The sequence below is a fragment of the Equus asinus genome, chromosome 28, assembly GCF_041296235.1.
Source record: "Equus asinus isolate D_3611 breed Donkey chromosome 28, EquAss-T2T_v2, whole genome shotgun sequence".
Taxonomy (NCBI): Eukaryota; Metazoa; Chordata; class Mammalia; order Perissodactyla; family Equidae; genus Equus; species Equus asinus.
The window spans coordinates 38,927,390-39,154,928 of NC_091817.1; the positions used below are offsets into that span (position 1 = coordinate 38,927,390).

The 227,539-nt window shown below is 46.4% G+C and overlaps 5 protein-coding genes and 1 pseudogene across 12 annotated transcripts; 3 read left to right on the plus strand and 3 right to left on the minus strand.

The window, feature by feature from the left end:
• Positions 1-13,877: 13,877 nt before the first annotated feature.
• LOC106836125 (chymotrypsinogen 2-like) lies at positions 13,878-18,514 on the minus strand. Of its 2 annotated transcripts, XM_014848820.3 has the most exons (7): positions 18,364-18,512; positions 16,476-16,579; positions 16,293-16,372; positions 16,113-16,191; positions 15,674-15,854; positions 14,576-14,709; positions 13,885-14,104 (listed from the first exon to the last, which is right to left on the minus strand). In XM_014848820.3, exons 1-7 carry the CDS (start codon positions 18,413-18,415, stop codon positions 13,943-13,945), a joined length of 792 nt encoding a protein of 263 aa, XP_014704306.2. In that variant the 5' UTR covers positions 18,416-18,512; the 3' UTR covers positions 13,885-13,942. The 2 variants fall into 2 exon arrangements, with proteins under 2 accessions (XP_070356767.1, XP_014704306.2); XM_070500666.1 differs by lacking the exon at positions 14,576-14,709 and having other exon boundaries at positions 13,878-14,104; positions 18,364-18,514.
• Positions 18,515-28,667: 10,153 nt separating this feature from the next.
• Positions 28,668-31,900, plus strand: LOC106833713 (chymotrypsinogen 2-like; annotated as a pseudogene).
• A 429-nt stretch (positions 31,901-32,329) lies between these two features.
• Positions 32,330-36,410, plus strand: LOC123275589 (chymotrypsinogen 2-like). Its single transcript, XM_044760973.2, has 7 exons — positions 32,330-32,450; positions 33,281-33,384; positions 33,473-33,552; positions 33,944-34,022; positions 34,481-34,661; positions 35,586-35,719; positions 36,191-36,410. Exons 1-7 carry the CDS (start codon positions 32,351-32,353, stop codon positions 36,350-36,352), a joined length of 840 nt encoding a protein of 279 aa, XP_044616908.2. The 5' UTR covers positions 32,330-32,350; the 3' UTR covers positions 36,353-36,410.
• An 870-nt stretch (positions 36,411-37,280) lies between these two features.
• Positions 37,281-74,696, minus strand: BCAR1 (BCAR1 scaffold protein, Cas family member). 6 transcript variants are annotated; one of them, XM_014848380.3, is made up of 7 exons: positions 74,498-74,696; positions 50,669-51,280; positions 44,584-44,745; positions 44,297-44,413; positions 42,126-43,223; positions 41,182-41,271; positions 37,281-38,311 (listed from the first exon to the last, which is right to left on the minus strand). In XM_014848380.3, the coding sequence occupies exons 1-7, from the start codon at positions 74,507-74,509 to the stop codon at positions 37,799-37,801; spliced, it is 2,604 nt and encodes an 867-aa protein (XP_014703866.1). In that variant the 5' UTR covers positions 74,510-74,696; the 3' UTR covers positions 37,281-37,798. The 6 variants fall into 6 exon arrangements, with proteins under 6 accessions (XP_014703866.1, XP_070356533.1, XP_014703789.1 ...); XM_070500432.1 differs by lacking the exon at positions 74,498-74,696 and adding an exon at positions 72,443-72,557; XM_014848303.3 differs by lacking the exon at positions 74,498-74,696 and adding an exon at positions 61,534-61,749.
• A 14,339-nt stretch (positions 74,697-89,035) lies between these two features.
• CFDP1 (craniofacial development protein 1) lies at positions 89,036-222,764 on the minus strand. Of its 2 annotated transcripts, XR_011499012.1 has the most exons (8): positions 222,550-222,758; positions 206,592-206,709; positions 204,891-205,110; positions 204,428-204,555; positions 193,822-193,941; positions 174,945-175,582; positions 108,688-108,846; positions 89,036-95,521 (listed from the first exon to the last, which is right to left on the minus strand). XR_011499012.1 is itself a non-coding variant. In XM_014848625.3 (7 exons), exons 1-7 carry the CDS (start codon positions 222,611-222,613, stop codon positions 95,431-95,433), a joined length of 900 nt encoding a protein of 299 aa, XP_014704111.1. In that variant the 5' UTR covers positions 222,614-222,764; the 3' UTR covers positions 89,036-95,430. The 2 variants fall into 2 exon arrangements, 1 of the variants encoding a protein (XP_014704111.1); XM_014848625.3 differs by lacking the exon at positions 174,945-175,582 and having other exon boundaries at positions 222,550-222,764.
• A 469-nt stretch (positions 222,765-223,233) lies between these two features.
• On the plus strand, positions 223,234-225,015 carry LOC106835903 (tigger transposable element-derived protein 1). Its single transcript, XM_014848533.3, has one exon. It carries the CDS (start codon positions 223,234-223,236, stop codon positions 225,013-225,015), a length of 1,782 nt encoding a protein of 593 aa, XP_014704019.1.
• Positions 225,016-227,539: the final 2,524 nt, after the last annotated feature.

Here is a 227,539-nt window from a genome sequence, read left to right on the forward strand (position 1 = left end):
AAGTAGACAGGGGATTCTAATTCCTGAAAAACAGCTCACACACCCATTACCATGGTGACCCAGGCTCCAGGGAGAAGTTATCTACAGGAGCCTAGAGGGAAGTCAGATAGCATATTGCCTAAGCAGCACAGTTAACAAAGGGTGGGTAAAGAGCTAGAAGCTATAATCGGTAATTGTAAAAAGGAAAAAAAACCTTTAGTTCCTAACTAATCAATCATCAATGGCTAACTGTTTGCCAGTCTCAGGGAGAGTTGAGCAGTTCCCCTTCTCAGCATAAACACACTTTATAGTGGCTTTTATCCAGTCCACCAGGCTGGCTTTTCCCTCGGGAATAACCTCCCATGTATCTGGATCATGTACAGCCATCTATGATTGTTCAATAGTGAGCTGTGGGTCCTGTGTCAACCCAAATATGCTCTTCTACTCTACAGCAATAGAAATCAAAGACAGCCCCCACAGTTACTCTCACAGTCCATTTTAGTAAAGATTCTTCAGGAAGCTGATGATACAATCCACAAAATGAGCCAGCTCCTTTACACCGAACCCCTGGTTTCAGTAGTTTCTTGGTTTCTCCCTCTCCCTACATTGACTACCTTCTTGGTGGCCAGAAGTCTTAGAGGTACTTTCTGTTGCCCCTGCATAGTTTTTCCTTTCCAGATGGCTTTGCTCTTGGGACCAAAGCTCAGATCCCCAACCTGGCACTTTCTTTTACTTTCGTTGTAGCTATTACTGATAATACTCAGGGGATTATATGTTTAGCATGCTGCGTCTTATTTTGCATTTCTTTGTATATCCAATGAGCCAGCTCCTTGTGACTTGGGTCTGCTACCATTTCTAAATTCCATTGGTAACGTTTACCTTCAGCAACTGATCGCAGCACAGCTGCAGTTTCATACTCTGGTGCCTAGGTAGCCATCCAGCATCAAAGGCTCCTCATCCCTGGCCCTTTTATCCTTGTTCTTCCTAAACCATACATTTCCAGAGCCAGGGCTGTTCTAGCAAATCCTGCTTCTCTGACAGTATAACCAGAGGACCAGGAACAGAACTTGCCATCCCAAAATATGCCTCTTTAGCATAAGGGCTATTTTGAGCTGATGATTATTAAAAAACAGCAGACACAGGAAAAGTTATGAAAACCTTGTAGAAGTTACCTTTTTGTAAGATAGATTTACCTTTACAAGAGAAATCTCCGTTTGTAAGGGTGCCTCACCCTCTGTGCCAGGAAGGAGAGGATGACTCCAAATCTCTAGAAACTCTTATCAATGGAGAAGGCAATGACTTAAGTCTGCATAGCAGCTTTACTCTTGTTTCCTGTGCTTTTCCTGGTAACCTCCCATAACTGACCCCATCTTAACAACAGAATGTTAAAGCTATTTTTCAGGGACTGCTTAGCCAGGCAGGAGCACATGAAGAAGAGAAAATTTTGATCTACCAGTCGAAACTGATCCTGCCAGTGCTTCCACATCCCAGCCTGCCCTCCCTGATCCCTTAAACCTTACCCCAGACCTTGGATGGTGAGAGAGATTTGAGAGCGTTTCCTCCTGTCTCCTTGTAGAATGATTTCATAATAAAACTGTATTCTGGGGCTGGCCCCATGGCTGAGTTGTTAAGTTCATGAGCTCCACTTCAGCGTCCCAGGGTTTGGCCAGTTCAAATCCTGGGCACGGACACGGCACTGCTCAACAAGCCATGCTGAGGCGGTGTCACGCATGCCACAACTAGAAGGACCCACAACTAAAAATACACAACTATGTACTGGGGGGCTTTGGGGAGAAAAAGGAAAAATAAAACCTTTTAAAAAAAACCAAAAACGTATTCTTTTCCCACAAGCCGATGCAGTAATAATTGGGTTTTTAAAATGTGCATCATGTAGGAGAACCCCATCTTTGTGCAGTAACACCACCAACTAATTTGGGTTCTGGACTCAATTTCCAAGGTGTATATGTGGGATTTCCCCCACACCAAACAACTCAATTGAACTCAATTCTGAGGCTATGTACCTGGGGATAGCAATAGATTCCACAGGTTAAGGATTCGCTACTACAAGACTGCCCCCAACCCCCACCACTTCAGAGGCCAGTCAAAAGCCCAGGTTACCTGTGCTTATGCCAAACTGGCTATAAACCAGAGGTTCCCGTGAGCCCCTCCTTGGGTTTAATTTGCTAGAGCAGCTCCCAGAACTCAGAGAAACATTTTACTTACTAGATTACCATTTTATTGTAAAAAGACATCACTCAGGAACAGCTGGATAGAAGAGATGCATAGGGCAAGGTATGTGGGAAGGGACACAGAGCTTCCATGCCCTCCTCAGAGGCACCACTCTCCCTGAATCTCCATGTGTTCACCAACCCAGAAGCTCTCCAAACCTTGTCCTTTTGGGTTTTTATGGAGGCTCCTGTGGGGGAGAGAGTCAAATCCTCTACCCACTCTAGGTCCTTCTGGCCAGGCTACAAATTAAGTTGACATGAGACAGACTAACAGTAGAAAATCAAAGAAAGCTTTATAACGTGTACATGGGAGACACTCAGGAAAGCTGAGAAACTTGCCAAACTGGCAGAGGCTCTCATCTTAAATACCATCTTGGCTAAAGACAAAGGAGGATGTTGGGGGTTGGGGGGAGTCAGTTATGGAAGATCACTAGAAAAGCAGAGTAATCAAGAGTAAGGTTATTATGCAGATTTAAGTCCTTGCCTTCCACATTGATAAGAGTTTCTAGAGATAAGGTCATCCTCTCTTCCTGCTAGAGAAAGGGAGACACCTTTACAGATGGAGATTTCTTTTACAAATGGAAATGTCTCTTGCAAAAGGCAAATGGTACTTTTCAGAGCTTCTCCCATGTCTGAAGTTCTTAAAAGTAACCAGCCCAAAATAGTCCTCATGCCAAAGAGACAAATTTTGGGGTGGCCAATTCTGACCCCGCACACTTCATTACATAGGCATGACTGATTCAACCTCCAGCCCCTCTTCCCTCCCTAGAGGTCACAGGATGGAAGTGAGAGTTCCAATCCTTTAATTACATGGTTGGCTTCACTGGCAACCAGCCCCTCATCCTTAGGTGAGTTCCAAAAGTCACCCCAATAACATAACAGAAGACACTTTTATGGCTCTCATCACTTAGGAAATTCCAAGTGTTTTAGAAGCTCTGTGCCAGAAACAGGGATGAAGACCAAATATATTTTTCTTTTTCTTTTGTTTTTAAGATTGGCACCTGAGCTAACATCTGTTGCCAATCTTTTTTTCTTCTTCTTCTTCTTCTTCTTCTTCTCCTCAAAGCCCTCGAGTACGTAGTTGTATATTCTAGTTGCAGGTCCTTCTGGTTGTGCTATGTGGCATGCTGCCTCAGCATGACTTGATGAGTGGTGCCATGTTCATGCCCGGGATCGAACCCAGTGAAACCCCCTGGACTGCTGAAGCGGAGCATGCAAACTTAACCACTCGGCCACAGGGCCAGCCCCTATATTTCTTATTATAAGTCACAATATCACAAATGGGTTTATTATTTCCATGACCATACTGACCCAAATTACCCTCTCTTCACTTGCAATCCTGAGGATGCCCAATTTGACCCTGAGTCCAGAGAATTCCTTTTACAGGGTGCTCCCCCTAATTACAGGGCAGCACTACTACATTTTGTTGGGACTGCCAAAACCATCCAAAAGGCGCTAGAGGGCATTGACATGGTTGCCAGGTATGGAAGAGTTTCCCAACCAGATGCCCAGATACTTCAGGCTCATGTCCCCCTGATACTGGCTCAGCACAAGGTTGATGTAAGGGAAGCCATATTGTAAAAAAGAAACCATATTGTAAGTTTGACTGACCTCTGATTAACTAACTCAGCTGGATATGCACCTTCCAGGAGATATACATGCTCTGTAGATTTTATGGCCCCTCCCAGCTATGATAACTTGATAACTTTGTTCTTTTGAATTCCTTAAGAATGTGATGACCCCCGGGCAGAGAGTCTATGCTGACAGCCATCATCAATGACAACTGAAAGCTCAGGGTATAGGGTGTTGCTCCAGTCTCTGACACATATCCAATAAAACAAAAGATTATCAGGAACTAAGACCAGATGTCTACCCAACCCAGAGACCAGATGCCTCCCCCACCCGGAGAGCAGCCCCCTATATAACTGGCCTATAGTCTTTGTTCTGTAAGATAGTTCTTTCAGACATTAGTCAGCCATCTTGCCCCTTGCTAGCAAGCTATCATAAAACCCTTTCTCTCCCTACCACCTTGCCTCTTGACCTTTGGCATCTCTGGCAGCAGGCAGATGACTACCCGCCTCGGGCAATAACACCTCCACTCCTGCCACTTCTGGAAGGGTCTCCCTTGAACAAATTTCCCTCAGTGGAAAAGGACCCTAACTCCCTCCCCAGTGAACCCCCGATCTAATTTTGCCCCTTATGGGAATACACAGGCAAACCTCTACTAGGAGTTATGAAAACTCATGGTTCCTCACCACGTGATCTCTGGACAGCCAGTCTCTAAACCCCAGGCCCTGAAACCTGCATTCGTCCAGCCACAGCCCCCCTCTGCTGTCTACCTTCTTGCCGCACAGCTGCCCTCTGACCCCAAGCCTGTCCCTGCTACTCCCTCTGCCCCCTTCCCTAACCTCCAGGACTGGCAGCCACGTAAGCCCCTACCCTAGGAAATTGGCAGCCCCCAGGGCTTGTCCCACCTCCTGGGGACAGTCACCTCCATGCCACTCTGGTAATCCATTGGGACGATAGAAATCCACAGTCCTTTTTGGCCCTATTAAACACTGGGACCCAAGTCATTGTCATTGCAAGAATCACTCTAAATTCCTGAACAGGAAGTCCTTCTACGTATGGGACATTGCTGGTAAAAACAATCAAAGGTGTACAAACCCATTCGGATGTAACTATTGGGACCATTCACCTCAAACAGCTTCCTCTGGTGGACCCCTGACTCTTTCTTTCCCTATTATAGGCATGGATGCATAGACACGATGCCATGGCACATGGAATAAGCCCAAGCTCTTGACCTTCCTGGTAGGACTCACCAAATGGATGCCAGGGACACTTCATCACTAGGTCAAGATGGTAAACACTCCCCAAAACCACCTTAAACAGGACACTAAGAGCCTAGCCCATCTTTAAAAACACGGGAATCAGCAAGTCCAGAATCTCCCCTCTTAATAGCCCCATTTGGCCAGTACTTAAGCCAGCCACTAATGAGTGGTGACTCACCATTGACCATGGAAACTCAGTGCTCATGCTCCCCCGATTAAGGCTCCAATTCTTTTTTTTTTTTTTTTTTTTTTTTTGCTGAGGAAGATCCTCCCTGAGCTAACATCTGTGCCAGTCTTCCTCTATTTTGTATGTGGCTCAGCACCATAGCATGGCCACTGACGAGTGATGTGGGTCTGCCCCCAGGAACTAAACCTGGGCTACTGAAACAGAATGCGCCAAACCAAACCACTAGACTGAGGGGTCCACCCCCAAGACTCCAATTCTTAATATTATAGAACTGATTGAGGACACACAACAGGCCCAAAGAGTGTCCTCCATGGCCACTGGCCTAGCTAATATGTTCTGTTCTGTTCCCATTGCAGGAGAATCCCAGGCCCAGTTTGCTTTTACTTTTTAAGAGGCTCAGCACACATTTATGAAGCTCCTGGTGGGATATTTAAACAGTTCCATAATCTCACAGGACCAAGCCACCACAATTCAAATCCCTCACAGTTGGAAAAGTGCTGTTTTGGGCATTATATTGATAACATGCTGAGGGGCCCCTGAGGAAACAATATGGTAGATTTGCACACTCTCATAGACCACTTACACCAACGTGCCTGGCACCCTCCCCTCACGAGATTCAAGGCCTCTAAGGGCTGAGAAATCCCCCAACAGTCAACCATCAGCTACTCACCATTAAATCACCCCTCCGCTCAGGCACAGCACACACACGTTCTTTCCATGTCCTGGAGGCAACACGTCCCTCCTCTCTCACTAAGTCTTCACCCTGTCTGTGCAATCACACTCAAGTCTCCACCTGCCACTGGGACAAAACCCAACAGTGTGCTTTGGAAGCTGCCCGGCAGGCTGTCCAGCAAGCCTCACCTCTAATCCGTGCCCACCCCCCACCTCCCCCACAGTCCTGAGGCGAGTCCTTGGCCACACCTGACTATGCCTCCTGGAGTCTTTGGAACAAATATGAGCCTATCTGGCTTCTATGGGGTTTGGACTAAGTGTATACCCCTAGCAGCAGCCCAATACACTCTCCTTGAATGCCAGCTCTTGGCATCCTCTTGGGCTCTTATAGAAACTAAGGCCCTAACCAACCCCTACCCAAGAACAACTCTGCCTAAGTTCCTAGAATGCCCCAGGTTAGAGAGGCCTCCCAGCAGAAGCTCTGCGTGGCCACTGATGCCTCATGGTAAAATGAAAATGGTACCTTCAGGAGAGGGCTGAACCGGGGCTGGCCCCATGGCCGAGTGGTTAAGTTCGCGTGCTCCGCTCTAGGCGGCCCAGTGTTTCGTTGGTTCGAATCCTGGGCGCAGACACAGCACTGCTCATCAAACCACGCTGAGGCAGCGTCCCACATGCCACAACTAGAAGGACCCACAACAAAGAATATACAACTATGTACCGGGGGTCTTTGAGGAGAAAAAGGAAAAAAATAAAATCTTTAAAAAAAAAAAAAGGAGAGGGCTAAACCTGATGTCAAAAACCTTTCCAAATTACAGGAAGATGTGGTTTCTCCCACTCTCAGCCCCTTGCCCGAGAGCCTTGAGGAAGTGACAGCAGTGCCCCTATATCCTCCTCCTCTGGCTACCTGGGGGCCCCTTCTTAACCGATGGCAGCACCACGACTATAGGTAATGCAGCTGCTGGAGGACTGCGGCATCTCCCCCCGCCCAGCCCCAGGCCCCTCTGCAGACAGGGAGGGTGCTCCCAGCTCAGCCCAAATGGCAGGACTTGTAGCTGTTCACTCAGCCCTTAAGGAGGCCATCAATGGGGCCTTTCGCAGCTCCATGTTTTCAGATTCCTAGGCTGTTGCTAAGGACCTTGCGGTTTGGTCTGGCCAAAGGCTGAAGGACGATTTTCTCATACAAGGCAAGCCCATCTAGGGCACCCAGATATGGAAGGAATTAGCAGGGTCCCAGTTGCCATCACTGTTACGTTTCTGCACACACTAACCTCCCTACCCCAGAAGCCACTGTCAACAATATTGCAGACTCCCTCGCTAAGCCCTCCACACTCCACCCCATCCAGACGCCTCAGGGTCCCTGCCCTTCCCACGCGACTTCTGGTGCTCAGGGAATTCTTGCCTTAACAACCTGGACTCAAGTGAGGGGACTGCCCCTGTCCTCCACCATAGCCCCGGCTGTGATAGATGAGTGCCTTCTCTGCTCCCAAACCAAACAAGAGAGACTATCCAGATGGGGACATGTTCCCCGGGGAGACTGGTCACACTCCCACTGGCAGGTTGATTTCCTCAGCCACTGCCCTCTCCTGCTGGGGCTTCCTGATACGCCATCATGATCATGGATACTTACGGGGGACTCCTCTTGGCGACCCCCACCCAGAAGTCCTCCTCAAAACAGATCATCTCTTTCCTTACCACTTTTACTCTGTTCCCTTTGGGTCACCAGACATTACCGACTCTGACCAGGGTACCCATTTCACCTCTCAGGAGGCCCACCGTGGGCTCTCCCACACAACAGTCTTCGGAAAGTCCATCTAGGTTCCATCCAGGGGTGGGCCTCCTCGACGTCATCATGGCCTCTTAAAGAGGCTCTCCTCATGTTACTTTCAGGCAAATGATCCCCAAGATGGATCCAACTCTTGCCCCAGCCCCTCATCTTGCTTGATTCTTGCCCCCTGGGCCTTCATACCCCACATACCAGTTATTATTCAGCCCCCCAAATTCCACTCTTGGTCATCTCTGGCAGTCCTCAAGCTTTTTACATGCCAAGATGATGTCCTTTTTATTTTGTCCCCTGACTCCACTTCCCTCTTCCACTATGATTTTTTGATCATCTCACCATCTGCTTCATGCTGGCGACCAGATTCAGGGTGGACAATCCAATATGATCCTCTCACTGTTGAGTGCCCCCCAGGCCAGAAGCCCATCAGGTTAGTGCGAGATCATTTCTCTGGAAACCTTGACAACGGTGAGGACTCTCCAAAAGGAGCCACTTCCGTGCCAGCCATTCTTCCCCAATATAGTGGCCACAGGCTGGCTAATGAGACTAAATTCCCCTAATTTACGATAAGTAGAAATTATCACCAGGAACCAAACAGTGGCACAGTTGGGGTGTCTGAAAGAGGGAAAGAAACTCTCCACTTGGTACATGTGAGCCATACTCAGAGATGAGAGTTTAGCGAGACAGCAACAAGTCGTGGCCTCACCTGTGTGAGACAGGGTGACCCACAACCTTCTCTCAGAGCAACCGCCATCAGCAGTTACTCAATATATAAGTAACTCAGCTGGAAGGAACACACCACACGCTCATCAGGTGTCAATGCTCTCTACAGCTGTGGCTGTTCTTATTGCCTTGTATGGCGGGGTGACAGGGTTCCTGGTAGACCCCTCGAGAGTAACTATCACACAGACCCAGTGCTGGAACACCACCACCCCTGCCTGCAGTTGCCCCCTGGGGTGGAAAAGCCAGGAATGTAGGAGAGGCCTATTGGAAGCCTGCTCCCGAGTCTGGGCCTCAAAGAGACTGAATCCCTTCAGGCAATGGGCCCTCCAGAAGAAAGTCCAAATGACATTTGCCCCCCAATTTCTGTACACCAAATATTGCTACAAGCTAACTGGCCCTTTGGCTTCCAGCACATAACACCAATCTGATTTGTCCATTGCCCTCACGGGGTGGCCCCAGGAATGCCTAAACAGCATCCATAAGATCTCCCTGAGCCTGGGATATGAAGTGCCCAGACTCTTGATGGGCTTTAGCTGAACTCCTCTGGGAACTGAAAGGGCAGCTGCCAGCTCTGTAACCAAACGCACCCCTGATGACCCCAGGGAGCTCTTCATTTGTTCCACGAGCTGCAGGCACCAGTTGGGCACCTCGGTCCTGAGGGAAGCCTCCAGGTTATGGCAGGCAGCCTACCCCCAGCCCATGACGAATACCCCAACTGGATAGCGACATGGGAGGGTCTCCCACACCCTGGGTGGCCACCACTCCAGAGGACCTCAGCCCTGAGTGAGATGGACTCATCACTGTCTCAGACAACGTCGTCCCAGCCCAAGAGTTCGCCTCTGGAGATGCCTATGCTTCCTACACTGGAGATGACACCCAGGGACATGTCACCATGTCAGAGACCTTGCCACTTGCCCAAATGGCCAAGATGTTAAAATATTCCACAATATTACCCAAATCTTTGAACAGATTCCCAGGGACCCTGAGGTCGTTGCTCTGTTTTCATGATGGGACTCTTCAAGTTGGGAACAGTGGCTATGGACTGGATTTCAGACTGCTGCCTGTATAACTATTATAGGATTGATTACTATAACTCTATTGAGATATGTACTGTCTTGGTTACGATGTGTCCTGTCCCTAACTTTTAACAGATCTGCTACCCAGGCTATTAATGTCCTCACCATGGACTCCGAGGCCTCCGTGTCACAGTGTGGATGGTAGTGTAAGCCCAGACAATCGGCTTTTTGGATTGTGATGCAAGTGCTTGACAAACTTTTGATTGCCGAGGCATCCACTTCAAAGACGGCTACATCAAATAAGCACATGGCAGCCACACAACTAGATAAAGAGGCAGGCTGCCCCCACGCGACACTGCAGGTGGGTTGAAGACCACCTCCCCACCCCGGGCTTGAGAACTCCTCTTGCGATTGAGAGCACTATTCTGTGGGATCCAGAGAGGAACAGCTCCTGCCCCACAAAGCCCACAAGCCAGTTGGAGATGGTCAAGGAGACAGGTGAGCCCAGTGGAGGTAATCAGCCCCTAACAGAGGGGCATGTTAGGTGCCCCGTGGGAGCATGGAGGAGGGAGCATCTAACACGCACTGAGGTGGAGAAGGCCTGACACAGACCTGAGCGGCCGCAGAGTGCCAGACTGTTTACAGAGGCAGCTTAGCCCGCCCATCACCATCCTTGATTTCCTTTGATCACACGGATGGAACGGTGCCCTGTTAGTGGTCCATCTATTCTGCCCCAGAGTTGCTCGGCCCTACTAACCATCTCCAGAACTCTGCGGGGCAGGACCCTGATGCCGCTCATTATGGTCACTGCACCCACCTGGCCCCTACTATCTTGGGCTCCCAGCACATTGCCACCAGCAGCTCGGTTCTGTAGCAGCGTCTCCTACCACCCACCCTGGCCTAGAGAGAGGAGCGGCAGAGGAGCTTCTTAGCCGTGCTGGGTCCCCTCTCACCAGCACACTCCTTCTGATGGGTAGATGGGCGCATCTTCCAGGTCTTCCCGGAGAGCAGCCGTCCAGCGGGCGCTCTGCCTTTCAGACCGCATCTGCTCTGCTGGGCCCACTTCTGAGCCTTATAATCCTTTCTTCCACTGTCTGACACAGTAGTTCTAGCATCTCTACCTCACTTAGAGTGGTCCATTGCTTGTTTCTATGCTTCTAGAAGCCCTCCCGGTAGCGTGTTGGCACTATCCCCTGGGCGCCTGGCCAGGGTGTTAAAAATCTATATCGTGGGAGAGTGCTGCCACAGCAATAACCCCTCCTTATCCAGTTTATGCTCTGTGCCCCCTTGACTCAGCACTCTCAGCGTCCAGTCCCAGACTCACCTGGCCCCTGCCCGCACCCTCAGCTCCCTTGGGATATGGTCTCTGTCCTCTCAGCATCACAGCCAGAGTGGAGGTGTGGGCCAAAGCTGGGGTGCCTGTTGTCCTGCAGGGCCCCAATTCCTCCTAACCAGGGCCCTGACCTTGGCACAGCAGACCTGTCAAGGTTGAGAGTTTAACCTGCAGAGCTTGGCTGCTCCATGCTAAGTCCTGGACCCCATCCCCAGCTTTCTCTGCTGTGTGCCCGCGGGAGGCGCGAGCCTCTTTCTGTGCTCCTAAGGAAGCTCTCTGGCTTTCACACTGAGCTTTTGATCACCTACAAATCACTCTGAGTTTTTTCTTTCTTCGAAGACTTAGTTGTGCTTAGCAACAGCCAAGCAATTTACTGTCCTTACAGTTTATCCCTCCCTCCATATTTCTCAAACTCCTGGTATATGGAACCCACAAGTGAATTCTTTTCCACCAGAACACCAACCAAGTCCATCAGTAGTGGAGGTTTTAACAATTTCATTGTTACCTTGTGCTCCCCCTACCAGCGGTGAAGGGTCCTCCTTGCCAGCCAGGAGTCAGTGGGCCAGCACCGGAATCCCATCCTAGCGTCTGCTTTTAAGGTCCCACTCTTTTTTTTTTTTTTTTTTTGAGGAAGATTAGCCCTGAGCTAACATCTGCCAATCCTCCTCTTTTTGCTGTGGAAGCCTGGCCCTGAGCTAACGTCCGTGCCCATCTTCCTCTACTTCATACGTGGGATGCCTACCACAGCACAGCTTGCTGGGCGGTGCCATGTCTGCACCCGGGATCTGAACTGGTGAAGCCCCCGCCGCCGAAGCAGAACGTGCACACTTAACGGCTGCGCTACCAGGCCGGCCCCACTCTTGATCCCAATGGTCATGGTGCGAGCTCCCTAGGGGGCAGACTTTGCGATGCAGATTAGCGTGCAGGATGCTTATCAGGGAGTACTCCCGGGACCGACATGCTGGAAGGGAAGGAATGGACATAGGGTCGAACAGAGGGAGAAACTGGACTTCAACACTGTCCCAAGTTTAGGCGAAGAAACTGGGCCTTTAAACACCCCACTGACCAACCAGGGATGTGGGCCGCCCAGAAAGGAGGCCTGACCATGATCAAGATGATTCTCTTCAGCTGAGGAAATTCCCAGAGAGGCCTGACAGCTGAGGGCTGTCTGCTGGCAACACTCCCAGCAGCTGGGATGTAAGTCGTTCCTGGAGGGACTAATCACAACTCGTCACGGCATCGACTGGACTGTGCGTACAGGTGCTGGCTGACCATCGACCAGGGAATGGTGAACATTCTCTTCAGATCAATTCAGATGTTTCAGTTAAGCAGGAAGCAAGTTCATCTGTGGACGGAGAGATGAGGAGCATCCACTGTGCCAGACACGGTCTAACTCAGACCTGGAATGTGGGGCAGCCTCAGCAGGGCCTAGGAAGCAGACCTGCTCTAGGGTGGGTCTGTTTGCAAACTGGGACGCACTCCCAATTAGTCTTGGAACTTTGTGCTTGACTATACTTTTCGGTACAACACCTAGCTGGAAAAAAGTATATCTGGAACAACTGGGGCATATAAATCGACTTTTTCAACTGTAATTTTTATGAAGTTTAAACACAGATCAAGTATTCCTGATAAAAATGTCGCATCCTGATTGAGATGTGCTGTAAGTGCAAATTGCTGGATTTCAATGACTTAGTACGAGAAAAAGAATGTAAAATATACCATGAAGAATTTTAAAACATTGATTACATGTTGAAATGATAGTATTTGGATGTATTGGGTTAAATAAAATATACTAAAATTAATTCACCTATTTCTTTTGCCTTTTGTTTTGTTTTGTTTTGTTTTTTAGGAAGGCTACTAGACAATTTAAAATCACCCCGGTGGCTCACGTTATGTTTTGTACAGGGCTGGGTTAGGACCAAGCCAGGGGCGAGGCACAGCCATGCGGTTTTCACATTGGCCACCAGGTGGCAACCTTATCTCAGGACTGCGTTTTCCAGACTCCACGAGGCTGGTGGAGTGGGTGATCGGCAGAGAAGACAGGTCTTGCTAGAAATTTAAAAAATAACCAGGTTTGTGCTTGCTACTCCTTTTTTTATGTGAATAGTTTTGACGTAGTTATAAAATACAAGTCCTTTGCTCTCTGAGTTTCAGACCCCCTCCCCGCCCCCCCTCCCGCCCCAGCAGTGCTGAGTGTTCCCTGAAAGACTGGGCTTTGAATAATATTTTTAATAGTTTTCTTCAAGCCCACTCCTCTGCCCAACGCTGCTCTCTCATTTTTATTTTCTCCCTTTCACATGTTCATTCTCCACATCAGGTTTAGCTATTTTGGCTTTTTTCATGTCCTTAGTAATTAAATCGTATGCCACCTTAATGTCAACATATTATGACCCACTCTCAGAACACCTAAAACTTCACCAGGCAGAGAAAGATATTGGGAAAAATACTCAAAGGGAAATGCAGAAGGAGCCAAATTCCACTCCTACCAAGACGCCTGGTTAGTGTGGCCTCCTGGCTGCCTCCCCAAGACCACCCTTGTGGGAACTCTAGAGGGAAACTACGAGATATGGAGAAAGCTGCGAGAGGAAAGGATGATTTGAACTTGGGGTTGTGTGTGGTCATCGTGTGACTGACGGCAGAGGCTGTGGGCTTGGCTGTGGGAGGAGAAAATGGGAAATGAACAGAATTGTGTCTGCTTCTCCCCCAAGTCCAGTGCTTTGGGGCAATGAATGCCTGACCCAGGCCCACCCTTGACAGCTAGTACAGGTGCCCTCAGGGTAAATGGGCTGTGCAGAAACTCTGTGCAGGCGAGGAGCTGAGGGCAATAGGAAGACCACCTCCGCAGCCCCCCTCCACCTCTCCCAACCCCCAGCCTTCAGAGCTATGGATTGCATAGCCTGGCCGAGGACTCCTGCCTTCTAGAAAGCTCCATGGGCCAAGCTGGCTCCAGCACGTAGCACCTGAGTTCTACCCCAGGGTGGAGTCCTGAACAGGGAGCATGAGCTACAAAGACAGCTTCCAGAGAAGGCAGGGGGTGCCCGGGTACCTGTAGCCTGGAAAGGGAGCGGTAACACCGCCCCCTGGTGGGTGACATGGAAAATTGCAGCCCCCTAGGCCCACAGAGAGAGACGCAGTCAGTGCTTCAGTACAGCTACTTTTATTGGGGACTCTCCGGGTTGGGATGGCAGGAACCACAGGCTCAGTTGGCAGCCAGGGTCTGCTGAATCCAGGATACGAACTCGGTGACACGGGTGTACACAGCAGGCGTGGAGGTGGAGCAGACGGAACTGCCCCAGGACACGATGCCCACCAGGGTCCAGGCTCCATTCTTCTGGGCGACCAGAGGGCCACCAGAGTCGCCCTGAGGAGGAGAAAGGACTTGTGTCCAAGTCTGAAAGGGGATGCCAGCGCCCTAGTGTGCCCTGGTCTGGCCGAGTCCAGGGCGGGGCTGAGAAATGAGGAGTGTGGGCTCGGGCCATACACAGCTACTTAGATCCGGTACAGTGGCAGCCCCAGCTCTGCCACCTACACCTGGAGGGCCTGGGGCAGGTGGCTTACCCTCTCAGCCTCACCATCGTCTGTAAAATGGGCCGAAAACAGCCAGCCCCCGGGGGGTGGTGGGGGTTAAAGACCCCTGGGAAGCCCCGCCCACGCCCGGCCAGAGCGAGCCCTCCGGGGGCATCTGTTAGTGCTGGTCTTGCCTTTCGCTGGGGCACCGGGAAGGGAGCAAGCTTAACAGGTCGTGGCAGGAAGGAGTGGCCCTCCTGGCCAGACCAGGGTGGGGCACGGTCAGTGAGGGTGGGCACGGTGTCACCCTGCCCTGAGGACATACGTTGCAGGAGGAGACGCCGCTGGCGCCAGCGCAGACCATCGAGTTGGCGATCTTGCTGCCCCAGTACTTCTTGCAGTCGGTGTTGGACAGGAGGGGCAGGACCGCCTGCTGCAGCTTGTCGGGGGTCTTGCTGGCTGGAGGGACAGAGCGGGTGGGGTCAGGGCCCCTCTTCCCACCCAGCCCACCCCAGATGGAAGGGCCCGGGGACGGCTTGGAGTCCTGCCCTGGCCTTTCCAGGTCCTGGTCCTTCACCATCACGGTGACCATGGAAACCGAGCTCCGCCCCTTCCCTTAGACCTGAGCGGCGCCTGTGGGACTCAGTTCCCTTGCGGGTCCACACCAGGCGGGGGGACTCGGCTTCAAGCACAGTCGTTCAAACAAGCCCTGCCCTGCCAGCCCCGGTGCCGTGTGGTGGGCGGAGGGGCCTCGTCTCCCTTTCCAGGCAAGGGGCTCCGCGTCCTCCTGACGGGAGACCCTGGAGGGGACCCGCCACCCTCGGCGGCCGACGAGGGAGCACCCTCCCCCTGCTGCCCTTTCCTGGCTGCTTCTGTCCAGTTAAAGGAGCAGCCGGGCGAGCCGTGGCCTGAGCAGAAGAATGGAGGACGCTGGAGGAGGACAGGCCGGCAGGCAGAGCGAGCAGCCGGGGACGGTGAGATGCTGGCCGCGCTCTCAGGGCCCGAACCAGCCCTGGACATTTGACTGGCAGCCCAGACTTCATGGCGAGCTGGACCCCCCGCCCCAGGTCTGGAGAGAAGGCCGGGCTGGCCGTAGGACGCTGCGGCACTCGACGCAGGTGGTGAGCGGGACATACGATGGTTATTATACTGATGATATCCATAACATATGATGGAATGCTATTTGTAGGTGTTTCTTCAACTTACAGTTCAAGTGTATCACTACTCCACCTCGTTTTTATTCGTGTTTGGGAAGCTTTTAATTAAGAGGGTTTAAAATAAAGAAATAGATTTATGATTGTATTGGAATTTAGACCCCCCTCCCCCAAAAAGAGCCATATGAACCCCACCTGGAGACTCCTGCTGCTCAGGCAGCCCCCACCCCAGACACAGCTCGCGGGTGGAAAGCCCACGTGGTGCTCACCGTCGTACTGGGTCTTGCCCCAGCCCGTGGTGACGCTCAGTGTCCCGGCGGGGAAGTTATCATTAGCGCTGGGTAGGCACACGGGGGACACGGTGTTTGAGAGGCGGGCGGAGGACGCCAGCTTCACCAGGGTGATGTCGTTGCGGATGGTGAGGGAGCTGTAACTGGGGTTCTTGACAACCTGGGGGTGGGGCCAGAAGGACGACATGAGGCCCTAGGATGAATCAGCCATCTGCAGGTTTCAAGGAGAAAAACTCCTTTCCTGGCGGCCCGTTCAGGGGAAGCAGACCCACAGGAGGCCAGAAGGAGGATCCTGACGCCGGCCCCATCCGCATTCTTCTCCTGTCTCTCAAGCAGCCAAACGGTCTTCCTCCTCCTGCTCCCACCCCCAGCCTCTAGGCCGAGCCTCCCAGGCTGGGCTAGCAGGGCCTGGACGTACCTTGGCAATCTTCAGGACCTGGATGTTCTCCTGACTTGAGCCCTGGTCGAACTCCCCAAGGACGACCCGGTGGGAGGTCCTAGAGGAATCACGTGGGGGTTAGGGACTGAGCACTTTCTAGGCTCCCTGCCTCTGCCCCCCACGTAGCTGAAAGCGGAGCCCTGAGCCTGGGGCCCTCACGTGACGCTGCAGTGGGCTGCGGTGACCACCCAGTTCTCGTTGATGAGGGAGCCTCCGCAGAAGTGGAAGCCGGAGCTGTACTGGAGGAAGACGTGGAGGTCAGTGCTGGCTGGACGCCAGCAGCCCGGAACCGGGCCAGTACCCCAGGCTGTCCCCCACCATGCACGCAGAATCCCCCCTCACCTGCAGGGACACCTGCCAGGGCCAGGAGCCAGGGACTGCATCTTCCCCATTGACGATCCTGGACAGGCCACTCAGCATGGGCTGGATGGCCGGGACCCCGCAGCCTGGAAGTGGGGGGGAGGGTGAAAAAGGGCTGAGGCCGGGAGCCAGCCTGCAGAAGTTCTGGTTTCTACCTCAGCCCAGGCCAGCACAGGGTCCCCCTGCCACACTCCCTGCTCCTCTAGGAAACTCTTCCTGGTGCCCCCCCAACCTCTAGGCCCAAGGATCCCCCACATGCAGCCTGCTGACCCCAGTCACCTTCCAGGGATGGAGGGATGTGGCTGCTGCCACCCAGGGCCGCCTGCCTGAAGGAGCAGGAAACAGGCAGAGAAACCAGACCACCTGGCTCCAGGCCTGGGCCCACCCCGCCTGGCTGTGGGACCTCAGGCCAGTCACTGAACCCTCAAAGCTCATTCCCCTCAGTAAACTCAGAGAAAACAGTGCTGACCTCACAGGTCAGATTCACTAGTACATTGGTTGGGCAAAGGGGGTGGAATTAAAATCGGGTACCCCCAGGTCAACGGGGAATTGGGAACTCTGACACGTTGCTGATGCGGGTGTGAAATGGTACCTTTTCCACAGCTGTGCTCGCTCACGCTGAATTCTCTATGCGGAGAAACTCATTGTCCAAAGTTCTAGTTTCTTAATTACTTAATAAAACGAGACTTTGATGACACACCATACAAGGACACATTGAGGAAACAGAAAACAACTTGAATTGTCCCAGAACAAGGAGAAAAGACAGATGTACTGATATGCCCAGGACGCATTCGCCTGCTCAGGACCAGACGAATTCTCAGCACTGGCCCCGGGGTTCCGGTTTGGCCCTGGTGGGGGAAGCTTGGCGGGTGCAGCCCCGACGACAGGCCAGGCGCCTGGAGGTCATACGGGCCCTGCTATAGACCCAGCACTGCCTCCTGCCCCTGGGGGGCTGGGGGCGGCCACCGACCACTGGCGGGAGATTATCACCAGAACATGTCATCATCATCTTTTTTTTTTGGTGAAAAAGCTAGAAGATAAACAGTGATGTATTCACACAGCTGAGCACTTTACAGTGACTAGCGTGAACTAGCTGGGTCTCCCCATCATCAGGGACAAATCTGCGACATTGCATGGGTGGAAAAAGGCACTTTGTAAAACTGACGTGGAGTAGATACTGTTTAAGTTTCTACAAATTTCATCCATTGTTTATGGATTTATCAATCTGTAGTAAATTTGTAAAACCCCGCACAGAAATGATACGCAGCAAGTTCAGAATAGAGTTCACGTTCCCGGGGGAGGTGGCAGCAGGGGAGTTTAGCTGAATCTATTTTATGTTTTAAAAAGAAATACCTGAAGCAAATGTGCGAAATGGTAACATTCGTTAAATCCGGATGGTCGGTCCATGGATGTCATTGTTTTCTGCATTTTTTACTATTTCCTCTTTTTTTTTTTAATAGGAAACAAAATGCTTAGCAAGTGGCTGACACAATATATAAAATCCCCAGGGTGGAGGCCTTGGGGGTTCCCTTGCGACCATATCCTTACTCTACCCACAGTACCCACCCTCAGCCACTCCTGGGGCCTCAGACCCCAGCGGGGGCAGATCACTCTTTTCCACCCTCCTGTGAGGGCTCAGGAAGCCCCAGAGGGACGCCTCTCCTCCCTGCAGCCTCAGCTTGCCTGTCTGGGTGTGAGGCCCAAAGGAGCAGGGAAGGGGACTCAGATCTCTGTCTTGGGCCCCAGGGCTCGCTCCGGACAGAGCCCCTCTGACCCCTCTGATGGGGCCAGGCGGTAAAGCCACTGGGGGCTAGGGATGTCCTCCCCAACCTCCTCCTAGGCCTGACTGACCCCAAGGCCCGACACTCACCAAAGGCAGCCCCCACGAGGGCGAAGCAAGAGAGGAGCCAGAGAAAGGCCATGTTGCTGCAGTCAGGGAGAGGTGGAGCACCTGCTGTGGGGTCCCTTTTTACATCCCCTGGGAACCCCCAAGCCCCGCCCAGACCCCCAGGCCTGCCCAACCAGAGAGCCACCCTCCTGCTATCTGGGAACCTTGGGCCATGAGTCGGGCCAAGCCCCTCTCACAGCCCAGCCTGGCTCTCAGCCTGGGACATCCCAGCCCTGGGAAAAGGGCAGCTGCCCTGGCCCAATGTCACCCACAAGCCTTGGCAACGCCGGGCATCCCCAGGGCACTGCAGGCAAGGCCAGCGCCCAGGAAGGGAGCCCGGGCCCCGTGGAGCCCAGCTGTGTGCCGAATCGGCCAGGACGCAGGTGCAGGGGACCGTGACGCTCCCAGTGCAACAGCGAGGATTCCAGCTCCCAGTTACAGGCAGTGGCACCACGGGGTTCAGAGATTCCCCACTGAGCATCACTGGCAGGCCACCAGTACCACGAACATAGGCTGTAGCCTCTCAGCAAAGAGGGTTTTCAATGCAACAGTCATCAAACAGTAAAGCATTTGCAGATATTCTGGGTGATCAGAGGGTCCCCTCGAAACCGACCCAGCCAAGCAGCCTCAGAGCATGAGGGGGTGTGGGTGTGAGGGACTCGCCCCCACCGTGGCTGCTCGCTGGTTACAGGTTGGCAAACACGCTGCCAGACCGTCCCATGTCTGCCCCTGGGCTCAACTGGATTCTCTTTTTCTGTGATAATTCACAATTTAAGGAACTGGTCATTGCATGAAGTTTTAGTTTCTTACAAAATAGGGCTTTGATTCCACCCCATAAAGTAGCACATTGAGGAAACAGAAAATAAATGATTTTAGTTATAGAACAATGGGAAAAGGACAGATGTACAGAATACGCTGGGGATGCATTTGCGGTAAGTAGAGGCCAAACGACTTCTCAGCATCCTGTGCACAGGTTCCTTCTCCCCGCTGGGCCAGGCCCCGGTCTAGACAGCAGGGCACCCGCAGGGACAGAGCACACGGCACCCCTGCCCTCAGGGGGCCAAGAGGCTGGTGAGAGAGACAGACACAAAATAAGAATATAATGCGAGAAGTCCAATAAGCAGGGGGCGGGAATGGAGAACCTGCTGCTCCAGCTGTCCGCGTGGGCCTCATTGACAAGACGGCTTGAAAAGAAGGACACGGTGGGCCAACTGAGTCTTCTTCTAAGGCCTCGGGGGCTCTGTGGTCAACAGGGTGGTGGTCACTTTGGGAGAAGCTGGTCAGAGTGAGCAGGGGACAGTGTCACTGTTCTTGTCAAAGTAACGCTGTGGATTGGAACTTGATTCAAGTTTTATTTGTCTTTGATTTGTGAATTTAGTTTTGTTTGAGAGTTGTGTGTTTTCAGCCGGGGGCATATTCAAAATGTTTCTCCACCCCGGGAGCAGGAGCCCTGACCAGTGGGAACAGTGGCCTGGGCAGCGACAGGCTCCCAGAGGCCCTGAACCCGGTCTGCGGGGAAGAGCTGGGGTGGCCAAATTTCAGGGGACACAGAGGGTGTGGCCAGTCGCTGTTTACTGGTTCCGAAGCTTTTTGACATTTTAACAGGCTGAGTGTCAGCCCGGGCTCTGTGCTCTGGAATCCATACTTGAGTTCCAGGCCAGGGTGATTTATTGAAATATTAACATTTGCTGGTTTTGCTTTTTTTCCTCCCTTCATTCCAAGCAGGTAGCCAAGCCATCTGTATTTTCCTTGCCTCAGGGATTTTTCCAGAGCAGAAAACAGAAGCAGCCTGAAGTCACTGGCTCTTCAGGTCTGTTGTGAAAGGAAACTTCTGGTGACTTGAGTAGAGGAGGAATGTGGCCTTGGAAGGTGACACAAAAGGGGAGGGCGAGCTGCCTATCTACAGAGATGAGCACCCCTGAGGCTCCCAGCAAGAGCCGCCATTTGTGCATATCTGCTGGTGTGTTTTTCACTTTGATCGATTCCTTTTGGCTCCAACCCATCCCCCATTCAAACCAGACCCTGAGGGGAGCACTCCCTGGGAACAGGATGATCATTTTGTTACAAAGCATGATGGCCTTTGCCTCTTGCCTATAGCCATCTCCCTCTTCCTGTCCACACAGAGGGTTCCCGGGGAGGGTCACCCCACCCCAGCTCTCAGGGGGGAGAACTCTGATTAATGTAAGCCAGTCAAGGCCAAGAGGGGCCGGAGAACCCCAGCCCACCCTTCCTGCACCTTGGCAGTCTTGTGGGGATGTGGCATTTCGGCCGCCGTCTGGAGGCCCCGAGAAGAAAGACAGAGATCCTGACCCAGAATTAGAACCATCGTGAGCTGCGGAGCAAAGCCTGCAGTTGCCTCCCGTCTCTGCTCGTGTGCACTCATGTGAGAAGGCAAACCCCTACTGTTTAGCCACTGCCAGCCATGTGGTTTTTTTTACAAAAAGCATCTTAGGTAAAACAAAATAACCTTAAGAATGGTGCTAGATGGCTTCCATTTTCCCCTCCAGGTCCATCCTCTGCCCCTCTGTACTCTGCTGGCCTCCAGCAGACGGACCCTTAGGGGTGAGACTGCATGACAGCTTCCCGGGCCCTTGGCTTCCTGTTGGTGTCAGCGAAGGGGAGGCCCCAGAAGGAGCAGGGCCCAGAGAGGGGAGGAGAGAGGAGTCAGGTATCTGTTCTCCGGGTTCCTTCCCTGAGAGGCTGCTGTGGATTGGCTGCCTCCCTTGACAGAGGCCACAGCTCCCTTCAGGTGGCCCTCCCTTTCTGAGTTCCATAACTGCTCCGCCTCGTCCCTTCAGCTCTAGGTGGGTCCCCATTGTTGCCAGTACCCTATGCACCTCACTATCCTTTGTTGGTTTCTCTAAGCCCTGCCCACACCTGTGTAAAAATTCCCTTTATTAAAACTCTCCTCAAATAACCCGGTTTGAGTGTGCCATCTGTTTTCAGGCAGGACCATGAGTGATGTAGTAATTGATGCCCCAGGACCACAGAACATGGGATTCTGGGCCTGGGGTGCTCACCCACTGGAGGAGTCCATGAATAGCCTGTTTGCCAGTGAAGATGAGACCCTGGTGGTCCATGGCATGCCGCAGCATCACAGTGGCTCAGATTAACACAGAGGTGGCAAAGGCTGAAGTGCAGGTGGAAACAGGCCCCAGGGGGGGGTCACGTGGCACTAAGTTCCCACAGCATCGGTGGCACTCACGCATGCTGGGGAGTCATACAAATGGCCAATGAGCACGGGAAGAGACATCAAAACCGCCAGTCCTTAGGGAATGCAAATCAAAACCACAATGAGGTGTTGCTTCACACTGATTAGGATGGCTAATATAAACAAAAAACAGAAAAGAACAAGAACTGGAGAGGATGTGGAGAAATTGGAACCCATGTGCACTGTTGGTGAGAATGTAAAACGGTGCGGCCACCATGGAAAACACTATGGCCGTTCCTCAAAAAACTAAAAATAGATTTACCCTGTGATGCAGCAATTCTCCTTCTGGGTATACACCCAAAAGAATTGAAACCAGAGTTTCAAAGAGATGTTTGTGCACCCATGTTCACAGCAACATTACTAACAGTAGCTAAAACATGGAGGCAACCCAAGTGTCCATCGACAGACAAATGGATAAACAAAATGTGGTATATATACACAATGGAATACTATTCAGCTTTAAAAATGAAGAAACTTCTGCCATATGCTAGAACATGGATGAACCTGGAGGACAGTAAGCTAAGTGAGATAAGCTAGTCACAAATAGACCAATACTATTGAGCCCACTTATATGAGGCACCTGGAGTATCAGATTCATGGAGATGGACAGTAGAATGGTGGGCGCCTGGGACTGAGGGCAATGGACGGTTTAATGGATATAGAGTTTCCGTTTTGCAAGATGACAAGTTCTGCAGATGGATCCTGGTGATGTTTGCACAACAAAATGAATGTACTTAATGCCACTGAACTGTACGATTAAAAATAGTTACGGTAAATTTTACGTTATATGTATTTCACTACAATTTTGAAAATTGAAAAAAGAAAAGCCACAATGAGATACCACCTCGTAACTACCATGATGGCTATAATTTTTTAAATGAGAAATAAGTTTTGGCAAAGATGTAGAGAAACTGGAATCCTTGTACCTTGCTGGTGGGAATGGAAAATGGAGCAGCTGCTGTGGAAAATAGTTTGGCAGTACTTCAAAAAGCTAAACATAGAATTATCATGTGACCCAGAAATTCCACTGTTAGGTGTATAATTCCCCAAAATGAAAGCAGGGACTCAAACAGATACCTGTACGCAAATGTTCATTGCAGCACTATGCTAACAGCCAAAAGGTTGAAAAACCCAAATGTCCTTTGGTGGATGGATGGATAAACACAATGTGGTGTATCCACACAATGGAATATTATTCAGCCATTAAAAGGAATGAAGAACTGATGCATCCTACAATATGCATAAACCTTGAAAACGTCAGGCGAAGTGAAAGAAGCCAGTCACAAAGGACTGGATACTGGACAATTCCATTTACATAAAACATCCATAATGAGCAAATTCATAGAGACGAAAAATTGGATTAGAGTTACCAGGAGCTGCGGCGAGAGAGGAATGTGGAGTTACTGTTCAGAGGGTACAGAGTTTCTGTTTGGGGTGACGAAAAAGTTTTGGAAATAGGTGGTGGTAATGGTTGCACAACATGTGACTGTAATTAATGCCACTGAACTGTACACTTAAAAATGGTTAAAACGGCAACTTTTATGTTATATATGTTTTACCACATTAAAAAAAGTTAATGTAACATACCAAATATACCTACACTTTAAATGGGTGAATTGTACGGCATGTGAATTCTATCTCAATAAAGCTGTTAAAAACCCCTGTGGTGTCAGCAGCCTTCTTCTGATGGCCCGAGAGGCAAACGCAGGAGAGAGGAGCCGCTGAAGGGTGTGAATGCTCCCCCTCGAACGTGGGTTGACCATCGAAAGCCCTGAGCTTCAGAGGGGACCCTCATCTCCTGTGGTCACAGGACGGATGTGGCTGAGGACAAACCCAGAACCTTCAGGCTCTGGGATTTTAAGGATTGAGGAGTATAGAACCTGTTAAATACCCATCGCTACCAGGTAAGGAACGGGTGGGGGAGGTGCGGATCCCTGAGACATGAGTTGAGGTCCCTTGAGCAGACTGAGCAAGGCTGCAGAACTTTGAACCCCAAAATCTCCATGAACCCCCACCTTGCCAACACAGGCATTTCCAACCCCCTGTCTGAGGAAGCGAGGCTCTCTCTGCATAAAAGATTTCAATGACAACCCAGGGCTGTCACCTCACAAGGCCACCTCAGGTCTTCTCAGAACATACCCCGCCAGTCCACATGGCTTCTAGACCCAAGAAGAGAGTAGATCCTGCAGTAGATTGAAAAAATGGTCCTGATTCTCTACATCTCCCTATACCCACCCCTTTTGCCCTGAAACTTTATATGGAACATAAGAGACTGAATATACAACGGACAACGGCCGGACCATATAGAAAAACAGGACTTGGACCCCCCATCTGCAGCCTGACTTCTAAAACAAGCCAGAGATTTTGACTTGTGGGACCCTGGGCTGTTCTGTTGCAAATCCTAAATCCTGAAGGATTCAAGACAACAGATTTGTGCTATTGAAAAAACAAGGGAAGAATCAGGTTTTCCAGTCCCAGAAGAAATAAAGATTCACTGGTGTGGCAGCCAGTGCAGATAACCTATCAATACCTATCCTGCCACACTTCCAGATTCTGTTTGTGGGGTGGAGAAGGCCTCAGCTAAAATGCTTCCTTTCCTGACTCCCTTGCAGCTAGAGGTGGCCTTGAGACACCGTTCTGTCTAATGAGATGTGAGCAGACATCATTGGATGGGGCTTTCCAGAAGAATTTTTTAAATGGGACAGACTCAGTTGGTATTGCTTTTTGCCCTTTCTTCTCCCCCTTCTTTTCCTGACTGAATCAGATGTGATGTTTGGAAGTTCGGCAGCCATTTTGGAGCCATGAGGAAGATGCCACAGGCTTTGAACTACCACATCAGCTTTGGACTGTTTGCCTTTAGAACTCTTGTTAAACGAGAAAAATAAATGTCTAATTTGCTGAATGTATAGTTTTTCAGGTCTCTGTTTTTCACAGCTGAACACAACCTCAACACACACCTGGGAATTTGAAATACTTGAGAACTTTTCTCCAAAAAATATTAACTTAAGATTCCCTGAGCTAGAGGAGAAAGGAGAGTTTTTGTTGTGCATCTCTGACAACAGGCTTGAGATCCTGCCCATAGCCATCTCCTGTCCACTGCTCAACCAGGGTTGGGGGAAAATAATAGGAAACAAGGGGGTTTGAAGGAGGGCCTTTGCCTTATCACCTCTGAGCAACCTTCAGGGTGGCTCCATTCCTGCCTTGCTGGGGAGTCTGAGAGCAGAGAGGGCCACCTGTGAAGACTAGGAGGCTGGACCTTCCAGAGTCCCCCTGAGCCTAACATAGCAGAGGGAGCAGCCAGATGTTTCCCCCGTGCCTGCAAGGGTGCAGAAATGGCTAAGAAAGAGGCCTAGTCCTGGGGAGGCCTGGGGATGGAGAAGAAAAACGGCCAGCTGCAGCAATGGGGTGCAGGCACCTCAGCAAGCAGCAGTGTGGACACCTGAGGAGGCCCAAGGACCAGCCCCCCCTCCCCATGTCTGGACACATTGCCAGCCGAGCATGACGGGGGGGACCCTCCACGGGCTGAGGTTTGGTTTCAGACTCCTGGCAGAATAAAGGATCAAAGTAGAAAGCACGTTCTCTAATAGAAAAATAAAGAAACCTATATTTCTTGCATGCCCGTGTTTAGGGTTGAGAGTCACCTCATCATAAAGGAGCAAAAACGGGGTGGGGTGGGGGAGGGGCACCAGCCCAAATGTCCCAGCGGGAGGATGGGGAGGGAAATCATGATGTAGTGATGACGGACGGGAAACACCACTCAGCAGTACAAAGGAACCCGCCGCTGACACACCAAGAACACAGGTGAAGCTCAGAACCTTGAGCGAAAGAATCCAGACACGAAGACCATATCTATGGTTCCATTTATATAAATTTCTAGAACAGGTAACTCTAATCTATGGCGAAAGAAATCAGAACAGTGGTTGCTGGTTGCCTCAGAGGAGGCGGAGTTGGAAAGAGGCAGGAGAGAACTTTCCGGGGCGGTGGCATTATGACGCTGTATATACGTCAAAATCCAACCCTCTGTGCATCTCACCATATGTAAATTATAATTCATATTTCATTTTTAATAAAAAAGAAGGTTGAGATTTGGCCTTCTCAGAGAAGCGGCTTCTTCACCTAAGGAGACTGACGTAGGCGTTCCTGCCTCAGGGAAGATGCCGGGGTCTTGGAGGCCCGGGTCCGGAGAGACGCATGCGCAATGGCCCGCATCCTCCGCACCGCCTCCATGCAGGGCGGAACCTGGAGCCCTGGAACAGTCCCCAGCCCAGGCCAATCCCGGAGGCAGCTGGGCAGAGGTTGCATCAGGGGCCTCCTGTCCCCAGCAAAGCTTTTCCCCCAAACCCAGGCTGCTGGCAGAGAGCTGACCCCGATGCCGCTCCCCGTGCGCACTTGGATCAGGTCACCTCCTGAATAAATTTCGTTGTTACCCCTTTTCCTTGCCCATTAAACACTCTAGACACCACCCACCTGCAACGAGGTAACAAGTGCAGACCTAAGGTTTTCTCAAATGACCGACAACCCTCAAACAAGGCCATCCCTTCTCCTGGGGAGTTTGCGGGAGCAGAGATGGGTGAGCTCCCCAGGAGTCTAGGAGAAGGGGCAGGGTTCCAGACCCGAGAGTGGGAGATTAGAAATATTAGCGAAAAAGCGGAGCCCCGGAAAATAGTCTTCACTGTACACTTGGGTGGCTAAACGACTTCTGGGTCCAGAGATCCATCAACTCATCCATGGACTCTGATGGACGCCGGCCGTGCGGCTGGCCAGCCCCAGCCGAGGCAGAAGTGCTGCCCGCGAGGAGGGGCCCCGGCCCAGCGGCGGAGGAGAGCTGGGTGTTCTTACGGACACGAACAGCACCGGCAAAGGCCTCGAGGCAGGAAGCTCAGGGCACGTCGATCTCTGGAGAATGCCCGGCATCTAACTCTATGCCCTTGGGGGGTCCTTCCTCGGGTTTGGGGGTCGGCGGAGCGCGCTGTCCCATGTCCGGTGAGCCGGAGGGCTGCGGGTCCCGCCGCAGCCAGCTTCTGGCCCCTCCCCGGGGCAGCAGGGGTCGGGGCACCTGCAGCTGCGGCGGCTCCCAGGCCTGGGCAGGCGGTGCGCCAGGGGCGCGCGGCGGGCAGGGCCCCTGCCACCTGTCGGCTCCCAAGACCACGGCCACGGGTCAGCTCTGGCTGCTGCATCCGCTCCCCCACCTGCCACGTCCTCCCCACTCAGGCCCCTCCAGCCCCGCGGCGGCTGCCACCTGGCACCAGGGGCTGCCACTGCGCCTGCACAGGCGGAAAGGCGCCGCGGCGGCCGGAGGATCACGGCCAGCCGCTCCTGCAGTTTCTTCATCAGAGCCCTCCTCGGTCGGCCCCCCTGGCCTCTCTGCCTGGCCTCCTGCCCGGCCTCCTGCCCTCTGAGCTCTTCCGTCCCCTCTTGTGACATTCAGGCGCGTGCAGCCAGGCCTATGCTCTCGCTGTTCCCTCTGCGTGGACGCCTGCGAGCTGTGCTCGGTGCCCGCCGGCAAACTCTTAGGTTGCAATTTAAAGGTCCCCTATTGAGTGAGGCCCTCCTGCCTCGGTATTATTATTAATAATAATAATGATAACTCCCTAGCTGTTAGTAACGTATATTTTACTTTTTTTTTTTTAACTCTTTTCCCTAGACTTACATCCTTTTCTGTGTAAGCTTGCTAAAGGCAGGAATTCGTGTTTCTTTTCTCTTGTTGGTCTCTTCCAGTAGGGCCTGGTAAGCGTTGGTGGGTAGGATGGATGGGCTTGCACAGACAGTATGGTTTCATGCAGAGCGGACCACACTCTGCGTCCTGTTTTGTGAGCTGCTCTCCCACCTAATACACCGTGGCCCCCCTCCCTGTCCTCCGACAGTCTTCCAGAATGCGCAAAGGCACCAACAGGCAATTCAAGAAGGAGTGGGACAGAGGACTCGCAGCTTGGATTGTGTGTTAGGCCTGGTCCTAGCGTGCTCAGGATGGGTCGTGCGCTTCCATGATGTGAGACCCATACTATAAGCACCTCCATTTTACATACTTAGAAATGGGATCAGAGAGGGTAAGTAACTTGCCCAAGGCCCCACAGCTGTTTTGTGCTGAAGCCTGTCCTGTGAACCACGGCACGGCAATCATCGATGCAATGGAAATTACAAACAGCCATGAGATGTCATTTTCCCTGTGCATTTTGGGGAGCTTGCCCTGCGCCTGGCAGCCTCACACTCAGATTTCTCCCTCCCCAGTTTCCCAGTTGCTGGGAAAGGACCCCACTGCCCGGCCCTGTCGCCCAAGCCAGAAACAGGCCTCTCTCCCCTTCGCTTTCCCGCCTGGTCCAGCCTCCACTGGCTCTTCCCAGGGCGATAGCAGGGGCTCTTTCGCTGGCCCTTGGGCCCAGTCTCCGGCGCCCCGGGATGCCACATGCTCAACTCCAGGAGCCCGTGGCGCCTGGGTGAAGGGGCCTGGCTGCCTGTGAACAGGCAGCAGGCGGCTTGCCCCTCTGAGCCACGCTGCACACAGCCCACGTGGGCGCCACAGATGCCAAACCGCGCCTTCCCTGAGCCTTCTTAGCCATCCCCGTGAGCAGGGGACGCATCCTCAGCCCCCTGGCCATCCTCGCCCTCACTTGCTCCTCGGTCCCCACACCTCCTCGCTACTTGACCACACGAGCGGGGTTTCGAACAACTAACGGACCAACTGATTTACTCGTCTGAGGTCCTCCAAACTGTGAGAGACTAGCCTGGGGCTCAAACCCTGCCCAGGCCTGGCTGCTGCCCGCAGGACCCCTCCCGAGGCAGGGCCTGCAGGAGGAAGCCCAAGTGTCCTGATCCCTTCCCCTTGGCCTTGACTTGGGGTTGAGGGCTGCCTTGGTCAGCCCCACATTTGTCCCTGGCCCTGGCTCCAAGCCCAGCCACGGGCTGCAGCTGCTGCCGTCCCAGGCCCAGATGCCAGCCCTGCTTGGGCACATCCTGCCCACTTGGGCACATGCCCAGGAAAGGGATTATCACTTCAAGGTCTCCAGATAACAGCCTGGTGTGTGGGGATATAACAGGGAACCCCCAGGCAGGCACCCAGCACCTCCCCAACCATGGCACCGCCACCTTCCGCTGGCTCCTCTCCTGCTGTGCCCTCCTGGACACAGCTGTTGGTGGGTGCTGGGGCAGGCGGAGACCAGGAAGACTGTCTCCCCTCCCCTCCAACCCCGAGGCCAGCGAGGGGCAGCAGGGTCCCTGTTCCCAATTCCGCCATGTGCAGTGCTGTGAGCCTGAGTCAGTCTCTCTCCTGCTCTGAGCCCCGCCAGCCCCATGTCTACAATGGGGACACTGGGAGGGTTGGGCCAGAGCAGCCAGTGTCAGGCCCTTGGGGAGGAGGTGGACCTTCCTGGGGCTGCTCTCAAGGTCTCGCACCCTGTGCAGGGGACAGGGAGGACAAGTCCAGAGGGATGGAAAGTTCTCTGAACAGTCGGTGGCTCCCAAACATACTCCGATGCTGAGCAGGTGGGAAGGCGTGGCTGGGCCCCACCAGCCCTCTTGGGCCCTTTAAGCTCGTGCTTACCGAGCACTGACCTGTGCTCCTGTGCCAGGAGCAGAGCGAGTTCCCGCAGTGCCCGCTAACACAACTTGCATCCTTAGACCGATGAGGTTAGCAACTGTATGAGCCCCATTTCACTGATGGGAAAACTGAGACTCAGAGCAGTTAAACGGGGCAGTGAAGGGGCTGAGTTCAAGCCTACATAGCCCAGCCTCCCAGCCCGTGCTTTGGCCCTGCCACCTCCTCACACTCAACCTATTGGGCTCGTCTGGGCTGAAGCCCATGTCAGACTGAGTGGTCTCTGGGGGATTCCTGGGGTGGTGGCACCCAGGTGGGGGGCTCAGAGTCGAATTCGGCCTCCACCCTTCACCTTGTACTGCCACTCCCAGGCTGCCAGGTCCCCATGACCCACCCCCTGCTGACTGGCCTGTCCAGGATCATCAATGGGGAAGACGCTGTCCCTGCCTCCTGGCCCTGGCAGGTATCCCTGCGGTTGAGGGGGGATTCTATGTGCGGGGGGGCACACACTGGGGTACTGGCCCGGCTGGAGGCTGCTGGTGTCCAGCCAGCGCTGACCTCCCTGTCTGCCTTCAGGACAGCACCGGCTTCCACTTCTGCTGGGGCTCCCTCATCAGCGAGAACTGGGTGGTCACCGCTGCCCACTGCAGCATCACATGAAGGCCCAGGGTCCCCAGGAAACCCCTTGGGGTGCGGGGAACACCCTCAGCACTGAGGACTAATCCTTAAACTCCTTCGTTCCTCAATTTCCTTATTTGGAAATGTGTAGAATACTCAAGACCTGCCCGTCTCCCGGGGGCTGCTGGGAGGAAACACAAGCAGCCGGTAGGCAGAGTGGTTTCGGTGGGCAGTGGTCGATATTTTGAGCTCCCATCTCTGTGATCAACACCACACATGCACATGCACACATGTACACATGCCTGCACACAAGTGCACTCACACTCATGCGCACACGTAGCACGTTGCACCCCCAGCCTGGCCCCACCACCTCACAGCAGGAACCCCTTCCTTTCTCTAGTTCTCTCCAGAACCTCCGACATGGTCGTGGCCAGGGAGTTTGACCAGGGCTCAGACGCCGAGGACACCCAGGTGCTGAAGATTGCCCAGGTATGGTGGCCCCCGGAGTCCAGGTGTGACCCCAGGGAGGGGAGGCCCTCAGGAATGGGTGGCCCAGGCTAATGGGGCTGGACCAAGAGCTGAAAACCCCCAGGCTGGGGGAGTGGGAAGGGGCACCCCAGCTCCTCCCAATCACCCCAAAACCCCATCGCAATGGGGCAAAGCAAAAGGCAGAGTGTGCGAGGCTCCCCACAGGGGAAGGTCTGCACCCCGGCCTGGGCCTGGGCCTCGGGCTCCTGGGGCCACGGAAGGAGGTATGGGATCAAGCAGGCCTTTGTCCAGGGAGCAGCGTGGAGGCAGCGAGGGGAAGCCAGGCGCCCTGGTTCTGCCTCCATTCAGCCTCTTCCCAGACCCCAGCTGCGGCTGTCTGGCCCCGCCCCACAGGTTTTCAAGAACCCCAAGTTCAACAGGTTCACCCTCAACATTGCCATCACCCTGCTGAAGCTGGCCGCGTCCGCCATGTGCCTGCCCACCGAGGCCGACGACTTCCCTGCTGGGATGCTGCCACCATAGGCTGGGGCAAGACCAGCCGCCCCGGTGAGTGACCGCTGGCCGAGTGGGAGGGTGGTGGAGGCTGCAGGGCAGGGCACGGCTGCTGGTGCTGATCACTCACCCTGCCCTTTCAGGTACCCACACCCTTGACAGGCTGCAGCGGGCGGCCCTGTCCCTCCTGTCCAACCAACGCGGAGTGCAGGAAGTTCTGGGGCAGCACCGTCATCGACCTCATGGTCTGCGCCGGGGCGAGGGGCGCCTCCTCCTTCATAGTATGGCCTCCTGGGCTCCCTGGCACCCCTTCCCGCCCAGCCTGGGGGGGGGGGGCGCGGTTCAGGCAAAAGCCCAGGCCAGGGGCTTGGGCAGAGGGAGGAAATGGAAGTAGCAGCAGGCCTCTTCCTAGGGCCACTCTCTCCCTGGGTACTTCCTTCTGAGTAGTTGGGAAGACAGGGCTCCTGGTGGATCACTCATGACCTCAGCAGAGGGGTGCCAGAGCCAGGGGCTCTGGTACTTCAGCCACTATGTTGCAAAATTCCATTGATATCTGCGTCTGAGCAAATGGTACTTCCTGGAGTTGAGCAGTGCACAGTGTGGGCAGTGGAACATGGCGGTCCAAAAGGTCTCCAGATTGAGTCAGGCAGCTCTTCCTCCCTCATAGTGGCCTCATGGCCAGCACCGCCCACACTTTTTTTTCTTATCAATGAAACTAGCTTTATTGACCTCCATTATAGGACCCATCCTAGGGGGTGGCCCAGACTTCCAAGGGAACGAACCAGAGAAGCAGCTGCTGAAGTTTCCTTCATAATCCCTCCAATATGCATGTGCTGAGTGTCTACTGGCTGTCAGGCCCTGGACTGCGCTCTAGGAACAATGTCCAGGGACCCCTGAACCAGGCCCCCTGGGCTGCCAGATCCAAGCCCCCTTCTCCCTCTCCTGCAGTGTGACTCTGGAGGTCCCCTGTTCTGCCAGAAGGATGGAGTCTCGACCCTGGTGGGCATCGTGTCCTGGAGCAGCAGCACCTGCTCCACCTCCAGCCCCAGTGTGTACACCCGCATCACCAAGCTCATGCCTGGGTGTGGCAGGTCCTGGAGGCCATCGGAGCCCCAGGCCCACCCTTGCCTCCTGGCTGACCCTGCTCCCACAAAGCCTCCATAAACCAGTGGAAGACATGTTGACAGTGTCAGTCTCCTGTGTTGGGGCCTCTGAGGCCTCACTCTGCTCCCGAACTTGGGCCTTCACTGGGCCAGGCAGCAAGGGGGTCCCCGGGATGGCCTCTCCTTAGTCCCCCTCCCCAGACAGTGGCCAGAAGGGACACAGCCACATGAAATGGGACCTTGGCTCCCACCCCTCACTCAATGTTCCCACCCTCTGCTGTGGGGTCCTCGCCATCCAGCACCTGCTCAGCGTGCTCAGTGCCCCACTCTGGGGAGCAGGCAGCTGGGGGATGAGCCAGCTGCTGGCCCTGCACACCTGTGGTCCCCGGGAACCTTCCCAGGCGCGGCCCCCCGGGGCTGCCTCTGTCCCAGGCCCACACTGGAGCCAGGTGCTGCTCAGCCCAAGGATTCATGATAAGGAGGGGATGGTAAGGCCAGCTGTGATTGGTGGGCTGGGGAAATATAATGGGGGTCCCTCAGGCAGACCCCACACTACCTCCTGAGCCACACACCATGGCCCTTCTCTGGGTTGTCCTCAGCTTCCTCCTCTTTGGCATCAGCTTTGGTAAGTTCGAGGCTCAGGCAGCCCTAGGTCCAGCCTCGCCCACCCCCTGCCCTGAACACCCAGAAGCAGGGAACCAGAGGGTCCAAGTTCTCATACCTCTAACTGGCCCCCACACCTCGGCTGGCCCCCTGCCCAGCTGCCCCTCTCAGCCTTCCTGGGGGTCTCTGCTTGGCTCCCTACTCCTAGGCCTGACCGGGGGCCCCCTCCACCGCCTGAAGGTCCCTCAGGCATCTCAAACTCAAGATGTCCCTTGGACCCTGCCTCGTCTTGGTCTCCTCCATCTACTCAGAAGCCGAGGGGTCGTCTGGGCCCCTCCACCCTCCACACCTGCCACTGAGCTCTGTGAATCCTGCCTTGGGAATGTCTCCCATGTCCATCCCTTTTGCCCTGCCCGCTACTCTCTGGACGTGGGCAGCCTCCTAGGTTTGTGGTGCCCCAGGTGGCATAACGCCCTCACCCCAACCTACTCCTGCTGCAGACCCAGGCAGAGAGCACCAAGCACTCAAGCAGGACATCCCAGCCCCCATGACCCAGGACCCTGGGCTCAGAGAAGGATGGACACTCTTCTCAGGGCAGACAGCGGGTCAGGGAGCTGCCCACGTGGGGGTCCCCAGACTCAGCCCCCAAACTCTGGGCCCCAACTCCAGATGCTCTCAGCCTTTGACACCCTCCATAAGGGCACCTGAGGGTGGCTGCCGGCTGGGTGGAAGTGGCCTGAGTGCCCTAACTCTGGATGCCAAGGTGCCACAGAGGGCAAGATGTGCTGGGTCTTCACCTCTGGTCCCCTTGGAACACCATCCACTGACCTGTGGCGTATCCCTGCGCCCCAGGCTGCGGGGTTCCTGCCATCTACCCCGTGCTGAGTGGCCTGTCCAGGATCGTCAATGGGGAGGACGCTGTCCCCAGCTCTTGGCCCTGGCAGGTGTCCCTGCAGGTGAGGGGGAGGCGGAGGAGGGGTGGGTTAGATGGGGAGGGGTCAGGCAGGAGAGACAAGGCTGACTTCCCCTCACCCCTCTCCCCAGACCAGCTCCGGCTTCCACTTCTGCGGGGGCTCCCTCATCAGCCAGCACTGGGTGGTCACCGCTGCCCACTGTGGGGTCAGGTGAGGCTTGGGGAGCGGGGGCCCCCAGGTATCTGGGAACAAGCTTCATCCCTGCCAACCCCATCCCGGTGGGGAAGGGTCTCGACAACCTGCAGGCTGGGAAGAAGCTGCTCCTCACCTGGCCGCAGGCAGAGCCCCAGTCTGCAGGAGAAAACCTCCAGGCAGCACCCCTCCCCTCAGCCCCCTGCTCATGACAGATGGTCTAGTCCTGTGCATTCAGGGTACAGATGGGGAAACTGAGGCCCAGAGCAAGAAAGGGATGCCCGGAGGTCACCACGCGATTCAGTGGCCCAGCTGGGGCTCATCCTGCCTGGCACACTTCCTGCCCGGGCGCCCCTCTGAGGAGGCAGCCAGGAGCCTGAGCACTGTCTGACGCCTCCTCTCTCCCCAGGAAGACCCACCGTGTGGTGGCCGGGGTGTCGGATCTTGGCTCTGACGAGGAGGCTGTCCAGGTGCTGAGGATCGCCAAGGTAGAGCCAGGTGGCAGGCTGAGGAGGGTGGGCTCGAGCGGCCCCAGCAGGGCTGCCCCTGGGCTGCAGGGACAAGGGAGGGGCCTGGCAGGCAGGGTCACTGGGCACAGAGGACCCCGGCCAGCAGCTCAGGCCTCACCCCACCTGTGCCTCTTGGCCCTGAGCTTTCTTTTCTTCTTTCCCAAGTACTAAAGCTCCTTTCCAAACACTAAAGATTGTTTCTGATTATAAAATAAGTCTGCTCATTGTACAAAACGCAAAAATATAAAAATTAAATATCAGCGATGTGTCACGTCATTTTCCCACCAGTCTCCAGAGACTTTGTCCAGCCCCCTGTGTCCTTTTCCCAACACCTTGCCTGACTGGCACTGTGCCCTCTGAGTCTCGGGGCCCATGCCCCCCCAAATCTCCCAGGTCCTCCCTCAAAGGTCTGCCCACCCCCACTCTTGTCCCCACAGGTTTTTGAACACCCGCTGTGGGACCGGTATGCAGTTCGCAACGACATCGCCCTGCTGAAGCTGGCCACCCCTGCCCGCCTCTCGAAGACTGTGTCCCCTGTCTGCCTGCCCAGTGCCAACGCCAGCTTCCCTGCGGGCTCCCTCTGTGCCACCACAGGCTGGGGCAAGACCCGGCATAATGGTGAGTGTCCTTGCAGGTGCTGTTTAGGAGCAAGATTCGTTCTGATTTTCGGTCTAAATTCCAAGCACAATTGTAAATTGCAAGTCATAAATCTTTCCATTTCTTTATTTAAAACCCTCTTAATTAAAAGCCTCCCAAACACGAATAAAAACGAGGTGGAATAGTGATACACTTGAACCGGAAGTTGAAGAAACACCTATAAATTACACTCCATCATATATTACGGATATCATCAATATATAACCATCATATGTCCCGCTCACCACCTGCGTCGAGTGCCGCAGCGTCCTACGGCCAGCCCGGCCTTCTCTCCAGGCCTGGGGCGGGGGGTACAGCTCGCCATGAAGTCTGGGCTGCCAGTCAAATGTCCAGGGCTGGTTCGGGCCCTGAGAGCGCGGCCAGCATCTCACCGTCCCCAGCTGCTCGCTCTGCCTGCCTGCCTGTCCTCCTCCAGCGTCCTCCATTCTTCTGCCCAGGCCACGGCTCGCCCGGCTGCTCCTTTAACTGGACAGAAGCAGCCAGGAAAGGGCAGCAGGGGGAGGGTGCTCCCTCGTCGGCCGCCGAGGGTGGCGGGTCCCCTCCAGGGTCTCCCTTCAGGAGGACGCGGAGCCCCTTGCCTGGAAAGGGAGACGAGGCCCCTCCGCCCACCACACGGCACCGGGGCTGGCAGGGCAGGGCTTGTTTGAACGACTGTGCTTGAAGCCGAGTCCCCCCGCCTGGTGTGGACCCGCAAGGGAACTGAGTCCCACAGGCGCTGCTCAGGTCTAAGGGAAGGGGCGGAGATCGGTTTCCATGGTCACCGTGATGGTGAAGGACCAGGACCTGGCAGGCCAGGGCAGGACTCCAAGCCGTCCCCGGGCCCTTCCATCTGGGGTGGGCTGGGTGGGAAGAGGGGCCCTGACCCCACCCGCTCTGTCCCTCCAGCCAGCAAGACCCCCGACAAGCTGCAGCAGGCGGTCCTGCCCCTCCTGTCCAACACCGACTGCAAGAAGTACTGGGGCAGCAAGATCGCCAACTCGATGGTCTGCGCTGGCGCCAGCGGCGTCTCTTCTTGCATGGTATGTTCTCACGGCAGGGTGACACCGTGCCCACCCTCACTGACCGTGCCCCACCCTGGTCTGGCCAGGAGGGCCACTCCTTCCTGCCACGACCTGTTAAGCTTGCTCCCTTCCCGGTGCCCCAGCGAAAGGCAAGACCAGCACTAACAGATGCCCCCGGAGGGCTCGCTCTGGCTGGGCGTGGGCGGGGCTTCCCAGGGGTCTTTAACCCCCACCACCCCCCGGGGGCTGGCTGTTTTCGGCCCATTTTACAGACGATGGTGAGGCTGAGAGGGTAAGCCACCTGCCCCAGGCCCTCCAGGTGTAGGTGGCAGAGCTGGGGCTGCCATTCAACCAGATCCAAGTAGCTGTGTATGGCCCGAGCCCACACTCCTCATTTCTCAGCCCCGCCCTGGACTTGGCCAGGTCAGGGCACACTAGGGTGCTGGCACCCCCTTTCAGGCTTGGACACAAGTCCTTTCTCCTCCTCAGGGTGACTCTGGCGGGCCCCTTGTCTGCCAGAAAGATGGAACCTGGACTCTGGTGGGCATCGTGTCCTGGGGCAGCAGCCGGTGTCTCCCATCCTCACCAGGCGTGTATGCCCGGGTCACTGAGTTTATTCCCTGGGTTCAAGAGGTTCTTGAGACCAAGTGAGACCCTGCTCACCACCACCACCCATCTGTGTAAAACCCAAATAAACCCATGAGAGCAACTGCATGCATCTTCACTGTCTTCGCTGGGGTGGGTGAAAGGTGGGAGACGGCTGCCTTCACTCAGGCCCCCTCTGGGCAGTTCAGAGCCTAGATGGCTGGCAGATCACCCAGCCCCACTCTCTTCTTTGTAGAGATGAGGAAACTGAGGCCCAAGTTCACATGCAGAACGGTCAGAGCCGGGAGCAGCACCTCCTGATTCCCGGGGCTCTCACCTCACCTAGGGTGCCAGACATACTCCCAGAGGTCTGGAGAGGGCCCTGCCCCAGGACAATGGCCTCTCTGGGCCCCCACCTCCTAACTTGGGAGGCCAAGTCCATGTGTAATTCAAATAAGACACTTTGGAAGAAGTTCCACAGGCTGAAATTATGAGCTTCTTTCTACGAGCAAAGTTCTGGATAAAGTCTGTGAAAGCGACTGTTTGTGTGGAATTGTGTATCCTTCAGCAGTGCCCTCAGCAGTGAGCTCTCTGCCTTGGGATGTGGGGGGCCCCAGAAGGGCTCACCCTGCTTCTGGAGCTGCTCCTGTCCCCACCTCTGTCCTCACTCTGGCCACCTGCCCTGGGACCGTGCTGTCTTTGCATAAGACCTCAAAGCCCAGGCCTGGCCACAGCCCTCCCCGCCCAGCTCCCCAGGTCTCATGGCCATTTGCAGACCTCATCCCCACCTTGCAGGAGACACTCCAGCCTCAACTCCCCAGCCCAGCCATTTCCTCGGGCCTTGGTTTTCTTCTGAAGGAACCCACTTTTTCTTCACCCTCCCAAGAGGCCGCCCACAGCCTCACCATGGAGCCCCCTCAACCCCCACTCCTAGCCTGCAGCATCTGCCTTCCCACCCATGGGCCCTCTTGCCTCTCACACCTCAGGAGGCTGCTTTTCATTTTTAAATTTTATTTAAACGTAGACTATTAGTCAAATGATTGGAAAATCAATAATGAAAAATAGTTTTTTAAGGTTTTTTCCTGGTGCAGAGAAGGAACAGGCCACAGCTGCATTTGCCTTGTGGGGGCAACAAGAACCCTCCAGGGCTGACGTCAGCCCAAGGAGTCACCCGAGGCTGTGCGGCTTGAGGAGCCTGTGCGCCCTTGGCCCGGTCCCCAGCACTGGGACCCTCCCTGGACCTGCAGCACACTCAGGGAAGACCACCAGCCCGGCCTCAGCTCCTGGGGGCCCAGCTCTGCTTGGGCTCCTCTGAGGAGGCACCGTCCCACATCCTGCCCCATCATAAATATGTACAAACCCCTGGACAGTCTAGAGCACCAGGCCCGGGCAGAACTGAGGTTGCCTGTCCCCATGCCTGTGGCATGGCGACTTTCTTGGAACATGTACCTGGGGCAGCTCGGACCACCACTGCCCTCCTCCCCTGCCCTCCATCCCTCTGGTCATCCGCTCTCAGGCGGCTGCCAGCTGGCCCAGGACCCGGCGGAACTGCTGGGTGCTGTGGCCCAGCTCCTTGACCCTGTCCACCATGTCCTGGGCGGCAGCGGGCGACGGGTACTGCAGGGCGGCGGCCTTGGTGGTGGCCACGATGCCACGCAGCAGGTCGCACAGTAGGTTGCTGTAGTGGGTCACCTGGCTGCGCACGTCAGCTGCCTTGGCCTGCCGCGACAGCGTGTCCCCGATGAACACCAGCTTGTGGGCGCTGAGGATGACGAATTTGCTGTGTGCCACAAAGATCTTGGGAGGCTGGTTGGTGGCCACAGCGGTGAAGAAGGCATCCACCGCGTTGGTCAGCGTGGTCAGGTTTGCCTCGCACTGCTCTAGGTAGAAGAGCAGCAGCTGCCGGTCTGAGGGCCCCAGGCCACCTGTCCGCCCGGGGGCCAGGGGCTGGGCTGGTGTCCAGTTGGCCAGGTCGTGGTCTATGGGCCGTGACACTTCCTGCTCCAGGCGCTCAAACTGCTTCAGCTGGGGCAGAGGAAAGCAGAGTAAAAACCGCGGCCACAGAGAAAAGGGGGAAAAAAATGGCTCCCTTCTAAAGAGGGACAGTCCTGAGAGTCAGCAGGGGCGTGGGGAGCAGGCTGTCTCTGTCCCATTGGCGGAGCACACATCCTTACTAACCTTCTAGAGATTCTCCAAATAATTTTGTCGCCAGTCTCAAAAGGTATGATTCCATTTATATAAAGTTTTTTAAATGAAGAAATGATAGAAAAGAACAAAGCACAGCCGCGGGGGTGAGGGACGCCAATCTCTCGGCGTGGGGACTGTCCTCTGGTCACCCAGGATGTGATCATGGGGGAAACTGGGTGAGGGGACACAGGACTGCTCTGGACTCTGCAACTTCCCGTGAATCTATAAATATTTCAAAATGAAAAGTAAAAAAAAGACAAAAAACCCAACACATTTTCTCCTTAACATATACATTATAAAAAGATTCAAATACACCAAGCAGGAAAAAAGACAGCTGTCATCTGGAGTCCTATGCACCCAGAAACAACCTCTGTTAAGATTCCGGAAAATCTTTTACAACTGTACACTGAAGCATTCGCAGATGAAGTGATACAATGGCTCCAAAATGACTTGGCGGGGAGAGGGGGCATCTAAGACAGGATCAGCCGCTGTGCTGAGATGGGGAGGGGCTGGGTAAATGGCACCTGGGAGTCTGTTTTATCCAGTGGGTACCTGAGGGACTATTTTATAAATATATTTACATTTCCCATAATAAAAACTGTAAACAAAAGATTACGATATCTGTAAAATTCCAGAAAACAAAAATTCACACAAAAAATTGGTGAATATTCAACTCATTTTCCTTTAAACGTGAATATTCCTATTTCCTTCTCAATTAGAAAACTGGAGACACACCGTATACAATATTTCGAGCCTACTTTTAGCAGCCAACAATAGGCCATTCATTTCAGGTCAATGAGTACGCATAAAAGCATGTGGCCAAAGCGAACGTTCCACCAGTGGCAGCCCTCGCTGGGGGTCATCGGGGTGGACCAAAATGTCCTCACCAGAGCTGGTTCTGGCCAGGGGGCTGACTGGCTGTGACCGGCTGTGCACAGACCCAGGGACAGACAAGTTCCATTCCACCCACGTTTTCAAGCCCGAATTTCATTAGCGAAACCCACCTAAAACAGCCCTTCCTAACACTGGAACCCTATGACTTGCCCGGCTTAGGCAGCCCCTTCACGAACTTCCCCAGCAAGACAATACCCTCAGTTTTGTTTTGTTTTGTTCTTTAAGATCTTATTTTTTTCCTTTTTCTCCCTAAAGCCCCCCAGTACATAGTTGTATATTCTTAGTTGTGGGTCCTTCTAGTTGTGGCATGTGGGACGCTGCCTCAGTGTGGTTTGATGAGCGGTGCCATGTCTGCACCCAGGATTCGAACCAACGAAACACTGGGCCGCCTGCAGCGGAGCGCATGAACTTAACCACTCGGCCACGGGGCCAGCCCCAGAATACCCTCAGTTTTTTGTTTTAAACGCTAGTGGGTCTTTCTCATTCTCTGACATTTCTTAACAGCTGAATAATATTCTACTGCACGAATATTCATACTTTATTCAACTAGTACTCTACGATTAGACATTTGCGGGGGGGGGTCCAGATTTTTCTGTGATATGGAAATGGAGCAATAAACATCCTTGTCAATATATTTTATGTGCCTGTATATTACCTGTACTTTATGTCCCTGGCTTAGGAACTCTAGATCTGTAGAGTTTTTCATACATATTCCTACCTTATATTCCAGCTTCTAGTAATTTACCTAAGTGATCAGTCAGATATGTGAAGAGATTCATTTTCAGCACAGTACTGTTTACAAAAGTAATTCTGGGAACAACATGGATGTCCACCAACAAGGGACTGCTTAAATAGATGCTGGAAGATGTCAGAGGAAGATAAAGAGGATCAAGCACATGGCCATTTCTTAAACCATTGGAGATTCCATGCATTATATATATATATATATATATATATATGTAATTATTAACATCTATTCCTTCACCAAGCATGTTCTATGTGCCAGGCACCTCCTAAACATTGTATAGTCTTTACTCATTTAACTCTCACAACGATCCTGAGACGAATACAACTGTGATCCCGCCTTTACAGCTGAGGACCCTGTGGCTTGTGTCCTGGGTCTCTGGGTGGAGCCGGCAGCTTTCTGCTATGCTGTCCTTCCCCCATGCCTGGGGGGAGGGTGGGAGGGAAATTTTATGGGTGACATTTCTGTTTATTTTGCGCTAGTCTGTATTTTAATTTTTTAAATTATCTTCATAATCAGAATAAAGCTTCCTTAGTGTTTTTTTTTTTGTATATCCCTTTTCTACCATCAGGAAATGATATGAAATATGAAGAAAATTCTATGTCTGCAGATAAAGCCAGCAGTATTATTATAATAAGGAAAACTGGGTATCGCATAAACATTCAACAATAATATACATCATGTGGCCTTTAAAACAGTTTACGAGAAACGTTTAATGCCATGGAAAAATCTTGAGAAAAAAGCAGACGTAAGTGCTCACAAAGTATCATCTCAAACACAGAGAGAGAGGCCCCTAGGGGGCAGGAGCAGGACTGGACACCATGCCCAGTACCCGGTGACCACCTCTGGGTGTGGGGGGCTTACTTCTGCTTTTTCACACTTTTCTGTGCATGCTCTATGAAACGTCCACCATGATTACTCTGCAAACAACTTAAACACCTGGAGACAGCACACGGCAGAGCAGGGCGGCCCCGGAGGCTCAGCTCCGGAGACAGGCTCCGAGGGAAGGCTGTGTTCGCTGACAGAGAAGCCTGTGCTGGGAGAAGCCAGGGAACCTGAGTGTCCTCACCTGCTGCAGCTCCAGCTGGCCCTTCCCCTGCCGCATGATGTTGCCCTTTTCCAGCAGCTCCTTCTGGGTCTTCTCAAACTCTTCTTTCCCCTGGACGGGAGACATGAGACTGGGCTGAGGCAGAAGCCCCCACAGGCCCGGTGGGGTGCAGTGCAAGGAGAGCTGCCACCAGGTGGCGCCGCACACTACACCCAGGCCCGTGCTGCCACCACCAGGCCCAGGGTGAGCGCAGCTTCCTGAGGAAGCAGTTCTCCTGGGCCTCCCTCACCTCCTGCCAGGACAGGAAGGGGTCCGGCACACTCCTGGTGGCCACGGCCATCCTCCCTTCCCTGGCTCCCATGCCAGGAATCACATCCAAGCCCCTCTCCTCAGTGTATAGGGCATGCCCACCGGTCCCTGACCACTGGGCCCTGGGACCTGCCAGCTCTCAGCCTGGAACGCTCCTCCCAGGAGGTCTACTTGGCTGGCACTCAGCTCTCTGCTCAGAGCCCACGCCTACCCCACTTTCCCATTGCCTGGCTTTATTTATTGCCCCCATGCCTGGAAATATCTTTGTCTTTGCTTAGACTTGAGAGTCCATCTCCCCAAACAGAAAAGAGCCACCTCTGCCCTGGTCTCTGGTGAGAGAAGCCTGGCCCCTGCAGGTGCTCGGGAGCCATTCCTGGCTGGCACTGCAGGACCTCTGATGACATGGCCATGTCGGCCCAAAGGCCTGACGTGGAGAAAGGAATGGGCTTCAGGGTGGACACCTAGCCTGGAAGATGAAAGTGAGAGGAGGGCCCAGGAACTCACTGAGGCTGGGGCCCCATCCTCCTTTGGCTACAAAAGCCCTCTGTGTGTGTCGGGGATCAGGGTCCCCACTACAGGGGTAGCAAAGTCAGAGCCCCAAGAGGCCAGGGTGCTTCCCCAGGGGCCCTGGGAACCTGGGCAGGGCGGGCACCCACCTGCAGGTGGACGTAGTCATAATCCTCCATCCAGCCCCCCTCACTGTTCTCGTACTGCCCGTCTGGCGAGTCCTGGGAGGTGAACTTGGGAGGTGACGGCAGGGGCCGGGATTGGATGCTGCTGGCCTTGTCGGTGGGGTTGGGGTGCAGGGGGCCACCACCCTCAGACCCTGCAACAGGGGCCTTGGTCCGTCTGAAGAGCAGTGAGGCGTTGCCATGCAAGAAGGAGGCCAGCTGCTTGGCATCCTCAGGCACAGCCCGTGAGCAGGCCACCAGGCGATCCAGGTCTTCAAGAGTGGCCCCAGGGCCTCCGCGGCCACTGTCGAGGGCCTGACCATGGGCCACCAGTGTCTGGTACACGTCCTCCATCTTCTGCAGTTGCCGGCTGAGCTTGGCATGCAGTGTGCGGTCAGAAGTGTGGGCAGCATTGCCCACAGCACTGCGGGCAAACTCCAGCAGCTCATGGACGGCCCCCTGGACAGCAGCCACAGCAGCCCGCAGGTCCGGCATTGGGGGCTCCTGAGGCTCGGGAGTGCTGCGCCAGCCCCCACATCCACCAGCACTACTTGCCAGGTCCAGAAGGTGGGCCACAGTGGTGCTCACGCCCTGCTGCAGCCGTGCTAGGGCCTCCAGGGCCACCTCCAGTTCCAGGGGCTCGCGACCTGGCACTGCCGCCTCCAGGGAAGAGGCTGACTGGCTGCTGCGCGAGCTGCCTGTGCTGGAGGCCGACAAGCGCTTGGCGTCAGCCAGGGCCTCCCGCTCAGCTGGGGGAGGCACCGCGTACACACCGTCGTCGGCCACGCTACCATCAGCCGCCTCAGGAGGAAGAACCCGCTCGCGTGGCACGTCATAGAGGGCACCAGGGCCAGGTCGCCGCAAGCCGGGGGGCACGTCGTAGAGGTCAGGAGCAGGGGGAGGCACATCATACACATCCTCAGTTGGTGGCGAGTCTGGAGGGGGAGCAGCAAGGACCAACGGGTGGCGGGTCGGGTCAAAGGGCTTGGCCTTGGCGAAGGCAGGGGGCACATCGTAGGTTTCCTCACGCAGCAGTGGGCCGTCGGGCACATCCTTGCTCACCGATGGAGGAACATCGTACACCTGGGGGGCCGAGGGTTGGTCAAGGCTGCCTGTCCCTTGTAAAGGACTGCCCACCCGGAAGCCTCAGAGCAAGACCTGGTCACACACAGACACAGCCCAGATGCACACATTCATCACAATTCTTGTCCACACAGGTTATAACTCGTTAAGAGTCCAACTCTGAAGCCAGACCTAAATTCAAAATCCTGGTTCTACTGCTTAGTAGTTGTGTCACCTAAGGCAGGTAGGTGACTCAACCTCTCTCTGTGCCTGTCTGCTCACCCATAAGATGGGAGGACTCCCTCACAGGCTCATTGTGAGGATTACATGAGTTAATTCACTGTGTAACTGCAAACACTCAGTGAAAGGGAAGCTGTCATACCACTACCATCACCTCCACCACCACCGCCACCACCATCATCATCACTACCACCACCATCACCACTATTATCATCATCACCACCACCACCACCACCATCATCATCATTACCACCACCATCACTTCCACCACCACCTCATCATCATCATCATCACCACCGCCACCACCACCTCATTATCATTATCATCATCATCATCATCATCATCATCACCACCGCCACCATCACAATCACCACAACCACCACTTATATATCCTCTACTCCCTGCATGTACCTGGCTGAGCTATTTGTGTGTTATATTCAGGGTGATGATGGCCCGGTCCCCAGGAGAGTCCTGGTTTGTGCCTGATTCCCCCTCAGAATTACTGGTCACCCCCTTTCACTCTCAGAAGTGTCCTGGTTTGGATGATAAATTCTGTGGTCACCTTACTGATGACATCCTGTGAGATCCTCTCAAGAACCCGCTGAAGAAGGGGCTACAAGGGGCTCTTTCACAGACGAGGAAGCTGAGGCTCCTCAGTTCAGGGGAGCACTCAGTTTCCACATCTGTCACAGAGCGAGTGAGGGACAGAGCCAGGGCCTAGAGTCAGGTCTCTTGGTGCCCCAAGTCCTGCAGATGTGAGCCTCCACCTCAGTGCACACACTCAGGCACATCCAGAACCCTGAGCACCCATCAGGCCTCAGCCCGTGAGGCCCCAGCATTTCCCGACTGCTCACCGCATGATGGTTGGACGGTGGCAGGCCCTTCTCCACACTGGGGGGCACGTCATACACGTCCAGTGATGGGTCCCGGCCATTGGGACCCTTGACAGCCATGGGGGGCGTGTCATATACCTGGGGGCAGAAAATGTGCAGTGACACAGGTGCCAGGGCCACCTGAAGGGATGGAAAGAGCACAAACCCCACAGCACCCACCCAAGGACCATCCTGGCTGGGGCCACGAAAGCCCAGCCTCCTGGGCAGGACCAGGCTGAGGTGCCCCCACCCCTAACCCTGACACCTACCTCTTGGCCATACTGGCTGGGAAGCAGCCCCCGGACAGGGGGCACATCATAGATGTCCTGGGGCCCTGGGGCCAGTAGGTGGCGTGGGATGTCGTACTCGTCCTGCTCTGGCTGGGAGGCCTCAAACACATAGCTCTGCCCCACACGGGTGGGCACCACCACCTGGGGGCAGACAGCCGACAGTCACCACTAGCCTGGGCAGACAGCCTCCAGGATCCACCCTTAGGCCCTCAGAGAGATTCCACTCCGCCGTGAGGGTGCCTCAGAGGCCACTCAGAGGCAAAAGTGTTCTCATCCCTTTGTATTCTCTGCCCTTTCTTCAAAGAAATGCAGCACTTGGGGAATACTAGGACCCCCAGGGTTTGCTTAGAGCTACCTGGCTCTGGCCAGGAAATGGAAGTGGTCTCTCCAGGTAGATGACTCGAAAGGTTCAGAGGAGGGTACATGTGGGTGATGGGGGAGAGGCCACCCTTGACTGGGGCGCCTCTGCCTGATGACACCTTCCAGCCGCATCCTCCTCAGAAAGGTCTGCCCAGCAAGGGGCTGTGCTGACTGCAGAACCCAGCAGCTGCCTTTGGCTCCAGGACAAAGGGAGGTGCCGCTGCCAGGTTGTGCCTGCCTCGGGCTGGGCCCAGCAGAGGTGGCCTGCAGCAAATCCCAACAGTGAGGGCCTGGGGCTTCAAGGAGGCAGTGGTCTAGCAGAGCAGCAAACAGTGCCCTGGCCCTCCTCACTCCCTCAGCACATCTTGGGAGACTCCTGAGCACAGGGCCACCAAGGACTCCCAGACTTCAGGGTCAGTTCTGGGGCAGATGGAGGGACTGGGCTGTTTTGGAAAGTCAAGTGTGGGTGTGAGGGAGTGGCCAAGACTAGAACCCACTGCACCATACCCACTGCACCGCACCCACGGAGCCACTGAGACCACCACTCACCTGAAGGGAGGAGGCCTTAGCAGACGCACCTCGGCCTAGAGAGGAGGCCAGCCCCTTCCCCTCCCTGGTGCTCATCCCCCGACCCAGGGTCCAGGGCAGCAAGCTGCCGAGAGCCCTTCTTGCCAGCACCCGGCCTGGAAGGGGCAGCGCGGCCTGGCAGGCAGTGGCGTGTGGGCAGCCTCCCTCCCGGCAGGCACCCGGCCCCGTGGGAGGGGCCTGCAGCCTCTTCTAACCCAGGAACGGCACGCCTCCCTCACGAGGCTCCCTGCTCGGCTCTTTGGCCCACAGAAAGGCCTTTTGTTCCCTAATCAAAGGGGACGTCTGGGACAGGGTTGACTCAGGCCTTCCCCACACACATCCCTGGAGGCAGCAGGGCGGAGACAAGGCCCGCCCTCAGGCTCAACGCCCCCAAACCCTGCATCCTGTTCCTGCGCCCAGCCCCTCAGCCTCCATGACATCGACAGCCAGCTCTGCACGCCTGTGTGCCCTAGAGGCACATGCTGGGTACCCCAGGAGCAGCAGAGTGTCCCCCAGAAGCGTGGGCACCAGCACTTTTCTGCTCAGCCTAGGGCCTGGCAGAGCCCCCTGCTGATGCATCCTGTGCCCGCCTCCCGGGCAGCTCAGCAGGGCTGGCCTGCGACACCCAGCCTCTGAGGCTGGCTCTGCGCAGCGCCTCCACAGGGTACTCCCCGCCCACTGCACCCACCCCCGTGTGTCTGGGAGTGCAGTTGGCGGCCTTCCCCAAACTCATCTCTCTGCTTGCGCCCCAGACTTGAGTCTCCTCCAGAGTTATTTTTAGACGCTGGAACCTGCCAACAGCAGGGCAGGCGGGGCAGGCCGGGGCTGGCGGGACGTGGCAGGTTGGCGGGGCCTTGAGGCAGGGCCTGAGGCATTTCCAGGCCCTGCTGGCCTCTGGAAGGCGGGTGGAGACCCAGCCCCACGAAGAGGGGTGTGCGTCCACCCACTCTGCGCCCCGACAGTGCTCCTTAGTCCCATGCTAAGGAGAGAGGGCAGGGAGCGTGGGGGAAAGGCTCTGGAGGCTGGACCCCAGGCCTGGGCTATCAGCCGCTTACCACTCCTGCGTCTGAGTTGGTGACAGTAAGCAGCCATACTGGCCAGTAAACGTTTTTCTGTTAGGAAAAAATAGTAAGGCAGCACCAGTGCAGAAAAGCTCATTAGGGAAGCTGACTCTCCAGAGAGCTGCTGAGCCTGCTAATCACCGGCCACCCTGCTCTGCACCTGAGGCCTCATTAGTAGGATCCGGAGGCCCCTGGGGGTGGAGACACAGGCCGAGTCCAGGAGGAGCAGAGACTCGGACCCAAGACCCACAAGCACATCTCCATGGTGCAGAAGGCAGACAGACACACAGAGGCCGAGAAAATATGCACAACACCCACCACCAGACACACACCCAGAGACAGACAGACAGACCCAGGCAGGCGGGGCCCATCAGGACGTGAAGAGAGAGCAGGAGGGAGAAGTAAAGCTAGAGGCTCATTTCTAGATCCCCCGGGAGCACCTCCAGGCAGCCTGGCTGCTCACCTCCCTTCCTGCAACATGGACATCACTGCACATGACCCAGGCCAGCTCGCCCTGGCACACCCCCAGTCCCACCCCCATCTAGGAGCCTCGGTTTCCTCCTCTGGGAAATGGAGCACTGCTGGAGTACTGTGGGACACAGGAGGTGGCCATCTAACCTCTCATACAGAGTGAGGGACAGGCCTGGCATGGGTCCCCTCCCCGCGCATCAGGAACCTGGGGAGGCAATGAAGCTTCCCAGGGTGAAATCCAGAAGGAATAGGAGTTCAGCTGTGCCTCCCACAGCGCCTGACCCAGCACCACAGCTGTCTCCTTAGGCACAGCTGTGGCCCCTCACTCAGAGGCACTCCCCCTACGACAGACTCACAAAATCACCTCCCTCTCTGGGGGCCCCACCTGCTTCTGTCCTCAGCTTCCTAAAGCCACTCCCCAGCCCTAAGGGTGCTGACCTCTCCCCTCAGTCATGCAGGCCACTCTGCTTCAGGCTCCCGGCTTCTGACCCCTCCTGGCCACCAGCCTTGTCATTCACTCTCCAGATTCTTGGGTGCCTGGGCCCCATCCACCCACCCACAGCCCCGGCAGGGCACTCCTCAGCCCAGCTGACCCCTACCCCTGGAACCAGGAGCCTCGGTTTCCCAGACTTCTTGAGGTGGAAGACAAAGCTTACGAAAGCACAGCCTTGAAATGTGGGCACAGACACACCAAGATGTTCATCGCCTAGCTGTCTGTAAAAGACTCGGGCAGTCAAAAACCGCCTAGAGCCCCCAGGGGAGGGGGCAACACAAGAAAATCAGGGGCAGCCGTCACTCACAGTCATGCTTAGGGACCCAGCAAAATGCTTTCGACATCTAATGTTGGATTTACAACCTCAAAATGCAAAAGTATGTGTACAAATCTGTGAGAGACAAATAGACAATATGCTAGACAAAATATGCCAAAATTTCCCAGTGATTACCTCTTGATTGGGGAATCTCATCTCTAGGCTTTTTCATACATTATGCATTTTCTGTGACAAACAAGCATCGTTTTCACAATTATAAAATAAAAGCAGACGCAATGAAGGCTGCTCAGCCAGAAGCAATGAGGCTTCTCAGGGAGGGTAACACAGGGCTCTCCCTCCTGGGCCACCAGCCAGGTCAGGGCCCTGAGGGACAAAGGCTCTGGGCAGCCCCACCAGTGGGCCCGGGAGAGAGAAGCCCAGCCAGGTGAGCCCAGAGGTAGTCGGCGAGCAAGCCCTTGGCATAGGAGCGGAACAGAACCAACAGCCAAAACATGGGGTCGAGTCTACAGCCCAACACAAGGGGTTCACAGCTGCTTCCCAGACCAGGGGGCTTCCACGCCTGCCCCAGCCTCAGAGATGCACCAGGACAAGCTTGACTGAAAAGATGGGGAGGGAGAGGAGGGAGGGGAAAGGGTGTGCCTCCCTGGGATGGGTGCAGGGCGTGGACTGTGTGTGTGAGTGAGTGTGAGTGTGTCGGAGAATGCACTATGGCCTGTCCCAAGGCTCGCCGGCCAGCCACTGCTCTCTGCTGCCTCCCCACAGGACAGATGCTCCCCTGGCAGAGCTCTGCTCCTCTCCCTAAAGCCATCTTGGGAGCAGCCCAGTCTGGGCTATCCCAGTCCAGAATGACAGGCTTCTGCCACCGGCCTGTCTCTGCCAGGCAGCTGAAGGAGCAGGTAGGGCAGGAAGCAGGCACCAGTGACCCAGGGTCCCCTGGTGGTCAGCGTCCATGGAGCCCCACTCTCAGCCTGCCAATGACCTCCAGCCAGGTTTCCTGGGTGCCAAGCTCCACCCTGTGAGTAGGGACAGGACAACACGGCCTGCTGATCCACTGCCCAGCTGGCATGGACAAGCCAACCCTAGACCGGCTCTGAGGACAGGCTCAGTGCCATGGGGTAAACGCCCACTTGGCTGCTGTCTCTCCAGATAAAGGCGGTTCTGGATTAGACATGGCACAAACACGAGGAGGGGGCTGAGTCCCAGGAAGCTGATCCCAGCAGAGCCAGGCCACTTCTCCTAACAGCCAGCTGCTGTGCCCACCACCTGCTCTCCCACTAGGGCCTCTGGGGCACACCACCCACCGTGGTCTCCATCTGAGGAGGGGTGAGTCAGGAAGCTGGGGCTGGGTGCCCTGCGGCATGGGCTGAGTTGTTCTGCATCCTCCTGAGTGAGCTATAACGGGGAAGCAGCCATGGAGGAGACAGAGCTGAGTATGACAGCTCTGTTCTCAAAGCCCACGGGACACCTCCTCTGCTTCCAGGCCTCAGGAAACGCCACTCCCTAACTCTTGAAGGGACTTGGCATGGGAAGACACAGGCCAAAGGGAAGAAAAGTTTGCTTCTGATCGAGCCCAAAGCTGAGGGTGAGGCTGAGGGTCTGGCCTCCTTCTTCAGTCCCGCCGCCTCCTCACAGGCAGATGGACTAGGCACGTAGGGGCCCACAGCAGGCCGGTGTGGAGGTGAGGGTGCTGGGATCAGAGCCGTGTCCCCCGGCCCAGCATCCCATCAGGAAAAGTCCACAGGGACTGGAACCAGAGTCTCTCTCAGGGTGACCCTATTATGGCAATCCCACAGGCAGTGTCCTCCCCACATTCCAGAAGTCACAAACAGGTCACCCTGCAGGCACCCGCTGGCACACTAACATGCCCCAGAAGAGGAGATGGGCTGGACACCTGCGGAGCAGGGCTGGTCAGAAGATGTGCTCCACCCTCGTCCAACGGGCTGACACACACACCCAGGGGAGGCCCTGGGCATGAGGTGGATGGCCTCTCCCCTGTCCCTCCCTCCTCTCCCTGCTGGCCAGGATGCAGCCATGCTGGCTGGAGCTCACACAGCCGCCACCCTGGACCATGAGACACGAGCCCCACATCAAGGATGGCAGAGCAACAAGACAGAAGGAACCGTGGCCCGACAGTCTGCCATCAGTCCTGTACTCCTCACTTCCAGATCACGGTGTGTGAGAAAGAAACGTCTCTATCGTCAATCCACTTTTGGGTTTCTGACCACCCTCGCCTAGCTGCTACACTGCGCCCCATACTTGACTTTTCCCCTCACAACCCTCTTTTTCCTGGGCTCCCCGCCCCAGTCTGGACCCCTCAATGCTCCCCAAACCCTCCACTCTGTGGGCAGAATGACTTTACTAGGACACCGATTTGGGCAGGTTACTCCTATGCAAAACCTTCCCCCCTCAGGAAGGCAGCTGGTCCTTCAGGGGGCACCAGGCCCTGGGAGTCTGTCCCCAACCTGCTGCTCTGGCTCATCGGCCAAGCCTCACCTGCCCACTTGGAATGCAGACACTTTTCCATACCTCCAGGTCTTAGACAAGCTGCATCCTCTGCCTCACAGTGACACCTCCCACTCCTGAAGGCCACCTCATCATCCAAGGCCAGCTCGGAGGTTGCACTGCTGGGCTACCCCAGCCTGTTCACACCCATCTTCACCAGAAGGATGAACACATTCCCCAAATGTTCACTTCCTCCCGGTGACACCAGACCAAACATGCAGGCGCTGCTGGAGCCCCGGAGACCCCAAGCGTGCTTATCTGGGCCCTGCTGTGACCAGAAACTGGGGCCCGGGCGAGCAGGGGCGCTGCCCAGCTGTGCCAGTGTGGCCTTACCTTTGCTGGTGGCTTCGTCCCCTCCCAGCTGCGTGTGTCCAGGGAAGGGGGGACCTGGTAGATGTCATGCCCTATCCCAGCAGAAGGCGGCACCTGGTAAATGTCCTGGGCGGGACTGCCAGGCCCTGGTGGCACCTGGTAAAGGTCGGGAGCTGGGCTGGGAAATGGGTGATGTGGCATCTGCTTTGAGAACGTGGACGTCTGCTTGGCCGGAGGAGACTGGAACTGTGGGCTGGGCCCAGGGGCTTGGTAGAGGCCTTGCTGAGTCTTGCTGGGGGTGGGCACCAGGTAGACGCTGTCGGGCTGGGGCTGGTATGCAGCAGGCAGCATAGGCGTGTACTGGGTAGCCGGGGTGTGCAGGCCAGGCTGGGGCAGGGCTGAGGTGGCAGGTGGGCCGGGGCCGGGCCCTGCTGGCTTCTTGTCATGCATGCCCACGAGGATCTTGAGGCGGTTCCCGGGCACAATGCCTTGGCGCCCATGCAGTGAGCAGAGCCACCAGCCGTCCAGGCCCTGAGTGTCCCGCTCTAGCACCGTCATGATGTCGCCCTTGCGGAAGGAGAGCTCATCGGGGGACTCGGCCACGTTGTCATACAGGGCTTTGGCCAGCACATTCTGGGGAGAGAGGACACAGGTGGGCATGAAGGCAGGAGGGTGTGCACTGAGTGTGCACTTGGTGGGCCACTGAGCTCCCACCCCTCCAGGACTGTTGAGGCTTCTGGCCTTGGCACTGAGAAAGGAACTAGGCAGGGTTTGGCAAGATCCTGGCGCCTCCTCCCCCACTGCCCCCCACAGAAAGGTCCTGTTGATTTTGTGTTTTTTTTCAAATAAGCCCAGAGAACACCTCAAAATCCTCTTGACTGCTGCCACCACCTACACTCCAGGGATGGCACTCAAGATACCCTTAAAAACCACCCCCAAAGTCACACTACAACCCAGACCAACACTGGGGCGAGTAGCAATAATGACAGTAATGGCCACCACATTCTGGGAAGAAAACAGGATGCATACCCTCCCTGCTCCAACTCATCAGTCCTCCTGCCCTGCCAGTGCAATCAGCCAAGAGGAAAACACGAGAAAGAAGGGGGGAGGGAACACACAGAGACAAACGGTCATCATCTGCAGACCATATGATCATCTATGTAAAAACCCAATAAACTAGAAGAATCAATAACTGATGAGAAATGTCACGGAAAAGACGTCGCACAATAACAACAAAGGCTACAAGCTCTCCAGGAATTAATCAAGCAAAGGCTGCACGAGACCTCAGAGGAAAAAATGCTTACGCTCAGACAAAGGGCTCAAGGGAAAACCCGAATAAAGGGGAAAACATACCAAGTTCATGGTGGGATGATGAAGCACTGTAAAAAGCCCATGTGCCCAAGCTTACTTAATAAATTACAATTACAATAAAAATGCCAGTAGGATTTTTTTTTTTGATATATCAGACCAAAGAAAAAGAATCCTTCTAGAATTAAATGGGGGACTAAAGGTCCATGAACAAGCAGGTCAATTCTGAAAATGGTAGGCAAAGGAGCACTGGCCGTGAGGACATGCCACACTCTAAATCAGTGAGCAGCACTGGGACCTGCAGCCAGGACAGGGCTCAGAAGAGGCCCTGCTCTACGGGAACTCGGTACCACATGGCGAGGGGAAAGGTAAGACTGCATCAAAGGTGACAGCAGGCAAACTCAGTCACTGGAGGAAGAAAAACCAATTTGGACACTTGTCTCACATTTAAAACCAACGAGCAACGAAAGACCTAAATGTGAAAGGTACAACTCTAGAGCTAATAAAAGAAAAAACAGCAGGAGAATATCTTTGTGACCTTGATGTGGGAAAAAATTATAAAACAAAACCCCAAAAACAAAGACCCTAAAAATACAAAATATAAAGTAACAACAACAAAAACAAATAGATGGATTCAACCTCATCGAAATGAACAGTTTCTGTTGGATAGTGGACAACACAAAGCTGACAGGGTGACAGGTCACCAAATGACAAGAAAGTGATTTATCTAGAATCTGGAGATGCTCCTACAAACCAGCAAGGATGAGACAAGAACACCAAAGGAAAACCAACAAAACTTGGAGTGAGTTCTCTGAAAGGGAAAACAGAATGGCCAAGATCTCCACAAAGGATGCTCAGGGTTCCAGCCAGCAAACCAGGACACGCACATCGGTGACTCTGCTCTGTGCTCCAGTAGGTGTCCAGGTATCTGGTGAGGAATGTCAGGCATGCCCTCCTGACTGAGAAGAACAAACAGGAGATCTACAGCCCAAAAGCCTTTACGTAAATGTTACAAACGTCTATAAAACAAGTCTACGTATTTTTCACAGACACTTATCCAAGGACAGATTCCAGACACATTACATTAGCATGGGCGCTTCTGGAAGAAGGAAGGGAATGAGACAGGCAGCAGGAATGAATGGGGAAAATGAGAAAAGTGCTCTCATACAGACCGAGGCCCGCCAAAGAACAGCACCCCTAGCCTGCCTTTACTCCTGTGATGCTCACAGCTACCCCAGAAGTGGGCACCGCCATGAGGCTCCCTTAGTCAGCAAACCCTCCTGGAGCAGGGACATGTGCTCCATGGGGCCCTGGCACGGAGAGGCCCTGCAGCCAAGCAGCTCTGGGGAACTTGAGGGAGGCTGTGGGACCAGAGGCGGGAGGACCACAGCACGGGCAGACATTGAGCTGGCAGGCCCAGCATGCCACTGGGATAGAGAACCCGGGCAGGGAGGCCGCTTCCTTTTCAGTCTTTGGCCACTGCTGCCACTGCCCCCCGCCTTATGCAGGTGCCAGGCTCCGGTTGGGCCCAGAGATATCACAGAGGGTCCCCAGCTGGAGCGTCAAGGTCAGTTCCAGGAAAGGGCAGGAGCAAAGGGGTGCCTGGGTGAGAGGCGGCCAGGGCTGCCTTGGCCTCCTAGGGCAGCAGGAGGCCCTGGCTACCCAGAGAGCTCAGTGGGCTCAGCAGAGGCCCAGGCCTCACACATGAGAGAAGCCAGGCCTGTGGAGAGGACAGTGCCAGGCCATCTAGGCTCTGGCCCCACCAGCCAGGCCTCAGCTCTGGTTGCCCTCCTCTTAGTCTCCTGCAGTCTGAGGACACAGAGCCTGGTCTAGACCCCTGATTTGGAAATGGGACCTGGGTTCTGGCTACCCACTTGCTGTGTGACCTACCCCGCCTGGGCCTGAGTCTCATTCTGTCCCCTAGACTCCATCTCCAAGGGGTCAAGCAGGAGCTGGAATTCTAGGTGGAAAAGAAAGGCCACATCCCCCTTGGGCAGAAATAGCAAGTGGGAGCTGGGGCCCTACTCGAGAAAAGAGTAGGGGTGAGGCCTCAAGTCCAGGAGGGTCTACCCCCTCCCTCCACACCAGTATCTGCTGCCAGAAAGTGCCCCTCTGGGCTCCATCTCCCCCGCCTGCTGTACGGAGGATTAGGGAAGAGGACCGAACATCACCAAAGAGGACGGTGGCCCAGAAAGGAGGCCCAGGCAGGCAGCAGGTGCTCCAGGCCCCACGACTGCACTCTCAGGCCTGCAGAGAACCAGCAGGGAGCCCATTTCTCCAAAGCAGCTCAGAGCCTCCGGCCCCAGAAAGGGCCAGAGGCCAGGGCAAGGCCCAGGGCAGAAGGCAGTCCAGGCAGATTCAGCCCAGCACCAAGGCGAGCAGCAGGACAAAGTCCTTCAGAACTGCAGTTGCTGCAACGCTGTCCACACCATGATCACAACAGAGTTGTCAACGCACTGAAGCGTAAGTTATGCCTCAATAAAGCATCAAACTTAAAAAATGAAAGAGGGTAAGAAAGAGTGTTAATGTCTGAGATGAAGGGGGATGCTTTCTCTTCCTGTTTTTCAGAATTTTTCAATTTGTATTTAATGAGCATTTCTTGACTTTGGGGTTGAAAAATACACATCCTGAAAAAGAAAACAGTGGACTACCTCCCAGGCTCCAAGCCAGGATGGGACAGAGGAGGCTGAAGCAGGTCGAGGCCAGAGCCCCGGGAGGAGCAGGCAGGGGTGGGGGCTGCCCTGCAGCCCACCGGAGCTCACGGGCCATCCTCAAGCTGCCTGCAAGAAAAGCATTTCCCAAATATGGTCTGCTGCCTGCCTCAGGGAATCACATCCCACCCTCCCCCAGTGACCCCAGAACACAGAGCCACCCGCTGGGTCCCCTAGCCCCTTCCCTAGTGACCACAGGAAGTGCCAGCAGAGTGAGTCACAGGAAAATTCCCCTCAGGCCCAGTCAGAGGGGGCGGGTGCAGACAGAGGGGACTGCCCCTCTGGAGGCCCCTCACCTCTTAGGAGGAGGGCAGCCCAGGGAAGGCTGGCAGAGGGGCCTCACCCAGGCCCCAGAGGGCAGGGCTGGGCATTCAGGAGGGCTAGGGGGCTGCAGAGCTTGGCTGAGGGCAAGGCAGGCCGTGGAGGGGGAGGCTCCACCTGAACCCAGGACAGCTACTGGGGCCTCCTGTGCCCAGGTGGCCAGCCCCCACCCCCTCGGCATGAGCTCACTGAGCAGTCAAGGCCAACTACGGCTACAACTGTATAGTCTGGGGTGGCACGGGGCCAGGCTGGCAAGCACCTCTTGGGCTGGGCACATGGTCCCAGGCGCCTGGCACCAGGAGCTCCTCTGCGTCAGCTGGTGCCCCCGCCCAGAGCCCCAGAGGCAGCCTCTCCACAGCCCAGCCCTTGAGTCCTGGGTACTGCTGGAGCCAGAGCGCTCCAGCAGGCTGAGTACCCGCCCCTTTGGGCCTCGAAGCCTCCCCAGCTGCTCCTCCTTCCTTCTCTCTCGAGTCACTCCACAGCAGCTAAGACCAGATCTCGGCCTGGCTCTCCCCCTGGGCAAGTCCTTTAGCCTCTTTGAGCACCCAGATGCCCTGTGCTAAGACGACAATCCTGGTTTCATAGGATGGTTCTTTTGTTTAAAAAAAGATTTGCCCAGCTCTTGCTCTCTGCCAGGTGCTGGGCTAGGCTCTACGAGATGGTGTAGGCCCAGCTAGACCAGGCCCCTGCCTGCATGGGGCTTACATTCCAGCAGGTCAGACAGACACCAAACAACTTGCTAGGGTGGGGGAAAAAGTGGGGTGCCAAAAATAACTGAGACAGGGCCACTGCATAGAGGGTGGTCAGGGATGGCCTCTTCAAGGAGGAGACACTTCAGTTGACTCATGAAGAATGAAAATCAGGCAACCATGAAACCAGCCAGGGAAGAGCATGCAGGTAGAGGACCAGGCATGAGCCAAGCTGCTAGAGCAGGCAGAGGCCGGGGGAGACAGGGCTGTGCCCTCCGCAGCAAGCAGGTGGGGGCCAGTCACACTGCAGGATGCCATGGGATGATGCACAGAGAGCTCAGTTAAGGTTATCCAAATGGTGACATCTCATGGTAGGAGAAGCCCAGCTAGGGCAAAGCCCATACCACTGAGACGTCCTGCTCTGGACACGCTCCCCCAGGACCCAGTGTCTTGCCCCCAACTTGGAAGAGGGGCCAACCCCCGCTAAAGCCTGGCTTTCAAGCCTCTCTCACTGCTGGGCCAATTAGGTGCTTGCCCCCAAGCGTGCAAGGGGACAGCACTGTGACCTCTCAGAGGGCACACTACCAGGGCACCATCACAGTCCAGGCAGACACTGCCAGCCATCTATGTCCGAGGCACCACAGAGACTGCTGCCTGACTTCCTCAGTCTCTGGCCACCTCATTCCTGCCTCTAGGAAACCTCTCGCTGTCCTCCTTCAGGACATGACTCTGGTGTCACCCCTCCAGGAAGGCTCCTGTGCCCCTCCTAGGGCACCCGCTCCCCACTGCCCCTACCTCCAAGTGCTGACCTACATGTCTTGTTATTGCCCACTTCATGCCCCCCAACCCCGGGCGCCCAGGATGGGAGGGGCCTGTCTCCTTCAGCATGGAATCCCCAGGCATACACACAGCAGGCCCGGCCCAGAATGGGTACTGAGCACGTGGCTGCTGAAGAGGCAGGCTCAGGCAGAAGCTCTCCTTGTGTCCTGGCCTCCTTGGGAGCAGCATAGCCACACCTGTGGAAGCCAGGAAGGCCTTCTGGGGCTTGCTCACGCCAGAGGGAAGGGGCAGAGGAGACCCCCCCCCCCCGCCCCCAGCCTGATGCCAACACTCCCCAGACAGTGGCCAGCCAGCCAGCCCAGCTCAGAACAACACCCTGGTTGTTGCACATAGGAGCCAACAGGGTTGCCCCACAGGCCCTGCCTGCCACTGAGAATGGCCCTCATTGTGTCCCGGGGTCCTCTGGGCGACAGAGCACAACAGCCAGGCGGGCCCTCGGACATGGAGCAGCTGGGTCTTGGCCGCCAATGGGCGTGCGTCTGGGAGAACTGCAGCCCTCTGATGGGTATTTGGGTCTCACCCTTGGCTCTGCCAGCTCTGGGTATCCCCAAACCCCGACTCTGGGGGAGGGTGCTACCTGGTGGCTGGGAGTGGTGAAGGGAGAGATGCGACTGATAGGGTCACACAGTAACAACACTGAGGAAGAGCACTGACCGTGTCAGAGGCAGGGGTTGGTCACCTACTTCAATCGTCTCTTTTAACCTTATGGGACACTATGATTATCTCCATCCTATACATGGGGAACCTGAGGGCGCAGGACAGTTACTTGACTTGCCAGGGTCACAGTCAGAAAGCAGCAGAGGCAGATCTGGAAGGCTCCTGGGGTAATGCTTAGGTTCACGGAAGCCAGGAATACAAACTTCACAGGCCTTTTCCATCCCTTCTTGTCCCCTACCCCAACACACACCCACACCCCAGCCCCAAGCACAGAGCGTCACACACAGCAGTCATTCGAGAAACACTAGTTCCCTTCATCCCAGAGCCATCTCAAACGCAGGCCAAGTTTATTTCTGGGGTATTCTGTTTGCTTGTCCCAAGGAGCCCCCGGTGGTCAATGGATACAGGCCCAATGTGCATGTGCCCGACTAGCAGTCTGTGCCCACAACCCCTGCTCACTTGTGCCCTGGGAATCCCCCTGGAGGGGCAGCAGCTGCAGGCCCACGGGCCAGGGTACTGACCAGCCCCTCGCCCTGCCTCACAGGCTCTGATGGGGCCCTGAGGGCAACAGCTATGCCCTGCCCATACATCCCCATGCCTTCATCCTGGGCAGAACTCCAGGACTAGTCAGCCTTAGCACCACTCTCCCCTACTACTACCAGGTACAACTGAGTGGCCAGGGTCTGGGCTCAAGGCCTCAGTGCATGGCTGGCAGGGAGCAAGAATATGGCTGAGGCCACATTCTAGAGCCATCCCAGGAGTGTCTGAGGCTCAGAGAACAGAGCAGGTGCCCCATGCCTGACACTCAACAGGCAGAAGACAGGTCTGTAGAATGAAGGACTAAAAACCCACTGGTGGCGGGGGCTGGCCCCGTGGCTGAGTGGTTAAGTTCGCGCGCTCCGCTGCAGGCGGCCCAGTGTTTCGTTGGTTCGAATCCTGGGCGCGGACATGGCACTGCTCATTAAACCACGCTGAGGCAGCGTCCCACATGCCACAACTAGAAGGACACACAACAAAGAATATACAACTATGTACTGGGGGGCTTTGGGGAGAAAAAGGAAAAAATAAAATCTTAAAAAAAAAAAAAAAAAAAACCCACTGGTGGGAGGCCACTGCCAGTAGCTCCCTCAGACAAGCACAAGCCACAGCCTGGCCTTGGCTGCAGCAGCAATAGCAGATGCCTCTGTGTCCAGGGTCAGCTCTGGGCCAGAAGCAGGCCCCTGTCCCAACCCCTGCCTGGGCGTCCCAAGCACTGTCCCTGTGAGGCTGGGCAGAGGAGAAGAGGTGGCATAGGGAGGACCCTCCTGCTGCAGGACATGGCATCTGCAGCCCCCAAGACACCACAGATGGTGGGAACAGGCAGGCCTGGGGTCAGAGTACCAATGAGCCTGTGTGAGCAGCGTGAGGGCCGAACCCTCCACTCTCCAGCCCATTCCAGCTGCTGGCAGCTTGGGAATGGTCCTCAACCCCCTGAGAACCCTCACCACTACCCCCCAGCCCAGGGAATTGACCCAGGCTGGGAAACTGACCCAAGGTGGCAGATCCCAGACCTGTGTGCCTGACCACCCATCACTCTCCTTTTCTGTCCCTGGGGCCCTGCAGGGAAGACTCACAAGATTCTTGAGTGGACTGGCTTGTTCACTCTCAGGATTTGGTCTCTTGGCAGAGGGCTCAGCATGAGGCTGACCTTTACTTCAGGGACAGCACCAGGCCCAGCATAGGGGTAACCCCCGCCTCCAGCCCCAGAATTGTCATGATGGAGGAGGAGAGGCAGAAGACAGCCCAGGTGGGACAGGGATTTCACTCCTTACAAGGCCATGGTTTCTCCACCTTGACATCTAAAGCCCCCTAGAGCTCTGCCACTCTCCAGTCCTGAGTAACTTTCAGCAGCCCTAAAGCAGCACCATCTCTGAGCACGAATGGAGGGGAACACAATGGCACAAAAAGTAGGGTTCTCTAGATCAAATAAAAGTACCAAACCCCTGATTTCTGGGATGGGCAATGGAGATGGGGGCCTGAAACAGGGCCCTGCCCCTTCACCCTCTGAGCTCCTCCTGCCCCAGCCCAGAACTTGGCTCCACTCCTCAGAGGTGGGAGGGAGTTAGGGCAGGAAAACAGAGGAGGGGCCAGGGCCTTTCCCCAGTGCTAGAGGGCCAGAAGAGGGGGCTGACAGAGGGCCCAACCCCACCCCCTTGGAGCGAGACCCCACTGCAGCCCCTTATTTGGGGGCCCTAAGAATCTGGAGGAGGAGGAGCTTGCCCAGTGTCTTTGCTGGAGAATGATCCCTATCATTCCCACCCTACATCCTACCCTCCAAGTCTGCCTCCAGCACTGCCCCTCGCCCCTCCGGGCAGCCTTCCAGGGAGCGCACCTCGCCTGCAGCTGGTTCTGACTGCCCCAACCGGATGTGGGCTCCTGGGGGTGGGGCAGGGAGTTCTCTAGGCTCAAGAAAAAAGAGTGGTGGGACCTTCTAAAATAACAGTGGATGCCAGGAGGGGGCACAAAGGCACAGCCCTGGAGCCAGAGGGACCCCACCAAGTTGGCAGCCCCAGTGGAGCATGACAGCACCCTGAGGACCAGAGCGCCCCCAATCCCGGTGGAGGGGGGTACATGGGGGCAGAGCAAGAGATTAAGTTCTGGATCCAGTTCTGTGAGGACAAGTACCCGTCCCTCTCTGTGCCACAATCTCCTCATGTGTACCATCCGTATGACTGGTGGGGAGAGTGGTTGTCTCAAGTGCCTTTCCAGCTCAAACAGGATGCCCTACTGGCACTGCCCTTACCTCAATCCCTTGCCCAGGCCTGGAGAGATGGTGCCAGCCCACAGTGCTCACTCTACTCAGCACAGTCATGGCCAGAAGCTCCAGTTCTCCTCCCAGAGCTGAGAGTCACTGTCTTGGCAAAACCTGGGGCTACCCTGCCCTTCTCCACTCAGCTCCCACTGGGCTCCTTCCTTGCCCAAGGCAAGCGGTAGTGGGTGCTAATGTCACGAAAGCATGCCAGCAGCTCCTCCCAGACCTCTCTTACCTGCAGGTTCCACCTGCACCTGAGTCCCGCTCCTGGTCCTCCCAGCACCCAGCACACACCTGCTCTTCTAGGCCTGGCAGCCCTGCCATCTCTCGACCCCACGGTCAGCTCCCCATCCGGGAAAGGAAATGAGCACGGGAGGGCGTGTCTCCCAGTCCAGGGGGATGAGGAAGATCTCCGCGCCCGCAAGGCTCAAATCTGCAAGGAAGCAAGGAAGCCACAGCAAACCCGGAGAGTGCCTCCCAGCCTAAACCCTTCTTCATGGTAGGGGTGCTGGAAAGGAAACTCCGGGTTCTCAAGACGGGGCCGCTGTCCTCAGTCTGGGATCCGAAACCCCAACATCTCCTCAGGCTCCAACCCGCCCATGCTCCCCAACCACTCCCAGCCCTCAGCAAATCTCAGCTTCTCCGGCTCCCTCCAACGCCGCCTGGGGCTCTGCCTCGCGCAGCAGCAGCAATGTGGAGCAGGGAGCCCGGGCTGCGGACACTCGAGCGGCAGCCTCGCCCCTACCCCGGCTCCGCGCGCGAGCCGGAGGCTGGGACCCCGGAGGCGCTGTGCGGTCCTCGACTCCCGCCGCCAGAAGAATCCGGCTCCTGCCGCCGTTTTTGCAACCGGGGAAGGTAAAGGCCGAGAAGCGCCTGCCGCCGGTCCTGGAATCCAGCGCGGGAGGGCGGGGGGTGAATCATTAACCGGCCGGGGACTGGCGCTCCCGCCGCGCTGACATCTCCACGGACGCCACACGCTTGCCCTCAACACCTAGCCTGGGGGCGGGGTAGCCCCCACTCCAAAACACACAGATGGAGCGACGGACGGACCACCACCCCGCTTCCTGGAAGTTCAGACCTCCTGGAAGTTCACCGTCCAGGGACCGCGGACCCCTCCTCGTAGCCGAGGGAACTGAGACTAGGGGGCAGGGCTCGCAGGCCCAAGGTCACCCAGCAGACGGCAGCCAGCAGGAGGAGAGCGGGCCTCCCGCCAGCAACTTTCCCGGATCCAGGAACTTTCCTGCCGGCCAGCGGCCCCTGAGTCCGGCCCTTCCAACCCAGCCCGGGGCGCGCAGGCTCTGGGATCCTCCGCAGTCCTCGCCTCCGGACGCCCGGGCCAGGGCGGGAGGCGGGTTCCAGGACCTCGGACCCCGGCCCGGTCGCGCCCCCGCGGAGGCGCCAGCGGCCAGCGGTTCCCAGGACCCGCAGGTCCGGCAGGAAATGCCACTCGCTTAACTCTTTCCCGCCTGGGCCCGACGCGGGGGCGAGTAGGGCGGCCGCCTCGAAGCCGGTTCGCGGACCCCGCCCCGGCCGCCGCGAGCCGACCCTGGCGGCGCCTGTCACACTCACCAGGTAGTTCATCGTGTCGGGCCGGCCGGGGACCCCGGCTCCCCGCAGGGGCGCACACCCAGCTGCCCGCGCCGAGCGCTCTCAGGGCCCCGAGAGTGCCGAAGCTACCCCGGTCCGGGTCCGGTGGCCTCAGCCACCACGCCTGCCACTGCCGCCACCACCGCCACCCGGAGCCGGTCCCCCAGCGCTCCGCCCGCCGCCGCGGTCCGCCCGGCCCAGCCCGGCTCCCGGCATGCCCGGCCGCGCGCCCATTGGCTGCTGCGGCTCCCCATGCAAATGAGCCGCCTGCCCAGGGGCGCGGGCGCTGCGGGCGCGCACAGGCACGGGCACGCGCGGTCCACTGGAACCGCGCGCCCCTCCTCCCCCGGCCCCCGCCCCCGACACTCCCAGCGCCAGGGTCTATGCGCCAGCCTGATGCCAGGCTTCAAGCTTAGTACGCGGGACATCTCCTTTTCTCCAAATGCACGTCCCCGCCCTCCACCATGGGCGAGAATGCTCCCCTCCTCAAAGGCCTAAGCCAACGCCCCCTCTTCTGGGAAGACTGCAGGGATTGCACTCCTCCAGCGCCTCAGAGGGCCCGGCCTCAAGTTGACTTCTGCCTTCCCTGCCCACCAACCCCCAGGTATTGCGCGCGTGAGCAGCCGTGCGACTCAAATGTAAATCTGCAGGGAAAGGGCAAGGGGCATGCCCAAGCCAGCAGCAGGCTAATTATAAGGGGCAATGCACCGACTCCGGTGCAGCCTACCATATAAGAGCCCGGGGAAATGGAGGCTCAAGGCAGGGAGGCTGGGGACTCCAGCTGGTCTCCATAACCCAGGGGGTGCAAAGCCGGGGCTCATCCTGTTCAACCAGATATGTGCCCCGTGGCTCCAGGCCACCCAGGTTCACTGAATTGAATCCAGCCTCTCTGAAGCACCCGCTGCGGTCTGGGTTCTGCGCTAGGAGCTCTGACCCCAGCCCTCATCCCTCCGTCAGCCCTGTCCAGGCCTAACACCTGTGCCTACTCCCCAACAACTCTGTTTCGGAGACATGGGTGGGAGAGGTGACAGCCAGGAAGGAGGGGGAAGGAAGAACCACCACAGAGAGACTGAGTGGAGAGCACCACAGTTCTCCTGAGTCCCCCCTCCCTAGGTTGCAGGTCAGTGACTGTCACCCCACGCAGCAGTACCAGGGTGTGCCAGAGTCCCTGAGCATGGGTCAGCCTTGCAGGGAAATCCAGGATGGAACCTGCTCCAGAATGGGACAGTTTGGTGCCTTATCTCTGGGATCCTCAGACAGTCAGCATCCTGGGCCACTGTGTGCTGAGCGTGGACACCATGAGGCAGCTTGCAATGCCAGGGAAGCAGTGGGGCAGACCCAGCTTCGCCCAGCAGAGAACCCTCAGGCATGGCCTATAAAACACATACAAGCCCTAGGTGGACCCCTCCACCTGACACACACCTGACACCCAGGGCTCAGCCGACTCAGCCCCTGGCCAGGTGTGCCACCTTGGGCAGGCCCTCTTGCATCTGTAAAACAAAGGGGCTAGGCTAGGGCAGCCCAAGTCTGGCTGGTTATAGGTCCCCTGGAGAGCTTGTTAAAAACCAGATTCCTGGATCCCACCCCTCCAGAAAAACTGGGTATGGGGGCACTGGGACATCTGCATTTCTTCAAAGCATCCTGGGGACCCACTGGACAGAGCTCACAGCACAGGGGTGGGTAAGGAGCAGTGGGATTTGGACACAGTGTGACTCAGAGTCCCCAAGAAGGAATGGGACAACTAGCTGCCACCCTATGCCCTCCCCAAGACTGGCCCCCTTGTCACCCTCAAAACAGCCGACTTCACCACAGGAGCCAGCTCTCAGTGACACACCACCTAGGGCCTCCTCTCCTGCGTGTTCCCAACAGCTGTGCCCGAGTCAGGCAGGAAGCTGTGGGCCTGGCCCTCCTAAACCCTCACCCTGTCCTCAGCCTGGCTGGCACCCCAGGTTCCAAGGGAGAAGATCAAAACCAGCTGGGACATATATGAGTTATCTGACTGTCTGTGCTGGGGGCCTGTCTGTGCTGGGGGCCAGGGGAGTCTTCAGGTTTTCCTTGGGTCTCCCCTCTTGTGGGGAGGGGCGAGGACCAGGCCTCACGGCTAGGCAGTGCCCTGCTGGCAAGGCTCTAGGCAGAAGGTCTCTGCGGGCATGGGCGGGGACACAAAAGGCCTGGCCCTCAGCGGACTGGCCCTGCTGCGTCCTAGCTGGCCTTGGGAGACAGGAGGCGGCTGGCTGGGACCAAGGGAACAGGAGACCCTCCCGTTTCCCGGGCTGGATTAAAGGGCCCTGGGGGCGGTGCTGCTTGTGTGGGCGGGTAGGCGGGGGAGGGGAAACCAGCACAGGAGAAGGCATTTCAAAAATTTGCTCCTTTTCCACTTAAACTCCCTTCCCCCCCAAGCCTGTGCCTCCCAGAATGGCATTTCCGCTTTGTAATCAAGGCCTCAGGATCTGTGCCCCACTGTGCTGGAAGGGGGGGTAGTTGGAGGGGGAGAGGAACGCCACCCGGTGTGGGGGGGGTGGATGTGGGAGGGGTGCCCACTGGGCAGGCTGAGGGAGCAGCACCCTGTGCTCATTTCATGACCATAGCCATCCTGCAAAACAGGCTTCCTGATTAGCCCCATTTTACAGATGAAGAGGTTGAGAACCAGTTTACAGCCCCTCACCCCATCCCACAGACTCCCAGCCACAGAAGGGACAGAGCAGGCGGCCAGGGAAGGGACAGTGGAGATGCCAGACCACAGTCCACCCAGACTGCCCTGTGCACCTTCAGGACAGGCCAGGAAGGAGTCAAGGGCAGGTGCACCAGGCTTGGAAAGCCAAAGACCCTACTACACCCAGAGACACCAAAGGACAGGCAGTTGAGACCCAAGCACAGGCAAACACAGCTGAGTTCAGAACTGGGGCCCAGAACCTCAGTGTGTGAGTGGGGGTTCAACCCCAAACGGGTGCTGGGGAATGTGCAGGTAGGAAGGAGAGGAGCCACTGACGAGGATGAGCCTGGAGAAGGAGTTGCAGGACGGAGCTGCAGGCGCGCTGCCAAGGTGCCAGCACTCTCCCAGACCACAGTCAGTCACCCCCAGGAGCGGCCTGGCAACTCCAGCCAGGCTGAGGATGAGCTCACCGGCTGGAGGGGCATTCACCAACCCCTCCCCTCAGGCCTGGAGGAGCTGTCTGTTCAGGGAACATGGCAGGCCCAGCGCCCGGGAACACTGGTTCTCATGTGTCCATACAGCGTGCAGTGGGGCGAAGGCTGCTGCTGAGCCCAGACCCTAAGTGGGAAGAAGAGCTTGGGAGCTGGCTCCCACTCTCTGGGCTTTTTGAGCCTAATGCTTCAGGTCAGACCCACTGCACGAAAAAGTATTCTCGCTTCAGGCCCAACAATGTCTACTGCAGCATTTACAACAGCAAAAGTGGGGTGCATAACCCAAATGCCCAGCTATAGGAGACTGGTTAGGCAAACCACAGCCTCTCAAAGAAGCATTGTGCAGCTATTAAGAGGGCACTTTCAAAGACCAAAATCATGCAAGAACGTGTTTATGACAATGTGAAAATAGCGGGCTAAAATGGCTTGCGCAGTGTGCCTGCAAGCAGCCCCTTCCCCCTCCTAAAGCCTTGGCTTTCCCAGCTGCACAAGAGCATGGCTGGATGTGTCAGCTGATGGCCAGCCGGTCTGGGAGCTGGGAGCGGCAGCAGGAAAGGATTTCCTGAGGCCGGAGGTGAGTGCTGCCAGCCCCAGGGACAGGAAGAAATGATGTATCTGGAGGGCCATGAGGAGTTGACGCCTTCCCCCTGGGCTGGCCACTCACACTGGCAAGCTTAAAACCCAACCCGCCTGCAAGCTGGAGTCAACCCCGCCTGGGCAAGGGTGTGGGGACTGTGTGGATGGCCTGGGGAAGAGGTGAGCCTGGCTGCATCAAGAACCGCTGTCACACACAGGCCAGACACTCCCACACCTGATGTCAGTCAGTTCTCACTGCAGCCATGGGGACCAGGGCAGAACTACCACTACCCAGAGGCTCAGAGAGGGGCATGCCTTGCCCGGATCACACCACCAGGAACTGGCAGAGCTACAACCATAACCTACCCACCCCTCAGCTACTGAGGCGTGTCCCCATGGAAAAGCACTCAGGTGACCCCAGAGTAGAGTGTGTACTCTTAGGGCAGGTCTTGGAGCCGTCAGCCATAAAGAGCTTTCCCATCCTCCCCTGCTCCCCGAAGGTGGAGTGACCAGCGGGGCAGTCCATTCGTCATTACAGTGGTGACTCTGACTGTGGGGAGGTGGGCGGGCCACACAGCCTGGAGCCAAATCCCTCCCAGTCACCTCCTCCAGGGCAGGGAGGCTCCAGTCCTCAACCTGCCATCCCTTCAACGTCCCCCCAGGAGACCTGGGTGCAAGGGCAGGACCAGGGCCACAGGTGTGGGCACCGAGCCACCAGGTGCAGGGACATAGCTGAGGGATAAGGGAGGGTGTGTGGACAGAGGGGACCAACTCCCCAGATTCAGGCCTGGATCCCAGCACATCCAGTGCCCCCCACCTTCCCGCAGCCTCCCCTCCTCCCTCTAGCTCTGTCAAGGACCAGAGCAGCACACTCTCCTAATTCTTTTAATGGCTTTTCTAATTTGAAAATTAAAAAGCAGCAGAAGCACCTGCAGGGAGGCGCCTGCTTCAGAGCAGCTCTGTTCACAGCAGGTATGAGGCTGGAGTGGGGGTGAGCCTAGCTGGGCCCTTGGGCCCCAGCACTTCCTAGGGGCTCTTCACCCCACCCCAGGGTGCTGACCCCAGTAGCCTGAGCCCCCCTTTTCTCTTCTGCATCCCCCTCTTCCACCTCCCCATCTCTCTCTGAAAACCACCCCTCTCCCAGCAGGGGACCCCTCTGGGTGCTGGCAGGTAGACGTGGGACTGACAACCAAGCCCTCCCATTTGTGTAATAAGAAGACTGGAGCCTAGGTGCACTTTGCCCTCCCTGCTGGCACTGGGACACCACTCCCTGCATCCTCACCCCAAAGCAGCCTCTCAACACTGCCTGGGGGAGGAATCCAGCTGGCAGAGGAAATGGGTTAAGGGGAAGAAAGGGGCTCAGTCCCAGCTGGGGGAGAGGGAGGAGGGGGAAGGAGGGGCACAGGACATGTTCCTGTCCCCAGAGAGAAAGCATAGCTGCTCGTGGCAGGGCAGCTCAGGATCACAGCCTGGGCAGGCAGGGACAAGGGTGTGGTCAAGACCCGCCCCAGCCAGCCATCTGTGCTCACCTCTCCCCATGGCAACCAGCCCCAGCATATCAGGGCAGCTGGAGGGGGGCGACTTCACATGCCATCTGCTGCCCCCTCAGGCCTCCTTCCACAGGAGCACAGGTGCCCACACCCACAGAAACCCACAGAGGGGCAGAAGAGTTGCCCAGCCACTCAGCTGGGGTCAGCAGGCCAGGGGGCCAGTGGGGTCACAGAAGGGGACCTTGGGGGCTCTGGGAGCAGTGCAGTGAGAGTACAGGAAGGAGAGAATACAGAGAAGGCAGACCCCACAGTCACTGGGAAAGGGCTGCTTTTTCTGCCTCCTTGGACCACACTGTGGGGCATCCCACAGGAGCCTGTTCCAGCCTACAAAGAAAGGCTCCATTTGCCCCTGGGGACCCAGGCTCAAGTCTTCACCCAGGTTTAACCTACAAGGACAGGAGCAGAGACTGTTAATGATTCCAGCTGGCATGGGACCCTCAGCCCATCACTGTACCTTTCAGAGCCACGTTTGTTAAGCGGGTAGTACATTTCTTAAGCGTAACTGCCAGCAGCAGCCCTGCTCAGCCTCACCCCCAGGCTGTGAGACTGTAGGCACATTAAGGCTGCCTGGAAGGGCTGGCCCAGTGGTATAGTGGTTAAGTTCGCCTGCTCTGCTTCAGTGGCCTGGGGTTTGCAGGTTCGTATCCTGGGTGTGGACCTAGCACTGCTCGAGCCATGCTATGGTAGCATCCCACATAAAATAGAGGGAGATTGGCACAGATGTTAGCTCAGGGCCAATCTTCCTCACCACCCCCACAAGAAAAAAAAGGCTGCATGGAGTACCTCCCTGGCACACACCAGCCTCACGTGCCAGGCACTAGGGCACTCCCTTGGGCCTGCACCCCTGCATGAGTGGCCTCCACTCAGCCCTCTCTGCTCTCCCAGCCCCTGCTCAGGTGCCCTGAGCTTCGGAGCCCCTGAATCACAAGAGGAATAAAACCTCCCGAGATTCTTGGGCAAAATCTTTCCATGAATCTCTGGTGCCTCCAGATCCACTAGCCAATGCTGGCCGGCCGTGAGGGCTGGGGAGTGGCTGGCTCTGGGGTCTACCGCTGTACTCATTACAGTGAGTCCTTCGGCCCCTCCCACTGAGCAGCAGCTGGGCGCTGTACTAGGACATTGCTGTGAGAATGTGTCCATGTCCTGGGGAACTCACACTCCAGGGTGTGTGCCGGGGGGAGGCCACAAACAGACAAACATGGGAACATCTGTGGTGACACAGGCTCTGAAGGAGAATAAAGCAGATGGCAGAGTGACGGCGAGGGGCTATTTTATACAAGGTGCCTGGGGGGGTCCTCTCTGAGGAGGTGGCATTTGAGCAGATATGTGAATCTTTTGCTAAGGCTCGTTAGGAAGAAAAAAATAACAGTAACTGCCAACAACCTCAGCGTGAAGAGCGAGGACAGAGGTGTTAGGGACACAGGGGGTGGCTCTCAAGCAACCCCCCACACCCACCTCAGCTTCTTGAGTGATGAGGTGTCTGTGGGGCTGAGGGCTCCCAGAGTTGATGGGGAAGCAGCAAGGAGTGTCTGCGAGGTGGGGTGTCTTGGCAGTGGCGGGGGGCGGGGCAAAGAGGGGGAGGCCAGGAATCTGTCTGGACCCCGGAGGGTGGAGGGATGCAGTCAGCTCCCAGGACAGGCTCCACGCTCTTCTACCTCCTGTTCTCCTAGCAGCCTCTCCCCACCAGGACCTCTAGAGTGGTCAGGGGTGTGGGGGGAAACACAGGTGACTCAAAAACCTAAGACGCTTCACCTCGTCACCAAACCAGGAAGAGGGAATTCACACCCTAGACAGCTGGGCAGGGCTGTGAACAGGCAGGTGTGTGGTCACACGCTTTCTGAACACGCATGTAACTTTGGGTGGGGGTCCAGCATTTGGGGGACAGACCACTCTCTGGGCATGCCTCAAGGCACACATGATGGGAGATGAGGTTTTATAAACACTGAAATAGGGTATTACACCACCAATGCCAGTGTTTCAGTACTTAAAAATACACAGCACACAAAAACTAGAGACAGGTACCCATCAGCAGGAGGATGGATAAGCACGTACATTCATATTCATAAATGGAACACGACTCAGCACGGCCACAAAGGGAGAACTATTGATACACGACACGTAGAAGAAAATCTCAAACCCACTGTGCTGAATGAAAGAAGCCAGACCTCCAACAGTACCTACTATATACGCTTCCAGTATACAAAGGTCAAGAACAGGCGAAATGAAGCCATGACAAGAGAAATCAGAATGTGGGCCACCTTATCGGGGCTGAGGGACCCCTGACTGTAAGGGGCACTGACAAACTTTCTGAGACGATGGACACATTCGTTATCTTGATTTGATTGATGGTTACATGGGGTCTACACTAGTCAAAACTCACCCACCTGTACACCTAACATCTGTCCATTTCACCATCTGTAAAATCCACCTCAATAAAAGTCTCAACTGGAAAAAATAAAGTACAGACAAAAAAAAAATACACGGCATTAGGAATACCAAAAATAGGTATTGTAATCCTAAACCCACCGTGTCACCCTTTTTGCTTAAAGTTAAACTTGTATGCCTACCTTCCGCACACATTGCACAATTCTGGCTCTTTTGACCATCCTAGCCTATTTGTGTCTTTCACTATAATCTGCTTCAAGTCCTTCTTGGAACTTGGTGGGGTTTAAAGAATAAATTAAAATTAGTGAAAAGCCCCCTCAGCCCCTAATCCCCCTCAGAGAAGGGATTTAACTTGAGAGCTGATACTCGTGACCCTCTCTCCCGCCACAGCGGGCAGCCACTGTCACCTCTACCAAGGTCCCCAACCTGTCCCCAGCTCCTTTTTCTTGAAGAGAGGGAGACAATGGCCCAGCAAACAGCGACTAGAAGGAAGCCAAAGAAACAATGGAGATTGACTAGGATGCAGTCAAAGCAAGCAGCTGTGCTGAAGCCAAGTCAAAGGCTGGGGAGGCGAAGATGCACACAGAGAGGGAAGGAGACAGCAGGGCAGGTGCAGCTGACCATAGGGAGCCTCATGCCCTGTGGTGGGAAGAGGGGGTCAGCGGGTGCTACTCTCACAGCCTTGTGGCCCACCTGCCTCACGCGCAGGCATGAGCCCCCTCCCTTAAGGTGCCAGGACCCACCTCGGGGGTTCTCTCCTTCCGCTGAGGGCCCTGCCTGTCCTCCGCTGACCAGGCTGCTGCAGACCACACCTGAGGACAGGCCTACACTGCCTCAGTGGCTTCCACTGCCTGAAATTCTGTACCTACTCCTGGGGGCACTCCGAGCAGAGTGTCCACCTGGGCTGGGGCACAGGGGGCCAGCTGGTGGCCCCCCTAGAGGTCACTCTGTTGGTGGGGTGAGGACAAGTACCTGCCCGTCCAAGGCTGAGGGGCACGGGTCCTGCAGGCAGGCCAGGGCAGGGAGGGGCTGGTCATCCTACCAGTCAGGCCTCGGCGGGAGCCACATCAACCATAAAGAAAGGGCCTCTGGAGCAGACTGGGCAGCCCATGGAGAATTACAGGGGCAGGGGGCTAACCACCCCTCCCCAAGCTGCTTGTGCAGGAGCCAGGAGTGGGTCTTGGCCACTGCACCAGCCAGGCAGGGCAGGATAAAGATAACAACCTCGACAACAGTGGCTGCTATGATTTCTTACCTTACTAAGAGATTTCTGTACCCTTGCCAAGTTCTCACAAAACCTCAAGAGCTCAGTACTGTTAACATTCCCCTAATACAGACAAGGAAACAGGCTCAGAGAGGTTTAGTAACTCACCGAGGTAGAGAGGAGCCAGCACCATGCATTCTAGAGCCCCTGTCCTGGACACACCAAACATGCTTCCCACCCCAATGCAGCCTCTCTGGGAACCCCACTCAGCCCCCAACCAGGCTCCCAGGACATAAGCTGAGACGCCATGCTCTCTGCACAGGGACACAGCCACGGGTCTGCAGGGGCTCCTCAGGGCTCCCGGGGCGGCCTCCTCAGCAGGCGGCCAGGGCGAGCTGGGACAACATGGCAGAGAGAGAGGAGCCAAGCGAGCCCAGGTTACCCTGAGGACGCCTGCCATCTGGAGAGGAGCTGCCAGCAACCAAAGACCCCAACAATGAACGCACAGTCACAGAGGGGGCTCCCAGAGGCTTCCCGGGGCAGGGCCCTCTGCCTGACACTCGAGGGTGAGCAGGAGTGACTGGAGGTCACTTCCTGCAGAGGGAGGGCCAGGCAGGGCCAAGGCCTGGTAGGAGGAGGGGATGTGGCAGGAGGGGTGTGCCGGGTGCTTTGGGGACTGAACTGAGGACTTTGGACTTGGACACGGCCTCTTCCCACTGTCCTCTCTTGAGCCCGTTCTACTAGGCCCCAGCTGCCAGCGGTGAGCCCAGGGCAGTGCCTTGCAGCTCCCTGCCCAGCTCTCCTAGCACAGGAGGTTGGCACAGAGCCAGGCACAAGGGGGGCCCTGGGATTGCTGGTGGGTGTTCAATCAGGTGCCACGCCTGGCCCACTGATCTCCATCGACCACTGCTGGAATGGCGCAGGGCTAGACCACCCTGCCACACAGCTCTGGGCAAGCTGCCTGGCCTCTCTGCGCTCCCACTGCCTCGTCTCTCAGAGGTGCTGAAGGGGTTACACAAACTCATGCTTGGAAAGCCACAAGCAGAGGGTCAGTCTCTCAGCAGCCTTCGCCTCTGGGGACAGCTCCACAGGCCGCAGCCCCCACAATTAGAGAGGCCACGCAGGATGATGCTCACTTTCTGGCTTTGGATCCTGCCAGACTTCATTCCCACCCTGGCTCCATCTCTCGGTGGCCATGCGACCCTGGCAAGACACAGGTCCTCCCTGAGCCTGTGAGGCCCTGAGCCCAGCGCCTGGCACACAGGACGCACTCCACACACATCCTCCACTCCTTGAAAGGACCTGTCCCTCATTCAATAAAGGAGCAGCAGAGGAGGGGGCTAGAATGACTGTGCCCATTTCACAGACAGGAAACAAGAGGCAGGAACAGGCAGCAAGGAACTTCTCTACAAGCTGGAAGCTGACCTCTCGCCTGACAGTGCCAGGGGCAGCCAGCATCCTGTCACTCCTAAACACTGATCACGCCAATGCCCACCAGGGGTTGGAGGTGGGTGGCACAGCCATTTTCCTTTCAAACACTTCCTGCCTGCCCAGAGGGAAGAGACAGGCCTGGGGCGCCTGATGGTCATGCCCAAGAGGAAGGCAGATGTCAGAGAACAGCCAGGAAGTGCATCTCCAGGTGCTGTGTGAGCACTGCCCTCAGCTCAGGGTAGAGGAAGGAGCACTGAGCAGGGAGTCAGGAGGACCCTGTGTGCCTTCCCCTCTCTGGGCCCCAGACCCCTGATCTCTGGAGGGTCCCCCTGCTCTGACACTCGGGAAGTCAGTCCTGGGTCAACCTAGCCTGTCCCACTGTCTTCTCTCCCCACCATCACCTCCCATTCCATTCTGAAGCATCTTGTAATTTCCATGGGCCAAAGTGCCTGCGTCAGCCCCATCCAGGAAAAGACTGTCCAAATGAATGGGTGTGCTTAAAACCCAAATGCGTCCGTGAGCACCACATGGGCAGTCACCATTCTGGGTTCCAAGAGCAGGCGGCTCGGCCTGGAAGCCTCCAAGGGGCCTCACCACTCACCAGCACATGAAAGCAATTTTCTGAACATTTCACGGCTGCTCCAGAAATGAACTTCTCCTCCCAGCCCCGCAAGCTCACACGCTGCCCAAGGTCTCAGGGGAGAGTTAGGGTGATCTGAAAGCCCAACCACATAGGGGACAGAGGGTGAGAACCCCGCTGACCCTGTGCAGAATCCCCGGGGGCTGTGGCTGCAGGAGAGAGGGTGGGAAGTGACTTGGAGCTGGCAATGGTGTGGACAGACTGAGCAGACCTCAGCTGCAGGTCTCCACAGCAGTGCCTGTCTGTCCAAGTCACACCCAGTCCCTGGTACGCCTGCCATTCCTCTCTTGTTACAGATGGGGCTACTGAGGCGCAGAGCCCAGGAAGGCTGCCCAAAGTCCTGTAAGCCAAGGGGTCTGGGTGCCATCTCAGACTCCATGTCCAGATCTCTGCTGTGACTGGGGACAACCAAGCCAAATCAACAGGTGACCTCCCCAACTGAGGTCTGTCCAGGCTCTGATGTGACCTGAGTCACATTCCCTGTTCCCTACTGCCCTGGAGACACAGGACCTCAAGCAGGCCCAGGTGGTCCACCGCATTCCTCCGGTCAGTGCCCACAGGGTCAGGGCAGGTCCCTGGGCCAAAAAAGATCCAGAGTTTTACAGGAAAGCAGAGCAGGAGAGAAAAAGGGCTTGACAGGCATTTTCTGTTTTCTTTCTTTCTTTCTAAAGATGAGACAATTATGCTCTGAACCAGAACAGATGGGGGGGGCGGGGGTCACATCGGCACAGCCTGGAAGCCCTAATTTCTTCATCTGTAACTCGGCATTACCGCTTCTGGAGGCGGGCAGGAGCGGGGATCTTTAATTCCGTAATAACAATGCTTTGCACTTACACAGCATCTCTCCTCCAGTAATCTCCCCACACTCTATGGTGGTTAATTAAGAGGCCACTTGCCCTGCCAGGAAGCCCCAACTGTCTGCTTCAATGTAAGGACCGGATTCCCCAGGTGAGGAGCAGTCCCAGAAGCAAGACCAGGCAGACAGGCTTCTGGCCCATTGCCCCTTCCTGTCAGAGGGAAAAGCCCCTAACTCAGCAGAGAAACAATGGCTGGAGACCACAGCTTTCCAGCCTGCAGAGGGCACTCCTTCCAAGCAGGATGCAGGGTGCCGGGCCCCCACCTCAGTCTGTCCATCTGTAAAGCGGGTTGGGGCCTGCACCTGAGGCCTCCTGACAGCAGGTAGCCAGGATCACTTGCCACCCTCAGATGGTGGGGCCCAGATGCCTCCAGATTGTGGTCTAAGTGTGGAGCCAGGCCTGGGGGCTGCCCAAGCCTGCCTGCTGGGCCAGGCAGAGGGGGTGTCAGGCAAGAGAAGGCCCCTGGCTAGGAGGGAGGGAGGTGCCAGGGCCCTGCACCCTGGGCATCCAGCGGCCGAGGAAAACTTCTCGGGAAAGTGAGTGCATCAGCTGTTCTGGGGGACAGGCACAGATCTCCACTTGGCCAAGCTGTCCTGGGGTAGGGGTGTCTCGGGAGAGGTACAGACTGGCCCAGGGCCAGCTATCTTGGTGGGATCCTTGGGGTACAGGAGGACAGCTACCTCAGGTAAGGTTTCCTGGGTGACAGCACACACCTCCCTCCCTCACCCAGCCTAGCTGTCCTGGAGAGGGGGTTTCAGGGAGCAGCACAGACCCCTCCCCACCAGGCCTGGCCATCCTGGTGGGGGAGAGGGTCCTGAGGGACAGCACTGACTCCTGCCTGGGCCAGCTGTCCCAAGGGTTTCCCGAAGGCCAACAAAGACCTTGCCAAGTCAGCCTTCCTGGGGGGCTCCCCGAGAGAACAGCACGGACCACAGCCCAACCCGGCTCTCTAGGGCGAGGATGAAAAGAAAGGCAGGGGCAGAGAGGCCGGCTTGGGGGAGACGCCCCCATCGGCCCCCATCCCCGGCCCGAGATGGCCCAGGTGGGGCGCCTCCCAGCCCGGGAGCCCCTGGGGCATTAGGCCTGCAGCGGGCGGCACGAGGTCGCAGGCCCGGCCGGGGCAGCAGACCCCGGGTCCCGGCCGGCGGTCGATACTCACCGGCACGGACATCTTGGCCGCCGCTCCCAGTGCCCTGGCGGGCAGCGGCGCCAGCAGGCTGGGGGCTCCGGTCTGCCGCACAGCTCAGAGCCCCCGGTGCGGGGTCCGGCGCTCTCGGGGGGGTCCCCGCCGGCTGCTGCGCGCTCCCGCTGGCCGGACAGTCCGGCGGCTCCAGCCCGCGCGGCGCATGCGCCGCCCCGCACCGCCCCTCCCCCTCCTGTCTCCTCCGCCGGGGGGCCGCGTTAAAGGCGAGGACCCTGGACCCCGGCATTTTTCTGTCGGCCCAACGCGGCGAGGCGGCGAGGTGGCTCGGTCTCCACCCGTTACCCATCCTTCAAGGGCCACCTCGAGTCGCACCATCTCCTGTTCGCCCACCCGGTTCTGGAGACCAGAACCCCCACCCCCGACTTTGTCCAGCCCAGGGTGCTGGGCGCCTGCCATGTGGTCCTTGCCGGGCTCCCAGCCTCTCTTCTGAAGGCGATTGCAGGTCAGTCAAGCAGGGCTCCTAGGAACCCTTCCCACTGCCCCCGCTGAAAAGCCAGAGACCCCAGGTACCCCACACGCGGCCCTGCCCAGGGCTCCTCTGCCTACTCTGCGCTCCCCACTGCCCCTCCCCCAGGGACGGGGAGCTCCCGATTCCCCCGGAACAGCCTGGCTCGTTGTCGGGTCACCCTGACAGAGCTGGACTGGCTTTTAGGAAGGATCCTGTCTCCTGGTCACCCCCACTCATGGGCCCACCCACAGCCAGGCCGTCCCTACGCCAGGGGCCAGCCCTCAGACACTAGAAGACAGGCTTTGGGGCCAGAGATTTCCTTTTCCCAGGTTAAATACCCCCGATTTCTTCTGCTGTTCCTCATCGGACACAGTGTCCAAACACCGTACCGACAGGCAGTGGGCACATATATGTGCGACCTAATTTCCCCACCCCCTGCCAGGTACGCCTTGCTGTTCCCATGTTATATTTAACATGCTAGACTGAGGCTCTGAGACCCCTCAGCTACCTGAAGGCAGAACCAGGGGGCTGACCACTCTGTTCTGCTACCCATCACAGACAGCCTGTCTCTGCTCCCTGGGGACCCTGCTTGGGCAAAGCCAGACCTGAGAATTGGCTGCTACTGCCCAGGTAGGATGAGTGAGTGCCTAGACCAGGGTTCCAGGGGCCAGGGCAGTGTCCGGGGAGGTCAACACTGCTGCCCACCACCTGGAGAAGAAAGACAGAGCCAGTTCCATAATGCTGGCTGGCAGCAGCATGGCTCATGGTGGGGACATGAAGGACAGACAGACAGTGCCAGCCCCTGTGGGGGCAGGTGCCCAGGGGGACAGGCTTATTCTGTCTGCCAAGTGTGCAGTATCAGGAGGCCTAAGGTGACTGAGCAGAGGAAGGGAGCAGTGACAGGTGACAGGTGGGTTTCCCCAGAGACCCAGATCTGGCCCCCAGCTCCCCAGACCTCAAAATCCCCCATTAGCAGACCATCCTTTGGGGTTTTGGAGGCTTTTCAGTCTTCATCTCCAAGAAGAGGGGCTGCCTGGGTCTTTCTCCTCCTGGAGGGTCCTGGGGAGAGTCCTAATAGTGGCCACCAGCCGTGAGAGGGGTAATAGATGTGCAAAAAAGGGGGAAGTTGAGGCCTGCCATGTTTCCCAGGTCCTGGTTCTAGGACTGATGAGCTGGGGTCCCTCCCTGCTCCAGCTGAGCAGGGTTGCCCTGCTTTACCCCTTGAGTGGGGGCTCCACAATTGTGTACCTCGCTTTCCCCAGCGCAGTGCTGGGCAAGTTCTTGTTGGAGGGGGCAGGCAGGGCCACAGCAAGCAGAGGGGGGTCTGGGCTGACAGCTGCCACCTCCTCAAAGGGCGCTCTGTGTGTGCCTGGCAGGCAGCCCTGCCCGTGCCCACCCGCCCGAATCCAGCTGGCACAGGGGCTCCTGAGCTGGGAGCAGCAGCTCAGCCTGGCACCCGGGCTCCCAGCCACACACGGCCGCTGTCTCTGAGGCCCCCACTGCCACCCTGGCCCCCTCCCTCACTGAGCCTCCGTCCTAGCGCCCTGGCTCCTCCCCCCTCCTTCTCTCTTACTTGAGCTGGATTCTTTTCGCCCACTGTTTCTGTCTCCTCTCCCATCGGCCCCATCTCTAGGTGCCCTGCCAGAACTGAGAGAACAGTGAGAAAAAGACCCCTTCCACCCTGCTGGTATAGAGAAATGGAAACCCAGGGGAGGGTGGCAGCTGGGGCCAAGACCTCCAAACCACCTGCTCCTTGCCTCCAACTGACCCCCAACAACTGCTCATGGCTGCTTACTCAGGGAGGGCACCACTAACTCATCCTTTAGCGCAGAAAGAGGGATCCCTGGCTGGACCCTCACTTACTCCAAGGCAGGGACCCAGGGCCTTGGGTGTTGGGTTGGGGGCGGCCAGAGGAGCCCCATCAGGGCACTGAGTGGCCTCCCTTGACACTACCAGGTGTCTGGGAAAGCGGCAGATGCTCCTCCCTCACCACCCCCATGCATCCCCCACTTTCCAGCAGGCAAATGATCCCAGGATGACTCATTCAGTCCTGCAGAGAACAGGCTGTGGGGGCCTCATGACTAACAGTTCACACCAGAAGCAACTGCTGGGTGGGCTGAGTAGACACCAGCGCCCTGAGAGGGGCCTTGAAGGATGACCAGGGCCCCAGGGAGACAGGGGTTATTCTTGTCCCTGGCACTGGGAGGGAAGGGAATTTGGACATGGCCACAGAGTAAATCTGAGCAGAGACAAGCTTCACGCCTAGTTCTCCAGACACCAAGCCCCGCCTCTGTTGCCTGGAGCATGCTGTGTCTAGAGTGGCTGAGGCCTGGGAGATGGCTTCTTCTCCCCCAGCCTCCCAGGGTAACTAGGGACCTCTCTGGCGGAGGGGCTCTTGGCCCAGGAGAATGTATGAGCCTTTGGAGGCACCTGTGGGCACTGTGTCATAATCCTACATTAGCATGGTGCATCCGTCACCACTGATGAACCAACATCGACACATCCTTATCAACTAATGTCCATGCTCTACTCATATTGCCTTAGCTTTTCCCTACTGTCCTTCTTCTGTCCTGGGATCCCTTGTTACATTTAGTCTCCTTGGGCTCCTCTGGGCTGTGCCGCTTCTCAGACTTTCCTTGTTTTTGATGAGCTTGACAGTACAGTGGAGTACTGGTCCGCGATTTTATAGACTGTCCCTCAGTGGGGATTTGTGTGATGTTTTTCTCATGGTTAGACTGGGGTTATGGCTTTTTAAGAGGAAGACTCCAGAAGTAAAATGCCCTTCCTCTCACATCGTATCGAGGATATCAACAGGACTTCTCTCTGTTGATGTTGACCTTGACCACCCGGCTAAGGTGGTGATTGTCAGGTTTCTCCACTATCAGATGACTCTTTTCTCCCTCACTTTCTCTACTGTACTCTCTGGAAGGAGTGACACTCCACCTCCTTGAGGACAGAGTATCTACAGAAACTATTTGGAATTCTGTGTGGGAAATTGGTCTCTTCTCCTTCGTTTATTTACTTATTCAATCATTTATTTATATCAGTATGAACTCGTGGGTATTTATTTCATAGTTTGGATTATAATCCAGTACTACTTTATTTTCTTGCTCAAATTGTTCCTGCTTTGGCGATTGGGAGTTCTTTCAGTTGGCGAATCAGATTTTTCAAGAGAATCTAGAAATCCAGATTGTTTTATAAAATCTCTGGATTTTTGAACCATTGACTGAGTAAGCCCAACAAATTCTTTCTCAGGCCAATCCTGCGCAGCTCTGGGCTCTCTCGAGTCAGGTGACCTGGTTTGAATCCTGCTCTGCTCCTTGCAGCTGAATGACCTTGTGTATGGGAGTTAACCTGCCCAGGTGTCAGTTTTCTCATCTGTGAAATGAGAGGATAAAACTCCCTGGGTGGTTGGGAGGATTCGGTTGAATGACTCAGGTAAAGTTGAGGGCACTAGAATCCTTGCTTGTTAAGCAGCAGGGGCCATCATTGCCACATGCACGAGCCAGGTGCGGTTGAGCAACTCCCGATGGAGGGCAAGAACTGAATCTGTTTTGGGAATACCTATATAGAGACTTCAGGGTTGGGGGTGGCTGACGGGACCCTGGGAGCTCTGGAATGGATGAGAAAGGGAATGCCCCACCCCAAGCCTGGTTTTCAACATAAGAGTCGAGCTCTACGATTCTGTAGTAATATCACATCGACAGGATGGGGAGTACCCAGAGCCAGATGTCCTGTCTTACTCAGTCTAAACTGTTAATGACTACCTCTCTTCAGGAAGGCAAGTCAGACTGGCACAGAAAGAGAAGCTCAGCCGAGTGGAGTAGATGGGAAACCCACTGGCCCGCCAAGCTAGCCCTTGGTCCTGGCACCACTTCACATGTACTTCATGACCTTAAGCAAGTCCAGTTTTGTTGTTGTTTTTTTTTTTTTGAGGAAGATTAGCCCTGAGCTAACTACTGCCAGTCCTCCTCTTTTTGCTGAGGAAGCCTGGCCCTGAGCTAACATCCGTGCCCATCTTCCTTTACTTTATATGTGGGACGCCTACCACAGCATGGCTTTTGCCAAGCAGTGCCATGTCCGCACCTGGGATCCGAACTAGTGAACCCCGAGGCCACCAAGAAGCAGAACGTGCAAATTTAACCGCTGTGCCACCGGGCTGGCCCAGCAAGTCCAGTTTCCAACATCCTTGAGGGTAATTTCACAGTCTGGTCAAAGGTGGGCCCTGGGGGCTGGGGCAGGGAACCTCCTTGTCTGTCCTTCACGCACAGAACCTTGGGTATACTCTGCCTAGGAGTCATCTGGTTAGGAGAGGGAGTAATGTTCAGGTCATCAGGCTGCTGGGTGCAAAGGAAGGTGTCCCTTAGACAATGGGGCTTTAGGACCTGGTTGCAAGGGGGAGATGCATTAGTTTCTCTCTTTTTTTTTGAGGAAGATTAGCCCTGAGCTAACTACTGCCAATCCTCCTCTTTTTGCTGAGGAAGACTGGCCCTGAGCTCACATCCATGCCCATCTTCCTCTACTTTATATGTGGGATGCCTACCACAGCATGGCGTGCCAAGTGGTGCCATGTCCACTCCAGGGATCTGAACTGGTGAACCCCAGGCCACCAAGAAGTGGAACATGGGCACTTAACTGCTGTGGCACCGGGCCAGCCCCGGGTTAGTTTCTTATTGCTGCTGTAACAAATACTATAAACTTAGTGACTTGAAACGACATGAATTTATCTTACAGTTCTGGAGGTCAGAAGTCCAGAATGGGTGGGCAGGGCTGCATTCCTTCTGGAGGCACTAAGGGAGAATCCCTATCCTTGCCCTTTTCAGCTTCTAGAGGCCCCCAGCATTCCTCGGCCTGTGGTCCCACATCACTCCAGCCTCTGCTTCTATCATCTCATCTCCTCTGACCCAGGCCGTCCTGACTCCCTTTTATGAGAACCTTGTGATGACATTGGACCAGAAAATCTCCCCATCTCAAGATCCTTAATTTAATCCCACCTGCAAAGCATCTCTTGCCTTGTAAGGGAAGCTAGTCATAGATTCCGTGGATTCAGGCATGTATGGGTGGACCCTGGCCCCCGCAAACTGCTCCCCCACTGGGCACCACAGCCTGATCTTCTGCCGTGGCTGAGTTGGGCCGCTGCAGGAATGTTCCCACTCAGCTCAAGCAGCATCTCGCTGCTCATGGGAACAGCTATAAGTGATGTGTGGCTCCAGCATGCAGTCTGGCAAGATGAGGCAAAAACCCCCAACAGGCACAGACCCTTTGACCCAGAAATTCCAGGAATTTATCCTAAAAAATGCACTCATAAGTGGCCAAAGACACATGTGCAGAGACACGACCTGCAGCGTTCCTCATGATCAGGGAAACGTGGGAACGACCTACATGTTCAGTAATGGGCAGCAGTTAAACAAACCATGGAACATTCACATGACAGAATCCAGTCCTGGGCGCCACCACAAATGATACAGGATGACTTGGAAATATGTTTATGATATACTGTTAAGTGAGGGAAAATAGGCTTCCAAATAATAGAGACAGTTGGCTCCTATTTTCATAAATTCACATATTTATATTTGTCATCGTTCTGCATTGGGAAAAGTGTGGAAGGACAGATACCAAACGGTCAGCTGTGGTTATCCTGGGGAGGGGGTAGGATTTCTTTCACCATTGGGCACCATTTAGGGAGGGCCTCTAGAGGCTTAGTACTGTGTTGGTTAGTAAGTAGGGCTTCTTCTGTCTTCATGGATTATAATCTCACGGTAGACTACTGGTTTGTTTTTTGGAGAAGGGGAGGAGGTTTTGGTGTAACTAAAATTATTTTCCCTACTTTCTAATGTTTCTCAAATGAACATTGTGTAATTTTCTTTTTACAGTATACACTTTTCAAAATTATGGTAAAACATACATAACATGAAATTTACCATTTTAACTATTTTTAAATGCACAATTCAGTGGCGTGAAGGACATTTACAATGTTGTGTGACCATCACCACTATGCGTTTCCAGAACTTTCTCATTACAAATAGAAACTCTGTCCCCATTAAATAATAAGGCCCCATTTCCTCCTCCCCCAGCCCCTGGCAACCACCATTCTACTTTCTGTCTCTATGAATTTGCCTATTCTAGGTACCTCATATAAGTGCAATCATACAATATTTATCCTTTTGTGTTTGGCTCATTGCACTTAGCAAAATGTTTTCAAGTGTAATTTTTTTAAAAGAACACCTTTTGAGGGGAAAATGCAATTGCCAAGTTCTAGCAAATGCAAGCCACCCTGGACATCTTCCCAGGGACCCTCTGGTGCAAGGATCTTTCCCAGGGACAGACACCAGGTGAGGCCGGGGAGGGGGTGTAACTGAACAGCGAGCAGAGAAAGGCCCTGGAGTCACACACACCAATTCTCGCAGCCCCATCACCCTGGAGCAGGCAGGAGACAGAGGGGGAGGGACTTGCCAGGGGCCCCCAGCTGAGCTGGGCAGAACTCAGGCTCCCACCTCAGCTCCCAGCGCCCTGGCTGCTGGCCTCCTGGTCTTCTAGGATGTTTGTAAACATCCAGAGACCAGAGCCCCTTCCAGGAACAGGCCTGCCTACTTGGTGACTGTGACAAGTGGAATTTCACTCTGCTGGAAACAATCCCCAGGGCTTTGTGTTTCTGAATCCAGGGATGAAGCCGCCTGGCTGAATAGTATACATTCTCTAAATTATTAAAGAGCCTGAAAGAGTGGCTGCCACATTGGGGCTACCAGTGTGAGTCCCCAGAGCAGCAGTTCACGTTCTCAGTGAGGCAGCAACGCCAGGTCCCCAGCCCCCATCAGTTGCTCTGCTTCCTGGAGGGCAAGGGTCTGCCCCAGGGGTGCTGGGAAAGTCTCCCCACTCCCTGGGAGTGAGACTGACCCTTGTGAAAACAGGAAGGAACTCATTGTAGAGAGCCAGGTCTGCAGTTTGGCAAGAACCTGGACTCCCTGTCACCTTTGACCTCCAGTGGCAGGGTGGGGCGGCAGGTCTGGGAGCCAGGCGGGCCTGGGTTCTGATCCTACCCTGAGAACTTCAGCATGGGATTTTTACTCTCTAAGCATGTTTTCATCCCATCTCTTAAATGGGGCTTACTGAAGCAGTGAAGCATCCTACAACTCCAGGGAGGCCCATTGCTATTTTATTCTACGTGAACAACCCCCCAGCCACCGCGCCTGCCAAGAGTGGTGCAGTGGCCCTGGTCCAAACGTCCTGGAAGGACTGGAATATAAGGCATATAAGGGCTGGTGTGGCACCCTGAGCACGGGAAGCATCAGTTAAATGCTGGGGCTGTCAGAAATGCTGACTCAAGTCTCTCCACCCTCCACCCACCAGCCTTCCTTTCTGGCTGAGCTTTCTACTTCTTATGCTCCCCTAAGGCAGGAGACGAGACACCCACTCCCAGAGGATAGTCCCTGCATTTACCGATGGGGGATGGGGCCGAATGGAGGGAAGGCTGATGCTGGAGGCTGGCCCAAGTTCTGGCCTTGAGGATAACCTCAGGCAAGTTCTTTGCACAAGACCCTTGGGCTCAATGCTTGACAGAAGGAATGTCTGATAGGAGATTCTGGAAAGACAAGGCTGCACATCATCTGATGACAGACCTTGAGTGGATGGAGTGATGTTCACTGCAGGGCATCCCTCGAGTGCCAGGCTAAAACCCAGAGACACAACGACAGACGCAGATGGAGAAGCTGGACTTGTGGGCTCTGCTCTCCTGGGCTGCCTGGGATGGCAGAGGCTTCCTAGAGGAGGTGGCACTAGAACAGGAGCTTGAAGGAGGAGCAAGAGTTTAGGGGCCTGTGTAGGCAGCAAAGCCAGTGTGGAGGCTCCCCATGAGGGTCCAGCAGCCTCAGCCCTGCCTCCTCCTGGGGAGAGACAAACCAAGGTTTCTGGAAGCAGAATCCAGTGGGAAGGCCTACTTTCAAACCCTGCCTCTGCCATGCTCTGCCATCCCACCCTGGCCAGTTACCCCCCTTCAGACCTCGATTTCCTCTTCCGTGCAATGGGGCAATTGTGCGGGGAGCTCAGAGAGAGTGTTAGGGAGACCTGGGGCCGGCCACTTTGGGATCCACACCTGTTTCCTTAGAATGATGTTTTTCTCCCCTGCTTAACAAATCTCTCAGTGTTTTAAGGCATCAGGACCAGACTCCCGCTGGGCACCTGTATCCTGGCAGAAACCCGGACATGGAGGGAAGGGAGCCCCAGGTGAGCAGACCTACAGAGAAATATTGATTGTATACCTAATACGTGCAGGACATTGTAGGGGTTGTCATTTCTTAGAAGCAGAGCCTGAGACAGGGGTCCTTTGAAAGTGGCGTCTTGAGAGAAGAGGAGTGAGTGGGCAGGAGGGAGCAGGGGAAGATGTGGACAGGGAAGTGGTGCCCTCAGCTGGAATCTAGCTCCAGCCTGGTCCCCAGGGAGCTCTGGACTGGGAATTGCACCACAGAACTGGTCCCACCTCGGGGCAGGGGGCTGGCCTGTCAGGCTCCTGGTCAGCCACACACTGACCATTGCCTGGCGTGGGGTGGGGTGTAAACTCTGACCAGGCAGGCTCCATTTTGCCAAGGGCAATTTTCCAGAGAAGGGGCAGCTGTGAGCAGTCGGCAGCCAACTCTCCCAGCAGCTGGGGATGGGTGCCCCCGAGAAAGGGAGTCTGGGCCTGTTCCCTTCAGTGTGCTCACAGAGGTGAGTCGGCAGTTGTACACGTTCTTCTGCCCTTAAGGAGCCACTAGCTTATCGACTTCCCTGTCTGCACGGGCTCTTGGGCATATTTGGGGAGTTGCTTGCAGAAAGGCCCTAAGTAAAGTAAACAGGTGGGGATGAGATTTCCAGAACTTTCCTGTCCCTCTCCTCTTCCCCACTCAGCACCCCATTCAGTGTCCCACTCAGCGTCCTGGGACACTCCAGGGAGGAAAAGTCTCAACCCAAACCCTTCCCCTTCCCTGCTCAGGAAGGAGCCCCAGGGGAGAGGAAGGGGCTTCACCAAGGCACCATAGAGTTAGGGCTAGGACCCAGGTCTTCTGACTTCCAGTTCTTTCCTGGCCAGGGAGAAAGCCTATGACAGATCCTCCTATAAGGAGGAGCAGAGTCTCCTTTTTGGGGGGTGAGGGTGGGCAAAGCTCCCTTGGTGAGCAGAGGCAGGCTCCCTTCTTACTCTCTGGCCTCGGGCATGTTGATTTAGCCGGCTGGATAACCCAGGCTACAGTCAGACCAAGGAACAAGGATGCAGCAATCCTGGGGCCAGCCAGCAGCCTGGAGGGAAGCTAAATGCCATGACTTAGCTTGGAAAGAGCCCAGGGCAGCTGCCTGAGGGGTTCTTAACGGCTCGGGGTGTCGTTCTTGCTGCCAGTGTCTTAGGCTCTAGAGAAGGATGTGACTTTTGGTTTTAAATGGTTTCCTTCCAGATAATCCCTTCACCCATCCACAAGGAAGGAGTCTTCACCAGCCCTGACGCCTATGGTGGCCTAAGCCTAGCTCATCCTGGAAGGCGGGGGGTCTTGCTGTAGCTGTCAGCGAGGACCAGTGCTCCACCTGCAAGCAGAGAAGCCCAGAGCAGCTCTGACTCTCAGACTGCTCCATCCTTACTGGCTCCTTCTTGTCCAAGGATGCACTGAATGGAGCAGTTGCCACAAGTGCAGTATGTACTGCTTCTTGATTGTCAAGAGGCACCCCCATTTTATAGAGAGCAAAAGTGAGGCCGCCTGAAGCAGCCAAATTTACGAAAGAAACAGTGGTGGCAGAACTGATGCCTGGGGCCTGAACTGCAAATGTGGAATCCTCTGTGCAGGTCTGATTGTCCCAAGTCAAGGCCAATGTGGTAGATGGAGAACAAAGGGGCAACTGAAATGAGAAAGGGGGTGGGCAAGTGATCGCAGGAAGAGGAGCCTCACTTTGGAAGGATAAAGACAGAGAGGGGATGAGATCAGAAGCTATGCGGTCATGAATACTACTTAAAGGCAAACGTGGCCTGGCTTCTCAAACCTCAGAACCCTTGAGAAGCGTGAGAGAAGTGAAGTCCCACCTCTTAACTGAACAAAACTCACTAACCCTGAGAGGTGAGAGGATAAATGGATTCAGAAAATGTTTAGAGCAACTCATAGACGGGTGTGCCACAAAACTAGGTTTGTGATTGGGGCATATTCCTGCTGCATTAGTCAGGGTTCTCAAGAAGCAGAAGCAATAGAATAAATATAGGCTGAGAAGCCCCACCATCTGCCGTCTGCAAGCTGAAGACCCAGGGGAGCCACTGGCGTAAGTCCCAGTCCAAGTGTGAAGACCCAAGAACCAGGGGTGCCGATGGACAGGAGGAGATGGATGTCAGCTCAAGGAGAGAGCAAATTCACCCTTCCTGCACTTTTTTTGTTCTATTCAGGCCTTCAGTGGATTGGATGATGACCACCCACATTGGTGACAATGATCTTTACTCAGTCTACCCATTCGAATGCTAATCTCTTCCAGAAAAACCCTTACAGACATGTTTTACCAGCCATCTGGGCATCCCTTAGCCCAGTGAATTTGACCTGTAAAATTAACCATCACACCCGCCCTGTCCAAATGCCCCTTCCAGAGACAGAGTCCTGGGCTGGTACCACAGAAAGTTCTCGTACTCAGGGATGATCTAGTCCAGTCCTTTCCACGGATGGCCATCCTCCTAAATGCAATCAGGTCTCGCCCAAAGCACTGGGCTCTGTGCTCAGAGACAGGCAGACAGGGCTTCCTTGCTGAATCTTGATTTCTCAGAGGGTTTACACAGGAAGAGAGGGCCACAACATGCTGGAGAGAGGGAGACCTTTCTGGGAGGTAACTGGGCATTATATTTCAAGTCCTTGAAAATGTGCGCCTTCCCTGACATGACAACCGCACTTGTAGAAGTAATCTATAAATAATCAGGGCTGCAGATCAAGATCTAAAACAGGGCAGTTCATCACGGCATTATTTATAATAACAAAAAGTAGGTAACCCAGTGGCTAATGGTGACTATTGGTAAAATAAATTATGGTACAACCATGCAACGACATACCATGCAGCTGTTAAAAATTGTGTTCTCAAAGAATGTTTGAATAAATGGGGAAATGCTCATAGTATATACCATAGGTTAAAAAAAAGAGAATACAAAACTGCATATACCGATGCAGTCCGATAGAATTCTGTGATGATGGAAACGTTTGACATCTGCACTGTCCAATATTGTAGCCACTAGTCACTTATGACTACTGAGCACTTGAAATCTTTGGCTAGTGTGACTGAGGAACTGAATTTTGAATTCGAATAAATTTAAAATTTAAATAGCCACACGTGGTTAATAGCTTCAGTATTGAGCTGCACAGGTACGGTATAATTCCAACTGTATTAAGAAAAGGTATGTAAAAACAAAGGAAAAAAGATTGAAAGAAAGTATCTGGAAATGCATAGTTTTCTCTGTTAGTGAGATTATGGGAGATTTAAATTTTAATTTTTCTGCTTTCAAATATTCCGACAATAAACAGTTTCATTCTATAATGGGAACGATAAGAGAGGGGTAGCAGAAGGGGGAAGAAGAGAGAGGAACAGCCATTGCAGGCACGGCTCCTGTTGGCGGGAAGGCCCCAGCGCTGGCGGAGCTGGCCAAGCTGGCCTGGGAGCCGGGGTAATCTGCCTCGCACAGGGCTTGTTTTGACAGGAGTGTTGTGCCTCTGGTGGCTTGGGGCTTCTCCAAGTGGCAGGGCCACCTAGCTGACACGCTACAAACTCGATTTAGCTGGTGTGAGCATGTGTGTGTGTGCACGTGGGTCTTGCCATCTGTTGCCAACCTGGCAGTGAAGCGTTGCCTCCTCAGCTGTGTTTGTTGAGACTTGGGCGGATTTTGTTGTTTGAATTTCTTGCTTGCTTCCCAGGCCTTACTTCAGCTGCTTCTCCGAGTTCCTGTTAACTTTAAGGAGCTTCCAGCTAAGCTCTTTGCTGGCCCTCCAAAGCCTTTGAGAATCGGAGAAAGCTCCTGCAGGTGGGTCTCAGCAGACAGCACGGAGGAGACCAGGGCCTACTCACTATGGTTTGCTGGTGCGTCAGGAATTTAGGAGTTTGAATTATTTGAAGTGGCAAGAATAAAGGAAGACGGAATTTTCCTAAATACATAGCTGGAGGCTTTTTAAGTTTTTATAAGTAGGGAGGCCATAGTAGTGGTTCTCAAACTTCAGAGAGCTTAAGAACCGCCTGGCTGCTTGTTAGAAATGCAGATTCTTAGTGTTAAACCCCCAGGATTATTTACACCCCCCTCCCCACCCCGCATTTTACGGATGCAGAAATGGCAGGCAGGGGAGACAGAGCGCCAAGCCATGGCCTGACGGCACCTGCTAGTCAGCAGAGCTGGGATTAGACTCGGCTGTCCTGACTCTCCAACATGCGTGTCTTTCACTATATCCTGCTGCCTCTCAGCCGCCTGCGGCTGATGTTTGCCGTTAAGGAAAGCGTTAGATCAAAGTGAGGTCCAACCAATACTATAACACCAGCTCGATGTCCAACCATTCAATTCAATCCTGTCCCTGACTACTCAGAGTTCCACTCTACTCCAACAGAACTGTGAAGTCCAGCTAGAGACAATAGTAAAGATGAGGCAATCTGATTAGGCAATCTGATGAGGCGTCTGGGACAGAGAGGGCCCACTCTGCCCTAGACAGTGCCCTCAAGCACCCAAAGAACTTCGACTTAAAAATGTCTTCCAGCGGCCGGCCCAATGGCCAAGTGGTTAAGTTTGCACGCTCCACTTTGGTGGCCCAGGGTTTCACTGGTTCGGATCCTGAGCGTGGACATGGCACCGCTCGTCAGGCCGTGTTGAGGCAGCATCCCACATGCCACAACTAGGACCCACAACTAGAATATACAACTATGTGCTGGGGGGATTTGGGGAGAAAAAGCAGAAAAAAAATTAAAAAAAAAATGTCTTCCATTTGCCAGTTAGGGTGCCTCAAACGTGGGCAGACTTAGGTTATAACGCAAAGATGTTAACTGGGAGAAGTAGGGCATTAAATCATTAACAGAAATTAGTGGGACTAGTCAAAGAGGATAGCTTCCTGCCCTCCCTGCAGAGGAGAGCAGGGCAGCTGGCCCAGCAAGTCTTCCACACCCTGAGGAGTCTGGCCACACCTCCCACTGAGAGAGGGCACCCACAGTAGCCTCATGTCAGAGCTGTGGCCCAAGGGCCTTGGGGACAGCTCAGGATGCTGAGCAGAGTTTCAAGAAAGACAGCTCCATAACTTCCACTAGAAAACCCAGACATTGACTGTAATTCACTGTGGTGTCTTCAAATCTCAAGCTCATTTATCCAGGTCAGGAACCATTTATTTGCATCTAACAAGTCGAGGCCTGCCGCACCTTTCTAACACATGGCCTGTTTGTGTCTTGTCTCTGTGCATCTGTCGAGGCTGTGTGGGTGAAGGAAAGGCTGACTCAGCAGGCCTCGCACCATCGGCTGTGCTGAGAGGGGGCAGAGGGCCTGGCACAGACCCCTCAGCTCTCCCAGCTGCCACCTGCTTTTCAGAGAAAGGGGAGTTGGAGGGCACCCATGTGAGTCACTCCTCTCCTGAGGAATGTTCCCAGGAGTTGCTTGCTGGGGGTCATTCTGGAATGCCTGCTAGCCCAGAATGGAATGCGGAGAAAGCTCCTTGACACCCAGCAAGCTCATCACCATGGCAACCCTTCCATCCCTGAAGTCCATCCCTTGGACCTCTCTCTTGTAAGGAGACAGACAGAGGTGATACAAGTTTAAATGTGGGCTTGCTTGTCTTTCTTTTTAAAAAATTACCTTGAAACATTTCAGATAAATAGGTATAATGAATAATGTAAGAAGTATCTGTGTCCTCATATCCCAATTTAAGATAAAACCTCATCTGCAAATTAAGCTCCTTTTTTATCTTTCTCTGATCATGTAATCTTCCCTATCCCATGAGAGGTAACCACCATGCTGAGTTTGGTGTTTATCACCCATTTATTTATATATGACTATGTTTATATATGTATTTTTATGTATAATGATATATATATTCTGAACCAATGTATAGTATCTTCAGCATGTTAAAATTTTTTTTTTATTGAGGTGAGATTCACATAACATAAAATTAACCATTTTAAAGCTTACAATTCAGTGGTATTTAGTGCATTCACAATGCTGACAACCATCACCTCTACGTCCACATTTTGAACTTGTATAACTGGGATCGTATGCTAGGTCTTTCGCAACTTCCTTATTGCATCAATGCTGATTATGAGCTTCGTCCATTTCATCGCTGTATCATATTCCACCGTGTGACTATTTCACAACTGATCCTTTCTCCTAACGGGCGTTGGTTGGTTTCCAAGTTTTTATGATCACCTCGTCCTACCTCCTTGTGCACATGCTGGTGCTTCTCTAGGACATCAACCCAGGAGTACAGTTGCTGTGTCAAGGGCCAAGTGCAGTTCCAGATTTATTCACATAAGCTTGGCTGTCTTGAGGGGCTGGAAGCCAGGCGCACAATTTAATTATGGTAACTTAACAGTTAGGTACTGTATTTCATTAATGAAATGCTGTCAGGGAGGCAGAGCAGGATTATTAACATCATTCTTAGCAACTTTTTGAAGACGGAATCTGAGACTCAGAGGATCTCAACCTGGATCACAGCACTAGGATTTAAGGTTAGGGGCAGGACACCAACCCCAGTGTATTTGACCCCAATAATGCTCTCCTTGTGTTAACCTACGTCCTCCCCTCCCTCACATAGCTACCTTGTACCTTACTTGAACAAAGATCAGTCCACCCTATCAGCTGAGATCACAGGGAAAGCTCACTGGCAGACCACAGGGAGGAGACCCTGCAGGAGGGTCTTTGTGGTTAAGGCCATTCCAGGCTGCAGGGGACCAGGGAGGAATCTTCTGGATTTCCACATTCCTCTTTCTTTGTTGTGGTCAATTTGCCTGTGCACAAAGACTGCATCTGACAGTATTTTTGGATCTAAGTTGGGCTAAGAGGGCACACAAAAAAAAGCTGCAGAAAAAAAAAGACTTTACAGAAAAGTCTGAGGCAGAAACTCTGGGCACGCCTATAAGCCAGGGAAGGAGGTACCGTGGGAGTGGCACTTCAGATACCCTGACTCTCCAAGATGCAGTCACCTGGCACCCACTCCCTCCTCCCCTCACTCCCTGCCAGGCAGCATCCTAAAGAGGAGAGGGCAACTCTGCTTCCACTGCTTAGTACGGAAACTTGGTTCTGGAGCACAGCGTATGCATGAGTGACACCACCATGAGGCCTGAGGCTGTCTAGGTGAGGCAGCGCACTACCCCCATGCAGAGAGTGGTTCGGATGCTGCCCCAGGGTGTAGGCAGGACTGGAAGCTGAAGCCAGTGCACCTAGGCCTTTGCTGTACTTCTGACACAAACTTTTGGCACCAGTGTGTGCCAGCTGCCATTCTTTTCAACTGCAAGCACCTCCTCATCTTTGGTTCTTCTGATCCCTTACAATCAAGTCTTTCCTTTCCAACGTGAATCCTCCATTATGGAACTGGGATCCAGAAGGCGATGAAAGGCTGTTTAATCTTGCCTGCACCAGACCCCCCCATCTTGCCCTTCAGTCCTAAGATGTAGGTGTGATCACTGGCTTTTCTGCAGTTTGACCTTAGGCAAGTTTCCTCTTCTGAAAAATGAAGAAAGGATCTGATGAGATAAGCTGTGAGGAAGCACTGGCACAAGGGACCACTCCATCATTTGTTGGTGAAGCTAAGAGCTTCTGATCCTTCCCCAGGAATCCACCATCTCATACCAATTCCTATTTGTTCGCTTCTGCTTTCTGGTAATTAAAAAAGAGTCATGGGGCCAATCCTGGCGGCCTAGTGGTTAAGTTCGGCATGCTCTACTTTGGCGGCCTGGGTTCACTTCCTGGGTGTGGACCTACACCACTCGTCTGTCAGTGGCCATGCTGTAGTGGCGGCTCACATACAAAAAGAGGAAGATTGGCAGTGGTTGTTAGCTCAGGGCAAATCTTCCTTGGCAAAAACAAAACAAAACAAAAGTCATGTACTCTTATCCAACATGCCTGAGCCATTCCAGTTCTGGCTAAAGGCTGCTACCAAATGCCTGAAGACTGTACTCTCAAGAGCCTGTTCTGGGTCCTTTCCCTCCTGCCACGCTACGCCAACCACACTGTGCCACGCTAACGACCCCACATCACACACCTCCTCTGTTCAGCTGACAGCACGAGGCAGCACAGCACCTGGAGGGCCCTGTCACCTGGCCTGCCTGGGCACCAGAAGCACCATCACTCCACTCCTTTCTAGGAAGATTCTCCTCGTCCTTCTGTGGGGTCAGCCTTCAGCTAGCCTGCTGCACCTGTGCAGTTCTCATGGCCTCAGGCACCAGCTAAGTGCCTGCCAGGGTTCTTAGTCCAGCTCCTCCTCCTCAGCTCTGACAGTGTACAGCTCTCTCAAGATTTAGTTCTTAATGCGGTCCCTTCTCCCCTAGAGATCTTATACAGAATTCCTAATTAGAACACCTTGTTCCTCAGGAAATAGGTGAGAACACATAAAGAAGCTTGTTTTATTCTTTGATCTTACACTGTTTTAGGGCAGTTTTTTCAGTAATGGGAAGGTACCAGATGCCCTGAAAATCTGACACACCCATCTGGGACAAGGAGAAGACAAAGACTGATGGCAAGAGCAAGGTCAGGAACCTCAACGCTCAAGGATTCTCTGGACTCTGCAGGCCAGCCAGGAAGCGTCCTCAGGCCGTCCTCTTGTCCTTCACGCCATGGCAAGGGTGGCGCATGGTCACCGACAAACGGCTGCTGAACTGCCTCTCAGCACTGACTCAGTCTTTCCACTTCCTGCATATATTTTCCTTGACATTTCCCAACTCCTGGATAAAGGGCCATCACTTCCTTTGGGAGTTGGGCAGATTAGTTTTCACTAAATGTGGATGTGCAGAGCCAGATAAAATACTATCCACTTGTTCTTAAAAACTATGGGCTAGATGGTGTCTGCCATCTTGCAAACAAGACTCAGATAAAAAAGGTGATTCTTGATTGCAGATAACACAACTCAATCAGCCCCACCACTCAGCCTGGCTGCCACGGGCCCACTGGGAAAGGCCAGGCATTTGCTGAGGCAGCTCTCAGTCCTTTGGAGAGTCAGGGAGGAAGAGGTCAGGACAGGTAGCAATGCTGACTGAGAAAGTAGGTCCTGCCAAGGACAGAGATGGAGCTCAGGCAGGAGCACAGACGACCAAGAGGAAGGCCCAAGGGTGGTCCATGCCTGCCTCAGGCGCCCACATGGATGCCCACACCTCACCCTCTCCAGATTTCACCACTTGCTGAATCATGCAGGTCTGCTCCTTAGTGGCTGTGTCATTTCCTTCATATTTTCTCCTACACCTTAGTCCTCTGCCTGGGTCCCTGACTGGCAGCCAAGGCACATTTCATTCTGCAGCCACAGTGCTCAGCCCACTGTGGATGGTCAGGAAGGGCTAAGAAGACACACATATCCTGGGGTCTGGTTTACACCTACGAGAAACAATCACACATTTGGAGACCAACTGCGCACATCCAAGGACCTGTCTTGCTGGCAAATTCCACCATCCCTTGGAATTGATCCACAACACTATGAAGTGAATATAGGCATCAGAGGAGGTGCTTCAAAGTCTGAGAGATGAGGGGGCCAGCCCGGTGGTGCAGCAGTTAAGTTCGCACGCTCCACTTCAGCGGCCTGGGATTTGCAAGTTCGGATCCTGGGTGTGGACCTACGCACCACTTATCAAGCCATGCTGTGGCAGGCGTCTCACATATAAAGTAGAGGAAGATGGGCACGGATGTTAGCTCACGGCTAATCTTCCTCAAAACAACAACAACAAAAAAGTCTGGGAGATGAGATGACATAGAATCTGTACAGATTAGTTTCCAAGTTGTCAAATAAGCACAGGATCTTAGGAGGTGGAGAGCAGGGCTTCTGAAGGCTGCCCATTCTGTCCTGGAATGGCTGGAACACCTCAAAGTCCTTATAAACAGCTCAATTCTGCCTCTCTGGGACAATTGAAAAAAATGATTATCAAAAACTCAAATCTATATAAAAGTAGAGGGAATACTGTAAAGAACATGATGTATTCCTCACCCAGCTTCAACAGTTACCAATACACGGCCCATCTTGTTTCATCTCTAACCCCACCCACTCCTCTGGGACAACTGTCAAGACCAAATGGAGAAAAGCCTGTGGATTTATTACAAAGAACTGAGTGTGCTGGGTACCCTGGTTGGCTGACCTATCACCTACTCCTAATTCCTGCCCTGCAACCCCCCGCCCCAGCCAGCTTCCACGACAGAGGCTTTTCCAGCCTCCCCTACTGCTGGGGGTGGTCAGATGATTCAGCCATGGCCAATGAGACAGAAATGAAAGCCTGCTTTGAAACTGCTTCTAAAAGTCTCATTGTAAAATGATACACGTATGTGCATACATACACACACATGCACATTAGCCAGAGGAAGCTGCTTCATCAGTTAAGGTGAACTTAGTTCAATATGAGTGGCTTTTAAGGAGGTTACATGTAGATCGAGAGGGAGGCAGGTGAAGTCAAGGCAAAGGAAATAATTTTAAATGTGAAAGTCTGGGAACACTAAAGTAAGGATCTACAAAGCTGGGAGGAAGGGCATCTGTAACAAGAATGGTGCAAACAGCTATGAATTCTTGACAAGTTGCCAGATTCTGTCAGAAGAAGGGGCTGGGCTAGAGGAGCTTTTCAAAAGACTCACGAACGCGTAAAAAGTCATCTAGTGGAGATCAGATGCGTGCAGCAAACCTGTCAGGAAAAGACTCACCAAACCAAGAGGGCGAAGAAAGGAGCCGACCTTTCTGCAGAGCTGTAGCATTAACCTAATACAGAGTACAGAGGGAGAAGCCTGGATCATGAGTAAAACAGGCAGGGCCAAGGCCCTGCTGTGACCATCACTGACATACTTGACTCCTCTCTCTATGCCTTCGGAGCAAAGCGAGACTAGCTAACCCACCTGTGTGAAGAACCCCAGCATCCCACGAGGCAGCCATCCACAAGGCAGTCAACAAGGGACGACACACCCGAGGATACACATGGCACGACTTGCATCTCGGTCTCAGCTGGTGGCTCCTGTAGGTCTGGATGTCCCGCCCTAATCAAAATGCTGGATAGTCTTAGGCTAAAGGACTTTCCTGTTATTCCTGTGTCCCCGTGTAGGCCCAGAACTGAGGCCTGTTCTGACGCTGGCCTGAATGCACTAGTACCAGTTCTAGAATCCTTTATCATCATGGATGTGGAGAATGTGTTCGAATGTAGGTTGTAGACTACCTTCCCGAGCAATAAAGTTCGTAACCCCATAACCATGTAGGGTCGAATATTAAAGGACTGGATGGGGAGGCCTGTGCTTATAGCCCTCAGGTGTGTCATTAGCTCATCTCAACCCTTACAAGGTACTGGTGTTCCTCATGCCTTTACAGACCAGAAAATGGAGGCTCAGAAAGCTGAGCTGTGGTCAAGGTCACATAGCTGATAGACGTCCAGGCAGGAACTGGATCCCAGTCTTTGGAACCTTAACCTTCCTCTCAAACTATCCATGTTACTTAGGACACACACACACGTGAGCACACTCACAACCCTACCTTCCCTAAAACCTGTCCATGTGACTCAGGACACACACACGCACACACACACACGGAGCAGGTTGTGGGGTTTACAGCTCTATTACTATGAAGTTTGGAATTTAAATTTTCCTACGGAGTATAAAAAAGAAAGAGCCCTTCACAGTCTCTTTTGACAAACCAAAAGCTAAAGAATTATTGAGGTGAGAGCACATCTGAAGTTGACTTTAGGAAGAGGAAAAAGACTGAAGGGAAAAAAATCTCTAATTCAGCAATAATATATCCTTATTTTCAGCTTTACTCTATACCAGTAAATAGGAATCCCATTCAGGATGGAGAAGGAGATCAGAAGAGAAGCACGAGCGGAACTGAGAACAAAACTGCCCAGGACCTGGGGTTCCGCAGCGCTGGTGAACCTCCTTCCCTCGGTCTCCACAGCAAGGCTGACTCAGAGAGAGCCCCACGGCGCCAGAAATGCACACCCAGGCCGGGCAGCCCTCCTCCCCTAGGCCAGCTCAGACAGGTCTGGGGCATACTGCCTTGCCCTGGAGGACTTCGCAGCAAAATAAGGGAAGGTGAGTGTGCCATCATCTTCGCCAGCCTCTCAAAAGACCAACTTGTACTTAGTTATTTATTTTAAAGGACAAACTTTTAAAAGTAAAATGAATGAAACCACGTGAGATCAAGATACAAAGACACAGATTCAAAGTACAAAAAAAGACCTTGCTGGGAAACAGTCAGTGAGAAATACCGGAAACATTTCACAGATGCACAAAAAGCTCACATTGTAAACCGGATTAAGCTGCTACTGATTTTCCCCCATAACATTAGGGTTTCATTTTGCTCAGCCTGAGATCCCGCTCAATTTCAAACTGCCTGTGATCCACTCGGTCTAGAAAAGCTTTCCGTTCAATGTACCTAGAAGAAAACGAAAAAAGATGTTTGTCAGCAGAATCCAGCCAGAGAAATGCCTCCTCTGCACTATCCCAGCGCACCCCCTCCCTCCGGTGTGAATGGGGCCACTTGGCCAGCGCGATCATGGGGTTACAGCAAATGCAAACAGATGACAACAGTTGGTGCCCAGACTGACCACCCACGACTCTTTCAGTAACATCCAAACCACTCATGTTGGATCTAAACAAGGATGTTTCTGGTTCAGATGTATAAGAAAAGAAAATGAAAAGGAGAAAGCAACAACTTATCAAAGGGAAAGCACATCAGAGCCTTGGTGGCAGGAGAATGTTCCAATTTTGTAACAAGGTCTTAAGGAAAGAATGCAGGCTTAGTCAAGCCCAGGTTTGGAGCCGTTACTCATTAGCTGGGCCACGCTGGTCAAGGACTGAATAGCCCTGAGCCTCAATTTTTCTCAACAGCAAAACAGTGATGCCATATTTCCTGGCCTTAGTAGTGTGCTGAGTTTGTAGGGGAGAGAAAGCTATGCATGCTGCATGTATATGTCAAAATGTTAAAAAAAAAATGCATCTGAAAATGGAAGAAACAGGGTAGTAAAAACCACCCTCTTGGACTGCAGTGAAGGGGCAGAGAGCTGAGCTACATAAAGAGCTCGCTTCAAAAGCGATTTAATTGCCTTCAGCTACTACCTTTTCCCCCACCTTTCTCTCCTCTTCTTGGCTCCTCCAGGTCGCTTCTGTGAGCTTGACAGAAGAGGCCTTTCCCTCAATTCCTCTAAGGGGTGGGATTAAGCGTCTGCTGCCTACAGTCCACATCAAAGGTCAGTGCTCTGGCTCCCAAACCTGGGGCCAGGTCCAGGCTTCCCTTGGTCCTCCCAGGCAGGATGGGAAGGCAGCACAGGGCTGAAACGGGCAGGCTGGCGGCTTAATGAGACACAGCTGCATTTTAATGCACCTTCTTGCCATAAAGTGTGCCGAGATTTGCCTGGGGGGAGGGGATCTCTGCTGCTCATTAATCTATTGAGAGAGCAAAATTGCCATTGAAAATGGGAGACTTAATTGAATCTCTGCACTAATTTTCCTTTTGTTGCACTGTGGAAAATGTGCACCTGTCATTACAAGGTCATTACGTTTATGGTGAGAACATTCCCAGGTTCAGGAACCTGTGCTGCTTTGCTGAGCTCAGGGCTTCGCTTTCCCTTCCGGAGCACTCTGTGAAATGCAGTCCAGCCTCTCTGCTTTCCAGCCAAGCCTGCAGCCACTAACCCTATGCCTTACTACAGAGGGGGTGGCGACTCTGAGTTCGAATCTTGACTCTGTCACTTGCTGGCTGTGTGACTCTGGGTAAGCCATGTAACCTGCCAACTCTGTTTCCTAATCTGCCAGAAAGAAAAAAAAGGATAATCATCCCTTTTTTGAAGGGCTGTTGTGAGGACTAAATGAAACAGTGTATATATAATGCCTAGCACAGGGCAGGTGTGCAACAAAATGGCAGCTAATGTTGTCACCATCATTTTGGGAAGCCAGCTTCTGCCAGGGTCCTGAGGACAATGACCCAAGAGGAGCAGTCAGCTCTTTTTTTAAATGATTGGCACCTGGGCTAACAACTGTTGCCAATCTTCCTTTCTTTTTTAAGGATTGGCACCTGGGCTAACAACGGTTGCCAATCTGTTTTTTTTTCTGCTTTATCTCCCCAAACCCCCCCTGTACACGGTTGTATATCTTAGTTGCATGTCCTTCTAGTTGTGGGATGTGGGATGCTGCCTCAACGTGGCCTGACAAGCGGTGCCAGGATCCGAACCCTGGGCCGCCACAGCGGAGTGCGCGAACTTAACCACTCGGCCACGGAACCGGCCCCTCAGCTCTCTTGATGAGTGTTCTCAGTGACTAACAACCACTACCTGGTCTGGGATCAGAGATTAAGCTGCTGTGTCAAAACTACCAAGAGGCCAGAATGGCTGGGAGCACAAGAGCAGAGCCTGCTCGCCTGATATAAGCCCTCGGGGTCAGGTTGTCAGATTTAGCAAGTGAAATGGAGGATGCCCAGTTACATTTGAATTTCAGATTCCCTGGCCGACAGGAAGCCACAGACACCATGGACCCCTTCTGATAAAGAGAGAAAACAGGAGACTGGTGGGGAAATAGACACACCACAGAACAAACTCGCATTCCACCTAACACTGAGGGACCCATGATTCTCCAGAGGGGGCTGTTAACCCAAATTGACTGATGGGCTTCGTTACACTCCAACCATCATCCCTCCCCACCCCAGTCAACTGGTCCTGGCTGAAGACTGTGATGGGGATCAATGTTTTGACAGCAGTGTGCTTTACCTGCCCCTTGAAGCTCCAGCAGAAAAAAAGGGGTGAAGTGTGGCTCGAGAAGAATTTCAGGCATGTTTCAAGAGAGCCACTACCAGATACTACCTATCTGAGAGAGCGGGCCAGGGGAAGGAAGAGAAGTATGCAGCTTTGAGCACTTGTGGTCTTTCTTCTTGACTTTCCTTTAAAGAGGAGGAAGTCATACTTAAATTAGGATGCTCAGTGAGCATGAAGAATGGTCTTGCAGGTTCCTGGAAGCTGTTCTGGGTCCAGCTGACCTTGGGACTATCAAGAGTGAAGCCAGGCTGGGTGCTCAGCAGGCAGAGTTCAGGTTTAGAGAAGGCCTCAGGCAGCAAAGAGGGGCACATGTGCAGAATGCAACTGAATTCCCAAGGGCAACCCAGACAAAAGCCATCAAGGCAGGTTTGGCGACTTCATGCCCCTATTCACAGCCAGCTGCAGCTGCTGATAGGATGCTTGTGATGGCTTTGGTTTACTGCCAAGAACTGAGCAGGAACAAAACTTCTATTGGACGTGGACTCCCCTACCACCCAGAGATAGAGAAGGTGTTGAGGATGAGAGTGGCTCTGACGTTTACTATTTGTGTGACTTTGGGCAAGATACTTAATTTTCTGTGCCTTATTTTTCTTCTCTGTAAAACAGGAATAAAAATTACAATATCTCTGACAATACAATGAAACTGTGAGAAGTGCTTTGTAAACAGTAAAACCAAAAATAGCTGTGAGCATCGCGGGGTTCTTGCTTCCCATTTCTAACTTGACTATATCACTGCAAAGCCTCAGAACTTGGGACAGCTGGAGCAGGGACCAAGAGACCAAATGCTCCAGAAAGAGGAAGGGCTCGTGGGGAAGGCCACCTCCTCCAAAGTGGCCCAAGTGGATGGCCTATTTAAACCGAGCCTCAGGAAGTTCTCAGGTGCGGTAAGTGGGTTACAGTCCCAGCACAGAACCACCAGCTGACAAGTGCAGTGATGCTTTTCTGGCCTGGGCCCAGCACTCCTGGGGACCCAGCTTGATGCAGCCCAGTCCCCTGGGAAGCCGGGCTTGGGGTTGAGGGTGTCATCCCTTTCCCCTACTATTGCCTTACGTGGCCCATTTAAGAGGCAGCAGCTCTTCTCTTGTTTAATAAAATATGCTAACAGCATCAAATCCTAAGGGATTTTCTAGCTTTTCCTTTCAGAACCAGGTTAGACACAACCGGCTCTGACATCTTTTTGATCTTTCAATGCAAATTTTACTTTTCTGCTACCAACTTTCTTGAGATCCAGGCCAATGGGGAGAGAGGGAAAAATGGAAGACAACAAGGGTAGAAAATGCTTCTAGGGGCTACATCAGTACCTACTTCTGGGAACCCATGCTGCAAATGAAAGAATGGCTATCTCTCCTCCCAAGAAGTCAGAGGTCTTTGAAAGTAGGAGGGCCCAGGGGAGTGCTGACCTGCAAGAGCTCTGTTATATGGTCATCTGCCCAGGAGAGGCCTCCTGCCCACTGGCCAGGAAAAGAAAGCACAGGGAGTGGCAGGGAAATCTGAAGCAGGGACATGAAGAGGACGTTTTACGGCTGTTAGTTTGCTCCACACAGAGCCAACGTTCAGTTCCCCAAGCAAGCATTCAGCGCAGCACAGACATGAGAAGGAAAGCAGGTAAACTTCAATTCCCAGCACCAGAAAGCAATGGGCAATGCAGGCACTTGGAGACTAGAGCAAAGCTCTGTGATGGACGTCATATGTACTTTTTTTTTTGAGAAAGATTAGCCCTGAGCTAACTACTGCCAATCCTCCTCTTTTTGCTGAGGAAGACTGGCCTTGAGCTAACATCCGTGCCCATCTTCCTCTACTTTGTATGTGGGACGCCTACCACAGCGTGGCGTGCCCAGTGGTGCCATGCCCGCACCTGGGATACGAACCAGCGAACCTCGGGCTGCCGAGAAGCGGAACGTGCGCACTTAACTGCTGTGCCACCGGGCCGGTCCCAGATACGTACTTTTTTGCCCTGAGAAATGCAACTGAAAGAAGCAATCTCCCCAGTATTGCACAAGCCCATGGCACCCCACCCTCGTGGAAGAGGATGTCACTCGCAAACCTCCCAAGGGCTAGAGTGAAAGTGTGGTGATTTTAATTAAGTTTCTTCTCCACTGCTTTCCTCCCATTTCACCTCAAGGTTGTGCTGGTTCTGAAAGAGTGACTTGGTCACGGAGATAGATTCCTTGGAGAAAAAAATTATTTTCTCTGGTCTCTCCTTCATGCCCCGCCAAATTACAAACACACCTGCTTCCAATCACCCTGCTCCATGACCTTCAATTTGACTGCCAGCAGCAGCAAAGACCAAGCCCGTATTTCTCTCATTTTCTGTACATTGACCCTTTCCCCCTAAGCCTGCTGATCTCTGCCTCAGCAGTGCTGGAGAGACACACTGCTGATGGTGAACACTGCCGGGGAACCTGTGTGATTGGGCTGGAGGGAAGCAACGCTAAATGCCTGAGTGCAGACTGCTGACACCAACCCTGAAAAGCTGTACCATGCTGGCCTGGGCCCTGGGAGTCTGGGACTCAGAGAAAGAGCAGCGATTCTTTGCTGTGCAGACAACTGTCTTTGTTACAGGCATTTTGCGTATGCTTTCTTTTTTGTTTTTGGTGAGGAAGATTGGCCCAGAGCTAACATCTGTTGGCAATCTTCTTTGTTTTTTCTCCCCAAAGCCCCAGTACATAGTTGTATATCCTAGTTGTAAGTCATTCTAGTTCTTCTATGTGGGATGCTGCCACAGCATGGCTTGATGAGCAGTGTGTAGGTCCATGCCCAGGATCCGAACTGGTGAACCTTGGGCCACCAAAGTGGAGTAAGTGGACTTAACCACTTGACCACGGGGCTAGTCCCAGGAACAGGCATTTAAACCAACTTCATTGACTGAAAATGATGCATGGTGGAGACATCATTCTGATGTATTGCACCCTTCTTTTCTAGGTGGTTGATTCTAATCCTACTAGGGCCCCAAGCAAAACCATGGTCATCTGATCAGTACTGGGATGGGCACTTGGACAGTGCTCCAGGGGCAGGTGTTCTTCAGGTGCTGGTGATGCAGTGTGAACCAGACCCTGCCCCTGGGGGCTTACTAAACATCAAATAAGACACTACAACACCCGTCAGTTGATACTAAGTGTGAGGGAGACAATCAAACAGGGTAGTGGGATTGAGGGTTCCTGGGGGAGGGCGGGGGCCATCCCAGAGAGTGGCAACAAGCTGAGCCCTGAGTGACAAATAAGAGCCTATCGCGGAGGAGGATCCCGAGGAGCACTAGAGGCCAGGCTGCCTTGTGCGGGGAGAAGAGGAAAAGAGGTGGGCAGGGCACAGCACGGGCAGGACCTGGAATGCCAGGGTAAGGAGCTGAACGTGGATTGTAAGTGCAACTGGAGGGCTTTCGGCAGGGAAGAGAGGGAAAATGATGTGTATTTTTAAAAACTTATTTTCACTGCTATGTGGAGAATGGAGAAAACGGTAGAGATATTGAAGCAGGGAGCAAAGCAGATGTCTGTGGCATGTACCGGAGTGGTGGCAGTGGGGCAGACACCAAGATGGACAAACTGAATGTTATACTACAGAATTGTCTATTGGACTTTCAGGACATGAGCGGAAAGAGTGGAAATCAAGGATGACTCCTAGGTTTTTCTTTTAACAGTTGGATGGATTATGATGGTGCCATTTTCTGAGAAGTCTGAGGAAGGAAGGAGTCCATTTATGCAAAGAAAGTGAGCATCTGGTTTTGGATGTTAAGTTTGATGTGTGTCGGACATATAAATGGAGATGTCAACTAAACAGATTGTATGGGAGTCTGGAGCTCAGTGGAACAGTCAGGCAGGGGACAGCTTTTTTGGGAGTCATCAGCAGAAAATGGTATCTTAGGGGCCAGCCTGGTGGCGCAGTGGTTAAGTGCAGACGTTCCACTTTGGCAGCCCAGGGTTTGCCAGTTTGGATCCCGGGTGCAGACATGGCACAAACTGTTTGGCAAGCCATGCTATGGTAGGCGTCCCACATATAAAGTAGAGGAAGATGGGCACAGATGTTAGCTCAGGGCCAGTCTTCCTCAGCAAAAAGAGGAGGATTGGCAGCAGATATTAGATCAGGGCTAATCTTCCTCAAAAAAAAAAAAAAGAAAAGAAAAGAAAAAAAGAAAATGGTATCTTAGCATGGAATGTGAGGAGAGACAGCCCTGGGACTTCCCAAGTTTAAAAGCCCAGAGAAAGAAGAGACCAGCTGGGGAGACTGGAAGGAGATGCTCCCAAGCTGTACCTGCTTGGGAAAGTATTCCTGAAGGGTTGGCAGAAATACACCAGGAAGAGATTTAAAGGAATAAAAGCACCTAGCTTTCCAGTAAAACTCTAGACTTGGCAGGGTCAGTAATGGCAGACAGAAGAAAGAAGAGCAAGCAAAGGACCTGGGGGAAGAGGGAGGAGATTCCTACTTATAAACATGCTAGACATTTCCCCTACTTACTTAATTCCCACAGTAAACCTGAGAGGTATACTGAAGAATTTCTGCTTTATAGATGATGAAACTGGGGCTAAAGCACATGGCAGGTTTGTCGTAGAGCCAGGATATGAATTCAGTTTATTGTAAAATATAACGCGCACACACACACGGATGCACAAACACGCACACACAGAGCAAAGTGTTTAAAATGGGCAAGGCAATGAATCATTATGAAGCAAGCGCTCATGTGGCTATCACCAGGTCAAGAAGCAGAATGCTGGCAGCCTTGAGGAGGCCTCTGCATACCTCTTACCCCAACACACACCCAGCCAAGTGTGTTTAACTCGCCCACATTTCCCTGCTTCCCTTTCAAGTTTCTGTTTCCTTGGCATTGCAGTCTAGTTGTGCCTGATTTTGAACTTGAAGTAAACAGACTTATACTGTGTATTCTTTTGTGACTTGCTCCTTTCACAAAATGACCTAATGGACACATTGGTTTTGCCTATTTTTGACCTTCATATAAATGGAATCATACTGGGTGAACTTCTCTTTGTTACTATGTTATTGAAATTTATCCACAATCATTCCCATTGCTAAAGAGCATCCCAGTGTGTGAACATACCCCAGTTTGTCTCTTATACTATTGATAGACATTTGAGTTGTTTCCAGTTTTGGGATATTATGAAAAGCACCATTATTTAAATTCTCACACGTCTTTTGGGGGAACATATAACTGAACTTCTGTTGGGAATATAGCTAGGAGTAGAACTGCTGAGTCACAGGGAATGACTACACTGAGCTTCAGTAGCTAACGCCAAACCGTACATTCGAATCTGAATTGTTCTATCTCCCAGAGAAAGTGAATGTTTTTTATCATTATGAGAAGACCGCTCTCTTTATTTCCGGTAATGTTTTTGCCTTAAAGTTTATTTTGTCTAATATTAATATGGCTACATCAGCTTTATTTTGGTTAGTGTTTGCATGGTTTATCTTTTCTCCCATCTTTTTATTTTCAGCATTTCTGCATCCCATTGTTTTAGCTAAGTCTCTTTTAAACAGCAAATAATTGTTTTTTATTTTTTAATTCAACGTGCCAATCTCTTGTCTTTCAACTGGAGCATTTAGTTTATTGCTATTTAATGGAAGTTCTGATAAATTTAGTTTTAAGCCTACCGCATGGGGCTGGCCCCGTGGCGGCGTGGTTAAGTTTGGGTGCCCCACTTCAGTGGCCTAGGGTTTCACCGGTTCAGATCCTGGGCACAGACATGGGGCACCGCTCATCAGGCCATGCTGAGGCTGCGTCCCACATAGCACAACCAGAGGCACTCACAGCTAGAATATACAACTGTGCGCCGGGGGGATTTGAGGAGAAGAAGAAGGAAAAAAAAAAAGATTGGCATCTGAGCTAACATCTGTTGCCAATCTTAAAAAAACAAAAACAACCAACCAACCAAACTCTATCACCTTATTTTGTACTTATTATTTGTCCTGGCTGGTTTCTTTAATTCTCCTTTTGTGTCTTCTTTTGCTTAGTTAAAAAAAAAAAATCATTCTATTGTCTCCTTCCATTACTTTGGAAATTAAATACTCTGTTTCTACTCTAGAAATTTCAATATGCACCCTTAGTCGACACCTTCCCCGTCCTTCTAGACAATACAAGATCTTTGGAAAACTAAACTCCATTTATCCCCGCTGCCCAACTTTTACGTATTTGTTGCCAGCTATTTTAATACTATCTTGCTTTAACAACTTACAAGACATTAATATATTGTTTTATATAGTCAATGCTCATTTAAGTTTACCACATATATGCCTCTTTGCTCTTCAGTGATTCTTAGACCTTCCATCTGGAATCACTTTTCTTTTGCTAGAGTATATCCTTCATCCTTTAGGTGAAGACCTGCTGGGGGCAACTCTCTCAGCTTTTTTTTTTTTTTTTTTTGCTGAGAAAGATTGGCCCTGAGTGACCATCTGTGCCAATCTTCCTCTATTTTCTATATGGGTTGCTGCCACAGCAGGGCTGCCACTGAGTGGTGTAGGTCCCCGCCCAGGAACTGAACCTGGGCTGCCAAGGCGGAGTGTGCCGAACTTAACCACTAGGCCATGAGGCTGGCCCTCTCAGCTTTTACTATTCTGAAAATGTCCCTATTTGCCCTCATTCTTGAAGGAGATACACACAGACACACACACACACTCATTTATCTATATCTACACACACACGTAAAGCAGAAGTCTAGGTAGATAGTTGTTTATTTCAGCACTTTGAATAGATCATTCCAGTGTCTTCCGGTTTGCACTGTTGCCGATGAGAGGCCATCTGTCAGTGTAATTGCCCCTCCTTTCTTTTTTCTGGCTGCTCTTAAGATTTTTTCTCTTTGTCTTTGGTTTCTGCAGTTTCATGCTGACATGTCTAAGTGTGGATTTCTATTTCATCTATCTTGGATTCTTTGGGTTTTAAAAAATCTACAAGGAGGTTTTTTTTGTCTTTTCCCATTCTGTTCTCCAGGCTGCTTAACTTCTTTTCCACTATTTTGTCTTTTTGTCGCTCTGAGCCATCTTCTGGAGAACTGCTTCTGACTATTTTCCAGTGCATGGATTCTTTCAGTTGCCTAAGTACTGTTAAGTCTATCCATTTAGTTTTTAATCATGGTTATTGTACTTTTCATTTCTAGAAATTCTGTTTGGATCTTTTTCAAATCTCCTAGGCCATAGTTTCCCCTTCCTCAAAATATTTTCAGGTTTGTTGTTTACTTCTGTAAACACAGTAGGCATAATTGTTTTAAAATCTGTATCTGCTATTTTCATTGTCTAAATTCTTTGCAGATCTGAGCCTGCACCTGCTGTTTCTCAAGGTGCCTTGTTTCCTTATGTGAATATTTTAAGATGGCAAATTCATCTTTAAAAAATTGGACAATAATCATCCCATACTGACGAATATAGCTTTGAATTCTATCAAATATTTAGAAGGGGAAAGACATGATAGCACTTACTGAACTGGAATTACTATCAAAACACAAAAAGCATCATATAACCTTTTAAACTCAATCCAATCTTATTTTAATCAGGACTGCGTAACAGGAATATTAATCACCATTCTTGACCTAAATTCTTATATATGAGATCAATTTAAATACCGTGCTTGTAAAAAAGTCTTGGTCTCATAATAGACATGGCAGAGGCTGGTCATTACTTATAGGTAGCTTTTCTGAGATGTGATCAATATGACCTTTCCCCCTTCTTAGTTTCAGCGAAGATCACTTTTGTCCCAGGGGTATGCTTCTTGGATTCTCCACATATTCCTTCAGAGTATTGTACTGCAGGTGATGCCTTTGCTCTCGCTGGCATCTGCGTACGAGAATATGGGGGCCTGACGTGCCTCTGCCCAAACAGACCTTACAGGTTTGATTCTTGTGCTTCCCTCCCTTAACACTGTGGCACTGGGCATCCTTCTTAACAGAAATCTTCTTGCCTTCTCAACATCCCCTGTTTTGAAATTGGCTGTCTAGATACATATGTGCTGGAAAGGCTCACCCAGCAGCTGGTTGTCTAGAATTGTGACACTGCGGTCTAGTGATTCTCAACCCTGGCTGTGCATCAGAAGTACCTGAGGAGCATTTAAAGACACAGATATCTGTGACTCTTGATTCAGAAGCTCTGTACAGGGGCGGCTTTGTCACCTGAACTTTGGAAAACTCCCCAGAGGATTCTCATGCTTAGCCAAAGTAAGAACCAGAGCTACAGTCCCTTCCCTGGACTAGGGGTTGGGCCCTTCAATCTGCCTGCAGGAACTGGGGAAGGCACGGGAGTTGAGGTGCAGGGGCAGGTATTGGAGAGGGCAGGTGAGAACAGCCAAAAGCAGAGCAGAGTCATCAGAGCTGCATTGGAAAAACACAATCAGACCCGTGGTTTCACCTGGCCAGGGAGAACGTCTCAGAGAAGGAGGGAAAAGCAGAGCACTTAGAAGGTGCATGCTATTAGTTGTTCCGCAACCCAATTATGTGATTTTCCATTGCCTGAAAAAGTCCTCATTGGGCAGATGTCCTTTTTAATTTTGTTTTCTCTTCCAGTGTACATTTTATTAACTCTCCCTTATCTTCAACAGTATCACTCCTTATTTTTATAAGACCTCCATTAACTCGAGCAGAACGAACATTGTCCAACCTATATAATCAGTGCTCAGAGACGCAATAAAGTGTAGCACACACTGGCAGTTCCTCTGCTGCCTTAGATCACTAGGCAAATGTGGAGAAGAGGAGGGAGCTGTGAGCTCCTAGAGCTGAGTCAAAGAGGGGGGAGGTTTGGGGTGAATATCAGAGACCTTCTCTAGATAACACTGACTTCTGCCTGTGCTTTATCCTGGGCCTTCCCCAGAAGGCTCTGGCACTCCACCTCTGTCCTGTGGCATTTCATCTTTGACAGACTGACTTAGAAGTCTGCTAGTTAAATAAGCTCATAAAAGCATTAAAAAAAATTTTTTTTTAACATACTGATCAGTTTCCAGGTTCATTCAAATAATCTTGAAGCCTAATTCAGAAATATAACCCCCCCGGGGCCGGCTCTGTGGCTGAGTGGTTAAGTTTGCATGCTCCGCTGCAGCAGCCCAGGGTTCAGATCCTGGGCACAGACATGGCACCGCTTGTCAGGCCACGTTGAGGCAGCATCCCACATCCCACAACTAGAAGAACCTGCAACTAAGATATAGAACTATGTACCGGCGGGCGGAGGGGCTTTGGGAAATAAAGCAGAAAAAAAAAAAAAAAAAAAAGATTGGCAAAAGTTGTTAGCCCAGGTGCCAATCCTTAAAAAAAAAAAAGGGAGACTGGCAACAGTTGTTAGCCTAAGTGCCAATCTTTAAAAAAAAAGAAAAGAAAAAAAAGAAATATAACCCCCCAAATAAACACTCCAGTTGTCTTTATTATAATTTAGCTTATAAATAACCTGAATGACTACAACTTCCTGCATGGCCTTCTGTAACATGCACTCCGCAAAGGGCTTCATGTACTTACAGATATGTATTATACATATATTACCTATATTATCTCATGAGATCATCACAACCCCCCTGAGGATGGTATCATTATCCCAATTTTACGGGTGAAGGAACTAAGCCTCAGAGACACCCCCTGTACTACAGAGAGAGCCCTTACTGATGTGGTGCAGAGATAAGCACCCAGGGCTGTCTGCTGGGCCTTGTAACAATTCCTTTTACTGTCAGGGGCCAGAGTGTTGACCTTGAGCCATGGACCCACTTCTGTAATAACTTTGTTCCTTAGCTCCTTCTGAGGTTCCTAAGTACTCACCAAATATCATTTCTTTCTTGATATTCCTGAATACACAGTTCACGCACATCCTCCTCGTATTCCAAAGTGAAAAGGAAGGGGGTGCAAGTGATGGCCTGAATGGCATCTGAGGGCTGGCATGTCACACAGGTTGAAGCCAAGGGTAAAGCCCCACCCTGGGCCATAAAGACATGGATAAAAAGAATCCCATGATAACGTGACAATATCTAAGCACGCTGTTGGCTCTGCTTTTGAATCATTCAACCAGTCTGGCTTCTCAGAAGGCAAATAATTCAGATCAAGCCAAGGCTGATACAGTGAGACAGATCTGACCATGTGAATCGATGAGGTGACTTACAGTTCATGGGAGCTGTAATTCAGCAAATTCAGCTTGGCAGATGTGACTGTCCCTGAGAGAAGCGCTGGTCACATGCCCCACCTTCCTGCCACTCTCAGTGTTTCTCTCACTAACAAGACCCGCCCCATATTATTTATTCTTTTTTTCTTTCACAGATTTCATTTTTCCCTTCTCTCCTCAAAGCCCACAGTACACAGCTGTATACTTTTAGTTGTGGGTCCTTCTAGTTGTGGCATGTGTGATGCCGCCACAGCATGGCTTGATGAGCAGTGCCATGTCTGTGCCCAGGATCTGAACCAGCAAAACCCTGGACTGTCGAAGCGGAGCACGCAAACTTAACCACTTGGCCATGAGGCCAGCCCCCTGCCCCACATTAGAACAGAGCTTTACTGACAAACCAAGGTATTCACATTTTTCATTTTACCATGAAAAGCTCCTGCTTGCTTAAATTGGGTGGCCTGTTTGCAATAAACTATTTCAGAGTTCTTGAGATTTTCTTTTTAATTATTTTTGTGTGTGTGAGGAAGATTGGCCCTGAGCTAACATCTCTGCCAATATTCCTCTACTTTATGTGGGATGCTGCCACAGTGTGGCTTGACGAGTGGTGCTAGGTCCACATCCGGGATCTGAACCTGAGAAACCTGGGCCACCAAAGTGGGTGTGTGAACCTAACCACTACACCACCGGGCTGGCCCCTATTAAGATTTTCAGAGGCATGGAATCTACTTCTTACCCTTCCTTCCCTCGATTATGGATGGCTAGTTCTTCACCAATGCCCTCTTCCTCCTTGAAGCTCTCCCAGTCCAATTTGGACTTCTCTAGGGTGCTCATCTTCTGCTTCTTGGCTCCAATTTTTCCCAAAAGGCTGCTCATGCCACTTGATCTTTTTAACCTAGGGAAAGCAAAAACATGAAACATGTAGCATGTAAAAACTATAATCTCTTGATTAATGGTTTTTCTGATTGGCATGGGGCTCCCTAGATTAGAGCTATTTATCTTAACAGCAGCTATGTTTGTATCCAGGGCATTTCCTATCTAGTATGGAGAATACCGTAAGTAGACCAGAATTTGAATGCACTTTTTCTGCTTAACATCTCTGACCGCTCTAAGGACCCGGGGATAGGAAAATGCTGAAGACCTCTGTATGACATGTCTCTGCTTGCGAGGAGGGAGAAGGACGGCATGATTCAGAAACAGCCTTAGAATCACAAGCCTAGGTTCATATTCCAGCTGTGTGTGACTTTAGGCTAATTATTTAACCACATCTGCTTGTTTCCTAATCCACAAAGTGAATACTTACCCACGAGGCTGTAGTGTATCTTATATGTAAAGTGCTTAGACAGCACCTGGCACAGAGTAAAGGTGCAATAAATGTTAGCCATACTGAATCACCATCATCATTTGTGCGCTAAAGCCCCAGGGAACTCATTTAAGAGAAAGAGAAGCAAATCCCAACACTGATGAGCAAGAAGTCTTGATTATCTTAAAAAGACTCTAAGATCAGTTTTCTTTCAACTCCTGTGCATCAGGGTTCTGGTTTTTCCCAGGAGGTGAACATTCCTCACCATGTAAGCAGGAAATATACAGCCTGTGTCCTACTTGCTGGTGATACTATCACGGACTGTGGGAGAAACCCCAAATGCCCAAGTTCAAGTCTTGGCAGGTCAAATGCTTCTAGTCAATGTTAAATGTATGAGATACAACGTATGTATGAGATAAAACAAGAAAAACAGAATACAGCTAGTTAGTAAGAAGGTGGTATTAGGGAAAGGAACTACGGAAGGAACATGGCTTTTGGTCTCTTTATGAAACTAAAACAAGTTATATACCAGCATGCAGGAAACTGGAAGTTATTTTCCACTTTACTGGGATATGCAAGAGAGTCAAAACATTTAAAAACTCTATGAGCTAACATCACAAGGCCTACTGATAATAATACCTTTCACTTGCCTAAAATATTAATTCTTCAAGTGCTTTCATAACCATTTTCTCATCTTCTTCTCACTATGGCCTGTGTAAGAGGACCACTGAGTCTCAGAGTTGGAGGAGCCTTCAAGATGATCTAGTGTCATAGTAAGCATTTTGAAATCCTACCTCCCCACAGCACCATGCCAGTGAAGGATAGCTCACTACCTCTGCCCTGGAGTGAGCCGACAGGCCAGCGTCCACACTGAACACAAGACTCTTGGGGCTGAACAATTCCCCTCCGCACTCTCATTCCATTCATGCTGGTTGAGAGAATGTCAGCTTCCCTGTTGTCGTCGTATCCCATTACATGCTGTTAGCTTAAGATCAACTCAGAATAGGCTGGGCAGGTTATCATCATTCTTATTTTGAGTTGGACAAATAAAGTTCAGAGAGGTTAAATGATACAACAAAGGTCAAACTAATAGAAAATGCAGATCCAGAACAAAGCAAGGGCTTTCCAACTCCTAGCGCGATATACCGTGTTGTCTCATCTCTAACGTGAGCATTTACTTGAGATATTTTCTGACAGTTATTTTACTCCCCAATTTGCCTAAGAATTTTCCAAACAGCTCTTTATGAGCTTTCAATTCACATTTTCTAAAAATTCTTTACCAGATAACTCAATCTCTACAACAATCTCTCCATCAACACAAGTGTGCGTGCGCACACACAGGCAGACTGCATTTTACCAGCAGAGCATAAGTGGAGATATAGAAACTTAATATGTGGGGCCGGCCCCGTGGCCGAGTGGTTAAGTTTGCGTGTTCTGCTTAGGCGGCCCAGGGTTCCGCCGGCTCGAATCCTGGGTGCGGACATGGCACCGCTCGTCAGGCCACGCTGAGACGGCATCCCACATGCCACAACTAGAAGGACCCATAACTAAAAATATCCAAGTATGTACTGCGGGATTTTGGGGAGAAAAAGCAGAAAAGAAGATTGGCAACAGTTCTTAGCTCAGGTGCCAATCTTAAAAAAAAAGAAACTTAGTATGTCTCAAAGCTTTTCACTTCTTGCCTGCCTCACTGCGACGGCCCTGGTTCTCATTATTACATTCTCTCACCTGGATGATTCAGCAGCCTCTTCACTGGGCTCCCTGACTTCTGTTGTATTCCACCCTCAATCACCTGCTCCATCCTGGCATCTAGTTTACATGCTGTCAACAGAATAAATTTTCTAAAACACAAAGCTTATCATTCTTTCTGCTTAAATGTCTCTTCCTTGACCTGTTATTTCTCTTACAATAAAGTCTAAACTCCTTAACTTGCAAAGTTCTTCCTAATCTTCTCTCGCCACATCTACCATTGCAATGCATGCTCCAGCCAGAGTCCTGAACCTGCAGTTCACCTCTACCTGCCTCCCTTCCATTCATCTGGTCTTGTCTCAGCTTGGAAGCTACCTCCTCTAGGAAGCCTTTGCCAAACCTTCCCCAGTCTGTGGACTGGATACCCACTGGAGGGGTCTCTCCTGCACCCCAGCTCTCTTCCTGTCACAGCACTGATCCTTTCCACTGCAGAGGCTTGAGGACTCTAATTTCAGCTGCTGGCATACTGGTCAGTTCTGAGCAAGCTCAGTCACTGTGGACAACATCCTAGCAAAAGCACATGCCTCAGGGCTTTCCATTTCTGGCTGCAGGGTCTCCTTTGACCCTGCCTACATGTCACAAGCACTGCCTGGAAATGTTGTGGAGTTCATGCCATCAGGGCCACTCTCATGGGGGACAGGAGCTGGTGGCTAAATGGCCCAGCTGCCTGTCCTCACAGAGGCAATTCTGGGAGTTACAGGTTTCCTCTGCTATCCACAAGTTCCTATGAAATCTTTCATAAGGTGAAATGGTGTAAAGAGAAGAAGCAATTACCTGAGGACACATCTCGCTAATGAATGCACAAAATAAACTCAGATAAAGCACAGATGCTCACAGACAGTTCAAAGCTACGGTGGCTTGATGCTGAGTATAATCCTGGGGAAGGAACTTGGCCATGCTTTCTCGCTGCTTGGAGTGTGTGCTGCGTCTCTGATGGTTCGAAGCAAAACAAATGCTGAACAGTATTGTCGTAAAAGCAAAAATCCTCTTTGGATTTCTTTCCGTTAGTGAAAGTGGGTACTAACGTGGGTCTTCCATAAAAGTGAAATTGGTGTAAAGCAAACTTTCGAAAAGTGGGGGAAGCCTGTATGCTGAATGCTCCTCAGAAGTTCTGGTAGCATCGAGCCCTCATGGCCTTGGAAACACACTCTTGGATCAGCTTTTCCTCCTTCCCTGACTTACTCTTCCTACCTACTCACTGCTGCTTCCTGGGATGACTTCCTAAGTAAACTACTTGCACTCAAAGCCTCAACTAAGGTTCTGCTTTGAGGGGACTCTAACTAAGTGTTTAGGAGAAACATGATTTTCCCCGTGCATGCTCTATCTCTCTCTCAAGTTTTCGGTCTCCAAATCGCTATAGCACGTGGATCTAGTTCTGCAAACAGCTGAAAGCTTGATAAAGTCAACAAGGTCACCTGAATCCTAGAACCAAGTAGTGGGAGACAATAAGATCTTCGTAGAGTAAAAGGTGTTCAGAACACTTTTAAATTGGGGAATTCTAAGGGAAGTTAACTGCCACTCATATTAGCCAATGAGCTCTCAACAACCCAGGGTGCCCCATTTCATCCGGGCAGCACCACAGGCTTTGTACGCTCTCTCTTCCTCTTGGCCTATATTTCCGATGGTATTCCCATATTTCACCATCTTTTTGAGAAGCACTTTGAGAAGTCTATGAGAAAATGATTTCTGGCTGTATAGCAGTGAAGTGGGTTCCAGAAAAGGAAAATAACTATAATCCTCCTTTGCCTTATTCACCATTAAACATCAGCAAAATGTCCCCTGTGCTGTTATCCTTTAGGGGAAAGTTTCTAGGTGTGCCTTCATTGGATCATTAACACGGTTTATGATTTCCTAGTTTGATAGTCTCAAAAGCAAAATTACCTGTCTTTTATTTGAGGCTAAATCCAAGTGAATGACACATTTACAGCAGCAGCCGGAACATGCAGAGGCTCAGCATAACTAGGAGGCTAGCACTTTCTTCCTGGAACCCGGCAAGGAGGGGGTCTCTGCAGGCTTTCCAGCTCTCATACTCGCTCTCTCACCTTGACATGGGGCTTTATCCTAGCACAATCCTGGCATCGTCGTTCCATCACAGCTTTCAGGAAGGCAGATTTACCATGACCTTGGCCCTCTCTCTCCTGTGAAGGTTCATCAATCAGGCTTTCAGGAACTGAGGCAGGCAAGAAAGAATCAGCTTCTGGGCAGGGGCTGCTGGCTCTCTCTGCCGTGAAAGAACACTGCAGAGAGCACCGCAGTGGTATGTCTCCCCTCTAAGGACTGTGCCAGCTAGGAGTGGGGAAATCAGCACTGATTTTCCATAGGCATTTGGCAGCTGTGTATACCAGAAAACTGTGGAAAGGGGGAGGTCAGAACTCCCTTGGAGACCACTCTGCTGTCAGCAGGAACTAGTGCAGTTTCAGACACCAGATCAACAGAGCCACTGACTTCTCTTTGTTCTGGATCTTAACCATGAAGGCAAGGTACTACCAGAAAGTGGACTTTGAGAGACCACCTCTCCCTCAGCCATGGATTTTCTGGTCTTGGTTCTAAAGCGTGGTGAGCTGTGTCACAGAAGACCACAGTCCTTCATTCAAGAGAATCCTCATCCACCTGCTGCAAGTCAAAGCTCAAAGAAATGCACCATGCACTTGCTCACTCACAGATTATATCCAGAATGTTATACTCAGATATGTCCAGAATACTGTTGCCAAGATGTTTTCAACATAACAATGACATTTCAGCCACATAAAGACTAATCCTGTCCAAGGAACACGGCCTTCATTCTACCCAGCTGGCTTCCATGCTGTAAGAGACCATGGCTGAGTGCAGGAGGCATAGTGGTGAAAGAGACTTGAACCAAGCTTTTCTTTCCTATTCTGTCCGGTCATCCCTCAATCAGCAACTATCTTCAATTCCTTTCCTACCACACCTGGCCCGGTGACCTATCCCAACACCAGATACCAACCAAGACCTCGCACAAAAAGATTCAGAAACTCGGAAAAGCTTAGGACAAAAAGGCAAAATTACAGTGGTCTTTTTTCTTCCTGAATTCACAGCTTACAATAATTTGCTACAACTTATTCTGCTTTTCTTTAGTCCCAGAAATATAAGTTTAACAAAATTCTTTGCAACTAAATGATAATGTCCATCCTGCTGATTTTGTTAGAAAGATACGATAGTAACTTGTTTTCTCTGCTTCAGCCCCATGAGGATGGACTCAGATTTACTTGTAGCAAAAGCACAGCTCTATGTGGCCACCATCAATGATGCTCTGGATCTTGCTGTTTATTTATAAGCGGTTCTGGAAAGGAGCTGCAAAAACAACTTCTTAAGTGGAAAAAGAAAGGATGACAGGACACAACAACTGGTTGTGAAGGAAAAGTGGGAAGATCTTTCCTCATGATCTTCAAAATTGGCCTTAGGCATACAGCTGTCCCACAGAACAGAATTTTAACTTTGAGAATGAATTTAGAGTCATTCATTCATTTTATTCATCCAACAGAGATTACTGAGAAATTACTGTACACCAGACATTGTGCTTGGAACTGGGGACACATAAATATACATGAGGCATAATCTTTGGCTCCAAGAAGAAAATCTAATAGAGATCATCTTACAGGCAAATTGTAACCACATACTCTGAAGGCATAAAAGAGGGAGCAGCTGAGAGGCTGTTTTATGCAAGTTCCTTACTTCAGAGATGAGTTAACTAAAATCCAAGAAGGCTAAGAAACCTGCCAAAATTCACAGTGGGAGATTTGGGACTAGTACTCAGTGTTTTTGACACCCAGCCTGTCTTTTCTACCTTGTTGATGTTAGAGCTGGGGATAGACAACCTTTGAGTCCCTTCCATGCTCCAGTTTCTATCATTGCTAATTTTGGGGGTGTATTCTTATTTTCCTGTTGTCCTGGAGCTCACTGTACACAGGACCTATGTCTTACTCATTCTTGACTCACCCACAGTGTACCACAAAGCCTTGCCATGGGACGTGATCACTCCATGTTTAACAAACTAAATCCCTGTGATTTGACAATAGGCTTATCTAAATGAATTTTTTCTCATGACAAAAATATTCAACACTATACATGAACTGACAGGCCAGAAAAGGTAGCTCCAAAAGTGGACCAGCAAGGATAGGGTCAACAACATGAGCACAAAAGCACTACTGACCTTTACTTAGAACTTCAATACACACAGCCTGGCTCAAGTCTAAGCCTTCCATCTCATAACTCACATAACCACTAAAATGCAAATTATTTGGAATAAAGATTCTTTGGCAGAGATATGGAGTTTCCTTAGTATTTGTCATCTGTTTACAAGGCAGTAGTGGACTTTTTTGTAACTCACATGAACTATTTTCCAGAGTCATACAAGGGTCTGGAAGTGGCATGGTACTCCCTAAGAAAGGGGAAGGAAGTTTATGAGGATAATTCTTCAGTGAGAGCTGTCTGCTTGGAACTGCTGTTCTCTTTCAGATCTTCTTTGGATTTAGCTGAAATCTGCAAGGATGAAAAGCAAAGCCCCAATCCCTGGGCCAATTTCACTCTCCACCTGGATAAATCCCTGAGTAATCTGAAAGCCCAAGCCCAGACCACTCAGGGAAATGGCCCAGAAGCCAGTGGCACATTACGGAGAGACTTAAATACCATCCACTTCCCAACACTGCACTGACAGTACCCTACGGGACATGGGGCTCAGGAACATGGAAAACCAGAAGTAAGACAAGTTCCAAATGATCTTAAACATTCTGTGGCTTGAAAAATTGTCACTACTCTTAAATCTATTATTGACATTGATACAGTGCCAGAAAAAAAAAAAAAAGGTGGCATCTATTAGCAAAAGGTGAAAATAAAAGCTGGCAAATAGTAGCAGCTTCACAGTCTTTATACAAGTACAAAATGATTTGCTACTCAGTTTTACTGCTCTTATGCCAATCCAAGAACGAAGGGCACTTAAGTTTGTCTGATTTCATTTCAGCTGCTCTATATCTTTATACGTCTATAAAACATACCTGATTATTCTGATGGCAAAAGTCCTGAATTCTAATCTCTTCTGAAACAATATATTACAGAAAGCCCTTCCCAACTCTTTCTTCCAGAACTTTTAAGCACAGAGGTGTGTTTGCCCTGCTCTCACCTCTCAGCTGATGCTGGGAAGGCTAATTATTCCAGCTGACTTGGTCTACTTAAACAGACAGCGCTTCCTATCAGACACACATTTATCCATTCTTCGTCAGGAAGACATAAACTGTTCTCCCCAAAGCAGTAGATGTCCTCTAACTGCACAGTCTCCTGGTCTCTGTTGTGATTAAGGGCATTCATTTTGAAACAAGTAACTGAGGTTAGGGGCTCTCAAGTGACACTCAAATGGACTTTTTCTCTAGGACAAGCTAATTCATCTGCTGGGCAGTATGTTTATTAGCATCATATGCCAAGAGAAAGTTAATGTCCCTCTTCTTTGTGAAGAATAGTCCTCTACTGGTCTATTGTTCTGCTGAAACCAGCCAGCTCAGTGGGCTCGGGTCCCTTGCCACAAAGGGTAATTGTTTGTTTTTCATTGTTGTTTGTTGTCTTAAAAAATTAATCTGCCTAGCCCAGACCTTTCAGAGAGGGTCAAAGTTAGACAAATGTTAGGAAAGAATAGGTCCTTTTCCTTGGGGCACATAAGGCATCTGTAATGCTTCACTATATAACGCAGAGAGAAATGCTGCATGAAGATTCAAAAGGATTTGTATTACCAGTTGGGCGTGTAAGCTTTAAGGCAAATGAGTACTCCACTTCTGCTTATGAGGGATGGACTAAGATGGCACTCAGTACAAGAACTCTAGTATGGTCTGGTGAAAAATTTTCCCTATCTTTCTAGTCTGAAAAATGTCAAACTGACAGAAAAGTTGAAAGCAGAAAATAACTATTATCTGAATATTCTTCACTTAGATTGACCAATTAACATTTTGCCACATTTGCTTTCTCTCTATATATACACATAAATTTTCTTTTTTGGAAGATGTGGAACCATTTTTAAGTAATTTCCAGACTTTATGCCACTTCACGTTTAATTTGGCATGTGTCTTCTAAGGACATTCTCCTCCATAAACACAACAGATTATACCCAAGATATTTAACATTGATATAATGATGTAATCCAATTTAAAGTCCATATTCAAATTTCCCTCATTCCTCCCCAAATGGCCTTGACAGTTGTTCTCTATTCCCTCCCATCAAGCACCACATTTGAAGTCTCCTTAGTCTCCTTTAATCTTTTAATCCAGCACGGTCTCCTGCCTTTTCTTTTGTTTGTTTGATTTTTGGTCTTTGATGTCATTGCCAGTTTTTTGAGTCCAGGTTGCTTGTCTTACAGAATATTTCTCGTTTAGGATTTGTCTGTTTCCTATGCCAAATGTGCCATACAGATGAAGCTGGGTACTTCTTACTGCACCATCACATGTTGATGGGCACACAGTGTCAGGTCAGCCCAGGACTCAGGATGCTTAGTGTGTGTGGTCCCTTGGGTAAGGTGGTGATTGCCAGAGCTCTAATTTTCTTCTCTGTACATTCTCTCCTCTGTAATTAATGTATAATATGTAGGAAAATACACTAAGTAAGTTCTGACTAATTCTTATTTCTGATGCCTGACTCTATAATGCCCTGGTCATGTCTAGGGACAGACTGTGGTGAATGGATAGGAAAGGATCCTACTGGAAGGACAAATATTGAGAAAACCCCAAAGGGATCATAAAGCTCTGGCTGTATGAAAGTTTCTAAAAAGTGATAGAGAAAAGGCCAAGGGTTATGGGATCATCAGTAGAGTCCTAGACTGGACATGCCAATGGCAAGTAAAGAGGTTTCTGGCCAAAACTGAAGCATTCACCTAGATACCTGGATACTCTTCTCAAGGGCCAGGGAACTTGGTAAGCATAAGGATTAAATGACACAAAGTCAGTAGCAAAGAAAAACCCTTCTGGCCCGCCCATGAGACCTCTAGGAAACGATACTTCTGAATTTGCCTTCTCCTTTGTTCCACTCCCATGTGGTTTCATCTCATTCCCTGGGAAAGAGATAATGCCACATCCCTTCCTGCCTCTGCTCCAGCAATATCCTTCCTTACACCATTCCCGTGGAGGATCATGGCAAAGTAGAGAAGGGCTTCCATTATTTTATAGCAGCTGGGGAGTGAAGAAGGCCTGGGGGCTCTCCAAAGAGGAAGTGTTTAGTTTATTGGGAATGAGGATTATGCCTGAGGAGGATGCTTTCCCTGAGGTGCAAACTACTGTTGCTTTAATTTGTATGATCAGGCACAGCTGGGAAGAATAATTTACTGACCAATATAAACAGACCATTTATATTTGAGACAGAATTTTAAAGGAATTATTAAATACAGCTTGTAACAAAGCCCATAATGACATTTTTCTTTATGCAGAACCCTGGGAGCTCAAATGAGAAGGGCAGAGCTTGTTTTCCAGATACTGGTTCAATATGGGCTCCCAACCAATCACAGCCACAGAGGCAAAGAAGCGATGAGGCAGAATCAGGACCTGGCAGCTAACAAGTCAATGAGCTCTCGAAAGGAGAGCTTTGCTGGCTTTCTCCTGTGACAGTGTGAAGCCAGAGTGTGTCTGCAGACTACCTGCCTGGTCTGAGAGAAACTGCTATCAGGAAACACGGTTGGGCAAACAGCACCTCTTTCAAACTAGCCAACATGAGATGTAAAACACAGGGCACGGAAGATAAATCTGCCTCAATTATGGTTGGTTTGGCTCACTGCTGATTAGGGAGTTGGCATACTTCCTCAAACCATAGTATTCTGCTTTACTGACTTTTAGCTTTCTTTTCCCCCTGGCAGGTCTCTATCTCCTCAAGAAAATGTCTGAGGATGTCAACATAAAATAAGTTTCAAATTCCCGGGAACCTCCCAGGTTGAGATCAGGTTAAAATTTCAGGATGTGGGAGTATCCTCAGTCAGACCAGAAATAGTCCTTTAGTCTTATAAAGACCTCACTGAAAATGAGTCATGCCTGTGCTCCTTTCTAGAAATGGGGGGGAGGGGGACACATTAACCACATTGCTTTAAATGAAACGCATATGAGTTGGCTAGCATACATTTTGCAAAATTACTCCCCCTTCCTCCCAAATTTCTCACTGCTACTAAATAAGCATGCTAAATTCCAAATGAGAAGGATACGGATGTTGGATACAGCTCTGACAGGAATGAAGCACACTTCAATGTGTGCTTTATGGTCCTTTCATTAGACGAGGCTGAAATGGTAAGAAAAGTCATTTTTCAGTGCTTGGTGCTCCTGCTGGGGCCCTGACTCCAAATCCCTTTCATGGCAGCATCTGCAACATCGCTTGCTCACTCAGTTGCCGGGGTATCTTCTCTGGCCTCCTAAAAACCACAATCCTGATAACCTAAATGGCCAACTCAGTGAGGTTCAGACCCCAACCTGCCCCTCTCCCTGGGGCAGCTGCTACCTCTCCTCAAAAAGGCAGGACCCACCATCATCAGTACCAGCAGTCTTCCTTATGTCACGAACCCCTCATAATCCAGGATTTGATTATCCGCACAAGGGTGAACCAGAGAAGGGGGTTGTTTCAGCCTGAGCCCAAGATGTCACTTTGCTAAGGGTTTGAGATGGATTTTAACAAAGAAATATCTGTTCCCATAGAGTCTAGTAGAGAAAGCAGAAAACTTTCTTTTTACTGCATGCAGGAAATGGTTTTCATAGATGCTAACCACAGCTGGGCAATCTGTACAACCACAACATAGTTTCTCTTTAGTAAATGGAAGATTTTTACCCATTGCATCACTGACCACCAAAAAGAGTTCCCACCCTCCATCTCTAAGGCAAGAGAAAACACTAAGAAGAGTCTCTTTCCTTAATCTGCCAGCCAGGGGCTGCTAAAGCAGCTTTTTCATTCAGAAATACAGACTGTTCTACAAGGTTCCTATCACCTGACTCTACTGCCAAATGAGGCCAGTTTCTTTGCACTCTGGGACCCCCTCAGAGCACGTGCCTTTATGACCACGATGCACAGTGGGTCCTAATGTACATGTATGACCATGGGTGATGGCCAAAAAGTTTGAAAAAGGTGCTCTGGCAATTGCTGGCTGGAAGATGAAGGTCTGCTGCAACAAAGCTGGCCAATTCTGCCATGCATAGATGGTATGAAGGAATTAAAACAAAACCAAACAAATGCAATCAACTACAGGTATGAAGGGCAGACTATTCAGTTCTTCGATTAGTCCTTGTATATTAACCATTTGCTCTGGGAAACTTGGCATCACTCTCTCCCTGCTTTGAGAGCAAAGCCTCTGATTCATGGCTCATTGCTCTGAAGCCAGTAGAGCAGCCTGTGAGAGTCTGTAACCCTCTCATGGGGAGCCAGTGGCTTCATGATGCCCTTCCGGTCACTGTGAAGCTCAGCAGGTAATTCACTAAAGACTACATGAGTGTGTTCATTATTCTCACTGCCCAGATGAAGGAAAGAGGCTTGGAGCTAAGGGACACTGACAGTCTCATCTGAACGATACAATTAAAACCAAAAAGGGCACTCATGCAAAAAACCAACCAACCAAAGTCCCAAAATGACCTAGTCATACTGAGAAGAGTTTTCTTCTAAGAGTGAAGAAAACGGAGACAATAACCCAAATATACAAGCTACTTAACTTATTTGTATTCTGAAAAAATGCTGGAAAATCTGATGACCAATCATTTCTTTTTTTTTTTAAAGAGTGGCACCTGGGCTAACAACTATTGCCAATCTTTTTTCTTTCTTTCTTTCTGCTTTATCTCCCCCAACCCCCCCTGTACACAGTTGTATATCTTAGTTGCAGGTCCTTCTAGTTGTGGGATGTGGGTCGCTGCCTCAACGTGGGCTGACGAGCGGCGCCACGTCCATGCCCAGGATCCGAACCCTGGGCCGCTGCAGCGGAGCGTGCAAACTTAACCACTCGGCCACAAAGCCGGCCCCCCCGCCCTTTTTTTTTTTTGACCAATTATTTCTTATTCTCAGCTAACACTTTTAAAAACAGCTTTATTGAGATATAATTCACATACTAAATAATTCACCCATTTAAAGTATGCAAGTCAATAGTTTTTAGTATATTCAGTAGTGCAGCCATCACCACAATCTAATTTTAGAACATTCTGTCACCCCCTCAAAAAACCCTCATACCAGTTAGCAGTCATTTTCCCAGCTCTAGGCAACCACTTTCTGTCTCTAGAAATTTGCCTCTTCTCTCAGCTAATACTTTTAAATTATAAATTTAAGACTATAGTAAAGCATTCAGAAGCAACATCTCTCAGTTGGTATCTACTACAGCTTCCTATAGGAAATACATTTAAACTCCTGATTTGTCCTCTGCGTTGATGGTCATATCTAAATTTCTAAGGGCCAGGAAAATCAGAGATCTAGACTTCAGACAAGAACACTGGAGTACATGAGCACTGAGTGTACTGTTAAGTCCCACACATTACCAACACTATTTTGGAGCTGTGTTTTTAAAGCCGAGGGGCATAGTGGCTTTGCCTTCAGTGCAGAAACCTGCCCCTGCTACTTAACCTTTTTTTTTTAAACCCTTGGTGGGTTAATTTTTCTCTGAGCCTGAAGTAACCAATAAGTAAAATGAGAATAATAACTACCGTGAAGGGTGATGATTAAATGAGATACTCATCAACTCAGCCCTTATTTATTGAGTGCCTTCAGGGTGCCAGACTCCTTGCTGGCCACTGGAGACAGAGACACAGATTTCTCACCCTCATTTAATTCATTCATGCAAGAGACGGATAGGCAAACAAGTAATCGCATTACAGAAAACTGCTACACAGCAAGTGCTTTAAAAGTGTGAGTTGGGGAAGGCTGTAGAGAGGGAGGGGGAAGTGTCTAAAATCCGAAGGATGAGAAGGAATTTGCTAGGGTGACAAGCTGGGCTAGAGAAGTCCAGAAAGAGGTAATAATGTTTGCAGTGTATGTGAATGCACTTAGTACAATGCCTGGCACACAGCAGATAATCAATACTTCCCGTTGTCCTGACTCTTAACCTCTTATGTCCTTGAAAAGATGCTCTCTAGAATCCAGAAAGAAATTAAAATCTTGCTGTTGCTAGAGAAAAATCAGTGGGTCTGGGACGGTAGGAATTGCTTGTTTATCTTTTTTCTGAGGGAGCAAAGTACATTTTAAATTTTGACTCTTTTTTCCCCCCAAACCTTTCATTTTGAAGAGCTTCAAACCAAGAAAAGGTGATTTCCTTTAATCTAGAACAGTCCTCTTGGCCTGCAGAATGGCCTACAGTTTGGACTTATCTGATTGTCACTGTTAGTTTTTTTGAAGGCATCTGGGAGTCTTCTAGCATGTGGTCCTTGGACTGCTTTTCTCCATCTACACTCACTTCCTGAGTGACGTCATCCAGTCCTAAGGCTTAAATACTAGTTACATCCTTCTGACCCTCAAACGTCTAATCTTCAGCCCAGACCTCTCTCCCTGACTCCAGCCTTAAATACCCAACTGCCAGGAGACACCTCCACTTGGATGCCCAGCAGACCTTGCCTGCAGCAGCTTTCCACATCTTAGTAGAGGGCAATGACACCTGGCCCGGTGCTCACCTCTCAGACCTCCTGGATGACTATCTCCCCTCCCCCATTCATTCCACTTCAGGCATGTTCCCGCCTCAAGTCATTACTTGGCCCGATATAGTCTCTTCCCAGATAGCATTTTGGTTAACTTTCTCACCTCCCCCAAGGCTTTTGCTCAAATCTCAATTTCTCAATGAGGCTTATCCTGACCATCCTATTCAATACTGTAACTTTCACCCTCACTCCACACTCTTGATCCCCTTACCCTCCTTAAAAAAGAGATTTTCTTTTCTCCATAACACTTAATACTTTCTAACAACCATATAATTTATTTATTATGTTTACTGTCTATCTCCCTGCTGGAATGGAAACTCCACAAAGGCTGGAACTAATGTCTGTTTTGTCTACTGATATAACCCAAGCACCTGGCACATGGTAGGCACTCAATAAATTTTAGTTAAAAGAATGTATGAATACTGGGAAAACATATCAACTTTGAACATTATAAAAAGATTTCAATAAAGATACCTACTAAAGTAACAATCCTCTGTGTTGGCTAATCTTGTAGCTGTTGCCCATCCTTCGCTAGATTTTCTACAGGAGAACTAAGCACTTCAGAGCAGGCACAGGAAAAGCATTTGTTCATTACAACAGATGGCAGACCTCCTTGAATGGCTGTCAGTAGCCTGGCATTCGTCCTAAGCTGGCCTCAGCACCACCCCATGAGAGTCTGCAGAATGTTCTACAACTTTGTCATACATTGTAATCTGGGGTACAGGGGCAAAGATAGCTTAACTGAAACACAAATAAGAGACAGAATTAAGCAGAATGTTAGAAGAATCTTTGCCTTTTTTTGGTCCATGATAACAGAATTTGCAAAAAGAAAAAAAAAAGACATTTGGATTCATTTTACGTGAAAATGAAGTTCTTGAACAACCAGGTCAGGAAACCTACTGAAAGACTTAGCTGTGTGGTAAATGAGTCTTTCTCCTTGCCTCACAGCCGGGCTGCTTCTGTTTGTTTGGTTTTGGGAGGCTAGTTTTAAAGTCATGTCCACTATTATGACTTATGAGCCAGAAGCAACGCCTGAGTCCAGTCTTGAAGCTAAAACCAACATTAAATGGATGTAACTGCAACAATTAGCTAACTCAATACTCAGTCAATTGAACAATTTCTTGTCAGAATCTGCCATAAAGAATTATTCAGATATACAAATTTGCTACAGGCAGCAAGCTGAGCTGCAGCAAAGGCGACCACTTCCTCCAGCTGTCACAACTGACCATGTCAAGGTAAAAGAATGATGCAGATACTTTCTCTCTTGTTCACTAGGAATCTGAGCTGGTAAATACAGTGGAAGGGATAAGATGGTAAAGAGCAGCTAGAAAAAGATGCAGAAAGGAATTGGTGCTTCTCACTGCTTGGAGTCTTGGTGCCTGGTGAGAATTCCGGGGATAAAAAGAAGATCCTAAAAACTTCCAGAGAGAGGGGTGAAAATGAGGTCACATACAAAGATTCAAGACTTCCAAATGGCTTCAGACTTCTAGAAGCCTGACCGTGGAACAATGTCTTCACAATTCTGAAGGAAAATCATTTTCCATCCATAATGCTATACCCAGCAAAACCACTAATAAAAATGTGAAGGTAGAATAAAATTGTTTTCAGACATGCAAAGTTTCAAAAATTTATCTCCCATAAATCATTTCCTCAGGATGTTACTGGAGGATGAGATCTACCAAAATGGAAGAATAAACCTAGAAAGAGGAAGACAAGGGATCCAAGAAACAGAGGAGCTCCGGAAAGAGGGAGAAAAGGCAGGGCCAGAACAAGAGCTGCACAGAAAGCCAAGAGAACAAGGAGCCCCAACTGGAGCAGGAGGATGGAAGACTCCAGAAGGGATTGGGCGGGTAAGGGATAGAAACGACAGACTATATAACATAGTTGAGAACAGTACTGAGAGGGATTTTACAGCCCTGTTGGAGAGTGTGGAAAATATCTGTGATACAGGGACACAGAAAATCAAGCAAACTAACAAATGTACGTAAATAGACATGAAAGGAAATATAATCCTGGTCCATATCCTGGATCAGTAGTGAACAATACTAACAGTGATAATAATGTCATTAAATTGGGAGAATGGAAGGAGAACTGGGAGACTGAGGCACAGAGGTGACAGAAAAGTGTTAATTCCTCCTCTTCCAAAACAGAGTTGGCACGCCTTAAAAACTAGAATTAACAGGAAATTAATAAATAAAACCTAAAATCGATAAACCAAGAAATAGCAGTATTCTAAACACATTAGTTTAACACATGGAGAAAAAAATAGCAGAGCTAGCTAAGAGTTTAAAGAGGTTGCCTTTGCGAAGCAGAATCAAGGACTGGGTCAGGAGGTTGCATAGTATACTCTGACTTTTCAAACTATGTACCTGTTTGACTTTCATTTGATAACCAATCTGGGTTAATAAATCTTAATATCCCTTTTACCAGGAAAAGAAGAGAACGGAATTTTTCTGAGGAGCCACCAATCTGGCCATATGAGGATCTTGGTCTTCCTAATTTTGAATGTGTCCTCTTTGACCTCCACTGCTGTTATCACTTAACGTGTTTCTTCTTTTTTGAGGAAGATTGTTGCTGAGCTAACACCCATGCCAATCTTCCTCTATTTTATGTAGGGTGCTGCCACAGCATGCTAGGTCCATAGATCGCCAAAGCAGAGTGCACAAACTTAACAACTATGCCACTGAGCTGGCCACTGTTTATTCTTAATAAAGATTTTCTATATGTACAATCCTTTCCATAACATCAAAGTATCTGAATTGAGTTGTATTTAATAGCATTCAGTGTGTTGGTCACTTGTTCATTTGTTTTAATTAATGTATTTACTCATTCAAAATGCCTTACACATCTGCTATGTGCTAGCAACCATGCTGATGCCAGGGATGCAAAGAAAAATCAAGGCTCAGTACTATTCTTAGGGAGCTGTAGCCCCTGACAGTGCCTGACAAATAACAAGAATGAAATCTTCTTTGTTGTTTCTCCCTAAACACCTTTAATAATATATTTTAGTGCTTCCCATGCTAAGAACTACCTGCTTCAGAATCCCCTTTGGCTATTAGAAATGCAGACTCCTAGCCTATCCCTGATCTCCTGAGTCAGAATATCCAGGAGCAGGCCCTGGGATCTGCACTTACTAGGAGCACACTACGATTTGAGGGCCACTGTTTAAGAGAAGGTTCCTGATGTCTCCCATTGAAGTGCACTACCACATAAGTAATTATCCAAACATTATGGTTTGAAGAGAAACCGAATGGGCTGTCTAAACATTTGGGCAAGGCTATGGACTCACTTTGGGCCAGTAAGGCCAAGTCACTGAGGAGTCACAAAGCTAGTTTTCAAAAACAATGACAGATATATAAATTTAGCTTAGAGGTGAGGCCAGGATGGGGGTGGTTCTGTCTTCTACATCTGCTTCTGAACTCCTCATTAGGCAAAATCACTCAAACTTATTGCTATTTCTCTATCGGAAAAGTTGGTGAAATGATCTGATCCCCAGTGAGTGTACTGCTAAAATGACGAAAGAGATGAAAGCTAGAACATTCTTCCAGCACTTAATATGAAAGGTTTTGCAGAAACATATTTCTCAGGAGGTTTTGTATACTGTTAATTAAAATATGAAGAGCACAAAACTGTTTATAACTCTCACAAGATGAGAATTCCCCTCATTTTTCTAACAATCAAGCTCCACTGTCCATCTCAGGTACACTGAGTCCAAGCAGCACAATTTTGCTATTATTCTGAAGGTGCATCTTCGGCAGACAAGTCAGCTCTTATGATGACAAAATGAAGCAAATTCTAGTTACTAAAAGTAGGAAAAAACACAAAGTGGGTCTTATTCACCAGGGCTACTTCAAGGGGCAATGGGACTTACTAACCACAGCTATTCAGGATGAGCCTCCTCTCCCATAAGGCACTGCTCCACCTGCTGTGCGTGGGCATCAAACACTGATGGCCTCCAGCTTATAAGGGAAAATCAAAGGAAGGAGCAGCACCACAGCGCCTGGAACTTGCCCCATCCCAATGGTGGTCAAATGCAGTCTGTTTCACCCCCCTTCCTGGGCTCAGCAAGTGTCAGGATTGGTGCACTGACAGCAAGGGAAGAAGGATGAGAGGCCTCTGGCTCAGCCACTTTTGTCTTTTCCAGCAGGCCTCCCCCTACCTTTTTTTTCTGGCACTGAAATTTACGTACAGTGAAATGCACAGATTAAGGGTAGAGTTTATTTTCCACCAGTTTTAGCAAATGCATACCCCTGTGCAACTCATAACCCTACTCAAAATACAGAATATTTCTATCATCCCGGAAAGTTCCCCTCCCAGTCAACAGTCCCTAACCCCTACCCCACTATTCTGACTTCTATCATCACAGATTAGTTTTGCCCTATTTTGAATTTATGGAATAATCTGGTACTTATTCTTTCGTGTCTGGCTCTTTCATGCAGCACCATGTTTCTGAGGTTCATCCATGCTGAGTGTATCAGTCCATGTGGGGGTATCAGTGTTTTGTTCCTTGTTATTTCCACTTTGTTTATCCATTCTCCTGTTGCTGGGCACCTGTGCTGTTTCCTGTTTTGTGCTGTCATGAATAAAACATGCTTGCACAAGGTTTTGTGGTAGAAATGCTTCAATTTCTTTTGGATGAAAACCAAGAAGTAGAACTGCTGGGTCATAGAGTAGGTATATGTTAAACTTAACAAAAAATGTAAAACAGTTTTCCAAAGTTATGAACTGTCGTAATTTACACTCCTACCAGCAATGTACTAGAGTTCTGGCTGCTCCACATCCTCATCAACACTGAGTATTATCAGGCTTTTTCATTTTAGCCATTTCAGGGGGTGTGAACTGAGATCTATTATGGCCTCAATTTGCATTCACCTAATGACTAATAATGATGAACACTTTTTTTCATGTGCTTATTTGTATTCTTTTGTGAAATGCCTGTCAATTTTTTTTTTGCCATTTTAAAAATTGGTTTGTCTTTTTTATTATTGTCAGCTCTTTACAGATACATATATGTCAGATATATATTTTGCAAACATTTTCCTTCATTTTGTGCCTTGTCCATTCATTTAATATCTTTTGATAAGCAGACGGAGGGGCATCTGAAAGGCTATTGGGTCACATTAAAAGGGAGAAAAAGTACTAATGTTATAAATTTAAAGAAACAAATTGATCAGCATTTCTTCTTTAAACTATTTGCTTTTAGAAGCTAAACTTCAGAAAGCCAAGAATTTTTGATGGCTGTCCCTTCAGATATAAGCTGTGCTGCAGAGCCAAAGTAAATCACAGGAAATGGCTAAAAAGGGACATGCCTCTGTCAAATGAGAACTAGGAAGGGAAGTCCTGAAATGCCACTGAGATTGTCATCAAACCAGAAAGTTTTTGTTTTTGTTTTAAATAAGGGGAGGGAAGTGAAAAGGTGACGAAAGGAAGTCTTTAAAGCCTTTCATACCACATTCTGGTTATTAATACAGCCCATTCCTCCTTTGGCTCTCTCCAGAAGCTGATTAAAAATAAGGAAGGAAGTTGTGGTGGTTAGAGCAAACATTAAGATGGCACGCAGACCTCTGGGCTGCACTCCTAATTCATTTGCTGTGCGTGCTGCCCCCACCCTGGATAAATCACTCCTTCACATTTTCTACTTCAGTGACTGAGACACAGAGAGACCAATTTAACTTTGTGAGAGGCCATGAGCATTATTAATCATTAATGTCCTGCAGAAACCTCTGTGGAACAGAGGTAGTGCAGTATTACTAATGATCATCTGGAGAGGCCAACAATCATTGCCACCTTCCCCCATGGATCCATGACTTGCCTCCTCCTTGTAGCACCTGACCCACGGCAGCTGTGGAAAGGTTTGGGGTATTTTTCTTCTCTAGTAATTAATTAATCCAAACAGAACCCTTTAAACAACAGGTGAAAAGGACCAGGAAAGAAGACAGTAACAAGGATAAACTGTTGCAGCAATCCGACCTGTCCAGACAACCTTGCCAGCCTGAAGTGATCTAGAGAATATCTGCACTTCCCTGGGATGCCCCAGAGAAAGGCTGCGGGCCAGCCGACTTAGCCTGGGGCTGCAAAGCAGAAGCCCACAACTGGAGGCTGTGCACTGTGTAGAGATTTCCATCAGAATAAAGTGAGGAGAAGGGAGAAAAGGTCATGTAAGGCACAGTAAGAAGTCACTTGCCCCACCTTTTACTATTCATGTTAAACTCTGCTGAAACAAAGCTAAAAAAGGTGGCATACTCCCAGCATAATCTAAACCCCACCGAACTGAAAAAGTCTGGAGACAAAGAAAAACACCATATGCATATGGTCAAAATTCAAAATGATCAAAAAAGACGCAGAGAAAAATAATGTCCTACCAATTCCCCAGCTACCATATCTTTTTTTCTCTGAAGCAACCATTATCACCAGTTTGTGTCCTTCCAGAGATGTTCTCTGCAAATGCAATCATTGACAGTTCATAGACTACTCCCTCCAGTAGCTGATTTCCTAGCACTGTAGGAAGAACCTAATTTCCTAGCTGATCATTTGTGACAAATCTCCATATACTTATTTTTCATCCGAGTCTGGAAATAAAGCTCCGCAAATCAGATTTTAAAAATCTGTTTCTTCCTCCCAGAGCTATTTCATGCACGTACAAACAATGCGTATTTGTATATATTCTCCCCTCTTTAACATAAATGGTTGTATGCCCCCAACACTATATGGCTCCTTGCTTTTTTCACTTAGGTATTTCAGAGATCATTACCTATCAGTACATAAAGCACACCCTCCTCTTTTATTCAAAATGCATGTTCTATTTTATGAAAGAACCATCATTTATCAGGCAGTCACTACTGATGGACTGTCAAAGGCAATCTTTTGCCACTACAAACATGGAGAACCACATCGTTGTCAAAGCACTGTTATCAAAACTTTGGGATATCTGCCAATCTGGTGAAAAACAGCATTTCCTTGTCATTTAAATCTGTATTTCTCTTTTTATTAGAAAAATTCATCTTTTCTAATGTGTAAGAGTCATTTGTATTTCCTCTCTAGTGAGCTTTCTTTGTCCTTTTAAAGAGTGGGCAGGGGTCGGCCTGGTGGCACAGTGGTTAAGTGTGCACGTTCTGCTTTGGTGGCCTGTGGTTCACCGGTTTGGATCCCGGGTGCGGACATGGCACTGCTTGGCAAGCCACGCTGTGGTAGGCGTCCCACGTACAAAGTAGAGGAAGATGGGCATGGACGTTAGCTCAGGGCCAGCCTTCCTCAGCAAAGAGAGGAGGATTGGCAGCAGATGTTAGCTCAGGGCTAGTCTTCCTCAAAAGAAAAAAAAACAAAAAAAAAAAGACTGGGCAGTTGATATGTTTCTTATTAATTTGTCGAGGCTCTTACAAGGGAAATTTGCACATTGTTTGGATTTGCATTGTAAATAGTTTTCTCCTAGGCTGTTATTTGTTTTTGTTTATGGTAGTCTTTGCCATGCACAAGTTTTTTATTTTTATGAATTTATCAGCACTCTTTTGAGGAGGGGGCAAGAAGCGCAGAGCTGGGTCGGAAACAGTGCTAGAGAAAGAAGGCAGGACCCAAAGGTACAACAGGTACAAGTGCTGGATGGACAGGGGAGCTGCTGCTTCCAAACCTTCTCCTTTTTTAGCCAAAACCTGTCCTACTTTGAAGCACAGGTCATCAAGCTTTACTGCCCTGTGTCCCTCCTTATCGTTACCACCTACTAACTTCTCCAGTCACTCCCCTGTTGCTGACTGACCACTTCAGCCCACCCAGCTTGCTCTTGTCCTCCCTCTCTGTCAGGAGACTTCAACATCCACAGATGATCCAGAGGTGGCCTCCCAATTTTTCTTTCTCAGAGCCAAGTAACCTTTTCTTTAGCCCCACTCAGCCACCTATTCACATGGGCATTCTCCGATACCCAACAGAAAACCTCCACTACCTTTCTTTCAAAGGTTCCACTTAGCCTTCTTGGTTCAAATACTTTAATACTTCCACTAGCCTCAGTGGCAAATCCAGGAAGGAGTAGGAGAGAATTTGGAAGCAGTAATGACATAAAAAGGAGACATTTATTTCACTTCCAGGTCTTGGGAAATGTGAAGTGTAGGAGAAAAAAAAGCTTCTGCCTGAGATTGCTTGCAGGGGAAGTAGTGTTTCCAGGAGACCATTGGGCCCAGTTTCAGTGAAGGCAGAAGGAAAAGCGATCATTCATCAAAGAAGCTGAGACCATTGCGCCGTCCCAGAGGTGCAGCGGTTAAGTGCGCACATTCCGCTTTGGTCGCCCAGGGTTTGCCGGTTCAGATCCTGGGTGCAGACATAGCACCGCTTGGCAAAAGCCATGCTGTGGTAGGCATCCCACATATAAAGCAGAGGAAGATGGGCATGGATGTGAGTTCAGGGCCAGGCTTCCTCAGCAAAAAGAGGAGGATTGGCAGCAGATGTTAGCTCAGGGCTAATCTTCCTAAAAAAAAAAAAAAAAGCTGAGACTGTAGGGGTTCAGAATGTCACCCCAAAATATGCCACTTTGGCATATTATTTTGAATTAAAGGTACTTGAGAAACAGCCAGTGCAAGGAGATAAATCCCCCAAAAGGAGATAAATCGCCCATGTGAAAGGTACCCTCCTCGTACCAGAAGAGTAGAGGGCATCCTTATCACCAGAGACAGGGTCTTTAGGGCTGAGAAGGCTGTATAAACAAACCTTGTTACTTCTTCACTAATTTACTACCTCATGCCCTTTGTCTTGTCAATTCTTCACAAATTTACTGTTCCTTTATCTAAAAGGTATAAAAGCTTCCTGCTTTGGTTACTTCTTCGAGTCTCCCACACGAACGTAACCACTTGGCCACAGGGCCAGCCCGTTTTTCTTTTCTTAATCTGTTTTATGTCTATTTAATTATTAGACCAGCCAAAGAACCTAAAAGGGAATGGAAAATTTTTCTGCTCCTTCAAAACTGAAGGGAGATCACTGGGTCCCAAAGTGCACGTGGGTATGAGAGGATAGGGAAGGGCAGAGTGGGGATGAGCATCTTGAAGATGAGCATTATCTGGAGGCTGGGACTTTTGGTGACAATCCTAACAGATGTCAGAGCACACTGTGATTGAGACCTCTGGGTGGCTTTTTGCCTGTGTCTACAGATGTCACTGCTGTCAGGAGCATGCAGTGGCTCAAGTTCCATATTACTAACCTACTGCGTTTTCTAGTGTGTGTGTGGTTTTTTTTAAAGATTGGCACCTGAGCTAACAACTGTTGCCAATCTTCTTTTTTTTTCCTGCTTTTTCTCCCCAAATCCCCCCAGTACATAGTTGTATATGTTAATTGTGGGTCTTTCTAGTTGTGGCATGTGGGACACAGCCTTGGCATAGCCTGACCCGTGGTGCCATGTCTGCATCCAGGATCCAAACCAGCAAAATCCTGGGCTGCCAAAGCAGAGTGCGTGCACTTAACCACTTGGTCACGGGGCTGGCCTGAGTGTTTGTTTTGTTTGTTTGTTTTTGGTGAGGAAGATTAGGCTTGAGCTAACATCTGTGCCAATCTTCCCCAATTTTGTATGTGGGATGTGACCACAGCATGGCTTGATGAGCACTGTGTAGGTCTGCGCTCCAGATCCGAACCCAAAAACCCTGGGCCGCTGAAGTGGGGCATGCGAACTTAATCACTAGGCCACTGGACTGGCCCTGGTGTTTGTTTTTTTTCCCCTCATCAATACTTCTTTTGTTTCCCTTTTCATTTTTCTGGACAACATCCCTCTGGTAATTCTGTAAAACAGGGATCCTCAGTGGGAAACTGAGTTCTTGCATACCTGAAAAATGTCTTCACTTGCCCTTAATACCTAAGGGATAGCTTTCCTGGGTATGGACTTTTAGGTTCTCCATTATTTTCTCTCAGAACTACAAATATGTTGCTTCAATGTCTTCCTGCATCCACTGTTGCTAGTACGGCTCTGATGCTAATCTGATTCTTGCTTCTTTCTCTCTCTGGAAGCTTTTAGGAGTTTTCTTTATCCTTAGTGTTCTGAGTAACATTATATGTGTAAAATGTGAATCTTCTTAAATTGGTAATTCACAGTGGGCCCTCTGTGGAGGGCCCTTTCATTCTAAGGATTCTTGCTTTTCTTCTGTTTGGGAAATTTTCTTCAGTTATTTCTTTTGAGTATTTGTTTCCCCCCTCCATTTTCTCTCTCTTCTTCTCCCAGAACTCATATTGGATGAACCTGGGAACTTCTGAAATGACTCCCTTTATTGCATCTCTTTTTATTATTTTACATTCTAGGAAAATTCTTTGCTCTTTCCTCCTGCTAATTCCCTTTAGTTGTATCCATCATGTTATGCAGCCCCTTTAATAAGGTTCTAGCTAAAACTCATGTTTTATTTCCAAGATCTAGGAAATAAAATTCATTCTTTCCCATAATAGTCTGTTCTTGTTTCATGAATGCAATATTCTCTTTTTATGCCTTCTGGGGTATAAACACACTTTCGTTAAAGTCTCCTTTATGTTCTTTTTACTTGACCTTCCAATGTTAGCTTCTCAATTTCTTATGGAGCTTCTCTTTTATGACACTGGTTTTCCTCTGATGTTTAGCAACTCTTAGTTACGTGCTTGCTCATGTGATGTTTTAGATCCCCAGTGTATAAAGGCTCCTCTATTTACCACTGCCCATATCTAGCAATTATGAGGGGGAGAGAGGGGACATGCAGGACTTTTGGGCTCTGATTTCTAACCTTTAATATGATTCCATCTGCCTTCTGCCCTTCAGGAATTCCTCCAATTTCTAGAATACCCAGGACACTCTTTTTTTGCCAGCATTGCTAAAGACATGTATCTTTCTGACATACTTAGGGATTTGGGGCACCTGTGTGGTGACATGTGTTCAATTTACCATCTTGAGCCATCTTAACAGTGGCTATTTAGCACTGACCAGGTAGAGAGTGTTCTAAATATGAACCACTAATACCAAGTACCTGATGGATACATGCCTTATAGTAGAAGACAAATATTCCTTAAAAGCCTCCAAATGGTATATGGAGAAGGTATCTTTAAGATGACGAATCCACTTTTTCTTTGTTTACCAAACAAACAAAGCCTCCTGTCACTTCTTATGATTTTCCAGGTACTGGTTTTGGGATGCTTCAATAGGGCAAACTCTTCCGGTTAATGAAACAGTAGTTATAAGTTAATAAACAAGCATTTTAGTTTTCTAAACCAAATGTAACATTAGCCTAATGAGTATGGCTATCATGAATCAGTTCATCAGAATCTAATCAACTGATAAAAATCACATTTCTAGAATTGTGAGGCTGAGAAATGATCCTGTAACAGAGGTATCTACAACAACCCTGGGGCCCTTTCAAATCATGGATCATCACCAACAATCAATCACTAAAGAAAAAATAATCTGGGAAAAAAAATAATTTGTGGGTCTCAAAGATAACTCGATTTAAAGGAGACTGTTCTTTCTCTAGTAAGCTGAAGAGAGGATCTGCCAACTTTAATAAATGCTAGGTTAATAATGTTTGCTTACAGAAGTAAAAATTTCTTTTCTTTTTGATACATGGAAATGCTTACACAAAACTCAAATACTTATCTTGCTCAATTCACAGTAGTTTCTTGTCAGAGTAATGGGTGGGGAAATCCTTAAAAAAAAAAAAGGTCATTGCCGGGCCGACCTGATGGCGTAGCAGTTAAGTTTGCCCGCTCAGCTTCGGTGGCCTGGGGTTTGCAGGTTCAGATCCCGGGTCTGGACCTACACACCGCTATGCACTGCTGTAGCAGGCGCCTCACATGTAAAGTAGAGGAAGATGGGCATGGATGTTAGCTCAGGGCTGATCTTCCTCAAAAAAAAAAAAAAAAAAGAGAGAGAGAGAAGACAAAAAATGTCATTGCCATGCAGGTTTCTTTTCTCCCCTTCTGTTTCTCATTTCCTAAGTAAGAAAGAGTTAACTCATAAATTAGAGGAATGCTGTTTCAGCTCCATGGAAAGCTTTTAAGGATAGGGTCATGCAAGGACCAGATTCTTCATTAATTTATTAACAAGACAGGTCACTGTGGCCTCAGGGTTCATTTATCAGCAGGAAAACCTCAGCTGGTAATGGCTGGTTGTTTCCTGCACATCTCAAAATCCAAAATGGAGAAGTAGACTCCATTGTGAGTCTGTTTCCTGACTTAGAAGGAAAGAAAATATTTTCACGATGACTATTCTTTTCTCAGGCTGGTGTTACATTTGGCCCAAAGGCACAATGGGCAAGCATTGGGCTTCTACTCCCAGAGCACTTTTTAATGCTTTTTTGTTCTCAGTTAATTATGTTCTAATGATGCTATATGTAACCTCATTGGGTTTTAGTGATTTTAAGGCACTAGTTTTTAAATGAACTTTTATGTAAATTTTAATGGCTGTAAATTAGACAAGTCTTAGCAGTAACTGCCCATCCACCTGCACCACATACCATCAACTTCAATTCTCCTTGATGGCTGCTGTTCTTGACTCTGACCTACTGTTGATAATCCAAAATGGATTCAAAGCTATTAATAACCCTATAGAAACTCAAGTGGTTTTGCTATAATGCTCAGAAAGGCTTTCTTTTGTAATGTTGAGCCTGGCATCTACCATGAGGAGGAAAACCATGAAAGACTGAGCAATCACCACATTGTCAAAAGAAGACTGGTAGTTTCCCTCCAAAAAAAGCATATTGGTTGGATCAGCAGAGAGTTTAAAGAAAACTCCAAAGTATAACTTCTCAGTGGGGGTATTACAAGCAGAGCTCTTGTGTATTTGGCATTGCTCTGGCAATTAAGCCTTGGGAAGGTTTCTTTGGCCTTACTACAAATAGCAGGGTATAGGAAAAAAGACCTGATTTCCTACCCTCTCATCTCAGCCTTGAACCAGGAATGCAGATATGCCTTCCACAGCTCCATGACAAGGCAGCCCAAGCATTTCTGGAGGAGGCAAAACTGTTGGGTTCTCTTTCCACTTGCTTTTGCATTTGCTACCATTTCTAAGACTCCCTTTCTGTGCTCACTTTATTGCTTTTCTCAAGCTGCCAGTTCAGGAGGCAGTAGAGCACAACTGAAAAGACCTGGGAGGAGGAATCAAAAGGCCAAGTCTTTTGACTCTGCTCCGGTCCTTAGTCTCTCTGAGCTCCCTTTCCCATGGTCTCTTTCACTTCTAAAACTCTAGTGGCATTTTCCTAATTCCTACTATTTGTATAGTACATACATTCCAAGTGAAACTCTTCAAACATACACCTCAGGAGCGTGAGTATTACAAGCCACATGGGATGTTTCCAGTTGCCAGCACACTGCCACAAAATTCACTACCAGGACCAATTTGCAGAGTCTGCTGTGTTAGGGGTTTTATAATCCTCTGTTGATATCAGAGTTTACTTTTTACTATAAGATGTAGAGAACAGTGGTACTTTCCAATTATTATTGTTGGGGAAAATCCGGGATTTATTATTTTGAAAAACTGCTACTCACTATAGTCACAAATCCTTGTTGGCACTTCTATTTTCACTGGTATCCCTCCCCACTCTCCAGGAAGAAAACATCAGTACAACAGGAACTTACGTATACAAAACTCTATGTCTCTCTTCCTAATAGCTTTGGCAAAAGCAGACTGTTTTCTTTACCAGATGACTCATCAACAGAAAGACTGTAAACGCTTATTTAACTGGAAGAAGAGGGGCAGGTAGTAAGGCGGTCACTGCTGGCTCATCACTTCCCATCCCCAGTGGTTGCCAAAGCCAAATCCAGTTACAGTCCTTTCAACTCCTGTATATCAGCATACCTGCTCTCCCTCTGCTCACAAAAGCAGAACAGGCATTCTTTCTCTAGGCTCTTACTTGGGAGAAGAAAAAGTATTTTGAGGTTAGCTGGCTGGGTTAAGGGTCAGGAACTCTCATCTCGCCTAGGTCAGTGATTCTCAGCCTTGGGCGATTTTGCCCCCAGGGAACATTGTGCAATGTCTTGAGACATTTTCGGTTGTCACAACTTGAGGAGGGGAAAGAGGTAGACTGGCAGCTGGTGGGTAGAGGCTAAGGATGCTGCTAAACATCCTGTAACGCACAGGACAGTTCTCTATAATAAAGAACAATCCAGCCCAAACAAATGTCGGGGTGCAGATTTTGAGAAGCCTTTCCTAAGTGAAATGGCACTCCCTCTACCCAATGGGAGCAACTCTGCAGATCTGCTGCAATGACAGCAGTCTCCCTGAGGGAGCACTGTGAGCTCCTTAGAAGAAAATAACTAGATTGGTCCATCAGTGAAAACACCCTATGAGTCTCAAGTTCTGGATGCTCTTGAGGAAGATGGAGACTGGCTTGGTCCCTGGGAAAGTGGGAAAAGTCTCTGGGCTAAACTTAAAGATTCTACTACACAGCACTAAACACTTCTAAATGCCATTCAGCAAAAACCCTTCCACATTTTAGCTGGGTAGAGAACAAAATGCTGGCGGCACTAGAAAGCCAGTTTTCTCTGCATGCACGTGTTCTTCTCTTTTATTTAACGGCCGTTCCTTTGTTGAGGATTCCACCTCTGAGCAGCCCTCAAGTGGTCTGGAAACAGCCTAGATGTAATTCCCTCATACTAAAGTGTTGATTCTATTTTTCTCCAGCAAAAAAGGCGCTGGTCCACATCATGTAGATGAGAAACAAATGCTAATGGAACTGTTCCAAGATGAAAAGGAATTTTAGAGGAAATATATGTATACGACAAAACAGCTGGGGCAATTCCCACAGTCTTTAGGGGAGTACGAGGCCCCAGAGTGCATGAGGGTAACCTGGAGGGAGTTCATGACTTCATCACTAGCTCAATTATTTTAAAAGCTTCCAAATAGAAACTAAGCAATAAGCTTTGGAACTGCCTTAGGTAGTAAACTAAGTAGAACTCTCAAAGGCAGCCTGATGAATGAAAACTGATCAATAGCCTAATACTGACTAACCCGACTCTCCTTCCTGCCATACCACTGTAAATCAGTTACTCAACGCAAGATTAGCTCATGCAGGGGTGATTTCCTAAGGGGCAAAGAAAAAGGAATAATGTGGTCGATGATTTGATAGTTGAGTAGACTGGGCAATGGATGAGTATGCAACATTTTGTGCAGAATTTTTAAAAGGCATTTGTTTAATTATGAGGACATTTCAAGAATCTCTAGTAAGAAACAGTTTTTCCCCATCTCCAAATTAAAGCAGCATGAACAATTTTAGAACTCTTATTTAGTGCAATGATGGTAGGACAACCACCTGTAATAAACCATAGTTACTTAAAACCCAATGGACCAATTGCTTGGCTGTTGGATGAAACTAACTAACCTCTAGCAGCAGTGCGCAAATTCTGAAGCCAATGAAAAGCCTGCCCTGTCAGCATATACAAGGTTTTGGGGGCCTATACGGGGTTTTCTATTGCTACATACAAACATAAAAAGGAATCAGTGTGATGACCACACAACAGTGTGAATGTACTAAATACCACTGAATCATATGATTTAAAATGGTTCATTTTGTGTTACGCAAATTTCACCTAAATAAGAAAACAAAGGACGGGCTGGCCCGGTGGCATAGTGGTTAAGTTCACACCCTCCACTTCAGCAGCGGATCCCAGGTTTGCAGGTTTGGATCCCAGGTGCAGACCTATACACTGCTCATCAAGCCATGCTGTGGCAGCATCCATATACAGAGTAGAGGAAGACTGGCATGGACATTAGCTCAGGGACCATCTTCCTCAAGCAAAAGGAGGAAGACTGGCAACTGATGTTAGCTCAGGGCCAATCTTCCTCACAAAAGACAAAAAGAGAGAGAGAAAAGGACACAAAGGAATCAGGAGTTAAACCACTTTAATTGGTTTAGAAAACAAAATCATGGAAAGTATGCTCATTAGAAAAATATCTATAAAATAATGGTATAATTCATGACCAAGCAACCACATTATAGTTCAAGTTCAGATGTTTTATAGAAGTGTATTCCCATAGGAAGAAAAGCAAAAAAAAAAGAAGGAAATTTGAATGAAAGACTGCTCAAAATAAATTTTTAAACTGAGATAATGATCCTTACAGTCAAGAAACACCACCTTTTAGAAAGAATGTCCCCAAAAGCTATGAGACAGTTTGGTAAAAGATCAACATCATTTGTTTTCCTGTTGTGACTGGTTTGAGGTAGACCACTGTGGAAACTGTAAGGAAAGTAACTGAGTGAACTTTAAAATCTTTGGAAATGTTATCTTTTTAAGACTCGTGTTGTTTGGTCTTAAGTCGGTGCCAGCTGCCACAAGAGCTGGTCAAGTATCAGTGACTGCATTGAGACTGTGCCAGGGAATAACCAAGGTCTTCTTGAGATGAGGTCTGGAGGCTTCCAGGTCTCTACCCAGGAAGAAATCTGAATGTCCTTTAAGAAAAAATAATAGAATCGGATGGTAGTGTGAACAGCAAGGAATGATGGCTCAAATGTAAATGTCAGTGTTCACAATACATCTCCCATGAGAACCCACCTTGCTTAAAACCTGCTGGACACACAGTGCTTACTAGTACCCATCTAGTGTTAACAACAGAAAGGTGGTGAGATTAGGCCTGGATTGTGACATAAAAACTCCTGGTGAAACATAAATGAAGTAGACCAAGGACCAGGAATGTTAATTTACCAAAGTTCTCTGGGAGCAAAAGCTCTACTGCACATAGTGCTAGATGGACAGGGTGAAAGAAACAAGAATAAACCACTAAATTTCTAGATATCCTACATTGTGCATACTTTGATTTTCTAAGATAGTTCTAAAAACTTCCACTCAAAAAATTAAGTCAACACTCCCTACAAAAAAGATGGGTATGCCGTCCAAACTCTGGAAATAACCCTGCTCCATTCCTCTCCTCTGAGGTAGTATGTTGTTGCCTAATAAAGACCTGGAAATCCTGACAGTCATCAGGACTTCCCCACCCGACCCCCGAAAAGTGATGTAGCTTTCCTTGGGAAAACACAGACGGTCTCATCTATTTTTCCCATGTAACAGCAATTGAGTGGGTGGTGCCACAATGCATTCTGGGAGCTCAAGTTCAGTAACAAGTGTCAACATTCCTTTACTAATACCAAGAGAACACTAATCCAAAGTGACCTGAAAAAAACCTGAAAAACGAAGCAATAAAAAAAGATCAATTTAAAGGGAAAAAATAGTAAGTTTATGGTGGAGAAACCTGGCACAATGCAGCTTAACCAAATGATCAAGGTTAACAGCACCAGAATATGTCGATAGCACATGCAGTAAGAAGGGCCTGTCATCTCTCTGGCAGTCTTTACAAACATCCATAATACCAGACTTATCATGAGAAATCATGAGGCAAACTCAAAAGTAAAGACATTCCGACCGGTACTTGTCAAAAGTGTCGAATGAAAAATAAAGACTGAGAAATTGTCGCAGATTGGAGGGCACTATTGAGACATGACAACTAACTGCAAGGTGAAATGCTGGTTTGCATCCTGAACACAGAAAGACTAATATTAGTAGGAAAACTGGTGAAATCCGAATAAAGTCTGCTGTTTAGTTAAGAGCATTGTACCGATGTTAATTTCTTACTTTGGATAAATATACCAGGGTTATGTAAGATGCTTTAACATTAGAGGAAGATGGATGAAGGGCTCATGGGAACTTTCCGTATTATTTTTAAAACTCCTTCAAAAATCTAAAATTATTTCAAAATAAAAATTAAAAAACAACAAAAAATAAATTTAAGCCCCAAGCCCAAAATTTCTTGGGCTCTGCTTTGGTGGTCATTGTTTTGTCTTGAACGGGAAAGAAATGTTCATTTAACATGAAAAATTGGAAAACTGAAGTAAACTGCAAGTTATTTTTTCCCCTTTTGGTTTATCTTAAATCAAACTTTACTGAGGCAATAATTTACTGCAAGCTCTTTTTGTTGTATTGAGATATAATTTGCATATTATAAAATGCACTCTTTTAAACTACATTTCGGTGGTTATTAGTATGGCCATAAAGTTGTATAACCATCACTACTATCTAATTCTAAAACATTTCCATCGTCCCTCTCTCTCCCTCAAAAAACCCTGTACCATTAGCAATCACTTGCCATTCGCGATTCTCCCCAGTCCCGGACAATCACTAATCTTCTTCCTCTCTCTATTGATTTGTTTATTTTTGACACTTCATATAAACATGAATCATACAATATGTGGCTTTGTGCCTGGCCTCTTTCACTTAGCACAAGGTTTCTAAGGTTCATCTATGTTTTAGGATCAATCAGTACCTTACTCATTCTCATGGCCAAATAATATTCCCTTGTATGATTTTATACCACATTTTATTTATCCACTCGTCAGTTGATAGACATCTGGATTGTTTCTACTCTTTGGCTACTATGAAAAAGGCTGCTACGAACATGTATTTGTGCGGACAAGTGCTACCCACTTGTCCTAGTACCATTTATTGAAAAGTCTAAACTTTCTCCAATTGTCTTGGCATCCTGTTCAAAAATTAATTGACCATAAATGTGAGGATGCATTTCTGAACTCTCAATTCAATTCTACTGATCCATATGTCTATCATTATGCCAGTACCACACTGTCTTGAATATTGTAGCTTTGTACTAAGTTGAAGTTGGGATCCAATTTTGTTCTTTTTCAAAACTTTTTTGGTTATTCTGGGTCTCTTGAGTTTCCACAGGATTTTTAGAATCAGCTTATCTATTTCTACAAAGAAGCCAGCTGAGATTCTGATAGGAATTACATCGGATCTGTGGATCAATTTTGGGAGCACTGCTGTCTTAACAATATTAAGTCTTCCAATTCATGAACATGGACGTCTTTCCATTTATTTAGATGTTTAATTCTTTCAATAGTATTTTATAGATTTGAGCATACAGGTCTTAAAACATCTTTGTTAAATTTGTTCCTATTTTATTCTTTTTGATGCTTTTTAAAATGGAATTTTCAATTTCAGTTTTGGATCATTCACTGCTGGTTTATTGAAATATAACTGATTTTTGTATACTGACCTTGCATCCTGCCTTGCTGAACTTGTTTATTAGTTCTCATAGTTTTTTAGAGGATTGCTTAAGATTTTCTTTTTTTCCAAGATTTTATTTTTCCTTTTTCTCCCAAAGTCCCCCCAGTACATAGTTGTGTATTTTCAGTTGTGGGGCCTTCTAGTTGTGGCATGTAGGATGCCACCTCAGCATGGCCTGATGAGCTGTGCCATGTCCACGCCCAGGATTCAAACCTGGGAAACCCTGGGCCACGGAAGCAGAGCACGTGAACTTAACCACTTGGCCATGGGGCTGGCCCCAAGATTTTCTATATACAAGATCATGTTACCTGTGAATGGAGATAGTTTAACTTCCTTTCCAATTTGGATGCCTCTTATTTCATTTTCTTGTCTCACTGCTGTGGCTAGAACTTCTAGCACAACGCTGAACAAAACTGGCATGAGAGGACATCCTCTTACTTTTTTGGTTTTTTTTGGTGAGGAAGATTTGCCCTAAGCTAACGTCTGTTACAAGTCTGCCTGTTTTTTGCTCCAGGAAGCTTAGCCCTGAACTAACATCTAGGCCAATCTCCCTCTATTTTGTATGTGGGTCACCACTACAGCATGGCTGAGGGGAGTAGGTCTGCACCTGGAATTCAAACCCATGAACCCAGGCACAGGCCACCAAAGTGCAGCACATGGAACTTTAACCACTATGCCACAGGGCTGACCCCAAGGGGACATCCTTGTTTTGTTCCTATCTTAGGGGTGTAGGGGGGAAGACTTTTCCTCTACCTAATGTGGGTTCCTCTGGCCAGAGAACGAATTAAATTCACATGAGACAGAATAGCAAGAGAAAATTAAACAAAGCTTTATGAGGAACCATGGCCCGGGGCCTTTCTTCCCGAAGGAAGAAAGGGCACTGAAGAAGTGGGGTGCACAGAGTGGTTATATACCCCCAAACAGGATATTTCACATATGATTAAAATGTCCCTCCCACAACAGTCACAAGATTGCCCTGCACAGCGCCTGATGGACACAGCAGATAGTGGTCTGCTATCTCAGTGGGCGTAGCAGGAGGCAAGTCTATTGTCTTGAGGTGGGTGGTCACAGATGAGTGCAGCAATCAGTTCCTAGCCTAAGGAAAGATGCTTAATCCTTAAAGAAACGCCAATGTTGGGAAGGGGAGGGAAGTCAGTTACAGGAGGTTACCAGACAAGCACAATAAACAAATGCAGATTTAAGTCCTTGCCTTCCCCATTGATTAAGAGTTTCTAGAGACAAGGTCATCTCCTTTCTTCTTCCTGGTACAGAGAGGGAGGCACCTTTACAGATGGAGAGTTCCTTTACAATGTAAATGTCTCCTAACAAAGGGCAAGCAAGTTCCACTCCTCAGAGCCTCCTTCCCTGTCCCAGTTTATCAAAAGCAATCAGCCTCAAATAATCCTCATGCCAAAGAGACATATCTTGGGGTGGCCAATTCCAGTCCCCACAGGGGAAAAGGATCCAGTGTTTCATGATTAAGTATGATAGCTGTGGTTTGGTTTTTCATTCATGCCCTCCTATCAGGTTGAGGAAGTTCCCTCTTATTTCTAATTTCTTGAGCGTACTTCATTCCTTTTTTTTTTTTTTCCACAACAGAATAATGAACTATATGGATGTGGAATAAAAAGAAATATATTTGGTCTTTGTCCCCAGTTCCTGGGAGACAGCTCCTAAAACCCATGGAATTTTCTGGGTGGTAGGAGCATCTTTTGTTATTCATAAGAACTCCTTTGGATCACACTGGGATTTTATGCTAATGAGGTAGCTTCGGGTGGGGCCCCTAGATAGCCTCAGGATGGAGCTGGTAACCAGAAAGACCAAATTATTAGAGGGTGGGAACATTTAACCTCATCCATTGACCTCCAAGAAGGGTGGGTGAGGGGATTCAGAGGAGACTAAGCTCTATAAAAACTCTAGAACAGGGAGATGTTCTGAACTTCTAGGTTAGTAAACACATCCAGGTGCTGGGAGGGTGGTGGACCTGGAGATGGCATGAAAGCTCTGTGTGCACTCTCCCTAATACCTTGCCCATGCATCTCTTCCATTTGGCTGTTCCTGAGTTGTATTCTTTATAATAAAGTGATAAACTTAAGTAAAGTGCCTCGCTGAGTTCCGTGAGCCATTTTGGCAAATTATGGAACCTTAGGAGGCGGCCATGGAACCCCTGATTTATAGTTAGTTGTCAGAAGTAAGGGTGGCCCAGGACTTTGTGACTGGCATCTGAAGTGGGGCGCAGTCGTGTGGGACTGAGCCCTTAAGCTGTGGGGTACACACTAACGCCGGGTAGTGAATGCCAGAATTGAATTGAATTCCAGAGAAGGAGAGTAGTAGCTGCTGGTATTGGAAAACACTCGAGAATGGATGTACAACATTTTGTTTATCCATGCATCAGCCGATAGACATTGGGCTGTTTCTACTTTTTGGCTATGAATCATGCTGTTATGAACATTTGTGTACAAGCTTTTGTGTGGACATATGTTTTAATTTTTCTTGGGTATATATCTGGGAGTAGAATTGTTGGGTCATACGGTAAATCTGTGTTTGCCTTTTTAAGAACTGCTAAATTCTTTTCCAAAGCAGCTATACCATTTTACATCGCACCAGCAACATATGAGGGTTTCAATTTCTCCACACTCTCACAAACACTTGCTATTTCCATCTTTTTGATTATAGCCATCCTAGTGGGTGTAAAGTGGTATCTCAGTGTGGTTTGATTTGCATTTCCCTAATGAATAATTATGTACTGCAAACTCTTTTAAATTAAATATTGTTGTTATTTTAAAATTATTGCAGACATTTAATTGGATACAACTTAAGTAAGAATAGCCTTCAATCACATTGAAATCCCTGCCATAAACCATAAAAACACATAGGCATAAGACTATTCATTGCAAAATTCTTTATAATAACCAAAGACTAGAAACAGCCCAAATGTTTATCAAAGAAAACTAACTGAATAAACTCTGGTATACTCATACAATGAAACACTACCTTGTATCAGGGGGAAAAAAAAAAAAGAATGAGGCAACTAAGTACTAATATCAACTGACCTCCAGGATATATTAAGTGAAAAAAACCAAGGCAGAGAAAATTGTATACAGTGTACTATTGTTAATCTAAGTAAAGGGAGATAAATGCATCTTTTTTTAATGGAAGGATCAACCTTTAAAAAAGATTATTTATGGTATAAAGAGAGAATAGGTGGAGGGAATACAGACAGAAGCCAAACTTACTTGAAAATTTGTTAGTTTTATAGATTTTGCAGAAGTACAAACTAAAATTTAAGTAGAAACAAAAGCAATCCCTGAAAACAAAAAAATAAAATAAAACAAATGAACCTAATATGCATCCAACTGGTGGCATTACTATAAAAAGGCAAACTATTCCACGTGACTTTAGAACACAGTAATTTCACTATGCATTTCTCCTGAAATTTGCCCTAGGGATAAAAAGAACTGCAAAAACAAAACGACCCAATTTAAACCTTTTGTACTGATCACACTCAGTGGTGGCAGTGTCAGTATTGTCATTCTGAGACTTTTGTATGTATATTGTGAAACAAAGCAAATAGGTACTTATGTGATATTCTATCATTCCTGGTTTTTGTTCTTAGTTTAGGAAGATAGAAGCTTCAGATTTAAGATAACCTGAGAATCCTAAATTTGATTTGGAAGTAGCAGTATTGCCTTCAGAGTAAGGAAATATAACAAAATTCTTCGTTTTGTGTACTGAAAAGGCCTTGGGACAATGACCAACTCAGTAGCAATTAGCACTGCTTATCCCTAGTGTCCTGAAATAAAGATTCCCACTAAAAGGCACCACCGCTCCTAGGTCAGACAACTGGATGCCAGGTCTGGGGCAGGAGATGTACAAAATGGACCTGGGATATTCTGTCCAGATGACATGAAAGCTATCAAAGACTACTGGGTCACTGTCAAAAGGACTTGTGAAACTACCTGAAGAAGTACTTATTAACCAGATGAAACAATATAAGAATCAATAAGGATAATGACTGCAATGGACTGAAACATCAAATGTTTAAATTCATGAGTTCATAATAACAAATACTAATTGGTTACTATTGGAACACTTTAGTGAACCAACTCATTTTGAAAACAGACAAATAAAAAGGAAGAATCACGTATTTATCCTGGGGTCCTGTAAGATTTGGGAGGCAAATATATTAAATTATATTTATAGAAGTATTACAGCTAACAAACGAAGAAGAGATGACAGAATTAGAACTGTCAATGCTATAGAGTGAAAGTTTGTGTCCCCCCAAAATTCATGCTGAAAGCTCATCCCAATGTGATGGTATTTAGAGATGGGGCTTTTTTTTCTTTTAGAGTGGCCCTGAGCTAACATCTGTTGCCAATCTTCCTCCTCTTTTTTTTTTTTCTCCCCAAAGCCCTGCTACACAGTTGTATATCCTAGTTGTAGGTCATTCTAGTTTTTCTATGTGGGATGCCACCACAGCGTGGCTTGATGAGCAGTGTCTAGGTCTGCACGCAGGATCCAAACTGGCAAACCCTGGGCCATCAAATAAGAGCACAAGAACTTAACCACTGGCCACGGGCCAGCCCTGGAGATGAAGCTGTTGCGAGGTGATTAGGTCATGAGGGGAAAGCCCTCATGAATGAGATTAGCACGCTTTAAAAAGAGACCCTAGAGAACTCCCTTGCTTCTCCTGCCATGTGAGGACAGTGAGAACATGAACCAGAAAGCAGGCTCTCACCAGACACAGAATCTGCCCCTGCTTTGATCTTGGACTTCTCAGCCTCCATGAGAAATCAATTTCTGTTGTTTATAATGGTAATCTGTTACAGCAGCTCGGATGGGACTAAGACAATCACCATTTTGTAACCACAAACAGATCTAGGACTGAAGGCGGGTAACTGAGGGTGACTGTAAATACTTAACAAGAACATGATTACCCTTGACCTTGTTCCCAACACAGACACAGATGAAAAGTTAATCTTGTTAATTTGCTGTTTTCTTGTTTAACCTGAGGGTCACAAGGATTTATGAGCTTGTTTTGCAGACGAAAAAGGATGCCTTTAAGGAAGCTGAGATCACCAGACCAGGAGCCCCTAGCAGCATTGACACCCAGAAGTCTGACTGCCCAAGAGCTTACCTGGAATGAAAGAAACACAGATTTCCCCTTTGTTTCTCTAAAACTTCTCCTCCCCAGCCCTTTAGGGCTATAAAGACTCCCTGCTTTCTTCTTTTGTTAAGGTAGATTTGAGAAAACCTATCCTCCCGCCTTCTTGTTTTGGCCATGAATAAACTCTTCTCCATCTCCAAGCACCCGGTGTCTCAGTGATTGGCTTGTCAGTGCACTGGGCACCTGAGCTTGAGATCGCAAAGTTTGGTATCAGGATCATCAATAACACCCAACATCACAAAAAGAAAAAACCAGACATTATGTATCTCCTAACAGCACATCACTCTGATACAGTCTTCAAGATAAAATCATGACATTTCAGTCAATGACACACCACATATACAACAGTGGTCCCATAAAATTAGTAACACAGAGCCTAGGTTTGTAGTAGGCTATACCACCTAGGTTTGCGCAAGTGCACTCCATGATGTGTGCACAATGAAGACGTTGCCTAAAGACGCAATTCTCAGAACATATCCCCACTGTTAAGTGATGTATGACTGTAAAAATTGTATACATACATAATTGGAACCTGATCAAGTCTTCAGAGCCAACTACCTATTTACAGGAAACACAGAGACCAGAGGAACATGTTAAACTCTACTATAGAGATGTAACCAGCAAAATCTAGGATGTGGGAAACTCTACAGGACAACTAACTTAGTTTCTTCAACAAATACATTTCAAATAAAAACAAAATAAAAGAGATGAAGTGGAAATCTAAAGATGAAAACGGACTAAGTGATATATCAACTGATTACTGTCTGGACCTTACTGGATCCTGATTCAAACAAACTATAACAAATAACCAAACATATGAGACAAACTGGATATTTAAACAATGACTGGATATTTGGTAATATTATGAAAACAATTTTTTTTCAGGTGTGATGTGGTATTGTGGCTATGTTTAAAAGGAGGTGATACATATAGAAAAGTTTATGGGTAAATATTTTTCTTTTAGAGATAATGTATTAAAATATTTACGAGTAAAACTATAGGGCCAGCCTCGTGGCACAGCGGTTAAGTGCACACATTCCGCTTCGGTGGCCCAGGGTTTGCTGGTTCAGATCCAGGGTGCGGACATGGCACCGCTTGGCAAGTCACACAGGCATCCCACATATAAAGTAGAGGAAGATGGGCACGAGAGGTGGGTTGGCAGCAGATGTCAGCTCATGGCTAATCTTCCCCCCAAAATAAAAACAAAAACTTGGGGCTGGCCCCATGGCTGAGTAGTTAAGTTCACCCACTCCGCTTCAGCGGCCCGGGGTTTCGCCAGTTTGGATCCTGGGCGCAGACATGGCACCGCTCATCAAACCATGCTGAGGTGGCGTCCCACATGCCACAACTAGAAGGACCCACAACTAAAAATATACAGCTGTGTACCAGGGGGCTTTGGGGAGAAAAAGGAAAAATAAAATCTTAAAAATAAAAAAATTAAATAAATAAAACTATAGATATGGGATTTGCTTCAAAATAATATGGTGAGACTAGGTAGAAGTACAGATGAAATAAGACTGGGCACTAATAATTAATTATTGAAGGTGAGTAAAAAAAGAAAAAGAAATGGACCATGATATTAGAGAAATAATAATAATAAAAAATCTTAACGTTTTTAAATCCCTTTTATCATTTTAAAGCTTTTAATCATTTTACTGAATCTCTGTTCTATGCCTTTTTCTGGGAATAGAAAAGACTTCTGTATTTGAAGTGGAATGCTTATACCCTCTGCTGTAATTACTTTTTATGTTTTAAAGAAGAATTTCCACAGAAACTACCATAAAGATCCATTCTAAGAACCTTAACTATACCTATTATGTCTCTAGTGAAATAGGTGTTTACCTGATACCAATACTATAAAAGAGTTTTTTTTACTGAAAGTAATACAGAAAGTTAACACAAAAATAAGCTTGCTTACTTTAATGAACTAAGTGGCTTTCACTGGGAGTATATTTAAATATGTAACAAAAGTTACATGTGGATCACAACCTTCATGCAACTCCTGTTTCTCAAAGGATATTTACAGTCCACACAGAATGAAAGCCGTTCACTTAGAAGACTGAAAGGGCAAATGTCCAAAGGGAAAATTATCACTTATAGCAGGAATGGCAAGTAACTAGCAACATGTCTATGGTCTATGTCTTTGCTTCCTGGCTTTCGTCTCCTTGGAAAAGCATCATGATACAGTGGAAGGAGACCAAGCTTTAGAGTCAGCAAACCTGGGTGTGAACCTGGGTTCTGTCTCTTTATTACTTTGGGCAAATTAACAAACCTATCTAAACCTGTTTCTTTATCTGTAAAATGGGGATAAAACTATTTTGTAGGATTAGAGATGATGTACATTAAGCAGCCATGGTAGGTGTTCACTAAATGATAACTATTACCACTCTCTCCTGAGACTTGTTGGAAGAATAGTGCCAGGCCATTACTGCTACCATTACCGAAAGGGTGGTACAACGTCTAGCAGAGCTGGGGAGAGGACACACTGGCCCACAAAGAAACATCAACTATTTGTCTTTAAGAGCCACTCTAATGTGAGGATTTGTGGAAACCTTGCAGTGACTTGTGGTGATCTGTGAAGAAGAGCAGACGGGGATGTACACAAGCCAAATGATTCTTTAAGTGGGGTAGAGATGACTGCTTCAGATCAACAATTAAGAACAACTTGTTTTAGAGTCAGTTGTAGGGGATTTCTCTTTCACACTAGGATTTGAGTCCTTTGACAAAGGACAGATACCTTTTTCTTTCTTCTCTGTACCTCTAGCACAAGACGTTACCGGAAGTATTTTTCATTGCGAGAAAGAGTGAAAGAAAGAAAAAAAGCCAGTTCCACTAAGAACGAAGCAGCAGTGTGCTGAGTGCCTGCCACCAGCCCTAAACTTGCCCATTTGTGATTGGAGGAGCCATTCAGCAGAGGCTGAGGCTCAGGGAAGTCACACAGTAGGACATGGCTGGGGCGGGATACAAAGCCCTGGTGTGCCTGACTCCAAGTCTGAATCATGCGTGAGACTCTCAAATATGGAGGTTCTGAAAAATCTAAGACATGTCTCCAAGGGAGGTGTCCTCATGATGGTATAAAAACGTGGTAGCCTCACTGATCTATTAGTTCTGACAAATGCACTGTGGTTATGCAAGATGTTCATGTTAGGGAAGCTGGGTCAAGGGTACAAGGCACTGTGTTCTATCTTTGCAACTCTTCTATAAATCTAAAATTTTATTTTCTTAAATGTGGTGGGGAAAGGGAGGAAGTGCTGTTTAAAAATTGCTGCCTAAATGCAATGGGGTATTCTAGACTGGATCCTGGAACAGCAAAAGGACACTCATGGGAAAACCACAATGAAGTCTAGAGTTTGGTTAATAGTACTGTCCCAATGTTAATCTCTTAATTTTTTTTTTTTTGAGGAAGATTAGCCCTGAGCTAACATCTGCTGCCAATCCTCCTCTTTTTGCTGAGGAAGACTAGCCCTGAGCTAACATCCATGCCCATCTCCCTCTATTTTATATGTGGGATGCCTACCACAGCATAGCTTGCCAAGCGGTGCCATGTCCGCACCTGGGATCCAAACCTGCGAAGCCCAGGCTGCCTAAGCAGAACGTGTGATGCACATTTAACCACTGTGCCACCAGGCCAGCCCCAATTAATCTCTTAATTTTGACAAATGTGCTATGATCATGTAAGATGTTAACATTAGGAGAAGCTGGGTGAAGAGTACACGGAAACTCTCTGCATCATTTTAGCAACTTTTCTGAAATAATAATCTATTTAGATTATTCAATATAAAATTATTCTAAAATAGGAATTTTATTTTTATAAAAAGAACAAGGCAGTAAAAATTAAGTAAAATAAATATTTTACATACCATAATTATAATTGTATTTAAATACAATTTTATTAAAAATGAGGTTATTAATTTATTAAATCTTAATACTTAATTAGGTGTATTTTTAATATTCTATTTTATAAAATGGAAGCATAAAGCTCTCTTGCCAAGAGTGGTGGTCTACAGGAAAAGCATTTGTGCAACTGAGTTGGAAGCTAAATAATCTGCTTTTTCCAGATTAATTATGGTTATTCATACTTGGGTACTTGGCGGACATTTTCTCATTTCTGAAAAATGGCCTATCACTTCAAGGAGAACAACTGACAGTATCTGCTGCCAATGATAAATTTTGAGCTTTAGAATTTTGAAAAACTTATATCTACCACTGTGAGTTGGACAGCTTCCCAGCACTTAAAGACTTTCTGATGAGATTGGCAGTGGTATTAATGAATGACTTGTTAATGAAATTAGTCAACATTAGCAGATCTGTATAACCCAGTGAACTAGTACTTTTCAAATGCCTAATGCATGGTGTTACAAATCATGTATAATGGTAAAAAAAAAAAAACTCATTCAAAGTGCAAGACCAAAGATTTCTTTTTGTGAGGAAGATTGTCCCTGAGCCAACGTTTCGTGCCGATCTTCCTTTATTTTGTATGTGGGTCTCTGCCACAGCATGGCTTGATGAGTGGTAAAGGTTCACGCCTGGGATCTGAACCCATGAACCACAGGCCACCGAAGTGGAGCATGAGACCCTAACCTCTATGCCATTGGCCCAGCCCCCAATAAACTTTTTGTACTATTACAGTAAAATCTTTTTGGGCTGGCCCAGTGGCGTAGTGGTAAGGGTCATGAGTTTGGATCCCGGGCGTGCACCTTCACCACTCATCAAGCCATGCTGTGGCAGAGACTCACATACAAAATAGAGGAAGATCGGCATGAAATGTTGGCTCAGGGACAATCTTCCTCACACACACAAAAAAGTTTATCAGTAAGGTTTCAGATTCCACATTGCAACTAAACTTTAAAAAACTACCACCATTCATATTTTAGTGTAGTATCACAGAATGAAATGCAAAATTATCTAAATAGCTATTAAAATACTCCTTCCTTTTCCAACTACATAAGTGTATGAGGCTGGATTTTCTTCATGTAATTCAACCAAAATAACATATCAAAACAGACTGAACAGAGAAGCAGATCTGAGAATCCAACTATCTTCTACTAAGCTAGATATTAAAGAGATAAAATCATAATACTACTACTGTCCTCATTAATTTTTTTGGAAAATATAGTCACTTATTTATATTAACATGTCATGGGTTTATTATTATTATTTGAAAATGAATTAATACATATTTTACATTGTTCTCAGTTTTAATTTTTTATACCATAACTGACAGTTATAACCCACTCACTAATTTTGAAGAGTATGGGGATCCTAAGAACAAACAATTTGAGAACTGCCCATGTAGAGTGGTGTGCACACAAGTTTCTTTTTTCCAAAAGGAAAAGTGCCAGATGCTTATTAACAGGGAATAATCCACACCACTGTCTCCAAAACAGCAAAGCTCTGCAGAGGCTGATGTACTGTGAAGTGGATCAAGTGTTGAATTTTTAGTTACTCTGTGCACTGATTTTTTTCCCTAAAGACTCTTAAAAAGAAAAAAATAAGACAGAACAACAACAAAACCACCAAATCTCACGCCTTGGGTTTGCCAAACCATTAAGCTAGTCTTTCCTGACACTCCATGCCTTCACAGCCTGTAAGCAGTTTCCCTGACCATCACCACCTCCACTAAGGCAAGTGGCTCAACTTCCGTCAGATTTTCCTATCTTTTCTCCAGGGATAATAGCCCTAAACAAATTTGGACACATATTCAGGACAATTAAAAGAAACTGGTTTTGAATTCAGAACAAAAGGATAACAACCTCTAGCCCAAGAGAGATGTGCTTTGCTGTCTACTTGACCAAAGCTAATTCTCTGAGTGCCAGTATTTCATAAGAACCATCTCAAGTTTTCAATGTTTTTATTGTGCTATTAAATGTCACATTTGCATTGCTAATGGATACTCTCCAAAGAAAGCTGAAAATGATCTGCTGAGAGACAATTAGGTTTCTACCTGGCAGAATTATGTATACTTTCTCCCTTTTCCAAAGCTGATCTCCCAATACAACTTGGAATACCTGTTTTTGACTTACCCACACATACCTCTTATCACATCAAATTAAAAGATGGCTTCCGGGAGGAGGTCATTTCAGAAAGTAAACACAAGGGTCCTTTACTACAATACAGCTTTATTTCATGGACTTGGGAACTTTGGGGTGAAAGGCAGGGAAGAGCTGGACATGTCGCTAAAGAGAATAATGCATCTAATTAATCTCAACCCCTGACTGGGTGTTGAGTCAGTTGGCTGGGTGGTGAATAAAGTTCCTTGGAGCCAAAGCAGTGAGACTAATTTCTAAATCCTGGCATTAGGTAAATACGAGAAGCCCTGGGGGAAATAGAGCTGAAAAACTTCTCTGGTACTGGCAGATAAGGAAAGCATAAACCATTTTTCTTTCAAGATCAATTTACACATGTAGAATTATATTTACCTATCAACTGTATCAGTAACTTGAACAAATTATGTTGTATATAAGTGGGGTCCATGCAACTCTTATCAGTTACTAAGGTGTCACCAAGGCCTGAAGGCTACTGGATTGTCCTGTCTATTAAGACTTAAATAAAACTGGTTCAATCTTTCATCTTATATACAGAGAAAACATGCACCCCACCCACTTTCTTCTAGACACTCTTAAGGTCTTTTATTAGTAGCTTCCAGCTTCGATTTTTTGGCTTGAGTTGAATTCATAATCTCTGCTCTGTCACTCATCTTTAGCACACACTGTCCATACATACAACGTTCTATATGTTGGGGCCCCATGATGGACACCAACCCAATTGTGCCACCAATACAAAGCTGTGAGCCCTATCAAACTTTTACAGGTTTCAGGATTGGGGAGAAGGAGGTGTGTTGGTGTGGAGCCATCTCTCTTTCTGGGAGTCCCTAGGAACTTCTCACCAGCTATCCATTCCCTTTAAAGTCCCAGAATGGTCAAGAACTCTCTGAAATTGTAGGTCGAATTTATGTACATGCATGTGTAATTTTTCTAGTCAGTAGGTCCCTAATTTTCATCAGTTTCAAAGGCCTCAAGATCTAAGAAAATTTATGAACTACTTTATATTCAGATGAACATCAAAGTGCACTCTAATAGTAGATAAAACTGTCTCTCCACTAGATAATCTGATCAGTAATAGGGAAATGCAAATTAAAACTACAGGACATACCATTTCATACCCATGAGACTGGCAACACTGAAGTCTGCCTACACCAAGGACTGGAGCAATAGGAACTCTCACTTGCTGCTAGAATGGTTCAACCACTTTGAAAAACAAATCGACTTAATCTTCTTAGGTTAACATTTAAACATACTCTAGACCTAGCAAACTCATTCTTACAGTAGTTTTTCAAACTGCTGGTTGTAACCAAATAGATCATGAATCAATTTAGTGAGTCACAACCAGTATTTTAATGAAAGACAATGGAACAGAATGTTGTATTTTTACTTCATTATACCTAAGTATTGCATTTTACCTTATTATACATAAGCGTAGTAAAATTTTTGTTTCAGTGGTGTGTGTAGGTTAGTGAGAGTGTATGAGTGTGTGTGTGAGTGCACATGTGTGCGCATTGGGGTCATGATGAAAAAGACTCCCCAAAACAAAGACCTGGAGAAACCTCTACACATGGGCACAAGGAACCATGTACGGGAATGTTTGCAGCAATATTTTTCCAATAGTAAAAAACTGGAAACAATATAGGAAAACGTAAAAACTGTGGCATATTCATACCATGGAATACAATAAAGTGATGAATATGAATGAACTAAAGCTACTGCATCAATATGGATCTCAAAGTAAGGCTAAATGAAAACAAGTCAAAGAAAAATGTACACTGTAAGAGATCATTATTTCAAGTTCAAAAACAAGAAAAACTAAATAATGATTGTTTAGGGGTACTCATATAAGTAGTAAAAAAAAAAACCTAAAGAAAAGTAAGAATGACAAAAACAAAAATTAAGATGGTGGCTACTTACCTCTTTGGAGTTGAAAGGGGATGCAATACAGAAGGAATACACAGGGAATTTCTGAAGCTTAGTGAGGTTTTCTTTCTTAAGCTGGGTATTGAGCGTATGGCTGTTTGTTTGTATCTCTTATACATATATTACATGTGTGTCTTTTGTAGGTAGGAAATATCTCATGCTGAATAGGAAAACAAAGCTCTGTCACTAAAATTAGTTTAACAGCAACAGCCGTACTTGTGCTGGTCACTACCACTCATAAGCTCCCTTGTGCCAGATTTTGATCTCTAATACTGCGGTAGTCCCCCCTTATCCAGGGTTTCGCTTTCCACAGTTTCAGTTACTCACAGTCAACCTCAGTCCAAAAATATTAAATGGGAAATTCCAGAAATAAACAATCTGTGAGTTTTAAATTGCACACTGTCCTGAGTAGCATGATGAAGTCTCGTGCCGCCCTACTCCATCCTGCCCAGGAAGTGAATCATCCCTTTGTCTGGCGTTATCCACACACTATATGCTACTTGCTCCCTAGTCACTTAGTAGCCATCTCAGTTATCAAATCGACTGTCATAGTATTGCAGTGTTTGTGTTTAAGTAATCCTTATTTTATTTAATAATGGCCCCAAAGTGCAAGAGTAGTGATGCTGGTAATTCGGATATGCCAAAGAGAAGCTGTGAAGTGCTTCCTTTAAGTGAAAAGGTGAAAGTTCTTGACTTAATAAGGAAAGAAAAAAAAATCGTATCCTGACGTTGCTAAGATTGAGTAACTTTTATTAAACGATATTGCTACAATTGTTCTATTTTATTATTAATCTCTTACTGTGTCTAATTTATAAATTAAACTTTATCACAGGCATGTATGTATAGGAAAATATAGTGTACACGGGGTTCAGTACGATCCGCAGTTTCAGGCCTCCATTGGAGGTCTTGGAATGTATCCCCTGCGGATAAGGCGGGACTCACTCTCCATTAAAAAGAATCAGGACTCCCCAGATGGGAGATGACTTTGTGTCTTGGGGCAAGAAAATAACCAAAACTGTTCTGGTCCTTTCTAACATTGCTAGAAAGCAAGAACACTTTTAAGTCTGTCAGAGTTGTGCTGAAAAGACAAAAGAATAGGTTAAAGACAATAGTGATAATCAGACTGACAATTTGAGCATCAGAAAGAAAATAACTATGGTTAACTGAAAGAAAGCAATTTTGTAAAAGTAATTTAGCATACATAAATAGGATGTCCAAGAGTCTAAAATGTTTTTTGGTTTTTTTTTTGCGTGGAAAGGAACAGAAGCCCTCTTCCTCCATCTCACAAACACCTAAGGGGAGCATACGGTAAAGACAAAAGCAGCAGATATGACAATAACCTCACTGTAGCTGATTAACATCCCCCTTCCTAGTTTTCTATTAACTGCAAAAAATCAAGATAACTGGAAAGTAGCCACCAGTTTAACCCCCAAACCAGACAGTTATAAGTTTCATAGTAATTATATTTATAATACTTTTTATCTGTTTAGTTGTTTCAAGTGTTTAAAAGAACAAGCCATATTAAATTTTAATCAATGTTTAATATTTAAAGAACACTGATTTTCAATAGATAAATTAAATAACTGACTATTAAATAAACCACAGAAATGCTACAGGCAAACTGTTAAAAAGTTGCATATATCACTTCTTTTTTTACAAAGCAGTAGTAAGAACAGCAGTTGATTGTCCAGATGGACTCTAGTAATATTATCCAAATTCTTAAGTCTTAAGTTACATTTCTGGCTATCCTTTCAAACATACCATCCATTCCCCAATTTTCTTCCTAGAACCATTCATTAATTCAACAAATATTTATTTAGTGCCTATTTTTCTTTTTTTTGTGAGGAAGACTGGCCCTGAGCTAACATCCGTTGCCACTCCTCCTCTTTTTGCTTGAGGAAGATTGTTGCCGAGCTAGTATCTGTGCCAATCCTCCTCTATTCTGTATGTGCAACGCTACACAACACAGCTTGAGGAGTGATATGTAGGTCTGTGCTCAAGATCTGAACCCACGAATCCTGGACCACCAAAGTGGAGCACCGGAAGCTGACCATTATGTCACCAGGCCGGCCTCCCGTCGAGTGCCTATTTTTAACACAACCTGTTCTAGGTGCTGCCTGACACAGAAGTGAGTGAACAAATCAGACTGGGTTCCCACTGTCTTGGGGCTTATGACTTCATTGTATAAGCATGGCCCTGTACACACTGACAATACCTAACCACCACCCAGTAACACAAACTTTCACAGGTGAAATTGCGGGTTTAAGGTACAGATTCAGGTCGCCATAAATTCTTCCCAGAACGAAACTGTTATCAATATTACAGAGTTTGCTGCTTTGGGAGAAGAGGTCCAGCAGGAACTATAAATCTCATCTCAAAAAGAATGTTAGGTCAGATATTACAAAAACTTAGAAAGGAGTAATGATTTAAAAAGCTGAAAGAATGAACAAACTTTTACAATACACAATAGAATGTCAAGGCACCTGTACTCTCCATAAATATACCGTAGAAAATAACTCTGAACACACAGACATGTTCTCTACTTGTCTAGTTTCTTTCTGACTTTCTCACGTCTGTTTCCTCTTTCGTTCCCCTGGCTTCCTTGTATTTGTTTTCAGAACTTTTGTTATTTCTTTGCTCTCTTCCTTCTCCTATTCCACAGTGTACACCTACGGCCTGGGCTGGAAGTGAGGACTAACAAAAACAAGCAAAAGAGCCTCTTGACCAATAATTCCCATACCTATCGGAAGTTATTTGTATAAGATGAAAAAACTCAGAACAACTCAGGTATTCAATGAAGTTATTCTCTTCTAGAGGTGCTCTGCTGCCATCAAACACTTGCTAGTTCCTACAGTGTATGACCTACACAAATTAGGTGGTGAGAGTCACATGGAACAGTCCTGGGTCACTGCTGTCTTCTCCTGTTTCTACTTGTCTGCCTCACAGGGTTTAAGGCAAAAAATCTCCTTCATACTAGAAAACAAGTCTCCATACAGACCAATGGTTTTGCCTACAGTCTATGGTGTAGCATCCTATGTTGGGTAGAAAGGCAGGGCCAGGATGCAGCTCTACGAGTGCTAATATCAAGACTGTGCAGAAAAGACCAGTAAAGTGGAAATTAAAATACAGCATATCACTCTTTTGAAGGGTCAACCTCTTGTCTTCTTTCCAGGCAAGGCAACACTAGGTTCTGGATGTTCCTGGACAGTCCCAACGTTTTTACTTTACTTCTTAATGTATACCTACATTTGACTTATTTTTTATACCACTATAAGACCTTTCTGGTAAATAAATCCAAAAATAAATAAATAAATAAAAGAGCAGGTCTGCCTATGATTTTTGGTTTGGAAAATATGCTCACCATAGCTCAAAAAAATACGTTGCACAATAATAAAGCCAGTCTCAAACTATAACACAAGCTGTGAGCTAGGGTACCTTCCAGAAGAGTACCGTCTGCTCTTCATTCCTACACTTTAGTTAAAGTCCTGCTTATAAGAGGGAGAAGAACTACTTTACTATAAAACTGTATTTCACTGTGGGCCCTCCTACTAATGACTACAAACTTTCTGTTCCATGCAGTTATTTTATATAGAAAAGATGCTAATTATTTTTTTAAACAACAACACGACATGGAATCAGAGGCCAGGGCAGGAGGCCTCTGAGTGGACCTCAATCGCTGCAGCAAGAGCTCCAGCTGAGGTTTTGTTACTATGGCAATGGCAGATCTTGTGGCAATGGAGGGTCTTGTGGCTATATAAGCAAACTGCTGGCTCTGAAACCAGCTGCTTGCCTTTGCCAACCTCACAGTGAATGAGCTGAGAATACTGAAAGAACCACTACGAAAAAACAGATGAAACATTTGGGCAACTTCATCCAGGCACAAAGAAGTCCAGTGTAATGCTCTTTACTCTGGCACTAGAGTCAGGTTTGGTAAAATCCAGAGGAGGTCTTTTTCAAATGTTTATTTTATTTAGAGAAAAACGCAGCAAATCAAAGAATGAGATAGAGAAGGAAATCTTTAAAACAGCCAAAAGATTTCATGTATGAAAGTTTGAGGAGAAAAGAACCATTTTGTGGGCCCCTCCTGCAACACTCATCTTCTAAACTGCTTATTAATATTTATTGCTGATCTAGTGCACAATCTATGGGAAACCAGAACAAATGCAGGAAGCTTTTTACCCACGAAAAAATGGTGTTTGGGCAGGATATCTGTCTTCTGGCAACTGCCCAGAATTGCTCAGCACTGACAAATGGGAAATTGACGTGAGTTCCCCAAAGATCCTCATTCATTCATTTAATAAATATTTACTGACAAACTACTACGAGCCAAATACTAAATTGAGAACAGTGAACAAACAGCCTTGATCCATGCCCTCAGGGAGCTAACAGTCTAGTGGGGGAGAAGAGAGGAAAAAGAAGTCAAACATACACTAAAACCTATGTAATTACAAATTGAGGTAAGTGCTACAAAAGAAAAGAATAAGGGGCTATGAGAGATAATAACAGTGGGAACTGAACTTAGATTAGAGAGAGGTGTGTCTCCGGAGGCTCTTCTCCCCTCTATCTAAAATTAGATAATTTAAAACAAATATTACTTTAAGCACTTTTCAGCCAGAAGGAAGATAAGGGCTTTATTTAATAATCCATCTTTTTAAAAATGGTAATTAATACATACAAGGCACAAAATTCAAAAGTATTTGAAAATAAGCCTCCCTTCTTCTCTCTCCTGTCTTCTAGCTAGCAAACTGCCCCTCCCCTGAGACAAATACTGTTATTAGTTGCTTATCTCTCCAGAGATATACCAAACCTGCAGTTCTCAGTGTGGTTCAGGGACCCCTGAGATCTCTTCAGGCAGCTGAGAAGAGTAAAACTATTTTCATGACAACACTAAGACATATGTGGCTTTTTCTCTCTCATTCTCTCACAAGTGCATGGTGGAGTTTTCCAGAGGCTACATGATAGGTGACGGTATTACCACTCTGATGGCTTATGGAACATGTGAAGCAGATAGGAGAATCTGGCTATCTTCTTTTCTTTTCTTTTTTGAGAAAGATTAGCCCTGAGCTAATATCCGCTGCCAATGCCCCTCTTTTTGCTGAGGAAGACTGGCCCTGAGCTAACATCCGTGCCCATCTTCCTCTACTTTATATGTGGGACGCCTACCACAGCATGGCTTGCCAAGCAGTGCCATGTCCACACCCAGGATCCAAACCAGCGAACCCCGGGCCAGTGAAGCTGAATGTGTGCACTTAACCACTGCGCCACCAGGCCGGCCCCCCAGCTATCTTCTATTAAAACAGATATTAAGGAGTTTTGCAAAAATGTAAAATAATGCTACCCTTCTAACTAAATTCTTTAATTATTTTGGAAATAAATTTATTTTTCATAAAAATGCTATTTATACTAACATACAATGAGTTTATTACTAGAGTCATATGTTGCTTAACAACAGGGATATGTTTTGAGAAATATGTCGTTAGGTGATTTTGTTGTTGTGGGCATATCAGAATGTAAAAATACAAAACTAGCTGGTATAGCCTTACACACCTAGGCTAGATGGTACTAATCTCATGGGACCATTGTCATATATGTGGTCCGTTCTTGATCAAATGTCATTATGCAGCACACGAATGTATTTGAAAACAAATGTTTTAAATTTCTTAGTTTTCTTTTCTTTTTACCTTTTTTTTTTTTTTTGAGGAAGATTAGCCCTGAGCTAACAACTGCCGCCAATCCACCTCTTTTTGCTGAGGAAGACTGGCCCTGAGCTAACAGCCATGCCCATCTTCCTCTACTTTATATGTGGGACGCCTACCACAGCATGGCTTGCCAAGCAGTGCCATGACAACACCCTGGATCTGAACCGGCGAACCCCGGGCCGCCGAAGTGGAACGTGCCAACTTAACTGCTGTGCCACCAGGCTGGTCCCAGTTTTATTTTCTAATACAGTAAATATGAGTAGATATCAAGAGCAAACAGCTTGAGAACCACTAATGCAAGCATTTATAAATGTACATCGATTGTTCATTTTTAACCCTACTGATCATCTATTGCACCATTTTGGTGGATGTTTTACAGTGCGTTTTAAGTAGACAGGGGAAGAGAAGAAAACTAAGTTACTTATTTGTGGCTACAATGTGTTGTGGATTATCTGGCCATCAACACAACACAAATTTTACCATGGTGACTCGCTAGTTGTTTTTCCACATGATCTCAAACTTTTGGTGTATTAATATATGGAGTTACTCCAAGCCAATACCTTACAAATCAAAAAGTAATTATAACATATCCGTGGTATCTGAAGTTGAACGGCAAGGTTAAATACATACTTGTGGTGTGAGAGTAAAGAGAGAAGCTATTTTTATATGGAATAACACGATAATGGTGGAGTAGTTTTTTTGGACTAACTCTCCCACAGTCAGATAACAATGATAAACTCTGAACAAACATGAAAAACAAGCATATGAAGGCACTAGAGAGCAAGCAAAACCTGGCAGAAACTGGACTGCAGTCAACCCTCAGAAGGGCAACAACTCTGAGCGCTGAGTTGTACACACTGCTCTGCCTGTGGGCACTCCTCAGTTCCTGTGCAAGAAATGGCTAGAACTCAAGCAGAAACTGCATCTTCAGAGCTTAGGAGACAGAGTACTAACTTTGGCTGCCAGAGCAGCTGAAGAATGAGGGGGGAAATCTCAACTCAATAAGAAGATAAACAATCCATAACCCTGTTCAAAAACAGGCAAAATTTTTAAAAGACATTTCACCAAAGAAGATATACAAATGGTTAGTATACACATGAAAAGATACTCAACATCATTAGTCACTAGGGAAATGCAAATTAAATACAACAGGGTACCACCACAAACCCACTAGATCAAAAAGACTAACAATAACAGGTGTTGGTGAGAAAGTGCAGAAATGGGAACCCTCTTACATTGCTGGTGGGAATGTAAAATGGTGCAGTCACTTTGGAAAACAATTTGGCAATTTCTTAAAATTTCTTTGAACATAAATTTACCATAGAAACCAGCAACTCCACTCTTCGGTATCAACCCAAGGTTCTTTGTGGAAAACAAAACAAAACAAAACAAAACAACAAAACTTATGATACTATTAAGGAAATAGCGTGTAATACTTGACAATATCAAGGAATTATTATTTTTCAGATGTAATAATGGTAATTGCTTCTAAAAGAAAACTTACTTTTTAGAGATACCTATTGAGATATTTACAGCTAACATGACATGATGTTAAAGTTTTGCTTCCAAATATTCAGTGGGGATTCTGGCAGTAAAGTGGACGGGGCTATCACAGATACACAGATGGGACTCGCTAAGTGTTGAAGCTGGGAATGTGCATATGGGGATTCATTATACTATTCTCTACTATTGTTTGAAATTTTCCATAAGAAAAAACAATTAAAAGTGGATATTAATATCTACCTCATAGATTTATTTTGAGCATTCAATTTGATAACACATACAAAAGGCTTATCATAAAACAAGTTTGGCAAAATGTTGGTAATTGTTGAAGTTTGATGATGTGTACAGGGATTCATTATACCTCCCTCTTTACTTCTGAATATATTTTTAAAGTTTTCCATAATAAAAAGATTTTTTAAAAAAATGAGTCTGCGACCTATACATTTCATTACTAGTATCAGCACTTTCATTTTTCCATTTTTCAATAATTTACACAAAGTAAAAGTAAAATGCAATAAAATGTTCCAATATTTACACAATCAAGGTTTTGCTTTACAAAGACCAAGATACTTATGTGGCCAATCAACTAATGTATCAAATTTAAGGTTTGGTTAAGATAGGCAAATCAGAAATGTAAGTATAATGTAAATAAATATGAGGTGCTCAAAATTCAAAAGTAAATACAGTCCTCCTTTCCTTTGTATAGTTTTTAGAGGTAAAATGAGACTGATTTCTTTAGGCATCAGAGAAATTTTCTTCTTTTTGAGCAAGGTTCGCCCTGAGCTAACATCCGCCACCAGTCCTCCTCTTTTTGCTGTGGAAGACTCGCCCTGAGCTAACATCTGGGCCCATCTTCCTCTACTTTATATGTGAGACGCCTACCACAGCATGGCTTGACAAGCAGTGGGTAGGTCCACATCTGGGATCCAAACCAGCAAATCCCGGGCCGCCAAAGCAGAACGTGCAAACTTAACCATTGTGCCCCTGGGCCAGCCCCAGAAATTTTTTTTACATAAGTAATAAAAATAATAAAAGTAGCTTAAAGCTCATATTGCTATGTAGAAGTCTAGCTAGCTAAAAGTTTCTGCTTTAACTACTCTATATAATTAGACTCAAGGCTTTGCAGTAGCTAGCTTATTTATTCGGTAATATCCTAAACACAGACTATTGCTAGAGGCATATGTCCCCACAACTTGTTTCTTCTGAAGAGACTGGAAAAGAAATGATTGCAAATCTGTCCACCAGATACAAAGGAGACTGGGATGGGGAAAAAGAACCAGTCTCGTCTCTACTCTAAGTCAGTCTATTCTCTATTATTCAGAGTCTCAAGAACTGGCTAAGGAGCCAGATCAGAGTTTCCAAACTGGCCTGCTTTTGTTTGACCCACATTGTTTTTAAAAAATAGAAAAAAATTCACACAAATTCACATAAAGTCCAGATCAATTGACTGGTAGATGTTACAGTTTGGGACCCCTGTCCTAGACTGATATAAAGACAGATATGATGTTCCCTGTCCTTGTGTCAATCAGGTAGAATTAATTCAATTGTAATGAATGTGGTGGAGAGTGCGTGACAGAGGTTCCTCTTAAAATTTTTATCTCTTTGTAATGCTGTACATCCTGGCACTGAAATATAGTCCATCTTATATTTTTTGCTGCTTCATATATTATACACACCTTTAATATAAGGGTTATATCAAATACTTCATTTATATTCCTTAGGAGCCTTTACTTGGCACCAGACTCATAATAACAAACAGTGAAAAAACCAACAAAACAGTCCATAAATCTTACTAAACAAAATTAAAGATCTGCAGAAATCAGCTCATTTGCAAAAGGAGCTGCCTACAACAAAATTCAAGATGAGACCCAGCTTTGTTCATTCAACAAATATGTCCTATACGAGCATATAACGTGCCAGGTGCAGAAAAAGGCCAATTTCAGTAAAAAACTAACTGCCAAATGCTTACATGGGCTTCAATGTAGTGCTATGCAGAATTTCTCAACCTGGGCAGTACTGCCATTTCGAATCAAACAATTCTTTGCTGCGGGGAGCTGTCCTGTGCACTGTAGGATACTGAGTAGCATTCCTAGCTCTTACCCACTAGATGCCAGGAGCTCCCCCCACCCGCCCCTCCCCAGGTTATGATAGCCACAAATATCTCCAGACACTGTCAAATGTCCTCCAGGACAGGATACAACTGAAAACAACTTAAATGCCAGTAGAAATATACACAACTTCATAATTAATAACCTCTCTCTCTACATATATATGTAAAATGATCAAACACTGGTTAATTAATGATATCGTAAGTAAATGAAACTGTGGACATTAACAAAAAGTCCTGTCAAAGTAAATCAAGAAATCTAAATAAGATTTCTATAAACTCAAAAAAAATTATTTTAACTAATATCTCCATCTTTAAGTCCTATAGTTAAGCGCCCTCTGTAGTGGAGAAGTTCCTATCCCGCTAACTCAGGCTCTTTTCTGAATACAGACACATATTCTAATACATAAAAACATTAATAGAGCCTACCATTCACAGGGAGAACCTCTGTTTCTGAGTCTTCCCTCTCAGATGTTTCGTTATACATTAGGATGAGCAGAAGAAAGAAAATCAAGTGAAATGTCAGTCAGGGAGTATTCCTCTCTAATTCAAAGGTTCCATTTAGCAGGAAGAGGATAAAAATATTGATTACACCTATACAAGTTTTTAATTAGTTTTAAGTTTCATTTATTTGTTAACTCTTATTTTTCTTGATGATTTTATAATTTCTTGTCCAAATATTAGCTAGTAAGTAAAGATCAATCTTGTTTAACAGGGAAAAAGGGAACAAGAACTAATTTTTATTGAGCTCTTCTTTGCCAGGAACAGTATTAAGACACTTTATCTCACTTCCTTCTTAAAACAGTTCTGAGACAGGGTTTATGATCCCCATTTTATGGCAAAAAGAATTATGTAAAACTAGGGTTTGAAGCAGGCAGGACTGCCCAAGTCAAAGGTACATGTAAGTATACTCTACCTCCTTCCAAAGAAGGAGCTAGCAGGCACGATGGCATTCTCTTGCCTCTATTATAAAATACAAGAGGCTCAAAATAACGGCTAGAAGAAGGGTCTTAATCTGAAGAGTTTGACCAAAAGTTAAGAATTCCCAAATAAAAAGAAAAAGTGAACATATTCTAGTGGTAACAAAATTCAGATGTATATGGTTTTCATATCTGTTCACAAATAACTCAACATTGGGCAGCAGGAACACACCCACAATTTCAAGACTCCAGCAAGGAGCGCTGACTGGCCTCAATAAAATGTCAAGTTACTGCCAAAGGATCCAGATCAGTGGAACTTTCCAGTTCTCTAAGGAAGCAATATATAGTTGCCTGCAAAATGGTTCCAGAATCCAGCAAGAACTAGAAATTAAAAAAAAAAGCTCAGACCAGGCTCTGAGTATCAAATATCTTCTTCATGAAAGAATCAACAGAAAATCTAAGAGAGGTACTCTAGTTGTACCTCAATCCAGGCTTTAAGGTCTGAAAGTTAGTCTACTTTTTCATTTGCTTGCAAAGTTTGTTGAACTTTTCCTTCTATGTTTTGTTTCACGGAAGAAAAATAAAACCGTCATCTTTAAACACGAGAGTGCTAACTTTTCCTCCTGGTACCCATGTCCCCGACACAGTTAAAAGCACACTCTCCCCCACCCCCCGCACACATACCCTTCGAATGCCTGTTTGAATCCTAAATAAACCAAAACACATGTGTCAGGGAGGGGACAATAAAAGCCTCAGCAAGGAAACATTTTAGTTCCAAAGTTCCAAAGGCAAACTGCTAACTGAAAACGGAAATTAACTTTACCAACTGTAAGATAAAGAAAAAAGTTCATGACCCCGTTGTTTTAAAGGAATTTCCAGGCATGGAATCAGATTATAGATTTAATTCCCAGTTTAGGAACTGAAACAAGTCTGGCCTGGAGATAAAATGGTGATGATTTGCTTGACACACCTCTACTGGAGCAGCTGTTCCCATCTGTCCACTTCGCTCCCTTCCTCTAAAAGGTGCTTCAAGGTCTGGATTTATCAGTTACATATGCTAATTGAAAAGAAGGCACATTTCCCACGCCACATTTCCCACGCCACATTTATGGAAATAACATGATGACCCATTTCAACACTCATAAACAGATGTTAAATTGACCAAAGTATATTTAAATAACTTCATCTCATTCATTCTTGCTAAGGGTCTCAGATTTGTTCTCTTATGGCACTTTCTTCCAAGATGACTGGCCATATACTAAGTTTAATAAATGTTAGAAAGGTTGTTTTGCTCTGAAAAAAGGAAAATAACTGCAGTAGAAGACACAAGCTTTCCAAAAGAATTTTCACACGATGAGCATTAAAAACTCCCCTAAGCTAAGACATAGAACACTGGGTTCTTTTTCCTTGACCCTCTATTCTGCCTAAACTCACTCTAACTGATCATGAACAAGAGAGGCACAGTTTGAACTCTAGCAGGAGAAATACACTATATTTAAGGGGTCTGCCCCCCCTAAGATTGTTCTGATTACAGCTACGAAGCCATTTTTTTTTCCTTTTTCTCCCAAAGTCCCCTGGTACATAGTTGTATATTTTTAGTTGTGGGTCCTTCTAGTTGTGCCATGCAGGACGCCACCTCAACATGGCTTGACGAGCGGCGCCATGTCCACGCCTAGGATTTGAACTGGCGAGACCCTGGGCCGCCAAAGCGGAGCACGCAAACCTAACCACTCAGCCACGGGGCCGGCCGCTGTGAAGCTATTTGCTTCTTTACAAAAGAAGCCTTGACCTCCCCACAATTTACCCATCCTAGCTACAGTAACCATTTCTTTCTTTCTTTCCTTTTTTTTTGCTCAGGAAGATTCACCCTGAGCTAACATCCACTGACAATCTTCCTCTTTCTTTTGTATGTTAGCTGCCACTACAGCATAGCCATTGACAGATGAGTGGTGTATGTCCATGCCCAGGAACCAAACCTGGGCTGCCAAAGTGGAGCGCATTGAACTTAGCCACTAGGCCACTGGGGCTGGCCTGTAACTATTTCTATTTGGGAAGAAAACTCTGAATTTTCTCACCTTTCTCAATATGAAGCAGTCTCTACAAACACATTGTTTATCAGAAAGCAAAATGATAAACAACCTAAATGTCCCTATAGGGAAATGGTTTTATAAATCACAGAACATTCAAAATAGAAGACTAGGCAGCAATCAACAAGAATACCAGATAAATCAGATAAACCTACATGCACTAACATGAAATGTGTTAGTATATATATTTTTGTATTTTTAAGCAAAAATGACAAATTTCAGGAAAACAGGATTAGATGACTCCATTTATGTAAATACAAACACCTTTTATATGTGGGGGAAAAAATCCCACACACAGATTACCAGACGCTTAGAGAAAGGTCTAGAACAGAGTTGTCCAATTGAAATATAATGAGAACCACAAATTAAAGCTACATATATAATTTTTTTCTTTTCTTTTTGGTGAGGGAGATTGGCTCTGAGCTAACATCTGTGCCAATCTTCCTCTATTTTGTATGTGGGGTGCTGCCATAGCATGGTTTGATGAGCAAGGTGTAGGTCTGCACCTGGGATCCAAATGCTGTGAACCCTGGGCTGCCAAAGCAGAGCATATAAACTTAACCACTATGCCACTGGGCTGGCCCCCCACATATATAATTTTAAATTTTATAGTAGCCATATTAAAGAATGTAAAGGTGAAATAAATTTTAATTATTTATTCTATTTAACCCAATATATTAAAAATGCTACCATTTCAACAATAAAATTCATACAAAAACTGAGATAGCTTATTTTTTTTCTTACAAAGCACTCAAAATGCGGCGTGTATTTTACACATAAAACATATCTCAAATTGGACTAACCACATTTCAATGCTCAAGAGCAATATATGGCTAGTGATTAATGTATTGGACAGAGGAGGACTAAAAAAAGAGAAACATCAAACTATTAACTTTCATTTTGTATTCCATATCTTTCTGCATTGTTTGAATTTTTTAAACCACAGCCAGTATTACTTTCATGATAGTTTAAAAAAATCTAAAAAGTGACTGTATCTATATAAAAATTAATTCAAGAAAGATCAAAACGTAAACATAAAAGCCAAAACCATAAGGTTCCTAAAAGATACAAGAAAAACAGGAGAAATCATCTCAACCTTAGGATAGATAGATTTCTTAGGACAAAAAAGCACTAACAATAAAAGAAAAAACTAAAAGAAACAATTTTATCAATATCTAAAATTTCTGCTCATCAAAACACACCATAAAAAAGTGAAGAGGCAAGACACAGATTGGGAAAAATACTAAAAATAGTATTTATATCTGACAAAGTATCCATAACTAGAATATATAAAGAACTACAAATCAACAAAACTGATGAACAACCCAACAAAAAATGAGACTGGGGGCCCGGCCCCACGGCGGAGTGATTAAGTTTGCATGCTCCACTTCGGCTGCCCAGTGTTTCGCAGGTTTGGATCTTGGGCACAGACCTAGCACCGCTCATCAAGCCATGCTGAGGCAGTGTCCCACATAGCACAACCAGAAGGACCTATAGCTGGAATATACAACTATGTACTCGGGGGATTTGGGGAGAAGAAAAAAAAAATTAGACTGGAAGTGACACTTCGCAAAAGAAGATATACAAATGGCCAATAAGCACATGAAAAGATGCCATGATTATTAGTCTTCAGAGCAATGCAAATTAAAGCCACAGGAGACACCATTTCACACCCACTAAAACAAGAAAGACTGACAACACCAAATGTGGGCAAAGATATGAACCAAATGGAACCCTCATACACCATATTCATGCCCTCACACACTATGAGGGGAGGAATATAAAATAGTACAATGATTTTGGAGAAGTGTTTGGCAGTTTGTTATAACATTAAGCACAGATCTACCCTATGATCTAGCAATCCTATTCCGAGGTATTTATTTACCCAAGGGAAAAAAAAATATGTCTTCAAAAACATTTGGAAACAACCCAAATGTCCATCAGCAGGATAAATTGGTACATTCTCATACAATGGAAATAAAAAGGAATGAATCCTGATAGACAAAGCAACATGGAGGAGTCTAAAAAGTGTTATGCTGAGTGAAAGAAGCCAGGCACAAAAAAGTTACACAACATTTGATTTGATTTACATGAAGTTATGGAATAGGCAAAACTAACCTATCATAATAAAAATAAGTGGCTGCCAAGAGCAGAGGGTGTGAGGGGGTGGGGAAAGAGAACCAACTGGAAAGGGGAATGAGGGAACTTTCTAGGGGTGACAGATTTATACCACACACTATTTTGGGTGGTGGCTACGTGAATGTATGAAATTGTCAAAATTCACCGAACTGAACATTTAAGGTTCCTGTGATTAACTAACCTACCTCCTGTCGGGAAGGCCAAATGTTACAGGGAATTAAAAACACTTAATGGATGCTGTTTAATACATCTTCTGAACAGATGACGACGGAGAAAATAATGAAGCTTGGTATATGGAGAACTGTCACTAAAATGCTCTCCATCATTCTTCTTGATAGGAGTCCAGACAAATCTCTCCAAAGTATTTTCCTCTAGCTTTGTTATTTATAAATGAGATGAAGGAATACTAACCACAACTAAAATGATATCCTTCCTCTCTGAAATCTTGCTTTATTTTTATCTCCCCCTTTCTTAAATATTTTCAATGAATGTCCATATAATAAGGCATCTAGCTGAAATAACAACAAAAGGTAGCAAAGAAGAGCAGTAACCAAGTATGAGAAGATATAGAAAAGACTTCCCATGTTCAAGTGTAATCTAGCCAACTTAGTTCCAAAGGAGGAAAAACATGAATCCATGTAATATGCTCGTAACTGAAAGTCAGGGAAATCACTCAAAGTCTTTTCCCCATTGCCCTTCCCCAAAGGCTTACTCAGTTCTACTTTTTCTTGCAGTAAAAGGCACAAGAAAATCCCCCAAAGCAACAAAGAGGTAGTCACCACAAACTACTTTAGCGATAAACAGGATATAGAGCCAAGTGGCAGAATGTTTAGCTCACGTCTCTGTAACGTCTCCTATATCTATTCAATCTACTGTATACAGCGACTTTGCTAGTGGTCACCAGCCACAGCCTGAACACTTACAATAATGGCACAAATTATACATCAAAATCCCTTAGGTACATTTTAACCCAGCACCTGTGCTAAATAGGATAAAACAACTGAAAGGTTAACCATAAGGAAATCCAAAGTTAAGCGCAGGAAAGGCTGAGGGAATACCATATGCTTCCTGACTAAAAACACTGCTTCCAGGCACACAGCAGAGCTTCTGCTCACCCTGACAAGGATGTGCATTGTGAAATGTATTGCCGTGGAAACATTTCTACAAGAGGACAAGTCAACCTCAAATAAAGGAAATAGCAGGAGTTGCGAAATAAGTCTTGTGGAATGAGTAAGGAACTTCCCACATGTCTGTGCTTGAACTATGGCATGATTAAGCTGAAATAAAATGTCATTCCAATCATACAATAGACTTGACAGTCTGTTTCCAGGGTCAGATACCTGTTGAACACAAGCTGTGGAACCAAAAACACCCTGCTTTTAGGTTAAGACTGATAGGAGAATACATATAACCAAAAGGATAAGAATGAAATCTCCTTAGATCAAAGTTTACCCAAGACTTTTTAAAAATAGTAGCTATTAATAAAACATATTCATTTATTCATTCACTCAACAAATTCCTATAAATTATTTACCATGTACCAGACTAGACAAAAAAAAGAAGATACAAGGTCTATGCCCTCAAGCTCACAGTGTAGTGGGGGAGATCAACATGAGTTGACAGAGTATAGCGTAGCAAGTGCTACAATAAAGGCTATTAACAAATGCCGCTGGAAAGGGGTATTAGGGTTTTTAGATCTAAGACACAGACATTGACTGGCTGGTTTAGACAAAAAAGAAATTTACTTGAAAGATATTGGGGGTAAAAAAAAGACACTGGGCTTTGCAAGAGTCCACAGAACATGTACCAAGATAGACCACATCCAGGGTCATAAAACTAATGTCAACAAATTTAAGAGCTGAAATCATAAAAAGTGTGTTCAACAACAACAACGGAGTCAAACTAGAATTCAACAACAGAAAGATAAGAGGAAACCTCCAAACATTTGGAAATTTGACAATACACTTCTAAATAATGCATGAATCAAAGAGAAAGCCTCAAAGGAAATAAATATATTGAACTGAATGAAAATGAGAATACAACCTATCAAAATTCGTGGGATACAGCTAACGCAGTGCAGGAGGGAAATGTGTAATACTAGATACATTATAAAGAGGAAAAGTCTCAAATCAACAATCTAAGCTCCCACCTCAAGAACCGAGCAAAAGAATAATAATAAATATGCAAAGAAAGGAGAAGTAAGGAAATAATAATGAGCAGAAGTCAGTGAAACTGAAAACAGACAACAGAGAAAAATCAATGAAACAGAGTTAGTTCTTTGAAAATATCAATAAAATTGATAAACTTCTAACAAGACTGACAAAAAGAGACAAGACATAAATTACCAATATCAGGAATGAAATAGGTTACCACTACAAACCCCACACACATTGAAAGGATAAGAGAATGCTATAAAGAATCCTACCCACATAAATTTAACAACTTAGACAAAACAGACCAACTCCTCAAAAGACACAAACTACCACAACATACCCACTCTGAGATAGATAATTTGATGAGCCCTATCAAAGAGACAGAATTTGTAATTTAAAAACTCCTAAAAAGCAAATATTCCGGCCCAGATGGTCGCACTGGAGAATCTAACAAATTCTTAAACAAGAATTAACATCAATTTTACATCATCTCTTCCAGAAAACAGAAGAGGAGGGAACACTTTCCAATTCATCTTATGAAGTTAGCATTGTCTGATACCAAAACCAGACAAAAGAAAAGAAAATTAATACCAACATCCCTCATAAATACAGATGCAATCCTTAGCAAAAGATTAGCAAATAGAATTCAACAATACATAAAAAGAATTATACACCATGAGCAAGTAGGGTTTATTCCAGGGACAAAAGGCTGGTTAAATATTTGAAAATTAATTAATGTGTACTGGCATAAGGATAGACATATAGATGAACAGAATGGAGTTGGGAGTCCAGAAATAAACCTAATTAAGGTCAATTAATTTCTGACAACAGTATCAAGACAATTCAGTGGGGAAAGAGGTTTTTCAAAAACGGTGCTGGGACAACTGGATATCCACATGCAAAAGAGGGAAGGTGAACTCCTACATCGTATCATATACAAAAATCAACTAAAGACAATCAAAGACGTAAATGTAAACACTAAGACTACAAAACTTTTGGAAGAAAACAATCAGGATTAATATCTGTGATCTTGGATCAGGCAATAGTTTCTTAGATATGATACCAAAACCACAAGTGACAAAAAAAAATTAATTAGATTTCATCAAAATAAAAATTGTGCTGCAAAGGACATGATCAAGAAAGTGAAAAGATAACCCATATTTTGAGGGAAAATATTTGTAAATCATATATCTGATAAGAAACTTGTATTTAGAATATATAAAGAACCATCACAACTCAAAAATAAAGAGACAACCCAATTAAAAATGGGGAAAAGATCTGAATAGACACTTCTCCAAAAAAGATGTACAAATGGCTAATAAACACCTGAAAAGATGATCATCATCATTAGGTACCAGGGAAATGAAAATTAAAACTACAATAAGATAGCACTTCACACCCCCTAGGATGGCTATGATCAAAAAGAGGGATAACGACATGTGTTGATGAGGATGTGGAGAAATTAGAACCTGCATACACGGCTTGTGGAAATCTAAAACGCTGCAGCTGCTATGGAACACAGTCCGGCAACTCCTCAGTTAAACACAGTTACCATATGATCAAGGAATTCCACTCCCACCCAAGAGAAATGAAAACATATGTCTACCAAAAAACTTGTATACAAATGTTCATAGCATTATTCATAATAGCCAAAAAGTGGAAACAACTTGAATGTCCACCAAGTAATGAATGGATATCCATATAACGGATTATACGGCAACAGAAAGAAATGAAGTACTAAAATATGCTACAACATGGATGAACCTTGAAAACATTATGCTAAGTGAAAGAAGCTAGACACAAAGAAACACATATTGTATATTCCATTTATATGAAACGTTCAGAATAGGCAAATCCATAAAGAAAAAACAGACTGGTGGTTGCCTAGGCCAGGAGTGGGAGGAATGAGTGGAGGGGAGGAAATAGGGAGTGATTGCTAATGGGCACAGGATTTCTTTTTGGGGAGATGAAAGTGGTCTGAAATTGATGGGTTTACATCCCTATAAACCCACCGTTAAGTCAAAAATATCTTAAATCGAAAATGCTTTTAATACACCAAACCAACCGAACATCACAGCTTAGCCTAGCTTACCTTAAATGTGCTCAGAAAACTTACATTAGCCTACAGTTGGGCAAAATCATCTAACACAAAGCCTATTTTATAATAAAGTGTTGAATATCTCATGTAATTTATTGAATATTGTACTGAAAAACAGAATGGCTGTACGGGTACACAATGATTCTAAGTCTATCAGCTGTTTGCCCTCTTGATCATGTGGCTGACTAGCGCTGTGGCTTGCTGCTGCTACCCAGCATCACCAGAGAGCATCAAATTGTATATTGCTAGCCTGGGAAAAAAATCAAAATTAAAAATTTGAAGTAGAGTTTCTACTGAATGCATATTGCTTTTGCACCATCATAAAGTCAAAAAATCCTAAGTCAAACCATTGTAAGTCGGGGACTGTATGTATTAAAAATCATTGAATTGAACATTTTAAATGAATGAATTATATAGTATGTGAATTACCTCTCAAGAAAGCTGTTATAAAAAAATCAATGCAATCCATCATATTAACAGGCTAAAGGAAAATAAAATCACATGACAACATCAATCTATACAGAAAAAGCATTTGACAAAATTTAACACTGATTCACGATAAAAACTCTGAAAAAATTAGAAAGAGGGAACTTACTCAACTTGATTAAAAGCATCTACAAAAGACCTACAGCTAATCTTTTTTTTGAGGAAGATTAGCCCTGAGCTAACATCTGCTGCCAATCCTCCTCTCTTTGCTGAGGAAGACTGGCCCTGAGCTAACATCCATGCCCATCTTCCTCTACTTCATATGTGGGACGCCTGCCACAGCATGGCTTGCCAAGTGGTGCCATGTCCACCCCCGGGATCCAAACTGGCGAACCCCAGGTCGCCAAAGTGGAACATGTGTACTTAACCACTGCACCACTGGGCCGGCCCCCTACAGCTAATCTTAAACATCATAGTGAAAGACTCCCCAAGATTGGGAACAAGGCAAGGATGTCCAATCTCATTGCTCTTATTCAAGATAGTGCTTTAAGTCTAAGCCAGTACAATAATGCAAGAAAATGAAAAAGCATACAGATTGGAAAAAAATAAAACTGCCCATATTTGCAATAATGATGATCTACACAGAAAATCCCAAGGAGTTTATTAAAAAGAAATTCTAGAATATGTGAGTTCAGCAAGGTTGCAGGATATAAGATAAACATACAAAAATCAATTGTATTTCCATATACTAGTGATGAATATGTGGACATTAAAATTAAAAATACAATACCATTTATAACCACTCAAAAGAAAATGAAATATTAGGTATAAAGCTAACAAAACATGTACAGGATGTGTATGCTGAAAAGTACCAAATGTTGATGAAGGAAATCAAAGAGTGTCTAAATAACCAGAGAGACATACCATATTCATGGATTGGAAGACTCAACATAGTAAAGATATCAATTCCCCTCAGACTGATATATAGGTATTAGTCTGCTTGGGTTGCCATAACAGAATACCATAGCCTGGGCAGCTTAAACAACAGAAATTTATTTTCTCACAGTTCTGGAGGGTGGAAGTCCAAGATCAAAGTGATTGGTGAGTCTTCTCTTCCTTCCTTGCAGACAGCTGCCTTCTCTCTGTGTCTTCACATGGCCTCTTCTCTGTGTGTGCTTGGATAAAGAGATTTCTGGTGTCTCTTCATCTTCTTATAAGGATGTCAGTCCTCTAGGATTAGGACCCCACCCTTATGACCTCATTTAACCTTAACTACCTCCTTTAAGGCCCTAGCTCGAAATATAGTCACACTGGGGATTAAGTAACATACAAACTTGGGAATGGGGCACAATTGAGTCCATAACAAAGTTTAATGCAATTCCTATCAAAATCCCAGAGTTTTTTGTAGGTACAGACAAAATTATTCTAAAATTTATATGAAAAGGCAAAGAAATAAAATAGTTAAAACACTTTAACAAAAAACCAACAATGTGGGAGGAATGAGTCTATCAGATTTAAAGACTTATTATATAAATCAAGATATTATATAATCAAGATTGTGTGTTGGGGCCGGCCCCGTGGCCGAGTGGTTAAGTTCGCGCACTCCGCTGCAGGCGGCCCAGTGTTTCGTTGGTTCAAATCCTGGGCAGGGACATGGCACTGCTCATCAAACCACGCTGAGGCGGCGTCCCACATGCCACAACTAGAAGGAACCACAACAAAGAATATACAACTATGTACTGGGGGGCTTTGGGGAGAAAAAGGAAAAAAATAAAATCTTAAAAAAAAAAAAAAAGATTGTGTGGCACTGGCAGAAGGATAGACACATGTCAATGCAACAAAGTAGAGAGACCAGAAATAGACCCACACAAATATGCCCCACTGATTTTTGACAAAAGTGCTAAAGTGGGGACGGCCCTGTGGCCAAGTAGTTAACTTCGTGTACTCTGCTTTGGCGGCATCCTGCATGCCACAACTAGAGGGACCCACAACTAAAAATACACAACTATGTACCAGGGGACTTTGGGGAGAAAAAGGAAAAAAAAAAAACCTTAAAAGAAAAGTGCTAAAGACATTCAATGACAAAGGTGCAAAAGCAATTCAAAGAATTTCAAAAATGGTGCTAGAATTGGATAGTATAGCCAAAAAAGTTAACCTTGACCTAAATCACATATCTTATACAAAAATTAACTCAAAATAATCATGGACTTAAATGTAAAACATAAAACTACAAAACTTTTATGAAAAAGCAAAAGAGAAAATATGTGGGATCTAGGACTATGCAAAGCATTCTTATATTTGACACCAAAAGTGATAATCCATAAAAGAAAAAACTGATAAACTAGACTTGATCAAAATTAAAAATATGTGCTCTGTGAAAAATCCTCTTAAAACAATAAGACAAGCTACACACTGGGAGAAAGTATTTGTAGACCACATATCTGATAAAGGAGTAATATCTAGAACATATAAAGAACTCTTAAAACTCAACAGTAAAAAGCTCAGACAATCCAATTAGAAAATGGTCAAAAGACATGAACAGTCATTTCACAAAGAGGATATATAGATAGCAAAAGAGCACATGAAAAGATATTTAACACCATTAGCCATTAGGGAAATACAAATTTACAACATAATAAAGTATCACTACGCATCTATCAGAATGGCTAAAATAAAAAATAGTGACAGGGGCCGGCCCAGTGGTGTAGCAGCTAAGTGCGCACATTCTGCTTCAGTGGCCAGGGGTTCACCAGTTCGGATGCTGGGTTGCAGACATGGCACCACTTGGCAAACCATGCTGTGGTAGGCATATGAAGTAGACGAAGATGGGCACGGATGTTAGCTCAGGGCCAGTTTTCCTGAGCAAAAAGAGGAGGATTGGCTGCAGATGTTAGCTCAGGGCTAATCCTCCTCCTCAAAAAAAAAAAAATAGTGACAATGCCAACTGGTGACAAGGATGTGGAGAAACTGGATTCCTAATACATTGCTTGTAGAAATGTAAAATGGCACTGCCCCTCTGAAAAAGTTTGGCAGTTTCTTATAAAAACTACACATGCAACTACCACATGACTGGGCAACTGCAATCCTCTCAGAGCATTTATCTTTAAGAAACGAAATTTTAATTATGGTAGGCAGAATAATGGCATCCCAAAGGTGTCCACTTCTTATCCCCCTGGAATCTGTGAACTAGTTACCTTACATCACAAAAGGGACTTTGCAAATGTGATTAAGGGTATGAACCTTAAAACGGCGGATACTATCCTAGATTATCTCTGTGGGCCCAATCTAATCACAGGAGTCCTTAAAAGCAGAGAAATTTTCCCAGCTGGGTTAAAGAGATGAGACGGAAGAGGGAACAGAGACTCACAGCTCAGGAGGGAATCAATCAGTTGTTGCTGGTGTTGAAAATAGAAAGAGGCCATGAGTCAAGGAATGTGGATGGTCTCCAGTAGCTGGGAATGGTCCTTAGCTGACAGCAAGGAAATCAGGACCTTAGTCCTACAATCACAAGGAACACAGACCTGCTTTCATTTTAGCACAGTGAGATCCACTGTTGGATTTCTGATCTACAAAATTTGTAAAGACAACTTAGTTGCCGTGTAAGCAACTAAGTTTGTGGTAATTTGTCATAGTAGCATTAGAAAACTTATGTTCACACAAAAATAATACACTTACATTCACACAAAAACCTGTATGTGAACATTTATGGCACTGTATTTGTAATAGCCCCTGGTAACTGGAAACAACACAGATGTCCTTCAGTGGATGAATGGTGAGATGAACTGTGGTACATCCATACCATGGAATACTAGTCAGCAATAAAAAGAAACGAACTACTGATACACACCACAACCTGAATGACTCTGCAGAGTGAAGAAAAGCCAATCTCAAAGGTTATATACCATATGCTTTCATTTGTATAACATTCTTGAAATGACAAAATTATAGAAATAGAGAACAGATTAGTGGTTGCCGGAGTGGGGGTAGGAGGAAAGTGGGTATGCTTATAAAAGCAACATGAGTGATCCTAGTGGATTGGAAATCTTCTCTATCTTGACTGAATCAACGTCATTATCCTGGTTTTGATATTGTAAGACGTCACTACAGGGGGAAACTGGGTGAAGGGTTCGAGAAATCTCTCTGTATTATTTTATACAACTGCATGTGAGTCTACAATCTCTCAAAATGAAAAAAAAGTACTGAGTTACTAACAAAAGCCAGGAGGACTCAAGAATCAAGTTTAGAGGCCAGAAACAATGCCCTTAAATCACACCATAGACCTAAGCTGGTAAGGATGCTGCTGTCATGGCTGTCATGCACATGGTGCAGCTGGTACCCCAAAGTGGGCCCAAGAAGATTTTTGGAGTTTCCTGCCTCTGTCTCACTAGCCCTGGACTCAAAATCCTGAGCAGATGTCTGATTCATGAAGCCGAGGCTCCTGAGTGAAAACTAGCTGTAAAAGAGGCTGGGAAGTCAAGGGTTTTGAATTTTCAGCTCCTTGCTTCCCATGAAAGGTGACATCTATGAGGTTTCTTGCAGATCTCTGAGGGGTCAGACACTAGACAAAAAGAACATTCACAATAATGGGGCGTAAAGACTTTTCAAAACAGGTATTAAGATGGAGCTGAAAGGGGGTTCCAAATATACTGATACAGATATGAGGGAACTTCATGAAAGGAAATCCATGGATATCTTAGAGATCATATGAAGAAATATTCCCAGATATTTTGTTTCTGAACAGAATAGGGAAAACAACAAAGAGACCAATGTAAACAGCTCAAAAGAGAGAAGAAAAGCATCAGACATTTAACATACACAGTACTTTAATGGTGAAAATCACAGGGCTTGGGTAGGAGAAGCAGCGATTCATATCTGATATGAAAGATAAGTATTTTAAAAGGGATTTGGGTATTTCTTCTGTGCTCAAACCAGTCAGAAATGTTTCCTTTAAGTCACTTCAAATTCACCAAATATAATGAACTACTTTGTACTAGTTGCAGAGAAATATGAAAAAAAGCAATAGAGGGTATCTGTTCACAATGAGCTTCCAGTTCAGGCAAGATAGATGTTTAATATATCCAAACATTTTCCATATAAAGACCTAGAAATGCTAAATAAAATACACCCAAAATTATTTTAAATGTATAGTGAAACTCATAAGAAAGAAAGGGAAAGCCCCGGGGTGCCAAGATCAAAAAAGGAACTGAAAACCACAGTAGTAGCACATAAGCTGATATAGTGGCTAAAAGGGGTGGGGTGCGGTGAGTGGGGTCGGGAAGAAGTTTCAATAACTTTCAGCCTGGGTTTTGTTATCCACATGATAACAGGATGGTCTTGGGCTTATAAAAGGTGGAAAACCAGAACTAAAACCCCAAATAAAGTGGAAACTCTATGTATCCTCAGCGAAAGGACAGACTAGGAAAAATTCACCTAATAGCCCAGGGATCAGACAAGAAAATTTATCTCTGCTTGGACTGTAGGGGATAAGAGGAAAAAAGGTGTCTCTTGAGAAATGGAACCCTGCGCCTGCAATCACATGGACTCGGGGTTCACAATTATTTCAACTATAATACCTGAATGTTCTAGGAATTCCAAAGCAAGAAATTAACATAAAAATTAGCCCAAGCCAGGGCATTCAGAAAAAGCAAATTCGTCTCTGCTTCTGAAAAGTACAACTTCACCCCAGGCCACATGAGATCGCCCCAGAGATAAAACCTTGCTAAAGATGAGTAAAAGAAATACTAAACACAAAAGGAAAGCCAACAAATTAAAAAAAGACAGCTTTAGAACCCCAAGAACTTCTGGTTAAAAAACCATTACAAACTATAATAGAAATATACTTAAAATGATTATGAATATAAAAGAAAACTTCAAAACCATTAAGAATAGGATCCTATGGAAAAAGAACAGGCAGATTTGAAAACAAACCAAATAGAACTTCTAAAAATAAAAAACAGTCAGTGAAATTAAACTCAATGGACAAGTTAAAATAGATAAGACAGAGAGGAAGAAAAAGGAAAGAACTGGAATACAAGAGACAGCCAGAAGGCAACTCAGAGAAATAATGAAATGGAAAATTCCAAAGAAACTGAAGTGATATGGAGGACAGAATGAGAAGATCTGACATGCCTAACTAGAGTTCTAGAAAGAGATAATAGAATGCAAGGAGGCAATATTTAAAGATATAACACCTGAGAATTTTTCAGAAATTTCAAAAGCCATGAATCCCCAGATTTAAGAAACAAAACTAAATCCACAGCATCCACATGGTATTGAAACTGCAGAAATCCAAAGTCAAAGAGAAAATTTTAAAAGAGCCTCTTTGTAGGGCATGAATAAGAAAATAAAATAACCATATTTCATGGTCAAATATTTAAAGAGCCATTCGTGGAACTGGAGTACAAAGAAAGAAGGCATGTATCAGGGAAGAGTGTGGGAGGGCAGAGAGCTGGGGCTTGAAAAATGGGCAGGATTCCCACAGACGGAGAGAGATGGGGGCAACCGGGGAGGGGAGAGAGCAGTATGAACGAAGCTGAGGGAGGAGAACACAGGTCACAGGGAAGGACTCCCGTCTGGCTGTCAAATAGAGTAACTGAGACAAAGGTGTGGCTGGCTGGAGCTAAACCATGGCGTTCCCTAATATCAGGCTAAAGAATTTGAACTTAATGGTAGGCAAGGAGGATCAAATTTTTGGGCAAGCGACATGATCTAAACTGAATCTCTGCCAAATTATCCTAGCAGTGGCAAGTAGGGTGGATACAGGAAGAGGGATCCTAGGCTTTAAGTAAACTTAGGCAATAATTACAACAGTCCAAGCCTTTCAAAAGACTAGAAAATATTCCAACAACATAGAGACAGATGCTTCAGAAAGCAAGACCTAGAAAAAAGGCAACGGGAATGGAGATGAAATACAGAGAGAGGAGAGGACAGAGATGGACGGGAGGAATATAAATGAATATTTATAGACATTTTGAAGGTGGAATTAAAAGGACTTAATGGATTGGGCAGTTGGGGAGGCAGGAAAAAGGGAAGAATTGAAGATGGCATGGAGGCTGGGGCCAGAGTGATGAGGGAACAGTGGTGGTACATTTTTTTCCTCCAGGGACATACAGGGAGTTTGGCCCAGCAGATGAGAACACTGGATTAGAAAGAAGCCTTAGATTCTAGTCCAGGCTCTCTCTCTTGGACAAGCTACTTATCTTCACAGGCTCTGTTTCTTCAGCTCTGTAAAATGACAGGATCTAGAGAAAATGACTTGAATGTTAGACCAGTGTGTTGTCAAGGAGATTCAGGAGAAATTTCTAGCAAGTAGTGAGAAATACAAGTCTGGAGCTCAGGAAAAGAGCAATACTGGAAGGAAAGAGCAGAGAATCACCAGTATAGAAGAGATAGTTAAAGCTGCTGGAGTAGACGAATGATATTAAATGCACAGAGAGAAGAAGCCTGTGAATCTTGGGAAAACCCTAAACAAATACAGAAAGGGCGGTGGTAGAAAGCTTACAGGTGTACCAGTCTTATCAGGAGTGTCCTGAGATAATGTATCATAATTAGATGACATACCATATTGGAAGAAAGGAGTTGTGTTCCATTTTCCATTGCCAACCAATTTCCTCAGTGATTGATAAAATGTAAGGAAAACAAAAGCCTTTATCCAGACTTTCTCTACTATGCCTGAAAAACAAAGTCCTATTTCAAAGGAGTTAAAAAACATATGTAACTCCAAATTCATAATCTAAGCCCTCACAGAGCTGAAATTCTGCCGGGCTCATTCTTGAATGATACTGTAAAACACACAGCTGACTCAAGTTAGCCCAGTAGGAAACCTGGCTTCACCACATCAAGACTGAGAAATTGAGGTCTAGACTGGTCCAATGTAAGCTAGATCAGAATGTCTTTCTGAAATGGTATAAAAAATTTGGATTTAGTTAACCCACAGCACAATACAGAAGCATGGCTGGGAAGCAGACACCATGTTTGTGGTTACTGAACTAAAGGAAACTTTCCTCAATTCTTTTCTTTGAAGCTAGTTACACTAGACAAGAGACCAAGATCCAGAGCATTTTATATATGGTATTCCTTGGATCTTTACAATTCTCACTTCTGGTCCAAACAAGTCATGTCACGCTTTACCTGACTGTAGAAAAAAACTCCTCTTCTCCTTTGGTTTCTACCTCCAACAGCTCATCATCTCACAAGCAGCTGGGGCTAAAGGATTCCAGTTTAAAGCAGAAACTAATGCAAAGCATGGGTTTTTCCTGCTCATTCTCAAAATAGCACCTACTGAAATTGTACATTTCAAATTCAAGGGGAAAGCTAATAATCAAAAGGCTGTGACTTTTTAATGGTCTTATACATCCAAAATTACTAGATCTAAAAATGTATACTTGTTCAGAATCTTCCATTTTCTCAATGAGATGGAAATAATAGCCTAGTTTAGAAGTTTTAAATTATTTCAGCTTAAATTTATCATAGGTTCCCTTGGGTAACAAGGTTTCGGCAAGAATCCAGGGTTAAGTAACTGAATATAGTAAGTGCTGGACTTCAGATCATCCTGATTTTCAATCCCTGACCAAAATAATTAGAACACAGCTGCTCAGCTTCTCCCATAAGAAAAATTCTCCAATCCAAATTAAAATATATATCTAATATGAATCTTTCTGTACAATAATAATCTTCCATGAAATGGCAGCAAGATGCCTTTACCAGAACCTGAAGAGAACATAAGAATCATTGATAGCCATGCTTAGGACGAACAACATTCTTCTCTGCCATTAACTTTCAACATGAAGGACCCAAGAGAGAAGTCATCACACAGCATTTTAAAGGATCTACAATATATAGTCCCTAAACTGGCTTACAATTTCTCTCAACGTTTATAAAACTCAGATTTTTATCTGAACACTTAAATGAATGAGAATTAATTAATTTTGATGATTTGATATACTACGGAGACTATCTATGGGTGATACCCAAATCTTAATTTATTCTTTCTGTAACATTTGACAAATGCACAAAAATCCACCATTAGCTTAATTCTTGGGAAGAAGGTTGTTTTTAGTAAAAGTTTTCAAATGAAGGGAAATTTTAAGCCACAACTCAAACAAACAAGCTATGAAAATCCAGTTAATGTAATGATTGTGGAGAAAGCCCTGAGGAACACTGGTAATGGAACGCAGAAACTGGCCCTCTCACGTAACACTGGAGAGACTTCAAATTGGTATCACCTATTTGGCAGCATCTATCAGCATTCAAGGTGTACCCATCTGATGACCCAGCAAGCCCACTTCTAAGAATCTACCCTCCAAAAATAACAGCAGGAGAAGATAATACAGGTGCAAGAATTATTACAGAATTACTAGTATTTATAAAATTTGGAAAATTAATGTTCATCAATAAGGGAATGGTTACTCAAATTATAGAATATTCACACAATGGAATACCACATAGGTACCAAAAAAATGTAGATGTTTATACTGGACCTGGAAAGATACCCAAGAGACTGTTAAGTAAAAACGCAAGTTGTAGACTAACATAGACAGCATCCATTCTTGTTTTAATGTTTATATGATTACAATATATGAGCACAGCATAAGGAAGGATCTGCACAAAACTGGTAACCAGTTAACTATTAACCTCTGGGACTGGGAATGAAGGAAAGAAAGGCAGGTAGCAAAGAAATGTCACTGCCTTCTTTCCAAAAAAATTTAAGTGGTGCGACTATGGGTCATTTTTACTTTCTTATTTGTATTAAAAAAAAACAAGAACAACAATAAAAGCTTTTGCATCTCAAGGGAAAAAATGAGAGAAGAAAAATCATCTTTCACTTTCTAAGCACAATGGTAGAGTTGAAAACAAATTCTAATAAAAGAAAAATGCAGAAACTATATAGCACATAAAAATCTCGTTATCAAGAGGCTAATCTAATTAGGCAAAGAAAAATGTACAGCACTCATATACCAAATCTTAGGAACACTACGTTCCTGGGATCGCGCCAAAGATAAGCGATCTTTTCATTGGGGATTCTGCCCTCTAGTGTACACTGGAAGAAGCTAAAGCACATGAAGCAGTTAAATCAACAATTAGTGAAATTTAATGATTTTATTAGTGAAATGAAGTGAAATATTTTCACTTCATTCTTAGAGCATTACAATTTTCTCCTTAAATGAAGGCCTCCACATCTTTGTTTCTAAATCAATTTCCTGTTATCATACTGAGTAAACTTTGTGAACATAATAACTTCTGCTACCTATTCTTTCCTACACTTCCAAAGGACTTTACTGACTCGTATTTCACAGCAAGAAAAACATGGCACAACCGAGGGTATAGGAAAACAGCAAAATAAGTATTAAAAGTTTATAACATATATAGTTACCTGGCTCTTAAATTCACAGATTTTTAAAACTTGTTGGCACTATAACTCAAGGCTAAGTAAGGGCCAATAATAAAGTTGCAATAAAATTCCACATAATAAAGTTCATCTCCTCAGAGGATTTTCTAACACTAGAATTTGTTCAACTCTGGGCAACCTTGAAAACCACTAGGGACACTTCCTAGGTTCACAGTATGTGCTGTAAGTAGTCAATCCAAACTGACAGAGGTTACCCCATTCTGGTGACCACAAATGAAAAAAGTTCTTGCTTTGAAAGTTTTTCTATGTTTGTGATCTCATTTAGAGGCTCACATTGGCAAGCACCTTATTGCTTGATCCAAACGTCAAATATTCTCCCCCACGCCCCCAAAAAAAGAGTATTACTAGTCTTTTCATTCATAATTCTTCTAGTTACTAGCTTGGCCTGGAACAATCTCTTTGAATCAAGAATGTGAATGAGACCACCTTTAATAAATTCAAAATATTCCAACTATTCATGGGGAAATCTTTAAAGAATTTTTAATTTCACTTTCAAATACATTTATTCTGCTCCTCCAACATCTATAGGTATTTCAAAAACAAGTTAAGGGGGCTTGCCCCGTGGCCGAGTGGTTAAGTTCGCGTGCTCTGCTGCAGGCGGCCCAGTGTTTCGTTGGTTCAAATCCTGGGCGCGGACATGGCACCGCTCATCGAACCACATGCCACAACTAGAAGGACCCACAACTAAGAATATACAACTATGTACTGGGGGGCTTTGGGGAGAAAAAGGAAAAAAATAAAATCTTTAAAATAAAAAACAAGTTAAGAATAATTTAAAACCAAATGAAGCAGGCTGTTAGCATCCACTGAAGAACATGAAGGTGAAAGTCCGGTACAGCGTTTTCTTGCCCCAGTACAAAGCACATCATTCTGGAGCTGATAAGTAAGATAACGGCAGTACCATCCAGGCTGCCACAATCAATCATTTCTATTGTCATACTAGCTCCTTGAAACATCCTCTTAAAAGTTATTTCTAGCTGTTCTTATCCCGGAGGAAATGGCTACCAGAAGAAATGCACTTAACACAAGCTGGGCAAGGCTATCACCTACATGGCTTCCCTGGCAACACCCTCAGAGAAGCTACCTGCAACGTCGGAGTCAGGTCTCAGCAGGAGTCCAACAGCCATCATTCCCCAGCTCACTGATCACATCTCAACCACAGCTTCACTGTTGACTGTTGACAAATTATCAATGTACAAACACACCTGGAACTCATTTTTTAAATTGCATGAGCTCCTTCCATTTCATGAAATAGGAATGAGACTGAAACTAAGGAAACCTGGATTTACCATGGTTAATGCCATGGTAAAAGGCTTACAAAGGAAAAGAGAGGAAACAGTCATCTTACTTCCTTCAAAAATAATAATTTTCAAAAAGTCCTTCACCAGTTATAAAGCTTAAGAGAGAGACTTCAACAAAAAAGGCCAATCAGGAGTTAAGAAAGAATGGTTGTATGGCACAGTGGCTGAGAGCGCAAGCTTTGGTCTCAAATAGACATGAACTAGAATCCTGGCTCTACCATCCATCACCTACGTAATCTCAACAAGTTAACAGCACCTCACTGAGCCTCAGTTTCCTGATCTGTGAAATGGGCACAAAGTGAGCACCTACCTCTTGAAGTGTTTATGTGGATTAAATGAAATAATACATATAGAACACTTAGCACTGTGCCTTAAACTTGATAAGCTGTAAATAAATAGGAGCTATTTATTCTTTTAAAAAGGGTAAAGAAATGTTTAACCTGCAATCTGAGAAGAGAGTATGTCTGATATTTAATCTAGAGAACAAAGTGGTTCCAAAAGGAAACTGACCTGGTCATTAGGGGGAAACACGTTATCTCAGTGTGAGAAAACAACTGACTTAGAGGAACCAAGCAGGCAGCATAAATGAGTGAAGCAGCTGAGTAGGGACCAGGAAAGGGCAAACCCCATCTACTTTGCTCCAGTTTATTGTTGCCATAAAAAAAAAGGGAAGACAGTAGCACAACTTCTCATTTCTGAAGAAAAGCCAGTAATCCAGATTTTTATGTCAACTCTCCTGATTTTTACATACTGGCAAAACAAAAACATCTAAGAACAGATCAGCCCACAAATTATCAGTTTGTGAATGCCTGCCCTGGAGTGGAGTCTCAAACCAGAAACCAAAGGGTAAGCTCAGTGGTTATGAGGGACTCCAGTTCCCTAAAACTGTGTCTCTCAAAGGGGACACTGCTGGCTTTTTGGAAAAGAAAATTCTTCTCTATACAAATTGTCCTATGTAATGCAGGATATTTAGTATCCCTGAGCCCCACCCACTAAGTACCAGAGGTCTCTTCAAGTCATGTGACAACCAAAGTATCTCACCACATACTTCTGAACACCTCCTATTGGCAGCACCACATCCGCTAAGAATAACAAAGTTAAATTCAAAAGTTACTGGGAAGGTCAAGAACATCTATTTACAAACAGTAATACAATAAAGACAGGGCCAGCCCTGAGTCAACTAAACTAAAATCCCAAATTATCACCAAACAGGAAATCTCACTGAGTAGAAAGTTCAAAGCTGGTTGTAGGAACAAATCAAAAGGCTGAATTCCCTCTCCTTACTTCTAGAATTAATTATGATGGAAGGATACTGCCTTATCTTTTTTCTAGTCATTGCTTTTACAGTGTTACTGGACATTATAGTTTTCCATCAATCTCTTCTTTCCTACAGCAGGAGCTTATATATATATCACTGTACATGCTTCAAAGAAATCATAGCGGAAGAAATCTAGGCACCCAAGTCACCCAACCCCTTGATAACACTTCCAAAGTTTTCTCTTATGGCTCATTCTCCTATTCAAGAGCATGTTCAAACTACCATATTCCCAGGTATATACCCAAGTGAAAACAAAAACACATGTCCATACAAAAACTTGTACATGAACGTTCATAGAAGCGTCATTCATAATAGCCAAAAGTGGAAACAATCCTACGTCCATCAACTAATGAATGGATAAACAAAATGTGGTATATTCATACAATGGAATATTATTCAGCTATAATGAATGAAGTACAGACACATGGATGAAACTTGAAAACATAATACTAAGTAAAAGAAGCCAGACACAAAAGTACAAATATTGTATGATTCCATTTATACGAAATGTCCAAATAGGCAAATCTAGACACAGAAGATAGATTAGTGGTTGCCTGGAGGTGGGGGAGAGAGGTGGGGATAGAGATGGAGAGCGATTGCATTTCTTTTTGGGGTGATAGAAATTATTGTGATTGCATAGTTTTACGAATGCACAAGTCTGTGAATATGGTAAGAAACTTTACACTGTATAATTTAAATTGTTGAATAAATAATAGCTCAATAAAGCTATTTTTTGAAAAGAGAAAAAAAGCATATCCAATTTTAAATTATTAAAAATTGACAAATACCATTTGTTCTCTTAAAGACTAGAGTCCAAAAACTATCACAGGCCATGTCTGCTGGAATATCTGTTTCCTTCTAATTATCTTGATTATTATAATAATTACCAATAAGCCCTTACTCGTGATATTTACTCTTTTGAAACAAGCTGATTTTCCTCTTCCTGGAATGGCCATTCTCTAGGCATTAAGTAACCTCACCAAGTATATCTATTCAGCAGGCACACAGGTACACGCCAACTGATGAGTATTTCATGACAGCGTCAAACCAGGAGGTGAAGTCAGATCTCTGAGGTAGCTTGTCTTTTTTTTGTTGTACATATTTTGATGTACATATATTTGCTGTGAATAATTTGCGGGTCCTTTCTTCTTTGTTAGTAAAAATACTTGAAATATAATTAGATCTAGCTTTGAAATGCTCCCCTCTAAATAAAAGCAACTCCTTTAAAAGTAAAAGGGGAGCTGGCCCCATGGCCAAGCGGTTAAGTTCACATGCTCTGCTTCGGTGGCCCAGGGTTTCACTGGTTCAGATCATGGGCGAGGACATGGCACCACTCATCAGGCCACGCTGAGACACTGTCCCACATGCCACAACTAAAAAGGACCCACAACTAAAATATACAACTATGTACTGGAAGGCTTTGGGGAGAAAAAGGAAAAATAAAATCTTAAAATCAACATAGGTTAGAGGTCTGACGGATCATCATAACAAGAGATTCTGATAAAAAATTAGAAACATTACCACCTAATATTGCAGCTATATCTGATTTTTGTTAGAGTGAAATGCTCAATACCCTCTATCAAAAGACTCAAGACTGAAAAATTTAAAAACTTAAAAGAGCCAACGAAGTTTACTCTTGCCTGAGGAGACTGGGAGCGATAAGATTAACTGCTCAGACAGGAAGACTCTGTTGCACAAATTCAAGGTTCCCAGGGACTGACTAGTCAAATGTGCCCAACACTGACAAATCACAAAAGCAGTCAGGCACTGCGGCCTTTCTGCATCTTTAGTCTGGGCCTTCTGTCGTCAGTATGGCACTGTGAGGAATTCTGTCTCTTCTCTCCTTGGGGCAAACACTGCTAAACTGACACCACCCATGATGTTGTTTGAGACTCAAGGCCCCCTCCTCTTTTTTTTGCTATATAGATCGAGAAGACAAGACAACTATGTGGGAAAGTGATGTTTTTCATGTTTATGCTTTATTGCTTTAGGTCATTCCCAATCTATCAAGAGGCAACTTAAACAGTAAGCACTTAATGAGACAAAGTAATGCCTGCAGCTAGGACTAGAAACTTTAATGAGACTAGCAGCCCGCTAGTAGCCCACTGCTGGAATAAGGTAAGCAGCAAATGTGGGGTTGAAGGCTGACCAGCCAAATACCCACAAGCGCTGCAGGAGCTGGATGCTGGCGGCCACGGCAGTGGTAGTGAGGATTGGGGGCCAGGAGGGGGAGAAGAGGATCAAGAGCTCAGAGTAACAGAACTACAGTAATTCAGACACACTAGGCTGAGCATCACGCTTTCTACTACCAAATGTAGACAGTGGAGAGGGCTTCTTGTCATCTCCGATTCCTGCCTCTAATTAAAATTCGGTGTTTGGTTTACTCCATTCCCAAAGCATAAACTTTGGCTTTTTATAGCCTAAGCAGTGTGCTATTTTAAACATGTGGAGGAAATGCATTTTCAGTTACAAACATTTGCTCCTGTGAATCTGTTCTTATTTGCTAGCAAAGGATGTGGGACAGGATGTTTCACTCTCCTGCTCTGGTTTTCCTGTATTGCTTAAATCTGTTTAGAGAAAAGAAAAATAAACAAATAAAGTGTTTCTGCTGGACAATTTCTATAAACTGAAGCAACTCCAAAAGTGAAAATTAAAAAAGTATGTGGAAAAAATATTTTAAAAATTTTCTTTTAATAAATTGGATTATTCCAATAGAGTCTTCCCCTGAAAAGACTTTCCATACCAGGCATGTGCAGCCTGCAGCAGATAGATACTAATGTTCGCACTGATAAAATGTGCCCACTTACACACCCTGGATCAGCTGAACTCCTCTTGACTCCATCTTTTCTCAAGCACAATCACAACTCTAGATGCTTTTTCAGATGCATTTCAGAAAAACAATCTTGCTAACCTTGAAGGTTATCTTCTGGATTTATTCAGAAATTCAAGGTACACTATCATAATTACATGTCCCCATTTTCACATACAACTCTGAGGACTTTTTCACTCAAGCAGACATATCCTTGTAATCTATTATGTTCTGTATAGCTTTCAAAGAGATTGATTTTGACCAAATTTCACTTTACCTCTTTATAACGGAGTCACTAGTTCATTAATCTACTGAAAGATATTTTACTGGTTGGTCCCTCTAGATTCCCTCTACGTCGTTCTCCACACTGCTCTCTGCCTCAGATGCTGTCTTGTATGGACAAAGGACTCTTCTTGATCAAAGCTCAGTCAGGCTCCTTTGAGCCCTGTTCTCAACCAGGCCTCAATCATGGCCCTCTGTCCTTGCTGGGCTCAGACAGCCCAGTTTTAGCAAGAATCCTGCGAAGTCTGTAAAGAGAATGCCCCACTCTTGATACCTGATCAAGTTCCTCATCTCTCACCTTTGATGTATGGTCCTTGGCCTGCCTTCAGCAAGAACTCTGTTATGTCGGTTTAGCAAGATCTCTCTACCCTTAGTAAGGTTCCATCCACTGCCTCCATCCCCCTCACTCTGCTGCCTGGCTATAAATCCCCAGATGTCTCTGCTGTATTCAGAGTTGAGCCCGATCTTTCTCCCCTTTTGTGATAGTCTTAACACCTGTTGCAATAATCTTGAATAAGTCTTCCTTACCATTTTACCAAGTGTCAGAATAATTTTTTCTTTCACAAGCTCAGCGGGCCAATGAAGTCCCCTAACAAGAGATGGGAGGGAGGGACAAATGGGAGATCTGGATATTTATTCTTCTGGCTTCTCCCTGGATAGTCCACCGCTCAAGGGAAGGTCTCAGCACCTGTCAGGAGGCCCTCTCTGTCTTCACTGCAATAAACCGCTCCCCCTCTTGCCCCTTCAGGTCTAGGGGTAGTAATGGAGCCTCATTATTACTAGCCCAGGGGACAGCACACTACTCCCATCCCTGTGGTTTTCATCACTTTGTGAGTTATTAAATTCTCCTCAAAGTATCCAAATTTGATGATGCCATCTGTTTCCTGCTGGGTCTCCCTAATTCAGATATCATCTCAGCAGATTTCTTATCCTAGAAAGAAAGGAAGGCATGGATAGAGAATGCAGTGAGATTTCCATGAGTGATTTAAGCTGACCTTGCTAAGCTACCACTTCTCCCCTCTCTAGTTACCTTCATAATTATAGTAACAGAGCATTTTCTGAAACACAGTTTCCAAGTATAATCTCTAAGCATCAATAGGGATTATTTTAAGAAACACTAAGGAGGCCAGAAGTAAAAATTGTGCTAGTTCAAACAAACTATGCTAGTAACCTAAGGTAGAAGAACCTTTGCCTCTATTTCCATCTGCTACTTAATCCGGAGGCAACTTTTAATAAACACAAGAGACACTGTTTAATAATACCAGATACAAGCCTGGTAACCCAAGTAAAAGCCTGCAAAAGGCTAATTCTATATGTAATTTAGAGCAGTATTTGTCAAAGTCAGGTTGTAATAGACTGTGAGATCAATTCAGTGGGTCCTAACTTTTTCTGAATGACACATACTCCACATAATTTTGTAAAACAGGAAATCAGAGTTCATTATATGTAGTAAAGAGAAATATTATTTCACCAAATTTTTATTTCACTTTTTTACATACCTTTATTTATGGATGTACTAGGGCATACTGTAAAATGTATTCCTTACTAAGGTGAGTGGCAATCAATAAAGTGTGAAAGCTACTGGTTTCAAGAGAATCCCTCTCATACAATATAATTATCTGAAGGCTAAAAACAGCTTCAGCCTCACATTTTTTTAAAATCTCAACCCTCACTAAAAGATAGAGCTTATTCTTCCACCCACTAAAAGCACATCAATAACAGAAATAAAAATTTTATGAAGCAGTATTTACTCTTACTATGTGATATACTATGATATTTGTCATTCTATTTCATTTTTTTTAAAATGACCATTGCAAACCACAGCTTGAAAAGTACTGGTCTAGAGTATTAACAGGGCCAGGTCTGGAGCACTCCGTTCACATTACCTGTCTCCTCCCATAGCTGCCTTCCTTGGTGTTTACATCATTTCCACTGTGGGAGCAAGCACTCAAATCCTTTTCCTTCTTAGGTTTCCGTGTAACTACTACATGACCTCTGCCACCCACTCACTCCAGTGGGAGAGAAATACTTGGAGTAAGAAACAGATAACGAGTATGAAGCAGATGTGGACACAGCCCCAGGCTCATGTCCTTGTGTTCACCACTATGGCACACCTGAGAGCAGCAGCTCACAGCCTGAAGTCTGAGGGCACATGGAAGCAGCTGAGCCGCTAACTGATGGAAGTTAAAGGATAAACATCCCAGCCTCCTCCCTGTCTTCACCATCTCCCTGAGTTGCCAGGGGGGCTGATTACCAGCCACCACCAGCAGTCACCTACTGGGGAACACACCTTGCACTGGCTTCCTTTTCACCCCTTTTCATCTCCCTACTGGGGCTTCCCGGAATCACCTCCCACCTACACGACTTGCACTCACACTTGTGTCTCAGGGTCTGCTTCAGGGTAAACACAAGTAGTGAGCATACCAGTGTGCCATAGCATTGTCGGAGCCAGGGCAGCAAAGATGAGAAAAGCTTGTCCTAGAAAAGCTCATAATCTGATAGGAAAATCAATGATTTTTTTTTTTTAATGTAAAAAACACAACAAAACTCTACCCTTCAGAGAAATGACATAGGCATGATTGGGGAGGGAAGGAAGAAGTGACAAACTGACAGAAGGGTCAGAGAAGCCCCTATAGGTGACTTGTTCTACCCCAAACATCTCAAGGACTCAGAGCTGCCCAGAGGAGTCAGCAGGTGATCAGTTCCACATATGAGGTGTGGTCCATGTTCACTTCCCTGCAGGCTAGCGCCCTGGCTCCTCATATTTACTGTGATGCTTTGCTGCTGCTGCTTCTTTTTTTTTTGGTGAGGAAGACGGGCCCTGAGCTAACATCTGTTGACAATCTTCCTCTTTTTGCTTGAGGAAGACTGTCGCTGAGCTAACATCTGTGCCAATCTTCCTCTATTTTGTATGTGGGACGTGGCCACAGCATGGCTTGGTGAGTGGTGTGTAGGTCTGCACCTGAGACCCAAACCCACGAACCCTGGGCTGCCAGAGCAGAGTGCACAAACTTAATCACTACACCACCGGGCCAGCCCCTGATGCTTTATTTCCTATATATAGGTTAAGAAGAAAGAAATTTTTATTTCCTCCAAAGAGAAAGAATTCTAGTCTTCAAGTAATATGGAAAATACAAAGGGAGAAAAACTATTAAGTTCCCAATAATGTATTAATAGAATTATTTATAAATCAGCTTTAACCTTTTATGTTTCTTTGAGGTCCCTGGGGGTTGGGAGTGAATACTCAACCCAAATCTTCATTACAAGTTTGTTTTTAATTATTTATTTTTTATTTTTATTTATTTATTAAAAAAAAAATTTTTTTTTTTTTGAGGAAGATTAGCCCTGAGCTAACATCTGTGCCCATCTTCCTCTACTTTATATATGGGATGCCTGCCACAGCCTGGCTCAACAAATAGTGTGTAGGTCCACACCCGAGATCTGAACCAGGAAACCCCAGGCCACCAAAGCAGAATGTGCGAACTTAACCACCATGCCACTGGGCCAGCCCCTCATTAGAAGTTTTGATGAATTGCTGATATTTTCATTCAAAAATTATTTTTTAAATGTAAAGCCTACTACATGGTCTGTAGTCAACAATGTAAATCAGGATGTTTTTCAGGCTGGAATCAAACAGGAAACTTATGGCTAATTTTCCTTTGCAGCTTCCATTTTGGCAAGTAATTAAACAAAGACAGAGCAGCAGCAAACTTCCTTTTCTCAGGAAAAGAATCATGACAGCTACAGTTAAAGAAGGTCCTTATACTGAAAATAGCTTCTCCAGTGTGCCAGGTACACCTGGGCCTGAGACTAGAATACTCACCCTGACCCAGCAGGGAGTGATGGCAGAGCTGAAGGGACATTAGTCTGTGGTTTGTCTTTCTCATTTTGCTTGAAGAAGGATTTGGCTTCTTTAGATGTAGCATCCACTTCCTTAGTCACCCTGTGCCAAGGAAGGAGACATCAAGTTTACAAGAGGAATAAAAAGAGACAAACAAAATCTAAGAAAAAGGAATAAATGACACAAGGAAAATCCCCACTGGACTTTCAATAAGTTCTGGCTACTGAGATTTATGGTTAAAGCTTACTACAACAGTTCTAGATAAAGACATTTTCCCTCACTAAATGAAACAACAATGTACGTAAATCTGACCTCTGTAAAATCTCCTCCATTACTTCTGTCAATATGAAACACACCCCGGTAGTCACTACCGAACCACAGCCCACATGAGTTACCGATGTGAAGGCTGAAGAAGGCTCTCCCCCTGTGCTGCACATGGAGATTCGGACTCACACTCAAAGGCCAGTAAAAGCTGGAATGAGGAGATGGAATATTTGGGAGAAGAACACTGGCATTATTTCAAGGAGAAAAGCAACAGTATAAACAAATGAAAAGACTCTGCAGAAGGCTCCTTTTCTACACCTAAAACAATCCAAAGATGAAACAAAATCTCTTGAAATGGGCTAAATAGGTACTATTAATTTGGGAGTGGAAGAAAGCTAGATGATTGAGAATCCTTTCCAATTTCAGCTCTGGAAAAATTGCCCTCAATAAAACTGAGTCCTAAAGGATCATATAAAGATATTAATGGTGCCTGAAATTTCAGATAAAGAGATGAGAAATACCTAATACCTGCCTAAGCTTATCAAGTCAACAAAGACATCTCAGGAATTTTGTTTAAATTCCAATCTATCTGTGGGAGGGTCCAAGAGTACAGTCATTGTATTATGAGTGTTCAACCAGGTCATCCAGAATAAGACTGAACAAGAATGACAGGTGAATCCCATAAATTCTAGCTTTGCAGGAATATCAATCTCTCTCTCTTCTCTTCTTCCTTCTAGGCTTCTTGGGACCAGAACCAAATTTTCTTATTAAGAGCCACCTCACTCCTGCACTCAGTACTGTGTCACTCACACAAGTGGCACAGAATAAGAGTTTGAGAGTTTTGTATGAAGAATCTTCACTGAGAAAGACTGCCAAATTATTTTGAAGGCGACAGGTTTAAACCTGAATAACAGGTTTATTTTAAAAAAACCTGTTACTTTCCTGCTCAAGTTCTTGTGATGGCTCAGTATTACTCAGAGGATCAAATATAAATGGCTGAACCTCGCGTTCAAGACCCTCCAAAATCTGGTCCTACTCTCTATGAGGCTTAATTTGTGAGTCCCTCTACTGTCCCAAATGAACCTCTTAGTAATAAGCGTCAAGAGTCAAAAATAAGAGGGAGAATTTATACGATAGATTAGACCACCATTCAGCAAATATTCACTCCTTCCCTACTGATGAAGATACTTCCCCACCTCACTGATGTTGAGCTTGGATACATGACTTGGTTCAATGGTCAATGAGATGTTAGCTGATCTGACAGGAACAGAAGCATTAAATGTGTTTGTGCTGTTTCACTTGCCCCTTGAGTTCCTCCCTTTAGCCATAAGAATATGCCTCAAGTAGGTGCTGGCCAAAGATGGCTGAAAAAGACATGCTGCAGACCTGAACTCAATTAGCAGCTTGGAGTCAAGCTCAGGCCAGCTGAACCCCAGACATCCAGAAACATATGAGCAATACACAAATGTTTACTGGTGTATACCACAGAGTTTTGGGATGGTTTCTTACACAGCATTTCTGTAGCAATAGCTGACACATTTACATTTCATCAGTGAGAAAACTGAAATCTAAGGGGTTGGAAGTTACTTTTTCAAGACTGCCCAGAGATTAAGCAGCAATACTAGAGAGAATCCAGTAGTAGGCTCTATTTCCCAAAGATGGTTGCCACAAATTTCCCATCCCACATGCTCCTCCAGAACCTGACACTACCCCAATGAGAGGGGGAGTGTATGTCACCACTCCCTGAAACTGGGTAGGCTTTGTGGCTGCCCTGACTTATGGAGTTGAGTGAAAGTGGCACTACGCGACTTCTGAGGCTGGTTGATAAAAGGTGATACAGCTTCCACGTGGATCTCTTCCTTGAGAATGTGCCTCTGAAATCCCAAGTTACCACATAAGAGGTCTGGATACTCTGAAGTCACAATGCTGGAGAGAACATATAGGAAGATCACATAGGGAGAGATGCCTGAGAAACCTATTCCAGCTCCCAAGTGTCTGAGTCTTCCTAGCTCAGGCACCAGACACAAAAGTAAGGAAACCTGCAAGATGATTTACACAAGAAACCTTCCTAGCACAGACCCAGTCACTAACTACAACTGCACGAGAGACCCTGAGCAAGAACTGCCTAGCTGAACCCAGTCATACCCAGAACAATGAGAAATTACAATAAAACAATTGTTTTAAGCCACTAAACTTTGGCGTAATTCCTTACACCGCTCTATGGACAACCAAAATAAACCAACATTCAAACCTAAGGCTTAATGCAGAGTCCCAGAGTACTGGACTAGAACGAGCTGCTGTACATCTCCTTCCCCTGGGTAGAATCTGGGGCAGACCTAAGACGGCTCATGAAGAACAAGTGGAAACTTCCACTTAGAAACGGTGGTCTGAATACATGCTTTATTCTTCACTCCCTATCAAAACCCTACTAAAGACTGGTAAATAAATTTACAAAGGCAAAATTACACAAAGATAATAAGAAGAGGTATGTCAGACAGAAAACGGATGTCAATCACATATTCTGCAGGTAGAAAGCAAATAGACAAGTAGTAGTTGGCTTAGGTTTTGGTTTCCTCTGATCTCCTAATCCTGTAGCCATATGGAATGGCCAACAATAAGCAAGCCAATCTATAACAGCATTCTACAAAGGCTCAGGAGATTGAGATACCAGGAACCTTTGAAATGGAGGAGAGGGGTTAAGACCAAAACCACTTGAAAGTTTGCCTCAGGAGCAATTAGCTTCCAGATCCCCTTCTCCACCTCGTACCAGAGGCTACTGTCTACCACCCAACTCAGCAGAACCCATCACTCTTTGGAGAAATGAAAACCACAGAAGTTCCAGACTCAAAGGGCAAGACTGAAGTCTCATTCTGAAAACAAGGGAATTAAATGAAAATCTATTTATTCCTTCTTCCTTTGCTACAGCAACCTTGGATTTGGATGGCTGAGTTATAAGACAGAGAACTAGCCAACCTGCATTGGACTTTGCACCAGTAAAAATAAATGTGTGCTCTGTTATGCTACTGAAATTCTGGATTTATTTGTCACCCCAGCATAGCGTAGCCTAGCCTTACATCGATTTAACTAACAGGAATTTTAGAGGGGGAAATATGGGAGAGGTCATCAACAAAAAAGAAAATTTCCTAAAAGGATGGGTTTCCACAAAATGAATGTTACACAGAACATCTGACATAGCAAATTTAAAAAGATCCACATCAAGGCACATCATTGTGAAATTTTAGAATGGTTTAGGTTGGTGATAAGAGAAGATGAAGATCAAGTGGCCCAAGTTATAGGGAAAGTAAAAGAAGCCTTTATGCAAAGCACATTTGGTCTTGTTTTTTACTTGTTTTCCCACAGGATTAACAAAACTTTTATAGCAGCCACTTAAGACAATTTGGTGAAAATTTTCTGAAAAGCAACCTAGATCCAGGCACTGTGTTAGATGTGGGACATATAAAAAGATATGACATGGTCTCACACCTTAAGGGGCTCACAGTCTATTGGGACAGCCAAGCACTGAAAACAAGTCATGATAATACATGCTATATAGTACATGCCATAAAGGAAGCATGGCAAAGGTATAACTTGTGGGAGTATCTCTGTTAATTTCTGTGCCAAAGTCCTATTCATATTCACCAGGAACCAACTTCTAGAAACTCGTACATTTCTCTCAGGGACTTTGGTAATCAACACAAAGTAACATTAGCAGAAGATTACTCTTCGTTGATCACATACCTAGAAAAACTCCACTTTTACCAAGTGATAAGAAGAGATCCAGTGATCAAAATATCTTCAAATAGGAGAACAGTTAAATCACATACCACTTCTAATATATGAGAGGGAACTCTGAGAGGAAAAGGCCCTCTACTCGCAATAGTTAATTCAAATGTTATCAGCAGAAATTCCATTTTAACTTCATTTTCACTTACTCAAAACTTCCTGAAAAGTCCTTATTTAGACAGAAACTTTCCATGACTGGCCTTTTCCAAAAGGTGAATCATCTAGGAAAGCCTGAACTAACTGGCTCAGCTGGTTATGTGAGAGGGAAGAATAAAAAATACTATTTTTCCTCATTCCCCAAGGTTAATAAGCTACACATTTTTCAAGTGGGGAAAAAAAACAAAACAAAAAGTTAAAACTCAAACTTAACAATTAAAACATAATTAGAAAAAACTAAAAGACTAACTTTGTGCTAACACTACCTTATGCTTATACTTACAAATTCTTCCCAGCCATCACTAGCTCTTTCTCACATTTCTTAAGGTTGTTGTAATGCTCTTAACTTGATACACAGACAAAAAGAAAAAGGAGAATGATGACATCAAGAGATTACAAGATATGCTCAATTTCATACACCAAGTTTGCATCTGGTTGTCAATTAAAAGTTAGGCCTCCTAAGTTCCTACATCAGGGTGGCTTATAAAACCTAAATTTAAGTATAAATAATTTAAGTTGAAAAAAAATCCTGCCAACATGCCAACTATTAACGGGGTTACTGTCTCCTTTAGGATGGAGTTACAGAGAACTTTTGCTTGTCATGTTATATATCTCTAAAATGTATGTTTTTTAAAGCAATAAGTATATACTACTTTTGAATATGTGTGTGAAAGAGTTATATTATGGAAAAATAAAGTGCTTCCCTTCTGATGTTTCTTTGTTTTGCTTTTGATAGAGACACGTTGCTGCCCTCTTCTGACAAATGATAGAAATAGCAGGCTCCTTCCCCCATATAGTATCTAAAATTACCATCCACTTGCTTTAAAAAATGAAAGAGGAAATTTGTGTCAGACAACTATGTTTATAAATGTCAATAAGTCCAGAAAACTTAATTTTATCAGTAAATTTAATGATTTCCCATAGCAACAGTTATTCACCAGCTTTTCTTACTCTCTCTGTAGGGCCAGTGGTAAAGTTACCATAAATCTTTCTTAGATATCCTATGACACAAAGAAAATAATGCAAGCCAACAAAGATTTCTAAAAATTTTAAAACCTATATTCCTAATGGTGTATTAAACACTTTCTGTATCATTTTTGTAGGAATTTCAAACCAGTAAAGATGTACTGTCAGTGTTCTGTTACCCTCTATCAGACAACTCAAGAGTTTCCAGTGTGATTTCCGGCAGCAAAATACATTACTAACTCACATCATCGAGAATTATTTAATGGATCCCCCAAATGACTGATTATCAAGGCAAAGGGTGTCTTTACAATGGAGAATTCTGACAGATACTGCCTTAAGTGGTCTAACTTACCACCAGTACTGAGTGTTACTGACATGATGCACTGAGGAGGCCAAAACATCATCAGTGTAGTATTTTTGTCTAAAGTGATTAATCTGAAGGTAATCAAGAGGAAACAATTCAACAATCCAAACTGATGACCATTCTGCAATACAAATAGACTCAAAAAATATATATCGGGTCGGCCCCATGAACGAGTGGTTAAGTTTCTACACTCCGCTTTGAGGACCCAGGGTTTTGCAGGTTCAGATCCTGGATGTGGATGTGGCACCACTCATCAGGTCATGCTGAGGTGGCGTCCCACATAGGACAACCAGAAGGACCTACAACTAGAATATACAACTATGTACTGGGGGGCTTTGGGGAGAAGAAGAAAAAAAAGATTGGCAACAGATGTTAGATCAGGTGCCAATCTTTATAAAAAAAAATTATATATCAATGTTGTGAAATACAGAAAGGCTTAAAAGCAGTTCCAATTTCAAGGAAGCTAAAAAGACTAAATGCAGAATGTAATCCTGCACTGGATGTTGGACTGAACAAGAAATAGAGCTAGAAAGAATGTTAACGGGATAACAAGAAAAATTTGAGTACAACTGTATACAGAACTACTTAAAATGTGCGCTGCAAAACTACCTGTTATTAGTCCAAGACAAGATGGGTAGAGAAATTGTTAAGTATTTAGAAACCTGTTTAGCAATTTGACAATGTCACAATATTCATGACACGATCAGTGGACTCATTGCATTAAATAAAGTATAGACCAATTCAGGTATTGTCAAACTTGCAAGGTGCTCACACGTGATGTCAGTATATCAGTCATGTGCAGTAAGACCACATTACAATGTGTGTGACAGTTTAGGGTTATTTTGTCAACTAAAACCCAAAAAGGTAAGCATTTATTTTTAGAACCATTTTAATTGTTAACCAAGTGTGAGTTTTAAAATTTACAGCTTAAAATCAGTTAACTAAATTAAGAAAGTAAAATTAGTATTCTTTCTTTTTTTAATTAATTTACTTTTTGTGATGAAGATTCACCCTGAGCTAACATCCATTGCAAATCCTCCTCTTTTTCTGCTTGAAGAAGATTCACCCTGAGCTAACATCTGTGCCAGTCTTCCTCTATTTTGTATGTGGGACGCCTCCACAGTATGGCTGATGAGCAGAGTAGGCCTGCATCCGGGATCTGAATCCCCAAACCTGGGCCACTGAATGGGAGCGCGCAGAACTTTCATTACTCAGCCATGAGGTTGGCCCCTCATTTCTCTTTAGTCGTAATTTACTTATGGCAAAGCAAGCCTCACTGTACGTCTCTGTAAAGACAACACATATCTTCCCAAATGCAGCAGCAGCACTAAGTCAGGCGATGAGGACGGAAGAGGTTCCACAGAAACAAAGGCCAACTGAGGTAAAACTGCTATTAACCTATAAGCCCTTATATGTTGAGTTTGGTTTCTCATCACTGAGTCCTCAAATCATAGTGAATTCTTTACAGAAATGTTCTGGCTAATGAAGCAACAAATCCATTAGAACTTCAGTGGCATTTACATACAAAACATAAAGACGTAAGTTCAAAATCAAAAGAATTCTTTGAAAGAAGGAGTATTGAACTAAAAAGCCAAAAGAAACAGACGCAAAGTTCCATACATTAACATTAGTGCACTGCAGCCTTCTGAGAAAGGAGCACTTTTGGTTGCTAACTAAAAAAAACAGACTTTTACCAAGACATTAGTAAGACTGTATCAAAGAAATTTGCTTGAAAATCTTGGTGAATCTGTGACACAGAAGGTGGTTCAAGTACAACTTTCCAATGACACCACAGGTTGAAGTATTCAGCATCTGGCTTATAATAGTGAAAACTATAAGAAAGTGAGCAAAGTGTGTTTTTCCAGTGCAATTTGAAGAATGCTAGATTACTACTAACATGAAAATTACTATGGGATATGTGTGATTTAAACATGAATGTCAGATAAGGATTCTTTCATTAGTTTCTTGCTGACAAACATAACTAATATTCATCTGTATAATAGAACTAGGATCACACTCTGTCAACAAATGCACTGTGAAGTTTAACTGTTTGGAAGAATATGTTCCAGTGGTGGGGCTCCAAGACGGGATAAAGGAGCTTGCACTAAACCATAAATTGGTACACACTGCTTCCTTCATTGAGCAAAATGTGCTACCAAAAAAAAATCACTGTTCTCAGTACAGTAGTAAAAATCGTGAATTACATAAGGCTAATGCATTAAATTTTCATATGACTCTCTTCATATGTGATAAACAAAGCTGATCATAAATGTGCATATGTTAAATTGCATGCTGAGGTACAATGGTTACAAAAGGGAAAAATTCTGTTGAGAATGACAAACTACAGAATAAAGAGCGTGTCCAAAAGAAAAAACCACTTGGCCCCCAATTTTAAAGACACAATTAGACAGTAAAACCTGCTTATTTGTCTGATATCTCTGGTACTTTTAATAATCTAAGCACTTCCATGCAAAGAAGTGATTCAATATGTTTTTCAGTAGCAAATAAATTATCAGGGTAAAAATGAAAGCTAGAAGCCTGGAAGAACAGAGTTTCTACAGATTAATGTGTTTCACAGAATGTTCTGAATTGTATTTTCTATCAAAACAATGTCCACACAAAGGAAATTCATGCACCTAGAATTCCTTTTTTCTACTGAAATATAACTTATATTTAATTATAGCTTGACAGGATAAACTGTGGGAACTGGCGAGTGATGAAGCATTGAAGATGAACTTAGAAAATATAGTATCACCGGCATCATGTTGGATAAAAGTAAAATTGAAAATCCTAAACTTAATAAAATAGCTTTAAAAATCTATACTTCCATCTTCACAAAAATATCTCTGCGATGGGTTTATAATGAGTGTTACAAAGGAAAAAAAAGGAAAACCAACATAGAAATAATTTATATATATATTAGCCTCTAGGAGTAGTGAAGTCATCAATCCAACTTTAGATTAGATAGATTAACAAGAAAGAAAGAAGCTGTTTTGTCACATTAAAAACTTTAAAAATTAATGTACACAGTATTTATTTAAAGTGTGAGCCTAGATGTTAAGTGTTGAGAACTGATATTTTACTTTCAGTTTTTTGTTTCAATTACAGAATAAAAATGTATACATATAACAATGATTTCCTGTAGCAATCATTTATACTCACACCTTTATTAAATAGCATATATATAGCTATATAATTCTTTCCCTTATGTTCACTTTTTTTTTTTTGAAGATTTTATTATTTTTTTCCTTTTTCTCCCCAAAGCCCCCCGGTACATAGTTGCATATTCTTCATTGTGGGTCCTTCTAGTTGTGGCATGTGGGATGCTGCCTCAGCATGGTTTGATGAGCAGTGCCATGTCTGCGCCCAGGATTCGAACCAACGAAACACTGGGCCGCCTGCAGCAGAGCGTGCGAACTTAACCACTCGGCCACAGGGCCAGCCCCTCCCTTATGTTCACTTTTGACTATATTTATTAAATGCAATTTTATGTCTGTCTATTAAATCTCATTAAAAATTTGGGCTTGTATTTTGTACTTCTTTTAATTTATTTTTCTAGTAATTCCTTTTTATGTTTTACAAAAATATTGGTCTGCAGCAGGCTGAAAATTTAAAATCAAGGTCCTTCACCACAGATAGGTTAAACAATAACCTGCATTAATATGAAATTCACTGGAAGTGAGAGTTATACCGCATCAAGAAGGAGAATGCTCTTGTTTTTAGGAAACAGTGCTGAAATATTTAAGAATGAAGTGTCATGATGCCTCTAAGTAATTCTCAAATGGTTCAGCCAAAACAGAGAGAAATACAGATATAGATGGCGGAGAGGGAGGCAAAACGTTAACAAGTGGTGAATCTGTATGATAAGTATATAGTGTTCATTGTAATGTTATTCTTGAAAACTTTCTGTGTGAAATTTTTCAGAAGAAAAAGTTGGGGAGAAAAATTTTTTAAAAAATAATAAAAAGTTTTGCTCCACACCATTTATAAAACTAATAATGCCAAAGTCTTTTTTCCAAGATGTATTTTCACTTGATGAAATAATTGTTGGAAACTAGATATTATTTTTAAGAAGATCAATTTTAGGGGAAATTATATTTTCAGAAAGCATTTACAGGTCTAATTAATTACTGTCAAAGAAAATAAACGTGACCATCTAAAAAACTGAGACATACTTCATCTGTTCTCATTTAGCTCTAAATTACAGATCTGCTGTTTTCACAAAGTAAAATTTAAATAAATGAGCAAGAGGAAATCCTAGGCATGTGGCTTACCTAGAACAGCCAAGAGGTTATTAAGACTCTGTTTTTCTAAACTAGTAACAAACCTCAGAATGAACTTAAAAAATACTACTAAGGTGAGGAAATAATATTAGAACCAGGGTCAGCCCCGTGGCTGTGTGGTTAAGTTCGTGTGCTCCACTTTGGTGGCAGAGGGCTTCGCCAGTTCGAATCCTGAGCATGGACGTGGCACCGCTCATCAGGCCATGCTGACGTGGCATCCCACATAGCACAACCAGAGGCACTCACAACTAGAATATACAACTATGTACTGGGGGGGCTCTGGGGAGAAGAAGAAGGAAAAAAACAGATTGGCAACAGTTGTTAGCTCAGGTGCGAATCCTTAAAAAAATAAATAAAAATAAAAAATAAAAACATTGGAACCAAATTTCTCTCCTAGTCTTTTTAATTTTCACCTGATTTCAGAGGCTTCACTGGGGCTCATACTTCAGAATCAAGGAAATAAAGGGAGAAAGGACTCAGCCAAAGTCACAAAACACGGCAATGAGTAAGTGGAACCATATACTTAATTCTTACATTTTCATGTTTCTGTTCAGCCAACCACTTGACAATACCCAAAAACTACATTACCATATGTGAAAGGACCTTTCTCATGTTGCCTGATAATTCATGGAGCCACTGGTTTCCTTGAGCTCAAATATAACTCTTTCAAGACACTATGATGGGCTAGAATAAGGACAGATGTCTAATATCATGTAGAAAGATGCTCATTTTAAAAAAGTAGTAATTTGAAAGTTTGTGAAGGTCATCCTACCTGACTTCTTCACCAGCAAAATCAAACACTTTGGTGATTTTAACTTTTTCTGTTTCTTTAGGTTTCTCTAGCTCTTCTGCTTTGACCAACAATTTACTTGAACTTGTCTCTTCAGTCTCCTCTCCTTGCTATGAAAAAAGTAAGAAATATAATCAGTTTCACATAAGGAGGAAACCTAAAAGAACCATCCAAACATGCTATTTATGGCTATCCTTAACCATTTCACCTCTAAACAGTTAAAGACCTATTAGATCTATTAGGAATTTATTTGATTAGAAAGGCTTATTTTTCCGACCACAGGGAATGCTTTGCTTTTCACTTAGTAGAGTTACTAGTATCAAAAGGCATCTGGTCTGATTACTTCTTGGAGCTTCAAATCTCAGTTTGTAAATAAAAAAAAATCTATCTGGGGAACTTATGGTATTTCTGGGGAAGCATTCATCTCATTCATCTATCAACTTACTTTAACTTGTGTACTCGGGGGCACTTTTGATTTTGGTCCTACATCATTGAGGAAGCTGGCCCACAGTTCATCCTCCTTCTTTTTCCTCGCGTCCTCTGATCCAATGCCTTCTTCCTGTTCTGCAGCTGCATCATCCTCCTCACTGCTACTTCTTCCAGATTCCTCATCGGCCTCCTCCTCTTCCTCTTCTTCTAATGAGAGGCCACCTTGTTTTCTCTTCCTAATCACCAACAGTCACAAGGAAAAGGAAAAACAAGACAGACAATGCAAAATGATTTCAGTTATCCCTTCCTCAATTCCAAACATAATGTTGCAAACCCAAGAAAACTTTTACATGTGGGACTACTGATTAAAAGTGGAGGAGACTAGGGGGGGTAAGCTGAGATTTTTGTGGAAGATAAAAAGAACTGAGCTCTTACAGTTAGCATTTTCCCCATACACTTAGAAACAAAATATAGTGTTCTAAGTCAGGACCAGCTATTTTCACCAAGAAAACACCCCAAATCACCTCACAAATCAATCTGTCCAGAAAAAGTGTTCCAAGAATATATATATATGCCAGATATTTTTGACTTTTTAAAGTCATTCTATTTAGAGAACATGTTCTACTGAGGACAGCCTCAAATTTATTTGCACTACTTCTTCCTAGAATTCTCAGTGGGAAAAAAATCCATGTTTCTTCTTACTTTCTGAAGATATGAAAGCTGGAATACAGAAAAACTCAAGGACAAAAGGACTGGGCCCAAGAATTTTAAGACTAAATTGCTTCTTAGAATATTCTGACTTCAAGTGAATCATCAAATACCTAAAATTATGTTTTTCCTTTTTTATAAACTACAATTTGCTTTTTGCTTCAATGCCCAGGACGACAGAAACACCAATCAAAGAGAATAAAAGACTTCTATGGAAGATTCCCTTATCTAAGTTAAAGAACCCATCAGAATTTTCATAATTTTTGGTGAGGGCATAATTTAGTACCAGGCCTATGGAAGGTAATCTGCTAATCTTTACTAAAATTTTTTTTACTGCACATAACCCCCAGATCAAACAATTTTACTTGTACAGATTTGATTTACAGATACACTTCTACACGCATACAAAGACACACAAAGAATATTCATGCAGTCTTATCTGCTGTAGCAAAGATGAGGTTTAATCTAAATGGCTCTCAATAAGGGAATGCTTAAATAAAGTTAAGGTTTACCCATATAAAGCAATACTATGCAGTCACTGAAAAGACTAAGGTATAGTTAAATGTACTACCATGGTATCATCTCTAAGATGTGAAATAATAAAAGTGAGAAATGATATGCAGAGTATACAACTGCCTTCTTTTTTTTAGAGAGTAGGAAATATATACATACATGCTTGTACATACACAGAATATCTCTGGTAACATAGTTCTTCTGAGGCAAAGCAACAAGGGCGAGGGTCAGGGTACACATTTTTATAGCAAGTGAGTCCTTCATTTTAATCATGTGTACATATTACCTATTAAATTTTTTTTAAATTAAAGCTCAAACCTTTTAAAGCTTGCCAGAGACCAAGAACTTAAAACTAAAACGTCACCAAATGTTTCCCTTGAAGAGAAAAAGGCAAGAAACCCTGACAGTAAGAAATCTATCATCAGACCAATCCCAGCCATCGGGAATGGTTGTGACAACAGCCCCTGACTTCTACGGGCCTTGAGGGCAGCATCACCTGGCCGGAATGCTCTGAGCCTTTCTTTTTTTCCCTTTGGTTTTCTGTGTCTGCTCTTCACCATCCACTTCATCTTCCTTCACTAATTCATTCACATCATCTTCACTATACTCTCCACCTGGAATCACATAATAGGGCGGTCAGACATACAGGAGTAAAGATTTTCACATCAAGATGAGACATTCTCATTACGATTAAAGTTTTTCACATCAAGATGAGACATTTTCATCATGAAAAAAGTCTAGTACTTTTGTCTATCCTTCACCTAACTACAATATCATTTCTTTAGGGGAGTCTTCCCTGTCCCTGAAGACTAGGTTAAGTTCCTGAATTGCAAGCTTCTGTGGCAGTCTGTTTCCCTCCATAATTAATCCCACTTATATTTAATGTTTGCAATTTCTGCTATGTTCTACACACTGTGAGGTCATGGATCCTGTTTGCCTTTTTAAGTATTTGCTCAATGAATGAATGAAATATTCCAATACTACTACTGTTCTTTTTAAAGAAGAAACTGATGTTCCAAATTCATCTTGCATATCTTCCAAAAGTAAGCAAAAGATACCTTATCTTGTGAATAAAAGAGATTTACAAAGAGGACTAAAGACTTCCAGTTAGACATAGCAGAAAGAACAAACAAATCTATTTCCCATCCGCAGACACTGACATTCAGGGGCCCCCAAAGAATGTCTCCTGGATGCCCAGTCTGACCAGTCTGTAGGAACCAGTCAATAAATCCTGCCCACATGTAGATTGAACTAACTTTCTTCTTTTTTACTTCATATAAACTTTCATTTGAAGTATAACACACATACCAAAAAGCACACAAATCTAACGCACACCTCACTGAAATTATGCAAAGTGAACATACTTATATAAGTAGGACCCAGCTCAAGAAGCAGAACATGACCAGCATTCCTGAAGGCCACTTGAGCCCCCTTCCTGTCACTAGCTACTGCCCCCATGCCAAAGGTAACCACCATCCTGACTTCTAATACCACAGATTAGTTTTGCCTGTTTTTGAGCCTTAAACAAACAGAAGCTTACAGCATGTACTCTTTTGTGTTTGGTTTCTTTCACTCAACATTCTGTTTGTGACAGTCACCCATATTGTTGCATGTAGCTGTAATTTATTCATCCTCATCCTGAAATCGTGTTTCATTCTATGACTAGACAATTTAATTATCCATTCTTCTGTTAATGGACATTTAGATTGTTTCCAGTTTGGGGCCATTAGAAATAGTGCTGTTCTGAATAGTGCTGTACATATGATCGGCTTTTAAATATTTCACTTACAATGAACCAAGGACCACCAAACACTTGAGGAAAGCCTCTAATATGAAAGCCAAGACTGAAAACAAGCAGAAAGAAATTCAGAGGAAACAGAATTAGGGAAAACAAAAGAAAAGAAAAACTTTAAAAAAAAAAACCTTAGAACTGGGGGGAGGCAACATCAGCATGATGGCAGAGTGAGCTGTTCCTTCAGTCTCTCCTTCCTAACATACAACTAAAAGAACATGCATTAACCAACAGAGGATACCCACATAGCACTACAGGACGTCTGAGAGATCACATAGCCATATGTCTGAAGGTGGGGGTACTGGGTCCCTGGGAAGCAGTGGAAAGAGGTGAGTAGATCCCCTCCCCATCTTGAGTGGCAGTGATCTAATCTGCAGGTCCTCAAGCAGTGGCTGGTGTACAACTCTAAGAGGAGGCGGGGGAACAGTCAGGCCTCCGCACGAACATTTTCACTTTTAAAGTTGCATCCCAGCCTGCAGAACGCTCTATACCAAGGCGGCTCAGCCACCATATGAGTGCCCCCACCAAGCCCAGCAGCCCAGGCAGGTTGCCAGTGAGTAAAGAGTGGGCTCTCATGTGCAAAAGAAAGCAGCAGCCCCCTCCCGCCACCCCAGTGCACCAGCTCAGCCAGTCAGCCAGGGCAGCAGATCTGCACCAGAGTTCCTGCGCATGTGACCCACCACACAGTGACAGCCAGTGGGCAAATGCAGATGAGCCCTATCAGCAACTTCCGGTGGACGGGCACAACTTCCAGTGGATGCAATGTGTTCAGAAAACACAGCTACTGCACCCCCAAGGCAGCAGGTCAAATCTGCAACCAGCTACTCCCACTATGCGCCAGCAAAAATCTACTTCATTAAACACTATGAAGAAATACATTAACACACCAGATCAGAAGGAAAATGACAAATCTCCAGAAACCAATCCTGAAGTCACAGAAATTTACAATCTAAATGATGGAGAATTCAAAATAGTTATCATAAAGAAACTTAATGAGCTACAAGAAAACACAGAAAGACATTCAATGAACTCAGGAATAAAACTAATGAATGGAAGGAATTCTTCACAAAATAGATGGAAACTCTAAAAAAAAAGCCAAACAGAAATGCTGGAGATGTATAACACAATGAATGAGATAAAAAACAATCCAGAAACCTTTAAAAACAGAGCTGACGTTATGGAAGACAGAATTAGTAATTTGGAGGACAGGAATATAGAAATGCTTCATGTGGAGGAGAGAGAAGTGAGACAAAAAAAATGAAGAAATTCTCCAAGAAATATCTGACTCAAGTAGGAAATGCAACATAAGGATTATAGGTATTCAAGAGGGAGAAAAGAGGGAGAAGGAAGCAAAGAGCTTCTTCAAAGAAATAATAGCTGAGAATTTCCCAAACCTGGGTAAGAAACTAGAAATTAGAAGTAAATGAAGCCAATAGAAACCCTAATTACATTAATACAGAAAGACCTTCTCCAAAGCATATATTTGTAAAACTGACAGAAGTCAATGACAAAGAAAAAATATTAAGGGCAGCAAGGCAGAAGAGAATATCTACAAAGGAACCCCTATCAGGCTTTCAGCAGACTTCTCAGCAGAAACTTTACAGGCTAGGAGAAGGTGGAATGATATATTCAAAATACTGAAAGACAAAAACTTTCAGCCAAGAATACTCTATTCAGGGGGCTGGCCCCGTGGCCGAGTGGTTAAGTTCGCGTGCTCCGCTCCAGGCGGCCCAGTGTTTCGTTGGTTCGAATCCTGGGCGCAGACATTGCACTGCTCATCAAACCACACTCAGGCAGCGTCCCACATGCCACAACTACAAGGACCCACAATGAAGAATATACAACTATGTACCGGGGGGCTTTGGGGAGAAAAAGGAAAAAATAAAATCTTAAAAAAAAAAAAAAAAAGAATACTCTATCCAGCAAAAATATCCTTCAAATACGATGGAGAAATAAAAACTTTTCCAGATAAACAAAAGCTGAGAGATTTCATCACCACAAGACATCCCCTACAAGAAACGATTAAGAATGCATTCACATCTGAAACAAACAAGAAAAAGTTTTACAAAGCCTTGAGCAGGGAGATAAACAGACAGGCAAAACTAGAAAATCGCAGCTATCAGAACAGGCTAGCAAACACTTAACTATGACATTAAAGATAAAGGGAAGGAAAGCATAAAAAATAATTATAGGGGCTGGCCCCACGGCCGAGTGGTTAAGTTTGTGTGTTCTGCTGCAGCAGCCCTTTCCCCGGTTTGGATCCTGGGCTCAGACATGGCACCGCTTGTCAGGCCATGTTGAGGTGGTGTCCCACATGCCACAACCAGAAGGGCCACAATTAGAAGGACTTGTAACTAAGATATACAACTATGTACAGGGGTGGGGGGGGGTGGGCAATTTGGGGAGATAAAGCAGGAAAAAAAATAAAAGATTGTCAACAGTTGTTAGCTCAGGTGCCAATCTTTAAAAAAAACAATAATAATAATAGTTATAAACACTTCATTTTAATCACAAACACAACATAAAGCAGAATAATTTGTGACAACAATAACTTGGGGAAGAGGTAAGGGATGGAACCTGCTTATGTTAATAGAGATAAGAGGCTACAGAAAATGGACTATCTCATCTATGAGATCTTTTATACAAAAGTCATGGTAACCACTAAACAAAAAATCAGGATACACAAATGATAAACAATGAGAAAACCATCATAGAAAATTACCAAACTGAAATGGCATCAGAAATACATGGGAAGAGAAACAACAGAAACATAGAACACCCAGAAAACAAGATTTAAAATGGCAATACTAAGCTCTCATATATCAATAATCACTCTAAATGTAAATGGACTGAATTCTCCAATCAAAAGACAGAGTGACTGGATGGATTAAAAAACAAGACTGAGGGGCCAGGCCCATAGCATAGTGGTTAGGTTTGGTGTGCTCCACTTTGGTGGCCTGGGTTTGGATCCCGGGCATGGACCTACACTACTCGTCAGCCACGCTGTGGCAGCGACCCACATACAAAACAGAGGAAGACTGGCAAACATGTTAGTTCAGGGTGAATCTTCCTCAAGCCAAAAAAAAGAGGAAGATTAGCAACAGATGTTAGCTCAGGGTGAATATTCCTCAGCAAAACAAACAAACAAAAACAAGACCAAATATGCTGCCTCCAGGAAATACATCTCACCTCTAAAGACAAACACAGGCTCAGAGTGAAGGATAGAAGATGATACTCCAAGCAAATGACAAGCAAAAGAAAGGAGGTGTTGCCAAACTTATATCAAACAAAGCAGACTTCAAGATAAAAAAGGCAATGACAGACAGAGGGGCAGTGTATAACGATAAAGGGACATTCTACCAAGAGGACATAAAACTTATGAATATATATGCACCTAACGCAGGAGCACCAAAGTACATAAAGTAACTACTAACAGACCTAAGAAATAAATAGCAACATGATAAGAGTAGGAGACCTCAACAGCCAAATTACATCACTGGATAGATCATCCAGACAGAAGCTCAACAAGGAAATTGTGGAATTAAACAAAAAACTAGACCAGATGGATCTAATAGATATATATAGACCATTCCATCCAAAAACAGCAGAATACACATTCTTCTCAAGTGCACATGGAACCTTCTCAAAGACAAACCATATGTTGGGAAACAAGGCAAGTCTCAATAAATCTAAGAAGACTGAAATCATACCAAGCATCTTTTCCAACCATGGTGCTATGAAACTAGAAATCAACTACAAGAAAAAAGCTGGGAAAGTCACAAATATGTGGAGACTAAACAACATGCTACTGAACAACCACTGGATCAATGGAGAAATCAAAAAATATCTGGAGACAAAGGAAATGAAAATACATCATTCCAACTCTTATGGGATGCAGTAAAAGCAGTTCTACTAGAGAAATTCATAGCAATACAGGCCCACCTCAACAAACAAGAAAAATCTCTAATAAGTAATCTTAAACTACACCTAACACAACTAGAAAAAGAAGAACCAAGCCCAAGGTCAGAAGGAGAGGAATAATAAAAATTAGAGCAGAAATAAACGAAGTTGAAACAAACAAACAAACAAAAACAGTAGAAAGGATCAAGGAAACTAAGAGCTGGTTCTTTGAGATGATAAACAAAATTGACAAACCCTAAGTCACACTCAACAAGAAAAAGAGAAGGCTCAAATAAAATCAGAAACAAAAGAGGAGAAATTACAATGGATATGACAGAAATACAAAGAATTATAAGATAAACCTACAAAAAGCCATATGACAACAAATTGGATACCCTAGAAGAAATGGATAAATTCTTAGACCCATACAACCTCCCAAAACTGAATCAAGAAGAAATAGAGAACCTGAATAGGCCAATGTCAAGTAAAAAGATTGAAAAAGTAACCAAAAACATCTGAAAAAGCAAAAGTCCAGGACCAGGTGGCTTCTCTGGAGAATTCTACCAAACAGTCAAAGAAGACTTAATACCTATCCTTCTCAAACTATTCCAAAAAGTCAAAGAAGATGGGATGCTTCCTAACTCATTCTATGAGGCTAACATCACTCTGATCCCAAAACCAGACAGGGACAACAAAAGGAGGAAAATTATAGGCCTCATTGCTGATGAACATAGATGTAAAAATCCTCAACAAAATACTGACAAACCGAATACAGCAATACATTAAAAGGATCATACACCAACATCAAGTGAGATTTATACCAAGGACACAGGGATGGTTCAACATCCACAAATCAATCAATGTGACACATGACTATCTCAATAGATGCAGAGAAAGCATTTGACAAGGTCCAACAGTCATTCATGAAAAAAACTCTGGGGGCTGGCCCCGTGGCCGAGTGGTTAAGTTCGCGCGCTCTGCTGCAGGCAGCCCAGTGTTTCGTTGGTTCGAATCCTGGGCGCGGACATGGCACTGCTCATCAAACCACGCTGAGGCAGCGTCCCACATGCCACAACTAGAAGGACCCACAATGAAGAATATACAACTATGTACGGGGGGCTTTGGGGAGAAAAAGGAAAAAAAAAAAAAAAACTCTGAATAAAATGGGTATAGAAGAAAAGTACCTCAACATAATAAAGGCCATATATGACAAACCCACAGCCATCATCATATACAATGGGGAAAAAGTGAAAGCTACCCCTCTAAGAACAGGAACAAGACAAGGGTGTCCACTCTCGCCACTCTTATTCAACACAGTACTGGAGGTTTTGGACAGAGCAATTAGGCATTCGATTAATCAGATTAATGAATTCTAATTAGAGCAATTAAGAAATAAAAGGTATCCAAATTGTCAATGAAGAAGTGAAACTCGTGCTGTTTACAGATGACATGATTCTGCATATACAGAAAACCTTAAAGAACCCTCAGAAAACTATTAGAAATAATCAACAACTACAGCAAAGTTGCAGGGTACAAAATCAACTTACAAAAATCAGTTGCATTTCTATACTCTAATAATGAACTAGCAGAAAGAGAAGTCAAGAATATAATCCCAGGGGCCGGCCCAGTGGCGCAGCAGTTAAGCACGCACGTTCTGCTTCTTGGCAGCCCAGGGTTCGCTGGTTAGGATCCTGGGTGTGGACATGGCACCGCTTGGCAAAAGCCATGCTGTGGCAGATGTCCCATGTATAAAGTAGAAGAAGATGGGCATGGATGTTAGCTCAGGGCCAGTCTTCCTCAGTAAAAAGAGGAGGATTGGCAATAGTTAGCTCAGGGCTAATCTTCCTCAAAAAAAAGAGAATACAATCCCATTTACAATCACAACCAAAAGAATAAAATACTTAGGAATAAATTTAACCAAGGAGGTGAAAGACCTATACAATGAAAACTGTAAGACATTACTGAAAGAAAGTGAAGATGACATAAAGAAATGGAAAGATATTCATGCACATGGATTGGAAGAATAAACATAGTTAAAATCTCCACATTACCTAAAGCAATCTACAGATTCAATGCAATCCCAATCAGAATCCCAATGACATTCTTCATGGAAACAGAAGAATCCTAAAATTTATATGGAACAACAAAAGACCACAAATAGCCAAAGCAATCTGGAGAAAAAAAGCTATAGGCATCACAATCCCTGACTTCAAAATATACTGCAAAGCTATAGTAATCAAAACAGCATGGTACTGGCACAAAAACAGACACAGATATCAATGGAACACAATTGAAGGCCCAGAAATACCACTCATCTATGGACAGCTAATCTTTGACAAAGGAGCCAAGAACATTCAATGGAGAAAGGAAAGTCTCTTCAATAAGTGGTGCCGGGAAAACTGGACAGCCACATGCAAAAGAATGAAAGCAGACCATTATTTTACATCATATACAAAAATTAACTCAAAAATCAAAGACTTGAAGGTAAGACCTGAAGCCACAAACCTACTAGAAGAAAATATAGGCAGTACACTATTTGACATCAGTCTTAGCAGCATCTTTTTGAATACCATGTCTACTCAGGCATGGGAAACAAAAGAAAAAACAAACAAATGGGACTATATCAGACTAAAGAGCTTCTGCAAGGCAAAAGACATCATGAACAAAATGACAACCCACCAACTGGGTGAAAATATTTGCAAATCACGTTATCTGACAAGGGGTTAATCTCCAAAATATATAAAGAACTCATACAATTCAATGACAAAAAACCAAACAACCTGTCAAAAAATGGGCAGAGGAGGTTGAGTGGAGGGCATAAGGGGTAAAGGGGCACATATATATGGTGACTAACAAATAATAACGTACAAGTGAAATTTTACAATGTTATAAACTATTATAACCTCAATAAAATTTTTAAAAATGGCCAGAAGATTTGAACAGACATTTTTCCAAAGAAGATATACAGATGGCCAACAGGCACATGAAAAGATGTTCAACATCACTAATCATTAGGGAAATGCAAATCAAAACTATAATGAGATATCATCTTATACCTGTCAGAATGCCTATAATTACCAAAACAGAAAAAAATCAATTGTTGGAGAGGATGTGGAGAAAACGGAACCCTCATACACTGCTGGTGGGAACGCAAAGTGGTGCAGCCACTAATGAAAACAGTATGGAGATTTCTCAAAATACTAAAATTAGAAATACTATATGATCCAGCTATCCCACTACTGGGTATTTATCCAAAGAACCTGAAATCAACAATTCAAAGAGACTTATCCACCCCTGCATTCATTGCAGCATTATTCACAATAGACAAGAAGTGGAAGCAACCCAAGTGCCCACCGATTGATGATCTGATAAAGAAGATGCGGTGTATATATATATATATATATATATACACACACACACACACACACACACACACACACACACACACACACACAAAGGAATACTACTAAGCCATAAAAAAAGACAAAATCATCCCATTTGCAACAACATGGATGGATCTTGAGGGTATTATGTTAAGCAAAATAACCCAGACAGAGAAAGATGAACATTGTATCATTTCACTCGGAGGTAGAAGTTAAACTAACACATGGACAAAGAGAGATTAGAGGTTACCAGAGGGGAAGGGGGTTGGAGGCTGAGCATAAGGGGTAAAGGGGCACATTTACATGGTGACTGACAAATAATAATGCACAACTGAAATTTCACAATGTTATAAACTATTACGACCTCAATAAAAAAAAAGTTTTAAAATGACCAGAAAAAAAAAAAGAATATAGGGGCTCACCCGGTGGTGTAGTGGTTAAGTTCATACACTCTGCTTCAGCAGCCTGGGATTCACAGGTTCAGTCTGTGCGTGGAGATGCACACCACTCATCAAGCAATGCTGTGGGGGTGTCCCGCATACAAAATAGAGGAGAACTGGCACAGATATTAGCTCAGGGACAATCTTCCTTAAGCAAAAAGAGGAAGATTGGCAAGGGATGTTAGCTCAGGGACAATCTTCCTCATACACACACAAAAATATATGAATATGATCTCAACCTTTTTTAAGAGAAATGTTTTCTAGTCTGTTCACTGAAATAGCACAGAAATAATGTCACTCCAGTAGCAATGAGCATTTCTTTAAAGTTCAGATTGCATTCTTTGATATGATTCATCACAAAAAAGGCTCCCTGAAAAAAACCCAGCTAATCTCAGGTCTGAGGGAAGGAAAGCACAAGGTTAAACTGGGACATTTTGCTGTGCCAGAAAGCAAGGAAGTTATTTAAGAAGAATGGGTCACATTAAAAGGATAGAAGACTCAGCTTGAAAGAAGTCCTAGTGACTGACAAATAAAAATGGCAAGCAATAGGATATGTTGGAGAATATGAGGAAGCCATTTGGTATAAACCTAATTCAGCTTGACCTTGTCTTTCCAAAAGGGCCTGACCGAAACCGTTGAGCATGCATTGTATATCTGCTTTAGAGATTCCTTATGGCAAGAGCAAAAGGCCCTTGAGATAAACGTGCAACTTCCCTCCCCCTCCCAACGTTGGCGTCTCCTTAAGGATTAAGCATCTTTCCCTAGGCTAGAAACTGATTGCTGCGCTCACCTGTGTCAGCCCAGCTCGAGACAATAGACTTGCCTCCAGCTACGCCCACCAAGATAGTAGACCCACTACCTGCTGTGTCCATCAAGTGCTGTGCCGACAGGGCAATCTTGTGACTATTGTGGGAGGGACATTTCAATCATATGTGAAACACCCTCTTTGGGGGTATATAACCACTCTGTGCACCCCACTTCTTCCATGCCCTTTCTTCCTTCGGGAAGAAAGGCCCCGGGCCATGGTCCTCAGATTTCAGCTCAGAATAAACTCACCCAAATTTTCATTTACAGATTAGTTATGGATTATTTTCGTTGACAGTTCTTGGCGTAGTCACAGCAGGATTTCAGAGAAACCCACCGGAGGCCACCTGGAATCTACACTGAACCGGCATTTGGTACCAATAAGGGCCCATTGAGCCCCCCGGATCACTGCATTCATCACAAAAAAGGCTCCCTGAAAAAAACCCAGCTAATCTCAGGTCTGAGGGAGGAAAGCACAAGGTTAAACTGGGACATTTTGCTGTGCCAGAAAGCAAGGAAGTTATTTAAGAAATGGGTCACATTAAAAGGATATAAAACTCAGCTTGAAAGAAGTCCTAGTGACCAAATGTGATAACTTGAGCATTAAAAGGAATAACTGTTAGCAGACTAAAACAAACTGAATCGATAAAAATCTGTGAACCCTTCATGATCCTCAAAAAAACGAGAAAAAAGAAATAATTTGTGCCATTTTAGGCTATTAAAATTACTTCCCATTTTGAAAATTGGTAATTAAAGGAAATGAATTAAACATTTATCCTGCCCCAATTGTTGAAAGTTAGACTTCACAGAAGAACATCAACTAATAGAGAAGAACCACAGAACCAGAAAAACATCACTTCTCACACTGTAATGATAGTAGTAATTAGGCAAAGATTATCAAATAATATTAAAAAAATTTTTAAAAAACTTTAGTTTTAACCAATAAGTATACTGCCACATAAAATAATTTCCAGTTCCAAGGGAAAAAACAATTACACAATAAAGGGATCAGACTCGCATTATCCTCATCCAGTAGCCACAACTATGGAAATCAACCAGCTATCATGTGTCTTCTGATGTCATGCATTATGAAACACACAAATCATCTGTAATATATTCTAGCCAAAAAATATTTTACTTGACCCCATCAAGCATTTAGATCTAACTTCCAATTTACAGAAAATGCAAGGGACAAAGGAACAACCTAAATCAATACCATGAGGGAACAATCAGTCAAATCCAGAAGGTGAGACTGATGAGGGCACGGTGAGTCGAGTAGAAAGAAAGATTTCGTGGACTCTCAAAGTCTGACAGTAGTGCTCTTTTATTTAGAGAATAGCATGGAGTAGCATGGGGACAGGATCCATGGGCAGTAAGAGCTGCAGGCATGGGGACAGGACCCATGGGCAGTAAGAGCTGCAGGCGCGGGGACAGGACCCATGGGCAGTAAGAGCTGCAGGCGTGGGGACAGGACCCATGGGCAGTAAGAGCTGCAGGCATGGGGACAGGACCCATGGGCAGTAAGAGCTGCAGGCATGGGGACAGGACCCATGGGCAGTAAGAGCTGCAGGCGCGGGGACAGGACCCATGGGCAGTAAGAGCTGCAGTGGGTTGAGGGCAGGGCTAAATTTATAAGGCATAAGTATGTGAGTTACTTCTTTACAAGACAAAGGAAAGATCATGAAAAAAATCATTCAAATGGTAGCAGTGCAGGTGGGGTCTGGTTACTGGGTGGTCCTAACTAGATAAGGATCAGACTGGATTAAGTCAGGACGTCTTATGCTTCCCAGAGGATGATACAGATCAGTATGTAGGGCAGGGCACTTTGGGCTTCTCTGCCTGGGGCAGCCTTGATCCTCATCAAGACATTCTACAGGACATACCGCCTGATCTCTTAAGCAAATCAATGTCATTAGACAAAGAAGCGTTTGCTACATTAAAATACATTTAAGGGATGGAACAACTAGATGACATGTGTAGTCCTGAATACAACTGTGATTTGGACAGACCAGCTATAACTATTTTTGGATGAACTGGAAAAATCTGAATATGGCTTGTCTGTTAGATGAGTTCAAAATTTACTGAAATGGACAGGGAGAGATCATTTACTGAAAAGAGCAGATTACAAAGAAGCATGAAAAAGTATGATTTCAGATTGGGGAAAAATACAAATATTTATTCCTGGGTGTAGAAAAAGATCAGAGTGGGTGTTCACTAAGGGATTCATACAGAAAATCTCTAGGTGGTAGTCATGTAATGATTCTATCTTTTCATGTTTAGTGGTCTGCATTTTCTAATTTTCTACAAAGCTTATGCACTACTTTTACAATAATATAAAGTTATTTTTCATCATAAAAATGGACAAATGTTACAGATAGTTCAGACAAGGAGATGCACATGGCTCTGGATCTTAAACATGTAAAAAGATGCTCAATCTCACTGATAAGAGATAAGCAAATTTTAAATTAAACAAACAAATAAAAAAGGTCAAATTCCGTGCAGTTACCAGGAAGAATACAAAGCAGAATAACATCCCTAAGACAATGAAGCACAAAATGAACAAATCTTGCGCAAAGACTGAGAGCTTCCACCACGTTTTTAGCACCCCATGCTTAAATATGAGCCAAATAAGTAAGAATCATGCAACATCTGAGAAAACATCTAACATGATAAAGCCCAAACATACAGGGTGAACAAAAGTCACTTTGGAAGAAACAGAGATTATTTCCTCATTTTATGAGGCTAGCATTATTTGATACTAAAATCAGACAAGGAAATTATAAGAAAACCACACTCCAACATCCCTCATAAACACAGATGCAAAAATCCTCAAAAAAAATTAGCAAACCAAATGCAGCAATATATAAAAAGAACAATACAGGGGCTGGCCCAGCGGCGCAGCAGTTAGGTTCATCTGTTCTGCTTCGGTGGCCTAGAGTTCACCAGTTCGGATCCTCAGCACAGACCTACACAATGCTTGGCAAGCCATGCTGTGGCAGGCATCCCACATATAAAAGAGAGGAAGATGGGCACGGATGTTAGCTCAGGGCCAGTCTTCCTGAGCAAAAAGAGGAGGACTGGCAGCAGATGTTAGCTCAGGGCTAATCTTCTTCGAAAAAGAAAAAAACCCAAAAACAAAACCCCAACATATCATAACCAAGTGACTTTTATCCCAGAAATAAAAGGCTGTTCAAAATTTTAAAATCAATCACTGTAATTAACCTCATTAACTGACAAAAGAAAAACCACACATAATCAAGATGGTGAAAAAGCATTTGACAAAATTCACCTCTCAGCAAATTAGGAATAGAGGGAACTTGAACCAGATAAAAGGCATCTGTGAGAGGCAGTATATGCAGGCTGCCAGAGTGCAAATCACAGCTCAGTTATTATCTACCTGGGTGACTCTGGATACCTCAGTTTCTTCATGTGTAAAATGAAGAGCACAGTACCACATACCTGGCAGCGTTACGCGACTGAGTTAGTAACGAGTTAGTCAAGTAAAGTGCTTACAACACACACACACAAAAGGCATCTGTGGAAAACCTATAGCTAACATTATACTAAATGTTGAAACACTGATGCTTTCCCCTTAAAATTGGGAACAAGGCAAGGATGTCCACTCTTCACCACTTCTATTCAACATTATCATACTGGAAGTCGTACCAAGTACAGGCAAGCAAAAGAAATAAAAGGTTTATCCATTGGAAAAGAAGAAATAAAACTGTTTCTATTCACAGACAACACGATCTGTGTTTTTGGGGGGTGGGGTGGGGCTGCTTTGAAACTGTTAATTTTGGTGGTGGTTACATAACTCTAAGCATTCAAAACTCATAGAACACTGTATGTAAGTTAAAATTTTAAAAATTTTAAGTATTATTAACATCCACAGAGCACTAACACTGTACTTATGAAACAAAAACATGATGCTATAAAAAAGGTATACTCAAAGAACACGTTACTCAAAATTAAAAATATGAAAGGAGAAAAAAACTCAACAGAAGAGATGGAAGATAAAATATTAAAAATTTCCCATTAAGTGGAAGAAAGTCAAAGGGTTAGAAAATAAGAGAGAATAAAAATTAGAGGACCTGTCCAGCACATCTAACATAAGATTCAACATATGAATAGTGAGGATTGCAGAAAAATAAAACAGAATGAAGATAAAAAAAAAAAGACCAAGAAAGCCCAGCACAATGGATGAAAACAGACTCAAACAAAGGTACATCATTGTGAAAGATGAGAAAATATCGGGAACAGAGAGAAGATTTTATCAGCTTCCAGAGACAAACAGATCTTATATAAATGAGGAAAAATCAGGAACAAAACAGGTTTCTTAATAGAAACAAAGGAAGCTAGTAAGTAAAGGAGCAACACCTTTAAAATCTGGATGTAGAATTATTACTACAGAACACAGAATTCTACAGAAATGATCAATCATGTCTGAGGGTCGCATGTTAGACATTCAAGGCCTCAAAAAAATGTTTCTCCCATGCATCCTTCCTCCAGAAGTTATTTGAGGATTTATTCTCATTTTGGTGGAACACACCAAGAAAGAAGACATGGGACCCAAGAAACAGGGAACCCAACGAAGGAAGATAAAGGAAACACCCAGAGTGATAATCATGATGGAAGATCCTAGGTTTAAAAATGGTAAAATTAGGCCAAACTGGAGCGGGTCAGAAGGCAAAGATGGACTTCAAGATGAAAGTGAAAAGTTATCTAATGGATCTAAATATCTTGGGAGACGACTTAGACAATTCTGGGAGTTTAGGGTCAAATGAATAGTAAATATATAGATAAGCGACAACAACAAAATGGCAACCACTAACTCCAGAGAAAACAAGTGGTGCAGGAAAAGCAATCACAGTATGTACCACTTGGTCTAGCTGTGAACGTGGTGTTCACACAATCATTGCAAAAAAGCAAACACTGAATACTGATCTAACCACAACTGCACACAGGAATAATGGCAGTCTGGGCAGCTGAAGAGGGCCTGAAGGCGGAAGGGTGTGTGTGCTGGGAGGGAAGGGAACGAGGTAAGGGAATACTAAAAGTAAAGGCCCACCATGCATGGGTTAAGTCAAAACACAATGGAAATATCAACTTTTTCAAAAAGTGGAAACATTTTGCCGCTGGCGAGGATTAACAGGGATGAGGGATAAAGGAACTACCCGGTTTCAAAACAAGCCTTTTAGAAATATTTGACTATTATTAAGTACGTGCATGCATACCTTTGATTAAAATGAAAGCAAGTTTTCAAATGATCACTCTGACAGTTCGCGTAAGACCAGTGTCGTTGGACAAGAATGGAATCAGGGAAACCAGCTGGGGACCTATAGCGAATCCTAGTGAAGGATAACAGTAGTTCAGCAGCAGTGAGATTGGGGAGGGAGCAGTCAGAAACTGATTTTACACGTAGACACAACAGAACTTATGCATCGGCTGGACCAAAAGAGAGTAAGGAGGACTCCTGGATGTTTTTTGTTTGTTTGTTACCTGAGGGATTGTCTGAGTAGACACTTTCAATGAGACGGGAAGTCTGGGAAAGGCGCAGAAGCGCGGAAGGGGTAGGTCTGAGGGACAAGATTAATTTTGGCCCCGCCTCGTCTGAGATGCCAATACAGTAGGGGAAAAAAACAGTTCTGAGAAGAGAACAATAGGTATACACTTTGCAAAGAGGCAAAAGGTATCATGACCACCAGAGCCCTTCTGAGCGCACGACGTGGCCACATCCATCTTGGACGTGATGCTAGCTCGCAGTTCCCCGGGGACGAAAGGTCTGCCATAACGTCCAACGCCCAGTCTGCCTTTCGGAAGATTTCAGCGTTGGAGTGGTTAGGGGACGACCGACCACCGCCAGCGGCGCCAGCGGCAGGGCCGCGTTCAGGTGCCGGTTCCCGCGCTCTGGGAGGGGGCAGAGGCTGAAGCCAGGCCAGCGATGGCTGCGGCGCGAGATGTCGCCGTGCACACGTCCCGGGCCACGTGCACGGCGCGGGCAGGCGGGTACAGAGCCTGCCGGGACGCTCGGAACTCGCGCCGTCAGGGCTGGGGCCCACGCGCGCCAGGCCAAGCGCGCCTCACGTGAGCGCGGGGCGGGGCCAGCCACCTCTCGCGTCTGGTGGAATCGCTCACCCGACGGCACGTAGTCCTCGTCCTCCTCCGAGGTGGAGAAATCTTCAGAGTCGAATTCCTCCATGTCGCTGTCGCGCGGGGCCAGCGAGCCAAAGGACCGCAGGGGCTGCCCCCAACGGCAAAGCTCTACAGAGAGACCATGGGGAGGCTGCAGCGACGGCGGCTGGGGCGGCTCCGCAGTGTGTGCACATGCGCAAACAGTTCTACGTCATCCAAACGCGACATTTCCGGGCCAATGCCTCGGGTCTAACGCTACGGTGGCCATTGACGGAGCCCTGTGATGAAGCTGTGCATGCTGGAACTTGTAGTCTTCAGCGCTACCAAGCCGCTTTGATTTAGTAAATGTGCTTAAACAGAATTACAAAAACAAAAACAAAATTGCCCGTGGAAATACAGTTGATCCTGATTATTGACGGGTTGGTATTTTCGAATTCGCTTACTTGCTAAACTTTATCGTAACCCCAAAATCGATATTCGCGGTGCTTTCTGGGGTTATTCGCGGACATGCGCAAAAGGTGAAATTTTGAGTCAATCACGGTGCGCTGTACCAGCTCTGGTTGAACGAGACGGACGATCTGCTTTTTTGCTTTAACTCTCATACTGTAAATAAGTGACATTTTCGCAGTCTATATAGTGCCACGTCTTTTGTATTTTTGTGCTCTTTTGGTGATTTCGCAGTTTAAAATGACCGCCAAGTGTAGTGCTGAAGTGCTGCCCGCTGTTCCCAAGCGCAAGAAGGCTGTGATGTGCCTTATGGAGAAAATACGGGTCTTAGATAAGCTGCGTTCAGGCATGAGTTGTAGTGCTGTTGGCCGTGAGTTCAATGTTAATGAATCGACAATCCGGTACATCAAGAAAAAGGAAAAGGAAATTCGCCGATCTGTACGTGAGGCTGCTCCGGAGAGTGCTAAAGTGACATCTATAGTGCGTGAGGAAGCTATGGAGAAGATGGAAAAGCGACTAAATTTGTGGATTCATGAGATGACAACCGATAAAAAAGGTGTGGTGGACAGCATTGTTGTGAGGCTGAAAGCCAAAGAAATTTACGGTCATGTTACCCAGGGTCAGAAAAATGTTAAACCGTTCTCGGCTAGTGCTGGCTGGCTTGCACGTTTCAAAAGGCGATATGGTGTGAAAAATATTAAACTTGCAGGTGAGGCAAGTTCTGCAGATCAGGAGGCTGCGCAAGAATTTAAAAAACACTTGCTAAGTGTTATAGAGGAAAAGGGATATGTGGAAGAGCAGGTTTTCACCGCTGACGAGACTGGCTTATTTTACAAGGACGTTGGCAAACGAACCTATATAACGCAAATGGCTTCCCAAGCCCCTGGCTTTAAATCATTCCAAGACTATGCAACCTTGCTGTTGTGCGCCAATGCCAAGGGCGACTTTAAGTGCAAACCTCTAATGGTGTACAGAGCCCAGAATCCACAAGCAGTTACAGGGAAAAGGGTGAACCATATGCCCGTCCATTGGAGGTGGAACAAAAAAGCATGGATGACATCCGATTGGTTCCACAACTGCTTCATACCAGAAGTTGAATGCTATCTCCAGGGCAGAAACCTTGCCTTCAAGGTTTTATTAATTTTGGATGATGCCCCAGTGCATTGCTGTGAAGAACTCAGAAATGCCCACCCCAACGTACAAGTTCTTTTCATGCCTCCAAACACTACGTCTCTCATTCAGCCCCTGGATCAGGGCATAATAAAAGCATTCAAGGCGCACTATACCAGGGAGCTTTATAGCAAGGCCTTGGAGGCCCTCAAGGCCAACAAGGAAACCACCATGATGGACTATTGGAAGTCAGTCACTATACGCAACGTTATTGATTATGTTGGCACAGCCTGGGACAGCATCAAGCAGGCTACTATCAATAACTGTTGGAAAAGTGTTTGGCCAGACTGTGTGGAAAATTTCGAAGGCTTTGAAAGTGTTACAGAAAGTATAAAGAACAGCGTCAAAAACATAATGCACATCGCACGGCAAATAAGTGGAGAAGGCTTTGATGACATGAAAGAAGAAGATGTGGAGGAAATTTTGGCAGAGAAGGCAGTAGAACCCACCAACGAAGACCTGGATGAGATGGCAAAACACGGCACTGGAGTCAGCAACGACGAGGACAGTGATGAAAGTCAGACTAAGACTTCAAGAATTGTCCCTCTTACAGTGGCCAAAATATCAGAATGGAATTCTGCCTTGGAAAAAATTTTCAATGACATGGAAGAATGTGACCCTATGCTTGATCGAAGCCTCAAATTTAAGCACCTAACCTCCACTGCGTTTGCCCCTTATGCCGAGATGCTCAAAGATTTGAGGCAAAAAGCCAAGCAGACAAGGCTGACCCAATTTTTCGAGCCAGTTTGGGAGGGAAAATTGCCAGTTCCATCAACAAGTCAGGAGAGCCAAACTCCTAAGGTTGAACTGCCAGATGTCAACATGCCACCCTCTTCCTCTTCAGCAGAATAAGTTCCACCTACCCCTCCCTTGGTTTTCCTGGAGCAGGCCAAGGTCACGAGGTTTAACCACACTGTGCACTGCCCCATCACACATCCTGCTGCTCCATCAACAGTAAGATTTTAGTTAATGTTTTTATAAAACTTTAAATGCTTAATCTTTTTTTTTTTTAAAGATTGGCACCTGAGCTAACAACTGTTGCCAATCTTCTTTTGTTTCTTCTGCTTTTTCTCCCCACATCCCCCAAGTACAAGCAGTATATTTTAGTTGTGGGTCCTTCCCCTTGTGGCCTGTGGGACGCCGCCCCAACATGGCCTAATGAACGGTGCCATGTCCGCGCCCAGGATCCAAACCAGCGAAACCCCGGGGCCGCCGAAGTGGAGTGTGCGAACCTAACCACTCAGACATGGGGCTGGCCCCTAAATGCTTAATCTTGAATTTTTTCAGGATTTTATTTGCATTAGTGTGCAATATACAGTATGTGTTCACAGTACTGTTTATTGTACATGCATGTTGTATGGTGTGTTACACCGTGTTTACTGTATGTACTATATATGCATACTCTGTGCATCTGTATGACTGAGGGAAAGTATTACAATTTCAGTATTGTAGAGTACATTGCACAGAAATTCTGTAGTTGAAATATTGTTTCATTATAAAGAAATACTGCATGTAGTGATTTGTAAGAAAAAGACACATGAGATAAGGTGCTTTGAACAGAAATGCACATAAAACAAGGTTATGTATTGTCAGTTGACAAAGATGTTGTGACCAGAGATTCATATAACTACTGCAAACAGCAAGAATTGACTGTATTCTAGAATTCAGACACCGTCCACATGAATCTTCCCAAGTTAATCCATACAGGAGTACAACCATATATAATCTTTACCATTTTATCAGATTAAAAATTTTTGTTTAATTATAACCAAATTATAGGAGGCAGCAACCAGAAACAAATGCAGATGAGAGGTTAACAACTAACGTCCTCTTTGTTTAGGTTTAGGTTTTTTCAGCTGAAAATTGCTCCTTGTTGATACTCTGGACTAGACCTGGTCTGTGTCACCCAGCCCTAGAGTTATCTAAATCAAGGAATAGATGAAACACGTCTGTGATTAAAAGGACATTACAGTGCCTCTATGCCAGCACAGTTTTTAAAACAGCCTGATTGAAACATAATTCACACACCATAAAACTTACCCATTGAAAGTGCACGATTCAGTAGTTTTGGTATATTCACAGACTTGTGCAACCATCACCACAATCAATTTTGGAACATTTCATCACTCCAGAAAAATCTCTTACCCATTATGAGTCACTCTTCATTTCTCCCCAGGCCCCAGCCTCTGCGAGGCTAATCTTTCTGCCTCTATAGATTTGCCTATTCTGGACATTTCATATAAATGGAATTATACAATTTGTGGTCTTTTGTGACTGTCTTCTTTCTCTTAGCACATTTTCAAAGTCCATTTCTTTTAGGTATATACCTGTGGAATTGCTTGATCATATAATGACTCTGTGCTTTACCTTTTGAGGAACTGCCAAACTGTTTTCCAAAGCAGCTGCACCATTTTATATTCTCACCAGCAGTATATGAAGCTTCCAGTTTCTCCACACCCTTGCCAACACTATGTCTTTTTGATTATAGTCATCCTAGTGGGTGTGAAGTGGCATTTCATTGTAGTTTTGATCTGCATTTCCCTGATGACTAATGATGTTAAGCATCTTTTCATTTCTTTATTGGCCCTGTTATATGTTATTTGGAGAAATGTCTTTTCAAATCCTTTGCCCATTTTTAAATTGGGTTGTCTTTTTATTGTTGAGTTGTAAGAGTTCTTTATATATTGTAAATACCAGTCTCATAAAATATTTGACTTGAAAATATTTCCTCCAATTCTGTGGGGTATCTTTCACTTTGTTGGTGGTGTCCTTTGAAACATATTTTTAATTTCGATGAAGTCCAATTTATCTATTTTTGTCTCTTGTCTCGTGCTTTTGGGATCGTATCTAAGAAAACTTTGACTAACCCAAGATCACAAAACTTACTCCTGTTTTCTTCTAAAAGTTTTATGGTAGTTTTAGTTCTTACATTAGGTCTATGATCCATTTCAGCAGATCTTTCTTATGGGAGAATAATAGAAAAATAGATGTGAAATTAGAACCCAGTATTTAGGAGTTTACCATTCTCAGCCTCATTTTCCTTGAAGAGCATAAATGCACCCTGCAGTGACAAACTGAGATGTAACCTTTTCCCCATCACTGGGGTCTGCATCTGGGGAAAAGGATATGTTGGCATTCTCCAGCAGACTCTCTCCTCCAGCATCATCCCATTTCTCCCAGTGTCCTCTTCACAGCTCATTAGCACTCCATGCATTTGTTCAAATTCACAAAATTTCCAACCACTTTAAGGTTAACCAGGGGAGGAACTATTTTGTATTGTCAAGTAGTTTAGTAAAGAGGTCAAAAATCGGTTAGCAGGCCAAATCCACCTTTAAGACATGCAACATTTGACCTGAAAAGCATTTTGCATGAATTT

Excerpts from the sequence above, each read along its gene's own strand:
- LOC106835903 (XM_014848533.3), top strand. The coding sequence starts at position 223,234 with ATGACCGCCAAGTGTAGTGCTGAAGTGCTGCCCGCTGTTCCCAAGCGC.
- LOC106836125 (XM_014848820.3), bottom strand. The coding sequence starts at position 18,415 with ATGGCCTTTCTCTGGCTCCTCTCTTGCTTCGCCCTCGTGGGGGCTGCC. Across the intron at positions 16,192-16,292 it reads GCAGCCCACTGCAGCGTCAC|GACCTCCCACCGGGTCGTCC; the intron begins GTGAGGGCCCCA and ends TGATTCCTCTAG. Across the intron at positions 14,710-15,673 it reads GGGCAAGACCCAGTACGACG|CCAGCAAGACCCCCGACAAG; the intron begins GTGAGCACCACG and ends CTGTCCCTCCAG.
- BCAR1 (XM_044761616.2), bottom strand. The coding sequence starts at position 60,288 with ATGGCAGGGCTGCCAGGCCTAGAAGAGCAG. Across the intron at positions 51,281-60,258 it reads TGCCAGGCCTAGAAGAGCAG|AATGTGCTGGCCAAAGCCCT; the intron begins GTGTGTGCTGGG and ends CTCTCTCCCCAG. Across the intron at positions 44,414-44,583 it reads CCAGCCAGTATGGCCAAGAG|GTATATGACACGCCCCCCAT; the intron begins GTAGGTGTCAGG and ends TTCTGCCCCCAG.
- LOC123275589 (XM_044760973.2), top strand. The coding sequence starts at position 32,351 with ATGGGGGTCCCTCAGGCAGACCCCACACTACCTCCTGAGCCACACACC. Across the intron at positions 33,385-33,472 it reads CCTGGCAGGTGTCCCTGCAG|ACCAGCTCCGGCTTCCACTT; the intron begins GTGAGGGGGAGG and ends CCCTCTCCCCAG. Across the intron at positions 33,553-33,943 it reads GCTGCCCACTGTGGGGTCAG|GAAGACCCACCGTGTGGTGG; the intron begins GTGAGGCTTGGG and ends CTCTCTCCCCAG.
- CFDP1 (XM_014848625.3), bottom strand. The coding sequence starts at position 222,613 with ATGGAGGAATTCGACTCTGAAGATTTCTCCACCTCGGAGGAGGACGAG. Across the intron at positions 204,556-204,890 it reads CCCCGAGTACACAAGTTAAA|CAAGGAGAGGAGACTGAAGA; the intron begins GTAAGTTGATAG and ends CTTTTTTCATAG. Across the intron at positions 95,522-108,687 it reads CATAATCGAGGGAAGGAAGG|GTACATTGAACGGAAAGCTT; the intron begins GTAAGAAGTAGA and ends GTTTTCTTCTAG.